The sequence below is a fragment of the Capra hircus genome, chromosome 1, assembly GCF_001704415.2.
Source record: "Capra hircus breed San Clemente chromosome 1, ASM170441v1, whole genome shotgun sequence".
NCBI lineage: Eukaryota > Metazoa > Chordata > Mammalia > Artiodactyla > Bovidae > Capra > Capra hircus.
The window spans coordinates 41,894,413-42,182,770 of NC_030808.1; the positions used below are offsets into that span (position 1 = coordinate 41,894,413).

The 288,358-nt window shown below is 40.7% G+C and overlaps 5 protein-coding genes across 8 annotated transcripts; 3 read left to right on the forward strand and 2 right to left on the reverse strand.

The window, feature by feature from the left end:
- On the forward strand, positions 9,454–133,999 carry CRYBG3 (crystallin beta-gamma domain containing 3). Of its 2 annotated transcripts, XM_018056904.1 has the most exons (22): positions 9,454–9,793; positions 28,017–28,083; positions 56,336–56,757; positions 63,752–69,773; positions 71,091–71,135; positions 71,379–71,494; positions 72,512–72,659; positions 77,367–77,503; positions 78,750–78,864; positions 80,015–80,050; positions 82,413–82,546; positions 86,056–86,182; positions 93,713–93,855; positions 93,956–94,082; positions 95,016–95,048; positions 100,725–100,837; positions 105,493–105,619; positions 121,725–121,864; positions 124,369–124,492; positions 129,489–129,647; positions 131,365–131,524; positions 132,298–133,999. In XM_018056904.1, the coding sequence occupies exons 1-22, from the start codon at positions 9,645–9,647 to the stop codon at positions 132,384–132,386; spliced, it is 8,733 nt and encodes a 2,910-aa protein (XP_017912393.1). In that variant the 5' UTR covers positions 9,454–9,644; the 3' UTR covers positions 132,387–133,999. The 2 variants fall into 2 exon arrangements, with proteins under 2 accessions (XP_017912393.1, XP_017912440.1); XM_018056951.1 differs by lacking the exons at positions 124,369–124,492; positions 131,365–131,524; positions 132,298–133,999 and having other exon boundaries at positions 129,489–129,627.
- On the reverse strand, positions 133,925–166,398 carry MINA (MYC induced nuclear antigen). Of its 3 annotated transcripts, none has more exons than XM_018057168.1 (10): positions 166,308–166,398; positions 159,921–160,386; positions 154,108–154,227; positions 152,904–153,032; positions 142,910–143,013; positions 139,612–139,714; positions 138,498–138,663; positions 136,596–136,684; positions 135,046–135,129; positions 133,925–134,387 (listed from the first exon to the last, which is right to left on the reverse strand). In XM_018057168.1, exons 2-10 carry the CDS (start codon positions 160,347–160,349, stop codon positions 134,229–134,231), a joined length of 1,383 nt encoding a protein of 460 aa, XP_017912657.1. In that variant the 5' UTR covers positions 160,350–160,386; positions 166,308–166,398; the 3' UTR covers positions 133,925–134,228. The 3 variants fall into 3 exon arrangements, with proteins under 3 accessions (XP_017912657.1, XP_017912547.1, XP_005674871.2); XM_018057058.1 differs by having other exon boundaries at positions 138,498–138,666; XM_005674814.3 differs by lacking the exon at positions 166,308–166,398 and adding an exon at positions 163,947–163,964 and having other exon boundaries at positions 138,498–138,666.
- GABRR3 (gamma-aminobutyric acid type A receptor rho3 subunit) lies at positions 178,403–225,350 on the reverse strand. The gene is made up of 9 exons (XM_005674816.2): positions 225,226–225,350; positions 216,180–216,292; positions 207,645–207,712; positions 205,402–205,625; positions 199,642–199,724; positions 198,157–198,297; positions 192,853–193,005; positions 184,737–184,933; positions 178,403–178,939 (listed from the first exon to the last, which is right to left on the reverse strand). The coding sequence occupies exons 1-9, from the start codon at positions 225,348–225,350 to the stop codon at positions 178,637–178,639; spliced, it is 1,407 nt and encodes a 468-aa protein (XP_005674873.1). The 3' UTR covers positions 178,403–178,636.
- LOC102172099 (olfactory receptor 5AC1-like) lies at positions 250,822–251,745 on the forward strand. The gene has a single exon (XM_005674817.2). It carries the CDS (start codon positions 250,822–250,824, stop codon positions 251,743–251,745), a length of 924 nt encoding a protein of 307 aa, XP_005674874.2.
- Positions 270,517–271,440, forward strand: LOC102188254 (olfactory receptor 5AC1-like). Its single transcript, XM_005674878.1, has one exon. It carries the CDS (start codon positions 270,517–270,519, stop codon positions 271,438–271,440), a length of 924 nt encoding a protein of 307 aa, XP_005674935.1.

A 288,358-nucleotide genomic window follows, 5' to 3' on the forward strand; every position in this document is an offset into this window, starting at 1 on the left:
AGTCATTTCCAAATCTTAGCAACCCCATGGACTGAAGCCTACCAGGCTTCTCCATCCGTGGGATTTTCCAGGCGAGAGTCCTGGAGTGGGGTGCCATTGCCTTCTCTGGACTGAGCCACTAGGGAAGCCCATATTAATTATTGCTATACAGCAAAGTGACTCAGTAATACATATATATACATTTTTTCATATTATTTTCCTTTATGGTTTATCACAGAGTATTAAATACAGTTCCCTGTATTACAGAGTAGAACCTCGTTTATCCATTATATATGAAATTTGTAGATATAATATTAGACAATACAGCACTACTGCCATTTTTAGGGGTGAAAATCACTTAAATCGCTAATCATAAACATGGACTAGGTGACTTCTTAGATTTCACAATAGACATAACATCAACCTTGTAAGTTAGAGTGAATTAAAGGTAATAGCCATGAAAAAGGCAATTTATACAAGATGCCAAACAAATGTCAAACTGTTTGATTCTTGTATACTCTGTATTTTGGCCCTAAATTAGATATCTGGTTATAGTAAGACTTCCCCTGCCTGATTTACTGGTCTAACCTGTCTCAGTCAATAATTGGCAGATGTAAACTCAGATTATGTAAGTCAAGTTAGTATCAGTGCAGCAGTTTCTCTACTTGCCTATTTCTCATACTTTGTCATCTAGTTTTTAATTTTGTGATTATTTTAAAGGATAAAGCCAATAGTTCACTTAAATGTACTTTCATATTAACATATCAAAGCCCTTGAATACCTATGTTACACACAATATTTGTACATTCACAATATAGTTGTACCCACTGACTATAGTATCTCCTCACCAGATCAGATGCCAAATATCAAGTATATGTCTATTGGTAGCCCGATGTTGAGCTCCTGCTGAGCTCTGATATGGCTTTCTGACAAGTGTGACATTTGTAATATAAATCTGTTTCTGCAGGTGTTTTAAATGGTTACGAGTGCAGAACTTTCTGATCCATGTTTGTGGAGCTTGATTTGTGAAATCTGTCCCTGACCTCAAGTATGGTCTGCCCAAGTGATACAGTTAGGCACTTTCTTCTTCCTTTTTCCCATGTATGTCCCACTTTTCATGTTTATCACACTGTCCTGTAGTTTGTAACTGTCACTTCTCTTTCTTTCTTTGAGACTAGTTTCTTGAGGGTGGATCACATTGTGTATTCTAATCACCAAACACAGGACCTAGAAGTATTCAATAAATGTTCTTTGAGCAGGTAGAAGGCCATAAAATACTTCTGTAGATGGGATATTGTTTGGGGCTTAAAAAATTTTTTTTTAATATATATTCCTCCCACCAACTTTTCTAATCCAGTTTGAGGCAGCTAGTACTAGAAGAATGACTACTAGGTCAATGATCTTGATTTAGACTTTATCTAGATCTTTATTTCAGAATTTTCCATTTCCTTGTCTTTTGTTTTTCTGAAATATAGACTGATTAATAAACTTTTCAGTAAATACATATTGTTTAAAAGTTTCTGACTTTCCAGTAGCTACTTCTTAAATTTTATTAAAAGATTTCACCAAATTTTACTAAAAATTTTCTTTCTAATCTAGATTGTGTTTTATTTGAGCCACAGAGACTAAATATACCTATGCATGCATGCATGCTCAGTTGCTTCACTCATGTACAACTTTGTGACCCTATGGACTATAGTCCACTTAAGTGATAGGCAAATTCAGAGTGGCAAATAGATGGGGAAACAGTGGCTGACTTTATTTTTTTGGCTCCAAAATCACTGCAGATGGTGATTGCAGCCATGAAATTAAAAGTTGCTTACTCCTTGGAAGGAAAGTTATGACCAACCTAGACAGCAAATTAAAAAGCAGAAACATTACTTTGTCAACAAAGGTCCATCTAGTAAAGGCTGTGGTTTTTCCAGTAGTCATGTATGGATGTGAGAGTTGGACTATAAAGAAAACTGAGTGCCAGAGAATTGATGCTTTTGAACTGTGGTGTTGAAGAAGACTCTTGAGAGTCCCTTGCACTGCAAGGAGATCCAACCAGTCCATCCTAAAGGAGATCAGTCCTGGGTGTTCATTGGAAGGACTGATGTTGAAGCTGAAACTTGAGTACTTTGGCTATCTGATGCAAAGAACTGACTCATTTGAAAAGACCCTGATGCTGGGAAAGATTGAGGGCAGGAGGAGAAGGGGACGTGTCACTGACTCAGTGGACATGAGTTTGGGTAGGCTCCAGGAGTTAGTGATGGACAGGGAGGCCTGGCGTGCTGCAGTTCATGGGGTCACAAAGAGTTGGACACGACTGAGTGACTGAACTGAACTGATGGATTTTTTTGCAGGGGGGGAGGGTGGCTTCCTTCATAGCTCAGTCGGTAAAGAATCTGCCTACAATGCAGGAGTCCCGGGTTTGATTCCTGGGTTGGAAAGATGCCCTGGAGAAGGAAATGGCCACCCACTCCAGTATTCTTGCCTGGAGAATCCCATGGGCAGAGCAGCCTGGCAGGCTATAGTCCATGGGTTTGCAAGAGTCAGACATGACTTAGCAACTAAAACACCACCACCCTGGATTTTTTGTTACTACATTTAGCAATATTTTGTAAGGAAATTTTATGAAAGCTTGTTAATGATATTATTGTTTTCTAATAGACTATGGAAGGTTTCCATAGGTAAGAATTAGCACTTTATCACTCCAGAATATAAACAAAGTGGATAGATGTCAACTCCATCTATGCAAAGAAAGTTCCTGTGAAGGAAATAATGGTAATCTCAATTTTAGATTAGGTAGAATTCCCATGTGAAAACTGTGGTTCATCTTATATGACAGCATGTAGCATATCCAGCTGCTTTCTCTTTCTAATCAAAACATTTGCTTGCAATTAACAGCTGCCTCTCTGCCTTGTTTTTAACAATTTGCAGCAAGTCAAACTGGGAACAGCGTGTCCACAGCAAGAGAACTCAGGATTCTGGGACATGTATTTTCTATAATTTCAAAATAAGAAAAAAGAAATGCCAATTCACAAACTGGTTGTCTTTTTCCTCTAAAGCTTTGTTTCATGAGCCCTAAGAAGCAAAATTTACAATCAACGCTAGTATACTGAAGTCCAGAGATTTATAAACAATTTTCTTTTCAAAATTTGTTTTTGTTGTTCAGTCGCTAAGTCATGTCCAATTCTTTGCGACCCCATGGACTGCAGCACCCCAGGCTCCTCTGTCCTCCACCCTGAGTTTGCTCAAATTCATGTCCATTAAGTCAGTGATGCTATCTAACCATCTCATCCTCTGATCCCCCCTTTTCCTTTTACTTTGAATCTTTCCCAGCATCAGGGTTTTTTCAAATGAGTCAGTTTTTCACATCAGGTGGCCAAAGTATTGGATCTTCTTTGGCAGCAGTCTTTCCAATGAATATTCAGGGTTGATTTCCTTTAAGATTGACTGGTTTGATGTCCTTGCAGTCCAAGGGGCTCTTGAGAGTCTTCTCCAGCACAATTCAAAAGCATTTAAAATTATGTATCAGATATGTCCAATACAGTGCATAACTTCTGTACTCATCAATCATTTTGGAAAAACAGAATATAGGAACTGAGTTTTTCATATAATGGTAAATTATTCTTCTGAGCCATTATCTGTGTCATGTTTATGAAACTGCATTTCTAAAAGTTAATACGACTACTACATATGACTATATTATAGGTAGCATTTGACTCAAACACAAGACACATCAAACTGAATTAGTATGAATAACTTTTGGAATACATTTTATAATCAATGGTTTGGTATAAGCAAATTTTGCAGTTTTTGAAGAAAATATTTGATTGTTAATGTCATAATTTAGTAAAGCATTCATTTATAAGTATCATCATCATATCAAGGCAAGAAAAGAGGATATGTAATTTAGGTCAGACCAACACATCTTAAGCATTAAAAGATGTGTGTTTGAAAGATGTCAGTCTCCGCATGTTCTAGAAATAAAAACCAGACAAACAATACAATAGAACTTCATGCATCCCCATAGAAGTCTGAATAACCAATTACTTAAAATTTCACCATCTGCTCTTACTGAAGCAGCAAGATTGAGGCGTTTTCTGGCCATGATGATCAGATGTAACAGAATGAGAAACAGTAACAGAATTCCCCCCACACATCCTTTCTTATTTACTGTTGTGGTTCTTAATGAAAACCTGGGCTATACAAAGAAAAGGGGAGGATATCCCCCGCCCCATCTCCTAATTGAGTGCTTATACCCAGTAATAGCTTTTCGCTGCCCTGGGCAGCATGACATTGCCTCATTTGGCCTCGCACAGCTATTATTCCAGGAGGCAGCTAGTGAAGTGCCCCAATCCATCTGCTTGCTTTTCATGGGCTGGTGCTTTCCTTGATGTTGACAGCTGTCTTAATATTCCTGGGCCACCTGCCACATAGCAAATACTGTGCCGTAATGCATACACAGAAATGTATCCCTCTGGTGGACTTTTTAGAACAAAAAGCATTTCTAAACCATGCTTGCATCCTTGTTGAAAGGCTTCAGGGTCAGCACTTTGTTCTCATACTTTTGAGGAGTAATGTGCTTATGCTTTGGGAATGGTAGTTCAGTTACAGTGTGATGAACTTGAGCTTTTCTCACATATCAAATAAGCTATTGAATTGTACTCTTTTTGTAGAAGTCATGGTCACAGGAAGCAGAGGAAGAGAACAAACTGACAGTTATTTCCTCTAGTGAGCCTTCATGGAAATTTCTAGACTAAGTTGGCATGTGTGCATGGTAAGTTGCCTCAGTTGTGTCTGACTCTGTGAGACCCCCTGTACTGTAGCCCACCAGGCTCCACCGTCCATGGAATTCCCCAGGCAAGAATAGTGGTGTGGGTTGCCATTTCCTCCTCCAGGAGATCTTCCCAACCCAGGGATCAAACCCATGTCTTATATGTCTCCTGCATTGGAGACTAAGTTGGGGTTCATCCTACGTATGCTAATAGAAGGACTTTCTCTTTTCCTATCTGCTTTGCTCATCTGTTCACCCCATCAGACTTGTGTCTTGAGGGAAAGCTCTTGGTCTTATCACTGTATCTCTAAGAATGAGTGTGTTTCTGATCCATAGTCAGCACTCAAGGACAAATCCAGGTTTTAAGGTACCTGAAGATTTTTGCAATTTCTCTTTAAAGAAAAATATTTAAAATTAAAAATAAAAATTAGATATAAAAGTGAATGAAAAAAATAAATCATACAAATGACCAATTTTAAATGATTGATTAATATTATAAATGTCACAGTCTAGAAACAGTACTTTTTCCATTATCTGCCTATTATACTTTTATAATTTTTTTCTTATATTTTTGTTAGTGTATTCTTTCATATGACATTTTCTAATATTTTCTATACATATAGTGGAAAGATAAAGTCTTTCCTTAAATTTGGATGAGCATACTTATTGCTAGAAAGGCTAGGTAAGCATACAACATTATATACCCATATACACACTCATTGTGGTATTGCTATAGGTCTGTGCCCTACAAACAAATATTATCATAAGTTCTATTTTACATGATTTTCATTTAAAAGTTTGCTGCATTTACAATTATAAAAATTGTATGTACTACATTATTTAACATATAACTGTTTTGAGAGAAATTACATCAATCAGAAGTGATTCTTTTAAGTTTTATCTTCTGTTGCTTGAAATAGTTTTCCACAACTCACCTTTTGCTGTTGTACATTTTGAATCTTGTTTCACCTCTACTACCCACCCATTTTCAGTGTTAGAGGACTTAGGCTATGTTTATGTCACGATAGTGCTTCTGGTCCTGTATCTTAGGTGTAATGCCTGGTGAGTTGCCCAATGAACAAACTGAAATTAAAGCAGTAACAGCTATTCTTTGGAGAAACTGACAACCACATAAATACATTCCACTAAATCCAAACTAAAATCCACACCACACCTTTCCCAGCATGCCCTAAAGGGCCTCCAGTAACTCTAATACCAGCTGACTCTAGGAATAAGGTGATGGAGGGAAAATCCAAGTGGAAAGAGATTGTGGTCTTAATTGTGCAGTTTAAACATTTGCTTTTATAAATTTCATAAACACCACCAAGTGATCACATTCCTGAACTCACCTTGGAAGAGACCATGCCAATGAGGTGCCTTGAAGCTTTGATTTCATCAGCCTCACAGTATATATGCTTCTAACATACTCATTAAATGAGGAACTGATCAGTTCTTGAAAAGTAAATAAATGATAATTCAGGAGTCATTGATTTATGGCTTTAAGCTAATTTTTCATAGAGTTTGCAAAGCATTTGAATGAATGCAAGTGTACCTGGTGCCCTGCCTCCATTAAGGCAAACTTTATGAAAAATTAGCTTAAAGCCATAAATCAATGACCCCCGAATTTTCATTTATTTACTTTTCAAGTACTGATCCATTCCTAGGTGTCATCTGCTCTTACGTTCTGAACTCATAATAATGAATTTCTGAATACTGAGCTCTAAGATTGCATTAGAAAGTCTGTAAAAAGGTTGAATTTTAGAGTTTTAATGATCTCAGAGATTCTAATTTAGCACAGTCATCTTCATTTGTTCATTCAGTTTTTCTTGAAGACATTTAAAGAGTGTCTATGGCAGAAGCATATTTACTGTGAAGCTGATGAAGCCAAAGCTTCAAGGCACCTCATTGGCATAGTCATTTTTAATGTGAATTCAGGAATGTGATCACTTGGTATATGGGGCTTCCCTAATGGCTCAAATGGTAAGGAGTCTGCCTGCAGTGCAGAACACCCAGGTTTGACCCTTGGGTTGGGAAGTTCTCCTGGAGAATGGAATGGCTACCCACCTCAGTATTCTTTTCTGGAGAATTCCATTAACAGAGGAGCCTGGTGGGCTATAGTCCAGAGGATCACAAAGAGTCTGACCCCATTGAGCGACTAACACTTTTTTTTTCACATGAATACATATATATCATAGGTTTGTATTGGCCCAACTGTTTATTTTAGGGGTCTCTAATAACATTTATACTATCTTATACCTTTGCAAGCTGTTTATTAATAGAGGGATTCTAGCTGGATGAACATTCTACTACCTCAACTATCACCACCAATACTATAGATAAATAGTTTCTAGATAAATGAAGGACTTTACCTGACATGATTCTGATGCCTTCTCCCACTGAGGATAGTGATTATTGAAAAACATATGACTAGCCCAGCTTTCCCCTTGAGGGCTATTTTTTTAGAGAAATTATTTTCTTAAATAGCATTATTAGATAAACCCATAAGTAGTGATAAACTGTACTGGCCCCAATAAGATTTTATCCCCAGAGAAACATCCTGAACAGTCTACCCTCTGGATAGGTAGTAGGGTGTAGGACCTGCTTTGGTCATAGTACAAGGGCTGGACACATCTGGTAGCCATCTAGGATTCCTTTGGGGAGATTAATTCTCCAGGCCTTCTAGCTGGAGGGAACAACTGGCTTCCTACTCTCTTTGCTTTCATATTCTCTGGGCTTTCTGGCAAGCAGGCCTTTAATGGAGATTCCTCCCCAAAACAGTAAGACTCAATTGGGAACTTTACTTGTCTTATTCTAGTTTATTTTTCTAGCTTTTTCCTCACAGGAGAAGGTTTTCAAAAGAGAAAGCGCTGGTCAGTCTTGAGGGATAGTCTGGGGTGAACCCAGCAGAAGGAATCCGTACTGATTTAACTTTGGTAGGTTAAACTGAGCCAGAACAAATTAAGGTGAGTAACCTTGGTCTCTGCTGCAGTTGGTAGGGGTTAGAGTGCTTCTAGGAGGCAGCTACCTTGTGGCAGGAAAGTTCAATAGCCCTCAGCTGATGCTGAAATGGGGCTTATGGACATCCTGTCCACCCATAAACAACCTTATCCTCCAGAACTCCAGTCAGAACAGGCCAACCTCAGGGTACCTTCCTTCCCCCTCCCTCAAGTCGGAACTGCCTTGGCCATTTCATTTTATCTCATTTACTTGTATAGAATTTTTAGTGAACAGGTATAAGATAATCACTTTTATGACTTCTACACCCTCTCAGGGGCAGCTGGCTTTAAAAAAACCACCTAGGGTGAATGGGCCCCTTGATGTTTTCTCTACTAGCCATCAGGATATACAAAACTAAAAAAAAAACCAAAAAGAATCTATGCTACTATATTAGTGAAATAAGTCAGAAACATAAGGACAAATACTCACTATATTTGGATTCACTTATACTGATGAATCTAAAACAGTCAAATCCATAGAAGCAATGTGGAAAGGGAGTTGCCAGGGGTTGGGGGAGGAGAAACAGGGCATTATTAATAAACGGTATTATTCAAAGGGAAAGTCGAAGTTATGCACGATGAGTAAATCTTTGAGTTCTACTTACAGCACAGTGCCTGTAGTTCACAGTACTGTATTACATACTTAAAACTTTGCTAAGAGGGCAGATCTTATGTCATAATTGTTTATAATATGAGTGGGAGGAAAGTTCTGGAAGTCATGGATGGTTTTATAGCATAGATTGTGATGACAGTTTCACGGTGTGTACTTATTTTCCGTCTCATCAAGTTGCATACGTAAATTATTACAGTTTTTTGTATGTATAAAAAATAAAACTAAGAAAAGTCAAACGACTGTATTTAGACATAATTCAAACTAAATCTTAAGGACCTTTTGGTTTCCAGATTTCAGTGATGTCTGTGTAATAACTACAAAATATTTGTTTCCCCATAGTTTGAATTATACTTGTTTTTGATCAGAGTCATTTTTGCAAGAGGGTTCGCCGGGGAGCAGTATGTATTACTAACACGGAGTGTTAAATATCATGGAGTGAGAAATATCAAAGCACATCTGGGTTAGGGTCAGTTACCCACAGATAGTAAGCCAGTCGAGCCAGAAAAGAGTCGTTGACAGACCTGGACGGCACCTTCGGCACCGTGGAGTGTGAGAAATATCAAAGCACATCTGGCTTAAGGTAAGTTACCCCACAGATAGTAAGCCAGCCGAACCAGAAAGGACCTGTTGACAGACCTGAACAGGCACTTATGGCGCCCTCAACTTCTGAGACTGGGCCACGGGGTAGCCGCAACTTTTTCAGCCCTGGGAAACTGTTTAAGGAATTACTGTTCGTTAGCTGAAAGGCAGCCTAGGGCACTCTGGTACCGCAGTTTAGTTCATGAGCTTCTTTCAAACTTTAATTCATGAACTTGTTTCAAAAGTCTGAAAACCGTGCACTGACTGGACGATAGATAAACAAATCAATAATAGAAAAAGTTGAGAGAAAAGACAAATGGGCTGGCAGGCTGAGCTCTTTTGGGCGGGAAGCCTGGAGCCCGGCGTTGCAGGGTGGCGCGTCCCCCCCGCCCCGGATCTCAGGCCCACGCCGAGAGCGAGGACCGGCCAGCGGCGGCGGCCGGGCCCGGGCTCGGGGCGGAGCCGCGGCCTCTGGCTCCTCCTGGGGGCGGGCGGCCCGGGCGTGGAGGGAGGAGCCGCCTGAGAGCACGAGAAGGAGTAGTGCGGGAAGCCGGTCGCGCCCGCGCTTCTACCGCCCGGGATGGACTGAGCCGCGCCGGCGGCCCGCGCCGAGTCGCTCTTGCCCTCGCCGGGTCCCACGGCCCCGGGCCGGGCTCCCGACACCGCCTCACGCGTTCCCCGCCGACGGCCTCGGACCGGCTGCCGCCCCGGGGAGATGTCCGGCGGCCGGAGGAGGGGCGGCGCCCCCTGGCATAGCTTTTCCCGATTCTTTGCTCCCCGAAGCCCTTCCCGGGACAAGGAAGAGGAAGAGGAGGAGAGGCCGGGGACAAGCCAGCCGCCCGCGCCGGGCCGGGACGCTGCCAGGTGGGAGCCGCGGGGTCGTCGGGGGCCCCGCGCCGACTCAGGACGGGAGGGTTCCTGGCCCCGCTGTCGGCCAAGCTGCGCTCCCCACTTTCTGTTCTCCTTCTTCCATTACTCAAGTTTTTTCCTTCTCTCAGTTCCCGCGCCGCATCACTTGGTCTGTAAATCGGGGTGAAGTCCGTGGCCAGCGGCCGGGCCAGCCCGCAGGGCGCTCAGCCCCCCATCTCCCGTTCCCGGACTGGGTTCGGTCCCCGTCCCACACTCGCGTCTGCTCTAAGTTCTCCGGCAGAAGCGAGTCCCCCGGCGTCCTGCCGGCGGTAATGCGAAAGAGTAGTGAGCCCAGCCGTCCGCCAGGGCGAGAAGGGCGCGATCCGAAAACCACTCCGATAGGAAAGGTAACGCTTTGGAGCGCCACCCGCTCGGCTGGGATTTTGCCGTCTTAATCGTCGTTTCTCAAAGTAAAAAAAATTTTTTTTTTAAAGAATGATGATGTTCAGTTCCCAAGACGCCATCAAAATATCAAACCGTTGCTAGGCTTATTTACCATTGCCTGACATTTAAATGATGCCACCCTTCTTTCCCAAATCTCCTTGGAAAAAACATCTGCCTCAAGATCCCAGACGGATTCCAGAAACCTGGACTCGAGCTGTCTTGGTTTCTGTGATAATAAAAACGTGCCCCCCCCCTTTTTTTTTTTTTTGCAGTTTTTTCTCCTTCCTCCACCTGCTGCTGTAAAATCGAGCTTTTTAAAAAATTCATGACTAATAAAAATACCTGTTCCGGAGTCTTTTCATCTGTCCTGAGGGAGGAAGAGGGGTTAAGTGATATACAACTCGCTGTTTAAAACTTTAGCTGGCTAGAGAGGCTTACTGCTGCCTCTTCTCCCACACTGCACCAGAAGATCACTCGTGATTGGAAGGACGCTCTCCTGAAAGCTGTGTTTACTTCAGTCGTTAAAGGCTTCCTGGCGAGCTTCAAAGAAAACTGAATAGGAAGCAGAACTGTAACTGATTGAGCTGCTTCCATCAGTATTCATTCCTGTCTTGTGATTGGATCCTGGGCGTTTATGTGTTCCTCAGTTTCCTTGCTTGTGAAGCATTTGCTTTATGACCCTCTTAACAAAACTGCCACATCTTTCCAAGAAGGTTCCTATTAGAACTGGAAGACTTCTTCAGTGAGGCTTCAGCGATTATTGCCCTGTTAAGAGAGAATTTAAAATTCTGACTTACATAGTAGTTAAAAATAGTTTTGAAGTCTGACAGGGCTCAACCAGAATGTCAGAATGCTGGTGTAGGCAGACAGCCCTTGGTACCTGCCGTCACTGTAACAGCACTGACAATCTTGGATGATAATATGGAAGCAGTATTTAAGAGAAACCCGAAGTAGACTCGGAACTAGCTTTGAGTCAGGATTAGAAGGGAACAGGCAGGCCAATTTCAGGTTCCTATCAGAATTGTCCTGAAAGCTTGCCCACCTCCCTGCCCTATTTTGGCTTTTTAGCCACTTCTCAAATCTAATCTCTTTTTCTTTCTGGTGCTAGCCACTCCCGCAACTTGTCTCTTGTTTGCTTACCACTTCTCCATTCTCCTTATCTCCAGAGAGGCACAGACTGCTGCTTTTTGACAATCATAATTTTAATTGTGCTTATATGAATGCTAATTTTGTCCTTCATCCATTTTAGAACTTGCCAGATGTTAAGGGGACAGCGGATAATCTTTTGTGTGGGTGTTTTACCTTTTAAATGAGCTTAAACCTTTTCTTTTCAAGGACATAAACACAAAGCCTTTATTGAAAGTTTAATGAAACAAATGGAAACGCTTAGTAGTACCGAATGTCCTAGTAACACAACACCCTGGTGTTAATAAGATTGGAAACAGAATTGTGATTTGTCACTGTGATCTTATTTCAAAATGTAAAAGTATTTTGGCTGTTTCTTTTAGAGGCAGTAAAAACTCCTGGTTTTAGTGGGAGCCTGGTTTACCTTTTGTACTGGTGATTTTAGATGCAGGGGAGTCTGTTCAGACATGGGACTGGGTGTGATAGGAATGTAAAGATGACTGAGAAAAGGGCTGTTTCAAGGAATTGGGAGAAGCTGAGACCACTTGAAAACAGCCATCCTAGTACCTACGATGTGTCTTGTTTAGTTGTCAAGTCGTGTCCAACTCCTTAAAACCCCATGTAGCCTGGCAGGCTCCTCTGTCCATGGGATTTCCCAGGCAGGAATACTGGAGTGGGTTTCCATGGTGTGTCTGGCACATTACAATTAACAGAATACTTTAAAAAATACTATACCTGAGGTTGGACAGACCTGTATGATCAGTATTGTAGTTTTACTATAAAAAACAGCTAAAGAAACATGCCCGGAGTCACATAGCTGCTTTTCAGTTAAAGAACAAGTTTGTGCAGTACCTGCAACTCAGAAGCCACTTAACATTTATTAAGGATTAATGTTTGCATCGTGACTTTTTCTTGTACTTGAAGTGCATTCTCTCAAACTTGAGTTGTACAGTCTCATTTTTTGCACTCCCAGTGTTGACTTACATGAGTTTCGTGGTGTAACTTGTGTAGGTACAAATACAAATGGGACATAAATTCCTTAAGAACAGAATTCCTTAACAATTCCTTAAGAACAGAATTGAAAATTAAACACAGACGTAACCACAAGACCAATAAAAGTAAAATTTACAGCGTTATCCTGACAGCTGTTTTTTGACTACTCACAAAATGCATATGGTACCAACTAGAAAAAAAAAGTTTTTGAGGAGTTGCCATGACTGTACCACTGTGTACCATGCCATGATTCAGGTTTTCCAATATTTCCCCACTTGAATCACAGGAAAACTTTTGCTTTTATGGTGTGCTGTAAGATATTTGGACATCACTTGCTGTGAACACGTCATTTATATACTGTGTTCGCTGCTGCTCTCATTAACCTGCAGCAGTTAAAAGTCTGTTTGCATCAACACTGTTACGTATGTGAATTCCGGTGTTGGCAGTTGCATTGCTTGTTAATACTCTTTATCTTCAGTGGTTGACCACATCCAGAAAGTGCTTATATTAATTTGTTTTTAATTATATAGAAATGAAAACTGCAGTTGAATTCAATTCACAGCTGTAATGTTTAGCCCAGTTTATGAGTGTGCAATGAATGGGCTTAGCAAAAGTGATAGGGGAGAGCCAGGAGGGCTTCATGGGGGAGGTGGTTTTATCTGGGCCTTCAGGGCACTGGTGGTGTTTTCCACAGGTAGAGAACTTAGCCAGGAAGATGGAAATAAGGGATGGGTCTTCTAGGCTGAGCAAAGGCCTGGGATTATGATCCCTTGAGGGCTGTATACATCAGTGCGGGCAGACTGAAAGAGGCGTTAAGAAAATTAGATTTAACACTGGGTCATAAAGAGCGTTTGGTCTCAATTTAGAGAATTTTTGTGAAGCCCCGTTCAACAGATACTGCTAAACTGTGAAATTCAGAGGATACCTGCCTTCTAATTTTCCTTGCTTTGAGAAAATAATCTCTCAATTTTGTTTCTTTGCTGTATCACACATGATAGTGAGGCAAGAACGGCATTTATCAAAAGCCGCCTGTGCACTCCTTTGGGCTGGGTACTTTTACTTGTATCGTCTTTTTAAACGTCGCCCTCAGCCTGGAATGTTGGTATGCTTATCACTATTCTGACAACTGAGGAAACTGAGGATAAGAGAATTCCCAGAGGTGGACACTGTCAGCATCTTGGAAGGAACAATTCTTTGCTGAACTGGACTCTCCTGTCCTTTGCAGATCATTTAGCATCTGTGGCCCTGCCCACTAATTGCCAGGAGCATCCTGCATTCACTGGGAGAACCCAGAACACCTCCCCCAAGGTGCGTGGGAGGGAGAGCATTCCCAGGGGAGAACAGTTTATCCCAAATCATAACTGGGATAAGTTTCAGGGGTGAGATTTGAGATTGGGTCTCTCTGACTCAGAAACTCTGATTCTTTTTCCACACCATCTTGCCCACCAACCTTCTGAACTGTGCTCCTTCAAAATACATCTGAATATGTAATTCAGCTGGACCTTTCCTTCCTTTGTTCCAGAATGGGTAACAGTGTGGCCTATTTCACATATACTCTTTTTGACTGTTCCTTTGAGTGTCCCAATGTAGTGCCATTGATAGAAGGTAAGACAGGATCACTAGACCCAAGGAACAGGGGCTGTGGCTCGTTTATCTTGTTGTCCTCTGTACCTAGCTCAGGTGAGGGGGTGAATCTCTGTTGGTGGATCATTAAAACATTTATTAGTGGCTTTGACTAGAGATAATACACTCCTGCCCTTAAAGTGGGCATTTTTGAGACATGATAAGGGGTGGGTACCATAAAGTTCTCTAGAGAGTGTTTGGCTCTTAATTTAAAGTTCAGAGATTATTTGCTTTTCACCATGGCTAAGTGTGGTTGATAAATGGGTGGAGCCATGATACTAGTGAGCTGAACTGTAGGAGATAGTTTCATCAAATGTTAATAGTGCCTCTGATACCAGCTCTTAAGTTAAATGTTGACCACAGCATCATTTATGTAACAAAAAAGAGCTTTGTGCTCTGAATTTTCATGGTGATTACATTTCAAATAGTGATTTGAAAGCACTGTATAAAGTAATCAGTAATAGTTTGGTGGAATAAGATGCCTATGTGGTGTTGAAGGGCAACATCTGAGGCTCATGCCTGCAGCAATAAAGATGACTGGAAAATTCCAGAAGTCCTCAGCTGTGTGTATTTTGTGAGAATCTTGAGCTTCCAGGTTAATGGAAAACACAGAACCTACTTTTGGCAGTGAGTAGAAATATAGACTGTTTTAGGGTATTGAAACTATACTTTTTTTCAAGTGAGAATCTATCTTTTGGGTTTAACAGGGTGTCTACCAGATGTCTAACTTGAGGATTCTGTTTCTTGCTGCGGACATTTCCTTGAAAACTAACTTGATTGTACACTCTAAATGTGTGTTGAGTTGCAAGTGTACCTCAAATTGACCTGCAATAAATTTAATCACAACTTCTAACTTTTTTGAAGCAAACATTTCATCTTAGTGGAGAATATGTAAAAAAGGATAATAGTGAAGAAGAAAACAATTTTCCCTCAAAGTATTACCAGAGTTCTGATGAAGTACACTCGTGTGCAGATATACCAAAAATGCCAGTGCAGCTATGATAACTAGAAAACAGATTGACGTACATTCAAACTCAGGAAGGTAGTCCAGACTGTCTACTGAAGAGAGAGGATTAGCATGAAATAAAAGTTCAAGAAGTCATGTTTATCTTGAGTCTGTCCGTTCCAGAAATTTGACTGCTGTGTGTTGAGTATATTGCTAAGGTGTGGGATACAAAGATGAATAAAAGACCAAAACTGCCCTCAAATAGTTCTTAAATTAGTGGAGGAGATAAACCTGCACATGTCTGTTTTCCAGATGAACTCATGATAAGCCAAACGTGCATTTGGTGTGTGTGACTTGTGTGGTTCAAAACACACTCACTGTTTCATGAGTGTCACACATTGTACGAGGACTTTCAACAGGCTTTCAAAGTATCTTCTCACTCTCTTCTCTCTGAACATAGTTTGATGAGCATCCTTTGCCGAGGCAGACTCCTGGGGAGATGGGGTAGGAGCTGTACCAGCAGGGTGAGTGGACGTGATTTCCCTCGGTCCCTCCTGCTGCTCCTTGACCCAGCAAGTCTTAGATGGAGGCAGAAAAGCACATTCTTGCAAAAAAATCGACATTCCAAGTGAGTGGACATCCTTATACAGAATGGTTGGACGTTGACAGAGAAACTGGTTTTGTGACTAGAAATAATTCATTGTGTGGCAGTCATGAAGGCCAAGTACTGGTACAGCTCCAGCAGGGTTATCCCTCAATGTTTAACCCCTGGGGGTATTTAACTGGAAATATGCCAAAGCAGTGAAACAACTAAAGTTTGCTTAGTCAGGTGTCCCTTTGTGCATGACAGGTTAGTGATGACAAAACTAAACCACCCTTAATTGAGGCTCTAGTAAGATCCAGGCCCTGTGCTTGGAGCTTTCAACATATACAATCACTTAATACTCAGAGCAACCTTATGAGACAGGAATCTTTACTCTATTTTACAGGCACATAATTTAAGGCTTGGAGAGGTCCAGTAGCTAATCAAAAGTCTCACAGATCTTGTGGTAGAGTGAGGAGTCATCCTCCTTCCTGAATTCAAAACCTACAGCATTCTGTGACTGCTTCTTCTGCTCCACTTGGAAAGAAGACCCAAACAGAAGGCAGGCCTTAGAAAATGTTTTGACTGCAAATAAAGACCATGGCCTGCAGCTGGGTGTCTGCCCAGATGGTCTGGGTCAGTGCTCAGTACAGTAAAGAATTGATACTCCTGGCAGTTGAGAGAGGAAATTATATGTACTTTATAAATTTATATTTAAACACATAAAAAGGGTTAGTCTCCTAAAAAGATTCAGATGAAGCCTATAGCAAGGTACCATATTCCACCTGTCTGATAATCAAAACCTGAGTTCAGTGTAGGTAGGCAGGAACTCTGGTACCCTACTAGCAGAAGTGTAAATTGAGACACCATTTTGGAGGGAACTTTGATGTGCTCTATCAACATCGTACATTCACATACCCTGATTTAACAGTTCCCTTTTAGAAATTCCACTGGATGTATACAGCTTGCAAAACAAGCCAAAAGTTGGCACTGCAAATTTAGTCATTGCAGTGTTGTTTTAATTAGCAAGAGATGAAGATTAAAATGAAGTCTTATCAATAGTGGACAGATTGGTAGATCACCATGTATCCATGTCGGAGAAGGCAATGGCACCCCACTCCAGTACTCTTGCCTGGAAAATCCCATGGATGGAGAAGCCTGGTAGGCTGCAGTCCATGGGGTCGCGAAGAGTCGGACACGACTGAGCGACTTCACTTTCACTTTTCACTTTCCTGCATTGGAGAAGGCAATGGCAACCCACTCCAGTGTTCTTGCCTGGAGAATCCCAGGGACGGAGGATCCTGGTGGGCTGATGCCTATGGGGTTGTACAGAGTCGGACACGACTAAAGTGACTTAGCATGTATCCATGTAGTGGACTGTTATGTGGCTGTCAAAAAGAATGATAAAGCTTTTTGTATACTGATAAGAAAAATACATTTAAAAATCTTTTTAAGGCAAGATACAAACCATTGTGTATAGTATGCTCCCATTTGCATTTGAAAATGGGGGAGTATGAAAAAAGTCTGTTACTAGTGTTGTGTTAACTGTTTGGGAAGGATGAGAGACTGGGTGAAGGAATGAGGAATAGGAGGGAGACTTCTTCATTTTAGACCTTTTTATACTTAAAAAATTATATGAATTACTTATCTCAGAAAACTGGTTATGACCTACTGAATATCTTTGTATAAAAGAGGCTAAAAGAGGATTTATGATCCTTTGTTGGCACAAACAAAAAAAAAAACTTTGCCGACTAGTCAAGGCCATGGTTTTTCCAGTGGTCATGTATGGATGTGAGAGTTGGACTGTGAAGAAGGCTGAGTGCCGAAGAATTGATGCTTTTGAACTGTGGTGTTGGAGAAGACTCTTGAGAGTCCCTTGGACTGCAAGGAGATCCAACCAGTCCATTCTGAAGGAGATCAGCCCTGGGATTTCTTTGGAAGGACTGATGCTGAAGCTGAAACTCCAGTACTTTGGCCACCTCATGCGAAGAGTTGACTCATTGGAAAAGACTGTGATGCTGGGAGGGATTGGGGGCAGTAGGAGAAGGGGACGACCGAGGATGAGATGGCTGGATGGCATTACGGACTCGATGGACCTGAGTCTGAGTGAACTCCGGGAGTTGGTGATGGACAGGGAGGCCTGGCTGCTGTGATTCGTGGGGTCGCAGGGAGTCGGACACGATTGAGCGACTGAAGTGAGTGAGTGAGTTGGCACAAATTCTCCAAAGGAAGAATGAACTCCGTTCACTTGTTCAAGTGAGAAAAGTTATGATCGAGGCTACAAATAAATGGAATATTTATAATGCAGAATAATTGGATATTTAGATACTTTCTGCAGGTATGAGGGAGGTATATGTATTTTTAATCTGCAACATGAAACTGGGTAGAGGTGACAGAGCCTCAAAAATACCAACTCATTTTTGTGAGATCACCTAAATCATCCACTTTGAGTACTCATGTAACTCTGAGCTGAAATATTCTCTCAGTCTTTGATTATAAAGGAAAGGAGATAGCCCTCATAGCTAAGATCTCTTCCAGCTTTAGAATGCCAGCCAAAACTCCGTAGGGTAACAGGCGTATGCAGTATAGGTTAGGAAGACTTCTGTTTTACTGGAAAGATCACATATGAAAATGCTTTGGGTATTTCCTCTGTGTGTTCCTAACGTTTTCATCATTTGATTTGGAAAGCTCACCAATGTTTTTAACAAGAATCCCTTTGGTACCACTCATGCCAGGCGCTGTGCTAACCTCTGGGAATCCAGTGCAGCATGGCATTGGTTCAAAACACTCCTGCAGTTTTGTGGGGAAGGCAGACATAGCACAAATCTTTCTTCCCTTCTTAAAATAAGTACCAGCATGTCTCACGGGCTGTGGAGTATTTGACAGGGGTGGGCCCACTCCTAGAGGAAACTGTTTTAATCTCCTTCAGTCTGTTCCTCTGATCTTTCTGTACACGTGTCTATTTGCTATTCTTTATTTGTAAACTTTAGACAATCTGTATTGGTTTCTGGTGATGGTAGATGAGGATTGAGCTATTTTATATCTCTTTCCACTTCTCTTTATTCATTCAGCCAAAATAAGTGTTATAATTTGGGGATTAAATCAAAAGTCAACTTTTCCATGTATATAAAATACAGCTGTTTAGAATAGCACAACATACTTTTAAAGGAGCACATCTTACATGTCCTTTATGATAAATAACACAAATGACAGAAATGACATGAAAATGGTATTTGAATGCTCTCATGAGTACTAAGTTTATGTGATAGCAGCATGATATGTTAGAAATTTCTGCTTTACTCTTTATATTAAAATTTATGCAAAATATGGATATTACCTTTGCAGGTCATAATTTTTTTTCTGTAACTGCTGTGCTTATAACAAGGAATGAAATTCTTTGAATTTTATATTTTGATAACTGGGAACAGGTAGCGTGAGATGTAAACTCTTAGCCTTTTATTATCTTTGCTGTCAAAGTACTAAAGAGCATACCCTGGCTGGACAGGTGGCATTGTGCTATATAAATCAAAGCTGAAAATGTGTGTGGTAATCAATTTAATTTTTCCATTGTTCTATTATAGATAGGCAGATAAGATCTTATTTGGCAATGTTACATTTATTATGATACAAAGAAATTGCTATTATGTACTATTTGTACTATTTAGCTGTTCGTCTTCTCTAGGTTCATTGCTTGCATTTTTCCACTGACTTGTTCTTATTTGCTTTTTAGAATCAACTACAATATTTTGGGATTTTTTTGTTTCTTTTGCTTGCCTTTGAATAGTAATATATGTTCTTCTAAAACAGGTATGAAATTAAAGAAAAATCAAAAAGAAGAAAAAAACACAAGTCGTACATAACCCTATCCACCCAGAGACAAGTGCTGTTCTGCTAGATCACTTCTGATATTCGTGTCTACATGTATACATATTTTTAGAATTGTCAGTGTGGAACTCTGTTCTTCAGGATTTTGAAACTTGATTTTTTCCCCCACTTAACATTGGTGCCTTATCATTTTATACAATAGTACATATACTCTTAGAAATAATCAAAATAATTTAATTTTAATCTTTTGAAAGATCTTAGATGGGTCATCACTTTTCAGAATCTAATGTGAATGTCTTAATGTGTCTCTGTTTACAGAGGGTCTGTATTCTGATGGGAAAGTTATATAGATTTATATATGATGTGCTTTGCAGTAAAATAAAGTCAGATGAGGGAAGAGGACATGACAGAGGTAGTGAGTGTGGAGTAAGATATAGAGAGGATGCTCGTGAGGCCTGTCTGTTGGGGGACACCTGACCCAAGACCTACGTGATATTTGAATTAATGTGAATGAATGTTTATCGTTCAGTGATGTCCAACTTTATGTGACCCCATGGACTGTAGCCCAGCAGGCTCTTCTGTCCATGGGATTTCCCAGGCAAGAATACTGGAGTGGGTTGCTATTTCCTTCTCCAGGAAATTTTCTTGACCCAGGGATCAGGAAATGAGCAAATCAGAGCAAAGGACTTTCCAGGCAGAGGGAAAAGCCTGTGTCAAGATCCTGGGGCAGGCTCCTGTTGGCACAGGTGTCAGAATAGGCACAGACAACAGAATGGAAAGGAGCCGGGGCCAGATGAGGTCAGCCTTGGTCAGGAGTTGAGATGATAAGATTACTTTTTAAGAAAACTATCACTTGAGCATGGTTTTGTATGTGCATATATATTTGTATCCTCTTAAATAGTTTATTAGCTTGTTGGTCTCAGAAGACTTGACAGAGGAGGAAGGGTTTGAGTTGGAGGTGAGGTCAGTCTTGGTCAGCCACTGGGAAGGTCCAGGCTCACCTGTTCTGGGGTCTCCAGAGCTCCTCTCTCAGGTGGTGTGTCACGGGGTACACGAATGAGTGTCCCATTCTAGACGGCAGCTAGAGTACTGCTTTGAGTTCATGTCGCAGCAAAAGATGAGGGTATTGATCCTTGTGAGGTTGGTCACAAATGTTTAGAATCTGAGGGGTTTGAGGAAGGGGACTTTGGGAGAATACAGCAGTTGCTGATGTCACGTGTAGATGGACACCTCAGGTCACGTCAAACCGCCTGAGAGTCTCACTTTGTAGCCTCTGATTAAACTGTAATTATGGGTCTCATTTTGGGAGCATGTGATAGGATCAAAAGTAAATCAGCTTCCAGGTAGATAGAAAAATTATAGGAGAGGGTTGACATTATGGGGAAAGAACTGTCAGAAGCTCTAAGACTGCAAAGCCATAGAGCTTCATGATCATACCTATTACTGTCCTCCCTGCTCCTAGTTTCTCTCCAAAGAGGTCTAACATCGAGAGACCAGATGTTTGAGCTAAAATGCATGCTATTTGACTGTCTTAAAAGTGCAGCTTTTACTTACCTTTTAATTTGAAACCCAGAAATAGCCATAACCACCTGTTTTATATTCTGCTAATGGTCATTAAAAAAAATGCAAGTACTACTCTACTGCTGGCAGTCACTGTTTATGAATGGACAGTTTTCCAGATGGTTGTTTGGAAATTGTCAGTGTGGAACTCTGTTTTTATCCCCACAGAAGCAGGGTTGGAGATGCTGGGTGGGGCTCCAGGCCAGTAGATAAAAGTCAGTTTAATCTGTAATATACCTTCAGTTGGGCTTCCCTGGTGGCTCAGACAAGTGAAGAATCTCCCTGCAATGTGGGAGATCTGGGTTTAGTCCCAAGGTTGGAAAAATCCCCTGGAGGATGGCATGGCAACCCACTCCAGTATTCTTGCCTAGAGAATCTGCATGGACAAAGAGCCTAATAGGCTATAATCTGTGGGTCACAAAGAGTCGGACACGACTGAGCGACTAACCACAACCACACAGTACCTTCAGTACAACAGTGAGCAAAGAGAACTCTAGAGCTTGTCTGGTGAAGATGTGTTTCTAAGAAAAGATCCCCAAGGTAGTGTAGGTGCCCCATGGCGTGAGCAGGCCCTTTGGAGGGTATTGGGGTAAAGTTCAACCTATATTTCAGCACTTGAGTGGCAGTAAGAGGGAGAAATCCAAGGGAATAGAGGACAGGCCCCTGGTGGCCTCAGTCACTTTGAAGTCAGGGACAGTAGAAGCTCTGTCTACTTGTTGTCACGCCCTAATATTTTAACTGAATTGGCTTCTTGATCGCAGTCTTTCTCTTTCTTTACCACAAAAGCCTCAAGATTCATCTGCCTTTTCCTCTTTCTCTCTGCTTATTGGAGGGTCATATGTGATTTTAGATCTGGCAGAGGGCTGATCTGACCCTTTTAATGTACGTGTTTGAAAAAGGAAGATCCAGAAAGGGGCATTTTGACTGAAGAGCCTTTTGTCCATAAGATGCCATCCCTGAAACAGACCTCTGTCCATTTCGAGTTTTTGCAGAGCTTTTCGCTTCTGGTAACAGCAAGAAAGGGAGTGGGTTGGGAAGAGATCCCCTCCTTGTTCCATAGTCTTTTTCATTTAGTCCTCCAAGGCTTTACTGAAGTGATGTGGACCAGGCTTCCAGAACTATCAGGGTTTTATGTTAGTGAGGGAAGAGAGAAACAGATTAACCTGTATTCTCATTCCCGGTCCTCAGCTATATTGCTAGTACTGTAGACCGCCCCTTCTAGGATGAAAGTGAAAACCTAGAGTGGGAAAGAGAGGAGGCAGAGAAGTCCTCAGCACAGGCCCCTAGGAATGGTGGCAAGTTCCTGCGGGTAGTGGGTTGGGGGTCCTGCTTAGAAATAAGGCCATGCCCAAACCAGGCATGTGTGTTCCATCGCTCCGTTGTGTCCAACTCTCTGCAGGCACATGGACTGTAGCCCACCAGGCTTCTCTGTCATTGGGATTTCCCAGGCAAGAGTGTTGAAGCGGATTGCCGGTTCCTTCTTCAGGGGAATCGTCCTTCCCCAGGGATCAAACCTGTGTCTCCTGCACTACAGGAGGATTCTTTACCTGCGGAGCCACTGGGGAAGCCCCAAACAAGGCACCACCTTCTATGAAGTCACCTTAAGTTTGAGAATGCTCAGGATCATGGCCATGATGTTACCACTACCAGAGATTGCCCTTCTGGAAATAGCAAGAAATCACAGGCTCGAGAATCCACTGAAAAGTGGGCTGGCCTTTGGAAGGCAGTTATGGACGCTGTATTCAGTTCTTCAATATTTCCAGATTTTTCTGATGCAGCCACCATAGCAGTGTGTGAGAGAAACAGCAGAGTAAGAGGTGGTACTCCGCTGCCTTGTTGCAGCAGGGGGAGGAGTGAAGAACTTTGTCTTCCTCACCCTGCCTCCAGCCACATCCGCTCCTGCATGACAATCCAGTGACTGTCTAGGAAGTGGCATTCTTACCGCTTGAGGGACTGACTCTGGAAGAGGGCAGGCAGCATCCCTTAGGTTTCAGTCCGTGGTAAACAGTCAAAGAGGGGACTTTTTTCCCGTCCCTCTGGACTTCGCATACCCTGCATGCTCATTGAGGCAACAGCTCTTCACTGGGACCATCTCTGCTGAACATCAGTGTTGCAAAATGGGTGCTATTTCACAGGAGTGAGCTTTTGAAAAAATTGATACCTATCCTTTAATTATCACCATGTAACACATTGAAATAATGGATATCCCTCCAACCAGATCATTCTCTTCTCTGTGCAACTCTCGGTTGCTGGTTTCAGCTCAGTAAAGAGGCTCTCACGCTGTTGTTTATCAAGAACGTGATCAGAGGATGGCCTGCATCTGAACAACCCAGGGAAGGGGGGGCCGGTTGTGGAAAATGTGGATTCCTGGGCCCCACTCCAGCTGGAATCCTTGACTGCCAGGCCCCCACATCTGTTTAATAAACAACTGTGCAGGTGATTATGGTGCCTCTAGAGAGGGATTCTCAGGGAAAGAGGGCCAGGGTGTTGTCTGGCTTGTTCACTGCTCGTTTCCTAGTGTGTACCGAGAACAGCGTCTGGCACCTAAAAAGTGCAAGGATGTGTCTGGTGACTGAGTTCTTGGACCTAGTTTTCTCTTCCTTACTTTCTGTGAGTTGGAGAATCTTGTTAGAATTTGATTAAAAGTAATAGTGTAAGATATTTTAAGTGATAGGATAGGGACTCTGTAAATTATTTGAGCTTTAGAATGTAAATATGCCTCCTTTTTTCTTATGGCCCGAGAGGTTTGTTTTATTTTATGTCTGGCATAAAGTAAGTGGATTCTTAATGGCTGTACATTGGATTCCTGGTTTTCAGCTATGGTCTAAATAAGGCTGCATAAGGCTGCATCAAAAATGAGGAGCTTCTGTGTCACTTTGACCTTGATGGTTATCTAGATTTAATTTCCCGAGTTGTGTTAGCTAAGTTAGATGAGGATGTTAAAATTCAAGGTAATCTTATTTGTACCCAAGTGTGATCATGATGCCTGCCCCCTCAACTCCCTGCCTTGAGCAGAATGTGTGCTTTCTAAAAATACTGCTATTGAAATACTCCCAGGTCCCAAAGGGGATTAAATTGTGAGAGAACAATAGGAAAGGCTTGTCTTTCTTAAGGTTTGAGATCATCTGAATTTGAAAAGTTTTTCTTTCTCTTGTATTTTATTTTTGAGTCTGAGAGTACCATTTCCAAGCCTTTTGAGACTTTTCTGTTGATATTTCTTCTTCTTTTCCTTTTCTTTTTCTTTTTTTTAAATCTAGGCTGACATCTAAATATCCAGTGTTTCGAGTATCTTTATGAATCCTGTCCTAATTTTTGTGTGTTTTGTTTGTAAGTCAGTTGAAAATACCCTTGTTCCTATCGAGTAATCTTCTCCCAGCCCAACTTCTCTTTTTTATATCTTTTGAGAAAGTTGTTGCTGGATGAGAGTGGATGGTATATTCTTTCAAGAGACTTAAATACTAGTGTGTCATTAAGGAAAAAGGACTACTGTGTATTATTATATTGTTCTTAATGGCACAGTGTTTTCTGATTAAGCACACACAACCAGAATGTTTGATAGCAGTTATTTTTACAGTCCATCTGAGAAACAATACTTGAATGCCTTCACAGTGCCAAGCGCGATGCTAGGCTTTGGGATACAGCCATGAATTATACAGTCCCTGGGTTATATGAGTTCAAATCTAGTTAGACAAATGGACAACCAACCAGCCATTATGGTAATTACTAGCAGGAATGTTTGAGGGGTATCACTCTGTGTAGTGGGGGCACACAAATTACAGGTTAACATAGAAATCAATTGGGAAGGATTAGAAGTTGGACAGGGTGGGGAAGGGTGTTGCAGCCAGGAGGAGAAAGTAGTTTGCTGGTATGTGAATTTGGTGTGTTCTGAGAATGGGTTCTAGGTGACAGGTGTGTCTGCAACCAGGTCATGAAGAACTTTCTATAGTTACACTAAGGACTCTTCATTTCATTCATCAGCTGATGGAGAATCACTGAAGGAGTTTTTGAGCAGGAGAGTATCATGGTCAGATTAATGATCACTGTATCTAAGAAGAATGGATTGAACCAGAGCCATCCAGAGGATGTCAGAGACAGAGACGAATGGAGAAGGGACTCCAGACATCCAGGAAGGACGTGGGGAAAGCTTTAACTGAAGCAGTGATTTTTCACTTAATCCAGAATTTTAAAATGCTGTTTTAAAACTTGACACATTTTAAAATTTCGGTTTAGCCATAAGATTCGTGAAAGGTAAACCTGAGGATATAACTTTCAAAAAGTTTTACAAAGTGTCAAGTATTAACTGTTCTTGGTGATTTCAGCTTTAAATTCTTCAGTTGTTTGCGCAATGTAGAATACTTATGTTCTGACTTAAAACTTTTTTTTTTTTTTTGGCATTTTGTGTGTGTTTACAGTGTGGAAATAATTATAGCTACTTGAAAATCCTAACTTCTGCCTTAAATCCCATGGACCCTGAGCTGCATTTTCTGCAGAGCTTTTGTACTGGGAAAGACACTTTTTACTGTTTTCATATACAGTTTCAGTAAGGCAGTAAGCTTATAGTGTTAGTCGTTCAGTCATGTCCGACTCTCTGTGACCCCATGGGCTGAAGCTTGCCGGGCTCCTCAGTCCACGGAATTCTCCAGGCATGAATACTAAAGTGAGTTGCCATTGCATTCTCTAAGCTTATAGAATACGCTGTGAACACTCTAAATAAGTATCCTTTCAGAAATCTTGAACTAGGATACTAAACTGTCTATTGTATATTTAGATAGATTATATTTAGAAATTAACTAGATTCAAAATAGACTGTAGTTAGAAAATACACTTATCAAATCACCAAGGTCAGTAGTATTCATGGTTATACCCCAAATGTTTATATCATGCTCTTTTTATGTGTATTTTGCCAGTCTCTTTTCTTTGATTTGAGCTTAAATAGACAAGTATTGACATTTAATTTTTTAAAAAAACTGAATTATAAATAACCTTATGGCAAAAGATAAGCCTAGTAAAGCAGGAAAAAACAAAGATAACCCACTCACATTTAAAATGTTAACCACTTGAGACATTATTTTATAGACATGTCCATGTATATAGGTCACAGTTCTGACTTGTACATTTTTTTTTCTACTTTGTCCCTATTTTTCCCTATGGAGTTTTCATATTTTAAACACAGCTTATGTATTTATTTACATGCTTAATTTTTCTTACTGGCATTTGAGCATGGCTGTATCTTTTCTGTCCTTGTATTCCTGCATAGAGTCTGAGACTGAATGAAATTTGAATCCGTTGTATTTTCCAGGTGTTCATCATCTATTTTTTCCTTTTTTTTTTTTTTTAATCATTGTCATTTGTTGCCTGGATGGATAGTCTGCTCAATTGTACTGGATTATATGGATAGAAAATCTTAAGTAGCACAAATGGTGTCCTTGCTTAGTATCCTAGTGGGAGCTGTGGAACCCCTCTTTGCATTCCCTCTCCTGCCAGTCACCACGATTCCATCCATGTGTTTTTCCCCACCCAGTCATTCTCCTGCCTGAAGGCTTCCCAGTGCTAGCAGAACAAAGGTCACATTCTGTGATGGGTCAGACAGGTTCTTCTTGGTCTGGCATCCGCTAACCTCTGTTCTCATTCTCATCTCTAGCAGGATTATCGCTGCCTGTCACAAGATCTTGTGCTTCAGTCTTACCTTAAAACAAACAAACAGAACATGGTGGTGGTGGTGGTTTAGTCGCTAAGTCCTGTCTAACTCTTGCGACCCCATGGACTGTAGTCTGACAAGCTCCTCTGTCCATGGGATTCTCCAGGCAAGAATACTGGAGTGGGTTGCCATTTCCTTCTCCAGAGGATCGTCCCAATCCAGGAATCGAATCCAGATCTCCTGCATTGCAGGCATATTCTTTATTGACTAAGCTACCCCTCAAATACCGTATCATTATCAACCCCTGCCTTTGTACCTCCTGCATGGGCACTTGACTGAGTGGGCAGAGTCTCTGCCTCTTGCCTCCTCTGTGCTCCATGGCACCTCATTCATTCAGCAGTTATAACTTGTACCAAACTGTATTATTAGTTTATCAGTCTCCCCTACTAGATCTTGTTTTGCAAAGATCCTGACTTACTTGTTCTTAAATCCTCAAGGCCATGCATGATTCTCAGTTCATGGTAGAGTGCCACAATAATCTTTAGAGTGAAGCTACTCAATTTGTCTCAGATTATGAAAATATGAAAACAAAATAACATGTCAACGTAAAGAGTTAATTATTTAGATCTAAAATGTATATGTACTTAATAGGCAAAATAGGTTATTATGACATCTTATAAGACATCTGTGAAGGTATTCCAGACAAGACAGTTAAAAGTGACTATCTGGAAAATCAGATTTTTAAGGCACCATCTGGGACACACTTATGTGTACTTAGTCGTTCAGTTGTGTCTAACTCTTTTTGACTCCATGGATTATACAGCTGCCAGGTTGCTTTGTCCATGAGGATTCTCCAGGCAAGAATACTGGAGTGGGTTGCCTTGCCCTCTTCCAAGGGATCTTCCCAACCCAGGGATAGAACCCAGGTCTCCCACATTGCAGGCAGATTCTTTACTGTCTGAGCCACCAGGGAAGCCCAAGAACATTCGGATCAGATAAACCTACATCTCTCTCTCTTTCTCTCTCTCTCTGTTTTTTTTGAATCTCTTTTAAGTATTCCCAGAAATCTCTAGATGACCCTGTATGTTTCTAAAAATTTGCTGAGTAGAAATATATTTCAAATAACTCTTAGCATAGGGTTAAAAAAAGACTGAGCTGTGGAGAAACTTAATATAAACAGAGTCAAAAAAGAGTGCCAACACTTTCCAAGATTATGATAGTTGTACACTCTTGCTCTGTTGTTCAGATGCGTTGTTGGTGTGATGCTGGTCATAAAGCAGAATGGACTCACCAAAATGTCTGGAGCCTGATGAGCATTTTTGAATGTGTGTTTCAAGTATAGACGCTCAAATCAGTAGCTTCTTAGTGTAACACTTTGTATGTGAATCTTTGGGGCATTACAGATTAAAAAGGACCTTTCAGTTTTTGCATTAAACACAGAAACTGTATGATTTTAGTAATTCTCTTTTAATTAAAAAAAAAACTGTTTGTTTTTTTCCAGTGTTGAAAATGAGCCCATGAGCACAAGTCAGAAAAAGGAAAATATACTTTCATCTGAAGCAATAAAGGTATAGTTTTAAATTAATATTATTTTATATCAAGCAAATAATTTTTTCTTAATTTCTTCTTACTCTTCCTTCTGATTCTGTCATCTCATTTCACATTTCAAAAAGAACATAAAGTCTTATTCCTTATTGGAAACTCTAGCCCAGTTTGGCGGGATATTTGCATCTTGCAGTGGAGTTGCGGGTAGAGCATTGAAGAAAGGCTTGAGACAGTGCTGCTCTTACCTCAGCCGAACCACTAACCAGCTGTGAAGCCTTCCACTGAGACATTTAACTTCTCTGTGCCTTGGTTTTCTAATCTGTAAATTGGGTCATCTAACCTCCACTCTCCCTTTCCCCTAGGAAGTTCTTCAATTTATGTTGTGTTTACTCAAATGCTCTTGACAATTAAGAGTGCTTCTGAGAGCACAGAAGTTAATGACCTATTTGTACATGTCATTAGTATGTGATATGTTTGTTTAGCTCATAAGTGAACTGGCTTTCTCTGCATCTACAGAACAACCATGAAATCATATATGCTGCACTTCTACACAGATGGTTATTGATAAGTGTGGTTAAAAATCTCTGCAAACTACTAAACCTTATAATACTTCTTTTTCATCATAAGTGATTTTCTAGAAATTGGATGTTTGTGTTGGTTGGCAGTGTGAGGCTAGGGTCAAGTTCTGATAGCTGTTCCACATTCATGGAGTCTGGGCCCAGTTACTTTCTTTTTAAATGACTTGAGACAGTCAGTCAAGGAGAAAGCTTGTCAGGGATTCCCGGGTACATTAGCCTGGTCAGTGGAAGGATCAGAAAGTCAACTGAATCCTTTGTTACTGATAATCCTTCATTACTCTTAAACATGACATGAGGTCCAGAGGCCTTAAATATGGTAAAGGTAAAGCTGCTTTCAATTTTTATTCCTGGCTTGTCCACCACAGTTAACAATATAAATATTTTTGAAAGAAAAAAAAATCAGAATCTGATTTTTATTTTTTATTTTTAAACTTTGTTGAAAGACAAAAATCAGAATCACCTTGCTTCCCTTTCCTTTCTTCTTCCTTAGTGATTTTGGCTACTAACTCCTGCCCCCCGGGTTTTATAGCACTTCCTGCCTGTTCTTTGGCAGCTGGTCGTTAGTAAGCTCGCTGGTTTACCACTGCATGGACTCTGTAGCTTTCTCTGTCTTGTTCAGTTTTTACATGTCCTGAGTTGCCCAGTTTCAAGATTTTTACTTCTCATTTTATGTGCAGCTTTGCTCTTGAGTTGTCTCACAGGAAGCATGTGTTTTACTTCTGAAATCTCCAACTGAGAGGTTTCTTTATCAACCAGTTGCTGTCATTCCCTGTCTTAGTCCTTCATTGCCTCTGAGCCCACCTTTGAGCTTCAGCAAACCTTCATGCTTTCCCTGCTCTTTTCTCTTCTCCTGGTCGCTACTTGTGTGCCTTCTCAACCTGGAACTGATAGGTATCACTTCAGCTATTAATCTCACTGAAAAAAATGTTGGTCTTCAAACTTGGCCCTGAGACTTTAGTTCCAGTAGAACTGCTTTCTATCTGCAGAGATTTACTCCAGAAATTCTTCTGGCCTCAGTAAGTGTATATGATGGGCAGTATAGTGGCTGGGCCTCCATGGTTACCATCTTCTCTATCCATTTTTAATATATTGGTATGAATGTTCAGAATACTTTCAGTTTGGGATTTGAGCCCCCAAGTAAATAGGGCTTATAGTCATGAAAGTTTTTCTCTTATGGTTTGAGGCCTATAGGATTACTTATATCAATACATGGGCAGTCTGGTTAGCCTCTCACTGGTGTAGTGGAAGCATTTTGGGCCATGTAAGCTTGTTTGTTTGCTATACTTTCTGGACACTACTGGTAGGCTTGCTCATCTTTGCTGCACAGACCCAGTTGTGGTGGGACCTACTATTGCCAGGCATCAAAAATATGTATTTTGTAGATTATATTCCACTGTAAGTTATTACATGATATTGGGTATAATTCCCTGTGTTATATGGTGAATCTCTGTTGCTTCAGTTAAAGAAAAGAAAAAAAGTACATATTTTGATAATATCAATAGTTAAGCCCACACTTTGGGGGCCAAAAAAGTTAGCAACGATATTTTAAATAGTCTCATTTAAAGTTTTCTCACTTGGCAAGTAGCATAAAACATTCATTTGTTTTCTTTCTAATGAATGGTTTTCTGAAACATAGTGCTCCATTGTAATGTGACATTTCTTGCCACACTTCCATCTTCATAACCTGAATTTTATGATAATGCCTTCCATGATAAGGAAAAATGTGCACCATTTTTCCTCTCCAGTGTAAAATGTAACAGATTTATGTACAATAAATATTTTTATACATTTCTTTTTGTATTTGACCTTGAGATACCAAATCAAGGTGTTGAAGATTGTTTTGTTATAAATTTAAGCTACAAAAAAAAATTTGTATTTTTTTAAACAACTGGAGACTATAGAAGCTTTGTATTATTTTTGGACATAATTAGATTCTTGGTTCTTAAAATATATATGCTATGCAAATTTCACAGTTTTGCTAACATTGAAATCTGTTTCTCACATGTGCATCTACCATTCCACTGAAATATATATTTCTTCTGTATTAATCAGTTTTTATATCTAGCTGGTAAAACTTCCAGATATTTAGTCTTATTCAGTTTTTCTTTAGGGAATGTGTATTCTTGTCTTGTAGCCTTAGACTCTTGCTGCGTTCATATCTATTGTTTTAAAGAGAGGGAAGGCATGTTATAACACCCTGCTCCCTTCTGCCTACTTCAGAGAACTGTTCATCCCTTCCCAGTTTCCAAGGCTCACCCCCTAAAAGCCCCCACGGGTGGTACTGGTCTCTAATTTCCTGCCTTCTCCTGGACCTTTGCTTTGCACTGTGTTCATTTCTCCATCTTCACTGGATTCTTCTTTTTCACTCTTAATATGTAAAATAACTTTTTTTCTTTCATTGGTCTGGTTTCCTCTCAGTCTATCATTTCATTTTATTGCTACCCTTTACCAAAGATTCCTTATGGAAGGCTGTCATAATCAGTGTTTAATTCTTAATGCTTTCTCATCTGACTCTGGTCCCCCTTCCTGGTTTGCTTAGACATGGGAAAACTAGTATTGTGCCTGACATACATGTCATAGGTATTCAAGTCAGTCGCTCAGTCGTGTCCGACTTTTTGCGACCCCAGGGACTGCAGCATGCCAGGCTTCCTTGTCCGACACCAACTCTCGGAGCTTACTCAAACTCATTTCCATCGAGTCAGTGATGCCATCCAACCATCTCATCCTCTAATGTCCCCTTCTCCTCCCACCTTCAGTCTTGCCCAGCATCAGGGTCTTTTCCAATGAGTCAGTTCTTCACATCAGATGGCCAAATATTGGAGTTTCAGCTTCAGCATCAGTGCTTCCAAAGAAAATACAGGACTGATTTCCTTTCGGATGGACTGACTGGATCTCCTCACAATCCAAGGGACTCGCAAGAGTCTTGACACCACAGTCCAAAAGCATCAGTTCTTTGGCACTCAGCTTTCTTTATCGTCCAACTCTCACATCCATATGTAACTACTGGAAAAACCATAGCTTTGACTAGATAGGCCTTTGTTGGCAAAGTAATATCTCTGCATTGTAATATGCTGTCTAGGTTGATCATAGCTTTTCTTCCAAGGAACAAGTGTCTTTTAATTTCATGGCTGCAGTCACCATCTGCTGTGATTTTGGAGCCCCCCAAAATAAAGTCTGTCACTGTTTCCATTGTTTCCTCATCTATTTGCCAAAAGTGATGGGACCAGATACCATGATCTTAGTTTTCTGAATGCTGAGTTTAAAGCCAACTTTTTCACTCTCGTCTTTCACTTTTATCAAGAGGCTCTTTAGTTCTTCTTCACTTTCTGCCATAAGGGTGGTGTCATCTGCATATATGAGGTTATTGATATTTCTCCCAGAAGTCTTGATTCCAGCTTGTGCTTCATCCAGCCTGGCATTTCGTATGATGTACTCTGTATATAAGTTAAATAAGCAGGGTGACAATATACAGCCTTGACGTACTCCTTTCCTGATTTGGAACCAGTCTGTTGTTACATGTCCAGTTCTAACTGTTGGTTCTTGATCTGCATACAGATTTATCAGGAGGCAAGTCAGGTGGTCTAGTTTTCCCATCTCTTGAAGGATTTTTCAGAGTTTGTTGTGATTCACACAGTCAAGGGCTTTGGCGTAGTCAATAAAGCAGAAGTAAATGATTTTCTGGAATTGTCTTACTTTTTTGATGATCCAGTGGATGTTGGCAATTTGATCTCTGGTTCCTCTGCCTTTTCTAAATCCAGCTTGAACATCTGGAAGTTCACAGTTCACGTATTGCTGAAGCCTGGCTTGGAGAATTCTGAGCATTACTTTACTAGCATGTGAGATAAACGCAATTGTGCGGTAGTTTGAACATTCTTGGCATTGCCTTTCTTTGGGATTGGAATGAAAACTGACCTTTTCCAGTCCTGTGGCCACTGCTGAGTTTTTCAAATTTGCTGGCATATTGAGTGCAGTATCATCACAGCATCATCTTTCAGGATTTGAAATAGCTCAGCTGGAATTCCATCACCTCCACTAGCGTTGTTCGTAGTGATGCTTCCTAAGGCTCTCTTGATTTCCCATTCTGGAATGTCTGGCTCTCGGTGATTGATCACACTATTGTGGTTATCTGGGTCATGAAGATCTTTTTTGTACAGTTCTGTGTATTCTTGCCACCTCTTCTTAATATCTTATGCTTCCATTTTTGTCCTTTATTGAGCCCATCTTTGCATGAAATGTTCCCTTGGTATCTCTAATTTTCTTGAAGAGATCTTCCCATTTTGTTGTTTTCCTCTATTTCTTTGCACTGATCACTGAGGAAGGCTTTCTTATCTTTCCTTGCTGTTCTTTGGAACTCTGCATTCAAATGGGTATGTCTTTCCTTTTCTCCTTTGCCTTTCGCTTTGCTTCTTTTCTCAGCTATTTGTAAGGCCTCCTCAGATAACCATTCTGCTTTTTTGCATTTCTTTTTCATAGTTGTTAAAGGAGAGTAATTCCATGAAACCTGACCTCTTGCTACCCATCCCATCAGTAACTTCTCAGTTCTCACTGTGTATAAGTTGACACTTGATTTTCCAAGTTGTCTTCTTTCTAGAAGTTGTGTGTTTTTATATTTGCTCTTCTGACCTTGTACATTGTAGTTTCTGTTCCTGCCTCTGGCCATTCCCTTGAGTTTCCTTCACTGATTCTTTTTTGGGGGGGAGTGAAATAGAAAAGAATAGCTTTATTGCTTCACCTGGCAAAGGGAGCCATAGCAGACTAATGCCTTCAAAATTTTGTTGGCATAAGAGGAGGTAATGAGATTTATAGTAAATGGTTCAAAGAGGAGGGTGTGATCAGTTCATAGCCATTCTTTGATTGGTTGGTGGTGAGGTAATTGGGAGTCAGCATCATCAATCTCCTGGTCCAACCAATCTGGAGTCTAGATGCTTGTGGGAAGCACACGGTTAACTTCTTTTGGTAGGGGTTTCAGTATCTGCAAAATAGCTCAAATATATTGTTATGTATATTCATTTAGGAGGGTACCAGGACACTGCCCCAAGGTTGTTCTATTGTTTTATAGAATTTTTATAGAATTTTTTTTCTGTCAAACCTCAGCATGAAATAGCCATAGGTGTATGTATATATCCCCTCCCTTTAAAACCTCCCTCCCATCTTCTGCCCCTCTAGATGGACATAGAGACCCTGTTTGAGTTCCCTGAGCCATACAGCAAATCCTGTTGGTATCTATTTTACATATGGTAATGTAAGTTTTTATGTTACTCTTTCCATGCATCTCACCCTCTCCTCCCCTCTCCCCACATCCAGAAGTCTATTTTCTATGTCTTTTTCCACTGCTGCCCTGAAAATAAATTCTTCAGTACCATTTTTCTAGATTCCGTATATATACGTTAGAATATGATATTTATCTTTCTCTTTCTCACTCACTTCACTCTGTATAATAGGTTCTAGGTTCATCCACCTCATCAGAACGGACTCAAATGCATTCCTTTATAAGGCTGAGTAATGTTCCATTGTGTATATGTACCACGACTTCTGTATCCATTCATCTCTCGATGGAAATCTAGACTGCTTCCATGTTTGAGCTATTGTAAATGGCGCTGCAATGAACAGTGGGATACATGTGTCTTTTTCAATTTTGGTTTCCTCAGGGTGTATGGCTAGGAGTGGGATTGCTGGGTCATATGGTGGTTTTATTCATAGTTTTTTAATGAATCTCCATACTGTCTTTCATAACCGCTGTATTAGTTTACATTCCCACCTACAGTGCAAGAGCATTCCCTTTTCTCCACATCCTCTCCTGCATTTATTGTTTGTAGACTTTTTGATGATGGCCATTCTGACTGGTGTGAGGTGATATCTCATTGTAGTTTTGATTTGTATTTCCCTGATAATGAGCAATGTTGAACATCATTTCATGTGTTTGTTAGCCATCTGTATGTCTTCTTTGGAGAAATGTCTGTTTAGGTCTTTTTCCCACTTTTTGATTGGGTTGTTTGTTTTTCTGGTTTTGAGCTATATGGACAACTTGTATGTTTTGGAAATTAATCCTTTGTCAGTTGTTTCATTTGCTATTATTTTCTCCCATTTTGAGGGTTGCCTTTTCATCTTGCTTATAGTTTCCTTTGCTCTGCGGAAGCTTTTAAGTTTCATCAGGTCCCATTTGTTTACTTTTATTTTTATTTCCGTTACTCTAGGAGGGGGGTTAAAGCAAGAAGATCTTGCTTTGATTTATGTCATCAAGTGTTCTGCCTATATTTTCCTTTAAGAGTTTTATAATTTCTGGTCCTACATTTATGTCTTTAATCCATTTTGAGTTTATCTTTGTGTATGGTGTTAGGAATGTTCTAGTTTCATTCTTTTACGTGTAGCTGTCCAGTTTTCCCAGCACCATTTATTGAAGAGGCTGTCTTTGCCCCATTGTATATTCTTGCCTCCTTTGTCAAAAATAAGGTACCCATAGATGCATGGGTTTATTTCTGGGCATTCTATCTTGTCCCATTTGCCTATATTTCTGTTTTTTGTACCAGTGCCATAGTGTCTTGATGTCTGTAGCTTTGTAGTATAATCTGAAGTCAGGAAGGTTGATTCCTCCAGCTCCATTCTTCTTTCTCAAGACTGCTTTGTCTGTTCAGGGTCTTTTGTGTTTCCATATGAATTGTGAAATTTTTTGTTCTGGTTTTGTGAAAATGCCATTGTTAATTTGATAGGGATTGAATTAAATCTGTAGACTGCATTTGGTAGTTAGTTATTTTCACAATGTTGATTTTTCCTACCTAGGAACATGAAATGTCTCTCCATCAGCTTATGTCATCTTTGATTTCTTTCATTAGTGTCTTTTAATTTTCTGTGTACAGTTCTTTTGTCTCCTTAGGTAAGTTTATTCCTAGATATTTCTTTTTGTTGCAATGGTGAATGGGATTGATTCCTTAATTTCTCTCTCTGAAATCTCATTGTTAATATATAGAAATGCAAGTGATTTCTGTGTATTGATTTTGTATCCTGCACTTTGCTAAAATCACCGATTAGCTTTAGTAATTTTCTGATACTATTATTTATGGTTTTCTATGTATAGTATCATGTCATCTGCAAACAGTGAGAGTTTTACTTCTTCTTTTCTGATCTGGATTCCTTTTATATCTTTTTCTTCTCTGATTACTGTAGCTAGGACTTCCAGAACTAAGTTGAATAATAGTGGTGAAAGGGTACCCTTGTCTTGTTCCTGATCTTAGGGGGAGGGCTTTCAGTTTTTCACCATTGAGAATAATGTTTCCCGTAGGCTTATCACATATGGCCTTTACTATGTTGAGGTAGGTTCCTTGTATGCCCATTTTTTGAACAGTTTTAATCATAAATGGATGCTGAATTTTGTCAAAGGCTTTTTCTGCATCTATTGAAATGATCATATGGTTTTTATGTTTCAGTTTGTTAATATAGTCTACCGCATTGATCAATTTGCATATACTGAAGAATCCTTGCATTCCTGGAATAAATCCAAATTGATCGTGGTGTATGAGCTTTTTGGTGTGTTGCTGAATTCTGTTTGCTAAAATTTTGTTCAGGACTTTTTAATCTATGTTATCAGTGATATTGGCCTGTAGCTTTCTTTTTTTGTGTTGTCTTTGTCTGGTTTTGATATTGGGGTGATGGTGACCTCGTAGAATGAGTTTGGAAGTGTTCCTTCCTCTGCAATTTTTTGAAAGATTTTTAGAAGGATAGATATTAGCTCTTAAAATGCTTGATAGAATTCTCCTGTGAAGCCATCTGGTCCTGGGCTTTTGTTTTTGGGGAATTTTTTTTATCACGGCTTAAATTTCAATGTTTGTAATTAGGTTGTTCATAATTTCTGTTTCTTCCTGGTTCAGTCTTGGAAGATTGAACTTTTCCAAGAATGCAGTGAAAGTGCTGCACTCAGTATGCCAGCAAATTTGGAAAACTCAGCAGTGGCCACAGGACTGGAAAAGGTCAGTTTTCATTCAATCCCAAAGAAAGGCAATGCCAAAGAATGTTCACACTATCGCACAATTGCACTCATCTCACATGCTAGTAAAGTAATGCTCAGAATTCTCCAAGCCAGGCTTCAGCAATACATGAACCGTGAACTTCCAGATGTTCAAGCTGGATTTAGAAAAGGCAGAGGAACCCAAGATCAAATTGCCAACATCCACTGGATCATTGAAAAAGCAAGAGAGTTCCAGAAAAATATCTATTTCTGCATTATTGACTATGCCAAAGCCTTTGACTGTGTGGATCACAACAAACTCTGAAAAATTCTTCGAGAGATGGGAACACCAGACCCCCTAACCTGCCTCCTAAGAAATCTGTATGCAGGTCAGGAAGCAACAGTTAGAACTGGACATGGAACAACAGACTGGTTCCAAATCAGGAAAGGAGTACCTCAAGGCTGTATATTGTTACCCTGATTATTTAATTTCTATGCAGAGTACATCATGAGAAACGCTGGGCTGGATAAAACACAAGCTGGAATCAAGATTGTCAGGAGAAATACCAATAACTTCAGTTATGCAGATGACACCACCCTTCTGGCAGAAGGTGAAGAAGAACTAAAGAGCCTCTTGATAAAAGTGAAAGACGAGAGTGAAAAAGTTGGCTTAAAGCTCAACATTTAGAAAACTAAGATCATGATATCTGGTCCCATCACTTTTGGCAAATAGATGGGGAAACAATGGAAACAGTGGCAGACTTTATTTTGGGGGGCTCTAAAATCACTGCAGATGGTGACTGCAGTTGTGAAATTAAAAGACTCTTGCTCCTTGGAAGGAAAGTTATGACCAACCTAGACAGCATATTACAAGACAGAGACATTACTTTGCCAACATATGTCTGTCTAGTCAAAACTATGGTTTTTCCAGTAGTCATGTATGGATGTGAGAGTTGGACTGTGAAGAAGGCTGAGTGCTGAAGAAGTGATGCTTTTGAACTGTAGTATTTGAGAAGACTCTTGAGAGTCCCTTGGACTTCAAAGAGATCCAGTCCATCCTAAAGGAGATCAATCCTGAGTGTTCACTGGGAGGACTGGTGTTGAAGCTGAAACTCCAATACTTGGCCACCTGATGCAAAGAACTGACTTATTTGAAATGACCCTGATGCTGGGAAAGGTTGAAGGCAGGAGGAGAAAGGGACGACAGAAGGTAGACATGAGTCTGAGTAAATTCCAGGAGTTTGGTGATGGACAGGGAGGCCTGGTGTGCTGCAGTCCATGGGGTCACAAAGAGTCAGACATGACTGAACGACTGAACTGAACTAAAGAATCTGTCCATTTCTTCCAGGTTATCCATTTTGTTGGGATATAGTTGTTCATAATAGTCTCTTATAATCCTTTTCATTTATTTTTGCTTGGATCTTTATTATTTCTTAACTTCTACTAATTTTGGGGTTTTTTGTTTTTTGGAAAAGAAGTTTTTTTAGGTGCAGCAATGAAATGAAAAGACGTTTACTCCTTGAAAGGAAAGTTATGACCAACCTAGACAGCATATTAAAAAGCAGAGACATTACTTTACCAACAAAGGTCCATCTAGTCCAGGCTATGGTTTTTCCTGTGGTCATGTATGGATATGAGAGTTGGACTATAAAGAAAGCTGAGCACTGAAGAATTGATGCTTTTGAACTGTGGTGTTGGAGAAGACTCCTGAGAGTCACTTGGACTACAAGGAGATCCAACCAGTCCATCATAACGGAGATCAGTTATAGATGTTCATTGGAAGGACTGGTATTGAAGCTGAAACTCCAATACTTTGGCCACCTAATGCGAAGAGTTGACTCATTGGAAAAGACTCTGATGCTGGGAAAGATCGAAGGCAGGAGGAGAAGGGGACGACAGAGGATGAGATGGTTGGATGGCATCATCGACTTGATGGACATTGGTTTGGATGGACTCTGGGAGTTGGTGAGGGACAAGGAGGCTTGGCGTGCTGTGGTTCACGGGGTCACAAAGAGTCAGACACAACTGAGCGACTGAACTGACTGTTAAATTGTCTATTCGATGTTTTTCTTGTTTCTTGAGCTAGGATTGTATTGCTATAAACTTCCCTCTTAGAACTCCTTTTGCTGCATCCCATAGTTTTTGAGTTGTGATATGTTCACTGTCATTTGTTTTCAGAAATTTTTTGATTTCCCTTTTGATTTCTTCAGTAACCTGTTGAGTATTTAGAAATGTGTTGTTTAATCTCCATGTGTTGGTGTTTCTTACAGATTTTTTCTGGTAATTGCTATCTAGTCTCATAGCATTGTGGTTGGAGAAGATACTTGATGATTTCAATTTTCTTAAATTTCCTGAGGTTTGATTTGTGACTCACAATGTTATCTATCCTGGAGCATGTTCTATGTGACTTGAGAAGAAGATAAATTCTTCTGCATTTGGATGGAATGTCCTGAAAATATCAATGAGACCCATCTCATCTAATGTATCATTTAGGACTTGCGTTTCCTTACTTATTTTCTGTTTTGATGATCTGTCCATTGGTGCGAGTGGGGTATTAAAGTCTCCTACTATTATTGTGTTACTCTCAGTTTCTCCTTTTATGTCGGTTAGTGCTTGTCTTATGTATTGAAGTGCTCCTATGATGGGCACACACATATTTAGAATTGTTATGCCTTCCTCTTGGATTGATCCCTTGATCATTATGGAGTATTCTTCCTTATCTCTTGTAATCTTTATTTTAAGGTCTATTTTGTCAGATATGAGGATTGCTACTCCAGCTTTCTTTTGCTTCCCATTTGCATGGAATTTATTTTTCCATCCTCTCACTTTCAGTCTATATGTGTTTTTAGGTATGAAGTGGGTTTCTTGTAGACAGCATATATGTGGGTTTTGTTTTTGTATCTATTCAGCCATTTTGTATCTATTCAGCCAGTCTCTGTCTTTTGGTTGGAGCATTTAATCCATTTACATTTAAAGTAATTATTGATATATATGTTCCTATTGCCATTTTCTTAATTGTTTGGGGTTATTTTTATAGATCTTTTTTATTCTCTTGTATTTTTTGACTATATAAGTCCCTTTAACATTTGTTGTAAAGCTGATTTGGTGGTACTGAATTCTCTTAACTTTTGCTTGTCTGAAAAGCTTTTTATTTCTCCATCAGTTTTGAATGAGATCTTTGCTGGGTACAGTAATCTTGGCTGTATATTTTTCTCTTTCAGTACTTTAAATATATCCTGCCATTCCCTTCTGGCCTGCAGAGTTTCTGCTGAAAGATCAGCCTCTCAGCATATGGGGTTTCCCTTGTATGTTACTTGTTGCTTTCAATCTTCTTTCTTTGTGTTTAGTTTTTGGTAGTTTGATTAATATCTGTCTTGGTGTGTTTCTCCTTGGGTTTATCCTCTATGGGACTCTCTGTGCCTCTTGGACTTGACTGACTCTTTCCTTTTCCGTTTTGGGTAAATTTTCAACTATAATCTCTTCAAAAATTTTCTCATACCTTTTCTTTTTCTCTTCTTCTTCTGGGACCCCCATATTTACAATGTTGGTGTGTTTAATACTGTCCCAGAGCTCTCTGAGACTATCCTCAGTTCTTTTCATTCTTTTTATTTTATTCTGCTCTTCAGAAGTTATTTACACCATTTTGTCTTTGAACTCACTGATAGGTTCTTCTGCTTTACATATTCTGCTATTGATTCCTTCTAGAGTATTTTTAATTTCAGTAATTGTTTGTCTCTGTATGTTTATTCTTTCATTCTTCTAGGTCTTTGTTAACTGATTCTTGCATTTTCTCCATTTTGTTTTCAAGGTTTTTGATCATCTTTACTATCATTATTCTGAATTCTTTTTCAGGTAATTTGCCTATTTCCTCCTCATTTATTTGGACTTCTGTGTTTCTAGTTTGTTCCTTCATTTGTGTAGTATTTCTCGCCTTTTCATTTTGTTTTTTAACTTACTGTGTTTGAGGTCTCCCTTTCCCAGGCTTCAAGGTTGAATTCTTTTTTCCTTTTGGTTTCTGCCCTCCTAAGGTTGGTCCAGTGGTTTGTGTAAGCTTAGTATAGGATGAGATTTGTGCTGAGTTGTTTGTTTGTTTTTCCTCTGATGGGCAAGGCTGAGTGAGGTGGTAATCCCTGTCTGCTGATGATTGGGTTTGTATTTTTGTTTTGTTTGTTGTTTAGATGAGGCATCCTGTACAGGGTGTTACTGGTGGTTGGGTGATGCCAGGTCTTGTATTCAAGTGGTTTCCTTTGTGTGAAAAGTGAAAGTGAAAGAAAGTGAAGTTGCTCAGTCGTGTCCGACTCTTTGCGACCCGTGGACTGTAGCCCACCAAGCTCCTCCGTCCATGGGATTCTCCAGGCAAGAATACTGGAGTGGGTTGCCATTTCCTTCTCCAGGGGACCTTCCCGACCCAGGGATCGAACCCAGGTCTCCCACATTGCAGGCAGATGCTTTAACCTCTGCACCACCAGGGAAGCCCCTACACTATTTGATACTCCCTAGGGTTAGTTCTCTGGTAGTCTAAGGTCTTAGAGTCAGTTCTTCCACTCCAAAGGCTCAGGGCTTAATATCTACTTTTGCATGGTTCTATATATTTTGTTTCCTCTAGTCAGGTACTCCTGTCCACTCTCAGCTAGTGTTCTGCATGCACTTCTGTGTCTGAAGATGTATTCCTGATATATCTGTGCAGAGAGCTGTACTTCATGTCCACCTGCTCCTCCACCATCTTGTTCTCCTTCCTTCACTGATTCTTTTCTGGATAAATTTCTTTTTGTGAAGATGTTTCTCAAAGTCCTCAACCCTCAACATCAGACTTTCAAAGTGGTATCTTCCAGTCTCATTACTTCACTTCATCTTTCAGCTCTCACATCTCTATCCAACATCCCTCTTGAGCTCCAGACTTGATTGTCAAAGTTCCAAACATTTCTACATACTGCAAATTCAGTCTGCCCCAAAGCCTCAGTATTTTCAGAGGTGTTCTCACTATATATTGATACATTTGTTTGGGAGGAAGTAGAGAGCATCATGTAACTGCCTGGGATGGGAGAAGAGCCTGGAGCGACAAGTACTTTATTTGGAGATATTCAACCAAACTCTTGTTTTGATCCCATGTCTCATATTGTCCTAAGTGGTACCAAGGGTCTTCAGATCCTGAGCTTTTCGGGTGGTCTGTTGACAGTGTGTCTATTGATTATTTCCCCTTGTGGTCAAAGTTCCCTGTTGCTGCCACTTGGTGGAAGCTTCCTCTGGTCAGTTACCATGCTTTCATCTGCTTTTGCCATCTAAGCCTTTTCTGAAATCTCTTATCTGCTAATATCTATGTTCTTCCTCTCTTTGTACTTATAACTTTAAAAACAAAAACAAACAAAAAAAAACCCTTACTGTCATTTCAGAGTGTTTTGCACAAGAGAAGAAATCAGTGTTTGTGGTTTGTCTCCAGTATTAATCAGAATTTTTATCTCTTAGTAGTCGAAAATGTGGAGAGATTATCACTCAACAAACTCTCACTGTTATAGAGAGGAGGCAGGAGAATTCAGATGCAGTTCTACACCATAATGGTTCCCATTTGTGAACTTAATTTATAACTTACAGACTTAATTTACTGAAAAGAAATCCCGTTAAAAATTACAGGAGCTATGGCAATAAGTCTGTTTTTAGAATGAGTGATGAGCTAAATAAAATGAATTAAATCTAGATCATAGGTTATGGAATCTCAAAACCAGGCCTAAATAAATTTATGACTTTTAGACTTGTTCTCAGTAGCTTAGCACCTGCTTTATGTAAAGTTTGACTTTCACCTTATTTTAGAATTGTTGTTCATAACCAATCATACAACGCAGGCGAAGGCCCTGGCATCTTTTAAAAGGCAGGGATTGATGTATGCCTGTGATGTTTCTAGGGATAACTATGGAGTATCAATATTGTGCCTATTACTGTTAGTTGTTAATAATTCATAGCTGTTATTTTTAATATCATCATAAGTAAATTACTGAAAAAAGCATGCTTTTTAAATTGTTGCCACTGTTTACTGATGCATAAAAGTAGAAGTGTGACTCAAGAATAACTCACTGAAGAAAAGTAGTCACAAATTATTCTTAATGTCAATACCTGTATTGAGGGTACAGTACTGTTTAGTAAGATGAATATGTTAAATTATGCATTCGTTCATATTTTGATTTCTGTAGTGCTTCCTTCCTTATTGGTCTTTTTCAACACTTTTTTGGCCAGAGGGAGAGGGGAAATGGTAGTCAAATTTAAACAGACTGGGTGTTTTCATATTTAGGAGAAATTTAATTTCTGAAGTAATTTTTGGAATAAATTATGGCCTAAATGCATGCTTGCTACCTTTATTCTCATCAGTGCAAATAGCCATATGACATCAATTTAATATCAAAATTAAAAGTGTTTCTTTTTCAAGCATAAGAACTCTTTTTAAAAATTTTAACTGTAATTGGACTTGGAACCCCACATATAAACAGGTTAAAGCAAAGCTCCCCCGTTGGTGATGGGAATGAGTAGCCTGGAGCCTCAGAGTCAGCCACTACTCCCTGCCTCTGCAAGTCTCCTTGGAACAAGTTTTTAAATTACAAGCAGTGATGGAAAGAACAGTGTTTGGAATCATATGTATCTGGGCTTAAATCCTTTGTCTCCATGTGGTAGCTTTCTAACCTTGGAAAATTTATTCAGCCTCTCTGAACTTTGCTTGTTCTCTTTAGTTAGGGCAGGCAGGGAGAGGGGAAAGGGGTGTCTTACTCTTATTTTACAGAAATGTTTTAGAATGAACTGAGATAACATGGGCTGTACTGTACAATACCTGACACAGAGGAGGTCCTCAGGAAAAGAGCCGCCTTCTTGTCACGTGAAGTCTGACTCCAGCTTAGAATCTAACGCTTTGTTTAAGAATGGTACTACTTTTTCTGTGTGTCCAGAAATCAACTATTGGAAGCATTGATTTTTCTGTCACACTTGAAGGCGCACATGAACATATGTACACACACTGAATTTTAGCTAGAAGTCGGAGCATCTCACCCCTTGATTGCTTCTTTAAAGACTAAGTGCCGTCAAGGTGCCTGAAGTGGAGATGACAATGTGTGTTACTGTTCACGTGACCAAACTGCCAGAGCTGAAGCCTGTCAGTGTAGCTGACACTGATCTGGGGCCTTGATATCCCAGCGTTCTTGAATGTTGAATGTATTGCATGGTATCTGGTGTGATTTGCTACTACTCCAACCTCTTATAGACCTCACTTAGTCCTACTCTGTGGTTTGATGGAGTACCTTGTCAGAGTGGAAACTGGGGATGAAGGGTCATGTACCTACTCCAGATTTTTGTGAGTAAATACACCTCCAGAAATGCCAGATACTGATTTGAGAACATCAGAAGGAGCTCAAGAAAGCTCTCCTAGAATTAAAAACATTTATTATCGTGGCCCAGTGTTTTCACTGGAGAAGTCTTTATACCATAACAGGAGGGAATGGCTTTTCTTCTGTTATGTTGTCAACTTCTTTTCCTACCTTACACACCTGCCCGTGTTGATTTCACTTTTACCTACATTTTAGCCTACAACAAAGCTGTCCTTCCAGCCCAGTATGTTGTTCTGAGCTTCAGGGTGATGGAGCTGGTTCTTTGATGGGCCTTTCCTATGAATGTCACTGGGTATGAGATTTGACTCAAAGTTGAATTCAGTGTATTTTATCCTAACTTCCTTCTGTTCCCATATTCCCTGTCCTGCCAAAAAGTCATGTTCGACTCTTTGCGACCCCATGGACTGTGGCCTGCCAGGCACCTCTGTCCGTGGAATTCTCCAGGCCAGAATACTGGAGTGGATAGCTGTTCCCTCCTCCAGGGGATCTTCCCAACCCAAGGATCCAACCCAGGTCTCCCATATTGCAGGCAGATTCTTTACCGTCTGAGCCACCAGAGAAGCAAAAGTCCTGCCAAAAGGTGCCATCAGTTACTCAGTCTTGACATCAGAGAACGATTCTGCCAAGCAGTGTGTTATGGCCAGATATCTTAGGAGAAAACTAACTAGAATTCTCTAGTAGGCATCTGGTTTTAGTTTATAAATGCCCAATTTGGGTAACCATTAGTAATCTAGGTAATGGTCCTACTCGTGATGAAAGCATAAAGTTGTTTGCCTTCACCTTGTGGTGATTTTGTTTATTGGAAGATATATACATGCACATGTATATGTGTATGTGGGCAGTTCCCATTCTGAAAAACTTGAGTTGTAGTAATTTCCCAGGCAAAGAGGGCAAGGGATATATGGTGTCAGCAGTGATAATAGTGTTGTGCAAAGACATACCTGTAGTAAAAGGAAGCAAGAGGGGAGAGGAGTAGAAAATAGGTCTCGAGAATATCTGAGAACACACATGGTGACATCAGGCCCTGCAGGCATTACAAGTGACGAGAGATGGAATCAATGGTGCATGGGGGCTCGATCCACCAGGACCTTGAATGCCATGCTAGGAGGTCTGGATTTTATCCTGACAAGGGTGCACAGGCATGGGAGCCCTTTAGGGATGGTCAGATTTGAAATCTGAAACATTGCTGTGGCTTTTGTGTGGAGAGCAGACTAGGGAACTTTAGGAATGGAAGCAGGGACACAGGTTAAGTTACTCACTGCCAGCAGCTTTCTCGGGGCGAGGTCATGGTGTCCTGGCGTTTCATTGACTGTCCAACAAGTGGGAATGTTACAGTTTACAGAAAATGGGCAAGAATGGAGACACAGCGTGGTCAAGTTCAGTTTGGATGTACTGAGTTGGAGGTTCCAGTGAAGTGTTCAGGTGGCTAGCTGATGATTGGATATACAGTCTGAGTTGAGAATACACATCTGGGAATGATCAGATTGATCAGTAAGAAATGAGAACTCTTAAGAAGATCATGAAGGTAAAGTGGCCCTGGGCTGGAAGCTGGAGAAACGTGATATGTAAAGAAAGGATGGCTAGAAGGAGGCGGAGAGAATGTTGAGAGAAGAAGCAAAACCTCAGGGTGATGTCATGGGAGCCAAAGGGAGATTGGCTTTCAGGATCAGATCCAGTCTCACCTCCTGTAGACATACCACATTAGATCAGAGCAGAAAAAGTATGTTGAATGAACAAGTATGTTGAATGAACAATATGAAAGTGTCTCTGAAGCCAGATTGCAGGGGCTATAAAGAGTCACTGAGAGGAAAGGGAAAGAAGATGGTGACAGTTGGTAACTTCTGTCAATGAGTTGGTAGTGAAGAAAGGAGAAATCTTTCCCTGGACTTAAACTTTGAATGGTGGGCTTATGGACAGGGGCAGATGAGGAAGTGAGGGGGCTGTTTAGAAGACATCAAGCACTATGAAGTAGTGCCCTGGTGGATCCTTGGAGGAGGAGTCATCCTCCCTGCATTGTGAGGGCAAATGAAGGAAGTGGGACTGATGCTTTCTCTGTGATGCAGATAGAGGAGGGGTGGGGGCAGGACTATGAGAGAGCATCTCTGTGAAGTGAAAGGTAGGGTCCTCTGCCCAGCAAGGGATGAGGTGGTGGAGGGGGCATGACTTAAGGGATGTGGTAAAGGTTTGAAATAGCTTCCATGGGAAGTGGGGAGGTTGCAGACTGATTTCCAGCAGAAACTAAATCGAGAACTGTTGGCCGACTGCATCCTCTTAGCTGTGGGTATCCCCATGGATTTTTAAACCAAGACATAGTTACTTTGTGGAAAAGATAAAACCAGAATGTTGTGGGGTGGGGATGACCAAAGAACAAACAAAAGAAGCTTTGAGTGTGTTAGCCATGTTTGATGACTGGATAGAAAAGATATGAAAATTTGTGGCAACTGAGACGGAAGAAGAGAGGCCTGAAGCTGTGATGATGCAGAAAGACTGATGCACCTGGCACAGTGGGGTAACAGAGCTGAAAAGATGAGAGGGTGTGAATACTTCGGGAATGCCGGAGATTGAGATTCTCAGGCTGGGTGCTTATGGGTAAAGATAAGGGTCAGGGTTAGCCAAACAGTAAGGCCCAGCAGAAGTGGAAGTCATTGGAGTTGAGGATGCTGAGGAACTGGGGCTCAAGGTGTTGTAAGAATCATGCCTGCTATGCACGATGGAGGCAGAGCCTGAGGGAGAAGGGATGCCCAACTCATGTGCCAGAGGAGTCATGTGGCTCTTCACTGTTTCTCGCTCAACAGGCGCTTTGCTGACACTCCCTATCCCTTGACTATCTTGACCTTGTTCCCTGTGCCATTCACCATGTTGGGACAGCACCTGCCACTTGTTAGAGACTACCAAAGGAGGTGACATACTTATGCCCATTAGACCTGAAAACAAGTTCTTACATCACTGGAATGTACACTCTTATGAAAGCAGGACTGTTGGGTTTTGTTTTGTTTTTCACTGTTGCATCAAAGCACAGGGCAGTATCTTACAATTCATCACTTAGAGAAGAATGAATACCTTGACATCGACATTGGCCCTGACTGCTCCTTGGTACCTGGTCACAGCCCCTGGCTGCCTTCCCCCAAACGCTCTTCCAAGTCCTCTCTATTTGGGGAGCTCAGATCCTAGCTCCACCTCTGCATCCCTCCTTCAGCTAAGCATCTCTGCTCTCACTTCTGAGGTCAGAGCCACGTGTTAGACCTTGCTCATCATCTTCTCCCCCTTACAGAATTGCTCAGGCTTTAGCTGCTTCCTTATCACTGTAGTTGGAAGAGGAAGTATTCCTGCAACACTCCGAGGCTCATGCTTCCTCTTTTTTAGACATATTAGGGACTGTACTCTTCATCTCATCACCTTCTGCTTTTCTTTTTTGAACCTGTCATCCTTATCTTGTTCAGCAGTTACTCCTTCCCCACCAGGTATACAGCTGATCCATAAAACAGGAATAAAAAGACGTTTCTTCTGTCTTGGACCTTAAACTGTCACCTTTCCTCCCCTTTTTTCTAGTTAAAAAAAATCTCTCAAAAGTGTTCCTCTCTATTTGCCAAGTGTTCCTGTTTCCTTGCTATGTGTCCACTATTTAACACCTTGAGTTTAGGGCTGTTCTCACGAATTCCTGAGCTCTTTTGACAATTTTTCCTGTATTCCTAGGGATTCCCTATGGTCTTCAGTTCCTTTGTTTATTAATCCAGCAAGTATTTAAGCACCTCTTATTGTCAGGCACATTTCAAGATGCTAACCATAACAGCAATGAATAAAACAGACAAATAACCCTGCCCTTGTGGCTTTTACTTTCTAGAGAAAGAAACATCTCAAATACTGTGTGTTTGTGAAATATGTATTTGATACTAGCAGGTACATAGGAGAAAACTAAAGCAGAGAAGAGATGCAGGCAGTTTCAGAGTGGAGGAGTTTACTGTTTTAGACTGAGTGACTGGGGAAACTTACAGTGAAGGGATGACAGGTAAGTAAAGGTCTGAGGGCGGTGAGGGGGAGTGAGTCGCTAGCTCTGTGGGGGGAGAAAATGCTGGCAGAGAGAAGAGTGAATGCGTGGTTCCTGAGGTGTGAGTGGGCCTCATGTTTCTGAAGAACAGTGAGAAGCACCGTCCTCCTCTTCCTTGACCTCGCAGTGGCACTGGCCGTTTGTTCCCCTTTGCTTTTGGAAATGTCTGCTGGGATGACTGTTCTGGTTTTGGCCTTCCCCATCTCTCTCACTGATTGTTTCCTTCTTTGTGCCTGCCTTTTAATCTTTTCTTTCCCCCCAATGCTTTTTTGTTAGTCCTGCTTTCCCCTGCACATGCTGTGTATCACCAAATCACATTCTTCACTGGGCTCTGACTGCTTCACCGGGGACCACAGATTCAATTCGTCTGACATGGACTTTGTTGCCTCACCTCCCCCAACCCCGACAAAGGCTCTTGCCTTCTTTTTTCCTTGTCCATTTTTGGCTTAACTACTTAGTCTCCCCATTTAGAAAACTTAGTTGTCTGTGACTTTGTTATCCCTCACCCGCCACTTCTAGTTGGTCATCTTATTGACCTCATTCTCCCTCCTCTGTGCCTGAGTCGTCTTCAGCGACACCCTTGCCGTAATAAACTTACTTCACACTATGTGTGCTCAAGGTGTGCTCCACCCTGTCTGAAATACTCTTCTCGCCCTTCAGGAGCAAGTGCAAATGTTACCTCCTCTCTGCAGTGGATTCTCCCATATGTCCAACTCTTTAGAGCCCCATGGACTATAGCCCACCAGCTTCCTCTGTCCATGGAATTCTCCAGGCAGCAATACTGGCATGGATAGCCATTCCCTTCTCCAAGGGATCTTAAGCACTAACATCCATTGAATCATTGGAAATGAAAGAGAGTTCCAGAAAAACATCTACCTCTGCCTTATTAACTACACCAAAGCCTTTGACTGTGTAGATCACAACAAACTCTGGAAAATTCTTCAAGAGATGGGAATACCAGACCACCTTATCTGCCTCCTGAGAAATCTGTATGCAGATCAAAAAGCAACAGTTAGAATTGGACATGGAACAACAGACTGGTTCCATATAGGGAAAGGAATACATCAAGCTTGTATGACTTATATGCAGAGTATATCATGTGAACTGCCAGAATGGATGAAGCACAAGCTGGAATCAAGATTGCTGGGAGAAATGTCAATAACCTCAGATATGCAGATGACACCACCCTTATGGCAGAAAGCAAAGAAGAATTAAAGAGCCTCTTGGTGAAAGTTAAAGACAAGAGCAAAACACTTGGCTTAAAACTCAGCATTCAGAAAACTAAGATCATGGCATTTGGTCCCATCACTTCATGGCAAATAGATGGGGAGACAGTGAAAACAATGAGAGCCTTTATTATTATTATTTTTTTTTTTGCTCCAAAATCACTGCAGATGGTGACTGCAGCCATGAAATTAAAAGACACTTGCTCCTTGGAAGAAAAGTGATGACAAACCTAGACTGCACATTAAAAAGCAGAGACATTACTTTGCCAACAAATGTCTGTCTAGTCAAAGCTATGGGTTTTCCAGTAGTCATGTATGGATGTGAGAGTTGGACTATAAAGAAAGCTGAGTGCCAAAGAATTGATTCTGAACTGTAGTGTTGGAGAAGACTCTTGAGAGTCCCTTGGACTGCAAGGAGATCCAACCAGTCAATCCTATAGGAAATCAATCCTGAATATTCTTTGGAAGGACTGATGTTAAAGCTGAAACTCCAGTAGTTTGTCCACCTGATAAAAGAACTGACTCATTGGAAAAGACCCTGATGCTAGAAAAGATTGAAGACAGGAGGAGAAGGGGATGACAGAGAATGAGATGGTTGGATGGCATCATAGACTCGATGGACTTAAGTTTGAGGAAGCTCCAAGAGAGTTGGTGATGGACAGGGAAGCTTGGCATGCTTCAGTCCTTGGGGTTGCAAAGAGTCGGACCTGACTGACCAACCGATTGTGTACATAGCTCTCCTGTGCTCCACATGGTGGATGCAATGATGAGTATCTTGCTAGACTGTCAGCTCCTTGAATCCACAACTAAGTCTTATTAATCATTGTACCTAATGCTTTCCTGTGTTTCCCTGTTTTGGACACATAGCAAAGAGGATAGACAGACAGACAGACAGATGAATTTGGACCTAAGCATACTGCATTACCACATATTGAGTATGTAGGGGAAAAAATTAAATTCCCAAAAATACATATGCCTTCATAAGTAGTCTTTATATGTTATATGCAGAGTACCAGCATCTTTGAGGACAACTGGAATCAACGTTTTATTAGTGTTTGCTTGAATCCTGAGTGTTTTCATTCTGTTTCTCACTTGTTGAATCAGTGGCAGATAGTCCAGTTGGCAGGTGACATTGGCCCTTAGCTTGTGGCAGGCTGAACTTCATTGCTGTCTAGGCTGTTATTTTACATCAGACTTTTAGTATGTAGTTATATAAATACACAGTTTGTCATGTTAATAGCAGGGCCCTTTCCTGCTAATTTTTGTCTCTAAATACTTTTGAGTGTTTTTGTTGTTGTTTTGGTGGTGTTGTTAAAGGTATTTTAATTAGTGACACAAATTTCTCATAGGACTATTAGGCAAAAATTAAGTAACTAATAAAGGAAACTGAGAAAATGTTCTTATTACATTTAAGATACAGGGATTCTGGGATAGCAAAGAAGTGATTATTGAAAGGAAGGAGAATTAAGTGGTTTTTAAAAATTTTTTATATATATCACTCTAAAAAGGTTAAATGTGAAGGCATTCACTAGTTTAGCAAAATGTATTTTCCTTGCTTAGGAAACAGTCCATTATATATTTTAAAAAATTTTTAAAATTGATTGATGATCATTTTATAATATTGGTTTGATTTCTATCATACATCAACATGAGTTAACCATAGGTATACATTAGCCCCCTCCCTCTTAAATCTCTCTCCCACCTCCTGCCCATCCCCTCTAGGTTATTACAGATCCCCAGTTTGAGTTCCCTGAGTCATAAACAGCAGATCCCGTTGGCTATCTATTTACGTATGTTAGTGTATACGCATCCATGCTAGTCTCTCCGTTCATCTCACCATCTCCCTCTTCTCCCTGTCCCTTGTCCCTAAGTCTGTTCTCTATGTCTGTATTGTGTATTAACACATATATATGGCATCTAGAAGGATGCTACTAATGAGGTTCAGTACCATCCTTCTAGATGCCACATATATGTGTTAATATACAATATTTGTTTTTCTCTTTCTGACTTACTTCACTCTGTATAATAGGCTCTAGGTTCATCCACCTCATTAGAACTGACTCAGATGCATTCCTTTTATGGCTGAGTAGTATTCCATCGTATAAATGTACCACAACTTCTTTATCCATTCATCTGTCAGAAGACATCTAGGTTGCTTCCATGTCTATCGGCTATTATAAATACTGCTGTAGGGAATATTGGGGTACATGTATTTTTTTCAGTTTTGGTTTCTTCAGTGTATATGCCTAGGAGTTGGATTTCTGGGTTGTATGGTGGTTTTATTCCTAGTTTTTTAAGGACTCTCCATACTGTCTTCCACTGTGGCTCTATCAATTTATATTCCCACCAGCAGTGAAGGAGGGTTCCCTTTTCTCCACACCCTTTCCAACACTTGTTGTTTGTGGATTTTCCATTCTCATTGGTGCAAGGTGATATCTCATTGTAATTTTGATTTGCATTTGTCTAATAATGAGACACAAGCTGTAATCAAGATTGCTGGGAGAAATATCAATAACCTCAGATATGCAGATGACACCACCCTTATGGCAGAAAGTGAAGAGGAACTAAAAAGCCTCTTGATGAAAGTGAAAGAGAAGAGTGAAAAAGTTGGTTTAAAGCTCAAAATTCAGAAAACAAAGATTATGGCATCCGGTCCCATCACTTCATGGGAAATAGATGGGGAAACAGTGGAAACGGTGTCAGACTTTATTTTTTTCAATCTTCAAAATCACTGCAGATGGTGACTGCAGCCGTGAAATTAAAAGACGCTTACTCCTTAGAAGAAAAGTTATGACCAACCTAGATAGCATGTTGAAAAGCAGAGACATTACTTTGCCGACTAAGGTCTGTCTAGTCAAGGCTATGGTTTTTCCAGTGGTCGAGTATGGATAGACTATAAAGAAAGCTGAGCACTGAAGAATTGATGCTTTTGAAGTGTGGTGTTGGAGAAGACTCTTGAGAGTCCCTTGGACTACAAGGAGATCCAACCAGTCCATTCTGAAGAAGATTAGCCCTGGGATTTCTTTGGAAGGACTGATGCTGAAGCTGAAACTCCAGTATTTCGGCCACCTCATGCAAAGAGTTGACTCATTGGAAAAGACTCTGATGCTGGGAGGGATTGGGGGCAGGAGGAGAAGGGGACGACAGAGGATGAGATGGCTGGATGGCATCACTGACTCGATGGATGTGAGTCTGAGTGAACCCCGGGAGTTGGTGATGGACAGGGAGGCCTGGTGTGCTGCGATTCATGGGGTTGCAAAGAGTCGGACACGACTGAGCGACTGAACTGAACTGAATAATGAGTGTGATGTTGAGCATCTCTTCATGTGTTTATTAGCCCTCCATATGTCTTCTTTGGAGAATTGTCTGTTGAGGCCTTTTGCCCACTTTTTGATTGGGTTGCTTGTTTTTCTGGTATTGAGTTGTATGAGCTGCTTACATATTTTGGAAATTAATCCTTTGTCAGTTGTTTCATTTGGTATTATTATCTCCCTTCTGAGGGTGTCTTTTCACCTTGTTTATAGTTTACTTTGCTGTGCAAAAGCTTTTACGTTTAATTCAGTTCAGTTCAGTTCAGTCGCTCAGTCATGTCCGACTCTTTGCAACCCCATAAATCGCAGCACGCCAGGCCTCCCTGTCCATCACCAACTCCTGGAGTTCACTCAGACTCACATCCATCGAGTCAGTGATGCCATCTAACCATCTCATCCTCTGTCGTCCCCTTCTCCTCCTGCCCTCAGTCCCTCCTAGCATCCGAGTCTTTTCCAATGAGTCAACTCTTTGCATGAGGTGGCCAAAGTACTGGAGTTTCATCTTCGGCACCATTCCCTCCAAAGAAATCCCAGGGCTGATCTTCGGAATGGACTGGTTGGATCTCCTTGCAGTCCAAGGGACTCTCAAGAGTCTTCTCCAATACCACAGTTCAAAAGCATCAATTCTTCGGCACTCAGCTTTCCTCACAGTCCAACTCTCACATCCATACATGACCACAGGAAAGACCATAGCCTTGACTAGACGGACCTTTGTTGGCAAAGTAATGTCTCTGCTTTTGAATATGCTATCTAGGTTGGTCATAACTCTCCTTGTTAGGTCCCACTTATTTATTTTTGTTTTTATTTCCATTATTCCAGGGGGTGGGTCATAAAGGATATTGCTATGATTTATGTCATTCAGTGTTCTGCCTATGTCTTCTTCTACAAGTTTTATAGTTTCTGGTCTTACATTTATGTCTTTAATACATTTGGAGTTTATCTTTGTGTATGGTGTTAGGAAGTGTTCTAATTTCATTCTTTTACATGTAGCTGTCCAGTTCTTCCAGCACCGCTTATTGAAGAGAGATCATCTTTTTCCATTGTGTATTCTTGCCTCCTTTGTGAAAGATAAGGTGCCCATATGTGCGTGGATTATCTTTGGTCTTTCTGTCTTATTCCATTGGTCTATACTTCTGTTTTTGTGCCTGTACCATACAGTTGGAAGCAGTCCATTGTATTTTGAAAGGAATTGTCAAGTAACTAAAAATAATTGAGGCAGTGAGATAGTGTTTTTGATTTTATAGAAGTTTTTTGTCTTGATTTTATTGATGTTAAAAATGTAATCATTATATTCTGTTTTCCTTTAAAAAGAAAAAAAACACTGCCCTAGTTTTATAAAACCCCCTTGTGAATCTGTATGCATTTTAAGAATATTGGTGTTATTTTAGTGAGTAGCGTACAGTTCACTTAAGCATTGTGGCTGGCTGTTACAACAAAGTAAATGGAGTAAAGGACAAAAAAAAAAAAACATAACACATGATCACTTTCAGAATGTCCTCTAGCGTATTTTCTGCTGTCATATTGAGAGGCTATTTAAGCTGTTGACATGAGAAGAGAGCGCAGTTCATTTATAGAGCAGGCCCCCATAAAGAGCAGAAGGCTGGGTGGATGAGGTGGAGACATGTGGGATTGAGTTGCAGTTGAAACCAGTAAAAGGTGAGACTTTGACTCTAGAAGGCTGGTGGTATTCTAAATGTAAAAGACTCACAAGTTATATTAAGGACCTAACACATAGGAAAATGCGAATGTGTTTATTCAAAAATAGTCCTGACTCCTAAGGTTGGAATAGACCTTGAAATATGGTTCACTTGAAATTAATTTCCTAGGCTAATGGGTTCTAAACATTTCACAACCATTCATATGCCAAGTATTATTAGTGGTTAGTGGAACACTCCTTTAAGCTGTTTTGAATTTGGATTAAAACAAGGAAGGAAGTGAACAAATGACATTTGGATGTTCTTGCCTTCTTGAAGATCAGCTTCTTACAAAACTTCATCCTATGAACCTGCAGTGGCCTCAGGTGGTTTCACCTTGGCATGCTGATATTTTTCTGACTCACACTTGAGCTTTCCTTTTATAAAGACCAGTGAGTGTGATGTCTGACAGATACTATTAGACGGCATTCCTCGTACAAGTAGGTGAATGAGCATGTTGGGAAAGGCAGGCTGAGTTGGCCCCTTTGCCTGAAGCTAAGGACGCTTTAGGCAGGAGAGAGCGTGGACTGCCAGCACGGTCACATGTTGTACACGTGAATGGAGTGTGCTTCACTGCTGCTGCGTTGCTTCAGTCGTGTCTGACTCTGTGTGACCCCATAGATGGCAGCCCACCAGGCTCCTCTGTCCCTGGGACTCTCCAGGCAAGAATACTGTAGTGGATTGCCATTTTCTCCTCCAATGCATGCATGCATGCTAAGTCGCTTCAGTCGTGTCTGACTCTGTGTGACCCCATAGATGGCAGCCCACCAGGCTCCTCTGTCCCTGGGATTCTCCAGGCAAGAATACTGGAGTGGATTGCCATTTTCTCCTCCAATGCATGCATGCATGCTAAGTTGCTTCAATTGTGTCTGACTCTGTGCAACCCTATGGACAGCAGCCCACCAGGCTCCTCTGTCCACAGGATTCTCTAGGCAAGAATACTTTAGTGGGTTGCCATTTCCTTCTCCAGTGCTTCACTAGTAGGTTAACTATGAGCAGGTAAAACACACCCCTTGCATCTGCAAGAATTCCTGGTGCTGCCCACCATCTGCGTTAATACATATATCAGGGCTTTGTGTTTTACCATGAAGTTTTTTTTTTTTTCTTAATTTGGAGTATAATTGCTTTATAAGCTTGTGTTTCTGCTGTACAACAGAGTGAATCAGCTCCAAGTATTAACAGACATATATCCCCTCCCTCTGTCCTTCCTCCCCTGCCACATCCCACCCATCTAGGTCATCACAGAGCATCCGGCTGAGCTCCCCAAGCTGTACAGCAGGTTCCCAGGGCAGGAATAGAGACGTGTACACAGGGAGGGGAAAGGGAGGATGCTCTGAATTGGGAGAGTAGGTTTGACATGGATACACTTCCATGCATACCATGGAGAGTTTATAGTGGGCTTTTCCTCTCGTTGATACACTGTGCTGCTGTCTTTCCTGATCTTCTTGAGAAACAGTTTTCTATCATGTGGTAGCTTCAGGGGTTAACACAATGCAGAAATGATGAAGTCTGTTTAGGTGTTGTCTGTATGGAGCACATAAGAATACTATTAGTTTTGTAATAATAAAGGCTAAATTGAGATACATAGAAGGTTTGCTATGATGTATCCCTTTACTTATCTCTCCATACTTACCTTTCGCTCTTCTCATTTTACAACCTTACCTCCAGTCATTTTAAATTAGAAGCTGACTCCTCATTGGACATGGAGAGAAGATGGATGTGTGGGCTGGGAAAGGTCATGGGGTTGGGGGGAAGCAGAGAGAGAGGGGGATGAACAGGCATCCCACTGGCTCTGTCTGCGTCTCCTTGCAAGGGCACCTCCCACCCCCCCTGCCAAGTAACCTCCTCTGCTCTCACCACCCCCAAACCTAGACTGGTTAGCCCTGGGCTCCCACGTGGACTGTACTTGTCCCTTTGTGACATTTACCATATCATGTTGTTAACGCTGTGCTGACTGTGCCCTTTAGTAGGTTGTAAACTACTAAGAGGTGGAAGCCATCCGTCTCATTCACAGAAACATCCCTGGCCTTTAGCACAGAGAGTGTCACGCAATAGGTTAGCAGTCAGCCCGTGTCATTTTTAAAATGATGATGCTTAATATTCTCTGTTTTGTTTTCCAAGATTCCCCAAAGTGAGGACAAAAGGACCCAGGCCCAGCAGCTGATCACTGTGCCAACACAGGAAGATTCCAAAAAGCCCAACGACCTTTCCAGTTCCACTTCAGAGGCCAAAATAGGAGAAAGCGATAAACAGCCAAAAGAAAGCTTCTTCCAGTTTCTAGGTAACTTATTCAATATCTCAGGAAAGTCATCTCTCTGTGAAGCCAAGCAGTCTTCTTTCAAAGATGAACATGACAAACCTGAGAAAGACTTACGAAATCCCAGTCGTCATGAGGAAGGGGGCCAAAGGGAAAATGTTGGTGGCTCCCTGAGAACCCAGGCGCTTCCAGCAGAGGAACAGGAATCCAGCTCAGCTGAGCTCTCAGATGCCTTTTCTTTGGATACAACACAAGACAGTGAACAGGAAGCCGGTGACTTGCTGCAGTAAGTTTAAAATTTACTTAGCTGAAAAATTGAGCTTTTGGACCTAGCCTTAGTTCTACTATTGACTAAGGGGATTTGAAAAAATATTGTTATGTCCCTGCTACTAGGTGAAAAATTACATGATTTTGTATACCATATCTAGGGTCTTTTGAGCCATTTTAGTGGGTGGTACTAATATCTTCTGGTGCTAACTTGGTTATAGTACAAGATTTACTTCCTTTTTTAAAAAATAATTTTACTTATTAATTTTTGCCTGTGCTGGGTCTTGGTTGCTGCACACAGGCTTTCTCTAGCTGCAGTGCGCAGGCTTCTCATGTGGTGGCTTCTCCTGTTGTGGAGCATGGGCTATAGAGCACAGGCTCAGTAGTTATGACGCGTGGGTTTAGCTGCCACACAGCATGTGTTCCCTCCTGGGCCAGGGATCAAATCTATGTCTCCTGCATCGGCGGGCGGGTTCTTTACCACTGAGACACCAAGGAGGCCCAAAAGATTTATTTCTTATTTAAGACTTCTTTAAACAGGAGTGTTTTCTGTTGTCTGAATTCTTCTGTAGTCAGACAGGCAGTGGGTTCAGTATCTGTGTTTTGGGAACAAAAATAGTCCTATGATTTGTGTTCACATTCTATCAATATCATTTCTTTGTGGAATCCAATTAAAGGGATTAAGAGAAGAAATTGACTATACTTATAAAAGTAGCCTTTTGAACCTTTCTCTTAGCTCCAAGAAACAAATCTTGCACAAATTTAAGGAGCATTTCACCACCCCTTTTTCCTTTCTTTGATTAACAAATGGGCACTAACTTGTTATTCTTTTATTCAAATGAGCTAGAAAGAATATTTTCTATCCAGAAAATATTTATAACAATGTTGAATGCATTAGATATTTTGTGTAACATATAAGTATTCATTCATAGCTAGTAAGTATCTGGTTCATTGATTTTAATTTATCCTCTAGTTGAGAATTATTTTTATTATTTAAAGAGATCATCAATACCGTAGGCAGATAAAGATGACAACTTAGAACTGTGTGATCCTTTGTAGTTTCAAAGTTTCCTCAGGCATGTGCTTTCAGTCAGTTCCTCTTAGTAAGCTTTTAAGGTAGGTGTAGGCACAGACCCATTTTATGGTTGTGAGAACTGAGACCCCAAGTGGATTCAGGTTTGCCCATCAGGAATGCTGAGGGTGGGGCTTGCCCTACCAGATCTTAAAATGTTCCCATAAAGCTACATTTATTGAAATGATGTCATAATACTGGTGTAATATTTGCTAGATGCTTAAATGGAACAGAATAGACAGTCTGGAAATGGACCCTTGTCTATTTGAGCCTTCAAATGTGACAGCATTATGTATTCATGTAGAAAGGAAAACTTGAGGAAATTGGGTAACAATTGGGAGAAAAAAATAAAAACTAGATAATCATGTCATTTTATATTAAAATTAGAGCAGAATAAAAATGATTAAGAAACATACAAAACTAAAAGCATCTAAGTGTGAATTATTTTGATGAGAAGCAGTTTTCTAAGCATGATAGCAATGGAAAGTATTTGGAAAGAGAAAATAGACAAAATTGCTTCCAATTTTCGAACTCTCTTATGTCAAAAACCTCGAGCAATACAGTAAATTGGCAAATGAGAATGCTTTAACTGACAAGCATTTTAGTTAGCTCACCAATAGAATAAAATGGGCAAACAATAAAAACAAGTCATTCAGATAAGTGAGGAAGAGATTTGTTCTCACTAGCAATCAAGGAAATGCAAACTAAGGTGAGAACTTTTCTCCTACTAAACTGATAATGGTAATAAGTGATAATACTCTGTAGGAGTTGGAGTTGACTTGGCTAATGCTCATATACAGTGCTGTGAGTGGAGGGCTGCATGTATCAGGAACCTTGAGAAGCTTGTAGGTTATTACTAATGATATACAAAGGTGTTTATTGAAACATATGTAGGAACACATCATTGGTAACAAACGTCCAATAGCAGACAAATGGTTAAATTTGGGTACATTATAATAAAGTGAAAGGGAAGTAGCTTAGCCATGTCTGACTCTTTGCGACCCCCCATGGACTGTAGCCTGCCAGGCTCCTCCGTCCATGAGAAAGGATTATCCAAAGCAATGATGTTCAAAGTTCAGTCCTTGGATCAGCATCACCTGGGAAGCATTAGAAATGCAAGTTATCTGACTCAGACCCACTAAATCATAGTCTCTAGGAGTGGGGCCCAACAACCATCTAATATCTCTCCAAGTGACTTTTTGTCTCTAAAGAAGTTTAAAATTGTGCATATTTTGAGGTTACGTGGGAATTGAGTAGAATCAAAGGTTTGTGGTTTTTCTTTTTTCTCCTCTGGGTTTGATTAGTAGGTCAGGTTATTTCCTTTGATATTAGACAATAGAAAATGGAAGAGGATACTGTGCCTCTTCTTTTTAGTAAAGCCCTCCTTGATGATAGAATAATTGCTTAAGGCAGTTCACCAGAACCACCTCAGCAAAGAACAGTGATTCTTAGAGGAAAGAGAAAGACCATTAGGCCCCCATTTTGACTGAGACACAGGCTTTCTCCAGCCCAGCTTCAGAAATCCTACAGGTTATCAGGCTTAGAATTATTTATAGTGTTAGTAATGTTCTGTTAAAAACTGTCCATTTGTTTAGGAATTATTATATAAAGTCAAATACTGTTTTGGTTAATAGTGCATTTTGACAGTATAATTACAGTCTGCTTATACCTGATTTTAGGCATAATTTCAATAATATGTCTGAAGAAGATATTTACTAATTTTGAGAATCTGCATTTTAAAGGTTTAAGTTTTATTTCTGTGATATCAGTTTGCTAAAATCATGGACATTTCATTTTTATTAAGAACATGTTGTTGTTCACTTGCTAAATCCTGTCCATGTCTTTGCAACCCTGTTCAACTCTTTGCAACCCTGCAGACTACAGCACACTAGGCTCCTCTGTCTTCCACTGTCTCCTAGTTTGCTCAAATTCATGTTCATTGAGTCAGTTATGAGCATGTTTCAAATATAAAACTTTATTTAAAATTGAATCTATGCTTTTGAAATTACTAGAGATCCTTGGGTTGGGAAGATCCCCTGGAGAAGAGAAAGGCTACCCACTCCAGTGATCTGGTCTGGAGAATTCCATGGACTGTATAATCCATGGGATCGCAAAGGGTTGGACACGGCTGAATGACTTTCACATCACATCACATCACTTTAATCACTATTAATACAATTTTAAAATTTTAGACAACTTATTAGCTATAATTTGAAGTGTTTGTAAAAAATCCTCATCAAAAAGCATTGTAAATGATTTCATCTTCAGTTAATTAAAAATAATAAAAATAGCTTTGTAATTGTTTTCATGTATGGTTGACTATATAGACTTCATTTTTAATATCCTTAAAGCCTTTAAGTAAACTTGTTTGATAACAGTTTTTAGATTGCTTTCCATACTATAACATCCTCCTGGTGTAATCTGTATAGGAAGCTACTTTGTTATTGGGTTCAAATTCTTGAAAATGTTGTATAATTCTTCCATTTTCAGCAGATTCCTATCATCTTGAGAAACTCTTCTGTCAAAACTTTATTGTGATTTTTTTTTAATTGCTGGTTTTACAGCTTTTCTTTACATAGAAAAGTTAAGAATCTTCCCTATTGTGAGAGAAGATATTCTTAACTATATAATTTGAAAGAAAATAAATCTTAATGCTAAAAAAGTAGCTTAATCATACTTGCTAAAAGTGAATTAGGTTGATGTTTGCTCTAACACTATTATTTTCAGGCAGCTTTTACAGAATTTTCTTTGAAGAATGATGCATGTCTTTGGTTGACCTTTGTAGTATCAGATATATTGGATTTATCCAGGATAGAGCACAGCCATGTGTAGTGAGCAGAGGCTTAGTAAGCCTTCACATGATAGGTAGGTATGTTTGGGCTGAAATGCATAAAAACCTTTTCACATTTTCAATCTGTACATCTGTTCCCTTAAATATTTGAATTTTTTAGATATTTTACTTTTCTATTAGTATTATTCAGATCACATACTTCAACTTTACATAACACATGACAATACATTTTTTATTTTGTGAAAACCTTTTTAATTTTCCATATTTAGCTTATTTGTAAAGTTATATATTTTTGACATTTCCATTTTGTTCCTGTTTCCTAATTAGAGAAAAACATAACAAAGGACAGTTTTACATTCTTAATACTGTTCAATTGTGAAGACTCAGCTACAACCTGTGAAAGAACGCTGTAGAAAATAAGACTATCTTGGCATGACTAACCATTTATAGAGTGTGAGTGTGGCTCATCAGTACCTGCAGGGACTAATTATAATACATGAAGCTAAGCTTGCGACTTTGATGTTCAGTGATTTTAACGTGGCATTGTAGTTGTTTAGTATAAAGAATGCATATTTTAGTTACAAGCATGTAACATTTCCATACAGGATGCTGCCGGAGATTATCTCGTCAGAAATTTAAACTAGTTCATATAAATCAATTAAATCATTTCCGTTGAAAGTACCCAGAAAACTCCCCAAATGGAAAACAATTATTCTGCCAACCCTCCCTACAAAGGACTCCAAAACTACCAAAAGGCATTCCTACAGTGAACTGAAATTTTCCTGGAGTGGATTTTTCTCTGTGGTTTATTTTAATAGAAGTTATTTTAGATTAAGAGTTGCATTATTGGATTGATATAGAGTAAAATGGTTAGGATGGTGTTGGTAGTAAGAAAACCTAAGTTTTACTACACATGAAGAATAAACTTCAGGTCCTTCTCTCTCATGGCCTGTTTCTTTGGACATCATGTACATTTTGGAGATCTTTGGGGTGGAGGGAAAACATTGCAGTCTTGAAAGTAGATTTTTAATTATAAAATGTAAAAGCTTTTAAAAGAAAAATCAAATAAAACTTGTCATTTTTCATACTTCTGGATCTTGATATATTGTTTTGAAAAGCTCTTGTGCTTTCTGAATAATTTATGCATTTTAAAATAGGATCTCAGCAATGACATAAATTTACCTATATGTGTTTTTCTCTTAGACAGGTTCCCTTATCCAGCATTTTAACTTTGTTTCATAACTGTCTTTCGTCTAGCCTGAAACTCTTGCAGCAGCTAAAATCACTTCTCCAAAGCAAAGCTTTTCTCTACACATCTCCTATACCTGTTTTAAAAGGGACAGTAAAAATAAATGAATGTAACCAATACAAATTTTGTATAATAGTGGTGCAGAGGATTTTAGAGGCCAGCAGTTATATAGGTTGAAATAAACAGTTTCAGCTAAAATTAAAGAACTTTGTAAGGGGCCAGGTGATGAAGATTTTACATCTCAGAAGTTTACTTTGTGTGTTATCATGCAGACAAATCTATCGTTCTTCATGGTGTTGCTTTAAAGTTGAGAAAAAACATCATTTTTAGTTATTGGAATAACTGGATTTCCTAGTTATTCATATGAGTTCTATAATGTTTTGTTAATTATATGTTTAACCTGAAAATGTTAGAATATACTTCAGGTTTTTCTACCATACATTTTTGTAGTTGAGACACTAAAATGTAACTAGTACACAAAACTGAAAGCACTTTTGTATCAGCTTTTTTTGGATCCGATTAAGAAAGTCGAAAACAAATCGCTTAGCATTTAGTATCATTGCTTTACTTAAGCCATTCATCAATTTGCACAAAGCTATTAAACATACACCATTTGTCAGGTCTTTTGTAGGGCACTTAAAAATACAAAGATGATGAAGATATAGTGTCTGTCTTCAAACAGTCACTAGGTTAGTGGGGAAATAAATTGGTGCATAGATCTTTTTATGGCAAGTCTTTGCTCAGGGCCGTTTGTACCCAGAGATCAGAGACTAACTGCCCATTCTAGTAACAGTAAACAGGTCCCGGGGTGGGTTTGCGTTAGAAATAACTTGGGAGCTGAGTCTCGGAGGGTATGAGTTTCTGTCTGGGGCTTGCATTGGAGAAGGGGAAAGAATAGTGTGTATGAAAGACCATAAGGCAGCATAGCATAGCATCAGAGCTCCCAGAGATAGATTCCCCAGAACAACGGATGCTGAGAATATCAGGAAATGTAGTCTAGGGCTGAGAAAAAATTGGGAATTGGTGCTACAAATTTTTTGATTTCTGCATTTGCCCAGCCAGTTTAATACTCATTATGCTAACCTGGTGGCTCAGATGGTAAAGAATTTGCCTGCAATGTGGGAGACTGGGGTTGGGAAGAGCCCCTGGAGGAGCATGGCAACCCACTCCAGCATTCTTGCCTGGAGAATCCCCATGGACAGTGGAGGCTGGCAGGCCTCAGTCCATGGGGTTGCAAAGAGTCGGACACAGCTGAGTGACTAAACACAGCACATGCTAATTGAATCTCTAAAGAGCTTAACAGGAGAGAGGATTTTTAAGGCAATTCTGTCATTTATTGGCTTAAATATATGCTGAATACTTACGGCAGGCTAGACATCTTGCCAGGTGTTTTCTTTACAACTTCTCTGCCTCTGTGCTAAAAGCGGCTGTTCCAAATTCACATCTAAGTAAAAGAAGAGAAACTTGCTATGATACTCTGATATGGTGCAGAAACCAGTGATGTAGCCATGAGCTACCAATATGAGGCATGAAGGCAATGTGGTTCCTTCTAGTCAAGCACTCACTGGAGATCAAAACTATTAATAGAACCTAAGCCTTAGGTTTGTCAGCCCATATTCTCTCCATTAATCACTGTGGGAGAGACAGACATAATCAAGTGAAAGGGACAGTTCTGAGGAGTTCAAACATTCAGGTTGGCTTGACATTCCTGTGCTGCTGGTCAAATCTGTATTATGCTTAATACAGACAGCCTGGACTAAAAATTCAAGAATTTCCTTCCCAACTTTAGACATATTAAGAATAGGACCATTTGAAAGATACACTTCACCATGATTTCTGGAATTGCTGTTAAGTGTCACTAATTATCTTTCCTGATACTCTCATGCTGTTCTTTTTTGCAGACAAATGGATGGTAAATCAGAGAGGCCTTTAGTAACGTATGCAACCTACCGAGGCCCCAGACAAATTAAGAAGTATTTGAAGCAGCAGACAGTGTCGGAAACCGTGAATCCCTTAGACAGAGAAAATGCAAGTTCTGACTCTAGTACAAGCACACATCGTGGCCCTGGAAAGGAGATGGAGGCTGGAATGGTGTTATTACTGTCATCAGCTAGCACAGGCATACCTGTGAAAGGACAAGTGCCTGAAGGCCAGTTAGAAGACTCTGATTATAACGAAAGAGATCTCAACACAGAAAGCCATTCAACAAACAACCAAGGACTAGCCAACACGGCTTCTTCTGGGGGTGTTTTAAATAAAGCCTATCCTGGGGGACCCGAGACAAGTAGATCATCCTGTCCTGTGACGAGCTCCAGCTCCACTGCTGGAGATTCTGACTCACGGCACCATTTGAGTTGTGCACCAGGTTCTCAGACTGACAGAAATTTCGGATGTTCAGCATTGTTTACAGAAAGTAACAGCAGCAAAATTCCTTATAGTCCGGACTTGCAGAGGACAGCAGCACCAGGAACTGTGGTAAAACGAACCAGCCCCGTGATGAGTGATGGGACACCAGTGCAGGCCGAGAACCCTGCTATTTCTGACTTCTCTTGTAGTAAATCTGATGGGAGTGACCCTACCACACTTGGAAGTGCAGATTTGCCAAGTCCAAATAAATCAATTAGGCGTGAAGCTCTGCAGTTGCCAGAGAGTAAGTGTTCTGACAAGCAAGCGGTAGAGAACTCATCAAAGCAGGCTGCCAATCACACCAGCCCCATGGCTTTCCAGAAACAAGCTGTAACAGACACAGAACTTGTAAATGCTGGAAACAGATCATCTGCCCAAGACACACAGAAAATTTTGGCTCCTGCAGAAATCAAGCAAGAAACAGAAAACACATCAGTTGAGGAACCCACTACTTCAAGTCATGTCAAAGCTCCAGAAGATAGAATCGAGTCATTACACAAAGACACTGACCCACTATTACTAACAGAAGTCAAAAACCTTGTTAGGCCACATGGCAAAGTGCCTCCCTTTAGGATGAATCAAAAGGAAGCTGCCTCTGTAAAACACACCAGTGAATCAGTAGTTGTAACATGCTTAGAAAATAAAATAGCCACTGAACTGAATCTTGAACTTTATAGAAATCACATTTCAGAATCCCTTCTTGACTCTGAGAGTCCTCAACAAGCCACAGCGTCACCTGATGCCAGGACATCTCCCAGCCTTGGCCATAAAAAGTCAGATTTCAGTGCTTCACGCCCTACCATTGTTTCCAGAGTCGGCATGCTGAGCCAGGTGGATATTCCTATTTTAAAGAATGAAGGTTCTTCTGTGCTCATTGAAACTGGAGATATCAACATTGTTGGTAGCTCCAGTCAGTCTCATCAGTGTCAACAAGAACATGTAGCAAATCATGTGGAGGCCACAGACAGGAAGAGTCTCCCTGGGTGCCTTCACTCTGAGCATGCACCTACAACTCTTGAATCCAAGGAAGTTCTTCCTGATAGGGAGAAATACCAGTATGTACTAGATCTCGAAGCCAGTGACACCAACATAACTGCAGCGGACTTGGGCTTTGAGCCTGCAAGCCTCTGCAAGGGGCACAGTTCCACTTCATCTCAAGACCCTGAGAGAGCAGAGTCAGTGCTATCCAGCACTGCAGCAAGTGAGAGCACTGCAGACAAGCTTGATTCTTCTTTCTCCTTGGAAACCAAAACTGATAGCACTGCAGAAATGTTACCAGAAGCTGATGTTAGTGGTCAGAACAATGTTCCTGTTGAGTCACATTCTGGACCAGGAAAAACTCTAAGTCTCTCCAAGATACCTGTTTCCCGAACAGAGCCCAGAGACATTTCTCAGGATGAAATTTCTTCTCCACTTGAAATCACAGGTGTGCCAGCAAATCCTGCTTTAGCAGAATTGACTTCCCTGGAAGTTGAACAGGACAAAATTTTTCAGTTAGTGGATCATGAGGAGATTAAAGAGAAATATTTAGATGCCAGCCTTAAAGAGAGTTGCCAAACTGAGGTTTCCCCTTCTGCCTCCAAATATCAGGGTGTACAGGGAACGGAGGTGGGAGCCTGCAGTGCTCTACCTGCTCATCTCCAGAGTAATAGACCTGAGACTTCACCACCTGTTCATGATGAGAAAGTTACTAGGCAAGTGGCACAGAATTGTGCAGCCAAGGCTTCTATGATCCATCCACCTTCAGTTCCTTGTGGGAGCAAAAAGATTTCTGATTTTTCACAACTCAGCTTAGCTAATACTTCCCCCCAGTTCCAAGAAACTGACAGCACAAAAGCAAAGTCACCTTTTCTGGGTTCTGGTATCGGTTTGGGAAAAGAGGATTTTGCATCTGAGGATTCAAGTTTCCTTCCTAATCCTTCTGTGCTGAGAACAGAAAAGAGAGTCTCATCTCCCAGAAAGAAAGAGGATGCTCATTCCCTAAGAGGTGGTACTCACAGCCTGCCTTCCTCCTCCAGTAACTCTGAAGTTAGCATGGTTAGAAGTTCACATAACCCCGCAAATAATTTTAGTTCTGTAAAAGTTCCCATAGATGTCCCACATGAAGGTGCCTCCTTAACTAATCTGTTGGACCCTAAAAGCTCTTATTTGGAATTGGAAACATCTGACCTCACAGGGGCAGAAGTCACCCCTCTTCAGGACCATTTGGGGGCTCCTACTAGGATGGTATCTCTTGATTTCCCAACTGCTGCCCAATTTGTCAATCCCTTGGAAGCAGCGACTGGAGCAGTTGCTGGGACCCCAGCGTCAGTTAACAGCTCAAGCCAGCAGTGTTCTGAGGCCTCTGCTGAGCACATAGAAGCGAGGAGGAGAGCACATGCCCAACCTTTGGACCTCGAGAGTGATTTCTGTAAAAAGGCTGTTACATTGATTGGGGAGGCCTTTAATTCTGTCAGGGAAGAGCTAAAATCCAAACACTCAGTCGATACCTGCCAGGAACATAGAGCCATAGACGGCATAATGAATCCAGGTACCCTGGAAGAAGACATCCCTGAGAAAAACCCATCAGAAGTGACACTGACAGAGATCCAGCCTGCAGAGCATTTGGAAGAGCAGGCTGTGGAAAACATACCTGAAGTCCAAGGGGAAGAAAAGGCCTGTGTTTCACCTGTGGTTGGTGAGAACAGTCTCCTTTTTGATTCTGATAAAATGAATGTATGTTGGTTGTTAGAGGACCGAGCTAGGGAATTAGTCAATCAGATTATTTATTCAGCCCAAGAAACTGTAGCAAATGATGCTCAGGGTACCTTGGATTCTGAACTTCAGGCTAATACTTCAAAAGTTCTGAATAGTGATAGTGTTCAGCCATGTGATATGGTAAGAGAGTTCTTGGGGTCAGAACAGGCAATAAATCAAAGCATATGTGAAATCAGTGGGAAAGTATTAGGTAGATTCTTTGCTGTAAGTAACTTAGGTAGTGACACAGAGTCAATAAGAGGAAGAGAAATTGTTCTCTACCAAAAATCCCCCTTTTCAGGAACTAGAGATGGGCAATCTGATAGTATAAATTTGCAGGAATCAGATACTGCTTTACTAGCTGAAAACGTACCCTTTACAGGGTTAGATGATAAGGCAAAAACACACTCGTTTTGCAAAAAGGACTCTAAGGAGAAAATGGGGACAGAGTATGTTGATAATCACAAACCTGAGACAAAGGATACAAGAACTCTTTTATTAAATTTCAAATGGCCTCCGTTTGTGAATGATGACATTCACGTACCTGGGACATCTAAAAGCAGCTTGTCTGATACTTCTGTATGTTTATCTGAAAAAAGCTTGCCAGGACACAGTAACAAAAGCACACCCCTTGCAATGTCAGAAGTAGGGAAAATACACAAGGACACTGAAGTAAATACTGAAAAAATTGAGCTTATACCTTCCATGTTAGAAATGGGAAAACCAAATAAGGATGCTGAGTTGAATATTATGAAATATGAGGCAGTCCCCCCAGTGTCAGAAATGGGAAGAGCACATAAAAAGGATGCCGAATTGAGTACCTCAGAAACTGAGCCAACAGCTGAAATTCTTAAAATGCGAGAAGCATACCAAATGGATGCTGAGAGGTATATTGAAAAAACTGAGGGATTGCCTGCCACTTTAGAAATGGAAAATATTTGCCAAAAGGATGCTGAAGGGGATATTGCAAAGACTGAGGTGACACCTGTTACATTAGAAATGGAAAATATTTGCCAAAAGCATGCTGAGGGGGATGTTGGTAAGACGGGAATGACATCGGTTGTGTCAGAAATGGACAGTATCTACCAAAAAGATACTGAGGGGACTGCTGAAAAGGCTGAGTCAATACCTGCCACACTAGAAATGGAAAGTATTTACCAAAAAGATGCTGAAGTGGACAAAACTGGGGTGATGTCTCTTACATTAGAAGTGGTAAATGTCTACCAAAAAGATGGTGAGGGGATCACTGCAAAGACTGAAGGACCTTTATTAGACTTGGAAAACACTTACCAAAATGATGCTGAAGGGGTTATTGGGAAAAGTGAAATGATGCCTCCTTTTGTATTAGAAATGAAAGAAGCACCCCAGAAGGCAGTACCTGCTTCCTTTGAAATATGTAAGGGAGATATGAAGGAGACAAGTGGGGGAATGTTGTCCACACCCTCTAAGAGAGAGATGGAAAGCACATTCCCAGAAGATTCTGATGGGACCATCAGGAAACACAGAGTGTTTCCCACAGCAGTCAGCTCTGAGAAAATACATGGAACAGGTCTGGAGTTGCCCGTTACACAGGTGGAGGCCACATCTCCCATATCTGATGCTGAAGAAGCATACCAAGAGGGTGCTGGCAGGAGTGGTAGAGAAGTGGAGAAAGAGCCTACTGAAACGAAGACAGGCTTGATAGCGTGTGGCACTAGACTCGCCTCGTACTTCAGGGATTATGAATCGCCTACCTTAAGTAAGGATAATGAAGGCTACCCAGCCTTAGCAGTGCCAGACTTTCAACCTGAGGGTACCATGGGAAGGCTGGACAGAAAAACATCTGTTACTACAGTACATAAGAAAGCAAGAGACCTAGAGTATGGAGACAAAAAGGAAGAACCTAACTTAGCCTTCGTCTCTCAGGAGGAGCAAGAAAATTCTTCCTTTACTATACTGTACGAAGAGCCCCTCCAAGATGAGGACAAGTACGCTACCACCGAGGTAAGACGAACACATTCCCTCCTGATTCCTCACACAGCTCCTGACCGCATGCCTGTCTTCGCCTGTGAAAGGTCTGAAAGTAGAACTGACCTCGTCCATCATTTTGCAAAGGAAACCAAATTAGGTGATGCATTTGATAGTGACAGTTCAGAAACATTTTTATCGGTAGAGGCCAAAAGGTACAAGATCTATCCCTTGGCTTTGTCTCCCATTTACGAGGACGACAGCTCTCAGGAGGACATTCTATCCAGCGAGGTCTCACCTGGCCGTCATGGTGCCTCGAAATCAAGAGAGAATGCAAACCAGCCCTCTTCTGTATTATCGCTTCTCCAGTCAGTATCAGAGCGTTTAAAGATGAATTTTGATGAAGATGACAGACAGGAGGGCGGAGAAGAGGAAGAAGAGGACGATGAGGAAGAGCCACTGCATAAAGGAAGTCTGAGAGCTCGAAGGCAGGAAACTGTCACCTTCAAGCGGCCGGATTCTTCTCTTACATTTTGTTCTGATGATGACCAGGAAAGTACTGGAGTCTCTAAGAATTCTTATGTGATGTCAAATGAGCCTACAACCTCTAATCTGCAGATTGGTCTGTGGCCAGAAAAGGCCTCATTTCTACAAAAATCTGACCTTACTTCCAAACTACATTCTTCTCTAAAGAGTGCTTATCATCAGTATTTGCAGACCTCTAAAACCCATTCCTCAGAAAAAGGAGCCAGATTTGGTGGAATTTTACAGGAACCAGTGTCAAAGTATTTCCGTACTCAAGACACCCCTGGCCGATTAAGCCCATTCACAGAGGTAAGTTATTATAATTATTAATTAATGAAGTAGTGCTTTGGGTCATGAAATAACCTAAAAGTTTATTAGGAAAATCACTGTTTTGAGGTTGTGTAAAGACTGTTTAAAAAAATACCAGAGATTACTTTGTTCTTTAGTTGAAGTGTATCATACCTCATGTATTTTAGTTGGATTGTTATGTTTGAGAAAACAAAACTGCTTCATCAGAATTTAAAAGGCTTAAGAGAGAAGCAAGTTACAATCTCAGTTCTTTGCTGACTTCTAGTCTTCAAACTAAATTGTGACAACGTTTTGAATTTCTCAAGGTATTGAATGTACAAAGACTGTCACTTTCCGTTGAACTAATGTGTCTCATGAAAAGATTTTGCAATATTTAAAAATATTTTAAATATTTAAAATATTTTAAGTGTTTGCCTGACAACAGTCTCACTGTACTTGGTCTTGTTTTTGTTCGTGCTTAGCAGGGCAATAAGCAGACTAATTTGAGAAAAAGGAGATGAAAACGTCCTGAAATTCAGTTACACTTTTATTCAACTTAGAAATATTTGAATGTTTACTACAGAAGATTCACTGGACCTGGGACATTTCTTTCTGACATTCCCAAGATCATGGAACTTCCTTTAGGATTCCAAATACCCTTAGTAGCAAGTGCTAATATTTCAATACCAGCCAGTTGCTTGTAAAGCAAGGTCCTTTTGAAAGAAAGGCTGGGCTTTGCAGAAATGTTTCTTTAATGATTCCTGTTGCCTATTAAGTCAAGTGCAACCTCTTCACTCTGTGTTGCAAGGTCCCCAAGTTTTGTTTGTTCAGCCTCACCACTTTGTGCTCTGGTTACACACCCTCTAAGATGTCTGTACTTTGTCTCAAGATGTTCTCTTCCTGGATTTTTTTTTCTTTACTACTCCTGCACCAGGCTGCCACATTGTTTCACTTACTGAAATCCTGTTTCACAAGGTCTTTTCCATACCACTTCCTCACACAAGCCTCCTGGGAACCTCTGTCTGCCATCGCTTCACCTCCATGCTGGTGCCATTTCTCTTGACTTCCTTAACTTGACATTTTGATTGTTTAGTACCTGAGGGTTTAACCTAATCTCTCACCAGAAGAGTCACAGAAATGTGATCATCTTTTCTCCTTTCCAAACTGTAAGCTTCTTGAGGACAGACACACAGCTTTATTTTCCTTTGTACTTACTTTTTTATCCCTTGTAATGATGATCACTAAACAAATATGCAATAAATTGGATTTGCTAAGAAAGTGAACCATCTTTCTGTTTATGTTTCTTACGGCTCACTTCTTCCACTTTTATTATTTCAGAATGTTGGCAAACAAACTTTGAAATGTAACCCAAGACCTGGAAAGGTAAGCATAAGTTTCTTAGATAGGCTAAAATAAAAGAAGTAAGATTAGGTTTAGGTTTGGGGAGTTTAAGGTAGAAACTTTTAACTGACTTAGTAAATGGTTATTTCGTTCAAGAATTTAGCATCTAAAGTGGTATTTACTTTTATGTATTTAGGATATTTTATTTTCTGCATTCTAGGACATTTTAGAATTTTAAATGCATTCTTAAAATTAGTTATTATGCCTGCTTACTATATGTTGCAGATGGTTATCTATGATCTCCATGGAAGAAAATATAAACAAGAGATCTACTGTAATATTCCTGATGCTACATCTTGGTCTTATCCAAATGGGGTACTGATAAAAGTTGTAAGGGGCTGGTAAGAGATCTCTTAAAATTTTATAATATTTTCCCCTTAAGCTGTTTTCTTGCTGCTTATGCTGTATGTTTTTCTTGTATTAAGGTTGCATCCATTTCTCTCCAGATAATTTTTTGAAACATCATTAGAGTTTTATAACTTAATTAGAAAATATAGGTTGTTTTTAGTATTTACAGCCTGCAGTAAAATAGTACCATTTCATAACTGCATGATTAGCAGGATAGATTTGACAAGTTGAATGCTTCAGTTGAATGAAACATAGCTTTGAAAATGAGTTCAAAATTTGTAGGATGGTAAGGAATGTGAAGGCCACATGCTTAAAGTCATTTGTATCACTGACATAAGCAACAAGTGAAGGATTCTTTGTATGGCGTAAAGTGAAAGTGAAGTTGCTCAGTCATGTCCGACTCTTTGTAACCCCATGGACTGCAGCCTACCAGGCTCCTCTGTCCATGGGATTTTCCAGACAAGAGTATTGGAGTGGGTTGCCAAAATGCTGGAAAAATCGTTTGTTATTATGGACCACGTCTCATGGACATGCGGGGACCAGAATTTCTTTGTCCGGTGTTTGGGTTACCCACTGATCAGTATTCAGGTTATAAGCAGTGTGATGTAGTGTGTTTTCAAATAATAAAATGAGACGCAGATGCTTTTTTATCCAGCAACAGGAAAATTAGGGTAGAAGTGGAATTTGAAATTGTTAAGCTACTGTTTTTAATGTAAATGTGTATATAACATCTATAAAATGTATGTATACGTAAACATAGACCCAAGCATAGATTGTGGTGCTGTGTTTAGGAAGCACTGTAAGTTGGGTGCACTTATATTCTTTCTTAGACTCCTTGGTCAGTACATCATTGTTTCAAAATAGGTTTATACGCTAGTAGTAGAAAATAGCCCAGATTTTTACATTTGAATAGACAATGTAGTCTGTGACTTATAACTCTCATATTTGTTTTATGCCTCATTTCTTAGAAGATTAATTATAGCTGATCATGCTTTTTTATATTTGTTCAGCTGGATTTTATATGAGAAACCACATTTCCAAGGTCAGAAATGTGTTCTGGAGGAAGGAGAAAAGGTGTTAAATCGTGACTGGCTTCTTCAGAACAGAAAGCATCCACAAAGAAACTTTGTGTTGGGCTCTATCAAACGTGTCTTAAAGGTAATGTAACAGTTGATTTTTAAATTTTGTGTCATTTGTCATGTAGTAAAGCTGTACTTTGGCCCAGCACTGCTTAGAAATAGTTTGTATTAATCATAATTGTAGTAATTTTGTTATTCTTTATTATCATAGTGATAATTTTTTTTACTAGATATGCATAAAGTATTAAGTTGAATGAAAATTTTAAATGTTACATGAAATTTGGCACATAAAATGTTACATGTTGTATATGTATTTTTAATAGTAGTTGGAATATACCATCCAGACATCTTTAGGCTATTTCCAAATATGTTTTTCTAGTGGAGGTTTGTGGGTGTGTATATGTGGGTATGTGTGATGTTTACAAGAGAAGGGGAGATAGATGAGCGTTAGAAGAAATTTACAGAAGGTAGGTTGGGGAAAGAAAGGGGAAAATGTTGCTTTTTAATTTTCTGTTTATTAATAATAAGATGAGGAGGACCTTGCATTCCTCTTATAATAAAACATACTGTGGGAAGTGCCTTAATGGTTTAGAGAAGTGAGTTAGCGATAAGGACAGAATTGTCCCATGTATTTCAAGGGTTCCTTCAGCAGTAATGTAGTAAATGATTTAGTGCAGTTACTCCTGTGACAGTCATGGACATACATATTTTTCAAATTACAGAAATTCTATTTATATACTAAAAATGTCTACTTTGACGTGGACCCTATCATGGTTTGGATCAATGTTGTTAAAACCCTTGATAGTTGCAGACAGCATACAGAAAAACTCATTATCATAAAGGGGTATCTGCATGAATTAATACTTTCTGTAAAACTGTTAAGCCTGTGTCTAACAAATATTTGTGTCTGCCCTTGGACTGAATGCTGTCATAGGCACTGGGAATAGAAACACAAGTTCTGTATAGTGTCTTCCTGCAGATTGCTCAGAGTCCAGGACAGGGACAGGGACAGGGACAGCTGAATCACATGCCTGTATGATGTGAGACATGCGGTGCAGGGCCGCACATGGGCACGAAGAAGGCGCACCTCTCCTGGAGCAGGCAGCAGCTGGCTGGCGTCTTGAGAGAGCAGACAGGAGCTAGGCAGCATGGGAGGTGTGAGGGAGTCCCTAGCAGAGCCACTTGCGTCACTGAGGTGGGCTTTGGTGGCTTGCTGGTAGTTCGGGGAGATTGATGGCTATAGGATAGAGGGCAGTGTGCGTTTTCATCGAAAAATTTAATCACAGGCATTTCAGCTCATCAGGCAGCATTTGAGTGCTCACTTCATTAGCTAACTCGCTCACAAGAAATTCCTTGAAGCAGGTAATCACTTTGTAGTTGGAATCTTCTAAAATTTAATAGCATGTGGTTTTGTGTCTGCCTTGTGAATGTCAGGCACCATGCCAGGCCTAGTGAGGAGGAAAAAAAAAAAGATGAATAAGGTATTGTAAGCAGCAAACTTCACACCCTCATCCCAAATCAAACAATAAAATCAAACAAAAAATTCAATCTGTTGAGCATGGGTATTTAAATGGGTATTTGCACATCCGCCATTTGCTTTGGATGCATTATAAGAAAGAATAAGTCATGCTTACATTTTTTCCTTCTTCCATTGTTTGTTCATAGAGCCTGTTTTTTTTTTTAATTGCAGTGTTAGTGCCCACTTGACTTGAACTTGCTAGCAACTTTAAGTGAGGAAGGAAAATAAAACTATTGAGCGTTGAATGGAAAAGGCATTAGCATTGTTCTAAATATTTTACAAAGTAAGAATCAGGCATCAAAATGCTTCCTTTTTGTAAACTTGTCACATTTCAGCCTGTTGATAGCTTCATTTTCATGGCGGCCATTCCAAATTCACCTAGGCCCACACCAGCTTTATCTTGTTTCACCATCTTTTAGTGGCTTTCATCTTAAGTAGTCAAAGCTTTAAAGACTGCCTTTAAAGATAATACTTTCATGACATCTTCACTTGGCTGTAAATGGAGCAAGTAATAGAAAATACCTTCAGTCATCTGCAGTAGTCGATTCTGCCCAAGGGTCATCTTTGGCCCTGGTGGAAGTAATTGGAGGTGGAGTAACAGTGCATTGAGACTTGAGTCAAGTGCTTTTTTTTCTCAAATAGAAAAAGTGAATCCTGCACATTTCTGTTTACTATACATTATATATAAGAGTGACATTTCCTTCTTTCAGGAGTTAATTAGGTTTGCCCTTATTAATAAGCTGAGGTGCAAGAGAGCCATCGTTAGATTAGGGACTGAAGGTATTTCCTGTAAGGCAGAGGCAAGTAGTTTCTTGGGTTTTTGGTTTTTGGAGGTTTGTTTTGTTTTGTTTTGTTACCATGTATGTAATTCATTCCTACCCTGTTTCCCTCCCATAGCTTTGTCTCCATTCTTACTGGTTGCTTTAATAGTCTGAGCTTATAGATTTCACCAAGATGTATTTAGAAAGTATATCATGACTAGAAAACTCTGAGAGGAAACCATATAAACTTTTCTTTACTAAGAGTACAAACTGTTTCTTGTTGCTAGGTTCCGGTAAGGCTAGTTGTTTACTCCCTTTGTCCATCAAGACTTACACAAATCTTGCAAACGACATTACTTCTGTGAATAGCCACCATGGAGAAAATAGAACTTATTAGTGAAATCTTTTTCAGCCAACTAGAGAAAAAGAAATCAGTCCTCTAGTACGATAATTGAGAATGTAAGCGATCTTGTTTATATTTTCAATTTTTTAGCCATCATTACCTCTTTTCCATTATGCTGTTTCCCTGTGTGATGTAGACTCAAATGCCTCTTAGCTTTTTCCCTTTTAAAATACACCACCCAAACATTGTTTGTATAATACAATGCAGAGGAAACTTATTTGTGTGAGACACTTAGTTATGTATTCTGTTACTGTACTTCAGATCCCTGGGGGAACGTTTTAAATAATGTTACTAGAACTCTATTTTTAATAATAAACAAAAGAGACTTGAAGACTGACAGGTGACTCTTCTGGACATTTCTGGCCATTTTTTAAAATGAAACTTTAGACAGAGATAAACTTTTTATACTTTAAAGGATATTTTAGGTTATACCTTCCTACTGTATTGTGTTTTAGAACTTTCTGAAAACAAGATGTATTAGTTTGCTTGCTTTTACACACTAATCAGAATGGTTAATAATGATTAATAATAGAACTCAGTTTGGAAAAAAGATTAAAAACTTAGATACCATGATGCAATTGTAAAACAGATAATAATAATAAATATAATTGTTCAGTCTAATAAATGTCACCTCTAATAGTTTATTGCATTTACCTATTTCATTAAAGCAGAGCCATTTGAATTCCACAATGTCCTAGATGAGAATTATGCTGCTGAAACTTGAGTCATATAATGAAACACTCAGGATTACTGAGATAGATTAGACAGCATGACTATAGTTTCAGAGAAGGGAAAAATAATTGTGGTTTTGATTCCTTAAGAAATGATATGGTCTTTTTTGAGTTAGAACTAATTATTGAAAACAAACTTAATGATTACCAAAGGGGAAACATGGCAGGAAGGGATAAACTGGAGCTTGGGATTAACATATACACACTACTATATATAAAATAGAGAATCAATAAGACCGACTGGATTGTACAGGGAACTCTTCTTAATATTCTGTAATGATCTGCATGGGAAAGGAATCTGAAAAAGAATAAATATGTGTATAACTGAATTGGTATGCTATGTACCTGAAACTAACGTAAGACTGTAAATCAATTATATTCCAATAGTATATTTTAAAAAAAGATTTTCATAAGTAAGAATACAGAAAATTATGTCTTCAGTTAGAATAAGGGAAATGTTTACAAAGCTTAGAGAGGCCATGTGCAGAGATAGCATGGATACCAGTATGACCGAAGAGTTGTAGGTAGTTAGTGTAGTTGTGGGTTATTGTGAGTTAGTTGTGGGTCGTTGCCGTATTTTAAAAGGAAAACCAAAATATGAATATGAATTGCTTGGGTCTCAAGTCAAGGAGTATGATGAGGGATGTGGTGTTCCCACGTGCCCAGCTATATAAAGAGTAAGCTTACTGGATCAATGGTCTAGGCCTGTAATCAAAGTCTTGGCCTTGATAAAAGACCTTGACAGTGGCAATTTTAAAGAAAAGTTTGACAGGACATGGTGACAGTGGATGTGTGATGAAGTATAGGATCAAATTTCATAATGTTTTTCTTCTTCAAACTAACTGATACTATAGAAAATAAATACCACAAGTAAGAAAACAGATTTCCTTTACCCTCACCTCTAATTCCTACTTCTTTTGTCACTGTAGTTTAGATAACCCACTGAGAGAGTAGTGCCTCTCTGTTATTTATTTTTTATGTTCCCCATGAGATCAGCTTTTATTTAACTCCCTTCCTCCCTATGGCTTTGTTATGCTTCTGAGAAGGAAGGCTTACAAACTCTTGGCACTCATATATTGGTGACTTTGAACATTGCCTAATGGAGCAGGACTTTTAAAAACAAAGCAGAAAGAATCAGGGTAATATTTTTCAATCAATAATATTCATGTAATTTTCATGTTGTCAATGTAACTTCTTAGAAAAATTAGTTTAACAGATTGGTAAGAAGAAACATGGTCTCCTTTATGCTGTTATTGGTTAAAAATTCAGCTGAACGGTGAGAATAATTATAACTGCATATCCAGGGTATTGAGGATACTGCAGTGTGTGTCTAGATATTTCAAAGTCAGCTTTTTTTTTTCTTTCTTTCCAGGATTGCAGTATTCCAGAGATAGAACTTTGCCCACAGTCGGACCCGGCATGTTGCCCTATCTACATCCAGCGAGCGGTCCCCAATTTGGAAGAGCTGAATATCCCCAAATCTGTGTCCTTCACTGTGAAGTCAGGCGTGTATGTATCTGCTTCTCTTCACTACAGTGATTGATGGCTACCAACGTTAACTTTGTGTCAGATTTCAATTGGTGACCTACACATTTCTGAAGTGTTAATTTTGCTGTGTGTACTTCTGGATACCTAAGAAAGACTTTTTCAAATATTTTAAAACAGATTCTGTCTTTTTTTCAGATCCAGTTAAGTTTTTTATAGATGACTCACAGAAACAGATCCAGGTTCCCAGACACCATTTTTGACAGATGAATCCATTGTCTTTTCACCCACCAGATTGTGGGACTGAGAAATAAATACATATCCCTGACCTGAAACTCTGGAGCCTGAGCTATTTGCAGAGTGTCTGTCTCAGTGCTGGTAGTTACAGAGGGCCTTTATAGTACCAGTGTTTATTACTCTTCTATTCCTGGAAGATAGGTAGAGCTACTCTCCTGTCACAGATGAAAAAATTACGTGGCTGTCCTAAGCTGCCAGCTGGTAAATATGGATTTGATACTAGGCCTTTCTAATTCCAAAGGTATCTTCAGGACTGTGGGTCTGAGTTCAGTGTTAATTCAGTCCCAGATTGACTTGAGTCATAAGTTTTGTGATTTCTGGTTCAATGTGGATCCTTCTTCCCTCTTCCTCCATTTTCATCTGCTCTGATGATGGCTGATGTTGAATTTAGGGGTCACTGTTAGACATCTCCCTTCATCTCTCCCACATGTTAGAACTGTTGGGCATACCCAGTAATTAATACAGACCTGAGAACTGTCTGTAATTATCAAGTTTAGCTGGTTTCTAGATGGTTCTTTTAGGAATCTTATTTCAAATACTCTTCCTGAGGGAAACCAGGAACTGGTACTGAATCTGAAACTGTGGGTCAAAGGTGTAAAATGCATAGTGGAATCCCTACCTCTGATTGCCCGAGTTTAAAACAGAAACCTAGGGGAATGATTTTTCAGTTATATCCTAATTGCATTAAAGGTTTCGCAACTTTTAAATATTGGAAAACATATAATAGGAAAGTGATGGCAGTGCTTGGAAAACATATAATAAACCAGAATAGTGTCTGAATGTAAGTAGTGAATAACATGTTAATTCATTGTTATATGTTGTCTAGCAGTGTCACTGTGAATGTGTTTTACTAAAGTACTTCTATGACAGAGATTTCTTCTTTTTGTAGCTTTTTTTTTTAGCTTTAAACTCTTATAAAACCAGATTAAAGTATTCCTAGTATACTTTAACCAACCATTCATTTCTTATTTAGTTGGCTTGCCTACCCGGATATTAATTTCAAGGGGCAAGCTATAGTTTTGGAGGAAGACCATGGACTCTTTGAGATTTCTGCAGCAGAAATGAAATCATTGCATCCACTTCAAATGGTAAGCAGATATAAAACGAAACATTTTCCCAAGTATCCATGAATTCAAAAATAAGAGCTCTGATGATTGGTCATGCATCTTGGTCTTAAGACATGTATATGTCTGCTACAGAATGGGCAAACTATTCATACATTATTGTTTTGTTTCTTTCAGTCTTTGTGAAAATATTTTAATGTTTTCTAGAAACATTTCCATTTTAATGTTTTTCTAGATGTTTGAATTTACTTTGTACTATATTTATCACAATTCATGCAGCTTCCTTATAAGGTAATACTCTGACTTTAAAAAATTCTAAATTTGTTTTTTTGATGCTTATTAGAAAATTGGTTGTTGTATATTATACTCTTCCATTGCAATAATGAATGATAAGTTCAGCATTAATAATAAATGGGTAGGTCTGTGAATGGTTACTTTCTTAAAAGTAATAAATGTTTGTATTAATGATTTATTTTGTTGCAAATATTTTTATTTGAGCGGCAAACTGTTCAATTAAATAGTGGCTATGTGACAAACCGTTTTTGTGCTGTGCCTTTAAAAAATACTAAAAACCAGCAAAAACGGAAATTTTAAGGAGTATTACAATGCAGAGTAGCACTGGAAACAAAGAAATGATACACTAGAGCTTTTGTGAGGAGTGGGTTACCTTTTATGCTCTTATCTCCATGTGGTCACAAAGACAGCAAGTGTGATAGGACTTGGAAGATGAAATGCTCTAACACAGAAAGCCCAAGCCTTTGTAGAGAAGAAACTGAGTATTAAGTGGTTTAGAAATCTACCCTGCCAAATAAAGTTTTCAGTGTACTAACAACTCCACTCTTCTTTTTGAGACACTCTGCTGTGGGATTAAATCTTTAATTGGTCACATGTACTTAAGCACTAAAGCTTGGTTTCCTTCCTTGTAGTGGTTGTACTCTGGAAAGTATCTTTCCAAGATTTCTTACCCCATTTACATTGATATAGAGTAGTCTGACTTGATTTTGACTGCTGTAGAATTCTATACTTAAAATTTTTAAATACCACAACATAAATTTGGTATGTAATCTTCACCAATCAAGTTTTTATATAACCTACATACATTACCTAGTTACTTGTGGTTAGGTATATTTTAAATATGAATATATCTAATATTAAAATTTTTTGTCATCTTAAGGGTGGACTGAAAGTGGAAATGCCTATGAACTTAAAGGTGAGTCTTGAACACTTTGGTAGCAGGCTAAAAAGTTTGAGAATTAAATCTTTAACTATTTGTGTGTGTGGTAAGTCGCTTCAGTCATGTCCGACTCTTTGCAACCTCATGGACTGTAGCCCATGAAGCTCCTCCGTCCACAGGATTTTCCAGGCAAGAATACTGGAGTGGGTTGCCATTTCTTTCTCCAGGGTATCTTCCTGACCCAGGGATTGAACCCACGTTTCTTGTATCTCCTGCACTAGCAGGCGAGTTCTTTATCACTAGCACCACCTGGGAAGCCCCTTAACTATTTGGGACTATTACAGTTTAAATGTGATTACCTGAATGTATGCTGGCAATATCTAGGTAATATATCTTGGGTTGGTGGGCAGTGGCTGCACAAAGGAGTTGCTGAGGGCCCATGCTCAAATGACAAGAGGGCTCAGTACAGAAAGGTGGAGGTCTGTTCTGACAACCCAGTCTGACCCAGTAAGCACCTACAGGCTGGAAAGATGATAGGTTTGATATTTATTTTATCGGGGGCAAGGGGTTGAGGTGATAGCTAGACTTTCAAGTGGAAATACCCAGCAGGCTTTTGGGAGTGGTGCTCAGGATGGAGATCAAGGATGATCAGGAGGAGATGCAAGCAGCTTTATCAGGTGATGTCAGTTTGAAAGTATGAGTATCTGAAGGGAACAGTAGAGGCACTGAAAACTGGGGTGGCAGTAATGCTAGAATTAAGTACGTTTTGGGAAAGAGAAAGAAATGGGACTGTAGAATGCCTGTAAAGATAGGAAGAAAATCAGTGTAGTGATGAAAGATGCAAACAGGCCTTGTTTAATTAGAGCAAGCACTTTCAGAGGCAGGCAAGGACACAGGGATTCATCCATCCTCCTCTCCAAACCAAGGCACAATTCCCCCAGCTTTCCCATTTCTGGGCTTCCTAATTTGTGGAATTGACTACCATTCTCCCAATCACATAGATGGAGTTTTTTTTTAAAACTTAGTATCTGAATGAATCTAATACAATTTGGCTATATGTTAGAATCATACATATGTGAGTTCTAAAAAAAAATGCTTATGCCTCGGTTCCATTGGAAAAGATACTTATTTGGCCTGGGGTGTGGTTAAAATATTTCAGAGCTCCCCAGGTGACTCTTGACATGCAGCCAAGGTTTTGAACTAGTGATCTAATAAGTGAAGAACTCGTTGTGACACTCCCTGAGTGACTTGTCTCAGTCTCTTTGCTGCATCAGAGCTTTGGGCTGGCTCTTCTGTGGACAGTTGCAGTCTGAGGCATGTGAATGGAATGGTTATCCTAGACAGTCACAATTTTTAAGTTGTTAGATGTTGGCTTGTGACTTACTCATCAAAGAATTACTGCTTCTTACTTAGTTTCAATGTGTTCAACATATGTAGCGTGTATTAAACCCAAATAATACTTCATCACTTCCAATACAGCACTCTGAAAATTTAATATGTAGAAAACAGCAGGAGCAGTACTAAATATTTTTTTTTCAGACTGTGTAATGTTCTCAGTGTTATTGTTGTTTTTCTTTTTTTAAATAAAGAAGCTACAACTTGCTGGTTCAGTGTGTCTAAGCATGGGACTTTATTCACCAATTGTATACAAATTATGCCATCAGCCATAAATAGGACCAGGTGATAAAGTGTAGGTAGATGAGTGCTATTACTGTCATCACTTCCCTGAACCCCAAGGGCAGCTTATGCTTGGGAAATAAAATTTAAAAAAATAGAAGGGAAGTACTTGTACCAATCCAAGTTTGAAGTAAACGAAATGCTAGAAATCTGTGTCCTACTGCATTCCCTCCTCCATTTGAACCAAATATCCAATAAGAATACCAAATTTTTTTCAATCATTTCTAACTTTTAGGAAGTTTTTAATTTAAATTCGGGAATTTGTATGTGTAATTCTTCTCAGTGATTAGTAGTAACCATACAAGCAATGTTGTAAGAAATAGCAAGTTTTCTTAAACTCAAGAGAATTTTGGTTTCTTAATAGAGGAAATTCAGTAAATATATAGCTGGTCTGTATCAAATATTGAACAGAGAGAAAAACATGGATAGTTCAAGACAGTTTACTCTTTGCAATGGACCTAGGATTTGGGTAAATAGAACATGTAATTATATTTGAGTATGTTGATATAAGAGAAACATATTATCAAGATATTATATCTTTATAATGGATAAAGACTCACATATTCCTTGTGAATGTCAGACAGTATTCTATATTTTAAGTATAAAGGAAGAAAATGAACAGTGGTCCTTCATTCAGGTTGTGGCCTTCAGTGTCATATAAATCAGTATGTATCTGTTCTAAAATATGAGCATGCTAAGTGATTTTTTTCATATTTTTCAGGTTATTATTTATGAAAAACCTCACTTCCATGGACAGGCCAAAGAGTTTAGTGAACACATAGATTCTGTCCCTAATTTTTTAAAAAATGATGTAGACTTTCATGGAATTGGATCAATCCGTGTCATCGGTGGAGTGTGAGTATTATATATTTTCCATATGTGATTCACTTGTCTACTTTTGAAGATCAGCACCCAAAATGTGCTGAGCAGAGCAAAAACAACCTACCTTAATCTAAAAATATACGTCCCTTCTGAAATGTGGGAAATAGAACCTATTACTGGCAGCTTTCTGTGAACTCGTGTTAGTATTAGAAATTATGAGATAGTTTAAATGAAGGGAACAGTTTCTAAAACTTAAGCTCTTAGTATTTGTAAGCACAGTATAGAAGATAAGAATTGCAAGACAAGATTATTTCTTGACAGATTATGCACATGCATGAGAGTCCCAATTTTCACTCTGTTCTGCCTCAGTTGACTCAGTCCTCTCTCATTAAAGAGGTGGCCTGGGCTGTGTGTTTACAAAATCAAGGATTCTTGACATTGGTTACCTTCTGGCCCTGCTCTGTTTTTAAGAAAGCTCCTGAAGAACAAATCCAAGTGTAACCAATGCACCTCTACCCTACTCTCAATCAGCAGTTACTGGACTAGGGTGAAACTTTGTATTTGTATCCTCACAGGTAAAACCATCGAAAAGAAGCTTTCCTCATAACTTAATTGCCATGGTCAACTCAGGGCTAGAATTCCTTCAGACAACATGTTAATCTCTCTGTTGATAGGTTGAATTATTAATATTTAAAATGTTGGTTTATTTTCATTTAAGTATCAATATCTCTTATTTGTAGTACATCATATAACTTGTTCATTGTATTCTAGCAAAAGATGCTGCTCAAATATTTCATTCAAAGAAGTTAAATGACTTGTTTAAGATTACTCAAGGGGCTATATTTAGAGACTTAGTCTTTGCAGTTTCTGACACTAGTTCAAGTAATGGATACACTAACCAAAATGGAAATGTACTACGCAATGCATTGGATATGTAGGTCATGTCGGTAACTAGTCTTGTTACTGACTAAGGTTCTTGACCTCCTTAATCAATAGGAATTGATCAGAGACCAGACTGGAAATTCAGGCAAGGCTTTATTAGGCCTCTTGTTGCAGCAGAGGGGATCAAGAACAAACAACAGGATTCCCCTGCTTGCTTGTTCCCTGAGGTAGAGGCGAGCTTGTTCCTTATGTGGAGTGAGGGTAGAGCTTGTCCGGGAATTGACGGCTTAGTGGTTTGCCCACCCCTTAGGTGGTATCATCTGCACAGGGCATGCACAGTTCTCTGCCTTTGCTCCTGATCCCCTGCTTTTTCTTTCTTTTTTTTGGTCTTTGTGTCTTTTGTCCAGAGTTTGCCCCAACTGTACATGAACACAGTGATTTGTAGTCCCATAGTTTCTTCGTACTTTGTTCCTCCAGGAGAGGTTTATTCATGTGTAAGCATTGCAACACTGCAGCAAAGGGTTCCAGGCCCCAGCCTGTCTCAGTCTGAAATATTAGTTATTATCCAGTTCCTCACCTTTGAATTTAAAAAATTTATCAGAGACTTGAAAAACAAATCTGTTTTGGATAAATTTTTATTGTGTTGTGTATAGTCGTAGTGTTCTCTGATCTGTGGACATGTGCACTTATTTTCTAAGTGTATTTGTGATTATTTTATAAAATCTCAAAATATTATGGCTAGTAAAACATTATACACACTTTCATTTTTTATATGACACCTGCTGGAGAAGGCAATGGCACCCCACTCCAGTACTCTTGCCTGGAAAATCCCATGGACAGAGGAGCCTGCTGGGCTGCAGTCCATAGGATCACTGAGGATCAGACACGACTGAGCGACTTCACTTTCATGCATTGGAGAAGGCAATGGCAACCCACTCCAGTGTTCTTGCCTGGAGAATCCCAGGGACGGGGGAGCCTGGTGGGCTGCCGTCTCTGGGGTCACGCAGAGTCAGACACGACTGAAGTGACTTAGCAGCAGCAGCAGCAGGAGAAAAATGTGATGTCCAATATAAAGATGAACAGGTGACTTATTTTTTTCACTAATTCTATTTTTTTTTTTTTACTGCTTCACTATTTCATTATTTTTCACTTTTAACTCTTGAACTTTATCTGTAAATAATAGGAACTCTTCCTCACCTCTGTCCTAAGGAGTCTAAAGAAAATGAGGTTGATGTGTCTTAATTTTTCTCAGATAACATCTATTTTTAAATATCCCAGATATATGTAAATTTTAATCTTAATTAAAACTTAATCTATTGAGAAAGGCTGTGCAGGTTTTTGAACTGTTATACTTTACTGATTTCTCCTTTAATATTAGGTCTTCTGTATCTTATTTTTCCCATTCAGGTATATGAAAAGCATGTTTTGAATAGTCCCATTTATATAAACTTAGAATTCGAAAGTTCTCTTGTAAAATTTATTTTCACTTAGTAGTTTAAGAATAGAATAATAGTAGTTTCTTTATATTTTACAAATTTGCTAATATGTATAAAATGTTTATTCTAACTCACATGGACCCTTACCCTTTTCCCTACCATAGGCACACCTACAGAAATTAGATATGGGTTCAGTACTGAGTGGCTACTGTTACCTCATAACCTAGGAAAACAGTTCCTAGGAATACGTTTTGTATCTTCCCAAAAGAATGTAGTTAGCCCTACCCGGCTTCATTTTGACAAGCTCTAGAATTCAGAAGTCCCCAACCCAGGAGCCCACAGTAGTCACTCTTGGAATCTGCCCCATTGGAGCAGGTCCCACTCTAGTTACACAGTGCCAGCTAAGGGCAGATTTAAGCAGGGCAGCATGTGTTTTATCTATGCCCACACTGCATTAGCTACTGTGGGTTACTGCAGATTAAGGTTAAGTTTCCTGAAGAACTAATGAGTAACTGTGTTTATTAGTGTTCGGTACTGATAATTTCAAATTAGAAGTCAAGAAATCTCTGTCCTTGGAAAGTCTGCCATGGTGCTTCCTGTTTCCATTATCACCACTGATAAAATGGTGGGAGCAACGTTTCCTACCTGTAAATATTTACAGAAGTCTTTGTATATATTTAGACCACCAGGGCTAATACCAGCCCAGTCGCATTTCCTACTTTCTCCTTGCTAAACCCTCCTGTAATGTGTTTCTGATCCAAAGCTGATGACAGGTTCCTTTGAGTTAAACCCTAAATACATGTTTAATATAGTGATCATTCTGTGATTCCAGCAGGGCTTAATCAGAAAAATAAGACTGATTGTCTTTGAATCTCATTGTGGCTTTGCAGTATTTCTCATTGTCTGTGCTTTCCATTATTTTTTCCTTGGCAGGCTATTCTCCAACCACGCTGTGATGGTGGTATAGGGTCAGGCCACAAACATTAAATGTGTTCCTGTGTTGCAATCCTGTAACAGCTAACCTTTTGTTGGCAAAAGCCTCCAAACTATAAAAAATATTGATCCATGAAGTTTACACCATTCGTTTGTCTCTGTAAATGCTAGCAAAATAAGTGTATTGCTTTTTTAAGAGAGGTGATGTGCAACTGGGTGCTTTATCATGATTTTCTCTCTTTCTTGACTGTGGTTTTATTAATAACTCAGTTGTATGTCCTCTATTTGTAGATGGGTTGCCTATGAAAAAGAACATTTTAAAGGCCAGCAGTTCTTGCTTGAAGAAGGAGATTTTGAAGACAGTAATGCCTTTGGGGCATTAAGTGGTTCCATCTTGTCTTTCCGGTACTTACAAGCTGTGAGTTAACTTCCTTATTCTTAATTTTCTTTTTCTTTTTTTTTTTTTAGCTTTCCATGAAAACTGGACATGACCTCTGGTAGAATATAAAATGATAAAATGTTTCTACTACCTGAGACCATTAAACTGAATGGCTTATATGACTTGCCTTTCTTAACTGCCGTGATTATTACAGAATATTTGTGTGTATTTTTCATCCATTGATTCCATAATGATTTTTGAACACCTGCTGTTAGATAGATTGTGTCAGGTGCTGGAGATATGATGGCTAGACACTGACTACCTATCTGTTAGGGCTGATGAAAGTGAAAGTGAAGTCGCTCAGTTGTGTCCGATGTGACCCCATGGACACTAGGCTCCTCTGTCCATGGGATTTTCTTGGCAAGAGTACTGGAGTGGGTTGCCTTTTCCTTCTCCAGGGAACTTCCCGACCCAGGGATCGAACCCAGGTCTCCCGCATTGTAGACAGATGCTTTACTGTCTGAGCCACCAGGTTGATAGTACCTATGTAAATGTTTGATATTGTTTGACTGTGATTGGATTCAACACAAAGTATTCAGGATACCCAGACAAAAGTCAAATACTTCCCTTTTGAAGTGGGCAGGAAAAGAGGGCAGCTGAGTTGAAATTTCAAGTTTGAGAGTTAGCTAAGTGAAATTTGGGAACAGGGTGAAGAAGAAAGATGGGTGTTTTAGCAAGAGGTTAACATTTTAAAAAGCAAGGATAGGAGCCAGTGTTGGGGATGAGCTCGCGCAGGGGGCATCTGGCAGTGTCTGGAGACATTTTGGATTGTTATGACTTTGGGAGGGTTGGGGATTGTCAGGCTACAGACATCGAGTGGGTAGAGGCCAGGGAGGCTGTTCAACCCCTACAATTCACTGGACAGCCCCCACAGCAAGGAGTCATCAGCCTAAAATATTACTGGTGCTGAAGTTGAGAAACCCTCATATAAGTGAAACTGATATATTTTGGAAATGTAGTAAAAATAGGATATTAGAGCTTGGGAAGGTGAATCCAGAGCCAGAAAATGAAGGGCCTTATATGCCATGTTGAGGAGTTCACACTTTTTTTCTTGACCAGAAGGAAGGAATTTTAGGCCTAGTGAGTGTGATTAGATTAGCATTTTAGAAAGGTTTTTATTTTTTTGGTGAATGTATCAAGGACTAGCATGAGGTGAAGGAGGTAAGCCTGGAGGCAGGAAGCCTAGAATGTTCCAGGACTGGAAGACACAGGGAAGAGGAGCTAGAAGGACGCTAGAGAGTTCTGCAGGATATCAGAGCTTGCTTATCAGATGTTGCTCACTTTTCTGACCAGCTCTGGAGACTTCTGTAGTGTGTTCAGAGGGCCATGTTTTCTCATAATTAAGAAGTTATACCACTGCAGTATATTTCCAAAATAATCTTTTCCCATATAAACTCTAAACTATCTGGCATGGCCTCCAAAGCCACCCTTTGTAGGAACTGATGATGCAGTGACGGGTGATTCTCGGGTCCAGGTGGGCTCTTGCCGCTCTGTCCCCTAAGTTTCTATGTCAGGGTCATGGGCACCACTGTTGCAACGCCTCACTCGGTCGGGCAGCAGGAGCCAGAATGGGAGAGAAGAATCATAGGGAATAAGGGAGCTTTTTTTTTTTGTCCACAGTGATCCTTGTTAGTAAAAAAGTGAGTTGAAAAACCAGTTCTACCTAAAAGAAGTTTAGCAGAGCCAACTGAAGATTGGGTACTAAGTTGTCTGAGCAGTGGACAGGTAGCTTTTGAGGTATTTAGCTCTCAATTCTAATGTACAGGGGCCACAGGTTTTCTCTAGCCACTTCTTCCTTGAGGACTAAAAGGCACACCAGACAAAACATGATAAAGCCTGCATCTTTTTCTCTTTTAGTTCATGATAACTGCATGCATTGAGGAAGTTAAGCATCATAATTCAGAGCATCTCCCACCTAGTACTGAATGATTTTAAGAATTTCCCTCCTGATTTAAAAGAAAAAAGCGGAGCTGAAGTTTGCTTCTAGAAATGTTCAGCAGAAAATGTGATGGTATCTTCCAAGGTGACTGTGACTAAAACAGGCAAAACTCCAAGATTTCACTAGTTGAATTCTTCAAATAGTAGGAAATGTGGAAAGAAAAAAACACTATAGCTAAAAAGTCAGGAGATACTTGATAGAGATAGTCTATGAGAACAGAAATTAAACTACTGCTGCAAATAGAAGTTTTCGGTATTTATGAAAATGATAACACATAGTTTTTAATACACATAATTTCCTTCAAAGAAAACCTATTATCTTTAAATTAGGTTTAAAAAAAATTAAGACTAGCTTGTAAAGATATTATCATCATCCTCATTATGATATTCCTAACATCTTCAGGTGCTTACTAATGGCTTTACATTCATAGTTGTACTTAATCTTCACAAAAATGATGAGATAGAGAGTTTTATGACTCCCATATTACAGATGCAGAAACTGAGGATCTCAGAGCTTAGGTACTGTGTCCAGGTGCAGAGCTGACAGGTGACTCTGTCTTACTCTAGAGCCCATGTCACATTTCCCATTTTCCTTGTCACTGAATGATTAGACTAAAAAGCACTTCAGGAGTGGAAAGCTGGAATCTCATTCAGCCAATAGCTTATTAACATTTCATTTGTAGCTGTAAATATACAATTACTCTGCAGACTAATACACGTGTATAGTAAAGAATTATGTACATAAATTTAAATTATAAACAGTCTGAAAATTATGTTCACACAAATGTTTTCACATGAAATATTTTCTTCAGACATAGCATGGAATTGGGTAGAGATTCTCTTTTTAAAAACCACTTTATTGAAGCATGATTGACATGTAGAAAGCTGTACGTATTTATTGTATACAATCGAGGCATTTGGGAATAAGTATATACCCATCATACTATCAAGGCCCTGGACATACTTGTCTCCTCTCAGAGTTTCCTCATGCCCTCTTTACAATTAGTAATTTTTTTGTGATAAGACACAACATAAGATCTACCCTCTTTGAAAATTTTAAGTATATGATACAGTTATTGTTAGACATAGGGTGAACAGCTCTTGGGGTTGTCATAGACAGTGGGATTAACAGGCAGCGCTGATGTGAGACATATAGGCTCTCAAAGGTCTCTAACCTGGGAAAGAGTAAAGCACTGCTTTTGAGATCTAAGTTGAAATAATATCAAATAAACAGATGAAAGGTAGGAAAGTTGCATAACATAATGCAGTCTTCTAATGTCCTGGCTCTAGTATATGGAACACTCTGGATCTACAAAGGTCAGATCTTGGACATGTCCCTTAGGGATAATGTGGTCTGTGTCACGAAGTGCTTTGGAGAGGATGACCAGAAATGTGTTTCTAATTCCAAATGAGTCAGGCAGATATAGTGACTTGGAGTTGATTATTGTATAAAGAGAAAAGGACCAAGAGGAAGGAATATAGCAGTAATTTAGACTCCAGGGATTAAAGAAGGAATTTTTATTCTTGGCTCTCTCTATAAGTTTCTTGGTATGCTTGTTTTCCCTCAGTTTCAAACTCTCCTAGGTTTGGATTTGCTTTTGTTCTGATTTTCAGACTCGAGGCCTCTTTTCAGATCTGTAAAACCAGGTGGTATGCAGCAGACACCATTGTGTCCCCTAAATTAATGGACACATCAGATCTCCCCTGGTGTCTTGGTGTCTTGTTTTATGCTGCCCACCCAAGGGGGTTGTGGTGCAGGAGTTCCAGAACCTGATGAGCTGAGGGATTTTATGAAATTTAAAGGTAATCAAATTATTGATCCTTAAGACTTATTTTTGGTCCTGAAGCAACTGCTCATTAGCTCATTCTAACAGTGGGGAGTACTGTGCCTGAGACTGCATTAGACTCTCCTGATTTTTGGTTCTGTTTAAGTGCTTTAAAATGGAGTGAAGATTTGAGGTTCCATCATTATTCATCTTTCTGGAGCAACAGAGCTCCGCTTAAATCCATGTGACTTTGAAAGTTATTTAATAAGTTTAAGTTATTTAATTGTGCTTAGAGTTGGAATGATGGTAGCCTGGTAACCTCACAGGACTTGGGTCCTATTATAGTCACCTCATGAACAAGGCAGTTAAGTTTGGTTTTTTGTTTTTGTGTTTTCTTACATATTTTATTTATTTTACTTTGGACATGTGACCCTGGAGATTTTGCCCCAGATGATTGGATTTGGCTTAGAGTTAGAGCTCCCTGCAGCAGGAACACCATATTGATGGCAGCTAGTCAACTGGATCAGATATTGTGTATTTGGTAGGTTTGAGTGTAACAAGCAGAGAGGATCAAAGCCAGGAGACAGACTCAGAAACATTTTTAGAAAAAGATGGAAGGCAGAAGCTACAAGGCAAGGAAAGCTATGAATAAACAAAAGCAGGAGGTTAAATGAGAGAACAGTGTCTCTGTTAGAAGACCCCTGTGCCCTTGGCCACATCTCTGGGCATGGGAGCCAGAGCAGGAAGGACAGAGACTCCAGCCATGTGAGTATATTTATTTGTGAACCCGTGGACTGCCAGCACTTGTACTTGGCACTGGGTCCTGTGACAGTAAACCCCTCCTTCTCTGTTCAGCCCCAGGCTGCACCATGGCCCAATGGCCTGTGCCTCCAGCCTGCTTCCCACCTCACCCTCCTCACGGCTGCCAGTCTTCCACAACCCATGCCATAGGATTCATCAAAACAGTGTTCAAGTAAACATCACACTGTAATACAAGTGGTTTCTCAGTGAAAAGGCACAATCACAGCACATGTTCCCATTTTACTCCAGCGTGATGCAGTGGCCCATAGCATATGTCAGCTTATCTCTGCTCTCCTGTAACCCTAACAGGGAGTAGATAGAGAACAGTGGTAGGGGCAGACAAGGTAAAAGCAGAGGTGGGTCATCACAGAGTCACGAGAGTAGCGGGGGAGAAGTCTGTGTGTGAGAGCTGCTGAAGGCCTGCCCATTGTGGCTGGGCCGGACTTGGTTGGCAGCTATTGATATCAGCTCTTGACTAGGACCGGATGGCCACCTTCACTTGTCATCACCACATTTTATCCTCACAGCCACCTGGAGCTAAGTATGTACTTTCAAGGTTGTAAGAAACAGAGGCAAGTTCATGTTCCTTGGGTGATGGAAGTTTCTTTTGTCAGTATAAGCAAGTTTGTTGATATGGTACCCAGGCTGTAAAATTTCACTGGGGAGGCTTGTCCTGGGCAAGCAAATCTCTGTTGTTATTTAGTCACAAAGGTGTGTGCAGATCTTTGTGACCTCATAGACTGTAGGCCACTAGGCTCCTCTGTCCATGAGATTTCCCAGGCAAGAATATTGGAGTGGGTTGCCATTTCCTTTTCCAGGGGATCTTCCCAACCCAGGGATCAAGCCCATGTCTCCTGCATTGGCAGGTGAATTCTCTACCACAGAGCCACCAGGGAACCCAAGAAATCTCTAATAGGATGTTAGGGCCTTGATTTAATATATGTATATTCTAGATTTGTATTTGGAAAATTCCAGATCTATGTCTATAATGAGATACAGAAATATCTATGTGTATATGTGCATGCATACATATATACACATATATATGTAAATTGAGGATTTAAGGAAGCTCAAAAGATAACAAGTGCACGTGTTTGAAAAGTATTCTGTTAATAAGGTGAGGGATAGATAGTGGGAGTCATAAAGACTAAATTCACCTGGCTTCCACGTTTTTAAGAAAGATGCAAAAGCAATGAAGGCGACAGGTGTTCTCAGGTTCCACATGTTTACCCAAGGAGGAATTGAAAACCCAAATATGGCTTAGAAAATATAATGAAAATTTCAGTAAAAAGCCTTTATCTTTTTTCCTGAAGTTTCAAATGAAATTTGACCCACCTGTATCAGCAGTTTTTAAAATCCTTGAAAGTTGACATGTACGTTGTAAGTGCAAGAGAATTTTTTTTTCAGATGTATTTTCTTTCTCCTCATAGATGCTTTGTTTTTATTGGATACTGTTTTGCTTGTTCATGTAAAATGAATGTTTGTCCTGGAAATCTTAGATTGTAATAATAATCATAATGAGAAATTTGATAGTGTTTGAGATGTATAGAAGCTGATAACATTTTTTGTAGGTCTAAAACTTGAGCTGCAAACAATGAAATAATAGGCAGAAATAAAGAGTTTTTATTTTTTTTTAATGTGTTCTGTATTTTCCAGTTAAAAATACACCTATTTGAAATTCTGAAAAAATATAGGGTAAAATTTTTCAACTTCTGGACCCAAAGGTAACCACTCTTGGTTTTTCTTTTTTTTTCTTCTATCCTTTTTTAAATGAAAAGTTGAGGGTTTTGTGAGAATTTCTCATCTTACCAAGCTTTTAAGTTTTAGTTTTTGTCCTACTCTTTTATCCTTACATTTATATCTGACAGTGATTAAGAGTTTAGAATAGACAAACAGATTTACACTCAAATTCAACCTTTGCCCCTCAATAGCTATGATATATCAGGGAGTTGACTCAATTTTGTCAGCTGTAAAATAGGAGTGATAGTAAAATAATCACATCAGAAATAAGGCATGTAACGCTCTTGGCAGAAATGAGTATGTGATATATTTTTAACTGTTAACTTGTTAAAAACTCTCCTTAATTGTATTTATTCCATCAAGCAGTGGATGCTTAAAGGTTTGTGTTTGTAAATCTTTTGGACATTTATACTATTTACAGCTTTTCACTATGATAAATAATTCATCTTTGCATATAAATTAACTGTCATTCAGTTTTAAGAAACTTAAGAAAAAAGGAATATCACACTCAAAGAATAAACAATTTCAGTCTTTTAAATATATGTCTAAATTGTTTTCTAAAATAGCTGCAGAACATATATTTCCACCAGAGACGTTCCCTGCTAAAACTGGGTTTTTAGATATTGCTTGACTTAAAAAGTGAAACTGTATCTGTCTTAATTTGAATTTCTTTATTCTTGTAGTGAAATTAGACATTTGTTTGTTTTTAACTTAATCTTTTTTGTAAATAATGTTTATTTTGTGAATTAACTGTCAAGTTGGGTCTTATAATTTTTCTGTGATTTTTAAGTATTCTGTCTGACTACATGGAGATGTTGTCCTCTGATTTTAATTTTTATAAAACAATTTTTTTCAAGCAAATTTCATTTATTCTGTTATATTTAAACTCATAAAATCCTCTCCCACGATGCCCACAGTACATTGTATGTTTACTTTCTGTTTCAGGTGGCTTTTGCTCTTTAGGCACAAGTTAGACTTAGTTTCCTTTATAATTACCGTTACATATGATAGTCTGTAAGTGCCAGCAGTTTACTGACTGTGAACTAATTTCTAGTTTCATAAAATTGTATTTCTCTGCTTAAAGTAAATTGAGACTTATGTTTTCTTTAAAGTGTTTAGGAGTAATGCCTATTAAAATTGCCTTCAGTGCCATTTAAAATTCTTCCTGAAGTTGTGTGAAAATTATCCCAAAAGCATGTGAAAATTGCCAAGATACAGCAAGCCATAAAACAAAATGCCTCAACTTTCCTCTTCTTCTTTTTAGAATTTCATAGAATCTTCAATCACACTGTTTGACTCTGATCTGGAAAGTGGGAAGTTTATAGACATTACAAATCAGGAAATTTCTGACTTAGGAGAAATTGGCTTTGGCAGTGAAACAAGGTCCATTCATGTTAAAAGTGGCGTGTAAGTTGACTCCTAAGAATCATGAGCTTCTTTGGTGTTTAAATTGTTGGTTGCTCAATTCTGTGTCACCTCTGTTCTTTTTCTTTTTTATCCTACTTAGATGGGTTGCCTACCAGCAGAAGTTCTTCTGTGGAGAACAGTACATTTTAGAGAAAGGGAAATACAAGTGCTTTTTTGACTGGGGAGGATCAAATAATACAATCATGTCAATACGACCCATCCAGTTGGTAAGTTAAATATGAACATAGCCAGTGCCAGTGGCATGTAATGGCATACAGTTGATGTGTGGAACGGGCTTTAAAAAAGTGGGACTGTTGGATTATGTTGTTATGTATCTATAGAGAAAATGAAACAGCATATGAATTTCTGTAGACTCCATAGACAGCTAGTAGGTAGTATTAGCACCTCCATGATTAGGAACTCTTGTCATTTGATCAGTTCATTCATCCAGTAGCATGTATTTAGTGCCTTTGACATGTCAGACAGGACTGATCACTGGAGATAAAAGATGAATAAGCCTGCCCCAATGGGTCTCTGTGTCTCTTAGAGGAGACAGACAATTATTATGCTCTATTACTTACAGTATGACTAGTGAGAAAATGAAGTGTGTAGGCAGGTGTAAGCAGTGCTGAGGGACCAGGGAAAGGGAGCATGGAGAGCCTGGGGCTCTGGGGGCCATGCCAGACTTCAAGAAGAGATGATTTGAGTGATGCCTTAGAGGATAAAAGCAATCTTTCCAGAAAAGGAAGTGGGGCAGAAAAGGCAGTTCAGAAAGAAGGAATCATCTCCACATGTGCAAAGTTACAAAGTTATGAAAGAGTGTGGCCAGTGTGGATAGTAACAAGCACTGCAGAACAGTAAGGGTACCCATGAGATAGTGATGGGAGAGAAGTGGTGAGAAGTTCAGGGTCTTTCTAATGGACACTGGGGCACATTTTTCTTTTAGCTCAAAATGAATATTACTCAAAATGAATTAGTAATAAATATTAAGGTTATTATAAACTAATTTAGTAGATTATTTGAGGGTCCTTACCAGTTCAAAGAATCTAGTAAATTGGTCAGATGATATACTTTGTTTTCCAAAGGATACTTTCAGCACTTTCAAAGACAACTGAGAATATACGATTATAATTCTTAAAATGTTTTTATATATGTTTCAGGAACCACTTGGGATAAATGAGCCTCCACATTTGGTATGTTTAAAGATATTCTTAACTTATAATTGTTAAAAATTGCTTACTAAATATGTATACTCTTTCTCTCAAGTCTGTCTCTTTCCCTCAGATAACTTTTGTGTCTGCATGGCAGGACAGTTTATATTGTACTAGGAACCTGTGGGCACCAGTGTGCTCATCCTTGTTACTGATCACATTGGCCTGGGTTTGTCACAGTCCTTTGTTTTTCTCCTACTAGAGCTTCAGCACTGATCACTTTGGGTTCGTCTCAAACCTCTGCCACTCTTTCTTTCCTGTTGCCCATCCATTCTTCAACATCACATTCTTAATCAGCATAGTATGTTACGCTGTCCTGTGGAGGAGCAAACTTACATGGAGAGATGGCATGCTTATTATGTAAATGTATCTCTAAACCCTAAGTCACAAATTTCTTAAAAGTGCTGGTAAAACTGCAACCCTGCTTCTTTATTTCTAGTATGTTAATGGTTTGAAGGATTGGGTGATACTCTGGTGCCTAATATTTGTTTATTATCCTTTGAGAGCTAGAAATTGTGCTTACTTAGTGCTTCTAATAACTCTGTGAGGTCAGAATTTATCTCATTTATTCATGAGAAAAGCCAAGATTTAGAATTTAAGTGAGCATCATTTCACACAGCTCAAGGTCACAAAAGAGGCACTTTTTGTATCTAATTCCAAGATTTTACATCAAAGAAAGACATATCTTGGTACAAGCAGTACAACCATATTCCTCTGTCTCATTTAAAATAACAAATTTAGAAAAATTTCTTCAAACAGCCAAAAAGAATGATTGGTTTTAAGTATTTGACATTTGCTAGTTTTACATAATGTTGAATCTTTTTCTTTTTACATTTTGCACATTCCTGTCAGTGTTTATATATCTCAAATCAGCTTAGTTTAAACCATATTTCTCTTCACAATGTTTTCAGGTTTTATTATTTTCTGATTAGCTCAGGCCTCTTGGGAACATTTCCTCTCTGAATATAACTCAGTTTCTGGAGACACTTCCTGCCAGATCTTTATTTTGAATCTTAGAAAACTCCAACCATGGACTTTCAAAGCACTTTTTTTTCCACATGAATCAATATAACATGAGTAGATAAAAGAGATAAAACTGGGATAATTCCAAGCTGCACATTCTCTGAGTTTTAAGTGCAGATAAAAAAATCATATTCTTTTAAGCTGTGTTTCTCTCCTTCCTCCATTCCCTTTTTTCTTTTTTTTTTTTTTTTGTTTAATGAACTTCCTTGTTTGGGACAGATTGCTCAGAGGATTTTCTTTATAGTATTTCCAGTCCAACTTGAAGAAACAGGAAGCAGCCGCAAACACCCAGTGAAATTGGCACCGTTTATTTTCTGAATATGGTTCAACCACTGCCTTGTGAAATAAAGGTCCTGACAAGTGTATGACAGCTGGACATTTGGTAACAAGCAGACAAAGCCGCCTTATTTACCCAGTATCAAAGCTCTTATTATTTCCATTGGACCAGATTTTCAGAAAGGTTAGCTTGTTTTCATTTACCCAAATGAAAACAAGCGGATCTTGGCTGATAGTCTGGTTCCTTTCATTAACTATAAAGTTATTTTCTCCTTCACAAGTAGTTGTGATAGTCAGGTTGACAGTGGTAGAGGCTGTGTTTATATGGGGTAGTTATTTTTCTCTGTCTGAGGAATAAGAAGGAAGTTACATCTCTAGTTCAAGTAACAGAGGGAATTCTTAACATGCTGGTGATTTGAAAGTAAACCTCAAGTCACCTGAGAAGCAAAAAGCCAAAAAGTACATGTGTAGAGATTTATGCTAGTAAAAATACCATTGCCGATGTGGAAGCATAGGATGATGATGTATGTCTTATTTGAGACACAGAATACCTCCTTTTATTGAGAAGATTGTTTTTTACCTGTAACTGAAGGTCGATTCACCAGGTCTGATTGCCAGCTCACAATATATGATACAAGAACAGGATCATTATAGAGTTCTTCATAATTAGCAAATGGCATTTTATTTTTATTTTTCCCAGACCAAACAAAAATAGAATGTGAATTATGTTCATGATGTCTTCGTCTCTCTCTTTTCACAAGTCCTGAATATCTGCATTCTCACTAGATTAACTCATATAAAAGTGAGTTCTGTTTCCAGTGAGATTGTATTCCAGGCCTCCATTCTCTAGAAATTCTGTTTTCTCCCCTATGACCCAGCTAAGGACCTTTCTTTCCTGGGATCTTCTTCAAGTCCATTTGCGGTATAGTTATAAGTTTGCATTTCTTTAAATATTGAGCCTCTGTTTCATTTTATACGTGATTCTAGCTCAGAAAAAGCAACTTGAATATTTTCTTGTATTGGATAATTCAGCCAGATTGAATTCCCAAGAGATCACAGGCCCTTTAACAGCGGTGGTTACTGTTACCATGTATGGAAGATAAGAAAACAACAATTCTAGTCAAGTCAAATATTAGTAAGATTCAAGAGCAGTATAGGAAAACATTTGGAGGGGGTTGGTACTAAGACCAGATAGTTTTATTTATTCAAATGCTAAAATAATTTCTCTGAGAATACTCTGTCTTGTCTAAATGAGCTGTTCTGCAGTCCATGGTGTCGCAGAGTCAGACATTGCTAGTGACTGAAGAACAACAATGAGAACAACATGACCAGATCCTTTTTATAGACTCCAGAGGCCAGAAATACTCAGGAAGTAGTACTTATCTAAGTAAAGAAAGCTTCCCTGAGTAAACAGGGACGTAAAATCACTATAGAATGTGCAGGTGATATGAGAAGTACATAGCACTGCAGTATGAGACAATGTGATGTAATGGAAGAGTGGAAACAAAGCCTTTTTCTCTGTTTAACGTCCAGTACGTTTACTTGCAGGAAGTCCACAGGGCTGCAGAACATCTCATTGAGATAGGATAGAGTGTTCTCAGTTGAATTATTTTAGCATTGGAATAAATAAAACTACATTCAAAAATTATTCTGATATTATGAAATAAATTAACAAAGCACAACTTCCTTTGTTCAGTAATTAAGTTCTTGAAGTTTTAGTTTGTCATACTGAAGAACTATTACATTTGTTAATGTGTATTATAAATGAAAAATACATAGTAAAAGGGAAAGGATTTCTACAAAATTTTCATCATAAAGGGGTGATAGTATCTGCTTCAAAGTGTAGTTCTGAAGAAGACACAAGACAGTATATGTGAAAAGGCACCTTGGAAACCGCTGATACACTGCTGCTTTTTTCCTTTGTACACTTGCATTTGGAGCTGGTAGGCACGGAACCATGCTTACATGGCACGGAAGGATGGGTGTAATTAGAAACAACTCATTTCTTGTTCATCTGATTATTCATCTGTGTTCTATGCCAACGTATCCGAGTTGTTTTGTATATTTATTCTCCATTAACCCGAAAAGGAAACCAAAATAGTGACTCATCCAGCTAGCTCTTCACAGGACTTATTTTTCACCAGGACACTGCCACTTAATTTCACCCAGTATGTGCTTAGTCACCAGTTGTGTCTGACTCTTTGCAACCCCATGAATAGTACCCCACCAGGCTCCTCTGTTCGTGGGATTCACCAGGCAAGAATACTGGAGTGGGTTGCCATTTCCTTCTCCAACCCAGTATAAAAAGCACAGATTAATTATTATAATTAGAAGTCACTGAGTTGGTTTCTGTGCGTCCATCCTCAGAACATTATTATGATGAGAATTATTCTATTCTGAGGCATTTTTGAGGTAGTTAAAATGAGGTGTTACTTTTCTGGGGTTGGACACATTTTAAGTGAACCGTATCTCATTTAGGGGATAAAAATAAATTCAAATCAGTATAAAGTCCTTTTTTTTTTTTTGCTTTGCATAAAGAGTATTTTAACTATTTGAATCAAAACAATACTTTATGACAGACTCTGTGTGTGAGAGATAGAGACAGAGAAAATTTTAATGCTTCTGGGTGTGACGACTAAGACTAAAAAGTAGAAGCAGTTATAACATATACTACCTGAAATATGATTAACGTACATCATCAGTTGTCCAGGATTTGACATTTTATGGTTTCATGGTAAAACATTGAAGTATAAATCTTAACCTCAGCAATAGGAATATAATTAATTCAACAAACTGGGAATACATGCAGTGAATCAGACAGCCGTGATCCCTATTCTCACGTGCCTTTTCTGATTCTTATTGTGAATAAAGATAATATTTGCCTGTAGGAGAAATCACTCCACATTTTGAGGAGTTAAACATGATTTACTTTTTAGCTTCACGTTCTACAAACCTTTAAGTTAAAAAGCATCGTCTGAAAAACCACCAACTGAAATCCTTATCAAGGAATCCAGGGCAGTTTGCCTGGACATGTAGAATTGTGCATATACAGGGAAGCATTCCAGAGGTCTGTATTGTCTTGGACTTGTTTTTGCCTTTTCCTACCAAAGGCCCATGATAGGGACTTGACAGATCATGCCTCCATAACGCTGGGAGTCCCTTGGTGTTTTAACACTCCAAATATAGGCTCGTTTCATGTTAGGAAATCATATCGTATAAGGGGGAGTGGGTTCTCAGCTTTCTGGCTTGGACTTGGCTTTGATATCAGACCAGGCAAGGTCAGAGCAGAATGAGATAGCCAAGAAACAGTTCCTCAGGGTTCAGAGACCATCCGTCTCTAAGAGGACCCTTGGGAAGATGAAGGAGGCGAACATCCGCTGCTCAGTGAAGCCTTGTTCTGGATGAAGCAGTGGCAGGAAAGAGGGTGGTGCTGCAGCTGCTTATTACGATGCATTCTCAGCTACAACACAGGCCTGTCAGTGCCGGGTGGATCTGTGGGCCGTGTTATTTCAAGGCTCCAGTGTATTATAAAATATTTATAGGCCTCATTAATTTTTTCTTACCTATTAGAGATCCAAGGCCACTGGCGTTGCACATTATTATATCTCTGGTCTAAAGGGAATTATAGTTGAGATTTCATGAATTTTCCTTGACATAAAGAACTAAAGCAGAAATGTAGTTAATAGTTATATAAGGCTGTAAGCTGTGCGTTTAAGGTATTCTATCAGTAAACTGAAGCCTGTAAGCTGAAATACATGGCACAACCATCTTTCTTTCTTCACTATAAATCTTGCACTAATCCCATCATTATTATCTTCTCTGCCATCTGCTCCTGGGGCCTCACAGGCATCCTCATGCTCATTTATGGTCACGCGCTCGTGCTTTCTCCTTCTTCCTTTTATTAACTGTGAATCAGGAAAGCTTGGGGAGAGAAAAGCTGTAGCCACCCCTCATACCAATCCAAACTGCCTTCGTGTTTAGCACTAAATTGCTTCTTTTTTTTACACATGTTTTCTCATCACAGGGTATAATGATCACTTGATGAAATGGACAGGGACCAAATTTAGCAGAGGAGGGATTCTGATTTACTTCTACAGGTAGATTTGTTTTCTGGGCCTCTGTGCCCAGAATCTGGTGGTTTGAAATGATAAATAAATTGTGACATTTCTGACAAACACATAAGAAAAAAAAAATGAGTTTAAAGAGAATGTCTTCCTTCACACGGATTCCTTGTTAATAAATAAAACATGAGTCTAGTATTTTGCTGAATTTTTATAAGTACATAAGACTAAAATGTTTTCATTTGCTTCTGTGATGATATCAAACAGCTGTTCTCTGTTTGTTGTGTTGCTCTTGTAGCTCAAAGCTTTCAGTAAACCAGGGTTCCAAGGTGAATGTATCGATTTCACAAAAGAAGTTTTGGACTTGACTTCATCATTCATGCCATGTTCTTTTAAAGTTCTTCGGGGTTGGTAAGTATGCCTATCAGCTGATCTCTGCTGCTGTTTAAATAAGTGAATTTCTTTTGAATTTATACAAATCTGACTCTCTCTTTTGAGTACTCAGTGAAAGAAAAAATTTTAATCATTTTAATCTTCCTTCACATGGATTCCTTGTTAATAAATAAAACATGAGTCTAGTATTTTGCTGAATTTTTATAAGTCAATTGCTAATTAGCCTATGCGAACTTTGCCCAGCTTGTGTTATGAGCCATTGTGAAAGAGAATGCTAATTAGCCAACTCTGAGACTATTTTGCTGAATTGTTTTTCCTCATTGTTATCTTAGATTATTCCCTAACTATTTTGCATATTTATATTGTGTGTTTACTGAGTAGTATAATAGAAAGCTATAAAAAGCATTTTTGTCCAGATAAGACATATTACTCCTAAATTAAAAAAAAACTTTGTATTTAAAGTATCCGTTGTCCCCATTTCACAGTTGAAAATCCCTGATTCAGAGTTACTTTCCCAAGGTCACATATCACATGTCAGGGATTGCTTTGGCTGTGTTTTTGTTGTTGTTTTAATTCTATGTCCTTCCAACTGTGGTAGCACACTGGACCTTTCTTACATGTATATGAGACTACATGTGATTCTCAATTTATATTCTAACATATATTCTCTATGTATCATTTTTTTATTGTGGTACACTATATATAACATGAAATTTACCATTTTAGCCATTTTGAAGTGTGTATGTCTTTACAGTAGCATGTCTATCAGACATCTACCTAATAACTCATCAAAGTCCCTTCTTCCTTCAGGATATCTTGGACTCATCGGTTCGCCTCCTTTTCTCTTGAACCGGTAGAGACAAGAGTCCTATTTACCATTTGAGGAATTTCAGTCTCCTACTGAGACATACTCTAGTGTTGTCTATTTCCAGTGTTTACCACAAACCAATCAAAGCCCATTTATTTGTCCCAAAGTCCAGGTTAATATTTTTATTCCTCTTCTTTAAATCCCACAGTCATTCTCTGATACCAGTCAGATCAAGATCAGGATTGATCTGAACCTTTCCAGGATTTACCATCCAAAAAAAAAAAGAAAGTGTCACTTTCTGTATATAAGCTCCATTCTATCCACATACTAGCCCCCTTTCCTGCTGTCTCTAGGCATTTACTCAGCTGTGTGTTTTCTTCCTTATGCCTCTGTACCAAGGGTCAGCAAGCTTTTCCTGCAGAGGACTAGGTAGTGGATATTTTTAGCCTTCTGGGCCATAGAGGCTCTGTCCCAGCTACTCAGCACTGTAGCACAGAAACAGGCACCAGCAATACATAAACAAGTAGGATGTGTTCCAGTGAAACTCTGTTCATAGATGTTGAGCTTTGAATTGTATATATTATTCACATGTCATAAAATCTTTAATTTTTTGTTAAAACCATTTAAAAATGCAGAAGCCAGTCTAAGCTTGTGAGCTATTGGAAAACTGGCAGTGGAATGGATTTGGCCCACATGCTGTAGTTTACAGCTCTGCATCAAAGTGTCAAGTCAGTTTATTTCTCTTCCTTGGTTCTTGTCTGGCTGCAACAAAAATTTGGAACAAGGGACTAAAGGGTTTAAAACGGCAGACAAATTGCAGCTCAGTTCAGCTCAAGCAGACAGATCTTTTATTAGACAGACATTCCCAAGACGTGGAAGCAGGCCCACACCAAAGGAGTCATCTCCTGATTCTTCTTGGCTTCTACCTTTGTATAGTTCCGTCTTCTCCTTTTGGTTGTGCCCTGTGCAAAAGAGGGCTTATACCCACCACCAATCAATGAAAAGGAATGCGAATGAGCAAACACTTAGGGCCAATTGACAGTTGCAACTTATATAACAGCAGGCTCTGTGTGTATGTCTTCCCATAATTCAATCTGTTATAGTCAGTTGTATATATGTATAGAATATTTATGAACCCTTAATGGGCTCCTGGCTGCCTGAGGGTACTTGGGGAAGCCCCTGTGATTAGTTTGTATCCACTGTGTGCCCTGGACACATGTGCAAGAGTTGGAAAAATCTCTCTGGTTATTTCCTAGCATGTCTGTGAACTCTCCTGGAGTGTCTGGGATACTGTTTAGAGATCAGTTGGCTAGGCTCATCCCTCTTTGCTCATACCTAACTTCCTACCTAACAAAAATGTGTAGATTTCAAGTGGATCTTGTCAGTGGATGTTACTTGGTTGGCCTACATCGTATGTTTAAAAAGTTTTTTCATATCATTACTAAGATTTAGGATATTTTCCAGAAGAAACTATTTTTCACCTTCTGCTAAAAAAATCAGAAGATTTGGAAAATGAGGGAATATTCACTTTTGTTGATAACTGGCATCAAGTAGAGGCGTGTGTGCTCCCCAATGTACCATAGGATATATTGGCAGGTTTTTTTTCTTTTTCACCTGGTACACTGCTCATTTATATTTACCTACCTGGCCTCCTGCAGGTGTGTAAGTTTGTGAACCTTGCTTAGTACTTACCTGCATATGTATTTTTAAGGTTCAGCCCATCTTCATTCTCTCTGTTAACCTTCTCAACTAACCCTAAGTTAGTCTTTTTCCCATTCTGATTTCCAGTGATTCTCACTACTTTGAACCTCCTTGGATGTTACTGTGTTTATACTTACTTCCAAGAGGATGTGAAAGTTTTTACAATATGAAAACACATCAAGTAGGACACAGTTGAATAGATTAGCTGCAGTTCTTCAGTGAGAAATCTATATACCAAGGGCCTGAAATAATTTTGTTCCTAGTAGTCAATTCTGAGTTTCTAAGATAAATGAAAGTATTTTGCAAGGTAAGTTTGAATTTTGTGATAAAGCGCTGAAGTTTTGGATTCTTTTTTTCCCCCTTTGAGGCAAATATATTTTCCTGACACTGAAGTCTAGGATAGATTCGTCATGAGTATTGCTTCATGTTAGAAATGTTATTTACTTACAAACAAATATATATTTTTTATATATATATATAGTGTATGTGTGTATATATATATGTATAATTTATGTATACATTTGTCCCTTGGTATCTGTGAGGAATTGGTTTCAGAAACCCCCGCATATACCAAAATCCATGGATGCTCAAGTGCCTTATGTAAAGTAGCTTAGTATAGTCAGGCCTTCGTATCTGTAGGTAGGAAACCAGTAGATATGGAGGGCTATCTACATGCAAAATGTACATTTTACTTATATATTTTATTTATATTTATGTGTGATTTCTTAAACAATAGTTTTAATAAGAGGATAGAGGAACTATGGTGATTGCTTATGATTGCAAATGCTTTAGAGATCTGGATTTGAGCCCAGGTCACCACTTCCTAGCTATGTAGTCTTAAACAAATGGGACCATTTCTCTGAACCTCAGTTTCCTCCTCTGTATGTTAGTCAGTCTGTGGTGTCTGACTCTTTGTGACCCCATGGATTGTAGCCCACCAAGCTCCTCTGTCCACAGAATCCTCCTCTGTAACTGGGATAATAACAGTACCTACCTCAAAGGATTCTATTTATAAGAACTAAATAAAGCATGTAAGGGCTTAGCTGCATGCCCAACACATTGAAATTTTGTCGTAAATATTGGCTATAAAATGATAATTACAGAGACCTCCCTTGCATTCCAGTGGTTAAGTCTTTACCTCCCAATACAGGGATGTGGGTTTGATCCCTGGTCAGGAAGCTAAGATCCCACATATCTCATTGCCAAAAAACCAAAACGTGAAACAGAAGCAATATTGTACCAAAGTCAATAATTTTAAAAAGTGGACCACATTAAAAAAAAATCTTAAAAAATAAAATGCTTATCACACAGGAGACGTGGCAGTAAATTGTGTTATGGAGCATCTCTGTGGATATCTGACGTTCACCTTGTTTAGCTATACTACAGTTCTGGTGATCTTAAAATATAGGGCTAGAAGTGAAACTCACCAAAGCTAAAGTAGTAACAGTCAATATAATTTCTCCCTTGGGCTCCTTCTTGCCAAAATGCCATGTTTTAACGAAAATTTTGATGAGTGCCCTACTGAAGAGAATTTGCTGTGGAAGATTCTAAAGGATTCATTTCCTTTTAAAAATCTCTGCTAGCTATCAGCTGTGTAGATGACAGGTTTTAAATATTTGTGTGTGATTTTAGGAGTCTAGCTTCTAACTCAGCCTAGACGGAAAGCAAGCTCATTATTAAATAAGGGTAAAATTTTTTATTCTCTCAAAAAGAACTTCTCATCTGTTGAAGCACTTAATAACTACTGTAATTTAATCCCAGGTTTTTATACTTGAAAGCACCAAATTAAGTTAATGGTTAGCTTACAGCACATATCTTAACATCAATTCAGCTGTCATTTAATAGTTAGGGGAATCTTGGGCAAATCACCTAACTTTTTTAATCCTTAGTTGTGTTGTCTATAAAAGTAAGGACATGTTTCTCCCTCATAAATTAATGAGTACACAGTAAAAGAACACACGTGGAGTACCCAGTGTGGCACGTGGTAAGCAGTCAATAAGTGATAGTGGTAGCTTTTTTTTTTTTAATCGACTCGGAATATTTGCTGCTGATCAGCACCAGGACTTTTATATCCTCCTCCTAGCCTGTTTCCCTCTGCATTGATAATGAGTCCAGCTGCCAGCTGATACAGTTTCACTCAAAGTTTCCCTGCTTGTTTTTTCAGCTGGCTCCTGTATTACCAAGAGGGTGTTTCCACTAATCAGTGTGTGTTAGAAGAAGGCCTCTATGCTGACCTTACTTCCTGTGGCTGCCCAACATCTAGAGTCAAATCCCTGAAGCCCATTGACTACGTAAGTACTTTGCTGAATACATATTTATAAGATGTTTTCTGGTCCTGTTTAATTACCATGAATGAGAATGTGAAGTTGGAAGACATGCTACAAGGGAAAAATATAAAAATTTAAGTAACTTGCTTGTAGATTATAAGATGAGATTTACTCATGAAATCCAACTAATGTAAGTTTGGTACTTTTCTTCCTTTTTTTTTTTCTGAGTAGAATGCAAAACTTAGAAAGCCGACTAATATAGCCTTAAGATTAAATGACTACTTTAACCACTCTGGGTGACATTGACAAGGTTACTTCGTTTCCTCATCTATAGAAGATAATAGTATCAAGTTGGCCAAAATGTTTGTTTGGGTTTTTCTGAAGGATGCTATGGGAAAAACCATAACAAACTTTTCGGCCAACCCAATATTTTATATGGTCACTAGGATATTAAATGTGATGGTGCTTATAAAAAGCCTACCATTTGGTAAGCACTCAGTAAGTATTAGCTATTAGTATCATGGTTATAACTTTTAAAGCTAATAACCTGATCATTTCATCATTCTGTTAGATAAGTCACATGACAGCTTGTTGGCTACTTAGGTTTGCAGTGTTACTTTTAAGGCATGGACCTCCATTGGTATTGATTTCAAACCTTGTTTTGGGGAACTAGGGCTTTCCTGCCTAGTGTGTGCTGAATTACCTGGGCCACTTTGGAGGGCTACATTTATAGAATAAGTGGTTTCTCCTTTCTGTCATAGTTACTCAGAATTTTAAGTGTTAGAAAAGCAGGATGACTACTTCGGGACATTCATTCTGTGTTCCTGGTTAGTGCTGCTGTCTTTGCAGAGGAAGTGGTGAAGATCTGGTCCAGCTGATTCCCTGAGAGCATTTGGTCAAAGCTAAGATTCATGCAGTGATGACTAGAAACCCTCCATGGTGATGGTAGTGACTCAGACCTTTAATCAGAGCTAACTCCAGGAATGAAGATCCTACTCAGGATCCTGATCCCAGCCTCAACAGCATCATCTTCTTTCACAGGGCATTCCTGGAGAGAATATTTGTGGTATCAGGCTAAGAATAGAGTCTTGGCAGAAGTACAGGAATAAAAATAGAGTTCCAATCTCTCTCAGTGGCCCTTAGACACCAACTCAGAAAGACTTAAGTGGCTACTGATGCTTCTTGTTTATTGCAGGAGAACTGGTTTAAAAAAAAAAAAAGAAGAAGAATGTGTTTTGGTGAGTCTAAGTATTGATAAGCCTGAAAAAAGCTTTGGAAAGTAGTCTGCATTTACTGGGAAAGGAACTTTATTAGCATATTTTAGTCATCAAACTAGCAGACAGATGCTCAGATGCTTCAAATGAATGGAATTACTATTTTTCTTTGAGGAGTCACATTTCTTAATTCTCATTTCCACATTCATGAAGTCAAAAATGAAAAAATTAGGAGCAAAAACATAGAGAATGTTTCTGTGTAAATTGAAATGTGCTGTTGCATGTCCCTGGTTTGGTCCTGTGGGATACAGCAGTGTTGGTGAAGGTGCCCCTTGGAGAGGACTTGTGAGCTATAGCCATTTCACTCCAAGAACTGATTCAAGAGTATATTCAGTTCATGTAAAGAGAACATTAACCTTTCTTAATGCCTTTACCAGATATGTTTTGAATCTTTGAAAAGTCTTTTTTTTTTTTGTCTGCATTTTTGAATCATTGTGTGTACTGTATTTTTCAATGGATTAATTTTTGGCTTTTGGGTCTCCATTGCTGCGCAGCTTTCTCTAGTTGAGATAAGCAGAGGCGAGTCTCCAGGTGCAGTGCTCAGGCTTCTCACTGCAGCGGCTTGTCTTGCTGTGGGGCACAGGTTCGAGGGCATGCAGGTTTCTGTGGCTGTGGCTCGTGTGGGCTCTGGAGCACTGGCTCAACACTTGTGGTCGATGAGCTTAGCTGCCCCTCAACGTGTGGAGTCTTCCCAGACAGGGGTCAAACCCTTGTCCCCTGCATTGGCAGGCACGTTCCTAACCACTGGACCACCCGGGAAGTCCTGAAAGGGCTTTGTTCAAGACATGTTTAGGCAGTAGGTTTAATAGCGAAATGTGAGGTTGGGCATTCCAGCAAAGACCTGCAAATTGACCAGGAGTCAGCCTCAATAGGTAACATTTCCTTGGTGATGTCAACCATGCTTCACCCTGGTAGCCCTGAAACCCTAAGTTGATCAGACCTAAGAGACTGACAGGTAAACCAGAAGGCCAACCTGGTGATTTGTAGTTGTTGTTCAGTCACTCAGTCGTGTCCAACTCTTTGTGACCCCGTGGACTGCAGCACGTCGGTCTTCCCTGTCTTTCACCCTCCTCCAGAGCTTGCTCAGACTCATGTCCATTGAGTCAGTGATGCAATCCACCATCTCGTCCTCTGTCGTTCCCTTCTCCTCCTGCCTTCAGTTTTTCCTAGCATTAGGGTCTTTTCTAATGAGTTGGCTCTTTGTGTCAGGTGGCTAAAGTAGTAGAGCTTCAGCTTTAGCATCAGTCCTTCCAGTGCGTATTCAGGACTGATTTCCTTTAGGATTGACTGATTCGATCTCCTTGCTGTCGAAGGGGCTTTCAAGAATCTTCTCCAGCACCACAGTTCAAAACCATTAATTCTTTGGCACTCAGCTTTCTTTATAGCCCAATTCTCACATCCATAGACTACTGGAAAAACCATAGCTTCGACTTGATGGACTTTTGTCGGCAAAGCAATGTCTCTGCTTTTTAATATGCTGTCTAGGTTGGTCATAGCTTTAGGTAGATTCTAATGATTGAAATACTTGGGAATTCTGCCCTGAGCAATTTTCTGCTTTTTTTGGAAGAACCCAGGAAATGGAAATAGTCATCAGAAGATTTGGGTAAAATGAGGTAAATGTCTTTAATGAGTAGTTTACCTGAGCTAGCTAACATGACCCACAGAAGAGACTCCTCTCCTAGTTGTTTGCATTCTCCAGACTCTGTGTATCCTTCCTTTGGAAAATTTTAGATGCACTTATCTATCTTGCTTTTCTGATTACTTTCACAGCCCCTCTCTCCGTGCTATGTTCCTACTTAGGTATTGATATGCCTTTTTGTATATATTGGTTAATATTGCTGCCTATGCCACAATCAGTGTGATTCTGGATTCATTTTGGGAAGTGTTACATCCAGTTGAGTTGACTTTAGGATTGACTGATTTGATCTCTTTGCAGTCCAATACATATATATGAGCTCATGATTTGATTTTGCTTTTATTAGTTAAAACTGTAGAGTTTTATGAGGGTGCTGCTTGTAGTTGGCATTCCCAGACATGCTGTGACTTAGTGCTCAAGTGTCATAATAGTATGATATTGAAGAATCCTAATACTTCATATAAGATCAGTATGTCTTACAATTGACAGTTTGCTCCAGGCTGAATTCTATCTGTGCAGACATATGTTACCTTCTAGAGGCCCATGAATGCATAATTTTCATTCATTTTATAGTGAAAGAAGCTGTGAGCATTGAGTTCTGCTTTTCACTAGTATGACCTTGTACAAATCACTTATTTTGACCTCAGTTAACTCACCTGTAAAGAAACTGTTAGAACAGGTATTTTTTTAATCTTTGACAGCCTCCAGTTCAACAGAATAAATATCCAGGGTATATTTCTAACTGGACATGAAAAACATTGTGTCCAGCCTTAGGATTCACATGGTCTGAGGGAATAAGATGGTATGTTAGTTTTCAATAAGGTTATGCCATATAACTGGGTTGGGAAGATGACCCGGAGTAGGAAATGGCAACCCACTCCAGTATTCTTGCCTGGAAAATTCCACGGACAGGGGAGCCTGGCAGGCTACAGTCCCTGGGGTCACAAAGAGTCGGACATGACTGAGGATACACAATAGCAAAAACAATGCCATGTAACAGTCCCCAAAACAGTTGATGAGGAGCCAAGAGGTGGATGGGGAACTTAAGTAAACTGTTTTAATTATTGGTCTAGTAGTGTGTGAGGTAACCTGCTCTTGGTTTGTTTCCATGGGAGCAGCAGTCTTCTCATTACTACTTCTTTAGTGTCTCCATGGTGGCCTGGCATGGAAGTTGGCCTCCTTTGAAGTATAAGCCAATCCTGGCAGCCACAAACAGGCAAAGCAAACGAAACATTGCAACACGAGGTTGTAGAAAAAGTTTAAATGAAATTTATGACTGTGATGACATAAACGATCTTAAAAGGTAGAGTAAGAATTGGTGAGGCAGTAATTCATTCTGTGTGAGGGTAATGAATAAGGGGTACAGCTATAAATAGAAGAAGACTGTAAATCCAGCCACAGATTAAAGGGAGCAATGACTTTGTCAAGTGTGAAAGAGTCTGGTTACTATAAAATTTTCAGATGAACTCATATATAATTAATAGCAGTAACAACTGTGTCCATTTTGAAAATGAAGGCAAACAGAAGCCTACAGTAAACATCATACTTCCATGTGAGAAACCTAAAGCATTTCCTTTTAAATTTAGGAGGAAGACAGTGGTCTCTACTATCACCACTTTGATTCAATATCATTTTGTTATCTTAGACACTTTCATAAGATTAAAACCAAAAAAGATATAAAGGAAGAAACAAAATTGTCAAGACTATCCACAGATAAGCTATTAGGGTTAATATGAATTCTTTAAAAGTAGTTGGATACAAGATAAATAGCAATTAAAATATAGGATACTTGGGAATAAGTCTAACAGAATGCAAGCAAATCCTTAATGAGGAAAATGGTAAAAACTTTCTCAAAGGACATAAAAGATGGAGAGAGATTTTTTAGATGAAAATACTTAATACTGTAAATATTTTGGTCTTCCCCAAATTAGTAAAATTTTGGGCAAAATGCTTACAGAATCTTTGGTCTTTTACGAGGAGGAGGGTGAAGGTAAAACATGTCGACTTATTCTAAAATTAATTTGGAAAAGATAGGGGTTGAAAATAGCCAAGATTAATTTTAAGAACAATAGGCAGGATCATTTATTTGTCCTACCAAATATATATATATATATATATATATATATATATATATATATGTATATATATATATATATATATATCTCACATTATTCATGAGTAATAGTTAAGATAGTATAGGTGCAAGGAGTGGCCAATTAAAGAGTGAAATAGGAAAGCATAGAAACTGACTTGCATGAATAATGGAATTTGGTAGGTGACAGAAATAGCATTTCAGTGGGGCTATTATGAAAGACAGTTGACCCTATTTTATATGGAAAAAAATACAGTTTGACTCTTATTTTATTCCAAACACCAAAAATAAGTTCCAGATGGATTAATGGCAACCTAAATGTGAACAAAAAAACCTGAATGAAGTGTACAATGCAGGGAATATAGTCAGCAATTAGGTAGTATCTTTGTATGGTGACAGTTGACAACTTGACCATATGGTGATAGTTCTGAAATGTATAGAAATATTGAATCACTATATTGTGCACCAGGAACTAACATAGTGTTGTCGATCAATTATACTTCAAAAACAAACAAACAAGCTCACAGAAAAAGAGATCAGATTTGTGGTTACCAGAGGAGTGTGTGTGTGTGTGTGCTCAGCTGCTCAGTCATGTCCAGCTCTTTGTGACTCTATGGACTGTAGCCTGCCAGGCTTCTCTGTCCGTGGGATTTTCCAGGCAAGAATACTGGAGTGGGTTGCCATTTCCTCCTCTAGGGATCTTCCTGATCCAGGGATTGAACCCGGGTCTCCTGTGTCCCCTGCATTGGCAGGAGGATTCTTTGCTACTAAGCCACTTCAGAAGCCCCTACCAGAGGAAAGGGGAGGAGTAATTGGATGGAGGGAAGAGGCACAAAGTGGAATTAAGATTGCTGGGAGGAATATCAATAATCTCAGATATGCAGATGACACTACCCTTATGGCAGACAGTGAAGAAGAACTAAAGACCTCTTGATGAAAGTGAAAGAGGAGAGTGAAAAAGTTGGCTTAAAGCTCAACATTCATAAGACGAAGATCATGGCATCCAGTCCCATCACTTCATGGCAAATAGATGGGGAAACAGTGGCTGACTTTATTTTTGGGGACTCCAAAATCATTGCAGATGGTGATTGCCACCATGAAATTAAAAGATGCTTACTCCTTGGAAGGAAAGTTATGACCAACCTAGACAGCATATTAAAAAGCAGAGACATTACTTTGTCAACAAAGGTCTGTTTAGTCACGGCTATGGTTTTCCCTGTGGTCATGTATGGATGTGAGTTGGACTATAAAGAAATCTGAGTGCTGAAGAACTGATGATTTTGAACTGTGGTGTTGGAGAAGACTCTTGAGAGTCCCTTGGACTGCAAGGAGATCCAACCAGTCCATCCTAAAGGAGATCAGTCCTGGGTGTTCATTGGAAGGACTGATGCTGAATCTGAAACTCCAATACCTTGATGTGAAGGTATTCACCTGATGTGAAGAGCTGACTCATTTGAAAAGACACTGATGCTGGGAAAGATTGAGGGCAGGAGGAGAGGGGGATGACAGAGGATGAGATGATTGGATGGCATCACCGACTCAATGGACATGAGTTTGGGTAAATTCTGGGAGTTGGTGATGGACAGGGAGGCCTGGTGTGCTGCGGTCCATGGGGTTGCAAAGAGTCGGACATGACTTGAGTGACTGAGCTGAACTGAACTGAGCCAAAAGATACAAGCTTCTAGTTCTAAGATAGGTAAATACTAACAATGTAATGCATAATATGATAAATATAATAAACAGTGCTCTATGTTATACATGAAAGTTGTTAAGGAAGTAAATCCTAACAGTTCTCATCACAAGGAAGCACATTTTTATTTCCTGTTTTGTATCTATATGACATGATGAGTATTCACTAAACTTACTGTGGTAATCGTTTCACAGTGTATGAAGGTCAAATCATTTTGCTGTACACCTTAAAACTATACAGTGCTGTGCTGTGCTTGGTCGCGTCCAACTCTTTGCGACCCCATGGACTGTAGCCTGCCAGGCTCCTCTGGCAATTGGGATTCTCCAGGCCAGAATACTGGAGTGGGTTGGTTGCCATCCCTTCCTCCAGGGATCTTCCTACCCCAGGGAACGAACCCAGGTCTACCACATTGCAGGCATATTCTTTACAGTCTGAGCCACCAGGGAAGCAATACAGTGCTATATGTCAATTATAGCTCAATAACATTGGAAGAAAAAAAATAGAAAATACAGGAGACTATGCTGATGATATTGGAGCAAGATAGATTTAAATGCAAAATGTACAAGTCAATAATAGGAGGTGTAAAAGGCCAGTGTATCAGTTTCCTGTTGCTGCTGTAACAAGTTCCCACAGATTTAGTGGCTTAAAGCAGCAGAAACGATCTAATAGTTTTGTAGGTCAGAAATCTAAAATGGGCCTTTCTGGGGTAAAATTAGGGTCAATATGATTGCTTTCCTTCTGGAGACACTAAGGTAGATACTATTTCATTACATTTCCAGCTTCTAGAGGTCCCCACATTCCTTGGCCCTCTTTCATCTTCACAGTGCGTTACTTCACCCTCTGCTGTCTATCCTGTCTCTGACCCGCCTGCCTTCTTCTAAGGACCCGTCTGATTATATTAGGCCTATCTGGATAATCCAGACACATATCCCCACCTCTAGATTCTTAACTGTTCATCACACCTGCAAAGTCCCTTTTTGCTGCATCAGATAACATATTCACTGGTCCCAGGGACTAGGGTGTAGAAGTTTTTTCATGGAGGTGGGGGGACAATTTGGGCTTCCCAGGTGGCACTGATGGTAAAGAACCTACCTGCCAATGCAGGTTAGATGTAATACATGCTGGTTCTATTCCTGGGTCAGGAAGATCCCCTGGATAAGGGAATGGTAATCCACTCCAGTATTCTTGCCTGGAGAATCCCATGGACAGAGGAGCCTGGCAAACTACAGTCCATAGGGTCTCACAGTCAGACACGACTGAAGTGACTTAGCACAGCATGGGAGGACAATTCTTAAGACTACTACAGCAAGCCACAGACTAGGAGAATATATTATAAGCTCCAAAGGTTTAATGTATAGGATATAAAACAGACTCTTTCAAAATACTTGGAAAAAAAAAGGCAACCTTATTTAAAAAATCAGCACAGAATATGAGTAGGCAGTTCATAGGTATGAGAAACATGGCTTATATGTAAAATGCATATTAAACCTCGCTATTGAGCAAGTAAATGCAAATTAAAACAGTAATTAGGTAGCATTTATTACCTTGCTTCAGATACAAATATTGGAAGATCTGACAACAGCAGAATTTAGTCAGTGGCAGAGAAGTGGTATTATTTACATAAAACTACTGGAAGAAGAATCGATTGGGATGAGGGAAAAATAAGGATGTTTGTTGCAGCATTGATGGATGAAACAAACTAAGGCAAAGCATTTAAGGAAATACAACATAATAGGTGAGGTTCATGTGTTACTATGAATATTACAGTAAGATGCATTTATATAAAATTTAACAACAAAGGATGTATAAGCGCTAGAAAGATTGACAGCTTCAGCACAGTGGTTACCTCTAGGGAGCAGGGAGATTAAAATTCAATTCAGCTCTGCATGCTATGTTTTTCTTGTTTATACAGTTTGATATAAATATAGTAAAATGTATTATTTCTGGGTGCTAGATACATGGTCATCTAAATTTTATTTATTCTTTTTGAAATTTGTGTTGTTGTTTTTTTTTTTTAAGGAAGAAGACCAGTTAGAAAGGTAGGCTTGTGATGAAACTGATTTTCTAAGCCAAATGAAAGAGGCTTTGATGAGGTGGATTATAGTCCACTGGAGAAGAGTTTGGTTTGGGAGTCTGACAGACCATTGCTTGTTAGCTGAGTGGCCCTGGGCATGTTTCTGACCACCCTGAGCCTCAAATTTCTTATCTAATAAAATGAGGATTAAAGGAGCTAGTGCATGTGAAGGCTTTAGCACATGAAAGCACTCAGTAGTACTATAATAGCTCATAGATGAGAATTAATATTTGCTGTGCAACATCAAAATTTGATACACTGAGGTATTTATACGATTTTGTTTTATATAGCCCAAATTTAGATTTTGGATTAGAGTCTAATTAGAGACTTAGGAGCCTTCTATTAAATTTTCACTACTGCAGATGATGAAAATGCCCTTTGCACACTGTTGGGTGTTTCTCTGGACTGGAATGGCATTTGAGGTGCACATGATACACACAGTCACACACATGCCGTACACACTGCGCACAGCACGGTGCATTATGCTTACTGTCCTTGAGTTCTTAGCGTTTCAGACATGGTTCATTTGGCAAAGATCAGGGTGAAGTGATGTTGTCGGGTAGATATTTTTAAAATAAAATAACATGTTACATTTAGAGTCTAGCCAGTTAGTATAATCCTGAGGTAATATCAACACCTTTCCCATATAAGCCGTAATTTGAAACTCAGCCCTACAGTGCCAGTGTACAAGTCTCTATGGGTTTTTTGTTTTGGGGTTTTTTTTGTTTGTTTGTTATATGTATGTAACTAAGCATGTTTATTGTTCAAAGGAAAAGAGCCAGGATAAAGTGAAAGGTGGAAATGTCAGAGAGGGGAAGATAATCGATAAGGAGAGACAGGTGATGGGACAGAAGAATTCCACTGGACTTGGCAACTGAAGATACCTGTAAGAGCGAAGATCTGGTTAAGGCAGATAAGGATGTGAGATGCCAAAACGCAGTAGAGATGATATTAACTGTGATTCTGGCAGACGAGGCTGCAGAGACCTCTGGAGATGAGAATGTGAAGGGCTTTATAGCCCATGAAAGGAAGTTCTGGACACTTCCTGCTAGAGATCAGAGCTCAAGAGCTTCCTCCCAGCTCAGAGACTGAGCTTGTTGAAGTATACCAGGCACTTGGCAAATTATCTGGCATGCAACAGTAGTTCAGAAATGTTTGCTAAATTGAATAATGTCTTCTTCCTTCTAAACAATGAGAAATAAGACAAGATCTTATCAGGTGCTTTGTTTTCAGTATTAACATGTCCAAGTAATTTTCTTTTCTTTTTTTAAAAAATTGGAATAAGGCACATTTATTTAGTCTTTAAGACACTAAGTCAGACTTTCTCACAAGATATTTTTTGAGTAGCTGCCATGTACCAGCCTCTAATAAAAAATAGGAATGGTGAACAAAATAAGCCAAGTTCCGCATTCTCACTCCCAGGATGACCTCTTTGTCCAGTAAATGTGATCTTTGAACAGGACATTCCCTTTTGTTATGTTTTTGTCAGAGATCTCTTTCTCTCTCTTTCTCTATTTGCCCCTTCTCCTACCTGTGCCCCATCCCCCCATAGTCTTACACAGGCTCTAACTAGAGATATTCTGTGTAATTATACAGACCATACTTCTAACCCCCATATATGCTCATTTCAAAAAATCTTTTAACTATGTGCTTTCAAGTTACAGTTTATATACTCTCTGGAGTGAAAGATTACAGCCTTGGCTCCATGTTGACACTGAGCTAACCAATACAATTTAACATTTGCCTTGTCTTTAAAGTTAGGAAAAGACCATTTGACAGACTTTATTCTACCTCAGAGACTTTCTATATGGATAAAAAGTGAGTGAAAAAATATATAAAGTGCATATCTTCTCTTTACCATCTTGAAAACTTCTGCAGTTGATGACTAGGGAAATTATTTCATCCCCATTTGTTTGAGCTCATATTCAAGCCTGTATAGTTTTGAAAAATACCAAAGCTTAGTTAGATTTAAACATTTTATCCAACATATATAGAAGTTGTGCTGATGAAAATGTAATCCTTCCGGCAGAGTCCTTGCACACAGGGTCTCCAAGCTTCATATTTATTTATTTGCTATTTATGTATGTATTTGGCTACCATGAGTCATGGCACATGAGCTCTTCCTTGCATCGTGCGGGATCTTTCGCTGTGGCACATGGACTCTAGCTGTGACGTAGGCTCAGTGGTCAAGGTGCATCGGTTCCAGAGCTCACAGGCTTCAGTAGTTGTGGCACACAGGCTCCCTAGTGGTGGTGCATGAGCTCTGGAGCCCAAGGGCTCAATAGATGGGGTGTGCGGACTTAGTTGCTCCCCGGAGTATGGGATCTTAGTTCCCTGACCAGGGATTGAACCCGCATACCCTGGATTTTCAGGTAGATTCTTAACCACTGGACCATCAGGAATGTCCCAAGTGGTGGACACACCTGTTAAATTGCTGTGATAGGTAAGAATGGGGGGTCATAAATACTGCCCAGCTGAGCAAGATGAAGTCATCTGCTTCAGATAGTATCACACCTACCAATCAAAAATAATCTACATGATGAAATTACTTAGAACATTTTAGAACTGTAGTGAAGGGGTTAAGAACACAGCCTCTGAAGCCATTCTGTCTAGTTTCTAGTTCTTTTACTTCCTATGTGTGACCTGTGCCTTAATTCTTCATCTGCAAAGCACGGATAATAATCGTACCCATGTCAAAGGAAAGTTGCATGGATTAAAGGAGTGAATATGATTTTGCAGTTCCTAACATGAATGTATTTTGGAATTTGGAATTTTTCACATTTTAAACAATAATATGATTCATTGGTTCATAGATAGCATGTATCCCCAGAAATATTCTGGGCAGTACCCCATAATTAAACACATTTCTATTTCTGTAACAAAATATAATCATAGCTACACAAATTGGATAAATATTATAAATAGTCTTCTGCTTATTCAGGTCAGATTTTGTTGCCAAATAAACTAGGTTAAAAAAAATTAGAAAATATATATATACACCTCTCCATCCATCATTTACAAACATTTATCTGTAGTTCATGTGTGTGTGTGTCTGGATGTGTGTTCGATGCCCAGCACATGCTGTCACATGCTAATTATTACTACTGTTATCATTTAAAATATTTAGTTGATAGACTGATGGTTTTTTTTTTTAATGCAGTTTTAATACTCTTTTTCTTTCTTATCCACCTTCTTCCTTTTAGAAACCGTAGCCTCATTGCATGACTTAGACTTGACCCAGCAGGAATGCCCTGTTCTGTTCCTGCTGACACCTAAGAAGAGTGTTTGGCCCCAAATGGTTGGCTGTCTTCTGAGTTAGCATGGACTGAGGCCAAGAGATTTGTAGAGATCAAATTGTAGTTAAATTCTGGTGGTTTCTTTGGAAAGGTCAGATTGCTCTGTCACCATCAGTTTTAAAGACTATTAGTAGTATATATATATATAATATATATATATATATATTCTTCCTATTTTCAAGTTTGGAAAATGTATCAGAAAAATAAGACTTTTAAATAGTTCTTTCTATTTCTTTCAGTGCTTTCTACTTCTGAATGATTGCCTTCCTAATCTCCCTAACCTTTAAGTACATTTATAAATTTAAGTATAGTTGACCCTTGAACAAATGCAGGGGGTTAGAGATGCCCACCTCCCCAACCCTACCCCCTGTAAGCAGTGGAAAAATCTGTGTTTGACTGTTTCTACCTCAAAACAAAGGACTTGATAAATGTTCTATCCAAGGGCAGGAAAATGAAACACTCTGGGTAGAATCAGGACTCAGACCCACTTCTTCCAATTCCATACATCGTGACCTCTAATGAACACAAACTTTCCCCTACACTTGAGTTAATGTAAAGAACTGTAAAATGAAAATATTTACTGAAAAAAAAATCCACATTCAAGTGAATCTGCACAATTCAAACATATATTGTTCAAAGATCGACTGTGTATGTATAAATTAAGACCAATATAAATAAAAATAGTTTAAAGAGCAAGTTGGACTTGGGCTTCCCAGGTGGCACTGGTGGTAAAGAACCCACCTGCCAGTGCAGGAGACATAAGTGACGTGGGTTCGATCCCTGGGTTGGGAAGATCCACTGGAGGAGGAAGTGGCAACCCACTCCAGTACTCTTGCATGGAGAATTCCATGGACAGAGGAGCCTTGTGCGTTATAGTCCATAGGGTCGCAAAGAGTCGGACACAACCGAAGCGACTTAACACACAACACAGAGAGAGTAAATATATATCAGACCTCTAAAGAGGACATGACTTTAAACTCAGAAACAATAGATGTTCTCAAAGGAAAAGTTTGATAAATGGGACCACATGATGACATCCTGCTGTTGTTAATGAAAAAGAGGGACATTTGTCCATGTTGGTTAGTCATGTTTCATCCTTGGCTAATGCTGTTGGTTTGTGTTCCTCACCCATTTATGTATTGGGTCTCTTAGAGGATCCTTACTGAGTTACGTAAACTGATAGATACAAATACCCTCCTCTGTCATTTTCTGCAATTATTTTCCCAATCTTCCTGCTTCATCATTTTTGAAACAATTTTTGAGATCCCCTCCATCAAATTTTCCACTGTTTGTTGTTGTTGTTCAGTTGCTAAGTTGTGTCTGACTCTTTGCAGCCTCATAGACAGCAGCAGGCCAGGGTCCCCTGTCCTTCACTATCTCCCAGAGTTTGCTCAGATTCATGTCCAGAGTCAGTGATGCTATCAAAGTATCTCTTCCTCTGTTGTCCCCTTCTCCTTTTGCCTTCAGTCTTGCCAGCATCAGGGTCTTTTCCAGTGAGTCTGCTCTTGGCATCATCACACTGTTATCTTAAGGCAAATTTCTAGGTATAGAATTCCTAGATTGCCTTTGAACTGGAGAGTGAATTTGATGCAGTTTGAATGATAATGACAATACAGGGGTTAAGGGTGCTGACTGTCCACACAGTTGAAAGTTGGCATATGACTTTACCGTTGGCCCTCCATCTCTGTGTTTCCACATCCAAGGATTCAACCAACCTCAGATCATGTAGTACATATTTATTGCAAATAATCCTTGTATAAGTGGACCCATGCAGATCCAGCCCTCATCGTTCAAGGGTCGACCATGCCCCCAGCCACACTCACATGTTTTTCTCACTCTCTCATTCATCTGTTTGTCTTACTTGGGCCCTTTTATCACTGTGGTAGTTTTTCTGGGCACCTCTTCTTCACCAATCCTGATCTTCCACACCCCCCTCCTGTTTTTAGGTCAGGCTCTTTTTCTTTGTTCTAGAAGATTCCTTCTATGTCCTGATACTTAACACTCTATTTTCTTCACTCATTTGTTGCCAGATAAGTTTCCTGAAATCCATTTAAAGAAAATACACGTAAACTACATTTCTATGCAAACATATGCACAATAATTACCAATTTAAATTTTGAATAAGTATTTCCATAGTTCAAAAATCGGAAAGGACCAAAGGCCTGCAGTAAAGAACTTTGCTCCCACTCCTCCCTTTATCTTCTTAGATCCTAGTTTTCTGACACATTAGCCATGGAGGTGCTTTATACTTGATTTTTTAAAGAAAAATTTTCATGTGTATAAAGCACATATTATACATGTGTGTACATAAATTATTTTCCCTTCTGTACACAAACTGTAGCATAAGAAGTCTGCTGTCCTGCATTACTCTTCACTTTGTATTTGCTGCTAATGAACATATCTCAGAGATCTTTCATAACGATCTCCTCACTGTTTTGTGCAGTTGGATAGAATTCCTTCGTGAATGCACCAGAGATAACCCATGCCCTCATGATGGACTTTTAAGTCATTCTCCATCTTTGCTATTCCTAACATGGATGCCAGGAATAACACTTTCGTAAGTCATTTCGGTCTTACGCAGGTATAGTGAGAGTCTGTTGCTGGACTGTTCATTTACTGTTGTCCGAACAGCCAGTTCCCACCTATTGTATTACTTCCCATGTACCGGGTTACAGTTGGCTCAGCCCGTTCCTCCTCCTCTGCCCAAATACCTTCCAGGACTCCCAGCTGGCAGTGGATCTGTCTGCTCTGTCAGGGTCAAGGGGACGCAGGCAGCTCGATACACAGTAGCAAACAGTGGACGCAGCTGGCACCGTTTCCTGCCGGACTCTGTCTTTTGGCTACATTGGTTTAGTTGCTATGCCCCAACATAGCTCATGCATTTCTGTCCCCTTCTCTGCACAGAGCACCTTCCCTCTGCTCTCCTTAGGCCTCTGCAGGTCACTGGCATCTTTTGAGACTGACTGGACTCACACACCACCATGTTTGTGAAGCCTCCTTGATTTCTACAGCCTTCTGCTAAAAAGTTTGGGCTTCCACTGAGTATTTTCATGGGGCGTCTCTTTCTACCCTGGATTACTTCAAGATGTCTATGCAGTTCTCCTGCTGTAGCTGCTGCTGCTGCTGCTGCTAAGTCGCTTCAGTCATGTCAGACTCTGTGCGACTCCATAGACGGCAGCCCACCGCCTGGTGGGATCCCTGGGATTCTCCAGGCAAGAACACTGGAGTGGGCTGCCACTTCCTCCTCCAATGCATGAAAGTGAAGTCGCTCAGGCATGTCCGACTCTTCGCAGTCTCATGGACTGCAGCCTACCAGGTCCTCTGTCCATGGGATTTTCCAGGCCAGAGTACTGGAGTGTACTAGTGTACATTGCCTAGTGTAGCTACTAGTTAGTAATGCCTCAAACATAAGGATGTTGACTTGTTTTGGTTTCTCATCCCACAAAAGTCTCCTAGCATGGTTATCTTGTATACACAAATGAATGAAAAAGAGCAAAATTGATTCTGTTCTTGTCTGACATGAGGGGTTGGGGGAATAAGTACTCTTTAATGTCAAAATCACTCCCACCCCTGTGCATTCTGGCTTTTTGTCGTTATTATTGTTAAATTAGAAATACCTTCTCCTCCCTCCTAGGAATACCTTTAAGAGCCTAGAGCCATGAAGTCTTATATCCTCAGTGATTACACCTGTGACCTCCTGGAAAGAGAGGGTGCTGTTCCATTCTGTGTTTATTCTGTGACCCCCTAAAAGTACTGGCAGGACCAAAAGCATGGTCTGTTTTATAGCACATTCAGGCCTTAATATGTAACTGGAACAGGTCTCTATTTTTATTGTGAGTTTGACTACTTTTCTAATATTTCAATTTTGATTTACAAAAAAATTGAATAAGCATTATTAATGGAATCTAGTCTCACCACTGCAGCTTTGACAATAACATCATTAGCAGGTGCAGCAATCAACGATCTGCATTTGAGAAGTGGTGGATCTGGGACACCTGCAATGTGACTGGGATGTCACCGAGGTATAGCCACCCTCTGGTGATGCTTTCTCTTTTCTCTGCTTTTAGGTTTTTGAAGAACCCTCCCTTAGCCTTTTTGCTCTGGAACACTGTGAGGGGAGAGAGTTACATCTAGAAGAGGCTGTGAACTCTGTTCTGAACAAGGACCTGCACTTCTACACCCAGTCCGTGTGGGTGAAAAGTGGACTGTAAGTATGGGGCTAGGGCCTGGCCTGCTTCAGTCACTGTGGCAGGTCAGCTCTGCACAGGTGCTTTCTGTTCCCCACTGCCTCTGTTACTTGGTGTGATGGTACTCTCACTTCTTTTCTGTCTCCATGTAATAATCATAGTTTCTCTCAAATAAAAGAAGACTGTGGACTGTGTCCTGTATGCAGTAGCAGGCACTGGTCTGGGAGAAGGACTGCCATGTGTTCAGAGCGTGGGTCCTAGAGTGGGTGGACCAGATGACTGTAACAATTTGAGCCCTCTTTCCTTTTGGAAGGAACTTAATTGAATTAGTGACCTTGACTAGGTGAGAGACCTGCTTAAGACAAGTGACTAAAACTATTAGCGCTTTTTGGTGTTTTGATTTGATGTCTTGTTTATGCTAGAGCTGTTTTGTTCTAGGGCACTTATTTTCATGCTCGGTGTCCTGGCTGACCCAGCCTGCCTACCAGTGTCTCTGCTTATGCAGGATGTTGGGCAGCGTGGGTGCAGGTCATATGGGGCCTGCACTTTTACAGTCTGGGAAGATGACTCTAAGAAAAGAGATGAAAAATGATGGGTACATAAATTAGGCATGAACTTGCATATTTATTCAGGACAGAAATGGTAAGTGGCCTGAAAGTGAGGGGCCCTGAAGTTGCAGCTCTCATGCTTCCTAGAAAATCTTCATCTCAGGACATTTCTGAGAGTGGCTGTCAGCCTAGCCTGCCCCTCCTCCTGTACCTTTGGTGTTTTGGTACCAAAAGTCATCCAAAAGAACACACATTGCTCTCTATCATTAATATAAGGATGCCGTTTGTGTGTCTTATGACATTGAAATTGTGTGACAGTCAACTGTCCTTGTTAAATTGTCTGGGGATAGTGAAAGAGAAAGCCGAGACTATAAACTGATTTGAAAATGAAGTTTAACAGTTATCGCTCTGGATTCTTTGTGAGAGAATCGGTACATGGGATAGGAAGAGTGGAGGCATCTGAAGGTTTTCCTAGGCTACAAATGGCTCCCAGAATACCACTTCATGCACAAATAGCTGCCCTCAGTGACAGGTTTTGTTTTGTTCTGTTTAATCCTTATATTATCCCACAGCTTTAATCTGTGGTGGTAATGGGGGCAAGCTTCAATGCTTTTCAGTTGTGAAATTCATTAGATTAATATATAAGGAGGTCAAGTTTATTAGAACCTTATCTCGGTTTTATAATTGAGACTTCCCTGCCTGTCTAAAGAGTCTGCAGACCGGGAGAGGCAGCCCAGCCTCCCCATGGCCATACCATCCTGACGGTGCACCAGTCTGATGGTGTAGGCTGTGTTAGCAGGAAGGGGTGGAGGTAAGGTTGTCTGTCTCACTCGTCCATGCGTAATTTGGCCAAGCCTGATCTCGGCTGTGGAGAGCTGTGGCTTTGTCTGAACAAGCCACCTCATCTTCACGTGTCCTTTCTGAAAGCACTGTGTGCCATGACCTGGGGTCCTGCTGAGAAGTGCAGTTTCTCTTGGCGATCCCAGCTTATTTTCCATAACTGTGTGTCCAGCTTGATAACCACCTCAAGCCGGGCTTGGCAAACCTCTACAGCAAGGGGCCAGGTGGTCTTTTCAATCTGTTGGCCGGCCTGCCTCTGTCACCTAACGCCATGGTGCAGAAGCAGCCAAGGCCAGTGCAGAAAGGAGTGGGCATGACTGTGTGCAGTGGTGTAGGCCTCCAGGCTCCAGACATACTCCACGAAGCCCTGGACACTCTGCCCAGCTGGAAGGCCCCTGGGGTCCTGAGAAGTATTTGGAAAAGGAGCCAGTCTCAAGAGTTCAGACAGGATTTCTGTGGACAATTTTAAGTAGTCCTCGTGGGAGACGTTGTGGGAGTAGGTGTGTTTGCAGAGGTTGCTAGAGCCACGGAGAGAGGCTCTGAAGGACGTGGGACAGCAAGCCTAAGAGTGGGAGAGGAAGCCGGTATTTTCTAACTGGGTAATTAGGGAGGGATTATCGTCTATGTCTGAATCTTAGAATGTTAGAGGGAAAAGCCTGGTATTATCCAAATAACACAGAATTCTAGAGCTGGAGGGAAACTTGTTTTGAAAGGAAGACAACCAGGTTCCTGCTGATCTTCTGGGCCACAGTCCAGTGCGCTTTCTCCTCATCCTCTCTGGTTTTTCCACTGAAATACACATCTGGGACTCCCCTGGTGGTCCAGCGGCCAGGACTCTGCCCTCCCAATGCAGGGGATCCAGGTTCAATCCATGGTTGAGGAACTGGATCCCACGTGCTGCAACTGAGAGTCGCGTGCCACAACTAAATATCCCGCATGCCGCAACTAAGACCGGGCGCTCCCAAATAAAATCAGTAAATGAAAATAAACATGAAAATACCCAAAACTTTTTCTCTTAATAACAATCTACAAACTTAGAAGTTGTAACGAATGAACCCGATATGGTATAGTAAAAGGTATTTTTGATAAGAGGTTGCTTTAAGCATCCCATTTTTTTCTTTCCTGTTCTCATATAGGTGGATAGCTTATGACGGACCCAATTTCTTAGGAAGACAAATCCTACTCGAGCCTAATGAGATCCCAAATTGGAGAGCATTCAGTGGATGGAAAACCATTGGTTCCCTCCGTCCTGTGAAGCAGGTACAGAGAAAAGAACCATATCATCTAATAATATAGCTCAATTTCCTAGTAGAAATGTCATAAACCATAGCATCTGAACAGTGGACCATTTAATTTAGTTTGCCATTTATGTTGCAAGAGGATCCCATTAGGATGGGATCATAAAACTAAATCATAAAATTGTACCTAAGGTCAGTATTGGGTTTTAGCCTTGAGTCTTAAGTCTGATTGACCTTGTTGTCTTTTCATGGGAAAATAAGTATCCTAAGCTCCGCAGCAAACAATGGAAACAAAAATGAACCCTGAGAGTGCACTAGTTTCACCTCCTAAGTATTTGGTTCCCCCCAACCCTGCTTACATAATACTCAGGATGGATCCTGGCAATTTAATGAACATAGTATTTATTGCACACCTACTGCTTGTCAGTCTTTGATGCAGAAACTTCCCACTGTTCTTTGGGTTCAGTCTCATCTCTTCAGCATGGCCTGTGTGAAATGGCTCCCGCTGGCTTCTCCAGCCTCGTCTCTGTCTCCCCCTCACATGCTGGCTCTGTGCCATGCACTAGCACAGAGTGCTTTCCCACACTTACGGGCTCTGTCTAGAAGTTTCTTCATTCTTTGCCTGGCTAGTTCCTTGTCCTCCTTTAAGTTCATCTAAAGTGTCAGGTCCTCCAGGAAGTCTCTCTTACTCTCTCTCTCTCTAAATCTAAATGACACCCTTAAAGACCTGGTTCTGTTTCTACAAGACACTGCCTGAGGTGTGTAATGATGTGTTTGTTGGATCGGGCACTTTCTAGCTCTACAACAAGCCCCACGAAGGGCTTCTCACTCTGCACTTCTGCCTGTCACAATGTCTGGCATACTGTAGGCACTCAGGGACTGTTTTTTCAGTGAAGGAATGAATGTATAAATGGGTAAGTTGAATGTTTGATACTATGCAAAAAATAGTTACAGAAGATATATAAGGGTAGACATGATTTAGGCCTTACCGGAGCTTACGTTTTTGTTGGGAAAACATGTCCAGCTCAAAGCAGTCATATAAAATGCAAAATGGAGCGGGACCAAGGTAGCGGACTAGAAAGACCCTGAGCTCACCTCCTCTCACAGGCACACCTAAGTCACAACTGTCTGTAGAACAACCATCGATGAAAAAGAGGGACCCACCAGAAAAGATCCTCTACCACTAAAGATATGAAAAAAGGAGCCACTAGGAGTAGGAGAGACAGATTTGCAATATAATCAGATCACATCTCCTGGGTGGGTGACCCAATAATTGGAGAATAGTTCGTCCAAAGGAGTGAGGGTCTGAGCCCCGCACTGGGCACCCTAGCCTGGGGACACTGCACTGGAAAGAGGATCCCCCATAGCATTTGGACAGAAGAACTGAAGAGACATTTTTCCAAAAAGGAAATGCAGATGGCCAACAGGCACATAAAAATATGCTCAGCATCACTAGTCATCAGAGAAACACAAATTAAAAGCCGTCTTTTAATATCACCTCCCACCTGTCAGAATGCTGTTTATCAAAAAGAATGCAAAAGAGAAATGTTTTTTTGATGGATAAATGGATAGACACACACGTGTGTGTACACACGAGCATGCACGTGTGTGCACACCATGCTCATTCCCACTACTGCAGTTCTGTTGGTTCAGATCCTAGCTCTGCCACTCAGAAGCAGTGTGACTTTGAGTGAGTCACTTCACTTCTTGGCATCTCAGATTTGTCACTGGTGAGCTTACCCCTCAGTATCACCATGAGGTTTAAATCATCGTGAGGACTGACACAACATCTGGCTCATGTTGCTGTGGTGACACCTTTATTTTGAAAGGTTTTTATTCCCAGTGTCCTTGGAGGGAACCAGAGATGCCTGGCTGAGGGATGCGAAGCATCAGTGCCCTTCCCTGGCACAGCATGTGGTGCCGATCTTCCTGCACTGCGTCTTGCTTATTCCTCAGTCCTGTCACACAGGATGATAGGGAACTGCCCTGAAAAGCCGTGGGGGAAAGCATGGAAGAAGTGGGATTTCAGTTTAGTTGATATATTAGTAGTAACACTTAATCCCATGTTGTTAGAAACTCTGGAAGCCAAGTTGGATGCTAAGAATTTTTCCCTCACTTTTGAAAGGGGTCCCTTGCTGGAAAGGATGTCCCTGGCTGTTATTCAAGATAGCTAGAACAGTAGCCTCTGATTCTACATGGAAGTTTCTTTTAATAACATTGTTACTATCCTTGAATTGTGCATTAGGAAATTATCCCTAGTTAAACATTTACTTTCAAAGTAATACTTTAATATTTTCCCTTTGTTTATTTAGGCCACAGCTTTGAAAACCAGCAGAGGAACTCTATAGGTACCTATAACAGTATTATGAGTCTTCCGTCCAATCACTCCCCAAGCCCGACCCTGCTTAGCTGACAAGATCAGGCGCATTCAGGGTGGTTTGGCCATAGATGGATGTATTATGGGTCATAATTCCATTTTTTGGTAAGCCTCTTGGCACTGCTTTGGCTTATATTATTGTTTAGAAATTCAGGAATCATTAAAATGTGATCCTCTGAGGTTGGAAATGAGGGCTTCAGTAAGGCACTTAAAATGCATATCAGTGCTTTAATGTATAATCACAGAGAAGCCAGACTACAAGTGCATAAGAAGAATGATTATTACCTTCAGTTCAGTCGCTCAGTCGTGTCCGACTCTTTGCAACCCCATGAATCGCAGCATGCCAGGCCTCCCTGTCCATCACCAACTCCCGGAGTTCACCCAAACTCATGTGCATCGAGTCAGTGATGCCATCCAGCCATCTCATCCTCTGTCGTCCCCTTCTCCTCCTGCCCCCAATCCCTCCCAGCATCAGGGTCTTTGCCAATGAGTCAACTCTTCGCATGAGGTGGCCAAAGCATTGGAGTTTCAGCCTCAGCATCAGTCCTTCCAGTGAACACCCAGGACTGGTCTCCTTTAGGATGGACTGGTTGTTATCTCCTTGCAGTCCAAGGAACTCTCAAGAGTATTCTCCAACACCACAGTTCAAAAGCATCAATTCTTCAGCACTCAGCTTTCTTCACAGTCCAACTCACATCCATACATGACCGCTGGAAAAACCATAGCCTTGATGAGACGGACCTTTGTTGGCAAAGTAATATCTCTGCTTTTTAATATGCTATCTAGGTTGGTCATAACTTTTCTTCCAAGGAGTGTCTTTTAATTTCATGGCTGCAGTCACCATCTGCAGTGATTTTGGAGCCTAGAAAAATAAAGTCTGACACTTACTTGAGCTAATTGACTAAAAACTGTGATGTTTGGTCCTAACATAAGTGGAACTGTCCTTTGTGAAGGTCACACCTGTTTTCTTACATGTACAAGGTAAGGAAACTGTTGTAAAGAATGTAGTGAAGCCTCCAGAATTAATAACTGTAGGAGACTTGTAGAATTATATGATTCATAGACTTACAAATTACAGGAATTTAAATACCTTACTGTTGCACTGTGAGTATGGAAGTAGTGGTTTGAAACAGTTAAAACACTTAACCAAGAGATCTTTTTCATCTGTTTTACATTACCGTATTTAAAAAACTGTCCTTTTATTTGCTTATTTAAGTGCCCAGAATGTTTATTTCCATAGGAAGGCTAAACATGACACCAATTTACCAAACTTCAACTAGCCTCACATTTGATCCATCTTAAACTTCAAAATAGAATATTCACTGGTGGGCTTACCATAATGCCTTGTTGCACTTGCCTAGCTCTTACCTTTCTCAGCTTGAAAAGTGCTTCTTCATTCAGTAACACATCATGTGTTACTGGTATTTGACAAGGTTCTAAGTGGAATGCCAGCATCTGATCCAAGACAGGGATATTGAGTGTCCTGTATTACTACATTAAGACTGGAGGCCTAAGTCCTGGGGCTGAGAGAATAGTTTCTGTGGTGCTTCAGCCATGTGCCCTGTTCTTTTATCATCCTGTTCCACTGCCAGCTTTGGAATCAGTCTCTTATTCCCCATGTCTCAGAGTAATGAGTGCATCTCTGCACAGGCCTTAGAGCATCAGGGTGAATAGGGAGGGTTTTGGCACAGGCAAACCTGGTTTTTCCATATCTGTGTAACCCTTATTTGTAAGAATGCAGGTCATAATTTTACTTTGTTTTTCCTGTGGTGGTTTTAACTTTTGAACATACCCTGCAACATGCAGGATCTTAGTTCCCCAACCAGGGATCAAACCTGTGCCCCCTGCAGTGGAACTGTGGAGTCTTCACTGGACCACCAGGGAAGTCCCTTGTATTCTCTTAAAGGTTGTTCTGGTCATTAATTCTGAGAGCATTTAGGACTAAGTCTCAATAAACAGTAACTGTGATCCTTAGCGGCAGGTCCTAGACTTAGTATCTTATTTGAAAACTTCCTATATATTCCAGGCCCAAGAGATGAAATTTTTTGTTACCCAATTTTTGAGTAGCTACATAGTGACCACCTATATGCAAGGTCTCTCTCCTTGAAATATCAAGGTCAATTTCAACAAAGTATAAATAGAAACAAAAAAATTACTAGAGGGCCCTCAGCTACCAGGGTTTTTCACAACTTCCCATAGAAGTCATTTGGCACTTAATCATAGCACAAGCCAGCGTGTCTTATCATTGTACCTTGCCTGCTCAATTGTTATTCCATCCATGGAGGTAGTACCTTGCCCTTATTCTTACTCCCCAGCCTTCCCCAGACCCACAAGGACATAGTAGTTACTGCATGAACCTCATTAAGTCCCTAATTCTGCATCCGCCCCTTGTCATAGCAGAATGTGAATAAATGAAACTATTACCTTTCACCCTCCCAAGAGTGTATTTCAGAAAAGACAATAGTGTACAAGTGAAGGTATGTGCTCAATGGTATAAGGGTTTTTTAATGGAAAATTTGAAACAGATATAAATAAGCTAAATTCTGTTTCCTCTCACGTTTCCTTCAAGTTTTCCTTTGAAAGGGCTGATTTCCAGATTCAAAAGGTATTTTTCTAACTGGCTCTGTCCCTCCTGCCACAGCCCGCAGTATACATCAGAATAAGGAACCGAGCCCATGATGGGTACCTGACAGTCACGGGAAATGTGGCCGACACCAGGGCAACCTCTGTGTGCATCTCTCCCTACAACGGGAAGAATACTCAGATCTGGCACTACTGTCGAGGACTCTTTAAATCCAAGGTAACCAGCCCCACCGATCATATAGCTTGCTTGTTGATCTTCGGTCTTTTAGAAACCAGAATCTTCCCCAGTCAAATGGCATGATACAATTAAGGCAACTGCCTGCAAATAGTCTGCCCAAGACATTGACATATATTACTGAAGCTTGAAATGGACTTACGAACTAGACTTTCTATAGCCAAAAATTCTGTTTTAAAGTAAAAAGACTAATACATACTAAATGGTTTTTTTAAAACTAGTGATAAAATCATCACACGCAAATGGATGGTGTGCTTTTCTGAGATGTTTCTTACACTCTGTGGCCCAGATCAATTTAGCTGTCTTTGTGATTCCAAACACATTGAATTGAGCCTTTCTCATCTTCAAAACGGGCTTCCCTGGTAGCTCAGCTGGGAAAGAATCTGCCTGCAATGCAGGAGATGTAGGTTCAATCCTTGGGTTGGGAAAATCCCGTGGAGGAGGGCATGGCAACCCACTCCAGTATTCTTGCCTGGACAGAGGAGCCTGGCAGGCTACAGTACATGTGGTTAAAAAGAGCTGGACATGACTGAGCAACTAAGCACATCGTTGAAACAGATAATGAAGGCAGAAGAATGCTGCTGCTTTTGGAGGAAGTTTAGAAAATAAAGTCAGGTTTCTTTGTTTTTCTGCATCCCTATTATGTTTGATGGTGCGGGGAATAAGACACCAGTTTTATTATGTTACCAGTGGATTATCGACCTTTTTCTCATGCTTCAACAGAAATGAAAAGCACTCAAACATAATTATTGTCTGGGTATCCAGCACATCACCCAGTGTTTTTATAAGAAAAACAAGCTCGACCTTATATATTTAAGCTAACACTAACTCAACATTTAATTCTAATTCAACAAATCTTTATTTAACCATCTGTTGTCAGATCTGGATGTTCTTTTAAAAGCAAATACCTCAGGCTTCCCTGGTGGCTCAGTCCAGTCCACCTGCAATGCAAAAGTGAAAGTCTCTCAGTCGTGTCTGACTCTTTGCAACCCCACGGACTATACATATACGGTCCATGGAATTTTCCAGGCCAGAATACTGGAGTGGGTAGCCTTTCCCTTCTCCAGGGGATCTTCCCAACCCAGGGATCAAACCCAGGTCTCCCGCATTGAGGTAGATTCTTCACCAGCTGAGCCACAAGGAAAGCCCAAGAATACTGCAGTGGGTAGCCTACCCCTTCTCCAGGGCATCTTCCCACCCCAGGTTCAATTCCTGGGTCAGGAAGATGCCCTGGAGAAGAAAATGGCAACCCATTCCAGTATTCTTGCCTGGGAAATCCCGTGGACAGAGGATCCTAGTGGGCTACAGACAGGTGGGATCGCAAGAGTTGGACACAACTTAGTGACAACCACCACCACACTGAGACTTATGTGATTTCTAAAATGATATGTGATTTCCTGACACTCATCTGTACCATGGAAAATTATGATTCCTTCCAACCGCAGCAGTTTGAGAGTCAAGTGATCACAGGAAAAAAAAAAAAAAATTACCTCTAATTCAGTAGGTTTATATCCATACTATCGCCTTCCCTCAGCCATAACAACTAAAAAGTTGACTGAGATTATAATTTTAGATTTAGTTTTAGATCTTGTTTTCTTTTTAGATGGGCTTGTCTCATTTACTCACATGAAAGAAAAAGGACTCAATCCAACTGATTTTAGCAAATGTAGTACTGCCAATGTATTTCTTGACCCTTCAGGCCAGTGACACATGTCTCGATGTCATCGGTGGTCGAGACACCCCTGGAGCTAAAGTCGCCCTCTGGACCGAACATGGGCAGTTCAGGCAGAAGTGGAGACTGAACAGAAATGGAACCATCAGCTCCTACCTCAGTGATCAACTGGTCCTTGATGTTAAAGGTAGGCCTATGACGAAAGCTAGTGTGTCGTGCCCTTGGATATTCATTTTGAATTCCAAACCTCCACCTCCTCCTGGGTAAAAGACCTTATATGTAAGGGAAATGTTTTTAATTATACTTGAAAAAGCCATTTTAACAAACAGCAAGCAAAACAATTAGCTATAGGGGGATCAAAAGCCTAAGGACCAAGCCTATGAAGGTTCTTATCAGTACAGTGGTAAAATTTTCATCTGCTATGTGATCTTTGAGAACATTTTGAAATTTGAAGCATCACCAACCGTAACATGTCATCTGGTCCCTAAAGAAACATCTCTGACTTTCTGTTCTGAATTGTGTGGTTCTTAAAATTTACAGTAGATATCATTTAAACTCACTTTTGAATTCAACAAGGTCAGGGCCAATATTATTCAGTGCTGTTGCTTTGATTGGCTTAGTCACAGCCACTCTTGGTGCAGAAACAAAAATGCAGTGTGACACTGAGCTAGTGCGCGCTCAGAGCACTGTGTTCTTAAGAATCCCATTGTTAGGGCACATCATTTATACATCTATATAGTATTATACTGCTTAGCTTTTCAGTCACTCCTGTGAGGTCTGGTTTGAGGTGAACAGATACACCTGTTTAACCCTGTTTCCCATTTCAGACCATCACTTTTATAAAGACATATGAATCTACCCCACCAGCAAGTGGGCTGAACAAAAGTCTTCTGACAATTGTGAAGTTGTTAAGCACCTGTGTGAACAAATTAATCTTTCCTTTTGGAATTGCTATTTTAGGAGGAAATTATTATGACAAAACTCACGTAATTGTAAACCAGCCCCTGGAGGGAGAAGAAACACAGAAATGGGACATTGAAATATTGTGAGAGAGTCCACAGTGGCCCTGGGAGAGCACGGAGGGAGGAGGGCCCTCATGCCCTGTGGAAAGGACCTGCCCACCCTAGGCTCTGGGACCACTGAGCGGAATGGGCTTCTCCCCCAACCGTGAAGACGGCTGCTCTTCACCATGGAAGAGCTCAAAATACGCTTGCCAGCTAGTCAGCGTTCCTGTGAAGAATGCGTTATGATCTCTGTGGAAGGTTCTACTCCCGCTTGATCTCCAGCTTCGGTGAGCAGGTTTTTTGAAGTCTGTTTTCTCTCCTTTCTACCAAACACAAATCCTATTCCCGACAGTTACAGGAAACTGCTGACACTATCACCCTCTATTAGCTATTAACAACTAAGTGTGTGGTTGAGTGCCAGGCACAGGAAAGTGAAGTCCTACAGGTCAAGTCATGCTTTTAAGATGAATACTTTCTTCATAATATCTGAAAACATATTTAATAAACCTGCTAAGCTACTGTATTAGATATGCATTAAAAGTTCTCTCTTGAAGCTTTTATATGAAATACCATAAGTATTCACACTTGTAACTCATGCCAGGGAAGGACCTCAGCAAATACAGGAGTGTTTTCTGTTGCTATTCTTTGCCTGATCCTTTAACCTAAAAATGCACAAATAGCCTGTGGCTGTCCTTTCTCTCTTGGATGACAACACTAACCAGGGGTCACATCTATCCTGGTGCTGACCTCACCTGATCTACCCTCAGGTGTTTATAAGGAAGGACTCTGTCACCTACGTATAATAAATTTTCCTTTGCCTAAGGTAAAGGGAAATTTTAAGTTAAAACCAAGTAGTATTTCAGCCTTGACTATACCATTTTCCTTTACAAACTGTGACAAGAAACTCAGTTTTTCACTTCCATTTTAAATAGCTTTCATTCAAGCAAAATCAGGTAGGATATTGTCTTGGACTTAGTCTCAACTAAGCATCACCACCATCACTAAAGAATTCTCAAGCATTTTTCCCTCCTAAGTTGCTTTTAAACTTACACTAAGATAACTGTTCTCTTCATCCCCAACTTTTGCCAGTAAAGCTGAAAAATATCTGCTCTATTTTTCTATAGAAAGATTAAATTTTCCAGTGATATTTTAAAAAATATCAATCTATATGCACTTTAGAATGTAAAGTAACAGTGAACTGTTTAAACTCCAAGACCCACTATTTTGACTATTTTTTATAGAGACTTGGTCTTTCCATGTAAATATTTTTGGGGATTTTTCTTTCTTCAATCTCAAGCTCTTTCGTAATCTTTCAAACAACACCTGTAAAACACCCTTGCCCATAGATGTGAGTGCCTCTTATTAAATGCGGCAGTGTTATTTAATGAAATTTGTTTTAGGGTAACTTTATTTTAATGGTGGGGGGCGGGAGGGGGGTGTGTGTATACACAAAGGTATGGTATGTATATTTTCACTGTAAAAAACCAAGTTAAAAATTTTTCTTCATGTTAATTGTTTAAAATTTTTTTTAGAGCCAGTGAGGCTCTTTAAAGAAGTTATTTCTTCCAAAGAACACCAGGTAATGACAGTTAAAATTTACATTTATTGGAGCTGTGCCTTTTCTACCACACTGGATTAAATAAACTTGTCAAAATATGGCTTTTGTCACTTTCTGGGGCATTGAGTAATTTGCTGTTCCTCTATGTACATCTGTTTGTTCGTACATAATGGCCAACTGATCACCTGTAAGAGGTAGATCTCGTTTTATTAAATACACAGGTAAGCAAAGTTACATTCATCGTGTCCATGGCTCAAAGCAACAGGAGTCCCCAGCACACAAAGCTCTGCATTTTACATACGTATGCTACTAGTAAAGCAGCAACGGCACTAGACTACTTGGATTAAACATTCTGTCCAGAGGGATAACACCAGGTTTTGCTTCTCCTCATCTGTAGTCAGCTTCAGGTCCTTGACAGAAATAGCTGAACTGTTCCAAATTTGCTTTAGTGCATCCATATATGATAGAGGAAAGCGAAGTCCATGAGACTGAAAAAAGAGAAACCAGTCATTTAAGTGCCATTTTCCATAATTCTCAATGCGCCATTTTCCATAATTCTCAATGCATCATTACTGAGATCCTTCATAAGAATGAGACTTGTTACAGGTAAGCTATTTACAAAAACTACAAACTATAATTAGATAACTTATAAAAGTCCATGATTGATTCCCTTGTGAAAACTGACTTCATGAAAGGCCTATTAGTCATTTGGGGCTTCCCTGGCAGCTCAGTGGTTAAGACTCCACCTTCCAATGCAGGGGGCACTGTCTGATCCTACAGGCCATCGGGTGTGGCCTCAATTTTTTTTTTTAATTGCAGAGAAACAGCCCCTACTTGCCAAATCAAAATATATTAGAATAAAAAGTCTTAAAAGAAATAGTCATTTGAAATGCTTCAGATTTGTTACTTTACACCTCCCCTACAAGGCCACAGGTCCCATGCTATTGTCTTTTAAAGTGGGTACAGGTGTTTACATATTACAGAAATGTCTGACTTAACTCTCCCTGTGAAGGGCTGTCAATTTGTGAAATGTTAAGCCCACAATGCAGTCACAGAAAAGCCCATTACCCATACATCAAAGGCAATAGAGTCCTCCCACCAAGCACCAAACCACAGCAAAGACATGCATTCTGGGTTGGAACAAACCTCTGTTTCATGTCCCATCATGTGTGTGTCTCTCCTATTCTGTAAGGAATGATAGACGTAAACCATCCTCCCTTGAGTTTCATCCTTCAAAAAATAAAAAAAGCTGTCAACAACAAAATACTGACCACTGGGATGCTAGGAGGCTTTTCCAGTAGTATAGGGCAATACCAAGAAAAATCTCAATGCCTCAGTGCTTAAGTGAAATTTATTGAATACTAAAGAATCTTCCTGGCAAAAAGTTGAGATGTAAACAGGGAGATACATAAATACAAGGTATAATGACTGTATTTTTCTTATAGTTCTCATAGATTACTATCTGTATGTAGCAAATAAGCACTTGTAAGTCATTTTTTAAAAAGGTAACAGCCCCTTCAGAAACTTTAACGAAAAAACCATTTCTATTTCAACTTACCAATGGAACATTCAAGTTTCATTTAACCATACCCGCACTCTTTGTATATCAGAAGAATTAATATTCCTAGGTATACGTAAATTTTCAATTTATGAACACCACAGAGTAAATATTAATTCTAAATACCAGCCATGTGATCTATAAAAACCTTCCTTCCACTTACAGTAGGCTTCCCCTCCCTCTGTATCTGCCCTTCACAGGGAAGTTTACTGTCTCTTCCAGCACTTTGAGTCATTCCTGGTCACCTCTTAGATGAGGATCACACACACTGACCTAAAATAAATGCCTCCAACTAATTATCAGAATAACTAGCTTTAAAAAAAAAAAAAAAATGAGGCTGTGGGAGTATATAATCTCAAGGTTTCCATATATGTTATAAAGTTTTCACCAAGTTTGGCCCTGATGGCTAGAACAGTCTGGTTATGGGGACATCCAGGTGCCCCTGACTCCCAACCTCGCCAGTCATTCAAGGGCCCCTCCTGATCAGGAGGACCAGGGTGAAGCCACCAGGCATGGGAGAATTTCCAAGGGCTTTAGGGTTGTGCAGGGCACTTTCATAAAGGCAGAAGTCCCACACCAGAGGAAGTCCAGAAACCTATACTGATAATTTGGCAAAGGCAACCTAGCCGTAATTAGGAGGCAGAGACCAGACATTAATCGCTAGCTAGGGGAAGAAGCGAGAAGGCAATACTCTTGGATGGAGGAGCCTGGTGGGCTGCAGTCCATGGGGTCGCTGAGTCAGACATGACTGAGGAACTTCACTTTTCACTTTCATGCACTGGAGAAGGAAATGGCAACCTACTCTAGTATTCTTGCCTGGACAATCTGAGGGACGGGGGAGCCTGGTGGGCTGCTGTCTATGGGGTTGCACAGAGTTGGACACGACTGAAGTGACTTAGCAGCAGGGAAGGCAGCAGAGTTCTGTGGGGCTAAGGACAAACCCTTAAATGCCCAACGGGCAGGAAACTTTGGAACCGGAGCAGTGAGATCTGAGCATAATCTGATCTAGAGCGATGGTACTGAACTGTGACGAGGAAGATTCCCAGAGAAGGCGGGCAGGGCCACCTGTCAACCTGATAACCTGAGGCCTGTGATGGACATGCCTTGAGTGGAACCCTCTTCCCTTCTGGATACTCACGGATAGGTCCTGATTGGGTCCAACAGTGAGAACCACGTGGTCTCTAAACTGCAGTCTCACTGTGCTGTCCAACCCCGGAAGCTCTCCACCTAGAAAACCCAGAGAGAAAGCAGGTTCAACCCTGTTTGCAGGAGCAACTGTTCGGGAAAATTAGTTAAGAATGTGCAGGTGAATCCAAACACGGGGCATCTGCTCAAACTCGGACATTCACAGTGATGTTAAAAATGCTGCTTACATCCCAGGGGACCTCATTCTTACACTGAAGACAGATGTCAACCAGATAAATAACAACAGAAGTTTCCAAGTTCATTAGAAGGCTGTCACCAGTACCCGGGGAGCACACACTATCACAGAACAGACTGGGCCACCCTGCCTTCTGCGCGGAATGCTCTCACCGCGCCAGTTTCTATCCCTGGCTTGCTCCACATGTGGACTCTGAAAGGACTTCTGAGCTCAAAGTGCACCATCCCTCCAATTACCAGTTTCATGACCATGGCGAATTATTCAGTCTAGGTAGGTCAAGTGCTGTGTCATAAAAAAAAGCCACCTAATGAAATGCACAGAAACAACTCTCTTTCCTAGATTGGATTTAACTTAGTGAAAAAGCAGCCACTACAAACAGACCAGACTAACAGGGTGATCTGGTTGGAGACAGAGTTGAGGGAACTTAATATTGACAATAAGGGCTAAGACAAGGAAAACTGGGACATAAGCTGATCCTCAGAACTGAACTGCTCTGCTAAAGATTAAACCATGTGCTGGGAAAATTGCTGTTTTGAGTAGATGCATAAAAAACATATTCTAAACTCCTCCCCACCTCAGACTACAGCAAACATGTACACAGAATGAATGTTAGAAGGGACCCTGTAGACTGTGTGTCTCGCTGGTCCCCCACACGTGATGGATACAGCTTTTTGAAAAGTTAGTGACAATGAGACTCTCCCTCTACCTGACCAAGAGAAGCAGCCTGAGAGCCAGCCTGGCACGCCCAGCTGTGTCTCCCTGTTCTGCTGAACACAGGCCATGCTAAAAGACCCCAGCATTAAACACAGCCATACTGTGACTAGGCGAGACAGAGAAAATCGAGACCGCTTCAACAGGCAAAAGGAAGGACACTGTCCAGACCACGGGACTGACCACACGTGCCCCTCTCCTGGCTAGCCTGAGGGACTGCTGCTGCCTTAGCAGTAGTCACTCCATCCTCCTGCTACCAACCATATAACTAGGATTTACAGGAGGGAGACCCAATCCAAGAATTTCTATTTCTCAACAGCATCCAACCCAGAGCAAAGCCCGACTTCCTGAACCCTCTTGAAATTACCTAACTCAAACCCAAATCCTAAAAATCCTTCCCTGCATTCCTTTTATTGAGATGTCTGCAGTCCCCAGCAGCGTGCTATCTCTGGTTACAAGACAATAAACCCAGCTCTGTTAGACTACAGGAGCATGGTATAGTCTGTGCCCCAGAACATTGGTTATCACCATCCACCCAGCAGTCTGTCCACATCATGTGTAACTTAAACCTGTCACAAACAGTCACCTGGGACTTGGGGAAGATCTGTGATGATCCTGCGAATTCTTGTAGTGTACCTACTGATGGCAGCGTTTTACCCATCCCTGAGCTCATTTCCAACAAGATTATTTCAGTGTTCAAGTTCTTGAAACTTCTGCAGATGATGATTTGCAGAGGGGCCATACATACATACTCCTCACCCCAAACTACAGGGTTCTCATTCCCCATCAAGCAGCGTGTCCTGTCCAACCTCAACACACGAAGGACAGGCTCATGTTCACCCTGAAATGCTTCATACTTCCCATCAGCTCAAAGAAGTGCACACCCAGAAAAACATCAAAATATCCCACATTAGCCCCTGACCACCTAAAAAAAAGAGCAAGCTCTACCTGGCACCACAAGCTCTGCTCTATCTCCCGTATAGTAAGGTGGGAGTCTGTTCATAGCGAAATCCTCCTTCATGTCTGGGGAATGCAGTTCTTTGGTGCCTTCCATCCGGTCTGCAAGCATCCTCAGAAAGCCACTTAATTTTGTTGCAACAGCTGTGCTTTCCACCTGCTGGAAACACAGAAGTGAGTCCTGGCCCAGACTGCAGCCACGCTCCTGCCCAGGCCCAGTCTCCAGAGTGCTGCAATGGGCACCACCGCCCAGGACAAACACGGATCCACGCCACTCCCTTAAGGACAGCACCCCTTTATGTCCTCTTAACCACTGTTCCTCTGTAGCTGCCTACCGTTTGCAAAAAAAGATCAATTTTTAGCATTTTGCCTGGAAAGAGGGCTCCCCGGCAATATGGTGCAGTCTTGGCCTTGCCTTTTGAAGAAAAAAATCACTGTCTGAAGTAACCACTTCAGACCATGCAGGAACCTTTGCTCAACTCAGCCCTAATGCATCCACCATCTCAAAACCTGCCAACAGGGTAAAATCAGGGTGGACAGGAAAGCCAGGGAACACACTGAGGCCAGGCTCTCCAGTGTGGGAGAGCCTAACTTGGGATCGCACATGTGCTGAGGCTATAGTTCCTGAGCCACGTTAGTTATTCAAATATCTACTCAGTCAGCACTCCCAGGGCCCGCTGCTGCCACCCTGAAATACAGGAAGGGGGCCATCTGCATACCACCACTGTTCCTTTGGGTTGCAAGTAATGTGCAGCACTCCATCTTTGCAAACCACCCAGCCCAGGAGGAGACAAGCTTGGCTCATGTAGAGAGAAGCCTTCTCATCAGTTAGGAGATAATATTCCAGGCGTCCTCTCTATCAGGCAGCTCTTGCAGCCCTGCCAACTACAGGAGCGGTGGGTGGGACCAGGGAAAGCTACCAGTTCTTCACCCCTGGGATTGGGAAATAGTCACCTGGTGGTAGCAAAAGCTAATGGGGTCAAGGAGGTGTAGGGAAGTCAGAAAAGTAACTGATGATGAGAAGGACCCTTAGGGAGAAGGGTTCTGGGGTCCTGAGCAGGGAGCCATGGCTGCCCCTCCCTCCCCACCTGCCTTCGCTCCTTACCAGGAGCAGCTGCCGGGGGATGCCAGCCCGGAGTGCCATGTCTGCCTTGGCGGTGTCAAACACAAGCCCCGAAATAGTGTCCAAAAGGAAATCTCCCCATGAACTGGAACACATGCCAAGTAAAAAAAAAAAGAAAAAGAAAACAATGAAAGCATAAGACATGTGGAAAAAACACTGAATATAAAATCCTCAAGCTACAAACTACCACACCAATCCCCCTGCCCTGAAATAGAGTTCCAGTAATTTCACATCAGTTCAGTTCAGTTGCTCAGTCGTGTCCGACTCTTTGCACTCAGCATAAAAACTTAAGAGCATTATCAATCACAGGCTTCCCTTTCTACCCACCTCAGACACTCACATGCCAAGTTAAAGGTGGGAAGCTAGGCTTTATTCATGATTTATCTTAAATGTAAAGATACCAGAATTAATTAGATTGTCATAAGGTAGGAAGTTCAAAGGAACAATTTTTTTTTTTTAACGTTTTCAACTACATAACTGCCTTGACAGTTTTGCAGAAAAGTAACTCTCAGTCATTAGAGGACCTAAAAAAACTTGTATGTGCAAAAAATCCAAAAAGCAATATATGTAGGGTAACAGCAAGATCCTGGACTGTGCAATTATCTGAACAGTTAAACATGACATTTTCCTTTGTTTCTTAAAAAAGGAAAAGAGGGGCACTGTTCTCAGTAAAATATCCAACATCAACAATTTATTTTGCAACTTGTTAAACTCCATTGATGGTTTTACTGGGGTAGAAGAGAGAAGCCAGATGCCAAAAATACCATTTCAGGACAAGCGTCAGTGTTCAGCTACCCCTGCTTTTTCTCCGGGGCGTTCAGAATCACTCGCTCCTGAATGTGTGGCAGTGTAAGACGCACACGCTGTGGGGATGTTCTCTCTATAAACACTTCTGAGCTGCTCAAAATTTCCCTCTGTGTCACCAGCAGATTTCAAATTGCTGGCTACATGCAAAATGGAAATTCCCAGTATGACTTTTGCCTCTCACTCTGTAAGCAAAATTAACACTTTTATGCTTACCTCCTGGAAGTGGCAGAGGACACTTCCCCCCAGGCACCCACTCCCACCTGGTGGCCTCACGGGTTTCTGACAAAATGCTACACCCAGCCTCACACCTTTGACTGAACATAGACCTGGGGGACACACGCAGACCTCACCGCAGCGTGAAATGTTATCATCCTTTGAGGGGTCCCAGGTATAAGTCACACAGCAGTAGCTCACGGAGTTAAAGTGCAGTTATGACACTGAGCTCCGTGCTCTTCTAGGAGACTGGATCTTGGGCTGCAGTGTAGAAACACCACCTCTGGAGGGGTTCACCTTCATAAATCGGTCAGATCGACATGCCACTATCTGAGAGAGCAGGCCCTAAATGCCACCCTTGAGAAGGCTTAGGGAAAGGCCAAATCTTCGCCCTGCCATAATGCCTTAAGAAGTGCCAAGACCAAAGCACAGGACACCTCTGGGGAGCAATGGCCCTCGCATCACACCTGTCCTGTTCTAGCAGCACCCCCCCCGCCGGCAGGCACAAGTCAGCAGCACAGTGCCCGTCCTCAGCCGGCAGGCATCCTCTCTAACTCAGGCAGCTCTTCCAGCCCTGCCGACCGCAGGAGCGGTGGGTGGGACCAGGGAAAGCTACCAGTTCTTCACCCCTGGGACTGGGAAATAGTCACCTGGTGGTAGCAAAAGCTAACGGGGTCAAGGAGGTGGAGGGAGGTCAGAAAAGTAACTGATGATGCCTCATGACATGCCAATGTTGTGAGTAAATCAGGAACCGAGGAAGGAAAATGGAGTGAAAACCAAGGGAGCCAGAAAACCAGCTGATGGCTGCAAGAAAAACAAAAGAGGAAGAACCAGGGAAGAGCGACAGCAGCGACGGGACACCAGAGGACGGACGCTCACGGGGCTCAGCAACGTGGCTGCCAAGGCCCAGAGCTGCTTCGGTCCAGAACGGGCTTCTGGCGCAGCCTCCCCATGGCCCAGTTCCCACTGCCTGCTCCCTCAGTCGCCCTTGGAAACCTCGCTCTGCAAGGAACCCAACCATGGTGAGAAGGCATTTTATACAAGAGAAACCTAAAACAAGCTCTGCCTTCAGGCCAGACTCCCGCTTAGTCCCTCAAACACAGTGGTTCACTTCTCGCTGCAAAGCCAGGAAGCAGAGGAATGCTTGCTTTCTTGTTGTGCAAGATACAGCTCTGAGGCTAGGAGGACGCACTGGTCCTCAGGCCTGGAATGTCCTGTCCCACTCTGACCTCCGGGCCCACCTCCACTTACTCATCCCCTGGGCTCCCTCAGTTTGGGTGTCAAATCATTGCTGAAGCTTCTGTGATGCCCCAGCTTAGCTAACCACACCCCTCTGTGCTCCCAGGGACTCCTCCGCAAAGCTACAATGGGACATGACACTGTTTGGGAACTACACACCTGTCTCCCCTCCTTCCACCATGACCAGAGTATAAGTCCTCCCAAAGCCCCTTCAGTCCAGCGCCTACCATCCCAGCAACCACTACAAGGCCCAGGGCTCATGATGAATAAACCAGTGATGGGCGCTTTTAATGGGACCTGGACTAGCCAGGCCACTGCTATCACGAAACCACGGGCAGGGCTGCTGCCGGGGTCCTGTCATGTGACAAGGCGCTTGCTGAACTGGAACGTGGTTTTAATTGGAACTGTTTTCAGCACATGTGCTTCTAGGACTCACTGTTCCAGACGTCCTTTCCAACTTTAATGAACTGTAAAAACTGGAAACCTTAAAAGAGACCCAGAGGTTTCCGTGATGCGGAGTTTCTGTTCAGGGTGATGACAATGTTTCGGAAACAGATAGTGGGGATGGCTGCACAACAGTGTGAACGCAATTAGCGTCGCTGAACTGCACGCTTAAAAATGGTTAAATGGTCTACGAATATTTTGCCACAATAAAAAAACTTTTCTAATGGAGTGAGTGGGTGGGGGTGGGAAGAGACTAGAAGTGCAGCCTGGCGTCACAGACACACCACCACACCCACAGCGGTGCCTGTCTTCCTGATCCCGGGAGCCTGGATGTGGGCAACTCCCGGCGTTCTGTATGAGACGGGGTCATGACAGTTCAGGAGGAGGCCCAGACGAGAGGGTCAATGGCACAGGTGGGACACAGCAGGACTAGGAAGTCAGCAGGGATGGAGGAAGCCCTGGGGCTGGAGAAGCAGAAGCGATGCGGCCACCTTTCTCACGCCTCCTGATCCTGGCCGCAGGCACCACAGCACGGAGCGGCGCTGTCGGGTACGCGAGGTCAGGGGCGAGTGCTTACCTCCTTTGGTAGGTGCTGATGGTCAAGTGCGTGGAGTGGGCCAGCCCCTCGGGAGTGTCCGCCTGATGGATGGTCCCTCTGGGGAAGTACAGCAAGTCTCCAGGCTAGATGACAACAAAGGGGGAAGCAGTTAGTGGGGAGGGTGTCTTCTTGGTCCTCTGTAGAGGCTGTGAGTTTCAGTTCTGCATTCTAGAAACCTCTGAGTGGTGACCAGGCAGTGGTCTGCGTGCTGGGCTCTGTGGGGTCCACTGGTCAAGCTCTGCTGTGTCCGTGAGTTTGTTGCCATGAACGCAATCCTGGAGCGGCTTCCAGTGCCTGAAGCCACTTTCTTTGTTTGTAAGCTGAGAACAGACACCTCTAAAACTAGCCCAGGATCAAGGTGAGAGCCTGTACCCGCCCTCCACATCCTTCAAAGGGGGTGGTGAGGAGGGACAGCTCTGGAGCTCACTGGCTGGGGATCCCAGCATGTCACTTAACCCCCCGAGGCCTCAGTTCCTTTATGTGTAAAAGGGAAGCAATTGCCCACATCTCACAGGATTACTGGAGTATTAAAGGAGACAACATAGCCAAAGCTCTTGGAGCAATGCTGGGCACGTGGCTGTATTATAATTTTTATTTTACCTGCCGTCCCATTACAGTCTGTGCAGTCTCCCAAGCAGGGCCCACATCCGTCCTGTATCCCAGGACCTAACACACCTAAGCATCTGGCACATACAGGCTCAACGGATGTTCGGAAGAAGGGACGAAAACCCTGCGGCCCTGCATCTGAGAATGAGCACTAGACGCAACTACAGCCCAATCACCTCCTCAGGCAGGCGAGCCTCCCCACCCTGTCCGATTTCAAGAAAAGTATCTCCCCAAATCACTCCTGCCCTGGAGTCACCACCTCCTGCCTGATCCCACCCAGACAGAACAGTCTGTACAGCAGAAAGGAGACGGGGTGGTCCTCGGAGTCACGTGTCTCCTCTCTGCAACCCAGGAGGTAGCCTGGCTCCCTGGCTACAACCAGGGGCCCTGGAGGACGAGCCCAGGAAACATCACGAGAGAGATTTTTTTATTTTAATGCTAATATTTGCCTTAAAGCTGTAAACAGTATACAATTGTGATGTGTTCATGGAGCGATCTTGCCCTGAATCACACCAACCTGACAGGGAAACCAGTCTTTCAAGTGAATCAATGCATCGCTCATAACTGCAGCTCTCACTTGTGAGTCTGAGTGCCTGCCCTGTGACGGAGGCCCTCACATCTATAGCTCATCCATCTGTTTATTTATTCATCCCACAAACACCTGACCAACCCTTCCCCACTCACCCCGCCCACGCCAGACACCAGGCTAGGTGCCAGGCAAAGAGCACTGAACCAAAGAAAGCCCTGCCCTGATGAAACATGTTCCACAGAAACCGACAAGCATTTGAGAAGGGAGAAGAGACACTAGCAATGAAGATATTCGAGTGGGGGCAAGAGGGATAAAAGAAAGCTGCAAATAAACAATGTTGAGTGGTGATGAATGCAAAGACACAGTGAGGAGAATGATGCTCATGTAAGTCAGGGTGGGTGTGTCGGGGTAAGAGGTGCTATTTTAGCCACTCTGCTAAGGTGACACTTCAGTAGAGACTTCAGGAAATGAGCAAGCCAGATGGTGGAGAATCCGCCTGCAATGCGAGAGACCTGGGTTCAATCCCTGGGTCAGGAAGATCCCCTGGAGGTGGGCATGGCAACCCACTCCAGAAATCTCACCTGAAGAATCCCCATGGACAGAGAAGCCTGGCAGGCAAAGAGTCGGACACGACTGAGTGACTAAGCACAGCATAGCCATGCAGCGTCCTGGGGAGAAAGGCTTCCCGCGGGAGGGAAGAGCAGGTGCAAAGGTCCTGCAGCTGGCATGTGCCTGGCAGGTTGAGGGGTGCTGGTGTGGCAGGAAGGCCGTGAGTGAAGCTGGGGATGATGGAAGGTGAGGTGCACAGGCAGCAGAGGGATTGGATTACAGGGCCCTCTGGACCAGTTCAAGGACTTCGGCTTTTTTTCTGGGTTTAACGAAGTCACTGGAGGTCTGGGCAAAGGGTTCACAGGATCCCAAAAGGATCGCCAGGGCTGTTATGTCCAAAAAGATAGGAGGCTTTTGTATAAATCTGTGTCCAAGGATTTTTCCCCAAACAAGCAGAATGGGGACACATGTGCAGGGATGAGACTGGGAACAGGGTAGGACATGAGACTCTGGTTTGGGTGAAACTGCTTTATCTTTCCAGGGGGAGGCATTAGGTAGGTAGCTGAATTATGAGTCTAAAGTTTAGATGTGGGCTGGAGAGCTAACACAGCATTGAAAACACATCAGTGTGGAAGGTATTTGAAACCTTGGGAGGGAATCGCTCATTGATCAAAGGAGTCCAGGAAACAAGCCCTGCACCCCAGCTTACAGAAGCAGGAAGACTGAGGACATAACAGCAAAGGAGGACGAAAAAGACAGTCAGGTGGAGAGGGAACCAAGGGACAATCACGTCCTGGAAGCCAGTGGAGCAGGTGGCGGTGGCCCACTGAGCCAAATGCCGATGCCACACAGACTACGGTGGGGCCAGAGCTGACTGCAGTGGCTGACAGTGTGGAGGCGGCCTTCAGAGTAGCTCCAGGGGAACAATGGCCGAGAGAGCCTGCTGGAAAGAGTTTCTAAGAGGGAGAGAAGAAGAGATGAAGATAGGGCATGGTGGCAGGGTCTTCAGGAATGTCCACACCCTAACCTCTGGCATCTGTGAAGATTTAGGTTACATGGCCACGGCTAATTAAGGCTGCTGACTGGGGGGATTATTCTCAATTAGCCAGGCAGGCCCAACGTAATCACAAGTGAAAGAGGGTATTGGAAGAGAGGACCAGAGCGAGGGCAGCATGAGAAAGACCAAGCTCCATGTCACATGGAAGGGGCCATGTCAAGGAAGGGGCCATGAGCCGAGGACTATGAACTACCTCCAGAGGCTGGAGAAGGCAAGGACAGAATTCTTCCCTAGAGCCTCCAGAACACAGTCCTGCTGACACCTTGATTTCAGCCAGTGAAACCCCTCAGGGACCTCTGAACCACAGAACCGCAAGACAATAAAGTTTGTGGTGTTCTTTCAAGTCACTGAGACTGTGCTAATTTGATAGGGAGCAATATATTGACATATAGCCATTGCTTTCAAACAATTTCACTGTAAAGGAAGCATCAAAGTACTATTTTTAAATATTTACAGCCTATAAGATAAACATAATGATCTCCAGTTTAATAAAAAACTGACACAGAGATCAAGATCCTGCCCAAGGCCATGCAGCTCACAAGTGCCAGCATCTGGATTCAAACCCAGCTTTGTCAGATCCCCAAGCCATAGAGATGTGTTTCCATTATGGGGGTTCTTCACCCCAAGACCCCAGGTTTGGCAGAAGGACCGTTTGGTTGCCACCTGGGTAGGAAGGAAGAGGGGTGAGGAGGGCTCCAGGCCTCTCACGGTAGCCCCCAAGCCCACCCCCTCCCAGGGCGACTCAGCCCTTCAGTTTCACATACTGGGCATTTACACAAGACTCCACTTGAAGAGTTAGTTCCACGGATTAAAAACTCAACAGACCTACAACTTGAGGATTTCTGCAGCACACAATGCTATCTTTCTCCTTTCAGGAAACCCAGGGCTTCTCACTGTGAGCTGTGATCCAGATGGGTGTGAAGAGTGGGCACGGCTCCACCTTCAAGTCCCACACCCTCCAGGACCACCATGGAACCCGACCTTCTCAGGCAGGGCAAGTAGCCAGATGTCAGTCTGAGTCACGCAGCCCTGGCCTCAGAGACCATGGATGGCTTAGTCTTGGCTTAAAAATAATCGGCCAAGCGCAGGGCTGACAAACTCTTTCTGTGAAGGGTCAGAAAGTAATTATCTGTGGTTTGTGGGCCACATGGTCCCTGTGGCAACTAGTTGACTCTGCCAGTATAATATGAATGCGGCCACAGACAGTGCCCAGGAATGGTCGTGGCTGTGTTCCCATAGACTTTATATACAAAAGCAGGCAGCAGGCTCAGTTTTTGGCCCATGGGCCATACTTTGCTAACTGCTGACCAAGAGCATAAAACAATGAAGAAAGATACCTTGATTGTTGTATTTATTCAAGTCCCCTATCACATAACAGAAGAAATAAGATGGCGGAGCAGAAGGGCGTGTGCTCATCTGCTGTGAGAGCACCAAAATCACTACTAGCTGCTGAACAAGCATCAACAGGAGAATGCTGGAACCCACTAGAAAAAGATATCCCAGGTGCAAGGTCAAAGGACAAGCTGCAATAAGACAGCAGGAGAGGCGTAATCACGTTTAAAATCAAACTTCATACCTGCCAGAGATGCTTGGAGGGCAGCGTCTCCAAGTAAAATCTTGTGTGCACCAGGACCCAGTGAAAGGAGCAATGACCCCGTAAGAGACTGAACCAGACCCGCCTTTGAGTGTTTGAGGGTCTCCTGCAGAGGCATGGGTCAACAGTGGCCTCTGCAGGAACAAGGGTTCTGGCTGCAGCAGACCTGGGAGCCAAGACGTAGGGCCTAAGTCCTCTTGGATGAGGCTGCCACTAGCCCCACCACAGAGCCGCCGGGTGGGCAATCCACAAACTGAAGAAAAATTATACCAAAGAAGTTCTCACACTGTTGAGAAAGTTCTAGGCTCCACAAAAGATTTCCCAACATGGGATCCAGCAAAGGGACTGAGAATTCGCAGGGAATCTGACTTTGAAGGTCAGCAGGATTTGATTACAGAACTTCTACAGAACTGGGGAAACAGACTCTTGGAGGGCACAACAAGACCTTGTGCATACCAGGCCCCAGGGAAAGGAGCGGTGAAGCCACAAGACACTGAGCCAGACCTGCCTTTGACGGTTTGAGGGTCTCCTGTGGACACATGGGTCAACAGTGACCTGCACGAGGACAGAGGCACTGACAGCAGCGAGGCGCAAATTTGTTGTGGCAGAAAAGAATAGCGAGAAGAGACAAGAAACCTTCCTCAGCGCAAAGAAATAGAGGAAACCAACAGAATGGGAAAGACTAGAGATCTCTTCAAGAAAATTAGAGATACCAAGGGAACATTTCCCTCAATAAAGGACAGAAATGGTGTGGACCTAACAGAAGCAAATGATATTAAGAAGAGGTGGCAAGAATACAAAGAAGAACCAACAGTTAGAATAGGACATGGAACAACAGACTGGTTCCAAACAGGGAAAGGAGTACGTCAAGGCTGTATATTGTCACTCGGCTTAAATGCAGAGTACATCATGCGAAATGCCGGGCCGGATGAAGCACAAGCTAGAATCAAGATTGCCAGGAGAAATATCAATAACCTCAGATATGCAGACAACACTACCCTTAAGGCAGAAAGCAAAGCAGAACTAAAGACTCTCTTGATGAAAGTGAAAGAGGAAAGTGAAAAAGTTGGCTTGAGGTTCAACATTCAGAAAACTAAGATCATGGCATCTGGTCCCATCACTTCATGGCAATTAGATGGAGAAACAATGCAAACAGTGACACAATTTATTTTCTTGGGCTCCAAAATCACTGCAGATGGTGACTGAAGCCATGAAATTAAAAGATGCTTGCTCCTTGGAAAAAAAGCTATGACCAACCTAAACAGCATGTTAAAAAACAGAGACACTACTTTATCAACAAAGGCCCATCTAGCAAAGGCTATGGTTTTTCCAGTAGTCATGTATGGAGGTAAGAGTTGGACTATAAAGAAAGCTGAGCACCAAAGAATTGATGCTTTTGAACTGTGGTATTGGAGAAGACTCTTGAGAGACTCTTAGACTGCAAGGAGATCCAACCAGTCAATCCTAAAGGAAATCAGTCCTGAATATTCACTGGAAGGACTGATGCTGAAGCTCCAATACTCTAGCCACCTGATGTGAAGCAGTGACTCATTGGAAAAGATCCTGATTCTGGGAAAGATTGAAGGGGATGACAGACGATGAGATGGTTGGATGGCATCACCGACATGTCCATCACTCAATGGACATGAGTTTGAGTAAGCTCCGGGAGAAGGTGATGGACAGGGAAGCCTGGTGTGCTGCAGTCCACGGGGTCACAAAGAGTGGGACAGGACTGAGTGACTGAACTGAAATCCTTTTGGAAGAGGTTGCCATTACTGCCATTACCCTACCCTAGTTGGCCTCAGGCCAAACTACAGGGAGGGAACACAGCCCCGCCCATTGAAAATTGGATTAAAGAGTCACTGAGGATGGCCCCACCCACCAGAGCAAGACCCAGATTCTCCCACAGCCAGTCCCTCCCATCAGGAAGCTTCCACAAGCCTCTCATCCTTATCTATCAGAGGGGAGACAAAATGAAAACCACAATCAGAGAAAACTAACCAAACTGATCACATGGACCACAGCCTTGTCTAACTCAATGAAACTGTGAGCCATGCTGTGTAGGGCCATGCAAGACCCAGGTCATGGTGGAGAGTTCTGACAAAACGTGGTCCACTGGAGAAGGGAATGGCAGACCATCCCAGTATTTTTGCCTTGAGACCCCCATGAACAGTATGAAAAGGCAAAAGAATACAACACTGAAAGATGAAACCCCCAGGTCGGTAGGTGCCCAATATGCTACTGGAAAAGAGTGGAGAAATTTCAGACTTAAATTGAAGAAAGTAGGGAAAACCACTAGGTCATTCAGGTATGACCTAAATCAAATCCCTTACAATTATACAGTGCAAGTGACAAATAGATTCAAGGGATTAGATTTAGGTCATACCTGAATGGACAGAGTGCCTGAAGAACCATGGACAGAAATTTGTAATATTGTACAGGAGCCAGTGATCAAAACCATCCTCAAGAAAAAGAAATACAAATAGGCAAAATGGTTCTCTGAGGAGGTCTTACAAATAGCTGAGAAAAGAAGACAAGCAAAAAGCAGGGGAGAAAAGGAAAAAAACCCTGAATGCAGAGTTCCAAAGAATAGCAAGGTGAGATAAGAAAGCCTTCCTCAGAGATCAAAGCAAAGAAACAGAGGAAAACAAGACAATGGGAAAAACTAGAGATCTCTTCAAGAAAATCAGAGATACCAAGGGAACAATTCATGCAAAGAGGGGCACAATAAAGCACAGAAACAGTATGGACCTAACAGAAGCAGAAGATATTAAGAAGTGGCAAGAATACATGAAAAAACTATTCAAAAAAGGTCTTAATGACCCAGATAAGCACGATGATACGATTACTCACCTACAGCCAGACATTCTGGAGTGTGAAGTGAGGTGGGCCTTAGGAAACATGACTACGAACAAAGCTAGTGGAGGTGATGGAATTCCAGTTGAGCTATTTTAAGTCCTAAAAGATGATGCTGTCAAAGTGCTTCACTCAATATGCCAGCAAATTTGGAAAACTCAGCAGTGGCCATGGGACTGGAAAAGGTCAGCTTTCATTCCAATCCCAAAGAAAGGCAATGCCAATGAATATTCAAACTACTGCACAATTGCACTCATAAGCTAACAAGGTAATGGTCAAAATCATTCACACTAGGCTTCAACAGTACATGAACTGAGAACTTCCAGATGTACAAGGTGGATTTAGAAAAGGCAGAGGAACCAGAGATCAAACTGCCAACATTTGCTGGATCATTGAAAAAGCAAAGGAATTCCATGAAACATCTACTTCTACTTCATTCACTACACTAAAGCCTTTGGCTGTGTGGATCACAACAAACTGTAAAATTCTTAAAGCGATGGGAATACCAGACATTACCTGCCTCCTAAAAAACTTGTATGCAGGTCAAGAAGCAACAGTTAGAAGTGGACATGGAATAATGAACTGGTTCAAAATTGGGAAAGGAATATGTCAAGGTTATATATTGTCACTCAGTTTATTTAACTTACATGTAGAGTACATCATGCGAAATGCCAGGCTGGATGAGGTTTAAGCTGGAATCAAGATTTCCGGGAGAAATATCAATAACCTCAGATATGCAGATGACACCATCCTTATGGCAGGAAGGGAAGGGGAACTAAATAGCCTCTTGATGAAGATGAAAGAGGAGAATGAAAAAGCTGGCATAAAACTCAACATTCAAAAAACTGAGATCATGGCATCTGATACCATCACTTCATGGCAAACAGATGGGGAAACAATGGAAACAGTGACAGACTTTATTTTCTTGGGTTCCAAAATCACTGTGGATGGTGACTGCAGTCATGAAATTACAAGACGCCTACTCCTTGGAAGAAAAGCTATGATCAACCTAGACAGCGTATTAAAAAGGAGAGACATCACTTTGCCAACAAAGGTTCGTATATTTAAAGCTATGGTTTTTCCAGTAGTCTTGTACAGATATGAGAGTTGGATCATAAAGAAGGCTGAGCACTGATGCTTTTGAACTGCAGTGCTGGAGAAAGACTCTTGAGAGTCCCTTGGACTGCAAGGAGATCCAACCAGTCAATCCTAAAGGAAATCAACCCTGAATATTCATTGGAAGGACTGATGCTGAAGCTCCAATACTTTGGCCACCTGATGTGAACAGCTGACTCATTGGAAAAGACCCTAATGCTGGGAAAGATAAAAGACAGAGGGGAAGGGGACAACAGAGCATGAGAGGATGAGATGGTTGAACGGCAACATTGACTCAATGGACCTGAGTGTGAGCAAACTCAAGAGAGAGCGAAGGAGAGGAAGCCTGGTATGCTGCAGTTCATGGAGTCGCAAAGACTCAGACAAGACTGACCGACTGAACAACAACAACACAAACAGGGAGTTTTTCCCAGTTATGGCATGCAGGCAGAGATTTTAACAACAAGAAGCCACAAGGCACTGAGTAAGAATCAGAGGGGCTTCCCTGGCAGCAAAATGGTTAAGAATTTGCCTGCCAAAGCAGGGGACACAGTTTCAATCCCTGTGTCAAGACCATATATACTGTCACTCTGCTTATTTAACACATATGCAGAGTACATCATGCAAAATGCCAGGCTGGATGAAGCTCAAGCTGGAATCAATCCCACATTCTGCAAGGCAACTAAGCTCATGCACCGCGACTGAGCTCACAGGCTCCAGCACCGAAGCCTGCGCGCCTGGAGTCCAAGCTCCACAATAAGAGAAGCCGCTGCAACGAGAAGCCCATGCGCTGCAAGGAGGGAGTAGCCCCTACTCACTGGGACTAGACACAGCCAGCACAGAGTAACGAAGACCCAGTGCAGCCGGAAATACATAATATGAAAAGAAAAAAATTAGGTACCAAGTGTAATTTCAAGATGTAAGAAATACAAGAACAACCATATGCCAAGTCCACCAGTCTGGTTAAAATCTTTGGAATGCTTTAAATTAACTATTATCTTATTACCACTGAAGGAAATTAAATGTTGTTGAAATTATAGGAAAAGGTGTAAAACTGAGTTACACAGCTATTCTTATCCTAGACTTTGTTCTCAACAACCTGACCTGCTGGGGACTGGCTGTGATCCCACCCGGCTAACCGCTCAAGGACACACTTTCTCAGCAGCAAGATACCAGCGAACCGGCACATGCTCGGGCCGCCCGGTTTTCTGGGGAAGGTCCCCTCAAGAGCCTTCATGATGACTCTTCTGACAACTACATGCAGGAGGAAGGGGGTGCAGAGGGCCTACTGCAGTTAGGAGGCAAAGGGGGCGCCCAGATTTTACCAGCAAGAAAAGCTGAGGGGTCGCTGACCGTGCTCTCCTCAAGCAACCTACCATCCAGCGGTGACCACTGCCTTAGATCTGGCGAAGCGGCCCAAGGCCATGCCTTCCATGACTCACTCCAGAAAAGTCAGTGGTTACCGTATTCATAGTTCATTCCTTTTGGACTCAGAGAGCATACGGAGACGTTTCCTCAGCTCACATCTGCAGGTACAAAGGACCAGGTCTCCCTCCGAGGCCCCCCCACGAGGGGCCACCTGGAATGGGAGCCACCTGCCCCCAACCTCCTGGACACATTCTCGGGGGACGGTTACACAAGCGCAACCCTCAAACCACCCTTGGCGCGCACACTGGCAGGCCCGTACCTTGAGTGTGAACTCGAGTGTGGGCCTCCCGATCCTGTCCTCGGCCTCCACGCTGTACTCCCGCGCCAGGGGCACCGTCGGCTGGTACAGGCGCCAGTGCTTCTCTCCCTCCAGCTGCAGGATGAACACCTACAGGGAGCACAGGACTCCACGAGTGTCAGAGAGCCTCCTCACTGGGTGCTGGCCCTCTCAGGGCTTAAACGAATCACAACTTTGATATGAAAAAATTAAAATAAAGGATCACAGATACACCTCACTCCACACTTAAAAGCTGCCACCACTGGCATTCACTTTTTAAAAACAGGTGACTGTAAACTCTGACACTGGAAGGCTGCTCATTCTTTTCACTTCTCTAAAAGCCTCACTGAGTTCTTTCCATCCCACTATTCATTCCTCTAAATCTTCCATCAGACAGCGGGAAGCCCATGTTCTGAGGGAAAGCCAAGCTTCAGATATTACTGACTGTTCAAAACCCTGAAGATGATCCCTAGCACACAGGAAAATGTCAAGTTTTTATTCTTCATTCAGTCAAAGATATTTTAAAGTCCTGTTAGAAATATTAAAGAAAAAAAAAAAACTTTTGGAAAATGTATTGATATCAAATTGCTCTCAAGAGGAAAAAAAGAGGTTTTTATTTCCTACTATCTCTGTGTTCACAGAATGTATCAGTACAAAAATAAAACTACGACATACCTAAGCCCAACAGTTAACTTTTTTTGGCAGCCACATGAGAGTGACATCAACATTCGTCAAGGCGCCAGTGCTTAAGCGAAACCATGACCTTCATTTAAGCTGCCCCAAGATTTTCACAAATGGAAAAAAGCATATATTTTTGGCAGCTACAGAAAAAGGACAAAATAAAAGCAGATGTATGGAATACTTGTGACCTCACCTTATTAAACTGTGAAATTAAAGAAAAAAAATCCAATCATACTTCTTTGTAGAAAATTCAATCAATACATGTTTTGGAGAAATGTGCAGCTCTTTATATTAGTAAATAATCTCTCCCCTTTCCAAAGGAGCAGGAAACCAGTTCAGTGGGGTTAATTTTGGTCCAACATCCTGGTGAGGGAGGTCAAGCTCTCCGGAGCCCGCACAGGAAGAGTGGGCCCGGACCTGACCGACAGCTCAACCCCGACAAGCCCACCTTCCTGGGCTGGCGGCCACTCCCTCCTCCCACGGCCGGGCAGATCCCCCCTCTCACCTCGACATCATCGTAGTGGGGCGGCAGGCCCTGGGCTCCGGCCGGGGTGATGTACACGTTGGAGCCAACCAAGGAGCCGAAGTAGCACTCCAGCTTCTCCTGGACCCTCCAGAGCTCATCCTTAGGAGACAACAGTGGAGAGAGGAGGAGAGAGAAATACATCAGAAGTAAGGAACCTGTTCTTATTCGGTGCAGCAAGTCTTTATTGCACAGCTATTATGCTCTGTGCTAAGTCACTTCAGTCATGTCTGACTCTTCGTGACCCTATGGACAAGCCCGCCAGGCTCCTCTGTCCAAGGGATTTTCCAGGCAAGAATACTGGAGTGGGTTGCCATGCCCTCCTCCAGAGGATCTTCCTCACCCAGGTATCAAACCCTTCCCTCTTACGTCTCCTGCACCAGCAGGTGGGTTCTTTACCACTAGCGCCACCTGGAAGCCCAGATGCTGGGAATTCAGCAGTGACTGAACCGGCACCTCTACCCTCAGGGACCTTCTGTCCCGAGCATGGACAGGAGGAGGTGACAGGGAGCCACGAAGGATTTCAAGCCAGACAATGACATGACCCATTCACGCTTACAAAAGGTCAGTCTGGCTACAATGTGGAGGAGACTGGACTGTGGGAAAGCAAGAGACAGCAGCGGGGAAGCGAAAGACGAAGAAGTGCAGGCGGGGACGATCAGAGTGGGGGAGAGGGCGAGGGAGAAGGGCAAAAGACAGGATGTGCTTGGCAGGTGGCCCTGCCAGCACGCCTTGACGGCAGGGGCCTGGGAGTGGGGAGGATAAGCGAGAAATACTCTCGGGGTTTTGACTAAGGCAGTTAGTTAGCTCCCAGCACCATTCCAGTGGGAAAGATCTGCTAATGAATTAGTTTTGGGGGGAAAAAAGAAAAGCTGTACGTTAGATGTGTTATGTATGAGCTGCTAAGACCCCCCTATGCCGGCTGGCTAAGTCTGAAGTTCAGGCAAGATGAAGGGTGAGGGTCTCGGAACTGCCTGATGAAAGGGTCCTTAGAGCAAAGAGAGCAGAAATAACAAACTGGGAAGAGGGTACAGGCAGGGAGCAGGGGACAGGGGTCAAGAACACTCCCCTCTCTCACTCACTCACTAGCTCTTCAGGACCTACGTCAGGCTGAGGGACCTAGAGAGGAGCCAGGTACTCAAGCGAGAGAAGGAAACCTGATTATCCCAAGGCAGGTGAGGGGAAGAGAGGCAGAATTGGGCCACGTGGGTATCGGCACTTTCTGTGCACCAGGCTTCACCTACTTTAGTTACACAGCCTTCCCAGCAACCCTCTCACAGGGTGGGTACCATCACCCTGTGGGTGCCCATCCACACCGACGAGGAAGGAGGCCTGTCAGTGACGGATCCAGGATTCACATTCACGCAGCCCCATAACCACGACTCTACTGTAAAGAAAAATCACCTACAAAGAACACCGCAGAAGCCCAACTTTTAAGCGTCCATACATGCAGTGCCTGGCACCCAGAAGATATTGAAAGGATTTGCCAAGTAAACAATGACAATGGCTTAGAAGTCAATCTCACCTGCTGGAATTAAAAAAGAAAAAAAACCTACAGAATTAAAAATACCAAGTGGGAAAGAATTGAGTCAGCATTAAACAAGCTTTGGGAGACATTTCCATATAAGCCATTGAGCTACTCTACATACAGAGCTCAAGGTTTCTATTTAACACAAGAAGAATAATTCAATGGCACCTGAACAGCTCCAAAGAGTCTGCAGATCTCCCAAGCAATCTAACGTACACCTGGGAGCAGCCAGCAGGATGTGTAATTACATGGGTACAGTAACTGTCTGTCTGTCTGTCTGTCTGTCTGTCTGTCTGTCTGTCTGTCTGTCTCTCTCTCTCTCTCTCTCTCTCTCTCTCTTGCGCGTGCGCGCTGACGGCCTGAGGACCATATGGGTGACCTTATGGCTTCCAACTGAAGTTTCTGGGTCTTTAAGTAAGAAGCACATGTCTCCTTCTTCTTAAAGGTTACAGAGAACCCTATCATTTGTACAAGTTTTTCATTTCACTTTTAGATTCTCAGTCTCCCAAGTGTGGCCCACTAGAAAGAGATCTGGAGTCAAACCGTCTGAGTTCAGGTTGTAGTTACAAGCTAGACTTCAACTTCTTCATCCGTGAAAGGAGGACTCCCACTCTAAGACTGTGAGAAACAGCACAAACTATCTCTATTTCAAATGCACAACAGTGTACAAGTGTCACAGCTTCACAGCACTGACTTAGGCACAAACAAGGCTCCTGAAACCTGTCTCCATTGACTCCTGTCCCCCAGCTGTGTCTGGAGCTGCCCCCCAGAACAATGGAAAAGCGAAGGGGGCGGAGGTGGGCGGGGAGGCCCTCTCCTCTGCACTGACCTTCCTGCAGAATCAGCTGAATACAATGGTCAAGACCAGAGGCCCACACTGACACCTAAAGAACGGTGAAAACAAGCATGCCACAAGCCCAACTACACTTCAGGAGGGTCTTCAGACACACGGTTCAGAAAGTATTTTAATTCTGAAGTTAGAAGTCCTTCCTTAGTAGCTATGTAAGTCACAAATGTGAACTCGTTTCTTTCATGTAAAGTGGAGACCACAGTGATCGCCTCAGTTATTTCAAATGTGTGTTGGAAGATTCAAAAGTGAACACGTGTAAATATTTGGTTAACTCATCTGGACTCCTGATACACAGATTACCCGAATCGGGTGGGGAACAGCCTACCACTCTCTGGTTACTGCCTCACTCATTTCCAGATGAACTAGACTAATAAGCTGTGCCCATTCTGTGACGGACCAAGAAAGTGCTGACTCCGAGTCCTTCAACCCGGACAATGAGGAACTGCCTCTAGACTTCTCGATCCTGGTATCAGTATGCCCATTAGTAAATACACACAACACTAAATCTGCTCATAATATAACACTCAGAACCCACCTTCCCGCGTAGAGAGTGAACTCCAGCAGCTTATAGGCTTCTCAAGTTCTGGTGGTGGACGGTCAGAGGGAAAAGAAAACCACAAACAGGGCTTCCCTGGTGGCTTGGTGGTGAAGAATCTGCCTGCCAATGCAGGAGACGTGGGTTCCATCCCTGGTCCAGGAAGGTTCCATGTGCTGCAGAGCAGCTAAGCTTGTGCACCACAGCTACCGAGCCTAGGCTCTGGGGCCTGGAACCACAACTACTGAGCCTATGTGCCCTAGAACCCATGTTCTGCAACAAGAGAAGCCACCATAACGAGAAGCCCTGCACTCAACAAAAAGAAGCTGCCGCTCACTGCAACTAGAGAAAAGCCTGCAGAGCCACAAAGAACCAGCAGAGCCAAAAATAAATAATTAAAAGAACAAAAACAACCCCACAAACAACCAGGATGTTGGCGGCTGAGTTGAAACTGGGAAAGCTCATCCTTCCTGCTTTAATAAACATGACTTAAAGAGCTGAGTCAACAGGGCAAAGGAAACAGTCCTGGCCACTTGAAACTGGGGAAGAGAATTGTGCAGCACTCAAGCAGAAATGACAGCCACAGAGGACACCACACACATGCCAAACAATAATTTTCTGCTGGTCTGTGAACAAATCACATGTAATCAGCATCACTGATCTTTTCTATTCATAGTTCTTCAGTGTCTAAACACTACTTTTTTTAAGTGCTACTTCTAGCCAAGCTGAGAGTCAAGGACTAGCTCAGAGGGAAGTAACACGATGTACAGATTTTCTGAATGCAAATCATGACTTGGTCTGCAAGTGATTTATAAATTCCTTTCAGGTAGGATGCCCAAAAGGCTGGCATCCCAGGGACAGTTCAGCAGCTCATGATTGCCCAAGGTGAACTATCTGGAATGAGGACCTGTACTGAAAAGTCTAAGAGTACTTGTACTTTATCCAGAGCACAAATAGTACAAAATCCTACAGGCAAGGGAAAGGCATTCACAGATGAGGGAGGCCTCATGGATCTAAGAAGGCAGCTTAAGATCTGGAATGACGAGCATTACTAGAGCTCTGACGACAGAGTCCTAGGAGGCACCACGCAGCCAGAAGCCATCCTCAGTGTGGAGCCTGACACACTGCTCTCCTCCTCCTCGAAGCTGGCACTCTGACTCAGCCAAGGGTCTCAGAGGGGGGTTTCTCGCCGGGGATAAGACTCTTTTTCTAAAACTCAGAAACAGCCTTCAGTTGTTGGACAGCTGTCCTGTAAACATCTCAAACATCTAAGAGATGCTTTCAAATTATGGTGATGGAGAAGACTGTTGAGAGTCCCTTGGACTGCAAGGAGATCAACCCAGTCAATGCTAAAGTAAATCAACCCTGAATATTCATTGGAAGTGTTAGGTAGGTAGAACAGGGAAAAGGAGCCCAAAATGGTGGTGGCTACAAGACAAGGAAGGGAAAAGCTCGCGAAAATGAAACAAAAGAAGGTCTGAGGACCGGAGTGAGGACCTCAGGTAAAACAAACAACACTCCTGGCTGGCCCAATTTACACGGGACAGGCCCAGGGAGAGAGAAACATATAAATAGAAGAGCCAGAGCCAGCTCTCTCTCTCTCTCTCTCTCCCGCACGCTGGGGCGCTCTTCTCCTCCTGTCTTTAGATCGACGTGCCCTCACGCCTCGAAGGTGGATTTTCCTGCTATCTTCTAAATAAAATATTGAGCTGTAACACTGATTTGTCTAAGAGCTATAACACGGTCCGTTCGAGACCTGAGAGCTATAACACGGTCTATCCAAGCCCTGAGAGCTGTGACACGCCGAGGGGGCTTTAATGTCCGGCACTCCAAATCTTTGTCGTGACGAGACAAAGAATCGAGGAACATACACTCGCGTGACAGGACTGATGCTGAAGCTGAAGCTCCAATACTTTGGGCCACCTGATGTGAAGAGCCGACTCAACAGAAAAGACCCTAATGCTGGGAAAGACTGAAGGCCGGAGGAGAGGGGGCAACAGAGGATGAGATGATTGGGTGGCATCACCGACTCAACAGACATGAGTCTGAGCAAACCCAGGAGACAGTGAAGGACAGGGAAGCCTGGAGTGCTGTAGTCCATGGGGTCGCAAAGAGTCAGACACGACTTAGCGACTGAACAACAACTAAGAGAGCAGGTTAGCTCATCCTAAATCTACGTTTTATAAATGCAGAAACTGGGCACAGAAGAAGCAGATTATTTCTCAAATGTCCATCACTGATATAGAATAAATAAAAGATTAGTCAGTCGTGAAATCCAAGCTACCTTCCACCTACGACTGCCCCCCCCACCACCCCAGCAGTTCCAGGACCTACTCTCAAAGCCAGCCTGGTGGGGCTATCAACAAGGGTGAAGTCTCTTCCATAAATGTGCCTCTAGTACATGGTCTGGTCACTGCTTGGAAGCCTCTGCTAAGGAGATGTGGGCAGCAGAGGGAGGCAACTTCAAGAATAAAATGATCACCTTGATGCTATCATGCCTTACATTACAGTGAAGAAACAATCCAGAGAGAAATGTCCACCATGAATCAAAACAAAAACCGGCCCACAGAAGTACTCCTGGAGGGGTAATGTCACTTTAACAAACTTTATAAACCTGCAATGTAATTTACTTTCTGCAGCTCAATGACACCGAACCATGTCCACCCTGAGCTGTTGCAGATTCTAACAGTTCAACCAAAAGGGAACATAAAAAAAAAAATCACTGAGGGTGGAATGCATTTGAAGACCAAACAGGTGTTGGCCCTTCTGAAACTGGCAGGAGACTAATCATCACCAAAATGGATTTATCCCTGAGCTGATCCATGGCCAAATGTTAGTACTTTAATACACACGCGGATTCTGCCCCTGGGAGAGCCTGTTACCTTAAATCTCTGAGGTTGGTGAAACTGAATTGTGGCCCTTTTCTGATCAAAATCTTGTCTCAACTGAAGAAAGTGCACTCTGCCATCTTTATTAAAAACCTTCTTCTTCCCGTGGACATAGCGGCAGACGTTCACGTCTCTCCCGTAGTATATACCCCAGCTGCACAGACTCTCCAGGTCAGAGAGCCTGAACAGGGACTGGTAGTACGTGGCCAACTCAGGGTCGTCTCTCTGGATGAGGAGGGGTTTCTGCTCCCAGAATTCCTTGAAAAACGTCTCTGTCTTGATGGGCGAGATGAAACTTTCAAAGAGGCCACTGGGGCTGTCGAAGTTCAAAGGGGAAGGTCCACAGGCGGCCTCCACCTTCACCTGTTTAGGAACAGGCCCTTCCTCCTTCCCATCCCCTGCAGGTCTTGCTTTCTTTGGCATCGCTGTCTTCAAGACAAGGCAGTGAGGAAATGCAAACCTGCCAGAAGAACAAGACCCATGCATTTAGGTTTCCCGGGGCCAGTGTCAGAGGATCACGTACACACGACCTTCACAGCTGCTAGGCCCTTCGTGCGCACTCTTCCTAAGTCAAGGCCATTTCCTCCAGGATTAACATACAACCTGAAGCCAACACCATTTCTTCCAAGGTATGATCCCACCTCAGACACCATGCAGAGCACATAGTCATAGAAAGGGAAGCCTGTTTCCTTGTACACAAGCACTTAGTCATGGAATTCACTACTTATTAGAGGTATAATTATCCCACGTTAAATGACTCAACCATCTCAGCAGTTTCTAGTCACGGTTTTAGCCTGTGGCCATTGACACAGCAAAGTCAAAATCTTAAAATCTGGCTTTAATCAGCACCAGGTCCCAAATCTAATTAGATGCAACTGAGTAATAAACACTTGACTCAATCCAGAGCCACCCACAGCCAGGTGCTCCTTGCCACAGCCCTACCCCGGCTGCTATCCTGGGGGCCACCTGGGCCAGTGGTGCCACCTGGTGGCTGGAGCAAGACACTGCCCGCTCCGGAGTCTTCCTCAAACACCTGGACTGCCTGACTTCAAACCTCAGCTTATTCCTGAAAACTGCCACTTTATCAGAGACATCCCATTAAAAAATAAAACAAAAAATTAAGACACTGAAAGTGAAGGGTAAGACAGTCATATCCCAAGGCTTTTAAAGAGCTATAACTTTTTAACTAAAATAAGGCATACTAAAATGGCAACATCATTTAACGTCTAAGGCAGCCCTCCAACCCTCTCTAGCTTTCAGGTGTGCACACATCCCCTGGGAGCACAGGTCTCAGGTGGGACTGAGATTCTGCATCTTTAGCAAGCCTACAGGTAACGACGCTGCTGCTGGGTCACAGACCACCCTTAAGTAGCAAGAGGATCGACCTTCCTGGTATTGCCAAAGGTCTCAGAACTGCGAGACCAAGCCACAATTGTCTCATTCACATGCAGGGGCCCTTCATCTGGATTTCAAGAATAATACTTCAATTACAGGAGTTCCCGAAACAGCAAAATCCTATTTTAAAGTACATTTATTTCTAGGGGAGGGGGTCCACTGCTTTTACCAGATTCTTAAAGAAGCCCCCATCCCCAAAAAAGATTAAGAAGCATTGTGCTTGTTAAAAAAAAAAAAAGTTTTTCCCAAAGACTGGTAATTTATTTATAAATGTTATGCCTTCCTGTGTTGTTGGACTATCAAGAATTTTCTGCTCTTCTGTCATGATAACTAAGCCATATTTCAGCTACATTGTGGACTGAGAAGAATGAATGGTCTGGTCTGGGAAGTACTTACCCGAACAACATGTTACACATTGCAACAATAATCTACAAATTTACAATTGATAAATTCAGAATAAATCTAGAAAATAAACTTAGAATTAATCCCTTTGTCTAGTGTATGAGCCCATTAGTCACTTAGTGGCCGTAATGCTGAGCAGATCGACTGTTTCAGTGTCAAGCCTGAGCTCATATGGCCCTCATTTTACTTGATAATGGCCCCAAAGTGCACCAGTAATGATGCTGGCAATTCAGATATTCTCTTACCGTGTCTAATTCATATATTAAAGTTTATTATAGCTATCTGTGAATAGGGGAAATGCACAGTTCCTACAGACTTCATTGCCATCCATGGTTTCGGGCATCTTTTGGGGACCTTAAAACATTATCAGCCATGGATAAGGAGGCACTACTATGTAAAACTCACTAGTGGCCTCATTCTAGCTTCTAAATTTCGTGCCCACAAACAGTTCCTTCAAAAGATCAGGTGGTTTTGATAGGAAACACAGGACCAAGTGTTTACAATACAAATTGATACTAAAAGCTTGCATGGAAGAGTAACGGGTTACAGGTTAAGGTTTTTCCCGGGGGCGGGGGACTTCAGATATATCATTGGTAAGATACATTTGCTGAAAATCTTTCCTATTCCTTTTAAGTTAAACAGACCAGTTTGCTTTCTCAATTGAAAAATCAAAGCTTTGATAAGACCAAGTACTGCTACTACTTGGAGCCCAGAAGTGAGGTAGAAATACAAGGACAAATGAAAGCAGACTCAGTAAAAAGCACCGCTTAAGAAGAGTTACCTACTATCCCTTGAGGACTTCCCTGGTGGCTCAGTGGTAAAGAATATGCCTGCAGTGTGGGAGACCCAGGTTCAATCCCTGGGTTGGGAGGATTCCTGGAGGAGGAAATGGCAACACACTCCAGTATTCTTGCTTGGAAAATTCCATGGACAGAGGAGCCTGGCGGGCTGCAGTCCATGGGGTTCCAAAGAGTCGGACACGACTGAGCATGCACGTGTGCACTAGCCCTTGAAAGTCAGTATGTGCAGATGTCTGGGCTGGGAACTTAGATTTCAGAAGTGCTCCTAACACCACTAACAGAAAAGAGGGGCTCACTGTGACAACGCTCTTTGGACAAACAATGTGATTATACGTGGTTATACGCCAGGCAGAGGCATCTACATGATGAGCCCCCAGTGAAAGCCCTGGACACTGAACGTCGGATGAGCTTCCCTGGTTGGCAGCACTTCACATGTGCTGTCACAGCCAGCTGCTGCAGCAGTGAAATGCTTGGTCTCCATCTGCTGTAAAAAATTAGCTGTGAGTCCTAGCAAGCCACTGGCCCAGGGGATGGTTCAGGGACCCCTGACATACGCTCACATTTAACTGTTAAAAACTGCTAGGCTGCCTCAGAAGGTCTGCGTCATTAAAGGTACTCAATAATGAAAAAGCAAATTCATATTCAGCCACACATTTCTTATCCCTCACAACTGGTCACTTTAAAATTTATTTAAGGAATGCAAGCAGCAGGAAGATGTAAACAAAAGGTATGTTTTTTTTAAGCACAATATACGAACACAGTATAAGCATATTCACTAGACAGTGAATATGAAAGTGTGAAAAAGTGTGCAGAATACTTCAGCCAAAAAATAAGATCACTTGAAGCATTTTTCCCATCCACAATCAGTAACAAAACAAATCCCAACAGTGCATAACAAATGCTTTTGTTAGAATATGAATTTTGCTACTTTTACTGCCAAAACTTACATCATTTATTGTTTCTCCGTGTTCATACTGAAATGATTTGAGGCTCAGTTCATTGGAACCTAGCTTAGAGGTTACTAGGCAAACTTACTATTTCTGATTCTCACATTACCCACATTGTAAGACAACCATTCTTTTTAACAGTTTGTGGGAGGTCGAGAAGAGAACAGATGACATAGTCCACCACATTAAACACACAAAAATAGTAAGCTCTATCACAATTTCAGAAACAAAAAGTTAAAAAACAGCTGTGTGTCTTGAAAGAAATATAGGAACAAGAGAATACTTTGGGAAAACACAGCCAACACAAGTCTGCCCTCTAAACCTCACAGACCACCCAATCAGAATTTAAGAGTAAATATTTTTATAAAGCTACAAGAGAAAAAAACAGCCAGCATTTAAAAAGCATCTGTTTCCAATCTGAGTTGACTATAGCATTAAAGAAGCTGCCCAGGTGGCGCTAGTGGTAAAGAACCCACCTGCCAATGCAAGAAACCTGCAAGAGATGCAGGTTCGATCCCTGGGTTGTGAAGATCCCTCGGAGGGGGTAATGGCAACCTACTCCAGTATGCTTGCCTGGAGAATCCCGTGGACAGAGGAGCCTGGTGGGCTACACTCCACGGGGACGCAAAGGGTTGGACACAACTGAAGCGACTTAGCAGCAGCATAGCATTAAAGTGTAAAAATATTAAATCAAAAGAAAAGATTCAAGGTTCCTATTTTACTAACTGCCCACAGATGAAACACAGCCACTAAACAATTTGAAGGATTAAACTCCACAAGAAAATCAATATTGATACCCATTCTACAGCCAGCAAACACAAAATCTTTATATTTTTAAGTGCCCTAACGTTCTTTTCTATGGTAATAGTCACTGACCAGAAGTCTTAAGGCAGGACACCTATCTGCACATTCCCAGAGCTACTACAGAGCAGGGCACATAGGAGGGTCCTCAAACACTTTTAGTGCATTTCTTTTTCACCTTTTGGATACAATTTTGGAGGGGAAAAAAATCTCAAAAGCCTTACATAAAACAGAGTTGGGGGAAAACAGATGGTTTGTTCAGCGGGGTTATTCTTATGATGGCAACTCTTTTCAGACCTGAAAGGCACCTTAGCCATCACCAACCAGATGGAGGTGTGTCTTTTAATCTCCAGAGCTGTGTTTTACAGACTGTAGTCAAATCACCAGGAAAGCTTGTTATTATGCAAATTTCTGGGCCCCTTATCAAGCCTATTTAGCATTTCTGGGAGCCAAGGCCAGAAAGCTGCAGTAACTCAGTCAGAAGGTTTTTTTTAAGGTATCCGCAGGAATTTTAGATCCACTAACATAGAGGAAGATCTAGGCAAACTCAAGCTCAGTTAATAACACTCAAATAAGCTGACAGAAATGATACATCAACACCTGTAACAAGGCTGCCTGATGCTGCTGCATGGCTTCAGTCCTGTCCAACTCTGCCACCCCACAGACGGCAGCCCACCAGGCTCCTCCGTCCCTGAATTCTCCAGGCAAGAACACTGGAGTGGGTTGCCACTGCCTTCTCCAATGCATGAAAGTGAAAAGTGAAAGTGAAGTTGCTCAGTCCTGTCTGATTCTTAGCAACCCCATGGACTGCAGCCCACCAGGCTCCTCCGTCCATGGGATTTTCCAGGCAAGACTACTGGAGTGGAGTGCCATTGCCTTCTCCAACAAGGTTGCCTAGGCTGACCTAAAAGATTTCTCTGGGGGAATGTTTACCAAAACAGGGAAAAGCAGTTCTCCTATTGACCTAAAGCAGTGACTGGCACTTATCTTTTCAGTTCTATCTTAGAAATAATGGGTTGAACCTCATTAATATATTTTAGTAATCATGACTTGTTACAACGGATGGGGGCTGAGGACCAAAACTATCCAAGCGATGGTGGAAGAAGCTTGATAAATCAGGTTTTTCCACTTAAAGATAAGCCCAGTGAAATCAAAGACTTGGCACCGAATTTACAGCTTATTTTTGGAGGAGTCAGGCTTCCTTCCCAGATGGCGCAGCGGTAAAGAATGTGCCTGCTAATCCAGAAGATCCAGGTTCCATCCCTGGGTTGGGAAGATCCCCTGGAGAAGGGAATGGCTACCCACTCCATCTTGCCTGGAGACTCCATGGGCAGATGCAGAGGAGCCTGGCGGATACAGCCCATGGGGTCGGAAAGAGTCGGACATGACTGACCACTCACGCAGGCACGCACTGGAGACGGCGAAAGCCAAGCCAACACTTCCTGCAAACACATGTACCACCAACCTGATCTCATTAACCTGACAGATGACCCAACAGCAGTTGGGGAGCCGTTCTAGAAATATCCAGTGACGAAAGAATGACCGGGAGGATAAACTGTCATTTTTAAGTCCCGGTGGGGCGAGAAAAAGGAGGCTGTCTCTGCCCTAACTTCAGGTTTCCCTGCGGAAAAGCCCGGGGCTCTTAGGCCCGCCTGGGAGCACAGCCCACGTGGTGGCCGCGCTCCCAGCCCGCCGGCCACGAGGGCGAGAGCGGGCATCACACTCGCTGCGAAACCTGCGAACTTTCGTGTGCTCGTCCAGTCTGAAGCCCACCGGCCGAGCACGTGGCTTCTCTCAGTGCCTAGGCCACTCCAGACCCTAACCCAGGTGTGAGCGGCGCCAAACCGGCGTGCGCACTATCCGCGTGCCGGGCCCAGCGACCACCAGCGCTCTCTGGCCCGCGCCGGGGTGCACCGAAGCTCCCAGCCCGAGTCCTGTGGTTCCCCCCACCCCGATCTTGCTCCACCCACACTCGCGCTTCGGCGTCGGGAGAATGAGCACCACCCCCAGACAGAGGCCGGGACGGACGCACTCACCGGATTCAAGCCAGTTGCGCGCGGCCTCCAGCGTAATGGTCGGCGACGCGAGCCGGGGGCGGGGCGGCGCGGCGCGGCGTGGCGCGCGCATGCTCGGGGCGGCCCCTCCTGCTCTGAGCCGGCCTCCCGGCTGCAACCGGTGGAGGCAGGTACCACGCCTAGCGTCTAGGTGCGGAGGGGTGTTCGGAGTTCATGCCCGTAGATTTCCTTTTTTGCTATTAAATGAAATAAGTGAAGGCTTTTCTTGAATTGGTGAGGGATGAGGCCCAGGATTTGTGGGGACGTGATCTAGTACAATCCTGTTTCTTTAATGAATGGAGAAACTGAGGCCGGGAAGGGGGAAGTGAGCTGCCCCAGTTTAAGGAGGTAGATAGTGGTGCAGGTTCTCCATCGCTTTCTTTGGGGCGCTCTGCTATGCTGTGTTGCTTTGTACTAAGTCAACTGTAATTTGTATCATGTTGCTCCCGGAGAGAGAATAATAATTTTAAAAGGGTACTGGAAATTCTTGAGACCGGCTGTAAAAGCAAAGAACAAAAAGGAATTATTTTAGTAACACTCTCCTTTTGACTCATCGGGACTTTTGGACGAGGAGGCCTGGAACCAGTGGGCAGAGGGTCAACTAACTGCTCACCTTTGCTCTGGCCTGTGCAATTTTTGCTCTCAAGACAGCCAGAGGGGACACAAAGGAAGTCCTTATTTCATTCTGTTAAGATGATTGAGACCAGAAGCTGTTTCTGATGGTCAAGTGACAAGCAAATGGGAACAAAGTATACCCTTATGCTTGTCAAAACTAACAATAACGAATATTTCCAAAAATGAATGCATAAACTGTGATGAAATAACTTGTATAGGAGTATACCTAATGAAATTTTTACTTGAAATTTTAATGAAAGCCCTGAAACAGGAGACATCTACCATTGTTGAGCACATACCATTTCCCACACACTTTTAAAAGCTGTGTACTCAAACTTACTAATCCATACAAAAATCTACGAGAATGCTACAGTTATCTCATTTTGCATGGGAGGAAAAGGAGGTACCAAGAGACTATGTTATTAGCCAAAGGCAGGCTTTCTTACCGTGGGCACTACTGACATTCGGGGCCAATAATTCCCTATTGTATGGGGATGACCTGCATTGTAGCAGCATCCCGGCCTCTGCCCCTTAGATGCCAGTGCTACCCACATCAAGTTGTGACAGCAACTTGAAAAAGTCTCTAGACCCTACGTAATTTCTCTGTGGCAAACCACTGCTTTAATAGTAGCCCCCACCCAGCATTTAACTTCATACTATAGTGCAGTTACATGCCACACTTCTCAAGAGAAGGTGCTTGATACTGCCCTGTAGGACTCACTGAAAAGGCCTGAACAGGTTCCACGAACAGCACCCACAGTCAGAGTATATAAGAGAAGACTGGAAACTAAAGGGCAGATTGTGCATCTGTGTAGCAGAGATTGCTATAGCATTTCCCTTCCTCGCAGAGTTGGACACGACTGAAGCGACTTAGCAGCAGCAGCCCAAGACAACTGGCAGGGACTCCGGAGCCAACAGAGAGACCTGGGGCATCCGCAGGTCATCCTGAGCAGCTGGCTGTTTGCTGAGCTGTGGGCTGTGCTGGTTTGCTCCAGGGCTGCTATCAGAGGAGATCCCAGTGTGTTTACAAAGGTCTTGGATCCCTGAGTCGTGGCTTGGAGTTGAGGGAATGGCTTGTGAACAGAAACCCAGGTTGCTGCTTCTTGCCTGGAGGATCCTGAAGGAGGGGGCAACACTCTGAGGCCCAAGTGCACCTCTAGCATGCCTTGTCAAGGACCATTGAGCATCCTCTGGGCGGAGTGGGTGCTGTGCAAAGTACCTGGGTTTGATACATTTGGATGGTACCCTGTCAAAGAGAGTGACATAGCAGGTGATGAAGGCCAAGCATTAAAGAGGCAGAGGGGTCCACTGGTATGGACCAGAAAGGAGGTATGGGGCACAGGAAGTCAGTCAGTGATCTCAGGGTTAATTTCAATGCACCTCAATGTGTAGACTGCCAAAAGAACCTTTGTCTGCATCACTTGAAAACATCAACATTTAAACACCTGTTTTCAGGCCACCTATATAATTGGGGAAAATGAAAGCATGGAGCTTCTTCTTCCAAAGGGAGGGGTAAAGTAAACTGAAAGTGTTAGTTACTCAGTCGTGTCTGACACTTTGTGACCCCATGCACTATAGTCTGTCAGGCTTCTCTGTCCATGGAATCATCCAGGCAAGAATACTGGGGTGGGTTGCCATTCCCTTCTCCAGGTAGTCTTCCTGACCCAGGTATCAAACTCGAGTCTCCTGCATTGCAGGCAGATCCTTTACTGTCTGAGCCACCAGGGAAGTCCAAGTAGGGGTAAAGTGTCATTAAAGATACTAAGAATTAAAACCGTTCCTTTCTTTTGCCTCCTTTCTCTCTACTACAATGGTGCTGTTTTCAATTTGCAATATTTAATGTCATGTTCTTGGGAGCATAGGAATACTTGAAAGGTGAGTGCAGACTCACAGGAGGGCCCTTCGGTGCTTCTTGGAGCCACGTATGCACAGGAGCACCCGCCTCACAGGCTGTCGAGTTCTCCCACCTGTTAAACATTGGTCCCGCACTGCCGTGCCCTGGCCAGGGGTGGGGAAACCAATCCCTGAGGCACTGGTCACAGCCCCAGCCACGGCAAACCAGCTGGAGACTGCAACCTTCCACCTGGGGCACACTTCTTACCTGGATGGGGTGGTTAGAGGCTTGCCCCAGTCCAGTCACCCTCCAAACACACCATGGCACTGCCAGCCCAGGACAGTTACAGGGTGTGGGATGTGCACCCTGTCCAACCCCACCCTCCCACCCCAGATCTGTGTACCTGCCTCTCCTGGGGCAGAGGGAAGCCAGGGACAACACTGGTTGCCATGGGGATGGGGGTTGGGTGGGGAATCTGGGAAAGCAAGGTCCAGAACTGACCTCACAAGGTGGGAGGCAGAAGTGCACGTGCCAAGCCTGGTACATGCTAGTTGTTCCAAAAGACTTCCTTTCAAAAACAGAGTCAAAGATTATGTTATTCACAATTTCAAGCTAGCCACTGTAGAGTAGTAACCTCCAAGGGTGAGGCCCTGTTTAAGGGTGCTGGTCGTCTGCCCAAGAGACAGGCCTTACCTGCTACCCAGAGGACATCAACAAAATCAGCTCAAATACATATCATTTCAGTAAAAGACTTGCCAGTTCTTTCCCTATTCCTCCCCATCCATTCCTGGCCCCTGAACCTGGTGGGATGGGGGGAGGGTGGGAGGCAGGGAAGTATGAAAGAGCGGATTCTACGTTATTCTTTGGACAGTTTCCTCGATTCAGGGTGCAGACCTGAGCTGGCAGGAGGGAAAACAGACCTGAATCAGTCTATGCTGGAAAGTTAGTATCACTGTTAGCAAAGTGAGTGAGTGGTGTGCGTATTGTGTGCTTGTTGACTGATTGACTGAATTAATTGACAGTTCAAAGTATCCAAGAGGCAATGGAATTCACCTGAGAAGTCAGCAAGGGGCAGAGAAGGAATCACCAATAAAGCATGTTTGACAATGACTGATGAAAAATACAGCCATTTTCTGCTGGTACCTCCAAGTTCCAATTGTTTCACATAAAACTATGGTACAACAATGTGATAAATAGTAACCAAGTGGAACTCACTGGAAATTTCCCATCAGTAACATCACTGCATAAAAGGGGTAAATGATAAAGTCATAAGAATAATTTGAAATGGGTTATTTGAGTCAAGGTGGCATATTGTATTGATTGCTTAGTGACTGTCATGTAATTTAATTGCTTTGATTACCCAAAGACACATCATTTTTTGTTCAAATGAGCAATAGTTATCTGATAGACCAGGATATTATCCAAAATAATAAAAGATAATTAACTCTACATTCAAATCCAAATCTTTTCCGAAGATATATGGGACTTTTAAGAGTTCATTTTATGGATCAATCACATTTTTAGCTTCCACATTGGCCTTTCCTTTGTTTTATTTTTCTCTCCTACATCAAATTCATATATTAAATTATTAGGGCTTGTTTTCACAAAGCCTTCTCTTTTTTGTCTGCCTGAATTGCTTATTTATTTAAAAGGTGTTTATCATGATCCAAGCGAGCCTCCTTTCACCTTGATTCACCATTTAATTTAAATATGACGTCATTCAAGATACATCTAATTAACAAAACATATTTTAAGTTATTTTGGGGTGGTATGATAGCTCTAAAAATGTATTTAATGAGTGGTGTTAATAACGCTTCTTTATTAAAGTGAAAAATGCGTGAAACACCTGCATTAATGCATTAACACCTGCATTAAACACCTCTCTGAAGAAGCGAAGAAATGAATGTGGATGCAAGAACTTCCTTTCTTCAGATGCCTTGTTCACCTAGTCTTCTTGGAGCTGTTAGAACGTATATGCCACTTTTAAAGGACACAGGCTTGCATATCAATCTCAGAAAGCCTTATTAGTTCACACTAGGTTTAAAAATAGTTGGTAATGACATTATAACTTCATCTACTTTTGACTGCCTAAGGCAAGAAATGATCACCTAAGTAGCACAATTTTGTAGGAAGCCTTTGAAGCGCTCTTGTACAAGTAAGTTTCTACATTGATCCTAGGTTTAAAAGTAATAGCTCATCCTTCAAAAGACCTGATAATAAAACACCGTCCAGTTTCTCTCCCTAAAACAAATTAAGTAGCAATATGTTGAAAAGAAAACTGGTAATTTTTTCCCAGTGACTGTGAAATCTGTCATCACTTTTGGCCCCATCATTGACCAAAAGCATTATGATTAACCAGGGGATTGAAGAACACCTGACGATGCTGAACGTTTTCTGAAGTTCCTGTTTTCTTGCAAAGTATAGCAAAGGTTGAAACCCACCCCCACCATTTTATTTTCTGAGGAACGGCCACCTTGCTTTCATACATTCTGAGTTAACCCCCACCATCCCCTTTCCTCAGTGGATATGACTCTCTTGTTTGTCTCTTGTTTATAGCTCTCTTTGGATTTCTTGGTCTCCTTCCATTTCTTTGAGATGTTCCTAATTATGAACATCCTTCCTATTGCAACAGCCTAAAAAAAACCATCTCCTTAATTATTCCATGTATTTTGTCTCTCATAACTTCTTTACAAGAGGAAAAAAATATTCAAGTGCTTTATCAAATCCAGGGAAATCAAACTGCAATTGGGAAGTGATAGGACTTTGAGAAGACAGGAGTACCAGACTATCGTACCCACCTCCTGAGAAACCTGTATGCAGGACAAGAAATTCTCCAAGCCAGGCTTCAGCAATACATGAACCGTGAACTCCCTGATGTTCAAGCTGGTTTTAGAAAAGGCAGAGGAACCAGAGATCAAATTGCCAACATCCGCTGGATCATGGAAAAAGCAAGAGAATTCCAGAAAAACATCTATTTCTGCTTTATTGAGTATGCCAAAGCCTTTGACTGTGTGGATGACAATAAATTGTGGAAAATTCTGAAAGAGATGGGAATACCAGACCACCTAACCTGCCCCTTGAGAAATCTGTATGCAGGTCAGGAAGCAACAGTTAGAGCTGGACATGGAACAACAGACTGGTTCCAAATAGGACAAGGAGTACGTCAAGGCTGTCTATTGTCACCCTGCTTATTTAACTTATATGCAGAGTACATCATGAGAAACGCTGGACTGGAAGAAGCACAAGCTGGAATCAAGATTGCTGGGAGAAATATCAATAACCTCAGATATGAAGATGACACCACCCTTATGGCAGAAAGTGAAGAGGAACTAAAAAGCCTCTTGATGAAAGTGAAAGAGGAGAGCGAAAAAGTTGGCTTAAAGCTCAACATTCAGAAAACGAAGATCATGGCATCTGGTCCCATCACTTCATGGGAAATAGATGGGGAAACAGTGGAAACAGTGTCAGACTTTATTTTGGGGGGCTCCAAAATCACTGCAGATGGTGATTGCAGCCATGAAATTAAAAGATGCTTACTCCTTGGAAGAAAAGTTATGACCAACCTAGATAGCATATTCAAAAGCAGAGACATTACTTTGCCGACTAAGGTCCGTCTAGTCAAGGCTGTGATTTTTCCAGTGGTCATATATGGATGTGAGAGTTGGACTGTGAAGAAGGCTGAGCACCGAAGAATTGATGCTTTTGAACTGTGGTGTTGGAGAAGACTTTTGAGAGTCCCTTGGACTACAAGGAGATCCAACCAGTCCATTCTGAAGGAGATCAACCCTGGGGTTTCTTTGGAAGGAATGATGCTGAAGCTGAAACTCCAGTACTTTGGCCACCTCATGTGAAGAGTTGACTCATTGGAAAAGACTCTGATGCTGGGAGGGATTGGGGGCAGGAGGAGAAGGGGATGACTGATGATGAGATGGCAGGATGGCATCACAGATTCGATGGACGTGAGTCTGAGTGAACTCCTGGAGATGGTGATGAACAGGGAGGCCTGGCATGATGCGATTCATGGGGTTGCAAAGAGTCGGACACGACTGAGCGACTGAACTGAACTGAGCTGAACTGAGGACAAGAAGCAACAGTTAGAACTGGACATGGAACAATGGACTGGTTCCAAACTGCGAGAGGAGTGCATCAAGGCTTGTCACCCTGCTTGTTTATCATATATGCAGAGTACATCATACAAAATCCTGGGCTGGATGACTCACAAGTGGGAATCAAGATTGCTGGGAGAAATATCAACAACCTCAGATATATATGCAGATCTGAGTGAAGAGGAAATAAAGAGCCTCTTGATGAAGGTGAAAGAGGAAAGTGAAAAAGCTGGCTTAAAACTCAACATTTGAAAAACTAAGATCATGGCATCTGGTCCCATCACTTCATGGCAAATAGATGGGGAAAAGTGGAAACAGTGTCAGATTTCATTTGCTTGGGCTCCAAAATGACTGCAGATGGTGATTGCAGTCATGAAATTAAAAGACACTTGATACTTTGAAGAAAAACTATGAGAAACCTAGACATCATTTTAAAAAGCAAAGACCACTTTGCCAACAAAGGTCCATGTGGTCAAAGCTATGGTTTTACCAGAAGTCATGTATGGATGTGAAAGTTGGACCATAAAGAAGGCTGAGCACCGAGGAATTGATGCTTTTGAACTGTGGTGCTGGAGAAGACTTGAGAATCCCTTGGACAGCAAGGATATCAAACCAATCAATTCTAAAGGAAATCAACTCTAGAGAGATGTTATGGGGAGGGAGGTGGGAGGGGGGTTCATGTTTGGGAACGCATGTAAGAATTAAAGATTTTAAAATTTAAAAAAAATATAAAAAACATAAAAATTAAAATTAAAAAAAATAAATAAATCAAATAAATATTCATTGGAAAGACTGATGCTAAAGCTGAAACTCTAATACTTTGGCCACCTGATGCAAAGAGCTATCTCACTGGAAAAGACCCTGATGCTGGAAAAGATGGAGGGCAAGAGAAGAGAAAAGCAGGCAACGGAGGATGAGATGGTTGGATGGCATCACTGACTCAATGGACATGAGTTTGAGCAAACTCAGGGAGATAGGACAGGGAAGCCAGACACACTCAGTTCAAAAGAGTCAGACACAGTTTAGCGAGTGAACAACAACAGGGCTTTGAAATTAGGCAGGACTTTACAGTTTGATGTAGTGTTTTAAAACAATGTTTACAAGGAGAGAGTGGGTGGCTCCTTCACAAGTGAGGTAGTTGGGAATGTAACTGACTGTTTTGCCTAAGTTCCTGCCAGGAAATAACAGGAACACCAGGTATAGAATTTTAGTTGAAACAGCAATTTCCTTACTACCTCCTTCTCTTGCTTCTTTGAGGATGTTACTTAATCTCATTGAAATTTTGACCTTCAGCATAATAGAATTAGATATAATTATTTTCCTCATTAATCTTCATGTAAAAAAGGTACACGTGCATTTATGTGTGTGTTTATGTGTGCGATTTAAACAGGCTTATGAGTGGCACAAAACAAAACAAGAAACCTCATTCATGAAAACTCACCCGCTTGCAAGGATTAAGACAATGTACCATAAAATATGATTTTGTACCAACTCATAGGCAACTATTTGTAATCTCCATTGTTTTCCTACTTACAAAGATGGTTTGTGGCAGCAATAAAATCATGAAAGGAAGCAGATTCCAACATATTGGACTGCTTTGATGTAAGTATTTTATATAATACTGAAACTTATTTTATACATAGGGAATGTCAAGGGATATATGTTCATATATGAGGGCTCTGCTTTGGGGGAAAAAATGAACTAAAAATAAAAAATTCCTTCAGTGACAGTAATCTATACCCGAGAGCTCCCAGATAGATAGGTGAGCCTGACATGGCAGATTCTAATAGCAAACAGGGGTTCTACAAAGGGAATAAATGCTGACTCTTGGATATGGCTAGAAACTTCATTTGTTTCTAAAATAATGTCACATAAATATTTTTTATGTTGCTAATTGCAACCCATCATAATAGCATACAGTGGAAAATAAAGCAAATGTCCCATAGGAGATGGGTTAAGTAAACGGTGGTACACTCATTCAGTGAATTGTTCTGTGCGTATAACGATTAGTTTGGCTGGCGGGGGGTGGGGGTCGGGGAGTGGGGAGAATGGCATAACTGTCAATGATAAGAATCAAACAAATTGAAAAAAATATTGCTTATAATCCAAGGAAGAAAACCTAGCTGAAAACAGCACAGTTTAGACACATTTTCAAACAGAATGTATGTTTAATAAGTCAGGGAGTATCCCTCTTCAGTTACCGTATCCCCAACAAGTGTTTGGTATGAGGTAAGTGAGTGAAAGTCACTTCAGTCATGCCCAACTCTTTGCAACCCCATGGACTATACAGTCCATGGGATTCTCCAGGCCGGAATACTGGAGTGGGTAGCCTTTCTCTTCTCCAGGGGATCTTCCCAGCCCAGGGATTGAACCCAGGTCTCTCGCATTGCAGGTGAATTCTTTACCAGCTGAGCCACAAGGTAAGCCCATGACATAAGGGTTTACATTAATAAATGGAAATACATACAAAATATTTTGTTAGAAATATATAATGTTATGCACAGAAAAAAATCTAAGAATATTCATTAAAATAAAAACTGTTTAAGTGGATTTTGTTTGCTGATTGGTGTTTTTAATTTTTATAATAAAATTGTATTTCTTTTGTAATCAGAAAAAAAGCAATAAAGTTAAAATATATCTGCTCATAGGTTTTTTAGCACAATCCTTATAAAATAGCCTGTTTCTATATTTAGTCAGTTTATAGAGCTGGCTGGCTTTTTCCTAAGCTTGGAAAGCAACTTATTTTCTGAAATCCTATTTTATCCAAGCTTATCCCTCAGCGAACAATCACACACAGTCTGCTCCAGACTGTAATCAGTAAATGAAGTGAAAATCACAATGGGGTAACCATTGTATGCTGTCTGTCGCTCACAGATTTCCCAGGTAAGTGTGACTTCATTCTTCATGAAATAAGAACCAAACCCAGAAACCTTGTTGCTCCCCAGCAGAAATGAAACTCACAGGAACAGCTCTGTCCTTGCTGTTATCAAGAAGTCACTGATCTGAAAAGAAAATGAGCTAAAATCCTAGCAGCTTACTCTGAATGCTCTAATAATTCTCTTGAGCAGCAAATATATTTTAGACATTTATTACTGAAAAATAAAATGTCTGTGTTTCTAGACATTAACAAAAGTTACATTCGGTTGGCCAACAATTGTGTATTAATGGTCCTCAAGAGGAATGCTGCGTGTAAGTGTAGTGTGATAAAGACTCAGTTTTCTAGTCTAGATTGCCAAATGCATTCAATGATGCGTTTGACTTTAAATTGTGAAATGAATATGCCCAAGGGAAGCATTAGATGTCCTGAATGCTACAGTTCAAACAGAAGAAAGGAGGCGATACCCGAAAAACCAGAGTCAGAAGAAGGGAACTGTGTAGATCTGCTTTGTTCATTTGTAGATTTGTCTTTCTCTTTTTTTTTTTTTTGGCATCAATTATATACAGAGCATATCAGAAGCAGAAATGTTAATCCAACTATAGTATTTTGCTTAAATAACAGCTACAAATTCTCAAAGATCCACTTAGGATATTAATCTGTTTTACATTTGAAAATATAATCCTAGAAAATATTATCCCTTTTAAGTCACACTTAAAAACTATTTAATAAATAGTTTTAAATTTTATTTATTTTCTCTCTGCAATCAAATAGAGAAAGTTTTAAAATAAATTAAATTAGCTCAACTTTGGACAGTTTCCTAGAAAAATATAATCCTTAGAAAGTTTTGAAAGAATTGGAGAGTTTTATTAAGAAAATAGAATGATATATCCCCAAATTAGCCTTTCCATGAGGGAAATCATAATAGAGAAAGAATTTGCCTTTTGCACCCAAGAGGAAAATAAGTTTCTAGAACATTATGTCATTTTCTAGAGAATCAAAACCAATGTTATTGGTAAACAAGTAGGATGTTATTTGTCTCTTCACCTGGCATGAAATAATTCAAATTATTTTATTTCACTTTATGGTAAAAAAATAAATGGCAAGACACCTGAAAGTAATACACTGTTTATTTCCCTTAATTCAATCCCAGAAATCAAAATAGGATGAGAAATATTTCATACTTCCTATCAAGAGCTTATCTCTAAATGGAATCTTTCTCACAAAAACTTAACACGAAAACATGCACACTGTCAATCTACAAAATGAATGCTGATCACTGGAGTTTTTTTCTACTTACCAAACATTTACTTAATACCCACCTGACCCTATTTACTTGGTTCCACCAAAGTTACTGAAGATTGCTATGGGATACATAAATTTTCCACTCAACCCCATGTCTGGAAGTATCTTTGTTTATAAATTAAGAGCCCACATCCCATTGTGGATGTTCCTTTCCTTCTTTTGGCATCGCTTTTACAGAACCTCGGTAGCACAGTCCATATACTTCTACTTTAACATCCATTGCATTTATTATTTACTATAGCTGCCATTTCACTGCTCCTACTGTGCTCTGCACTGACTGATGGCAGGAATGTCAGTTTGTATTCATTCTTTCAGTATATCTAACACCTAACAAAGTACCCAGTACATGTAGGAGGTCAATAAACATTTGGTAAACAAAGGCAACTCATTAAATACCTCCAAAAAGGTATGAAAGCTACAAGATGCTATTATTGAAAATTAATGTATAATATCAACTTAACATTAGGATGGGAAGACTGACGTTCAGATTTTTTGTCCTGCTTGGTGTCAGTAATGCATGAAACAATAGTAAAATAGGATAAAAGACTTGATTGGAGACGGAAGAAGGAAGCTCTTCACGAGGATCTCAGCTGTGTGAGAGTCCATGGTGCCACCTTGATGCTAATATTCTTCCTCAGAAGGATCCAGTGCTGTCAGGGAATCTGACAGCTGGCTAGCACTAAGGAACAGAGTCGCCCTGAATTATTAGCATTGAAAAGTTTTTACTGAAAGTGAAAATCAGTCGTGTCCAACTCTTTGCGACCCCATCGACTGTAGCTTACCATGCCCCTCTGTCCATGGGATTTTCCAAGCAAGAGTACTGGAGTGGGTTGCCATTTCCTTCTCCAGAGGATCTTCCTGACCCAGGGATTGAACCTGGGTCTCCCACATTTTTCAGTTCAGTTCAGTTGCTCAGTCGTGTCCGACTCTTTGCAATCCCATGAATCTCAGCATGCCAGGCCTCCCTGTCCATCACCATCTCCTGGAGTTCACTCAGACTCACGTCCATCGAGTCAGTGATGCCATCCAGCCATCTCATCGTCGGTTGTCCCCTTCTCCTCCTGCCCCCAATCCCTCCCAGCATCAAAGTCTTTTCCAATGAGTCAACTCTTCGCACGAGGTGGCCAAAGTACTAGAGTTTCAGCTTTAGCATCATTCCCTCCAAAGAAATCCCAGGGCTGATCTCCTTCAGCCACATTGTAGGCAGATGCTTTACTGTCTGAGCCACCATGAGCATAGTTGAGCTTAATTTTTCACTCAAATGTAGATAATTTACATTTAGAAACCAAGGAGAGTCCAGATAAAGTAGGTACAAAGTCCTTCCCTATGGAAATTGGTTTTCCATACTATGCACGCCTGTGACCCTTAATGATAGAGCCAAATTCTCCTAAGACCTTAAACTCTTTCCTTGATGTAAATCAGTCAACTTTCACATTTTCTTTAGGACAGGATAGGTGATTGGCTGACTCCAGTTTAGTCTGGTACCATTCAACTTATAGTTAACAGTTGGTGGTTTTTGTTGTTGTTTTTAACATAATCTGACTCCAAACACATTTTATCAATCGGGATTTCCTCTTCAAACATAAATACTCCAGTAGAACAAATTAAACGTAATGTACACAGTGGGAAATAAAATCCTTGAATAGGTGTCAATGACATGGTTGTTCTCCAGAATGATTCTACCAACCTGCTCTCCCAGGGATTTTCTCCTCTTTATCCGAGGTGAGTCTGCACTGAGATGGCCTATGCATCTTCCTTGCAAGGCGTCCTCTTCTGAGTGTAGAGAAAAGGAAGTCTGGTCCATGTCAGTCTTACAGTCATGATAACAACCATCAAAGGCCATGGCTTCAGTTGCCTCAATACTGTACATTCTAGAAATCTAACAAAAAGACTTTGTTAGTAAGTCGTGAATATGGTTTTAAGAGAAGGAATTACAATCAAAATCTAAACAATCAGATTTTTAAAACAGTTTTAATAAATACTAAGAATGCTTTGCTTATTTTAAAGAGCAAAATTCTAGTTTGCTTCTGGTGTCTAATTAAAACTCATTTTCATAATAAATGGAAAATGTCATCTTAGACATCCATTTTTAATATGGATTTAAGGAGCGAGCATTATACAAATATTTGAGCATTATACAAATAAATGTACCACAACTATAATTGAAAATGTTTTGTTTGTTTGTTTGTTTGTTTTTTACTTTATTTTTTTTAAATTTTATTTATTTATTTATTTATTTTAAATTTTAAAATCTTTAATTCTTACATGCGTTCCCAAACATGAACCCCCCTCCCACCTCCCTCCCCATAACATCTCTCTGGGTCATCCCCATGCACCAGCTCCAAGCATGCTGTATCCTGCATCAGAAAATGTTTTCTAATTTAGTCCTGGCCTGATAGACTGTACCACTCAATGTTTGTTTCCCCAAGAGGGACATTGCTTCATGTGTTCCTTTCTGTTTTTGAGTGGTGTGAATTGTTTGCTCTAAGTTTGTGAATTGAAATGGAACATGATATATCAACTAAATGGACTTGTTTTTCAATGTAGTTTTCCTTTTTAGAAAAAACAGAGCAGTATGCTTAATCAGTGTTGGTTTTTTTTTTTTTTTTTTTTGGTCCCAAAACAGAATAATAGCATCTGGTCATGCTTTCCGAGAAAACAAAATCTCTTCTTGATCTATAGGGAGGTTTAAAAAGGAACAAATATACACTGGCTGCTGTTGAATGAAAGTACTCAGAATTCAAATCGGAGGCTTCAGAATAAATTCTACCAAAACGTGTATTTCGTTTGTACTGACTCAAAAGCCTAATATTTTACTGAATTCAAGACACATAGGGACAATTTTCTGCAATCAGCAAACTAACCAGCGAAACATATTAGAGTTATGTTGTCCCTTTCTGTTTTAGTCCTGGAAACTTTCCATAGTAAGATGAAAATGGGTAAAATAAACATGAAATAGCACCAAGATTGAATTACTAACCAATAGCCAATAATAACATTAATAATATGTTCAACTCTGGATCAGAGGATAGAATAACTGTGTATAGTCCCCTTGGTGGTTTTGCTAGCCACCCAGAACACTGCTGAGTTGTCTCACTGAACATCCACACTTTTATCTTAATAAAATGTCACTGTGGTGCTATGCTCAGCTGTGTCCAACTCTCTGTGACCCCATGGACTGTAGCCACCAGGCTCCTCTGTCCATGGAATTCTTCAGGCAAAAATACTGGAGTGGGTTGTCATTTCCTACTCCAGGGGATCTTCCCAACACATGGGTCAAACATGGGTTGCATTGCAGACGGTTTCTTTACTGTTTGAGTAACCAGGGAAGTCCCCAAAATATCATTAGCATGTTAAGAAAAGATATATTCTTCTTTGAAAAACAAGGGTACCATTTTCTTTCTCCATTATTATAATTTAGATCTCTAAAACTTATTAAGTTTTATAGTGCACAATTTACCAGCAGGCTGCTAATTTCCACAAGTAGGTAAGCTGGCTGTTTCAACAGAAATAGCTTTTGAACTAGTCTTTATTTTTTTCTCTCCAGCTTACAAATAAGCACATAACTAAGGCATATTATATCTAAAGTGTACATTTGACTGTCTTAGACTGAATTCTAAGTCCTAGAATTAGGAAAACATTTGGGTGAAGGAATAAGAAATAAAATATTGATAGTTTCCTTTCTCCTTTCTGGGCAAAGGTCAACACTGGGGATGAATTTTCCATGACCCTTGCTGTTCTCCCAGCCCTTGGTGTCTGGGGGCTGCAATGGTGGGTGGTTGGGATAGGTGTGTGGTGGTGGTGATGGGGTGGTGGTGATAGGAAATGAGCTTTGCTTGGTGCTAGTGGTGGTTTAGTCCCTAAGTTGTGTCTGAACTTGCAACCCCAGGACGGTACCCCACCAGGCTCCTCTGTCTATGAGGTTTCCAGAATACTGGAGTTGGTTGCCATTTCCTTCTCCAGGGGATCTTCCTGAACCAGGGATCGAACCCGCATCTCCTGCATTGCACGCAGATTCTTTTCATGGTTTCACAGGGAGGGGCTCTGTAGCCTAACATTCCTGGTCTTTCCCATCATCCCTCAATCACTCCACCCGAGGGGTTTGGAGGAGGGAACTAGCATGTGTGGCTTAGCCCCTTTGGAGTTACTTTGGATCTGCATTGATGTTCAGGTTTGTTCTCTGAAATGAGCTAAAGGAGACTGTCCTTACAGGGAAATCCTGAAGCATCAAAATTCGCCCATGACCAAGGAGAGTAAGTACACTGAATACAGGGATGAAATATTAGTGGGCTCACAGATCTAAGGCACTTTTTCCAAACTACTTTACCAGTAAAGATAAGATCATCACATCCATCCCTCTGGCTGCTACATCTCTCCCTCAAACTGGTTTCCCAACTCAGGTACAGAGAGAAGAGGTATTAACCCCCAAACCTTCAGATCTATCTTTCTTCCTTGTGTCTCACCAGAGCATTCCAGCCCTTTAAAGATCTCTTTAAAGATCTCAAACAGACTGTTCCCAAAACTGCTACTCCTTCAGAGCATATGCTCTGTGCGCTAGTCACAATAAGAACGTAACATTTGTGTAGCACTATATAGTTTGCAAAAATTTCAGATGCACTTATTATAACATTTGATCTTCACAACAAGGTAATAGAGAAGAAATTCCACCGTTTTGCAAATACAGAATGAGACAGTCTGGGATACTGAGCCAGGTTGTTAGGTTTGGCATCACTTTTGACTCCAAATCTGTGCTCTTTCCTTTGTCCCACAACCATATGAAGGGCAAGCAGGACTCTTTTTTGAGAAAATTGCAACTTTGAAGGAGGCTTAGAATGGTGGTTTCCAGAGGTTGGGTGGGGGGAGGGGAAATGGGGAGTTGTTTAATGGGTACAGTGTTTCAGTTCTGCAAGGTGAACACTTTCTGGGTTGTATACAACAGTGTAAATATTCTTAATACTACCAAACTGTACACTTAAAAACAATTAAGATGGCAAGTTCTATGTTATGTGCATTTTACTACAATTAAAAAATATCTTTTAAAGTGAAAGCTGCTGCTGCTGCTGCTGCTAAGTCGCTTCAGTCGTGTCTGACTCTGTGCGACCCCAGAGACGGCAGCCCACCAGGCTCCCCCGTCCCTGGGATTCTCCAGGCAAGAACACTGGAGTGGGTTGCCATTTCCTTCTCCAGTGCATGAAAGTGAAAAGTGAAAGTGAAGTCACTCAGTTGTGTTCGACTCTTCGCGACCCCATGGACTGCAGCCCACCAGGCTCCTCCGTCCAAGGAATTTTCCAGGCAAGAGTGCTGGAGTGGTGTTTAAAGTGAATAATGCTTATTAACTCAAAAGAATCTCTTCTGTGGTACACAGAAGATTGTTTACAATTTGGCCAAGTGAAAAAAATTCAGGTTATGTGATCACAGATGTTTTGGTGGGGGTGGCTAGGGGTACGGGTGGGAAGACGAAGATGTAGGTATTTGGGAGTCAAAGGACTAGAAACAGGTGGCCAAAATCACTATCGTGCCTCTTTTTTCAGTTAACCACTCCCCATATAAAGACAGAACAAATTAAAAAAGAACAAAATTCTCTTCCTCATCACAGTTTTCTCTTTCACTTCACAGCTTAGCTAATCATTGCTGTTCACAGTGTGGCTGTGGATCAGTGGAGTCTGGGCCATCTTAGAAATGCAGACTCTTAGCTCCCACCTAGACCTACTGAGTGAGAATCTTAACAAATCCCAGGTGAGGTGCACATTCTGATCACTGCATGCTTGTCTAAAAGCTCCTGATTGTCTCACACCTGCATAGAAGTCACTGTGTATGTGACAGAGACGCCTACCTCCATGCTGTCGACAAAAGGAACTAAAGAATCCCCGATGAAGCAAAATCAGCTTCCATTACAGCTTTGACTCAAAGGATACAAAATTTAAAAAATGAAGTAGCATTATAGGCAATCTGAATTGCGATTGCAGGTCTATTAGCTGTGGATCTTTTGGCAAATCACTTCACTCCACTAAAACTCTTCTGTTTCAGTTTAAAAATAGAGATAATAACCACTAAGGCCTACATCGTGGAGCCAATATGAGGGTTCAGTTCAAGAAGAGGATATAGAAATGTTCTTTTTAAAAAGGATGAAATACTCTCACGAGAAGTATAAAAAATATTAAATAATGTTTTGATATGTATAAATACTCATTTAAGAATTTCTTCTTAAACCAGTGTGAATATATCACATTAAAATTATTGCATATATATATACATACATATGAATATATATATACACTATATATATATATATACACACACACACACACACACACACACACACACTTTGGCCATATACAATACTTTGGCCACCTGATGCGAAGAACCAACTCATTGGAAAACACCCTGATGCTGGAAAAGATTGAAAAAGGAGAAGAGGACAGCAGAGGATAAGATGGTTGTATAGCATCATCGACTCGGTGGACATGAACTTGGCCAAACTCTGGAAGATGGTGAAGGACAGGGGGGTCCGGAGTGCCCCCCTGGGCTTGCAAAGAGTTGGATATAACTTAGCAACTGAACAACAATACATATATATGTGTATCAAATTAATTTGTGTGTATGTATGTGTGTATACACACATATTAATTGGATCCGCTAGGTTTCTGAAGTAAAACAGCATGTTTCAGTTCTCATAACAACAGGAAATTGGTGCCCCAACCCTTTGTGAATGAAGCAGGTAGAGATCAATCAAGCCAGGTTGATAAAGCAATGTCACAAGAAATACGTGACAACACTTAGGACCCAGAAGGCACCTTGTTCCCTGTATATGGTGAAGAGAAGAACTTTCCTTTACGCTCTACCACTCACCTGAGTGACAAGAAAGAAAAATAAACCCTAGCTCTTGGTGGAGTTCTATCATTTACTGGTTGAGAGCACAGCCTTTGGAGTCAGAAGGCTCCAGAAGCATATCTTGAGTCCTCTAAAGCTGTGTGACCTTGGTCAAGTTACTCCCCAACTGCTCCTACTTCACCTCTGTAAAATGAAGGTGATAAAGCACTGTCCTCTTCAGGTTACAGTGAGAATTAAGTAACATAACATGTTGAATGGTTAGCACAAAGCCAACAGATAAGAAACACTCATTAAACGTTAGCCATCATCATCATTGGGCTTCCCTAGTGGCTCAGATGGTGGAGAATCTGCCTGCAGTGCAGGAGACCCGGTTTAATTGCTGGGTCAGGAAGATTTCCTGAAGAAGGGAAAGGCTACCCATTCTGGTATTCTTGCCAGGAGAATTTCATGGATAGACGAGCCTGGCAGTTCATGGGGTCACAGAGAGTCAGACAAGTTTGAGTGTCTAACACACACATACACACCATCATCATCATCCATCTACATGAAAGGATAGGATTTGTACATTAACCCCTTCTTTTCCAGGGTTAAAGCCGGTGGAGGGGAGCACACCGTGAGAAGTTCCTCATACAGAAATCCTCCTGGCAAAACTTTCTTTTGGGATGCCAAGGAAAGCAGCCAGCACAGAGCAGAAGGAGTAAAGTTCAAGATTGTTTGTCATAAGCTTGCATTCTGCCAAGTTACACGAACTTCATACAAGGGTTGCAGTACTACCAGGAGAGGGCGTGGATGAGGATAGCCTTTTTCACATTCCAAAAAGGATCCAGTAGTGAAAGCAAGAGTACCTTCCCGGTCTTCTTGAATCGTTTCCGCTCTTCCACTGTGGTGAGGTAGTTCACGGCTGCGTACTCGATGACCGACAAGAAGACAAACAGGGAGCTGACCCACAGGTACACGTCCACAGCCTTGATGTAGGACACCTGGGGCATGGAGGCACTCACCCCGGAGAGGATGGTGGACATGGTCAGCACCGTGGTGATTCCTGCCATTCAAGAACAGTGATGAACAGCTCAGTGACAGCACCATTCAGCTTCAGGTTCCAGAGCCAGAGGACACCAGGGGGGGACATTTCTAAGTCGCCTTCTCCTGATCACAAGTGTGTGAGGGCCGTGGAATCTCAGCAGGTCAACCGAGTACAGCTTGAGCCTAAGCCAGAACCTCCCCTTGGGTTTCTCTTCCTGTGTCTTTTTCTTACCCTCAGCCCCACTATCCATGATGTTCCCCTTCCCTCCAGCTAACATTTCCAGAGTCAGACGTGTCCCTAAGGATTCATGGCTCCCACCCTCAGCTGGGCCTCTTTTAACCATCCCGGAAAAGTAAAAACATATTCCATTTTTAAAACTTCTCTGAGATTGTCTATACCAATTTTTTCAGATCCTACATATATGCATTAATATACAATATTTGTTTTTCTCTTTCTGACTTACTTCACTCTGTATGACCATCTCTAGGTCCATCCCTGTCTCTGCATATGACCCAGTTTTGCTCCTTTGTATGGCTGATTAATATTCTATTGTAAGGAGGAGACGGGGACGACAGAGGATGAGATGGCTGGATGGCATCACCGACTCGATGGACATGAGTTTGAGTGAACTCTGGGAGTTGGTGACGGACAGGGAGGCCTGGCATGCTGCGATTCATGGGGTCACAAAGAGTCGGACATGACTGAGTGACTGAACTGAACTGAACTGACCTCACTAAATATTCTGAATATTCATTGAAAGGACTGATGCTGAAGCTGAAGCTCCAATACTTTGGCCACCTGATGTAAAGAACTGACTCACTGGAAAAGATCCTGATGCTGGGAAAGATTGAAGGCAGGAGAAGGGAACAACAGAGGATGCGATGGTTGGAAGGCATCACCGATTCAATGGACATGAGTTTGAACAGCTCCAGGAGTTGGTGATAGACAGGAAAGCCTGGTGTGCTGCAATTCATAGGGCTGCAAAGAGTCAGACACGACTGAGCAACTGAACTGAACTGAAGCAGAAATAGAGACCCAGACATAGAGAACAAACAGATGGATATCAAGGGGGGAAAGGGGGAAAATGAACTGGGAGATTGAGATAGACATATATACAGTATTGATACTATGAATAAAATAGGTAACTAGCGAGAAACTACGGTATAGCACAGGGAACTCTACTGAGTGCTCTGTGTTGACCTAAATGGGAAGGAAAGCCAAAGAAGAGGGGATATATGTATAACTGACTCACTACGCTGTACAGCAGAAACTAACGCAACATACTGTAAAGCAACCATACTCCAATAAATTAAAAAATTTTAATTGAAGGATAATTGCTTTACAGTATTGTGTTGGTTTCCACCAAACATCAACATGAATCAGCCATAGAAAAAAATTCTGAAAAAGAAATTAATTCTAAAACCATTTCCACCACTATTCCCCATCATTTCACAACTTATACGGTTAAGAAAGTATCTTCATGTCAATCTTAAATCTTTCGTCTGTCCGGGAGTGCTCTTTAGTAGCATTAAAGATTGCTGTCCCTGTGCTTTCCTTTCACACAGAATACTTACAGCCCATTGTCATTGCTGCCACTTTGTCCTGTGTTACTGAGACTGCAGCTCAGTTGAGACTCAGATTGGAAGTGTGGTGGTGGAGGCTTAGTTCCGAGTAAGTATTTACTAAGCAGCTGCTGCTGCTAAGTCGCTTCAGTTGTGTCTGACTCTGTGTGACCCCATAGACGGCAGCCCACCAGGCTCCTGTCCCTGGGATTCTCCAGGCAAGAACACTGGAGTGGGTTGCCATTGCCTTCTCCAATGCATGAAAGTGAAAAGTGAAAGTGAAGTCGCCCAGTCGTGTCCGACTCTTGGTGACCCCATGGACTGCAGTCTACCAGGCTCCTCTGTCCATGGGGTTTTCCAGGCAAGAGGACTGGAGTGGGCTGCCATCGCCTCCTCTGACTGAGCAGCTGCTAAACACCAATTACTTTTTGCCCTGCTCCTCCCGTTACCCTGTCTCCTATTTTTCCCACTTCTTCCCTACTATTCCCTTCTCACTACTTTCCCTTTCATTTCCTTTTCTCTTCTTTAATCCCTGCAACGGGCATCAGAGGTAATGAAATCAAGATTCTGGGGGACAAGGGAGAAAGGAGCGACTGAGATTTCCTTAATAAAAATGACAACTTTAGGGAGAGCTCTTCTGTGTCTACACTGATTTCTCAGAGGGAGGCTGCAGGGGTACTGCCTGGAGAGAAAGCCTAGTATTGTAAATATTCAAAATGCATGCTGGCTGGCATGGTTTTATTTCTTAACTTCCCACCAGGGAGGTGCAAATGGAATCCTTAATGATTTTTATAAGTTGTGAGGACATTTTAATATCAGCAGACAGAGTCCCAAACAGCAGGAAGAACACTGTGATTTACTCCTAAAACGTACACACACGGCAGGTGGACAGCTCTCACCCACACATTCCTACCTTTTCAACAAATTCTATCATTCTGTAAGGTTTTCAGCTGAGGGAGGCCCATATCAAAGACAATGACAGCGCTACAGAGCTATTCAATTTCAAATTCAGTGTTTTCCTGTGGATGGCGGAGACCAAAGCAATTTGGCAATCTGATAGCCACTGTGGGAGGACCTGAAATCTCACCTTCACATGGATTTGAACTCCAGAACAAGAAACCTAAATGCTTCTCCAGCAATTACCATTACATGCAGGCCACTGACTCATTGGGTCTCAGGTCTCCCCAACAATGGTCATGTCAACAGTCTGCATATTGGTGGATACCGTTAGCATTCCTTGCTACATAAACATGGAGATATGAAATTTTTATTAAGGTACAGGTGTACATATAGTTGAAGCTGAGATTAATAAATACAACTTGTTTGCCTTTATTGAATGTTTACCCATCACAAACCTAGGTAAATATTAGCCACACATTGCAGAAAAGAAATATGAGTGAAAAGTGGCTGATTAGCCTGAATTTTGTTAGGAGCAGAATTGAAACCTCTCTGAATATAGAAACACATGCTCTTTTTCATGCAAACCTGTGGCTTCTCACTCTGAACCTGTAAAGGAAATTTCCTTTTGTTTTTAAGATTATAGACCAGTCTCTATACATGGAGCATCTCTGAGACAAGATGCTATAAAACTGAGTGTAGAATTATGTCAGGAAGCATGAAGGTATTTTGTGCTTTTCAAGAGGCCAGAAGTCTTATTGCATCAGGATTTCACTGGTAAAACTATGAAAATCCTAAATGAACATTCCTGTTTTGTCGCTTACCTCATTTGTTCAAAAAGTTTTAAATGTTTCCTCTTACTGGCTTTTGAAGATATGGAAGATAGAACTTGATTTTTTTTCAGTGACAGTAACATGAGGCTTAGCAGATGAAATAAGGGTTTAGAAAAACACACAAATACATGCTTTTGTCATGTATTTCACATTGATGACTGCTGAGTCGATAAAAGGGGATTGGATCATTTATATTTGCCAGATAGCAATAAACTAGCAGTCATTTTCTTTAGAAGGGTGCTTAGTCCAACTAACTAATGGTAAGTTTATTTATTTTTAAACCAGCATTCTAGATTTTCCTGTTTAAAAGAAGCAGACGGGGAGGGCGGGGAGTAGGGAAAAGGGAGTAAAGGATGAGAAAACTGATGTATAAATTCCTAAAGCAATAGAATTGAGAGTGAGGAGCATTACAGCTACATTAAACACACTTATTATGTCTTGAGCCGCCCCTTAGAAATACATTAATCTTGACAAATTGTATTCCTTCTAAGCCTATTAAAGTTAACACTGCAATAACGGAGTTTTGAATTATATGAAGTGAGCATTTAGTCAAAGAAAGGGCCTGTGTTGGAATTAGAGAATTATCTTCCCACCTACTGAAATTGCTATGCACAGACAGGAAAATATTGAGACAATATTTAGTCTGGACCCTGGGACTCAACTTCCCTGAGCCGTGCAGTTTCTCCCCTCTATTAATTCTTAAGGTCGCATATGAGATCCTAGGAGCCCTTCAGTCAGGGGAGGATTGTTTATCTATTTTTATTTCTCATTGGCTATGTTTTGCCATACATGATGAGGCAAATGTCAGGGGTGTGGGGCCCCATGCCAGGAAAGGATGGTGTTTCCTGAACTGGCAGAAGACTAGAGAGGTGGTAACTGACAGACGCTCAGACCAGACTTCACGTGCCTCTGGGGGATGGCAGGACAGTGAGAAAGAAAGCCATGAAAGAACTCCAGCATGACCTCGGCTTTGGAGGGGATTAAATGGGATGCAATGCAAAGACCACTGGATTAGGAGTCAGAGCGGGAACTAGAGAAAGGAAGGAAGCTTTGGCCATTGTAGCCCTGAGCTATGCAGTTTACATACACGGATCTTTGTGAGGGCATGAGGGCCTACAGAGGACACTTCGAACTACTAGGTCAGTTCACCCCCTCAGTAGCTGTGTTATAGGGAGCTCTTTTGAAAGGAAAGATGTCTACATTCATCTTTAAATGAGTAAAAACATTTTCCCTGTGGGCCAAGGCAGAAAGAAAATATAAAGTGATGTAAGGGAGAGAAAGGTAGGCTGGATATCCCAATACTGCTCTTTGGACAGAAAGTAGCAACTATTCTTTCACAGATGTGGTGCCCGCGTCCACTGCATAGATGTTCTAGTTACTGGTATACTGGTAAAATGAATGGCTTCTAAGTATTATTTTCCAGGTATATGGCATATCCTCCATTACGCATTTTTCTTTATGAATGAATACATGTCTGAAAGTTTTAGTTGCCTTCCTCTGCCAGGAAATATCTGTCTATTTCTTGATAAATGACCCCATTACTTCATACATTGTATATGAAGGGGATACCCAACAGGAATGCAGAGGGGCCCAATAGGAATGATAGAGGCAAGCAAGGAAGGAAGAGGATGAGAGAGGGGAGAAGAGAACCCTTCATGACAGTAAAAACATCCTTGAACAGCTTTGTAAGTGTTCTTCACTCTTTCTCCATGTAAAATTGAATGGAATCATAGACTAGTATTTTAACCCAATACATACTCTGAATTATGATTGCTATTATCTCTAGTAATAGAATTGCCTAATCACAGTTGATACTCTGTGCTGTTCTGCCTGTATTGTTCTTTATCTGAAACATGACAGATGTGGAAGGGTTTTAACCAGCAATGATTCATCCTCAGTCAGCAAATGAACCCAAATGCAGAAGCGTCTTAATGAGAAAGGAATCATCATTGTTTTCAGTTAGTAACTAAAATGCAGCTATTAAAAACATGGTGGGCGAAATACTGGCAGTCTAACAACTATATATTAAGCACAAAATACGTGCAGGGCACTGTGCTAGTCACCATCCTTGGAGAACTCACATTCTAATAGAGAAGACAAGATGAGCTACCAACCCACCCCACAGCTGAACAGGAAATAGATGAAGCAGGTTCCTTAGGATAGATACAAAATGCTCTGTGGTTCAAAGATGACAGACACCATACCTTCCTAAAACCATCAGTAAAGGCTTCTGGCTTGTTTAGAAATGGCTAAATTTGCCAGAGAAAGACAGGTAGGGAGGGCATTCTAGGTAGAGCGGGAGTCAGGACAAATGTCCAGAGGTGAGATAAGCAGAGAGGCATGAGGGCCTGTTTGAGAACACTGAATATTCAAATTGATTGAAGCTTATTAGGGTAAGTCTGGTGGCTCAGACAGTAAAGAATCTGCCTTCAGTGCAGGAGACCCACGTTTGATCCCTGGGTTGGGAAGATCCCCTGGAGAAGGAAATGGCAACTCACTCCAGTATTCTTGCCTGGAGAGTTCCATGCAATATTTCAGATGTTCCTATACTAAAACATTATCTGGTGCTTAACTAAAATAAAAATTTAACCCAGTGTCCTGTATTTTATCTGACAAGCCTCAAGGAACACCTTGAAATTCCAAGTTTAGTGTATTTACTACAATCACATTTCAGATTGAGAGTATGATGATCACATTTGTGTCATAGAAGTATCACTCTGGTGGTAGGGTTGAACTTGGGCAAGAAGAAAAGGAGGTGAGATAAGCAATTACAAGGCTTCTGCAAGCCCAAACTCCATCTTTGTACAACTTAGTGAGAGGTAGCCCTTCCTCTGGAGGATGTCACTCCAAACCATGTGCCAAGGAGCTTGGGCTGGATCTCTGCTCCCTACTAGGTGTACCTATACGTTAGGAGTTTGGGAGTAACAGATACACACTGTTATATATAAAAGAGAGAACAACAAGGGCCTACTGCATAGCGCAGGGAACTGTACTTAGTATCCTGTAATAACCTGTAATGGAAAGGAATCTAAATCACTTCGCTGTATACTCAAAACTAACAACACTGTAAATCAACTTCAATAAGTAAATAAATTAATTGAAAAAAAAAAACCAGAGGGCCAAGTATCTTTCAAAGAACCCGAGGGTGGGAGGAAACAGAAGCCTGAGAACATAGTAGTGTTCTAGAAATGTTTGTTCTCTCTATTAAAATGAAGGAGGGACACTTCTGATTTGTATATTATTTTATATAAACCTGCCTAGCAATTTCCTAACTCTGTAGACCCAAGAAGCATAGAATTTTAGTGTTGCCCATTCAGTCCAACCTGCCTGAGAGCCAGCTTTTATTGTTGTCATTTTCATGATATAAGAGCTAAGCAGTCAGCTTCAGGGATCCCATTGAAACTCATGTCCATAAACCTTTAGAGACTGAATGCCTTTCTCACTCTGTCTCAAGGGCTGGAAATGGGCCTTTAGTCTCCTCTTTGGGTCTATACTGCCCCACTGCCTTGCCGAGGTCAGGGCCAGGCTGGTCTGATATGAAGGAACAGCCACAATAATTTAGTTACTCATTCAGATGGTATTTCCCCCCTTGAAGGTATTCAGGACTCAAGTGCTTGTGAACTGAAACTTTTAGTAGGGGAAAGAGGTGAACAAATCATTAATAGTAATGACAATTTATATCTTTCAAATATCTTTAAAAGTATGCATATAATTTGTCAACATTAACTTAGAAATCACTCCTTCTGGAATGAATTGTGTGATAATTATGATGACTGTGAACCACTTATAACAATCTTCTCCCTAAACAGAGCGTTATGGGTGAAAGAACAAAATCAGCCCAAATGAGAGAGTTCTGCCCCAAACCAGCCAAGAAGGCAGGTGGGATTGACTCCTGGGTTCTCATTAAGTAACATGTTGTCTAAGTGCTTAGCTTGGCAACTCTACTTTGTAAGGACTCAATCAAAATCCCTAGTGGGTCTGAAGTGGTTTCCATAAGTCTGTGTGTGTGACAGTGGCAAGCGATGTCTCTAGATAGAGTGACAATCATACCTGCTAATGAGGCTGGCAATGTTTTCCCATTTGAAATCTCTGAAGTGCCATGACACCTAAAATTCTGCTGCAATTGATTCTGGTTTTAGTATTTATTAACAGGCTATGCCATACTTTTTTTTAACTAGCACTTATGTTTCCAAATTCAAGCATTCAGCTCTCCAAGAGGTTATTTATTAAGGTACCAATAGTAGAGTGTGAATTCATTTGAACTGAAAACTTCTGCAATGTAAGGGTTTGTCAGGCAAAGTGAAGTGAACTTGGGCAAGAGATAGGGAGGTTTTCCTAAAAGGCAGAAAAGAGACATTTGTGAAGTGAGGCTGTTTCTGCTTCATAACTTCACCCTCCCTCTTCCCTATCCTCCACCTTGGGTCAGCTAGTACAGTCTTCATACTGAATGTCTTGGTTTCTGAGGAAACAGTCCAGCTACAATTCGCCCTTATGGCTGTCAAGCCAAATACTGTAACCTGAGGGCACGTCATAACTGTCCCTACTAACCCATCACCCTCTTTCCCTCTCCACATATCACCAATTCATTCACCCTCCTTGACATTTCTCCCACATTAACGTTTCACAAAGGTACAGAAAGACTCACCCAAGGAAACTCTTGCGGGGACAGCTCTCCGGTCGATCCAAAATGAAACCCAGGAAAGCATTACCATCAACATAGCTGGGAAATAGGTTTGCAGGACAAAGAAGAAAATATGCCTTCTTAGCACAAAGTTGATGAGAAGCCTATTATACCAACCTATGAGGAAAAGTCAAAGTTTTTTGTCAGAACAGGCTTTTTTTTTTTGGTAGAAATTTCATACTTAGTGATAATAACCTGCTTCTTTAGACTCCAAGCTCTTAGGTAACATGAAACTTAACACACCCTTGTTTACCCAGTACTGGGATAGGACCTGGGCCCCCAATGTTGGATGAACTAACTGAACTCCAGTAGATTTAATTATCTGACTCAAAGATTCTCCTTTAAATTTCATATCTGCTGTTCAGGGATGAATGGTTATTATATTTTGTGAGATGGCCTTTAAAGACCTTATTCCAAAATGTATTGCATTTGCAGTGTTTCTGCAGGTGAAAAAGTCTTCAATATATGGCTAATGACTGATGCAAGAGCCAATAAACCATTTATGAGCTATAACAAATGAAATGAAACATTTCATCTGGAGGAAAAGACTCACAGCAGCTCCTCTGTCATTGGATTCCAAGTTAGGATCCAGATAGCTAGGGATTCAAAGAGGGGCTGGGGGAAGGGAGTATCCGTAAACAATTTTCAGTATTTCAAAGTTTTAAGGGTACCATTAATTTATCTACAGCAGTCTGTTGAAAAGTAGCCAAATGGTGTTTCTTTGCCTCTTGTTGGAATTATATAAACTCACGTCGGTATTAGTTTGTACTGATCAAAGCACCAGTTGCGATCATGTCAATAGGCACAGTTTGTTCAGTTTCCCATTTCACATTGGCTGCAAGGAACCATGTTTAGAAGGTTAAAGCATGCTTTTGGACCATCTATAGCACTTCTCTGATGCCATTTCCTGATAACTACATGTTAGATTCTATATGATAACATGCTTATTTTACATTTTTCTTTTTCACATTTCTCTTTCATATCATCTTGCTTTATTTTACAACCGATGCCAATCTTATTAAATCTTTTCTAATGTAAGCAATGAATAATGGAAAAATGAAAATGTACCTTTTATGAATAAGTGGTAAGATTAATTTTTCATTATAAATGCAGTTGACTGTGATCTAAATTATTCAGGTCATAGAGACTATAGGTTAAAAATAATAAAATTAAATTATAGGTGTTGCAAAGTTGGAGAACTCTTCTACTTCCTCAGTGGTAATTTCTGAACCCAAGATGACAAACTTACTAGACAGATTGGGTAAACATTTAGGCAAACGTACACCTAGTCAATCTGCACTGAATTTGCAGACTGTATGCCTAGTATTCTATTCTTAATTAACTGTTGGTTACCCTTCTTTTTCCTACTTGCTTTAGTTTCTCTCACTATCAGTTGATATGCTCCAGGAACACTAAACAATTTCATTACCAAGGGTAATAAGAGATACATGATGTAGTGTACTCTAAAGTCAAAATATGCCTTTTTCTTCCAGCTACTCATTGTCTTGTATTACCCATGTTACATCCCACTTTATTATAGTCTGCAGTTGAGAATTTTGATTATGGCTATAGAGTGGAATAATAGCATCTCTGATGTTATAGCTTCATATAATTATTGTGAAATTATAAGGGATAAGGAAAAGCTGGAAAGTACTTCATAAAGACACACTTACACATTTGCTTTTAAGTTCTGAAACGTATTTGGGCAACGAGGTCTTTTTCTTAACTCATACTTTTCTGAATAATTTATTTTTTTTGGCAACCAAGCAGGAGACATGTTGCTGTATCTTTCAGTTTTTCTGGGAAGGGGAGATGAGGAATAGTTCTGTTGAAGTTGTAGCTGGGAAGAGCTTCCTTTACCCACCGAGAAAGATAGTGCTGCTCTGGAAAGGAGTGGAGCTCTCATTTCAGGAGTGGAAAACAGTAGGACTCTATTTTTGATATTTGACTACTGATAGCTCTCTCGCTCCACTTCTCCTTCTGCTCCACACCTGGGCAAGCTAGGAAGAAAGCCAGATGTTCTCTCTTTACTGACGGGAAGATCAAACCATGAAAAGATGGCCCATGCAAGGAGCCCTCACTTGAGTCCCACTTTCTAAGCACCACAGAACCCCAAGTCAGAGGCCCCTTCCTGTTCTCTCAAGACATTTTCAGATATGCTTTGAAGCCTGCCCTGCTCTCTCTAGAAAACCTCATTATGTAAGTAATAAATCTCTTTATACCCTTTCAGCATCTGTGTGCCATCACCAGTTTTGACATCTGAACCAAATTTTGGGTGGAAGTGTCCATCCACCTCCATCTGGTTGCCACATGGTAGAGAGAAAGGAAGTTTATGAAAGAGAGAGAATGGCTGGAGAACTGGCAGCAGGGAAATGGAAGAGGTGGGCAGTAACTGGGCACTTAGTCCAAGACAACGCTCAAGAAGATTTTTATATCCAAAAACTGTCACCTTCAATGGCCTGTTGATGCTAAGGCTTCATTCTGTGTTGAAAGGCTAAAGATGCTACTACTGCTGCTGCTGCTGCTGCTAAGTCGCTTCAGTCGTGTCCGACTCTGTGCAGCCCCATAGACGGCAGCCCACCAGGCTTCCCCATCCCTGGGATTCTCCAGGCAAGGACAGGGGAGTGGGTTGCCATTTCCTTTGACGTTGATAAAAATGGTGAAAATGATAGCTACTAACTAGTATTTTTTGAGTATGGCAGACAGAATCCTAAGTTATTGAAATGTGTTAAGTTATGTACCCTCACAAGTCTACAAGGTAGAAAGTATTATGAAACTAACTTAAAGATGAGGAAATTAAGGCTGAGGGAGATAAGCAACTTGTCTAAGATTACATTTCTGATAAGTGGTAGAGTCAGAATTGGAACTCATGCAGTCTCTCTCTATAGCATGTACTTCTAGCCACTACATTATGCTGCAATAAAGAATAACTGTTCAATGCATCCCCCAAGGGCAGCAGTCATTTCTTTTTCCTTCTAAATCAACAGGGCATGATTCTGAGGGACATTGAGAGGCATGAGGGCCCAGAGGTCTTCATCAGCTTGTTAATATTGACAAGCATTGGTGAAGGCAATGCCAAGGGGAATAAGTGAGGGCCTGGTGGTTCAACCATCAAATGGACGCTAAAGTTTCATTATTGGCACTATACTTCTGACTCTTGTAACTGAGCCAGAATTGTAGTTTTTTTTTTTTTTTTTTTTTTTTTCTGTATAGCTGATTTAGGAGTAGCGGTTATGGTGGTTGTTTTAATGATAGGCATGAAGACAAAATATAAAATATTTTTATGAAACTAATATGTTTAATTTGAGAAAAACACTTGAATTTGGCTCTCAGGTGACCTTGTTTGGTAATTCATGGATAATGTGAGGAAGAACTATTACCTACTTGTGAACTAAAATAAATTCTAACTGCCGATCTTTTCAAAACCTAAGAAATGCTTGTATGAACTCAGATATCATTAATAACTTGATATTTGAATACAACTTTCAAAATGCTTTATTCTTCTCTTTAAAAAAAAAAGTAATGTTAGGGGCCCATTTTTGGCTCCCAAGTGGTGCTGGTGGTGAAGAATCTGCCTACAATGCAGGAGATACAGGAGACTTGGGTTTGATCCTGAGTTGGGAAGATCCCCTGGAGAAGAAAATGGCAACCCTCTCCAGTATTTTGCCTGAAAAGTCCTATGCACAGAGGAGCCTGGGGGGCTACAGCCCATGGGGTCACAAAAGAGTCACATATGACTTAGTGACTGAACATACACACATACAGGAGCCCATTTTAATCTTTCTCATTATAAAGTATGTCTGTGTAACAACAAAAAAAATAAAGAAGTATTAAAATAAAATTGAAAATTTCCCCAATATCTGTACTTACTTCTCATAGGCATACAAAGTGCAAGAATCACTTTACTGACCAAGTCATTCAGTTGCTATTTATTGAGCATCTATCGTGCCCCAGGCATGTTTGAGGTGCTGGGAGAGAGACAGTGAACAAGGCAGACAGGTAGATCCTTGCACTCTTTCTAGCCAGGCAGTCAGACAAGAAAGCAGTCAAACAGAGATGTATTTCAGGAAGTGGTTAGTGCTGTGAAGACAAATACACATGGGGAATGGTGAGGAGGGAAGTGTATTGTACATAGGATGGCTAGGAAGGAACTCTTTGAGGAGATGATATTTGAATAAAGTTCTGAGCAAAATGGGGAAGCTGGTCATGAAAAAATCAGGGAAAACGCACCAGGCAAAGAAAGGTGAGAGCAGAACTCCTGCAGGTGGAATGAGGTGGGTGTGTTTGAAGACAAGCAAGAAGTGGGGAGGCCAGGCAGTGGTGGTTGGTGAGATCAGAGCCTTAGGCAGAGAGAGATCATGTAGGGCCTGTGGGCCATGATGAGAAGCTGAAGTTCTGCTGTAAGTTTGGTGGAAAAGCACCGCAGAGTTTTAACAGGAAGAATTGTGCTTTTTATGTTTTCAAAAGAACACTCTGTCTGCTGTGCGAAGAGTAGACTGCAGAGGCCTAGGGACCTGGTGTGCTGCGATTCATGAGGTCGCAATGAGTCGGGCATGACTGAGCGACTGAACTGAACTGAACTGAACGGAGGGGAAGCAAGACATCTAGTTAAAGGTGTTTACATGATAAAGACAGAAATGTGTACAGATGGTCTCTGACCTAGGATGCTTTGACTTATTTTGACTTTATGACGGTACAAAAGTGATGCACATTCAGTAGAAACTGTACTGCCAGTTTTGAATTCTGATCTTTTCCCATTCTAACCACATGTTCTTGCATGATGCTGGGCAGTGGCAGCAAGCCAGCTCTTGGTCAGCCCCATGATCTTGAGGGCAAACAACTGATATACTTACAATCATTCTGTACCCAGACAACCATTCTGTTTTTTCAGTCTCAGTACAGTGTTCAATTGCATTACAGGAGATAGTCAACACTTTATTTTAAGATAGGATTTGCATTAGATTATTTGCCCAACCATAGACTAATATAAGTGTTCTGAGCCTGTTTAAGTTTGGCTACGCTACTTTATGATGTTCAGGAGGTTAGGTGTATTAAACATACTTCAACTCATGATGAGTTTACTGGGAAGCAGCCCATCATCAGCTGAAGAAGACCTGTATTGCAAAGATAGAGACGGCTGCTGGGAAAAGAAGGATGGTATTATTGGTCAAATGGGAGGCTTGTTTGGACTCAAGACTAGCCACATGTGCTTTGCAGACAGCAGCTGCTCAATAAATGCTCATGACTTGTCCACATAAAATACTGCACCTGTGCTGCTATAGAAAGCAAATCCACTGGATGCACTGAACTCCTCAATGAAAAACTGAGACAGGGAAATATGCTCGTCAGTGTTCAGGGACTTGTTTCCATGTTTCCAGTACAGCATTAGATCCTCCTCATTGTAGGCATCTAAGACAAGAAAATAACATCCCTGCAATTAGAATGAGCTCCAGTAAGTTCCATGAGGTCCATGATGGTGTTTTATAAAATTCTATATCCCCAGGATCTGGTTCAATGTCATGATTCTGAAATATATGTTTGCCAAAAGACTGATAATACCCATATCATTAAAAAAAAAGCAAAAACAAACAAACAAAAAAAACAACCTCCCAAAATTAGACCCTGATTACTGACAGAGTGTGGTTGGGTTTTCTCATGCCCACATGATGCTTTAAAAATCTCCAAACAGCTGCTCCCCTGTCTGTGTGCACTGCGATGTCACAGCACTGCCTCTCACTCACAGGCCTGATGCCAAGGCTTTAGGCCTCAAACTTGGGTTTTGTGACCCTCTTGGATGAAATTGCAAAGTGAGCTGGGCTTGTAGAAAATTTTCTTGTAAGATCAAATAGTGTGATAGAGAGTTTCCAGTGGGTTTGGGGAGAATTGTCTCTGTGGGAGACACCCATTGAGATTCCCAGCACTTTACCTGCATCATGAAAAATTGCAGTCAACTTTTAATAAGTCATGTCAAAAATAGCTGGGGAGGGGGTGTGGATCTAAGTAATTGACAGGGCTCTGGCTCAGATGCCCTTTGACAGGGCTTTGACTGGGTAATCTAAATCTAGAGCTGGGTTTTTCTGGGGAAACGAGGTATACTTAATGGAAGGTTAGGATTCATATGATAACATAAATGGCAGAGTTTTCTAAATTTGCCACTCTATGTTAATAACATTAGCAAGAATACATATTTTTAGGGAGTTATTCCTTTAAAATCATTGTGGAAACTGCAGAATATGTAGTTACCAAAGCATTTTTTTCTCGACTCTTTTATCTTCTCATCTGCAAGACAATTTGCCATCATCATTCTTACCAAAAAGACCAACCAACCAACCAACCAATAAGCTTTTCTGGATAAACATATTTGCTGCTGCTAAGTCATTTCAGTCGTGTCCGACTCTGTGCGACCCCATAGATGGCAGCCCACCAGGCTCCCCCATCCCTGGGATTCTCCTGGCAAGAACAGTGGAGTGGGTTGCCATTTCCTTCTCCAATGCATGAAAGTGAAAAGTGAAAGTGAAGTCGCTCAGTCGTATCCGACTCCCAGTGACCCCATGGACTGCAGCCTTCCAGGCTCTTCTGTCCGTGGGATTTTCCAGGCAAGAGTACTGGAGTGGGGTGCCATTGCCTTCTCCGAAACATATTTAACTTATATCAAAATGTTCACATGCTTGTTAAGAGTCTGTTTATATACTGCAAGTATGTGATGGTGTGTTCAGACCACGGGTACTCACTCCATCGGGAGGTTACACTTACAACTTTCCAGTTCAAGGGAACAATTTTGAGTGTCAAGAGGAAACCTGCTGAAATCCATAAAGCACATTGCTGAAACAGTTATCCTATAGGAAGAATAAGAAAAAGAAAACTGCAGGTCATTTCACCACACGGTCAAATAAGTAATGTAGCTTAAAGCTATCTGACACTCTGCCTGTTTTGTGCACCTTTCAAGAATAATGCCAAACAGGTGTCACCATCTTCTACCCAAGTAGCCCATAAGGAAGCAAACCCAGGAAGGTGGGTGATTGCTTAAGACCCAGAGTTAATGAGTGAATTCCTGCTGTAAGAATTGCTTCTGATCTCACTATTTCCTGGTCAGCTTCCTCTATACTTTCTGGCTTGGATGTCTTCAGAAAAACACACTTCAAAGCAAGAAGACTTTAAATAGACTTAAATATTTTCTGCTTCTTGGAAGATTCAAACTTAAATAGTTTCCAGTAATAAAGAGCTGGAATGGTGGTAATAAAAAACCTATGAGTAAAGGTTTCCTTCACAAAGCAAGTTTACCTGAGGAAATTATCTTTGCAGGAGTGAGTGGAGAGCCGGCAGCATTTTCAGTTAGAGATCTATGTGCACAATGCATAATTCAGGTGCTATTAAGTCAAAGGGCTTACATACTGATGAGGGCTGTTCTTCACATTTTATGTCCTCCTAGCTTTTCCTGGCTTCAGGCAGAGGCTGCTGAACTGTGGTACCCACAAAAGCAGATCAGAGGTTCATAAAAGGCCCCTGAGCAGGTCTGCAAAAAACAAAGGCAACAGCTGCTCCTACCCATGGCACCCCTCAGTTAATCAGAGGGGGAAAACCATTTTATCTGCTGTGCTTTGTATTTGTACTGTCAGTAGTCATGCAGGAAAATGCCAAGCCAGGGAGGGGTCTGGATAACCTTGCGACACAAAACATACTCATTTTGGCATCTTCCTGGTACTTTAAAAAAGGACTTCTGAAGTCTTTCAGTCTCCTTCCTTCAGAGTACACATAAATAAATTAACAGCCAAGGAGATTAGGTAGACAGTGTTAAGGAAAAAATTATTCACGACACTTGTTTAAAAAATGGTAAGGTAGACTCTATTTAGGAGAGCTACTATAATTTTCTTTTTGTAATTGGGAAGAGAGATTGGGATCAATTCCAAACATAACAACTGGGATTTATAGCAAAGGAACAAGGAGGCCAGGATAGGGGGTGTGCAAGTCAGTGGATGGAAAATTACTAAGAGGAAACATAAGGGGTTGGGGGAACCTGGCTAAATGGACCTAACAAACAGAATTCTTGCTGAAGGAGGGCCAGGGTGGTCAGATGTCAGCTGGGGGCTGGAGAGGTGGATGAGGAACCTTATCAGACATGGAGGGTGATCAGATATTGAGGATGGGGGACTCTGGCTAAACTGACTATGCAGAGACAGAAACAGAAGCTCAAAATCGGGGCCAACGTGAGAAGACAGTTCAGAGGACACTGAGTAGAATTTGGCCAAGGAGAGACTCTTTGTCAGTAGATGGTGTCAGAACCAAGCCTGAAACCAGGTGACCTGGCTCTGGGCTTGGACTGGCTCTGCTGTCAGCTGAAATAGCAGTGCAGACAACAATTCTGAATCCTTCTGTGTTCGGAGATCTCCAGACCAACCTCAGGTTCAATGTTTCATTAGAAGGACTTACAGAACTCATCAAAGCTCTTATACTAACAGCTAATCATTTATTGCAATGAAAGGATACCAGTTAAAATCAACAATGAAATTAAGATGCACAGGGCAGTTTCCAGGAAAAACCAGGAGCAAGTTTCCAGTTGTCCTGCTCTAGTGGACAGGGCTTTATGGACAGTGCTTACTTCTCCTAACAATGACATATGACCACATGCATGGAGTATTGCCAACCAGGGAAGCTACATGAGCCCAGGGGTTCAAAGCATTAATTGCGGGTTGGTCACATAGCCATGGCTGATCTTTAGCCCCTCCAGAGGTCAAGTTGATACCATGTGGCTCAGGGTCTTTGGGTAAACAAAGACATACTTATCAGGCAGGATATTCCAAGGACTTGTAGGTTATTTCCCAGGAGCCAGGCAAGAGCCAAATCTTTCTTTGGAATGTGCAGGGTAAGGACAATTCACTGAGCTACTTCTCCAGTGGATATCCCCTCATCAAAAAAATTAATTTAAAACAGTTGATTTCTTGGCCAGATGCTGCTGTTCAGCTGCTGATTTCTACTAAGCCTTGATTCCAGTACTTGTTAGAGTTCTAGGTTACCTCTGATGTGAAAGTTCTTATGGAAAGTGGTACTTTCGTCTCATTTCATTTTTTTAAAAAACACTGATAGCTTTTCATAAAATGTCCGATAACAGAATCTTTGTACTAGAGCAAGCAAGGTGTTTTTAATGAGTAAAAAGAACATATTTTCACTGTAAACAATTACCATAAACTTGGCGGTTTAAAAGAACAGAAATGTATTCTCTCACAGTTCTGGAGGCCAGAAGTCTGAAATGAGCATCACTGGACTGAAACCAAGGTGTCAGAAAGACCCTGCCTCCTCCCGAAGCTCGAGGGTGAGAGTCATCCTCTGCTTCTTACAGCTCCCGGAAGTCGCCAGCTTTCCTGGGCTGGTGGTTGCGCACTCCAGTCTGTCTTCACCATCACACTACTTCCTACTCTTCCATGTGTGTTAAATCCTCCCCTGCCTTTCTCTTACAAGGACACTGATGATTGCATTCAGTCCAACCCAGATAGCCCAGAATAATTTCCTTGTCTCAAGACCCTTCATTTAATCATATCTGTGTAAGTTTCCCCCACTCCCCAATAAAGTCACCTTCCTAGGTTCCAGAGATTAGGACATGGATATCCTCTGGAGAGCTAACTTCTTTTTCGGTTTACTACTGAATCTTTCTGGGATTTCTAAGACATTTGAAAAAATGAATTTCTTGGGTTTACCAAACATTTTTAAGATTACCTATGGTAGGTCAGTCAGTAAGCACTGGACTCATTAGGCTAAAAAAAAAATGTTATAGTAAAGATGGAGGGATATTATAGCATAGTGTCTGAACAAATACTTTATTAAAATTTTTGATATCCAACAGAATACAGAACTCCTATTTATCATTTGGATAGGTCCATTAGCACAGATCAAATATTTTAAATTAAAATTTTGTTTTTCATTTTCAACAAGTTTTAAATGAAGAAATTAGGGGTAACGTGCATGATGACTGTATCTTCATGTGAAGAGTGAAGGACATACTTAACAAAATTATTTAGTTAATCCAAGATTCCAAGACTGCTTGGTGGGGTACAGGGTAGGGTGGCATCGGTGAGGAGGAAAAGCAGTTTGGGTACCTATAAAAAACTGTGGGTTAGACCCTTAAGGCTATCCATAATTCAGCTCCATTTTGTCCAACCTTATTTCCTATTATTCTCCAGTATATGCCCAGAGTGGGTACAGTTAGATTAGGAAATCATTCTTTAAAACCCTGGAGTTAGGGGCTTCCCTAGTGGTCCAGTGGTTAAGAATCCACCCTGCACTGCAAGGGACACTGGCTTGCCGGGAGCCAGTGTGAGGAACTCCGCCCTCGGCAAAGGTCATGAGGAAGGAAGCTTGGCATACGCAAAGGCAGAGTCGAGCCTCAGGAAACCTCCTGTTCCCGAGCATCTACCCCCAGAACCAGAGTGCCTACTTTACTGTTTTATGCTCTCACCTATACCCCTGACTTTATGGGGGGCTGACCCCCATTACCTCTCTCGGAGAAGGAGTTAACTTACAGCTCCAAGTCAATAAAAATTCCTGGGCGTGACAAGAGTGTTTCAACTTACGAACTCCTCTGAAGGTTATCTAGCCTGCCTGTACAGGTTCGTCTGGCCACATGTGATTGTTTACAGCCTCCCAACCGTGAGAGGCAAGAGATGTTTTAGACTTACTAAAGGCAGATTCTTTCTGGGAAGTTAGAAATTATTAGTATAGTGGGTTGGTTAGGAATTATACTGGTAAAGGGTTTTTCATTTGTTGTGCCAATAATTGCTGCTAATTCCCTGCCGTGGATGTGACAAGGGTGTCTCAGGTCAAACCTCTCTGCTGACAGACTAGTTTGTATGACGGGGTTATCCACGCTCCTGCCACTAAGCACATGATTGTTTACTACCTCTCAACCATAAACAGCACAGAGAGCTTGGAGTATTTTGACAGTCTTAATTAGCGTAGGGCTTTTCTTGTTGTTGAGTCAATGATTGCCGCCAGGCCTCCACATCCTTAGGCACCTGGGAATATATTAATCAATGTATTTGGAATATAGAAAAGGAAATATAGTAGTTTTTGATGTTAGCAATACTAGACTTTTTGAGTTAATGAATTTTCTCTTTTGTTATAGATCACTGTACTTTGTTATAAATCACTGTGTCCTTGCTATGTAAAAATGTGACTTTACCACTATCTTAAGACTAAATAGATCTTAAGGGGAATGTTGGTGAAGGGTTTTCATGTGTTGGGCTGATGTTTGCTGCTAAATCTCCATATTCCCTGCCCTTATAATGAATATAACTAGCATATAGGAGAAATAAGTATTAACCTTTAAGGTTAATCATGTTAACCTTAGGTTAAATAAATTCCTTTCTTAGTTGTAACCCACTACACCCTCACCCTATAGGAATGCAACTTTATCTGGTACCTTCAGAGCATGGCACCTGGTTTAAGAAAAAACACCCTTGGAAAAAATAAGTTTTTGGTTATCAGAAAGAAAGGATCATAAAATATCAGCAGGTCTCATGGCCAGATGATGATGTAAAACCCCTAAGAACTTTTTTTTATACATTTATGTGAAACACCTGATTTTGATAAAGTTCAGGACTTCTGACCCCCGTGTGACTCTGTATTCATCCCTATGTATAACAAAAGGTATATAAGCAAACCTAAAAAATAAAGAAATTGGATCTGTTTCTGGAAAGACTGATTCCCCCGTGTCTTTTCTTTCTTGCTCCCCATTTTTCTGGCTGAATTCCCATCTGGAATGTGGGTACTCACCAAGCCTGCTAATTCTGCCTGGGCTTCTAAGATCGGACTGGGGAGGCCTCAGTGCCTCCTCTCCTTCGGGAGAACGGAAAGACGCCTGTGGCCTACGTAGGTGGTGATTGGTATTCCACGTAAACCAAGTTATTCAGCCTCTTTTTCTCCACTAATTTTCCTACTACACTATCCATTTCTAATCTCTCTCTATATCTGTAATTAAATAAGTTTTTTCCTAGGACGCCGATTCCGTCCCCACCTTCGAATTACCCTGGATCCACCGGGGCTGGACCCCGAGACTGGCTCGATCCCTGGTGCAGGAAGAGTCCACACGTCTTGGAGCAACTAAGCCTGTGTGCCACAACTACTGAGCCCACGCGCCGCAGCTTCTGAAGTCCACAGGCCTAGAGCCCGTGCTCTGGAACAAGAGAAGCTGCCGCAATGAGAAGCTTGCATACCATGGTGAAAAGCAGTCCTGCTCTCCACAACTAGAGAAAGCCCGCATGCGTTTACAAAGACCCACCACAGCCAATGAATAAAGAAATAAATCTTAAAAAGAATAAACAAAATGCTAATTATTAAAAGTCATTATAGAAACAAAACCTGGGAGTTAGAATCAGGAAAAAATTCACATCTTCTGGTTGTGTCTGAAGTGCCAGCATTACTAAACACAGCAATATTGGGAGTTCAGCCTACAGTGAGCCCCCCTAGTGTTGGTGTAGATGGTGCGGTGCAAGGGAGCCCAAGGCAGGAGACAGCCCTCCTCACCTGACACTGAAGAGGACGTTTCCATCAGGGTGGACACGCAGCATGATGTTCTCTACAGTTGTGTCGTGGATGAAGGATCTCTTAGAATGGACAAAGAAGATATCAGGCACCCAAATCTTTTTGATTAATCTATGATCAAAAGTCATACTTTTGTTGGTCTTGCTGGGAAAGGCGAGCCTTTCATCTTTCCAGTAATGCCTGAGATAAAAAGTCATTGTAAAGTCCTAGGCAGGGAGAAAAAGAGACAAGTCAAGGCCAGCAGAAATATGATTCAGGATGACCAGTCAGTACTATCAGTCTCCATTGGTTTCCATAGGTGTTAATGGCCTGTGCCTGAATGGCTTATATTATATCTTCAGGTAGATTCAGAATAAAGCTACTGAGCTTCCATCACAGAGCCTCTCCTCCCCTGGACTCTGGTGAATGCTGAAAGTTTCTGAAAATCATCAAGTATTCAAGTTGCTGAGGGGAAACAGGTTATAAGTGGGATGCATTTCTATCTGAGCACTCTGGTAAATCACCTAAGATGATCTCAGAAGAGAGGGACCTGAAACATCATGGTCTGGTATTTCATTTTGATTTTTTTTTTTTCTGGTACTTTAGTTCGCTTTTTCTCTCACTGTAAATAAATATTCACTTTTCTGATTGATTTTATACCCATATATTTCTACTGTTTTTGTTAAAGCAGTCCTCCCCAAGTTGAATAAACTTACAGTCCTATAAGAACCTGAACACATTTATTGGAGTTTTTAAGCATTTTAATGGAAAGCATGTTGTCAGAGGGGCTTCCCTGGTGGCTCAGTGGTAAAGAATCCTCCTGCAGTGCAGGAGATGTGGGTCAATCCCTGGATCGATAAGATACCCTGGAGAAGGGAATGGTACCCCATTCCTGTATTCGTGCCTGGAGAATCCCATGGAGAGAGGAGCCTGGTGGGCTATAGTCCCTGGGGTTGCAAAAGAGTCAGACACAACTGAGCCACTAAACAACAGCAATGTTGACAGAGGTCCTGAGAAAGAGATGGTGATCTTCAGCTTGAGACACAGAACAAATACCAGGAAATGGTGGTGCTGGATTGTAGTGTGCCAAAAATCACTTGTGCATTTGTTAATATGACACATCCCCCAGAAGCTAGTTCTCAGAGATTCTGATCCGGTATGACTCAGGATTTTAAATTGTTTATATGCATTCCAGTCATAAGGAGGCAAGGATAAGGGGGAAAAGTTAGATTAACATTATTTTAGCAGAAAAAAATTTGCTTAATCAATTATTTGAGTTTTGTTTGGCTCTCAGGTACGAGTATTTTGTTTGTTTGAATAGAAATTCTCCTATCTTCACCTAAGTTATAGGATGTAGGCAATGACAATGTGTCATTCAAATTCTTCTCGAAATAACACATATAATAGAACTTCAACATGCATTACTCCAGTGAAGGACAAATCTCAGCAAACCACAAACAAGTCATCAAGTAATGATGAGCTCATTTGTTTTTCTTAGGATCAGAATAGAGGTACATTGTATTATTGCTCTGGGTTAATCTGGGAGCACCAGCCACGTGTAATTTTGAATTAGGGTAAGAGTGAATAAATACAATGGTTCATTCATTACCATAACACCACTCCACAGGGAATCCTGTGGGTTACTGCATGGATTGCTTTAATAAGCATATATTTGTGTTTAGATGCTCAGTCTGATCTGAAGGGCACCGGGCAAACACTGAGCCTATGAAGTCAAATGGCAGACACTGGCACAGGTCAGTGATACACCAGCATCACCACTACTTGGCACTCTCATGGGAAGCAGGCTGAATCGCCCACTGGGAGGAGAGCTGGACAAAACTAAAGAGATTGAAAGTGGCTTCAGGGTGAAATAAGGGAGGGCTGGAAAATGATAAATGATAAGCAAAAGAAGCCAACGCTGGGGATCACTTGATTGGGCATGGAGAATGCAGACCAGTTTTTTGCCGATACTGAGTACCAAGGTTCAAGTCACATAGCTAAGTATATTCTGTCCTTTGGGACACTGTAAAGCCAATAGAAGAAAAGGAGAAGAGAAAGAAAGGAATGAGAATTATAATCCAGGGCAGAGATAATAGTTAAAAAAGAATAAAACAACTTCAACTTTATTAAGCAAAGCAGGAAAAATAAATAACATCCATAATTAAGATGATTTATTAAAACATCAGTGATTTGACACTACTGAGAATCTATCCATTCAGAAAAAAGCATCTCAAGGAGAAACTTACCATGTCAACCTCTGAAATGCTGTCAATACTTTCAACCTGGACATCTATACCCACTGGCACTGGAGACCCTTAAGAAAGAAGAATGAGGATATAGTGAGGAATCAGGATTATTTTTGGAAACATTTAAAGTGGAGAGAGATCAATGCTGCAAATGAATTACTTTTCAAGTTTTAATGATAAATTTCTCACTTATCTATTGATATATTATTACATATTCAGGGAGCAGACTTGCATGAAGTTCATGATTTTGGCAAATGTGGGAGCCTTTCCTCTCTTGCCTAAAAATCAGTCTCTTTCACGTGGGCAGGCTAGAGGGACACACTGACAACAGTGCTACCCAGGGATGCTGCACATTCAGAAATGTCCCTTCCCAGATAAACAGAGACCATAACTTGCATTGGGGTGAAGCAGACATCCTTAGAAATGTGAATTCTGAGAGTATTCTGAAAATCAGAATGGGAGGAACTTCAGACAGGCAAGTTCTAGATTTGTGTGCAGTTGGGTCTCATAGAATCAGCCTTACGTGCCCAGAGAACAAACTGAGACCAAGACAGTCCCTTGTTACACTCTACAGAGAGTTTCGTCTGTTCCTGTGTGAGGGGATGCTGATGCTACTAACTGCGTTATTTAGTACTGTGTATGAAATGTCATGCATATATGTGTGTGTGAGCAGTCGTGTCCAACTCTTTGCAACTCCATGGACTGTAGCCCGCCAGGCTCCTCTGTCCATGGGATTATCCAGACGAGAATACTGGGTAGCCATTCCCTTCTCCAGGGGATCTTCCCAACCCAGGGATTGAACTGGGGTCTCCTGCACTGCAGATGGATTCTCTTACCACCTGAGCCACCAGGGAAGCCCCAGTATAATACATTATAAAACAAGACCTGCCTCACCAGTCCCTGTGCACCATCTATGCCTACTCCCCCCCCCCCCCACCGATTAACTGGCTGACATTCAGTTCAGTTCAGTCGCTCAGTCATGTCCGACTCTGCAACCCATGAACCGCAGGGCCTCCCTGTCCATCACCAACTCCAGAGTCCACCCAAACCCATGTCCATTGAGTCGGTGATGCCATCCAACCATCTCATCCTCTGTTGTCTCCTTCTCCTCCTGCCTTCAATCTTTCCCAGCATCAGAGTCTTTTCAAATGAGTCAGCTCTTCACATCAGGTGGCCAAAGTATTGGAGCTTTAGCATCAGTCCTTCCAATGAACACCCAGGACTGATCTCCTTTAGGATGGACTGGTTGGATCTCCTTGCAGTCCAAGGGACTCTCAAGAGTCTTCTCCAACACCATAGTTCAAAAGCATCAGTTCTTCAGCACTCAGCTTTCTTTATAATCCAACTCTCACATCCATACATGACTACTGGAAAAGCCATAGCCTTGACTAGATGGATCTTTGTTGACAATGTAATATCTCTGCTTTTTATGCTGTCTAGGTTGGTCATAACTTTCCTTTCAAGGAGTAAACATCTTTTAATTTCATGACTGCAATCACCATCTGCATTGATTTTGGAGCCCAGGAAAATAAAGTCAGCCACTGTTTCCACTGTCTCCCCATCTATTTGCCATGAAGTGATGAGACCAGATGCCATGATCTTAGTTTTCTGAATGTTGAGCTTTAAGCCAACTTTTTCACTCTCCTCTTTCACTTTCGTCAAGAGGCTCTTTAGTTCTTCTTCGTGGCTGACATTACCTTCACTTTATCTACACAGATTCCCTCTTTTATAAATCGAAACCCTCGATATCATTCCTTACTTACAAGGATTTCAACTAGCCAGGCATTGGCCTGTCACTAGAATATATTTCTGTTTCAGGCTGTAGGAATACCTTACTTGCATCTGAACTGCTAACTACTTCCTGCCATATTGGACCAATCACTTCCAATAGTATTAATAATGACAATTCTATTAAAATATTGTTCAGTGATAATTATGATTAAGCATTAACTTGGGAACAGCTCAGTATTATCCCTTTATCAGGTTTAGCTCTGATGCTTTTATGTTGTTTTGCCTTTTTTCTTTAACTGACGTGTCTGTGCGTAGTCACTTCAGTCATGTCCAGCTCTTTGCATCCTTGTGGACTGTAGCCCTCCAGGCTCATCTGTCCATGGAATTTGCCAGGCAAGTGGGATGAAGTGGGATGCCATGTCTTCCTTCAGGGGATCTTCCCAACCCAGGGATCGAACCCACATCTCCTGCATTGCAGATGAATTCCTTACCACTGAGTCACTGGAAAAGCCCTCTTTAACTGGTAGAGCTATCAAAATATACACTTCATGCAAAGATCTCGTCCCTGGCCCTGTCTGGCCTTTCAGGATGAGTAATTCCTCCCACTAACTCCAATACTCCAAAGGACTGAAGAGATGGGAAAGGACTTGGAGAGGGAACAGAACATCCTGGAGAAAATGTTGGCATTAGAGTCCCGACCAGAGCTTGAATCCAGCTCCATGACTCACATGAGAACTAGGGTCAGTAAAATCTCTAAGCTTAGGGTCCTCAACTATCAGATCCAGTAGTGGTCTCACCAAGGAGACTTATGTAAAGACTAGAAATAATACAGTTGATAAACTTAGTGGATACTCAATAAATAGCATAGAATACATGTTATTGTTACTACAATTCAGCAGATTTACAGAGGATGACATAGTTGAATGGTATCACCTACTCGATGGACATGAGTTTGAGCAAGCTCTGGGAGTTGGTGATGGACAGGGAAGCCTGGTGTGCTGCAGTCCATGGGGTTGCAAAGAGTCGGACATGACTGAGCAACTGAACTAACTGAATTCAGCAAAATGTGAACCTATTCCTCAGACTACAGACCACAATTTCCAGTCTTACATTCAAACATTGAGACAATCAGCCCATTCTTCACTAAAGAATGATCCAGTGCTTCTCATACAGTGTTTATTTTATGACAAAGTGTGAGCACAACTTGGATTCAGGATGTTTATGACTTGTAAGTAGGACCCAGTTACTGATGAGTATCTCTGCAAGCCAGGGCAGTCTTCTAACACCACCATACAAGGACATTCGTGCCACCACTGGACAAGCACTGGGCCCTCAGGGTTGTCTGAAGGCTGGACTGACAGCAGGGTAAAAACATGGCTTGTCCATTAGGAATGGTTCCAAAATACGTCTTAGATTTCTTCTTTCCTCTCTCCCATTTATTCTATTTTTGTCAGGATGAGCTCTTTCATCTCAAAGGAAAGTATTTGTCCTCAGATGCTATCTGACCTCATTTTTGTCTCCTTTGCATTTGATGCCCAAGTGCATCTTCTCCTGGGTCCAGGACTGTAAACTCTGCTCTGACATTCTGAGGACAGAGTGGAGGATGAGGGTGAGTAAAAGCAAGATGTAAAATCATAGAATTTGGGAGCTTCTTAAAAGCTCCAAAAAATCATTCTTTTTTGCAAAATAGGAGCTGAGTCTCAGAGAAAAGGTGATAATAAAGCAAAAAGATTAAAAACTATGAAATTTGTAACCATATAAACCTGAGTTTAACCTTCTGTAATCCTTAACTCCTCTAAGCCTCAGTTTTTGCTCATCTGTGAAATAGGGGACATACATATACGGTCTGTGCCTAATGGGGTTGCTGTGAAACTAAATAAAAAAATGCATATCAAGTCCTTAGCCTAACCTAACATTACATGTCTTAACCAACTTATTCAGTATATAGTAATGTGTGATACAGAGAACATGAATAATACCAGTTTCATAAATGCTCTTATTAATTCTCTGTATAAAGCATTTGGAATATAGTAAAAATTAAATAACTGTTAGGTATTACAATTAGGCGTTGATTTCCCAGGATCACTAACTAGGTAGCAGCACAGACATTTATACTGCCATGTATATTATACTATATTATATTATACATGTAAAAATCATCAATCTTACTTTTATGCATGCTGGAATAAGGGGATCTAAATAAAAGTTATTCATCTTATTTGTGTAGTACATTTAAAATACTTGATATATATCATGTTATCATTACAGCCACTTTGTTAGTTAGGTGCTGCTGCTGCTGCTAAGTCGCTTCAGTCGTGTCCGACTCTGTGCGACCCCATAGACGGCAGCCCACCAGGCTCCCCCGTCCCTGGGATTCTCCAGGCAAGAACACTGGAGTGGGTTGCCATTTCCTTCTCCAATGCATGAAAGTGAAAAGTGAAAGTGAAGTCACTCAGTCGTGTCCGACCCTCAGCGACCCCATGGACTGCAGCCTACCAGGCTCCTCTGTCCACGGGATTTTCCAGGCAGGACTACTGGAGTGGGGAGCCATTGCCTTCTCCATGTTAGTTAGCTAGGTAGAACCAATTTAGCTCCATTTGACATATGAGGGAACTCATGCCCAGCAAGGTTGAAGACCTTGCCTGAAAGCTAGAGCTGGTTAATGCAGGAATACAGCCAGTTCCCCCTGGCTCCCAATCTGGTCCTCCTGTTTGACAAGCAAAGCCTACACAAGTGGCTTTTACAACTTCAGCTTTTGTTTTAACTCAGTAGCCAGTATCTAGATGCTGAATTGATTTCACTTTAAAGAAACAAAGAAATCATCATCTATACAACTAAAACAGAAGAAGCCCTTAGTTATGGGAGATGTAAAGGGTAGGGAAAGCATAAATAAAGAAAATGAGCTGCGATTTATAACCCAAGTTAAACAAAAGGCTCCCTTAAATTTATATCCTCCTGTTTCCACATAATGAGTCAATTAATCTTCTAATGCTTTATAAAAGTAAAAAACACTGCAGTAGCAGCTGGTTTTAATGTTAAAGCTAATTAGGAAAACATTAAGGCAAGAGAAGTGCTGAAGTTACATTTAGCTCAAGAGGAAAGAAGAATGTGTGTGTGCTGTGTTATGGACAAGTATAAAGAAAGAGAAGATAAATTTAAGCCTGTCTTTTATATCCTGCAGCTTGAGTTTCCCAGGAAAGCAGGCTTGAGAGAACGGAGAATGGGCCACCGGTATAAAAAGCTGTTCTAACCAAGACAAGAGAAGGTTAAGGACTATATTTCACAGAGCTACCAGACTGACACTTCTGACTGAATTTATGGATTTTTTCTGCCTGAACTGACTGAATACCCAAGCCACTTGGACACCATTTAGCCCCAGTCCATGACTGTCAGAAAAATTTCTTAATCGTGGGATGATTTGCCACCTGCCACTAAGCAGTACATTTCCATTGCATTTTTAATGACCCCACAAAGTAGCCTCAGGAAAAAAAAATTGTTTTAAAAATTCTTAACACGTATCCCTAACAGATCAAGAGAAATGGAAATTTAAGATCAATATTATGTTTTTTGGGGGATGGGGGTGATAGAAAGGAGAGAGAAAGAAGGCATAAATGTTTTAAGATAAAAGCTTTGGATCAGCTCTTGGTAATTTATGACGGTGCTTCTCAAATTGTAAAGTTATAGTTGAATCACCTGGGGATCTTGTTAAAAATGCAGATTTTTATTCAGAAAGCCTGGGGTGGGGCCTGATCTTCTGCATTTCTAACTAATTCCCAAGCGATTCTGCAGCTGGTCCTTGGAACACTTTGAGTTACAAAGTGTAGAGTGCTTGTTTCAAGGTCCAAATTCAAGGGCATCAATTTTTCTCTTAATCTCTCTGGCTTTCAGTGGTCTAAAATAAACCCACAAAACCCTTTCCTCTAGGATAGGAATTCATTAAATTGACGAACCTAACCTAACAGGAATTAGGGCAGCTTTTTGAATTCGTATAGAAGGGAATACATCATTTTGGGCTGCTAATCACTACTCCAGAGAGGCCAGTTCCAAGCTATTCCTGTGCGTCTGGAGCCCCCTAATGGCTCCAAGCACCCACAGCTGGTCAAGTTTAAATTCAAACAAAAGTTCTCCAGCTAAATTGTGGGAGGGGAAAGATTTTAGAGACTCTTCAGAATCGTGGGGACCAATGTCCAGAATACCTGCCTAACAGTTGCAGAGTATATTATCCAAACTTTGGGCAAATTGTGTTGGGGGAAATAAACTGTCTATTGGGAATGGCAGTTAAGAGTACATCTTCAGGAGAATTATGGTAAGGATGACACATCTGAGTAGTGATGTAAAAAAAAAAGTTATAAAACAGATATAGGTAGTAAAAAAAAAAAAAGCATACATCTTTGAACCTGACTGATTTTGAGTCTTCTAAAAATCTTAAATTAGGTTCAATAAATGTGACAAATGCTCCTGAAAAGCAAAATATTATCAGTTCAGTTCAGTTCATTCGCTCAGTCGTGTCTGACTCTTTGTGACCCCATGAATCACAGCACACCAGGCCTCCCTGTCCATCACCAACTCCTGGAGATCACTCAAACTCATGTCAATCGAGTTGGTGATGCCATCCAGCCATCTCATCCTCTGTTGTCCCTTTCTCCTCCTGCCCCCAATCCCTCCCAGTATCAAGGTCTTTTCCAAAGAGTCAACTCTTCGCATGAGGTGGCCAAAGTATTGGAGTTTCAGCTTCAGCATCAGTCCTTCCAATGAACACCCGGGACCGATTTCCTTTAGGATGGGCTGGTTGGATCTTCTTGCAGTCCAAGGAACTCTCAAGAGTATTCTCCAACACCACAGTTCAAAAGCATCAATTCTTCGGTGCTCAGCTTTCTTCACAGTCCAACTCTCACATCCACACATGACTACTGGAAAAACCATAGCCTTGACTAGATGGACCTTTGTTGGCAAAGTAATGTCTCTGCTTTTGTATATGCTATCTAGGTTGGTCATAACTTTTCTTCCAAGGAGTAAGCGTCTTTTAATTTCATGGCTGCAATCACCATCTGCAGTGATTTTGGAGCCCAAAAAAATAAAGTCAGCCACTGTTTCCACTGTTTCCCCATCTATTTGCCATGAAGTGATGGGACCAGATGCCATGATCTTCGTTTTCTGAATGTTGAGCTTTAAGCCAGCTTTTTCACTCTCCTCTTTCACTTTATTCAGGAAGCTTTTTATTTAAATGTGATTCTCAGACCGGCAGAATCAACATCACCAAGAAATGTATAAGACATGAGAATTGGTGACCCCACTCAAATCTAGTGAATCAAAGCCTCTGCGGGTGAGGCCCGTGATCTGGGAGCTAAGGAGCCCCCGGGGACTCTGATGCCTGCTGAAACTTGCATCATCAACCTGATAAAGGGCTTCCTGGTGGCTCAGACAGTAAAGAATCTGCTTACAGTGTGGGAGACCTGGGTTTGATCCCTGGGTTGAGAAGATCCCCTGGAGGAAGGCATGGAAACCCACTTGAGTATTCTTCCCTGGATGGACAGAGGAGCCTGACAGGCCACAGTCCATGGGGTTGCAAAGAGTTGGACATGACCGAGCAATTAAGCACACCCCCCCCCCCCGCTAATAAAATCACAACCAGACCCTTAGAATTGCAACCCAATGGATTCCAGAAAATTAAAGAACAAAACCCAAACAATCCTTAATGTAAGAGTTACCTGATGTACTTTTACATTTCACCAGTCAACACATTAGTTTCCTGTGGTACCCACCTGTGCGTTGTGCTTCCCTTTGTCATAACCACAATATGATGAGTATTGAGTTCTTCCCATGGACGCCAAGTACTTGAAGTGTTAATTACCAAAAAGCGGTACCTATTCTACTTCTCTTACCTCCACGTCTCTAGCATGAAAAGTTGTCAGTTCAGGAAATTATGGGTGTGGGAGACCTTAGGTCAGGAGCGGGAGAGTCAGGATGCATTTAGCTCTAAGGTGGAGAGTACAGCCCAACTGGGTGATTTTACCACACCCTGTGTATCTCTGAAAAGCTTGGTACCCCCAGGGATGCAACTATATGCACATGAAACAATCTGACAGGAGGAAAGGCTTTTTTCCAAGTAATATAGCCTCCTACTGTGGTTTGCTTCTGTTCTCCTTACCAGTCATTGCATCTTGGTTCTACCACATTACTTTTTCATGGCCTTGAGAACATTTCTTAATTTCTCTAAGCTCTAATTTCCACATTGTAATATTAGGGTTGTAACACCTACTTCATAGGGTCACTGCAAGCATGGAATGAGACAGTGCATTAAAGGGCTTAGCACAGTGCCTGGCGCTCCAACATTTCAATCAACTTTTATTGCTAGGTGCAATTAAAAGAAATACCCTCAGCAGAGGTGGTTCACAGGGAGTCATGACACTTGGCAGACTAGTTCTTCAACAAAAGTCAGGCGTTCCAGCTCATGTTTCACAAGATTTTATGAATACCATCATATCACTCAGTAGATTTTGATTAAAACAATATGCTGTATGGGCAAGATATATACATTCACTATTTTTGAACACGTATTATTTATTGAACAAACTTTTTATGATAATGTATATAGTAAACAATGGGTCATTTTGGTTAACTTAAACTGCATAAATTATCAATTGCTCTTATTCAAGAGAAGATCATTGTAAAAGGTCTTCTTTGTTTCTTTTTCTTTGTTAAACTGATGGTATTGTGTTTTGGTCTTAATGGCTTCAAATTTTCAACTTAGTTTTGACAATGCAATGGATTATAACACAGGAGTTTTGTGAAGATAGTGCTCACCTCCAAATCCAGGTCTCATTGCAAAATCATGGTCCTCTATGTGGAGGATTTGCTTATATTTCAGGGGCCACACTTTGGTACTGTCTTCCTTCCTCATTCTACTTTCTTGTTTGCTGGACCTCCAAGGGAGAAAATTGTTTTTGAGATACATGTGCTTCTGGATATTTTGATTTAGTTTAGCTTTCTGTGCTCAACATGGTATGCTCCAAAATATACACATAAAGCTCATTTTCTCAGTTCATATTACATACAGACAAAGATCAACCAACATTGACTCTTTCTTTCACAAGGGTGGGACAGGTAAGGTAAAGTACCTTGAATGACACACTTGAGTGTGGATGTGGTCCTGACAATGTGGTTTTTAGTAGGGAAACCTAGTCACTAGCACCTGGGTGGAGATGATCAACATTCAGATCCATGGACCCTAACCCAGATCAACTAAACCAGAACCAGAGGACACAGGGCCTGGGAATCTGCATTCAACGTGGTACCTGAGTGATTCTTGGAGTCACAGAAGTTAAACTACCTCTTGCACTAAGATAATGTTAAGAAAAAAAAAAAGAAAGACCTGAAAATTGTAAACTGATGAAAACAGTGTTTTACAAAATGTGCAAAAAGTATAGGTGCTGCTTCGGATTCGAGGAAGAATGCCTGTAGCAGATTCTGGAACTGAGGGAGGGCTATGGGCATGGAGAGGAATCCCAGGGGAAAATGGGTGATCTGACAGTTGACTGGACCTGAGATTGGTCCAGTGGTGAAGCAGGCACACTTCCTAGGGCCAAGGCAGAGCGGGTGGCCTCTCCAGTGTGCGTGGAGACCTGACCTGGGAGTGAAGCCCGTGGCTCCCTGGCTCTGAACTCAGGCAAGTTGCTGGGTCTCCTGACTCATTTCCTGTGCCACATACTTCCCAGACATGTTCTAACTCTGTAAGTGACATGCAGCCGACTTCTTGTCCCAGGTGCCTGAGACCTTGCTCAGTCCCTCTTCCAGAAGAACATTCCTGGGCTCCCCTGGTGTCTCAGTGGTAAAGAGTCCGCCTGCCAATGCAGGAGACACAGGTTCCATCCCTGGTCCGGGAAGATCCCACATGCCGTGGGGCAACGAAGCCATGCACAGCTATTGTGCACGGAGCGTGGCAACTGCAACAAGGGAGGCCACCGAAATGAGAAGCTTGCAGCTGGAGAGTAAGCCAGCTCGCTGCAATTAGAGAGAGCCCACATAGCAACGAAGACCCAGCACAGCCATAAATAAGTAAATGAAATTATTAAAAAAAAAAATTCCACACCCTCTTGCCTGGCCAGTGGGAAGTGCAGGGAGATGGGAGGAGGACCTAGCACACAATAGGCCCTCAATAAAAGCTGGCTGGTGTTGCACTTTAAAAAGAACATTCCTGTCACCATCACTGTCTTCGTCAGCAGCAGCAATAACACAAGACGCTGATTTCTGCTAGGCAAGTTCTAGTTACTCTTTCTTGATTGGCTTTTGCATTGATACATGTCTTCTTCAGGAAATACACATCAATTTTTAACATAATACTTATGGACACAATTTCTTAACTTAATACTTTGATGGTGAGAATTTCACATCCTGAAGCAGTTGGTTTAAGAAATATGTCCAGGTTTATGGGCTCCGGAGAGCACCCACTATGATGTTTAAGTACAGACGTTTCTGGCTGAAACCCTCAGAGATTTATGTATGCATTTTTGCCATTGATAGAAATAGGGAAGTTGGAAGAACAAATCTGATTTTGTGTAGAAGACAAATGAGTTTGATTTTAAATACAAGTCATTTTATCCTATGAATAACTGACACAGAGAACTATTTCTTCCAAGCATCTCTTAACTAGAAAACCTCTTTCAAGGAGCTAGAGTGATCCATTGATTGCACAAGTAATAGCAGCTGGTTTTTATTAAATGCCTGTTGTGTTCCAGGACCCCTACCACATGGTTTGTAAGTACTATATTCTTTGGTATGAATCTCAATTACCAGGTTTGCTGGGCTCCATGCCCAGAGTTTCTAATTCCATAGTTTTAGGGTATTGAGAATTTGCATTTATAACAATTTCTCAGGAGAACTACTGGTCTGGAAAATAATAGATGTTTTATAAAAGCTAGCTGGTTATTATTTTAAGAAAAATTAGAATGTTACCTTGGGTGGAAATTCATGGAAATTTGTGAACTTCTTTAGTAATATGACACAATGGTAATCTCTAGTACTCTTTTCAAAAGCATAGCCCTCCAGAGATTGGAAGGGATGAATCTTAATTAAGAATCCCCAGAATACCCATCTCAGAAATTCCATCCAGAGGAACAAAAAAAATTAAAAAATTAAAAATAGAACATAGGAAAGCAAAGACAGAATGCCCTTCCCCTAAATACCACCCTGTCCCTGTCTGGGAGTTGTGTTATTCTGTATGTTGTATCTTTCGCATGTAGCTTCCCTAATGGACAAAATAAAAAAAACAATCCTAATAAATTTCCAGAATTGTAATCCTAATAAATAAATAAATAAAGAATCCCCAGAACAATGAACATGCAGCCTGCTACCAAAGGCAAGAGGCTTCCCAGGTGGCACAGTGGTTACAAATCTGCTTGTTAAGCAGGAGACAGGGTTTGATCCCTGGGTTGGCAAGATCCCCTGGAGCAGGAAATGGCAACCCACTCCAGTGTTCCTGACTGGGAAATCCCACGGGCAGAGGAGCCTGGCAGGCTACAGCCCATGGGGTCTCAGAGCTGCACATGGCCGAATGACTGAGCGTGCATGCGTGAACGGCCCTCCTGGCAGTACCTGCAACCACACACACCTCTTCTTACCTGAGGGCTCCGCTTGTGTGTAGTGAGATGTCCTGTGTTTACTAATTTTTGACTTTATACACCATCTATTTCTCAAAAAGGTTTCAGAGGCTTAGACACCCTCTGAAATAATTTTGAAAACCTCACACATATTTAAGTAGTCATCTTCAATTTTTTAATCATAAAATTTAATATTAAATATTGATAATTTAAAATAAAACTTATATTCCTCCTTTAAATGTATCCAATGAGCCTGAAATACTCAAAATATGCATTTTGATATACATGAATAAGCTTCTCTTTAAAAACCAGAAGTTTTGTCTTCTCGTTCTTTGTTTTCTTGAAACTTGCATTTCCATTTTATTTTCTTCATTGAATTTTATCACCTATCATACTTCCTTCCGAGAAGACATGTATACACATTGAAAGAAATTCTTTTGTAACCTCTATGACTATTAAAAATGGGGTAAAACATAACTCATATAAACGTTGATAAATAATTATTAAAATTATGATTATATTTGATTGGAGAAGTATTTCTTAATAAAGTGATGGTACATTTTCCCTATTTTGTATATCTGTGTATGGATATTACTCATTGCACTTGTTATTTCTTGTCTCTTTTGATAAAGCCCTTCTAATAGCTGTGAGGCGATATTTCATGGTTTTGATTTACATTTCCTTGATCCTATTTTTCACTTCTATAGATGAAAATACAGAAAAACTTTGCTCATGGACATGGAATTGGAAGAAATTTTGTTTCAGGACTATAACTTAAACAACTCCATCTTACTTATTTTTCAAAATTCACATTGTGGTGTATCATCAAGAATTCTTTCTAATGATTTGTAACCTGACAAATTCAGTGGGTTCTTTCTTCAATATTGTTGAAAGCACACACACAAAAAAGAAAACCAGAAAAAAGGAAAACACTCAGTTTGGAAAAGGATGTGTCATTTAAACTAAAGTCATCAGCTACCTTAACAGCATCTGTAATGGATTCTTTGTACCCAGGCGGGTTTTATCCACTCGTGTAACACACATAGTTAAGATTCAGACAAAAGAGGTGTGTGTGCTTTTATTTTGTTAAATGGGACAGAGCAATCACTAAAGAGAGGCTACGGAGAAGACTGCAGGCAAATTTTCAGGAGGATCCATTTTAGGAAAGAGGTCAGAGGAAGTCAGAGATCCAGAAATAATTATTTTAAAACTTTCCATGCTCACATGTGCCTCTGAGAGCTTGCATGCACCCTTAGGGAACCATTATACTCTAGTAGCGTAAGTGTCCTATTTGAAGACCCCTGACTTGAAAAAAAAAAGCATACAAGTAGAAAGTTAATCAAATGAAGACAAATAGAACAGACAAAGGCAAGAGAAGCAAATGTGCCTAATAAGGGAGGTTAATTTATGACAGAGAACCAGATTTAGCTCAGAATTTTCTGGTCTGATTCCATCTAAGAATCATTTGAAGCCCCTTTGTCTTCTGCCTTCTTCTCTTTCCTAGAAAAAATGATTCTGCTTTTAGTCATTACTGAAAGAAAACTTTTGCATTAAATTGGAAAATTTTGCATGAAAACCTGAATACTTCTTTTGAAAAATCAGGAAATCTAGTGACACCGGGCTGAAGTTCTCTTCCAAGAAAAGTCTTAACCTGACCAGCCTCTGCCTCCAGAGGAACATTGAGCCAATAATTACCTCAGTCTCCGCCAGTCACTTCTATATTACTTGCATAGCAGTTTGAATTGGCAGTCTCTAGGACACTCCAGTCCTCTTGCCTGGAAAATCCCATGGCCAGAGGAGCCTGGTGGGCTGCAGTCCATGGGGTCGCTCAGAGTCAGATACGACTGAGTGACTTCACTTTCACACATTGGAGAAGGCGATGGCAACCCACTCCAGAGTTCTTGCTTGGAGAATCCCAGGGACGGGGGAGCCCAGTGGGCTGCTGTCTATGGGGTCGCACAGAGTCGGACACGACTAAAGCGACTTAGCAGCAGCAGCAACAACAGCAGGACACTCCTGGCGTCTACATTAGGTTCTCGATGTGCTAGTAAATGTTTAACAAGAGACAGCCCAGGAAAAAAAAGCCCTGTTTGTAGTGTTTGCTGATTTCCATACTGTCATCATAGCTGATTTCAAGCTATGGATATGAATGAGAAGGGTGTAGCCCGTAGTATAGTATAGTACAATACAATACAATGTAATATAAGTTTTGTGTACGGTAGTATATATATTACAGTTTATATGATAAGATAGTATTCTATATTAGTGTAATACACAATACCACCTATACAGTGGTATAGTATACTATAAGTTGTATACTGCACAGTATATACCACACTCTACTATATACTCATATATAGTATACATAGTACTAGTATACCGTATACAGTTACACTATAGTATGTAGTATGTACTATAATACATTGAATGCAGGAGGAGAAGGGGATAACAGGGGATGAGATGGTTAGATGGCATCATCGACTCAGTCTGTTCAGTTCAGTTCAGTCGCTCAGTCGTGTCCGACTCTTCATCGACTCAGTGGACATGAATTTGAGCAAACTCCAGGAGATAGTGAAGGACAGGGAAGCCTGGTGTGCTGCAGTCCATGGGGTTGCAAAGACTTGGACATGACTGAGTGCCTGAACAACAATAACATAGCATAATATATTCCAGTATAGTGTAGCATTTCTTCCAGACATAAATAGATATAAATAGTGGAGAACAATACACGATAGTAACATGTAGTAAAGTAGTTAGGAAATGGTGAACTTTAAGTATTTATTACTTTCATTAAAAATAATTTATTTAATTGTATGTCTCTATAAGTTAATTTTTAATAAGTTTATTTTTAGCAGCCTTAAACTTTCACAACTGGCTCTTGCAAGCTGATTTACACAGAACCTGGGCACTCTGCTGATTACTCTTAAGGCTGAGACAGTATGTTCTTCTCAATTCCCAACCCAATACTCGTCATTACAGAAGGCACTCAATACAACTGTTGAAAGGATGAATAAATATTCAGCAAGTCTGGATGCCTAATCTTCTTTGCATCACTGGGGAGCCAGATCTCTCCCCTAGGCCAAACAGGAACATTTTCCCCTGCCATACCTAATTTATTCACCAACTCCTCCTCTCCCCTACCCTGTTTTTAAGAAATAAAGGGATGAATCTTTGGATGAAATATTTTTAAAGTATTTGGATAAAAAAGAGAGTCTTTGGGCAAAGGGCAAAATTATATTCTGAATGTAAAGAGTTAATAGCCTATTTAAGGATAAACGGCCTGACTGTAGGAAAACTGGCTCAAAATAATGTACATCAATGTGACCTAATTTATACAAATATATTTCCTAATTTTCAAAGAAAGATCAAGTCGTCTTTCCACGCTCATTCTATTAGTTCTCTTGCATTATGAGTTGGCATTACTGACTCGACGGACGTGAGTTTGAGCAAGCTCCGGGAATTGGCTATGGACAGGGAAGCCTGGCTTGCTGCAGTCCATGGGGTTGCAGAGTTGGACATGACTGAACGACTGAAATGAACTGAATTGAACTTATGAAAGTGTGGATTATTAATTCATTACTTATTTAATTATTGATAATCAGATCATGTGTGGGGTAAAGAACCTCACAGCGTTTATTCATATACTAAGGTCTAAATTATTCTGGGTTCCTTACTCTATAAACTATCTTACACGGTAATTTCTGTATTTTTGTCAAAATGCCTTAAAATCTGCCTGAAAGGGTGCTGAGTGACAGCTCAGAAGCTGGCTGGCTGCATTACTCTGTCCACTGGGGAAATGCATGGCTTTCATCTTAAGTGGCTGCTTCTGAACCAGGGTGTATATTTTATGCCATCCCTGGAGTCCTAGAGGGTTTTTCTTTGAAGAACAAAAGAGGTAGGCATAAATTTTAATGAATCATATTGTGGCTTATCACTTAGGATATAGAGAAGTGAAAACAAACATTCTTGGCCCCATAGAGTAGAAAGCCCAGGGTTCCCTCTTTAACTGGAGTCTAAAAATGAGACACTTCACATAAGAGGGAAATTCTCACACCACCACAAAGGAAGATGTTTTCTTCTTGTCCATTAAATGACACCTACAAAATACACATGCCAGATTTTTCTCCAGCAATTCTCCCATCAATAGAGGGCTGGTGAGACTGGTGAGTCCCTATGACTATCTCCCTTCTTATCTGCACATCCACCAAACAAACTGGGCAAACCCCTACTGTTTAAGTCACAGATGATATTTTAAGCAATCTCAAATTGTTTCAAAATTAGATACATTATACTACTAAAACATACTAGATGTTATAAGCAGCCTGAAAAAAACATACAGCCTGGTTGGATAGCCTCACATTTCCTGAATATTGCTTGCCTAATTGCCTCAGGGAAGACAGAAAGTGTTTAAACAGGACAAGACTTCATAACATCATAGATCTGAGTGTGGAAGCCAAGTCTGGAAGGGAAGTATGGGAGATGGTTTTTGATTTCTAAGAGCAGAGCAGGAATCAGGATTCTAGCGACCCCTCCTCCCCACTCCCCTACAGTGCTTTTGTTTTTGGTCATTAAACCTGAGGCTTCAGAAGGATTTATTAAATTTTTATGTTCCCTTTCCTGATCTTATAGTGAGTGCTTCATAAATATTCAAAATGTGAGGGCAATCTGGCTGAAACATACGTCACCAAGGTTGGCTGGGTGATCACAATCACTTTCATTCCTCAATTTCTCCTCCTGGGTCTTTTTGGGAATCTTGCACTTGGTGAAAACGAAAGACTTTCCCTAGGACAGGAGGGTATTCACTGGTTATTAAAGTTACCTGGGTGGTACTAGGCATTGCACTGGGCTGCGTGCATGCTCAGTTGCTCACTTGTGTCTGCTTCTTTGCAGCCCCCAGGCTCCTCTGTCCATGGGATTTCCCAAGCAAGAACACTGGAGTGGGTTGCCATTTCTTTCTCCAAGGGATCCTCCTGACCCATGGATCAAACTCTGGTCTCCTGCACTGCAGGCAGACTCTTTACCACTGAGTCACTAGGGAAGCATTACCTGTGTACTATGGTGACTAGTTGTTCTAGTTTGCCTGAGACTGAGGGGGTTCCTAGGACTTCTAGCACTGAAGACCATGGCTGCTAAGCCGCTTCAGTCGTGTCCAACTCTGCGCGACCCCATAGATGGCAGCCCACCAGGCTCCCCCGTCCCTGGGATTCTCCAGGCAAGAACAACGAAGTGGGTTGCCATCTCTTTCTCCAATTCATGAAAGTGAAAAGTGAAAGTGAAGTAACTCAGTCGTGTCCGACTCTGAGCAACCCCGTGGACTGCAGCCCACCAGGCTCCTCCATCCATGGGATCTTCCAGGCAAAAGTACTGGAGTGGGGTGCCATTGCCTTCTCCGAAAGACCATGGAGCCCCAGGCAAATCAGATGAACTGGTCATTCTAGTAGAGAGCTATGCCCCTTCACTAGCAGATTCAAACATACCTTGATTATTGATGACAGGATAATAATGACAATGTATTGACATTCAGGATGGTATTTCAAAGACAATTTACCAAATGGAAAACGAATCTTGGAAAACAACAAATGGCTTTGATGCCTTTCAGTACTGCCTCATCAATATACGGAACTGTATACACTCTGACATCAGAAATCGGTACTTACACTAATTTCTACTCCAAAATTTTTGATGGAACATTAAACTCATGTCATTATCAATAATAAATGCATTGCTCACTGGAGAAATACAATCCCTGAGAGAAGACTCATACAAGAGCCCTTTAACTACTTTGAATAAAATTAAGCATGTAAATGCCAGCATGGACCCCAGATTCTGTTCTTTCTATGATAACCAGAAGTGATTTATTTTGATGAGTGAGCACTCTCTCTAGGGACAATCACTACCACAAATGTGTGCTACCATTAAAGGTATATTTCCATAGGTCTGAGGCAGCTGGTTGGAGAAGGCAATGGCACCCCACTCCAGTACTCTTGCCTGGAAAATCCCATGGACGGAGGAGCCTGGTAGGCTGCAGTCCATGAGGTTGCTAAGAATCGGACACGACTGCCTCACTTTCATGTATTGGAGAAGGAAATGGCAACCCACTTCAGTGTTCTTGCCTGGAGAATCCCAGAGATGGGGGAGCCTGGTGGGCTGCCATCTGGGGTCACACAGAGTCGGACAGGACTGAAGCGACTTAGCAGCAGCAGCAGCAGAGGCAGCTGGTGAGAGAAATTGGGACTAGAGTATGGCTGTCTTACCGAGTCTGTTCCATTGAAGAGGAGCAGCGAGGGTGGGGCGTCTTGATTTCAGCAACAGCAGAAGCATTTGGCATCAGTGTGATCCAGACGCAGGTGAAGAAAACCAGCCGGGAAGCCAGGATCATCTCTTCCAAAAGAAAGAAATGTGGACGGATACAACCAATGCTGTTAGCAATACTGCTTCTTCACGTGTCCTTTTAAAAGTAATTAGAGTGCCAGGTGAAAAGGTATCAAGGAAGAAAGAGAGACATTGCTTTCAGGGCTGTGTCCTTTGTTCTAGTAGCTTAAGTGGAGTGACATGATTTAGAGGCAAACATCTGTCTGGATCATCAGCCATTCAAGAAAAACAAAGCAGATTTTTTCCTTTTCCGTTCCCATCCTCTAGTTCCTCTTTGCAGGGAAGGTTCTTAGTGCGATGCTTGATCCTGGACTCAATAAACTCGCAGCGGCGGTAGTACACAGACAAAGAAGTGAGGTTAGGCTTTAAGTCCCCTTAATCCAACACAATATCATTTGAATATATTTAGCGACTCAGCAAAATAATATGCTTAATGAGAACAAAGATGATTAGTTTAATCCAGAAAGGAATCTTCCTCTCCAAATGTGTACAGATTGCCAGAGTACAAATAAAATTCAATGATTATTTTGTCAAATAAATAATCATATTTTAAGATCATGGTTTATTCCATTGATATCAAGCAAGTGGTTCAATTTAAGGTTTAATATGGTGACCATCCAGATAAATAAGAGAATAAATTAGCCTTGGGCAGGGGGTAAGGAATTATGTTAAATGATGGCCACATAGGAGGCTAAAGATACTTTGCACATACTGAGTAGAAATAGTCCCTCTGTAATGCAAAGTGCCAATGCATGGGTATGATAGTGAAATTCAGGTTCTTCAACTGGAAAATAAAATGCGAGCAAGTCAGTGACAGCTGACTGTTTACGAGGACTGAAGAAGAATGTTGTTTTCTTCCCAGGAACACAGTGTGAAGGAAATTCTTAAATTTCCTCAAATTAATTTGTCTCCTTGACACTGCATATCTTGTGTTATTGCTTGATTCTTATTTTGACTTGGGTTTCCTCTTCTCTTAGCCCATGTATTAACACCTCCTATGTTTTTTGGGGCAAGTATTTCCTATTTAAAATATGTGTTTAATATAAAATATTATAAATATTACAAATATACAAAATAAAGTAATAAATCTTTACCTTTCCCTTCATCCCCTATTTAGTATTTATCACTATATACAGTTATGCTTTTATATTCATAAATAATCTACAATTTTTTTGCACATTTCAGAAAACATTATAAAAATGGTGTTAAATTATGCCTTTACGTCTGCAAAATACTTTTTTCTCTCCACAGTACGCTTAGATTTATTATGTTGATAGATATAGTCCTAGTCAATTCATTTTTAAGTGCCATACAATACTTCAATGTGTGGATAGTTAACATTTTATTTATTTATTCTTTTGCTGATGGACATTATTTCTTATTTTCCTAAGATAAATAATCTATTATAAGAAATTCTGCAGTGAATTTTGGTCAATATTTTCTTGTGCTCATACATACCAGTTTCTTTAGGATAAATACCTAGGAGTAAAACCTCTAGGATGAACAATTTTCACATCTTCAAATTTATAGGAGACTACCACAATGCTCACAATGGTTGCACCAATTTACAGCCTCACTAACAGTGAATGAGAGCTCTGATTTCTTAAAATCTTTTTTGACTTTAATATAATCAGGTTTCTAAATGTTACCCAATTGATCTTTAGGTTTGATTTTAATTTCCCTAATGGCTAAAGAAGTTCGAGCAATTTTTTTCTTGTATTTCTGGGCCAGTAAGCTTTCTTCTTCTGCAAAGAGCCAGTCAATAGAAGAAACGTGAGAAAAGTTGCTGGCCTTTTTGTTCTTTTCCCCTCAAAGTGTACGTATTTTCTCTCTCTCTCTCTTTTTCTTTAATTGGAGGAAAATCGCTTTACAGTGCTGTGGTGGTCTCTGCAGTACATCAGCACAGATACTGGGCATATGCCCTGAGAAAACCATAATTTAAAAAGACACAAGCACCCCAGTGTTCACTGCAGCACTGTTCACAATAGCCAGGACATGGAAGCTACTGCTCGTAAGCGGCTGTCACTTTGGCTGCTGAAGGATGCCATCATGGTCAAAGTTTGTGATCTCATGACATCCAGGGCCCCGGCTCTTGACCCTAGCTCTCACAACTACCTGAGCCTGTTCTCTTTGTTAGGTACCATTATCTACATAAGTATTTCCCAAAGCAATTCTTGGCTATGTTTTGTGAAAAAAGCATTCTGTGCTAAGTGAGTGTGGAAAACACTATATATATATTTTTCTTTTGGTGTGTGTGTGTGTGTGTGTCTGTGTAGCAGTAAGACTTGCTTGTTGACACTGATATTTGAATTTCATAGTGTTTTCATGTTCTCTTGAAATCTGTCCCTCCCTCACCCCTCAATTAAACACTGTAAAAACCATTTGGCGGGATGAATACAGCCCACTGGGCGTAATTTTCCGACCCCAAGTCTAGGCTGGGGATCCACAGTTCACATCACACGGGTCAGGGAAAGTGCTCTGGCCCTACAGCAACCAGGAGGATGTGATTCCAATGGCCTAGTCTCTGCTTATCTTACTAGGTCTGTTGTAAACAGCGACACACCTGATTTCTCCCTCCTACTTGAAATCTTTTCTTCACCTGCCCTCTGGGTTCCTGGACTTGCTTGTTTTTTCTTACATCTTGGTTATTCCTTGTCAGTTGTATTATGTGATCCCCCTTCCTCTGTCAGATTTCACAGTACTTGAGCGGTTCTATGCTCAGTACTTTAGTACTCCTCCTTCTTGTCCTCTTGTGATCTCAGCCAGTCTCAAGGTTTTGAGAACTATGCATACACATGTGTGGCTCAGTTGTGTCTGATTCTTTGTGACCCCATGGTCTGTAGCCTGCCAGGGTCCTCTGTCCATGGAATTCTCCAGGCAAGAATACTGGAGTGGGTCGCCATTCCCTTCTCCAGGGGATCTTCCTGACCCAGGGATCGAACCTGGGTCTCCTGCATAGCAGGCAGATTCTTTACCATCTGAGCCACCAATCGCGTGCTTAATGTTTGTACTTGGACTTCTGATAAGTATCTCAAGCTCAACACATCCAAAAGTAGGCTTGTTAATATCCCTCCCCGCCAGCTCACCTACAGCCTTCTCTGTCTCAGCTGATAACAACACTGTCCCTTCTTGACTCCTCTCCCTGACATTCGTTGTCCAATCCACCTTAAAAACACGTCCAGGATCCAGGGACTTCCCACTTGCTGCTCAGCTGCTGCCCTGGCCTGTTAACCATCTTTATCCTTTGCCTGAATGTTTGCAGTGGTGCTGTCTCCACGCCTCTCCCCTTCCCTTGTTTCAGTTACTTCTCAACACAGCAACCAGTGATCTTTTAAGGATAAAAGTCAGATCAAGCTACTCCTCTCTTCAAAACTCTGCCATGGCCCCTTTTCTTCTGTTTGAAAGTCTTTATGAAGGCTAGGTAATCTACAGCTCCCCATTCCCTCTGCCTTCCGGCTTCTCCACTGTCCGCTCCACTGCCCGGGCTGTTCCACAAACTCTGGTCTCTTTGCTGTTCCTCCAGCATACCAAACACACTCACACAGTCTTTGCACGGTTTGTCATCCTTGCCTGACCCACTCTATACACAAGAATCTATATGACTAACTCCTTTAACATATTTAAATCAAATGTCAAATGTCATTTATTCAATGAAGCACATCCTGCTGCTGCTAAGTCACTTCAGTGTCCAACTCTGTGCGACCCCATAGACGGCAGCCCACCAGGCTCCCCTGTTGCTGGGATTCTCCAGGCAAGAACATTGAAGTGGGTTGCCATTTCCTTCTCCAATGCATGAAAGTGAAAAGTGAAAAGTGAAAGTGAAGTCGCTCCGTCGTGTCTGACTCTTAGTGACCCCATGGACTGCAGCCCACCAGGCTCCTCCGTCCATGAGATTTTCCATGGGTGCCATTGCCTTCTTTGGAAGCACACTCTAACCTCCTTTAAAAAAAAAAACAAAAAACAAAGTATGCTCCCTTTTCTCCAAAACTTGTTACCAGTCTACATGTACCCCACTTAACATGTCTTACACAATTTACTTATCATATTTACTGTTCATTATTTGTCTAATCCTGCTAGAATGTAAGCTCTACAAGGAAGCATCCTGTGTCTGTTTTGTTCCCTGGGGTATCCTAAGCACTTCTAACCATTTTTGGCATATAATCAGTGTTTAGTAAATATTTGCTGCATTAAAAGCACCAGTAAAATGTCTGTTTAGTTCTGCTGAATTCAGTGTTTCCCAAACTTGGTTGACCTCAAATCTCCTTAAAAAAAAAAATCCGCCAGACCCCCTATCATTCCTAAAAAAAAAAAAAAAGTGCTCCTCCAAAGCACTCAGCTGGGAACTTCTGGTTTATAGGTTTATCTGTGCTTTACATGCCCTCTTTATCAAAAGTCTAGGTCGCAGCATCTTGAGACTACTTTTGTACAATTTTACTTTTTGCTTATTTATTTTTGGCTGTGACGGGTCTTCATTGCGGCTCTGGCTCTTCCCTAGTTGCAGTGAGCCAGGGCTTCTCCTTGTGGGGCTTCTCTTGCTGGGCACCGGCTCTGGGCACGGGCTCTGGGCACGTGGGCTTCAGCAGCTGTAGCACGTGACCTCGGCAGATGCCCACAGCACAGGCTCAGTAGCCCGCAGCTCAGACACGAGGGCTTAGTTGCCCCTTGGCATGTGTGATCTTCCTGGACCAGGGATCGAACCTGTGTCCCGTTCTGTGGCAGGACAATTCTTAACCACTGCACCACCAGTGAGGCCCCTATTTTTGATGACTATTAAACTTTTAAGTTCATAATGAAATACTGGTAGCCAATGAAGGGTAAACAAGGCACTGTGCTTGTGCTGAGTCATTCAGCCATATCCAACTCTGTGACTCATCGGACTACAGCCTGCCAGGATCCTCTGTCCATGGGATTTTTCAGGCAAGAATACTAGAGTGGGTTGCCAACACCTTCTCCGGGGATCTTCCCGACCCAGGAATTGAACTGGAGTCTCCTGTGTCTCCTGCATTGCAAGCGGATTCTTTACCTGCTGAGCCACTGGGAAGCCGATGGGGAAGAACTAACAGGGGAGTTCTTAAAGCAGGACTCTATCTTAAAGGAATGAAGCACTAAAGCGGAACTCACCCACCTGTCGGGTCAGCATTGGAGCTTCTGGGGGCACATGTTTTTCAGAAATATCTGGCAGGTCATATACCTCCTCACCACCACTTAGTCATATCAGGGTGCCCTATGTGCCCCCCTCCACACTGTAGAAATGACGCAAGTCCATCTGACCTCTTTATTATATCATCTTTGCTAAAAAAAACTCTGCATATCAATGTCAACATTAAGGGAGAAATAAACACAGTTTAAATACTGTCAGTTTGAATTTAAGTTTGCATAAAAATAAAAATGAGGCGATGGCCTAGGCTACAAAGAGTTAGCCTACAGAAGGTCTTAGGGTTTCAATTCAATTACAGCGAAACATCTGTCTCTGTTGTTGCTGAATCTGCTCCTTATCCCTTTAGTGGTTTCTTTGCAAACTCAGTAAGCTTCTTAAGAAAAAAAATAACAAAACAGGAAACCACATCTGTCAACATTAGAAAGAGGTAACTACCAGGGAACAAAATTAATCACAGGGTCAGTGGAGACTTTTGTAATGGTTTAAGCTCTCCCTCACATGTATTGCCTCCTGTTCACTCTGCTTCTGCCCTGATGGTGCCAGCTAGTTTCTATTCCTTTGGCAGGAAGCCAGAGAGAGCACTCGGGTAATGCGGCTGTGTCATCATTATTCATCTTGGGGTATGCAGCTATTTTGCTTACAAATAGAAAACACAAGGAAAGTGGAAGTCTTATTTATATTGAATCAAAAACATCTGACAGCAACAATAAAAAATTCCAGGCCCCCAGAAATTCCCCACTGTGTCTGCATGATGCCAGGCAGGCAAAATATCTTGAGTGGGAAACTAGAGTTTTAAAATATGATATGGAAAGGCTGTTTGAGATCATTTATCGAAACCTTTCTCTTTTTCATATATGAGGAAACTAAGACTGGAGAGATTAAACACACAATGTTGCTTATTTTTTTCATTTGCTTTTGCTTTATTTATTTGGAAATATTGACATATTATAATATAACATGGCTATGTCAAGAGCAGCCACTAGGTGGCACTTGTTATTCCTCCAAAAAAAATTGCTCACTTAATGGTGGTGTCTCTTGCGTTTCCCCGAACGACCAGAGCCTGGATGGAGCTTCTTTCCGTCAAACTGCCTCTTTCATTCCTCTCTCACTTTATTCCTGAGTTACAGAATCAAGAAGGATGGGAGCGGGGACGCCGCACTAGTGGAAAGTGGGTGAGAGGAAAATGATCTTAGTCATAGTGTAATAATACAATATAACCACGAGATGGCAGCATAGACTACACAATACTGTTTAAGCAGTCCCTTAGGAAATTAAGATACTATAATTAAATGAAACGATGACTAACACAATGCCAAATGATTCAAACAAAAAGAAAATTCCTGTTATTGAGTAAGATGCAATTATTTACCCTGTATGGAGATTGAACATTGAGCATATTTTAAAGCATTTTAAAAATAAATATAAAAACATTTCTTTTTATCTCTGGCAACAGTAGGCTAAAGAGGTGAACACTGGAAAAAGAAACTTTCCAGAGAAAGAAAAATACCATATGACATCACTTACATGTGAAATCTAAAAAGATGATACAAATGAACTTATTTACAAAACAGGAACAGACTCACCAGCATAGAGAACAAACTTACACCAGGGAGAAAAGGCAAGGGGAGGGGTTGTATAAACTAGGAGTGTGAAATTAGCAGACATAAACTACTACACATAAAACAGATAAACAACAAGGTCCTACCATATAGCAAAGGGAACTATATTTAATACCTTGTAATAAATTATAGTGGAAAAGAATCTGAAAAAAAAAGAGAGCCTATATATAGGCTGAATCACTTTGCTGTATACCAGAAAATAACACAACATTGAAAATCAACTACACTTCAATAAAAAAGTTTTCCATCAAAATAAAGTGCTGTCACGAGTGATGCATTGCTGGCACATGAGATAGTGAGCTAGGAGATCTGGCTCTGGGATGGGACGTGGCACTTACTGTATGACTTTTAGAAAGCTTCTTAACCTCTCTGGGCTTCTATTTCCTGTTCTATATTCATTATGTAGATGGATTTAGATGATTTTTTAAAAATCCCTGAGGAGACAATCAAATATAGTGGTTAAAAATGTGAACCTTGGCAACAGATTTCTGAGGAGCAAATCCTAATTCTTCCACTTGCTAGATGTGTGAACTCTGGCAATGGTTTGGTGTGTTTGTCCAAGTCAGTTAGCTCCTATGTCAATCAGGGATGATGTCACTAGGACCTATCTCTTAAGATTACAGTCAAAACTGATGGGATAATACCATGTGTTCAGTACAATGTCTGATAGATTGAAAACACAAGAAAATAATTAATGTTAACTGCCAATCTTATTCATCTCTATCAATGTAGTCTTTGCATTTCCAATATCATGACTTTGATCAAAACTACCACCATTCTCCCAGTCTCCCAGTGGTGAAATTTCAAACTCATGTTTGACCTCTATCTTTCCGAGATTGAATTTTTTTTTCTTCAAAACTTTTAAAGAAAAGTTCCCTTGTCTTTCCAGTGCCATTAGACTGTTATCCTCTAACATAAATAAATACTTCAGCCAGCCTCCTTGCCTCAAGCCTTTCTACTTTCCTCTCTTCTATTTGCAGTTGCAAAATTTCTGTTGGTGATATTTCTTTTTCTAACATCTTTTCTCTGGTTAAAATGACTTCCTATTGCCTATGGGAGAAAACCTATTATGTTACATTGGCCTATGTTACTACACCTTTACAAACAGTGTCTCATCAGTAACTTTAGAGTAAATAAATCTTAAAATCCTCCACTTTATTTTTCTTATTCAAAGCTGTTTAGTTATTCTAGTTCCTTTATTCTTTTTTTACACACCCTGGGGTCAGTTTCCTACATCTGCAAAATTCTGCTAGGATTTTGATTGGCATTGCATTAAATATGTATGTAGGTCAGTTTGGTGAGAATAGACATCTTACGTTGAATCTTCCAATTATGGAGCATGGTTTGCCCCTAGTTAGGTCGTTTATGACTTCTTTCAATAGTGTTGTGCAGTTTTCAACATCTACATTTTGAACATTTTTTTTAGACTTAATACTCAAGTAGTTCATGTTTTGGGAGTAATTATAAATGGCATTGGTTTTTAAATTTTTGGCTTCAAATTATACATCACTAGTATATGCAGACAGAATTAATTTTTTCCTCAATTAACAAATTGTGGCAAAATACACAATCTAAAACTGACCATTGTAATAATTTTTCAGGAAACAGTTAGGTATGTATTAAGTATATGCAAATGATTGTGCAACCATCCATTCATCTCCAGAACTTTTTCCTCTTTTGTTTTTAAGTAAGACAATTTTTAAAGAGAAGAAAATTGTTCAGAACAAAACTGAGAACAAGGTACAGAGAACCATCATTTACCCTCTGCCCTACACATGTATAGCCCCTCTACCATTATCAGCATCCTACACCAAAGTGGTACATTTGTTACAACTGATGAACCAGCACTGATCCATCATAATCACCCAAAGCCCACAGTTTACATGGGCTTTCACTTTTTATGTTGTATACTCTATGGGTTTGGACAAATGTATAATGACATATATCTATCATTAAGGTATCCACAGAATATTTTCACTGCCCTAAAAATCCACTGTGTTCACCTAGTCATCCTTCTTACTCAAACACTAGCAGCTTCTGATCTTTTTACTGTCTCCATAGTTTTGCCTTTTCCACGGTATCAGCTAGTTGTAATCAGAGAGTATATAGCCTTTTCAGCTTGGTTACCTTTGCTTAGTAACATTCATTTAAGTTGCTTCCATATCTTTCCATGGCTTGATAACTCATTTCCTTTTGGCACTGAATATTATTCAATTGTCTGGAGGTACCAGAGTTACAAACACCTGGGGTAACAAGCAAGTTTGGCCTAGGTGTACAAAATGAAGCAGGCCAAAGGCTAACAGAGTTTTGGCAAGAGAACACACTGGTCATAGTAAACAACACAAGAGACAACTCTACACATCAGTTCAGTTCAGTTGATCAGTCGTGTCTGACTCTTTGCGACTCCATGAATCGCATCACCCCAGGCCTCCCTGTCCATCACCAACTCCCGGAGTTCACTTGGACTCACAACCTTCGAGGCAGTGATGCCATCCAGCCATCTCATCCTCTGTCGTCCCCTTCTCCTCCTGCCCCCAATCCCTCCCAGCATCAGAGTCTTTTCCAGGGGGTCAACTCTTCTCATAAGGTGGCCAGAGTACTGGAGTTTCAGCTTCAGCATCATTCCCTCCAAAGAAATCCCAGGACTGACCTCCTTTAGAATGGACTGGTTGGATCTCCTTGCAGTCCAAGGGATTTTCAAGAGTCTTCTCCAACACCACAGTTCAAAAGCATTGATTCTTTGGTGGTCAGCTTTCTTCACAGTCCAACTCTCACATCCATACATAACTACTGGAAAAACCATAGCCTTGACTAGATGAACCTTTGTTGGCAAAGGTCCGTTAGCTTTTCAATATGCTGTCTAGGTTGGTCATAACTTTTCTTCCAAGGAGTAAGCGTCTTTTAATTTCATGGATGCAATCACCATCTGCAGTGATTTTGGAGCCCCCCCAAAATAAAGTCTGACACTGTTTCCACTGTTTCCCCATCTATTTCCCATGAAGTGATGGGACTAGATGCCATGATCTTCGTTTTCTGAATGTAGAGCTTTAAGCCAACTTTTTCACTCTCCACTTTCTCTTTCATCAAGAGGCTTTTTAGTTCCTCTTCACTTTCTGCCATAAGGGTGGTGTCATCTGCATATCTGAGGTTATTGATATTTCTCCCGGCAATCTTGATTCCAGCTTGTGTTTCTTCCAGCCCAGTGTTTCTCATGATGTACTCTGCATATAAGTTAAATAAGCAGGGTGACAATAGACAGCCTTGACATACTCCTTTTCCTATTTGCAACCAGTCTGTTGTTCCATGTCCAGTTCTAACTGTTGCTTCCTGACCTGCATATAGGTTTCTCAAGAGGCAGGTTAGGTGGTCTGGTATTCCCATCTCTGTCAGAATTTTCCACAGTTTATTGTGATCCACACAGTCAAAGTCTTTGGCATAGTCAATAAAGCAGAAATAGATGTTTTTCTGGAACTCTCTTGCTTTTTCGATGATCCAGTGGATGTTGGCAATTTGATCTCTGGTTCCTCTGCCTTCTCTAAAACCAGCTTGAACATCTGGAAGTTCACAGTTCACATATTGCTGAAGCCTGGCTTGGAGAAATTTGAGCATTACTTTACTAGCATGTGAGATGAGTGCAGTTGTGTGGTAGTTTGAGCATTCTTTGGCATTGCCCTTCTTTGGAATTGGAATGAAAACTGACCTTTTGCAGTCCTGTGGCCACTGCTGAGTTTTCCAAATGTGCTGGCATATTGAGTGCAGCACTTTCACAGCATCATCTTTCAGGATTTGAAACAACTCAACTGGAATTCCATCACCTCCACTAGCTTTGTTTGTAGTGATGCTTTCTAAGGCCCACTTGACTTCACTTTTCAAGATTTCTGACTCCAGATTAGTGATCACATCACCATGATTATCTGGGTCGTGTCTATGGCCCCACCACCCTGAACACTCTACACACAGACATCATTTTATAATCAATCAAAATCAGATTGATTATATTCTTTGCCACCGAAGACAGAGAAGCTCTATATAATCAGCAACAACAAGACTGGGAGCTGACTGTGGCTAGATCATGAACTCCTTATTGCAAAATTCTGGTTTAAATTGAAGAAAGTAAGGAAAACCTTTAGACTATTCAGGTATGAACTAAATCAAATCCTTTATATGATGGAGGTGACACATAAATTCAAGGGATTAGATATGGTAGACACAATGTCTGAAGAACTATGGATGGAAATTTGTAATGTTGTATATGAGGTGGTGACCAAAACCATCCCCAAGAAAAAGAAATTCAAGAAGGCAAAGTGGTTTTCTGAAGATGCCTTGCAAATAGCTGAGAAAAGAGAAGTGAAAGGCAAAAGAGAAAGGGAAAGATATATCCAACTGAATGCATAGTTCCAGACAATAGCCAGGAGAAATAAAAAAGCCTTCTTAAGTGATCAATGGAGGGAAATAGAGGAAAATAATAGAATGGGAAAGACTAGAGATCTCTTCAAGAAAATTAGAGATGCCAAGGGAATATTTCATGCAAAGACAGGCACAATAAAGAACAGAAATGGTATGGACCTAACAGAAGCAGAAGATATTAAGAACAGGTGGCAAGGATACTCAGAAGAACTATACAAAAAAGATCTTCATTACCCAGATAATCATGATGGTGTGATCACTCACCTAGGGCCAGTGATTCTGATATGTGAAGTCAAGTGGGCCTTAGGAAGCATCACTACAAACAGAGCTAATGGAAGTGATGTAATTCCAGTTGAGCTATTTCAAATCCGGAAAGATGATGCTGTGAAAGTGCTGCACTAATATGTCAGCAAATTTGGAAAACTCAGCAGTGGCCACAGATGGGAAAAGGTCAGTTTTCATTCCAATCTCAAAGAAGGGCAATGCCAAAGAATGTTCAAGCTAATATACAATTGAGCTCATTTCACATGCTAGCAAGGTACCACTCAAAATCCTACAAGCTAGGCTTCAGCAATATGTGAACTGAGAAATTCCAGATGTATAAGTTGGATTTAGAAAAGGCAGAGGAACCAGTGATCAAATTGCCAACATCTGTTGGATCATAGAAAAAGCAAAGGAATTCCAGAAAAACATCTACTTCTGCTTCATTGACTATGCAAAAGCCTTTGTGTGTATCACAATAAACAATGGAAAATTCTTAAAGAGACAGGAATAGTAGACCACCTTACCTGTCTGCTAAGAAACCTGTATGTAGTTCAAGAAGCAACAGTTAGAACCAGACATGGAACAATGGTTTAAAATTGGGAAAGGAGTACATCAAGTCTGTATATTGTAAACTCTGCTTATTTAGGGAACACAAACACTTCTCTCTCCTGGAAAGACCAGGGTCATCTGTCCAGAACTCTGCCAGTGGACTCCAGTCTCCAAAACAAGGCTCTTGGATAAGGATAGTGAGACCTGGCTCATGCGGCATTACCCACCATAGAGTCACCAAGCAGACAACCCACAAACTGCAGGGCAATTATACCAAAGAAATTCTCATACTGATAGGAGAGTTCTAAGACCCACAACACGCTTCCCAATCTGGGGGTCTTGCAAAAAGACTGAGAACCCTCAGGGAATTTGACTTTGGAGGCCAGTGGGATTTGATTACAGAAGTTCCATAGGACCAAGTAAACAGACTCTTGGAGGGCACAAACAAAACCTGCATGCACCAGGAGAAAGGAGCAGTGTCCCCACAAGAGACTGAGTCAGACTTGCCTGTGAGTCTCCAGGAGTTTCTGCTGGGGGCGTGGGTCAACAGTTTGGCCTCAGGCCAAAAAACAGGGATGGAACACAGCCCCACCCATCAACAGAAAATTGGATTAAGGATTTACTGAGTAGAGTGCCTGATGAACTATGGAATGAGGTTCCTGACATTGTACAGGAGACAGGGATCAAGACCATCCCCATGGAAAAGAAATGCAAAAGAGCAAAATGGCTGTCTGGGGAGGCCTTACAAATAGCTGTGAAAAGAAGAGAAGTGAAAAGCCAAGGAGAAAAGGAAAGATATAAGCATCTGAATGCAGAGTTCCAAAGAATAGCAAGAAGAGATAAGAAAGCCTTCTTCAGCGATCAATGCAAAGAAATAGAGAGAAAGAACAGAATGGGAAAGACTAGAGGTCTGTTCAAGAAAATTAGAGATACCAGGGGAACATGTCATGCAAAGATGGGCTCAATAAAGGACAGGAATGGTATGGACCTAACAGAAGCAGAAGATATTAAGAACAGGTGGCAAGAATACACAGAAGAATTGTACAAAAAAGATCTTTATGACCCGGATAATCACGATGGTGTGATCACTCATCTAGAGCCAGACATTCTGGAATGTGAAGTCAAGTGGGCCTTAGGAAGCATCACTACGAACAAAGCTAGAGGAGGTGATGGAATCCCAGTGGAGCTCTTTCAAATCCTGAAAGATGATACTATGAAAGTGCTGCACTCAATATGCCAGCAAATTTGGAAAACTCAGCAGTGGCCACAGGACTGCAAAAGGTCAGTTTTCATTCCAATCCCAAAGAAGGGCAATGCCAAAGAATGCTGAAACTGCTGAACAATTGCACTCATCTCACACACTAGTAAAGTAATGCTCAAAATTCTCCAAGCCAGGCTTCAGCAATATATGAACTGAGAAATTCCAGATGTACAAGTTGGATTTAGAAAAGGCAGAGGAACCAGAGATCAAATTGCCAATATCCACTGGGTCATCAAAAGAGCAAGAAAGTTCCAGGAAAACATCTATTTCTGCTTTATTGACTATGCCAAAGCCTTTGACTGTGTGGATGACAATAAACTGTGGAAAATTCTGAAAGAGATGGGAATACCAGACCACCTGACCTGCCTCTTGAGAAACCTTTATGCAGATCAGGAAGCAACAGTTAGAACTGGACATGGAACAACAGACTGGTTCCAAATAGGAAAAGGAGTGTGTCAAGGCTGTCTATTGTCACCCTGCTTATTTAACTTATATGCAGAGTACATCATGAGAAACGCTGGACTGGAAGAAACACAAGCTGGAATCAAGATTGCCAGGAGAAATATCAATAACCTCAGATATGCAGATGATACCACCCTTTTGGCAGAAAGTGAAGAGGAACTAAAAAGCCTCTTGATGAAAGTGAAAGAGGAGAGTGAAAAAGTTGGCTTAAAGCTCAACATTCAGAAAACGAAGATCATGGCATCTAGTCCCATCACTTCATGGGAAATAGATGGGGAAACAGTGGAAACAGTGTCAGACTTTATTTTTTTGGGCTCCAAAATCACTGCAGATGGTGACTGCAGCCATGAAATTAAAAGACACTTACTCCTTGGAAGAAAAGTTATGACCAACCTAGATAGTATATTCAAAAGCAGAGACATTACTTTGCCGACTAAGGTCCGTTTAGTCAAGGCTATGGTTTTCCTGTGGTCATGTATGGATGTGAGAGTTGGACTGTGAAGAAGGCTGAGTGCCGAAGAATTGATGCTTGTGAACTGTGGTGTTGGAGAAGACTCTTGAGAGTCCCTTGGACTGCAAGGAGATCCAACCAGTCCATTCTGAAGATCAGCCCTGGGATTTCTTTGGAAGGAATGATGCTAAAGCTGAAACTCCAGTACTCTGGCCACCTCATGTGAATAGTTGACTCATTGGAAAAGACTCTGATGTTGGGAAGGATTGGGGGCAGGAGGAGAAGGGACAACCGAGGATGAGATGGCTGGATGGCATCACAGACTTGATGGACGTGAGTCTGAGTGAACTCTGGGAGTTGGTGATGGCCAGCGAGGCCTGGCGTGCTGCAGTTCACGCTGTTGCAAAGAGTCAGACACGACTGAGCGAATGAACTGAACTGAACTGAGCATGGCCCATCATGAGAAAAGCTGGGCTGGAAGAAGCACAAGCTGGAATCAAGATTGCCAGGAGAAATATCAGCAACCTCAGATATGCAGATGATACCACCCTTATGGAAGAAAGTGAAGAGGAACTTAAAAGCCTGTTGAGAAAGTGAAAGAAGAGAGTGAAAATGTTGGCTTAAAGCTCAACATTCAGAATACTAAGATCATGGCATCTGGTATCATCACTTCATGGCAGATAGATGGGGAAACCGTGGAAACTGTCAGATTTTATTTTTTTTGGACTGCAAAATCACTGCAGATGGTGATTGCAGCCATGAAACTAAAAGATGCTTACTCCTTGGAAGGAAAGTTATGATCAACCTAGATAACATATTGAACAGCAGAGATATTACTTTGCAGAGAAAGGTCTGTCTAGTCAAGGTTATGGTTTTTCCAGTGGTCATGTATGGATGTGAGAGTTGGACTGTGAAGAAGGCTGAGTGCCGAAGAATTGATGCTTTTGAAGTGTGGTGTTGGAGAAGACTCTTCAGAGTCCGTTGGACTGCAAGGAGATCCAACCAGTCCATTCTAAAGGAGACTAGTCCTGGGTGTTCATTGGAAGGACTGATATTGAAGCTGAAACTCCAATACTTTGGCCACCTCATGCGAAGAGTTGACTCATTGGAAAAGACCCTGATGCTGGGAGGGATTGGGGGCAGGAGGAGAAGGGGATGACAGAGGATGAGATGGCTGGATGGCATCACTGACTTGATGGATGTGAGTTTGAGTGAACTCCGGGAATTGGTGATAGACAGGGAGGCCTGGTGTGCTGTGATTCATGGGGTTGCAAAGAGTCGGACACAACTGAAAGACTGAACTGAACTGAGCATGGCCCCACCCATCAGAGCAAGACCCAGTTTCCTCCACAGTCAGTCTCTTCCATCAGGCTTAAGCTTCCGTAAGCCTGTTATCATTATTCATTAGAGGGCAGACGGAATGAAAACCACAATCACAGAAACTAACCAAACTGATCACATGGACCACAGCCTTGTCTAACTCAATGAAACTGTGAGCCATGCTGTGTAGGGCCACCCATGGCAGACAGGTCTTGGTGGAGAGTTCTGACAAAACGTGGTCTACTAGAGAAGGGAATGGCAGACCACTTCAGTATCCTTACCTTGAGAACCCCATGAACAGCATGAAAAGGCATAAAGATATGCTGCAGTTCATGTGGTCGCAGAGTCAGACACGGCTGAACGACTGAACTGACTGCTTATTTAACTTTTATGCAGATTACATCATACGAAATGCTGGGCTGGATGAAGCACAAGCTGGAGTCAAGATTGCACAGAGAAATATCAACAACCTCAGATTGCAGATGATATTGCTTTAATGGCAGAAAGTGAAGAGGAACTAAAGAGCCTTTTGATTAGGGTGAAAGAGGAGAGTGAAAAACCTGGCTTATAACTTAACATTCAAAAAACTAAGATCATGACATCTGGTCCCATCACATCACAGCAAACAGATCAGGAAAAAAGTGATACAGGGACAGAATTTATTTTCTTGGACTCCAAAATCACTGCAGATGGTGACTGCAACCATGAAATTAAAAGATGCTTGCTCCTTGGAAGAAAAGTTATGACAAACCTAGACAGTGTTCTAAAAAGCAAAGAGATCACTTTGCTGACAGAGGTTCATATAGTCAAAGCTATTGTTTTTCCAGTAGTCATGTATGGATATGAGTGAAAAGTGAAAGTCGCTCAGTTGTGTCCAATCCTTTGTGACCCCACAGACTATACAGTCCACGGAATTATCTAGGCCAGAATATTGGAGTGGGTAGCCTTTTCTTTCTCCAGGGGATCTTCCAAACCCAGGGATCGAACCCAGGTCTCCCGCATTGCAGGTGGATTCTTTACCAGCTGAGCCACAAAGAAGCCCATGGAGATGAGAGTTGGACCATAATGAAGGCTGAGCGTCAAAGAATTGAAGTTTTCAAACTGTGGTGCTGGAAATGATGCTTGAGAATCCCTTGGACAGAAAGGAGATCAAACCAGTCAATCCTAAAGGAAATAAATCTTGAATATTCATTGGAAGGACTGAAGCTGAAGTTGAAGCTCCAATACTTTGACCCCCTGATGTGAAGAGCCAACTCACCGAAAAAGATCCTGATGCTGGGAAAGATTGAGGGTGGGAGGAGAAGGAGATGACAGAAGATGAGATGGTTGGATGGCATCACCAACTCAATGGACATGAGTTTGCGCAAACTCGGGGAGAGATGAAGGACAGGGAACCTGGTGTGCTGCAGTCCAGTGGGCAGCAGAGGCTGACACGACTGAGCGACTGAATAACGACAATGTTCACAGCAGCATTATTTACAATATCTGAGATATGAAAGAAAGCTTAGAGCCCATAAACAGATGATAAAGAAGATATGGCATATACACACAATGGAATACTACTCGGTCATAAAAAATGAAGACCTTCCTTTTGAAACAACATGGATAGACCTGGACAGTATGATGCTTAGTGAAGTAAGTCAGACAGAGAAAGACAAATGCTGCATACTTTCACTTACATGTGGAGCCTAATAAATAAGACAAATTAATAAATATAACAAAACAGAAATAGGCTCACAAATGTAGAGAACAAACTAGGGGCTCCTGGAGGGTGGCAGGAGAGGGAAGGGCAGTGGATCAATAGAGGGGTAGGGGATTAAGAGGTACAAACTCCCATGCATATTATTAATAAGCTACAAGGAGATACTGTACAGCACAGAGACTGTAGCCAGTATTTAAGGATAAATTAAATGTAGTATAATCTGTAAAAATATAGAATCACCATTTTATACCTGAAACTAATTTAACACTGTAATCAACTATACTTCAGTAAGATAAATAAGTGTAATATGTAAATCCTATAGGTATTTTTTTTTCATTCAAGTGATATGTCTCATTTACTCCACAAAAATCACTTTTTTGACTTTTCTGGTTTTTGTGCCAAGTTGCAGATGGCATGAGCTAGATGTAAAAGTTGTTTTATGTACAAAGTTAAACTATCATTTTCAGCAGTCAGCAATATTTCAATTCTGCTCACTCAAAATACCTTTCCCTTACAAAAGAGCTTAGCTGTTTTGTTTATGAATAAACAGAATAACCAACACAAATAAAGTTAATATTTAATGAGCCTTTGCTACCTGTCAAGTACAATGCTAAGACTTATTGTTTACCCTCTCATCTGATTCTTGCAACAATATTGTAAGTGCAAATCAACAATCCTGTCAGTACACATTATTAACTTTCTTTCAAAATGAGAAAATCAGGGCTTACAGGATTTAAGTTATTGGTCACAGTTTTAGAGGCAAAGCCAGTTTTGATGCCAAGTCTGTCTTTAAAAGTCTATGCTTTCAATCACCTTTGATATTCTTTCTTTCCATAATAGAAGAAGACTATCATATTTTAGTGAATTTGTACTCATAGTGAACTTTGATGACATCAAACATAGTTTCAATTGTTAGTTAACTTTATGATATTTTTCAATACTGAGCAGGGAAAATCTCTGGTCTTTATTTTTTTTTTTTGTAAAATTCTTTTGACATGTAAAAAACCAGTTTGATTCCTTATGAATTATCATTTACTAATCAGACTATTCCAATTTTTCTTTTTTGAGATTGCCTATAACATATATTAATTTGGTAAAATTAACACCTTTACTAGATTTCAATTCATCCAATTTAGGTAAAATGATGAATTTTCGTATATTAAACAAATGTTTATGCTTTTCAGTAGTTTTACATTTTTGCCAAATATATAAGGTCAGGCGTATTTCTTACCAAGTTTAATTGTAAATATAAATATATTAATAGATAAACATAATTATGTGAATCTGTGTATTTGTGCATATATATGAAGATGTGTATACCTATATATTTATACACATTTGACCCCTGAATAATGCTGGTTAGGAGTGATGACCCTCTGCTCTCTTGAAAATCTGGTCTAACATATAGCTGGCCCTCTGAAAATATGGTCACTTTGTAATCATGATTCTGCCACCATGGATATGACCAACAGCAGATTGTGTAGTGCTATAGAATTTAACATGGGAAAAAACCTGAGTATAAGTGGACTGTGCACTCAAACCTGTGTTGTACAAGGGCCAACTATATAATAAATTTTTTTGTGGTAGTATAAAGTTTGGGAAATTAGTAATTTTAAAGTTTGTAGTGTAAATCAGCACAATTTCCCAAGAAGTCCATTGAAGATTTGTTGAAATAAAATCCTTAACATCACACACATATTTGGACAAATTAGCTTCATCTCTACAACTTTATAACTATAGAGTTTTATAAAACTGACATAGCCAGAGAGACAAGCCACAAGTTTTTCAAACTAAGAGTACAGGAAAATAGAAAGGATGTATTATTCAATTAAAATAATTTGTTAAAAATATGTATAGCAGAATCATAATCATATAATTTTAAAATAAATTATATATAAATGTATGTATAATATATATATGTTAATACACCAATAGTGCTATATGCATCGGTTAAAGGTAGAAGAAAAAATACCCCAAAAGTTAACTGTATTTTTCAGTGATTAAGTGAGATTATAGCAATTCGTTTTTTTTTTTTTTTCTGTTCTCTATTTTATTTATGTTTTGCTGTGATACTTATTATTTCTTCTCTTTTTCTAGCTTGAGTTCAGGTTGCTCTTCTTTTCCCTAGTTCCTCAAAATGTATCATTAGATTATTGATTTGGGATCTTTTTTCTTTTTTAATATAAATTACATTTAAAGTAATTACTAATTAGAAGAAATTATTTTGCCATTTTGTTATTTGTTTTCTGTATGCCTTATAGTCTTTCTTTCTTTCTTTTTTTTTTGTTTTGTTTTCTTTTTTTTCTTTTTTAAATTTTAAAATCTTTAATTCTTACGTGCGTTCCCAAACATGAACCCCCCTCCCACCTCCCTCCCCATAACATCTCTCTGGGTCATCCCCATGCACCAGCCCCAAGCATGCTGTATCCTGCGTCAGACATAGATTGGCGATTCAATTCTTACATGCTAGTATACATGTTAGAATGCCATTCTCCCAAATCATCCCACCCTCTCCCTCTCCCTCTGAGTCCAAAAGTCCGTTATACACATCTGTGTCTTTTTTCCTGTCTTGCATACAGGGTCGTCATCGCCATCTTCCTAAATTCCATATATATGTGTTAGTATACTGTATTGGTGTTTTTCTTTCTGGCTTACTTCACTCTGTATAATCGGCTCCAGTTTCATCCACCTCATCAGAACTGATTCAAATGAATTCTTTTTAACGGCTGAGTAATACTCCATGTGTATATGTACCACAGCTTTCTTATCCATTCATCTGCTGATGGACATCTAGGTTGTTTCCATGTCCTGGCTATTATAAACAGTGCTGCGATGAACATTGGGGTACATGTGTCTCTTTCAATTCTGGTTTCCTCGGTGTGTATGCCCAGCAGTGGGATTGCTGGGTCATAAGGTAGTTCTATTTGCAATTTTTTAAGGAATCTCCACACTGTTCTCCATAGTGGCTGTACTAGTTTGCATTCCCACCAACAGTGTAGGAGGGTTCCCTTTTCTCCACACCCTCTCCAGCATTTATTGCTTGCAGATTTTTGGATCGCAGCCATTCTGACTGGTGTGAAGTGGTACCTCATTGTGGTTTTGATTTGCATTTCTCTAATAATGACTGATGTTGAGCATCTTTTCATGTGTTTGTTAGCCATCCGTATGTCTTCTTTGGAGAAATGTCTATTTAGTTCTTTGGCCCATTTTTTGATTGGGTCGTTTATTTTTCTGGAATTGAGCTGCATAAGTTGCTTGTATATTTTTGAGATTAGTTGTTTGTCAGTTGCTTCATTTGCTATTATTTTCTCCCATTCAGAAGGCTGTCTTTTCACCTTGCTTATATTTTCCTTTGTTGTGCAGAAGCTTTTAATTTTAATTAGATCCCATTTGTTTATTTTTGCTTTTATTTCCAGAATTCTGGGAGGTGGATGATAGAGGATCCTGCTGTGATTTATGTCTGAGAGTGTTTTGCCTATGTTCTCCTCTAGGAGTTTTATAGTTTCTGATCTTACATTTAGATCTTTAATCCATTTTGAGTTTATTTTTGTGTGCGGTGTTAGAAATGTGATTATCTCAATAGATGCAGAGAAGGCCTTTGACAAAATTCAACATCCATTTATGATAAAAACTCTCCAGAAAGCAGGAATAGAAGGAACATACCTCAACATAATAAAAGCTATATATGACAAACACACAGCAAACATTATCCTCAATGGTGAAAAATTGAAAGCATTTCCCCTAAAGTCAGGAACAAGACAAGGGTGTCCACTTTCACCGCTACTATTCAACATAGTTCTGGAAGTTTTGGCCACAGCAATCAGAGCAGAAAAAGAAATAAAAGGAATCCGAATTGGAAAAGAAGAAGTAAAACTCTCACTGTTTGCAGATGACATGATCCTCTACATGGAAAACCCTAAAGACTCCACCAGAAAATTACTAGAGCTCATCAATGAATATAGTAAAGTTGCAGGATATAAAATCAACACACAGAAATCCCTTGCATTCCTATACACGAATAATGAGAAAGTAGAAAAAGAAATTAAGGAAACAATTTCATTCACCATAGCAACGAAAAGAATAAAATACTTAGGAATATATCTACCTAAAGAAACTAAAGACCTATATATAGAAAACTATAAAACACTGATGAAAGAAATCAAAGAGGACACTAATAGATGGAGAAATATACCATGTTCATGGATTGGAAGAATCAATATAGTGAAAATGAGTATACTACCCAAAGCAATTTACAAATTCAATGCAATCCCTATCAAGCTACCAGCCACATTTTTCACAGAACTAGAACAAATAATTTCAAGATTTGTATGGAAATACAAAAAACCTCGAATAGCCAAAGCAATCTTGAGAAAGAAGAATGGAACTGGAGGAATCAACTTGCCTGACTTCAGGCTCTACTACAAAGCCACAGTCATCAAGACAGTATGGTACTGGCACAAAGACAGACATATAGATCAATGGAACAAAATAGAAGGCCCAGAGATAAATCCACACACATATGGACACCTTATCTTTGACAAAGGAGGCAAGAATATACAATGGAGTAAAGACAATCTCTTTAACAAGTGGTGCTGGGAAAACTGGTCAACCACTTGTAAAAGAATGAAACTAGATCACTTTCTAACACCGCAATTTGTTTTATTTTTGCTTTCCTACTTTTTTATATTAACTTAACAATTAAGTTGCCCATTGTTTAGTATTAAACTTAAGTTGCTTTTAGAAGAATGAAAGAAGCTATAAAAATAATAACTGCAAAAGAGTATGTTCAAAATGATATGTTGATTAACCTGTAATGCCCAGTAGACTGACTTTATTCTACAGGGAATCTTTTGGGAGCATTGAGGGAGCTTCACTATTACCTTCACAAACAGATTTGAAGATGGGAGGATATAAATACCCATCCTTCTAAACTGAATTTCTCAATTAAGATTAATATGAGATGAATAACTGTTTTTGTCATTTTTTGTTTTTGCATTTTGAGTTCTTTATGAAAATTTACATTTCATGGCATCTTTGCATCCTCTTATGGGGACTGGGTAAGAATGCTATGTTTTATTGTCGTTATTCTTCCCATAATAAAAAGTGAGAGGGTATATCATTTTAGTACCAAAAGTTTCTCAGGAGTTGTCAAAATATCCGAAAAAATTTTTCACTTATCTAGCAAATGGAAGAGAGAGCAATCCTGAATAGCTAAAGAAACTATTATATTCAATCCTCTGAACCTTATGGATACAAGCTATACACCTGTAGAATGAATTTGTAGATTTGAATTCATGCATATGAATTTGAGCCTGTGTGCTTAACTTACATTCTCTGCTACTTAAATGGCGAAGAGGAGTCACAGACTCAAACTGTGGACAGATGTTCCTTAGAGAATCCAGCGCTACAGATGAGAATCTTAGAGTAAGGTCACAAAGTGGCTTAGGTATAATCATTTAGTAATTCAGAGGTGAAATTGAGACTCAAAGTTACAGAAATTTTGTTACATTTTTGCGAACATTGTTTTTTTTTTGCCAAGAAGATGAGTTACTGAGCCAATCTGTTTATGAATGTCTATAAAAGAGGAATTCATTCTAGCCTTTACCGTATTGTCACAAAATTTGGAAGTTTTGCCAACAATGACGAATCATAGAGAGCTTTTAAGAGGCGTCTCTGCCTTTGTCTTCAACCTGGTCCTCGTTTAGATTGTATTTCTCTGGAGACAGGCAGAGAGGAATTCATTGTATCTACCCCAAGCCACATCTCATTATCATATTCTGGGCAGAGTGTAAAATGGAGATAATCTGCCCCTTTCATGATATGCAGCAGTGTGCTTACTCATAAATGACTACTGCCACTGCTAGCAGACCTTTTGAAAGTCTAATATAAATCTCAAACAAGTTTTTTCCCCATCTCTTATGAAGTTGCAGAACTGTTTTCCTCAACACAGCACCCCTCCACCTCCTTTTAAAGAAAAAAGAAACCTCTAGGTTCCTTCCTGTAGAAAATACCACAATTCTTCTATATACATTTACTGTTCAAATATTTATCTTGTTAGAACTTAATTCACAAACCCTATCTTTCTCAAATTTTCTACATTGTTTCTTTGTTTTTTGAAGTGCAGTGTAGGCACTTTCAGAAAATGTTTCAGGCTGGCATAGACTTCTAGTGAAATCTAGTTACATTCTGAAGAACTGGCAACTAGGTTATAGAAATAAAAATTTGTGCTGGAATGACCCCCACATGACTAGATATGTAATAAAAGTCAGGGAACTGTGCATTCAAGTCTTACGTGTATTCTCTTGCATGGTTATATACTCAGATCGGCTGTTTCTAGAAAGCTAGACCCTTCTTCCAGAGAAAGCAATGGCACCCCACTCCAGTACTCCTGCCTGGAAAATCCCATGGACGGAGAAGCCTGGTAGGCTGCAGTCCATGGGGTTGCTAAGGGTTGGACACGACTGAGCGACTTCACTTTCACTTTTCACTTTCATGCATTGGAGAAGGAAATGGCAACCCACTCCAGTGTTCTTGCCTGGAGAATCCCAGGGACGGGGGAGCCCGGGGGGCTGCCGTCTATGGGGTCGCACAGAGTCGGACACGACTGAAGCGGCTTAGCAGCAGTAGCAGCAGCAGACCCTTCTTCAGCTAACTAAGGCAAGGATGTGGATGTACCAAATATATTTTATGTTCAGAAATATATACTCTTTGTCTTGATAAAATGCATTGTGATGATGCGGACTTTGGTTTACCCTGGGGTTTGCATAGGATCTAGCCTGTGCATTTGCTTCCCAGGACTATACAGTTAACAGGTATTAATAACGTGTAATTTGGAGCACTTTTCTCCTTACCTATCTTAATGTTAGCCACTGCCTATTAATGTGTTTCGTTTTCTCTCCTCATTTGATTGGGATTTAAACAAAATTTAGGTTTTTACTATTTGACTCCAGATATTCAAAACAGCAGGTATTTTTCCACTGTGGTGTCTTTAATAATGTTACATTCCATCCTGATTTCGATAGTTTCACTTGTAATCTCAAAAAAAGGAAGGGAAGGAAAACTCTTATAATTGTTTTGGAGTTATATGCTTCTGACATATTAAAAACATTCTTGATTAACTGCACAATAACTGTCTACATTGGCAGGTACTGCCAAAGCTCTTAGATTCTCGCCACACCCCACCCCCACCCCCGCCCCGCCACCCCACCACCTCTACTTCTTAAAGGAGGGCTTATTTGAGCTTTACTGGTAAAATGCTGAATTAAAGTTTCTGTGAATGACTAAGCTAGGAAGAACAGTGTTCTAGCTTAGGAAGAACTAAATAAATGTTTGATGACTAAATGAATGATTATGCTCACATATGAGAATTAATTCAGTAAAATTAAAAAGAATCTATTTGAAATTTGGTTTTACTTTGAGGCATGTATAACCAAAAGACTCTATTAGGAATTTGGGGTAATTTTTTATGAATACACAATCAAACAACATAATGGTAATGGATAGGACACAGCAAAAATGAAATTTTAACTTACTATATTACTACTTTACCCATTAATGTCTTAATAGGAAATAATGAAACATATCAGTAGTACAAAATTATAGCTCATTTTTTGGTTCAATAGGAAAGTTACAATTGAGTTTTTAAGAAAGAGTGAAAACACTCTTGAACCTCAACAGTTCTCACTTTTTGGAGATTATAGACTAAAACATACTATATATTTTTTATTCTTAACTTTGTACATTTCACTGTGAATACATTCAATTTTAAGGTATTAATGAGTGAAAGTTACGGACTAAGTCAAGTGATGTTAACATCTTACTCCATTAACATTTAAGTAAATGTATATATTTTTAAAACCTTTAAAAACTCCTTTATCCTCAAAATTCTTTATAATATACTTAATACTCTTAGGGATTTCCCTGATGGCTCAAGCATTTAAGAATCTGCCTGCAACGTAGGACACCTGCATTCAGTCCCTGGGTCAGGAAGATACCAGGGCGAAGGGAATGGCTACCCATCCAGTATTCTTGCCTGGAGAATTCCATGGACAGAGGAGCCTGGTGGGGTACAGTCCATGGGCTCACAAAGAGTTGGAAATGATGGAGTGACTAATATTAACACTCAAGTGTGTTTTAAAAAAGAAAGACCTTATACCTTTATATTTGTTCAGCACAGAGCATCTGAAATGTAGAAATATGAAATTGCAATCCAGTATAAGTTTTCATGAACCTTGATTAATGTTTTTCCTTTCAATTCTCCATTGTAGTGATTAGCCTGAGTGGATATGATGGAGGCAAACAAGACTCTGGTGACGGAGTTTGTTCTCACAGGACTCACAGATCTCCCAGGGCTGCAGGTCCCCCTGTTCCTGGTGTTTCTGATCATCTACCTCACCACCATGGCGGGCAACCTTGGGCTGATTTTTCTTATCTGGAAGGATCCCCATCTTCACACCCCCATGTACTCATTCCTGGGCAGTTTAGCCTTTGTAGATGCTTGTTCTTCATCTTCTGTGATTCCCAAGATGCTTGTCAACACCTTAGACAAGAGTCAAATGATATCTCTCTTTGAGTGCATGGCCCAATACTATTTTTTTGGTTCCAGTGCCACCACAGAATGTTTCCTCCTGGTGGTGATGGCCTATGATCGCTATGTAGCCATATGCAACCCCTTGCTTTACCCAGTGGTGATGTCCCACAGACTCTGCACTTGGTTGATAAGTGCATCATATGCAATTGGTTTTCTGCAGCCTATAATACATGTAGGATTATTATCTAGATTAACTTTCTGCAGGTCTAATATAATACATCATTTCTACTGTGAAATCTTGCCACTTTTTACAATTTCTTGCAATGATCCGTCTATTAATGCTTTGGTGCTTTTCATTTTTGCTGCTTTTATACAGGCTTTTACTTTTATGGGTATTATAGTCTCCTATACTTGTGTCCTCTTTGCCATCCTGAGAAAGAAGTCTGCAAAGGGCAGGAGCAAAGCCTTCTCCACGTGCAGTGCCCACCTGCTGTCTGTTTCCCTGTTCTATGGCACTCTCTTCTTCATGTATGTGCGTCCTGGGTCTGGCCAGGATCAGTATCAGGATAAAATGTATTCACTGTTCTACACAATTATAATTCCCCTGCTAAACCCCTTTATTTATAGTCTAAGAAACAAGGAAGTTTTAGGTGCACTTAGAAAAATAATTAAAAAATAAACATTTATCAAAAAAACTTTCATAGTCTTTCCTTTTTACTCTGCATTTACATAAAGTATAATAACTGGACCTGGGTTTTGCACACAGGGGCCAGCTAAGTAGTTGTTAAACCAATTAATAATAATATTTAGATTAGATATGCTTGCCTTAGTTATAAGTGAACCTAGGACCACAAAATAACTGATGAACAGGGTAAGATATCACTTACTTGTTGGTTTAAATCCATTCTTATGAATGAAACTGCAGTTCCCAAATTACTAAGCTTGAAATATGTATAAGCTCTTCTATTTCCAGATACACATGTTTTAAAATTTTTATGAACTTACATGCTTTTAAAGGAAGACTCAAGTCCATGTGAAATTTCTATTTATAAATTACTCATGTCCTCCAAAATAATTCCTGAGCACATAATTTTTCAAAACCTTCTCTTCAGTTAATACTTATAATGAAACTTGAGGTAGTTAAATGAACACGTCTAAGAGTTTTAACAGTAATTTTACAAATTAAATTAGATTTGCATATTATTCATAAAAAGGTACAAAAATTAAGAAATGATAAAAATAGTTAATTTTCCTATAATTTTAAGCTTTTAAGTTTTTAAAAGCTATTAAAAACTTCTCTTTCTTAATTTATTAAGTCACCTTACTGAGTCCATTTTCCTGACACACACATACTGAATGAATGAATTTATACATGTGTATATATATATATATATATATATATATACCAGGAATTGGCAGCTACATGAATAATAGGTATGCTTGATCAAATCATAATTACATAACTTAAATGGACTTTTCTTTACAAAAGCTACGCATAGTTTCCAACTGGCCCTTTTGCCCTTTGCCTGCTGACTTAGTAACATTTCGCCTTGTAAATACGTTAGTGAGAAATAAAGGAAATGATATCTCCATGAACATGACACATTCTCCTGACCCCTAGCCTATTAACTGATGTGAGGAAACAAGCAATTTGTGGGTCAGATACCCCAAAGCCCCAAGTGGGCAGACAGCCTTCAGTACCGTGTGTCTGGGATTTGTTTGCTCAGACCCTCGATCCTGTGAGGCATCTGAGCTCTGCCTCTGCTGTGAGGACTCATTCTAAACAGCTTGCTCGCCATGGATGCAGAAGCTCTGTAGGAGTTCCTGTTTCCCTCTCTTCACAGTCAAAGCCTGTGGCAAAGCTTTCTTTTCTCCTAAGGGCCACACAGACGGTTTAGGTTTGGCCATCATGCAATTGCTGTATGTCAGTAGATAGCCATTCTCCACCTCCTTTATATCTTTAATATTTCAGGCAAGGCGGTGCTTGAGTCCATGCTTTTAATCACTGCTCTTCTCTATTACTGTAATGTCTTATAAGAGGGGGAAGAAAATACCAGATGGGAGAGGAAAAAATAGCCAAATATGAATAAGGACAAATAAGTGTTTGCATAAGAGCAAAATAAGAAAGGTCTTATAGGTCTTCATAGAACCATTCAACTTCAGCTTCTTCAGCATTACTGGTCGAGGCGTAGGCTTGGATTACCATGATATTGAATGGTTTGCTTGGAAATGAACAAAGATCATTCTGTCGTTTTTGAGATTGCATCCAAGTACTGCATTTCGGACTCTTTTGTTGACTATGATGGCTACTCCATTTCTTCTAAGGGATTTCTGCCCACAGTAGTAGATATAATGGTCATCTGAGTTAAATTCACCCATTTCAGTCCATCTTAGGTTGCTGATTCCTAGAATGTTGTTGTTCACTCTTGCCATCTCCTGTTTGACCACTTCCAATTTGCCTTGATTCATGGACCTAGCATTCCAGGCTCCTATGCAATATTGCTCTTTACAGCATCGGACCTTGCTTCTGTCACCAGTCACATCCACAACTGGGTGTTGTTTTGTTCTGTTGTTTTGTTCCATCCCTTCATTCTTTCTGGAGTTATTTCTCCACTGATCTCCAGTAGCATATTGGGCACCTACTGACCTGGGGAATTCATCCTTCAGTGTTCTATCTTTTTGCCTTTTCATGCTGTTCATTGGGGTTCTCAAGGCAAGAATACTGAAGTGTCTTGCCATTCCCTTCTCCAGTGGACCACATTCTGTCAGATCTCTCCACCATGACCCATCTGTCTTGGGTGGCCCCACACGACATGGCTTAGTTTCACTGAGTGAGACAAGTCTGTGGTCCATGTGATCAGATTGGCTAGTTGTCTGTGATTTCAAATCCTAAAGGATGATGCTGTGAAAGTGCTGCACTCAATACGCCAACACATTTGGAAAACTCAGCAGTGGCCACAGGACTGGAAAAGGTCAGTTTTCATTCCAATCCCAAAAAAAGGCAATGCCAAAGAATGCTCAATTGCATTCACCTCACATGCTAGTAAAGTAATGCTCAAAATTATCCAAGCCAGGCTTCAGCAATACGTGAACTGTGAATTTCCAGATGTTCAAGCTGGATTTAGAAAAGGCAGAGGAGCCAGAGATCAAATTGCCAATTTCTGCTGGATCATGGAAAAAGCAAGAGAGTTCCAGAAAAACATCTATTTCTGCTTTATTGACTATGCCAAAGCCTTTGACTGTGTGGATCACAATAAACTGTGGAAAATTCTGAGAGAGAAGGGAATACCAGACCACCTGACTTGCCTCTTAAGGAACCTCTATGCAGGTCAGGAAGCAACAGTTAGAAGTGGACATGGAACAACAGACTGGTTCCAAATAGGAAAAGGAGTACGTCAAGGCTGTATATTGTCACCTTGCTCATTTAACTTATATGCAGAGTACATCATGAGAAATGCTGGGCTGGAAGAAGTACAGGCTGGAATCAAGATTGCCGGGAGAAATATCAATAACCTCAGAAATGCAATGACACCATCCTTATGGCAGAAAGTGAAGAAGAACTAAAGAGCTTCTTGATGAGAGTGAAAGAGGAGAGTAAAAAAGTTGGCTTAAAGCTCAACATTCAGAAAACTAAGATCATGGCATCCGGTCCCATTACTTCATGGCAAATAGATGAGGAAACAGTGGAAACAGTGACTGACTTTATTGTTTTGGGTTCCAAAATCACTGCAGATGGTGATTGAAGCCATGAAATTAAAAGACGCTTACTCCTTGGAAGAAAAGTTATGACCAACCTAGATAGCATTGAAAAGCAGAGACATTACTTTGTCAACAAAGGTCCATCTAGTCAAGGCTATGGTTTTTCCAGTAGTCATGTACGGATGTGAGAGTTGGACTATAAAGAGAGCTGAGTGTTGAAGAATTGATGCTTTTGAACTGTGGTGTTGGAGAAGACTCTTGAGAGTCCCTTGGACTGCAAGGAGATCTAACCAGTCCATTCTAAAGGAGATCAGTCCTGGGTGTTCATTGGAGGGACTGATGTTGAAGCTGAAACTCCAAACTTTGGTCACCTGATGCAAAGTGTTGACTCATTGGAAAAGACCCTGATGCTGGGAAAGATTGAGGGCAGGAGGAGAAGGGGATGACAGAGGATGAGATGGTTAGATGGCATCACCGACTCAATGGGCATGGGTTTGGGTGAACTCCGGGAGTTGGTGATGGACAGGGAGGCCTGGTGTGCTGTGGTTCATGGGATCGCAAAGAGTCGGACATGACTAAGTGACTGAACTGACTAACTAAAATAGGAAAACAGAATGATAATGCTAATGGCTGAAAAGGCACAGGGAAGAAGATGGGGCTGGCCGAATCTCAACTGCATTTTTCATGTAACACTTGTCCTTGGACTAAGAGAGTGGCAGTGAGCCTCAGGTTTTGCTTCCTGACTTAATGTTTCTTCATTAAAATTTAGATCACTATGCTAGGTTTTCCATAGGATCTTGTGCACTCTTTGCAGAAACTTATCTTACATGGTTTTCTGTTCCATGTAAAAGATGGTTTGGAATCTATCCAATACCTGCAATAATCCATGACAACTGGACATTTCAGGTAACCCTCAATCCAGTTTACAGCATATCATAAAAAAGAATAATTTTTGATGTATCAGATCCTGTTGATAAGTTACAGAACCAGGAAATATATACATGTCATCAACCAGGTGTTGAATATTTTCTTATTCCTCATGCAAAGAATACAGACAGTGGTTCTCACTCTTGGTTATCAACCCAAACCAAACAGATTAGAATTTGTAGAGGGGTTCTCTGCAATGGTAGTTTTATAAACCTCTTGAAGTGATTCTAATGTACAGCCAGTGTTGATAATGACTGGAAACAAATCTTCTATGAAACTTAACAAGCCTTCTGTGAAAACAGATGATTATCAGTTCACAAAAAGCACCCTGCAATTATTTCCTAAGAAATTCTTTTCTTGCCTTATTAGAGTCTCATATTTAGGCAGGTACTTAAATTTTAGCTGGACAGTTCTTCATTTTCTGTCCATATTGCTGCTGCTGCTGCTGCTGAGTCGCTTTAGTCATGTCCAACTCTGTGTGACCCCATAGACAGCAGCCCACCAGGCTCCTCTGTCCATGGGATTCTCCAGGTAAGAATACTGGAGTAAGTTGCCCTTTCCTTCTCCAATGAATGCATGCATGCTAAGTCGCTTCAGTCGTGTCTGACTCTGAGACCCTATGGACAGCAACCCACCAGGCTCCTCTGTCCAGGGGATTCTCTAGGCAAGAATTCTGGAGTGGGTTGCCATTTCCTTCTCCATCTGTCCATATTATTAGGTATTAAAATCAATACACTGAATAACAGCTGAACTATTATAAAATGTCTACTAGGTATTTAATTTATATAGTTGGAGTGCCCAGCCTCTGTATAATCTTTAATTTGGTCACTTAAGTAGAAGAGGAGACAATAATACAGAGATTTTTCACTTGAGTTTGTCATTGTCAAACCTAGATGACCATGAGCTCACAGTTTTTAGATTCAGCAGATCATTCAGGGCTGGGCCTGAGGTTTTTCATTATTCAGAAGCATCTCATGTGATTCTGATGAATCTGAAGGCATTGGACCACATTTTGAAAGTCAAATGACTAATATTGCTCAATCATCCATGGCCACTAAGTTGGAGTCTGAATTCTGATGTCTCCCTAATACAAAAGCCTACCTACTATGATCTGAATTTGTGCATCACCTCAGCACACATATGTTGAAATACCAGGCCCTAGAAATGATGGCTTCCCTGGTGGCTCAGATGGCAAAGAATCTGCCTGCAGTGCTGGAGACCAGAGTTTGACCCATCGGTAGGAAGATCCCCTGGAGAAGGGAATGACTACCCACTCGAGTATTCTTGCCTGGAGAATTCCATGGACAGAAGAGTCTGGAAGGCTAATGGCCATGGGGTTGCAAAGAATCAGACACAATTGAGTGACTTTCACTAGTCACTTGCCAAAGATGATGGTAGTAAGAGGTAGGGCTTTTCAGTTCCGTTGCTCAGTCACGTCCGACTCTTTGTGACCCCATGGACTGCAGCATGCCAGGCCTCTCTGTCCATCACCAACTCCTGGAGTTTACTCAAACCCACGTCGATGGAGTCGGTGATGACATCCAACTATCTCATCCGCTGTTGTCCCTTCTCCTCCCGTCTTCAATCTTTCCCAGCATCAGGGTCTTTTCAAATGAGTCAGTTCTTTGCATCAGGTGGCCAAAGTATTGGAGTTTCAGCTCCAGCATCAGTCCTTTCAATGAATATTCAGAAGGGCTTTTGGAAGTTGCTTAATCCTTATGGTACAGCCACATGAATGGGATGAGAGTCTTATAAAAGTGGTTTCAGAGAGATCCCTACCTTATTCTCCATGTGAGGACACAGTGAGAATGAGTAGGCTACTAACCAGGGTTTTCACCAGCATTTGGTCATTCTGGCACCTTGATCTGGACTTGCTCACCTCCAGTAAGTGAGAAATAAATTTCTGCTGTTCATAAGCTCTCTGGTCTGGATCATTAGCTTTTATGGCAGCCCGGACTTCCCTGGTGGCTCAGAGAGTACAAGCGCCTGCCTACAGTGTGGGAGACCTGGGCTCGATAGGGAACCCAGGTCAGGGAGATTTCCTGGAGGAAATGGCCACCCTCTCAACTACTCTTGCCTGGAAAATCCTATGGATGGAGAAGCCTGGTAGGTTTCAGTCCATGGGGTCACAAAGAGTCGGACACGACTGAGCGACTTCTCTTTCACTTAAATAGACTAAGACACTACCTCATATTTAACTATTACTTCAAGTCTTTCAAAGTGTGTTCATCTGAATCACCTTAATTGATAATGAGTTGGTATTTCCTCCATTTACAAATCAGGCAGCCTGGAGCAGTGGAAAAGCATAGGATGTCAAATCAAAAGACCTATTTTTTTTTTTTCTGAAGCTCAGATGAGGTTAAAAGTGATTACAAGAATCTCCATTAAATCTGCTAGTGCATAGAGAGAAGAAAGAATGCGTGTTTAATGTAAACTCAGTAGAAAGTGCCTTAATTTCTTCATGTGTAAATGAGTATAATAACATGCACTTGTGATGATACTATACATAGGAAATCCTAAAGGTGCAACCAGAAAACTGCTGGAGTTAATCAATGAATTTAGTAAAGCTGCAGGATACACAATCAATACACAGCACTCGCTAGCATTCCTATATACCAACCATGAAAAACTGGGAAAAGAAATTAAGGAAAGAATCCCATTCACCATTGCAACAAAAAGAATAAAGTACCAGGAATAAGCCTACCTAAGGAGACAGAAGACCTGTATGCAGGAATCTGTAAGACACTGGTGACAGCAGTCAAAGATGACACAAATAGAGAGCTACAACACGCTCTTGGATTGGAAGAATCAACATTATGAAAATGACTATACCACCCAAAGCAATCTACAGCTTCAGTGCAATCTCTATCAAACACCAATGGCATTTTTCACAGAACTAGAACAAAAAATCTTAAAATGTGTATGGAAACTCAGGAGATCCCAAATAGCCAAAGCAATCTTGAGAAAGAAAAACAGAGCTGGAGGAATCAACCTTCCTGACTTTATACTAAAAGGTACAGTAAACAAATTTTTATAGCTCTTGGTAGTTTTACATGTTTGCCAAATACATATAGGTCAGGCATATATCTTGCCAAGTTTAATATAAGTAATATGATTATGTGTATATTCATAATTATAGCTTTTTATGATAATGATGTAGCCAAGGAAACAACTCCAAAGTTTCTCAAGTTAATAACAAAAAATATGAATAATATATTATTTAGCTGAACTTATTTTTGAAAAATTATGTGCAGAATTATCTTAATATTATTTGTATATAGAAATGTTTATATAAATTATGTATATGTAAGTATCTATATAACTTCTGTGTATAATTATACATAAAAAACCCAAAAGTTAGCTGTAATGGCAAGTGATTAGTGAAATTAGAAGAATTTGTTTTCTTTGTGTTTTGTACATTTTCAATTTTTTTCTACAAATAAACAGTGATTCTTTTGTTTTTATAAAAGAATAGTTGCAAAACTAGCTATAAAAATAATAGCTGCAAAACAATGTTTGAAATGACTTGCTGATTAATGCGTAATGCCCAGTAGGTTGACTTTATTCTATAGGGAATCTTTGATGGCTTTGGGGGAATTTCAATATTATCTTCACAAACAAACTTGAAGACACAGATATAAATACCTTTTTCTTCACAGGGCATTTTTCTAGAATAGTAACTAGAAATGAATATTTGTTTTGACGTTTTGTTCTTATACACTGAATTCTTCATGAAAGTTTGTATTTTATGGCATCTCTGTATCTTCTTAAGGGAATTTCAGGTGAGAACACAATGCTTTATTTTATTGTCATTATTCTTTCTATAGAAAGTGTGTGTGTGTGTGTGTGTGTGTGTGTGTGTGTGTGTGTGTGAAGTCGCTCAGTCGTGTCCAACTCTTTGCGACCCCATGGACTGTGTAGCCTACCAGGCTCCTCCCTCCATGGGATTCTCCAGGCAAGAGTACTGGAGTAGGTTGCCATTTCCTTCTCCAGGGGATCTTCTCCACCCAGGGATCGAACCCGGGTCTCCAGCATTCCAGGCAGATACTTTAACCTCTGAGCCACCAGGGAAACCCATAGAAAGTGATGGAACATATTTAATTTTAGTACCTAGAGTCTCTCATCAACTGTCAAAATATTTAAATCATCTTTTCAGATGATTTATCTACCAAATAAAACAGAAAGCAATAGTTAAATATTAAATATACATAGTTAATATATGTATTATGTTCTGTGGGGCTTCCCTGGTAAAGAATCCACCTACAATGTGGATACCTGGTTTCAATCCCAAGGTTTGGAAGACTCCCTGGAGGAGGCTATGGCAACCACTTCAGTATTCTTTCCTGGAGAATCCCTCTGGATAGAGGAGCCTGGCAGGCTACAGTCCATAGGGCCTCAAAGAGTTGGACATGACTGAGTTATTAAGCATACACATGCATGTTCTCTGAACCATTATGGATACAAAGCTACACCTTTGCAGAATGAAGACTTGAATTCATGCTATTACATATAGAGTCTGTTTGCTTAACCACTATGCTATGCTACTTACTAAATAGCAAAGAGGACTCATAGTCTCATAGGCTGTAGGCAGATGTTCCTTAGAAAATCCAGGGTACTACAGATAAGAATCTTAAAATGAAGCCATAAAGTGTTTTAGGTATAATCATTTAATAATTTAGAGGTAGAAAATTAGCTTCAGAAAATTTGTTACATTTTTGTTACATTTTGTTACATTTTTCTTTGCCAGAATAGTGACTTATAGAATCAATCTATTTAATATTCTTATCTGTAAAAATGGAATTCATTCTGGCCTTTATTGTACTTTCACAAAATCTGGAAGGTTTTCCAACAATGAAGAATGATAGGGTTATGGAGCTGTTAGGGCAGTTTATGTCTTTGCCTTCATCCTGGTTCTTGTTAACTTTGTACTTCTCTAGAAATAGGCAGAAAGATGGAGTTGACCACATCTGCACAGAGTCACATCTTATATTCTAGGCAGAGTGTAAAACAGGAAAATGTGATTTTTTCAGGGATTTGACAGCAGTGTGGTTACTTAATAATTACTGCCAGTGCTACCAACTCTCTGTTTGTACTTTAAAAAGTCTAATATTAATCTCAAAAAATCTCTTTTCCTATTCTCTATGTAGATGCAAAAGAATTTTTTCTCAACATAGCCTCTCTTATAGAAAATATACTCTTCAGAGGTTATATTTGTCAGAACTGAATTTTTCACAAACTCTATATTCCTAAAATTTTCCACATGGTGTCCTCTCTTTGAATTATAAAGTAGGCACTTGGAGAAAATATTTCAGGCCAGCAGAGACTCAGCAGTAAAGTCTTCAACAACGTTGTACAGGATTGGTGACTATAGTATCATATATGAAACGAATTGCCAGTCCAGGTTCGATGCATGATACTGGATGCCTGGGGCTGATGCACTGATTGCACTGGTTGGTGCTGCGATTCATGGGGTTGCAGAGTCGGACATGACTGAGCGACTGAACTGAACTGAAGTGAAGGGGCAGGAACATCTTTTGGCTTGAAAAGGCATGAACAAACCATTATTCAGAGAGAATGAAAGTTGCCCCTTTTCTGAGGCCACCTCATGCAAAATTTCCACATCCTAAATGTTTGTGAGAGGAAATCTTAGCACTCAAGAGGGTTGTTGGGTAAATACATACATTTATTTCTGGTGATTCTGTGATTTAACACTTTTTAAGTAGTTCAATTCTTGCAGGTATTCAAAGCACCTCAGATAAACAGTGCTAGATCATGGTTTCCTCTAGCAGTTAAAGGATTTGCAATTGCCTGTGACCTTTAGAACAGACTTTCTCAGAACAATCAGTTCAACTAGTCCTTTAGGGGTTTCCCCATGCAAACTGTGGGGTCTGCCAGCTTCATTCAATGGAAATTTTGCATCTCAGAGTAGTGTATCAGGTGTAACCTAGTGTGATTCTCAGAAACTCAAAGACTGCAATGGTGATGATTCTCAATAAATCCTTATTTGTTTTACTATCCTAGTCTTTGCAAAAACTGTATAGGGCATAGCTGATAATGAAACCAGAAACAGCCCTGTAGAAACTTTCAATGCAATATCTGGTATGAGATATATGCTACTGATGTGTGGAAAATGTATTCTGCCAATACCAATCATGAATGAGGATTAGAAGTATTTTATATTCATCTTGGAAGGGTAACAGTATAAACTGAAGGTCTTGCCCCAGGGATATATGAAGAAAACTATTTCCAGAAAATTTTTTGAACAGCAGTTTGGTTCATTATATTGATGACAATATGTTAATTGAACCTGATAAGTACTATGGATACCTTTGTAAAGTTCATATGCTGCACAGGATGCTGGAAAAATCCTATAAGAATTGCATTTTGGGTGGAGAAAAGGGAACTGTCTTGCACTGTTGGTGGGAATATAAATTGATACAGCCAGTATGGAAGACAGTATGGAGATTCCTTAAAAAACTAGGAATAAAAATACCATATGACCCAACAATCTCAATACTGGGCACATACCCTGAGAAAATCATAACTGAAAAAAACACATATATCCCAGTGTTCATTGCAGCACTATTTATAATAGCTAGGACATGGAAGCAATGCAGATGTCCATTGACAGATGAAGGGATAAAGAAGCCGTGGTACCTATATACAATGGAATATTACTCAGCCATAAAAAAGAACACATTTGAGTCAGTTTTAATGAGGTGGATAACCTAGAGCCTATTATAAAGAATGAAGTAAGTCAGAAAGAGAAAAACAAATATTATATATTTATGCATATTTATGGAATCTAAAAGATGGTACTGATAAATCTATTTGTGGGGCAGCAATGGAGATGCAGACATAGAGAACAGACTTATGGACCCAGTGGGGAGTAAGAAGAAGAGGGTGGGACAAATGGAGAGAATAGCATGGAAATAAATACACTAACACATGTAAAACCAATAGCCAGTGGGAATTTGCTGTGTGATTCAGGGAACTCAAACTGGTACTCTGTGACCACCTAGAAGGTTGGATGGCACAGGAGTTAGGAGGGAGCCTCAAGAGGGAGGAGACATATGTATACCTATGGTTGAGCCATGTTGATGTTCAGCAGAAACCGACACAATATTTTAATTATTCTGCAATTAAAAACAAATAAGTTAAAAATTGCATTTTGGGAGTGTGTAATTACAACATGTGGCAAGGTGATATGTATTAACAATTGTTGGTATCTACACAAATAAGAGACATAGCTGGTTTGCTGGAGAGAACAAAATATTACCTTGAAAGCATAGCTTTTTGTTGAGCTAGGTACAAGATGGGAATTGGATTTGACTAATTTTCAATTAGTTTGACTCTGGTTGGGAGAGGCTGAGAGTGTTCTGCAAGTGGAAAGGAGGAGAAAACAGGTAAATCATAAACAAAAGAAGTACAGAAGAAGAAAGCATTAGCTGATAACCAAATCCAGATAACCATTTTCTTCTCTTCCTAGACACATGGCCTCACTTTTCAATTGACTGCAGTATTATGATTGAGGTTAGGATTGCAAGTGATATACTAGCTCATAAGCCCCTCACAGTCGGAATCCCCCGTGAATTTTCCCCTTCCAGCTTGATCCAGATGAGAACACAATCACTGAAGAAAGTTATGTGTGGGGACTTCCCTGGCAGTGTAGTGGTTAAGACTTCACCTTCCACTTCAAGGGGTGCACGTTCAATCCCTGGTTGGGGAGTTAGGATCCCACATGCCTTGTGGCCAAAATGCCAAGGCTTAAAGCAAAAGCAATACTGAAAGTTATGTATAGAAAATGCATGAATGATAAGACGGAGCCTAGGACTCTGAACCATCAGTTGGGGTAGAATAATCGAACAATTAGGAACATGTGATCTATACTCACCATGAATGAGAAGTTAACCTTCTATTTTCTCAATTTACTTAGATATTGAAAATTATCTATAAGTTCAATTAATGTTACTGTAAATGATACATACATACAATGCAATAAAAGTCCTTAACTGCATACAGTTAATTATTGGGCCTATTTCTCAGTACAAGGACATGTATATGAGGCTTAAGAATTTCAGTTGTTAACAGAAACAGACCTACAGACTTAGAGAGTGAACTTATGGTTACCAGGGGGTTCAGGTCTGGGAGAGGGATAGGTAGGGAGTCTGGGATTGATATGTACACACTGCTATATTTAAAATGCGTATTGAAGCTTCCTTGGTGGTCCAGTGGTTGAGAGTTTGCCTTGCAGTGTGGAGGTCATGGGTTTGATCTCTGCTCAGCAAACAAGGACCCCACATTCTGGGGAGCAAGTGAGCCCGTGTCCCACAACTCTAGAGTCTGTGTGCCGCAACTATGGAGGTTGCGGGCCACAACTACAGAGTCTGTGTGCCACAACTACAGAGTCCACGCATCACAACAAAAGATCCCACATGACCCAAGGAGGATTCTGCGTGTTGCCAGTAAGACCTGAAACAGCCAAATAATTTCTTTTTTAAAAAATTAATAATCAACAGTGACCTATTATATAGCACAGGGAACTCTGCTCAAAATTTTATAGCAAAGTAAATGGAAAAAGAATTTGAAAAAGGATAGATACATGGATATGTATAACTGAATCACGTTTCTGTACACCTGAAATGAACACAGCATTGTTAATCAGGTATACTCCAATATAGAATAAAAAACTGAAAAAGAATTTCAGTTGTTATTTTATTTTCAACGAGAAATTATAAACAACATTTAAATGGCGGCAAGCATGTGGTACTGAAATAGTATACATTTTATAAGAATCAGTTTGGTGTCAGTGTGGAAAATAGATCAGATGACTGTGTCAGGAGTTGTAGATAGTATAGTTAGGAGGTTATTTAATAATCCAGGCAAGAGATGGATGTATTTTATATTTTAGTACTGACTACATAATAAGAAATAGTTGGATTTAAGACATATTTAGTAGATAAACTTTTGGTTTGTGACCCTATTTCCTGTGACAGGAAACTCTGGAAGAATACCAGGTTTGAGGACAGAATAGAGGAAGACCATAATTTCAGATTTGGACATGTTAATTCTAAGGTACCTTTGGGAGTTTCAAGTGAGCAAGTCAGGTAGGCAGTTGGGGAGTGGCAGCATTAAGAAAAATAAGAGGAAGGAAAATAGCTTATTCTAAATTCTATTCAGGGACATTTTATAAACATGCCCTGACAGTGAACTTAGAGGATATTATGTTTAGTTTTAATTGTTATAACTAAAAATGTATGATGATTTGATTACCTTACAATGCCCAGTAGAACAACTTTGACTTCATCCTACCTACTGGGAATACTTTGGAAGCATTAAGGGAATTTCAAAACTTTTTAAGAATAGGTTTGTAAATAGGAGAAAGAAATGTTATATCCTTTCAGTTTTGCGTTTCCAAGGAAAAGCAATGCTTAAATAGTTGTGCTTCATTTCTGTTCCTTTTATGCTACTTTGAGAAAACCAGCACACTTTCAGTTTCCTATATTTTACAGGAGTTGGGTGAGGATGCAGACATTTTCATAACTTTTATTACAGCTTTGTAATTTGCATTATAAGAAAATATCTAAATAAGATATTAAAACTGTATACAGGCCTTTTCCTTTTTGAAGTCAGCAAACAAAATCTGAGCAAGCAAGTAAATGTTTGTGTGAACAAGAATATTCTAATTTCAGTTAGAATTTTTACTGTGTAGATTGCACATTTGTTGAGATATTTTAAAATAATAAATTTTGATTAATAAAAGAATGAAAAATAGGAAAAATAATAGTGATAAGAAAAAATCAGAGTGTTTTTATAATATGAAGTTTTAAAAATTGAGACAAGTTCTGCAGCCCAATGTTAACTTATTTGTAAGTTTTCAGAATGGGAATTCTGGCTTCAGGTTTATTATATATAATAAAAATTCTTTAATTACATGGAATCATGAGTACACTAAGTACACTACTTTAGTATGTACACTAAAGTAGCTAAAGGTAACTTCAAAAGACTCTTCATGTTATCTAATTCTTGAGAAAAAAATTCATAAAAGTTACTCTTCCAAATTATATTAATACATTACAGGAGCTAAAAGTAATGTTAGCAATGATTTGGATATTTGAGGTTCTAAAAGGAATTGGGCCAATTTATGCAGGGTAAATATTTCTCAAGATTCTTAATTTCCAATTTATATATATATGTATATATATATATATGTATATATATATATAAATAGATTTAAGGACCTAGATCTGATAGATAGAGTGCCTGATGAACTTTGGAATGAGGTTCGTGACATTGTACAGGAGACAGGGAGCAAGACCATCCCCATGGAAATGAGATGCAAAAAAGCAAAATGGCTGTCTGGGGAGGCCTTAGAAATAGCTGTGAAAAGAAGAGAGGTGAAAAGCAAAGGAGAAAAGGAGAGATATAAGCATCTGAATGCAGAGTTCCAAAGAATAGCAAGAAGAGATAAGAAAGCCTTCTTCAGCAGTCAATGCAAAGAAATCAAGGAAAACAACAGAATGGGAAAGACTAGAGATCTGTTCAAGAAAATTAGAGATACCAAGGGAACATTTCATGCAAAGATGGGCTCGATAAAGGACAGAAATGGTATGGACCTAACAGAAGCAGAAGCAGAAGATATTAAGAAGAGGTGGCAAGAATACACGGAAGAACTGTACAAAAAAGATCTTCACGACCCAGATACTCATGATGATGTGATCACTAATCTAGAGCCAGACATCTTGGAATGTGAAGTCAAGTGGGCCTTAGAAAGCATCACTACGAACAAAGCTAGTGGTGATGGAATTCCAGTTGAGCTGTTTCAAATCCTGAAAGATGATGCTGTGAAAGTGCTGCACTCAATATGCCAGCACATTCGGAAAACTCAGCAGTGGCCACAGGACTGCAAAAGGTCAGTTTTCATTCCAGTTCCAAAGAAAGGCAATACCAAAGAATGCTCAAACTACCGCACAATTGCACTCATCTCACATGCTAGTAAAGTAATGCTCAAAATTCTCCAAGCCAGGCTTCAGCAATACGTGAACCGTGAACTCCCTGATGTTCAAGCTGGTTTTAGAAAAGGCAGAGGAACCAGAGATCAAATTGCCAACATCTGCTGGATCATGGAAAAAGCAAGAGAGTTCCAGAAAAACATCTATTTCTGCTTTATTGACTATGCCAAAGCCTTTGACTGCATGGATCACAATAAACTGTGGCAAATTCTGAAAGAGATGGGAATACCAGACCACCTAACCGGCCTCTTGAGAAATCTGTATGCAGGTCAGGAAGCAAGAGTTAGAAGTGGACATGGAACAACAGACTGGTTCCAAATACAAAAAGGAGTGTGTCAAGGCTGTCTATTGTCACCCTGCTTATTTAACTTATATGCAGAGTACATCATGAGAAACGCTGGACTGGAAGAAACACAAGCTGGAATCAAGATTGCCAGGAAAAATATCAATAACCTCAGATATGCAGATGACACCACCCTTATGGCAGAAAGTGAAGAGGAACTCAAAAGCCACTTGATAAAAGTGAAAGAGGAGAGTGAAAAAGTTGGCTTGAAGCTCAACGTTCAGAAAACGAAGATCATGGCATCTGGTCCCATCACTTAATGGGAAATAGATGGGGAAAGAGTGGAAACAGTGTCAGACTTTATTTTGGGGGGGCTCCAAAATCACTGTAGATGGTGACTGCAGCCATGAAATTAAAAGACGCTTACTCCTTGGAAGAAAAGTTATGACCAACCTAGGCAGCGTATTCAAAAGCAGAGACATTACTTTGCTGACTAAGGTCCGTCTAGTCAAGGCTATGGTTTTTCCAGTGGTCATGTATGGATGTGAGAGTTGGACTGTGAAGAAGGTTGAGCGCCGAAGAATTGATGTGTTTGAACTGTAGTGTTAGAGAAGACTCTTGAGAGTCCCTTGGACTGCAAGAGATCCAACCTGTCCATTCTGAAGGAGATCAACCCTGGGATTTCTTTGGAAGGAATGATGCTAAAGCTGAAGCTCCAGTACTTTGGCCACCTCATGTGAACAGTTGACTCATTGGAAAAGACTGTGATGCTGGGAGGGATTGGGGGCAGGAGGAGAAGGGGACGACTGAGGATGAGATGGCTGGATGGCATCACGAACTCGATGGATGTGAGTCTGAGTGAGATGGTTATGGACAGGGAGGCCTGGCGTGCTGCGATTCATGGGGTCGCAAAGAGTTGGACACGCCTGAGCGACTGAACTGAACTGAACTGACTGATATATATATGCTGCTTTACTCATGGAACTATTACTCTTTCACTCTCTTCTACTTCATTCATTATTATATCCACTTTCACTCCAGAAAAACCAGTACTATAAACTTAGTGTCTATTATTCACATGTCCTCCATGTAAAAGAGAGAGTTAAAAAATACATTGCTTGTTTTACAATGATGAGACCACAGATTTTACACTTCTTTGGATCTTCCTCTTCTGCGATAACTATACATTGTGAAAATTCCAAATTTAAATTAGGTAGACTAGGTCTTTTTTCATGACTGAATTATATTCTGTAATAGGAATGTACTCTGGTTTATTTAACCATTTTACTATTGACACATCTGGTCTGTGAATGTTGTTCAGTTGCTAAGTCGTGTCTGACTCTGTGATCCCATGGACTGCAGCATGACAGGCTTTCTTATCCTTCACTATCTCCCTGAGTTTACTCAAAAGTCATCTCCGTTGAGTTGGTGATGTCATCCAACCATCTCATCCTCTGTTGCCCCACTTCTCCTCTTGTCCTCAATCTTTCCCAGCATCAGGGTCTTTTCCAATGAGATAGCTCTTCGCATCAGGAGGCCAAAGTACTGGAGCTTCAGCTTCAGTATCTGTCCTTCCAATGAATATTAGGGTTGATTTCCTTTATGATTCACTGGTTTGATCTTCTTGCTGTCCTAGGGACTCTCAGAAATCTTTTCCAGCATCACAATCTGAAAGCATCAATTCTTTGGCATTCAGTCTACTTTATGGTCGAACTCTCACATCCATACATGACTACTGAAAAAACCATAGCTTTGACTGGATGGACCTCTGTTGGCAAAGTGATGTCTTTGCTTTTTGATAAGCTGCCTAAGTTTTTCACAGCTTTCTTCCAAGGAGCAAAAGTCTTTTAATTTCATGGCTTCAGTCACTGTCTACAGTGATTTTAGAGCCTAAGAAAAGAAAATCTGTCACTGATTCCTATTTTCCCTTATCTATTTGTCATGAAGTGATGGACTGGATGCCATGATCTTACTTTTCGGAATGCTGAGTTTTATGCCAGCTTTTTCACTCTCCCTTTTCACCCTCATCAAGAGGCTCTTTAGTTCCTCTTCATTTTCTGCCATTAGGGTGGTATCATCTGCATACTGAGCTTGTTGATATTTCTTCGGCAATCTTGATTCCAGGTGTGAGTCATCCAGTCCAGCGTTTTGCATGATGTACTATGCATATAAGTTAAATAAGCAGAATGACAGTATACAGCCTTGACATACTCCTTTCCCAATTTTGAGAACTCCATGAACAGCATGGTCTTTCCTACTCTGAACAATAATGCATTGACAATTCTTTGTATATTTATCTTTGTATAGCAGTGCTTTGATCTCTAGGGTATATATAAATATATACCTATATATATATATATAATGATAGATGAAAGGATATATATATTTAAGCTAAATGGGATTGTATAAAATTGCTTTTCAAAAAGACTGTTGCAGTTCATAGTTCCACTAGTAACATAAGAAAGTACCACTTTTTTTCACTTCAGTCAACAAGGAGTATTTTTATTCATTTCTGCTATTTTGACATATGAGAAAGGAGGTATCCACCTGTTTTTGTGTGTCTGTTCATGTACACATGTATTTGTGACATATAAATTTAGGCATCTTTTCATTTTATTTATTGGATATTTTGATTTCTTCATCTGTAAACCTGCTTATTTTCATCCTTTACATTCATCTATTAAATTCCTTGCCTTAAAAAAATCTTTACTTTAATTATTTTATATTATAGACATAAATCTATGTCTTCAATATACATACAAGATATCTTTCCAAACTAATTATATACTCTTTGACTCTGCTGGCTATTATTTTGCTATGCATTCAAGCTATTTTACTGGGTTTCTTCCCTTGGATAATAATTTCTCTACTCATTATGTCACATTATTGCCTTCTCAGTTACTTAGGCAATATCTATGGTGTGGGGCAGGAGCCTTAACAGGACTTACTAGTATTTCCAGACAGATAGCAAACTGTCAGCATAACCCATTAATTCAATTGCCCTTTTCCTACTGAACTGAAATATCATATTCGTTTCATGCCATATTCCCATATATATTGGAACCTACTTTTGAGTTCTGTATTCTGTTGCACTGATCCTCTGGCTTCTTCTTATGCCACTATATTAATGTTTTGATTACTATGTGTCTACATTATTGTTCAACATCAGTTAAGGTATTCTTGACTACTCAATGTTTCTATATTTCTTGGGCAGAATGAGACGTTATTTCCTCTATATCAATTTTAAGATGAGTTCATGCAAATCTAAAACTGTTGTTATCCATGTTAGATTGAAAAGGATTTGCATGAAATTTACCAATCAATTTAGGTGACTATAATTTTAAAATATTATATTACAGATAAATTTGAATGTATGTAAAAGTAGATAAGTGAAGGTATAAATTAAGAACTACTAACTAAATGAGAAGCATGTCTTATATGTCTGTAACATAAAAATTCACTGTTTTTATGACTCTTTTGTGAATGTTCCCTCTCTTACTCTTCCATTTTAGAGATTAGCTGGTCGGATATGGCAGAAGAAAATATGACTCTGGTGACAGAATTTGTTCTCACAGGACTCACAGATCTCCCAGGACTACAGGTCCCCCTGTTCCTGGTGTTTCTGATCATCTACCTCACCACCATGGTGGGCAACCTTGGACTGATTTTTCTCATCTGGAAGGACCCCCATCTTCACACCCCCATGTACTCATTCCTGGGCAGCTTGGCCTTTGCAGATGCTTGCTTGTCATCTTCTGTGACTCCCAAGATGCTTGTCAACACCTTAGACAAGAGTCAAATGATGTCTCTCTTTGAGTGCATGGCTCAATACTATTTTTTTGGTTCCAGTGCCACCACAGAGTGTTTCCTCCTGGTGGTGATGGCCTATGACCGCTATGTAGCCATATGCAACCCCTTGCTTTACCCAGTGGTGATGTCCCACAGACTCTGCACTTGGTTGATAAGTGCATCATATGCAATTGGTTTTCTGCATCCTATAATACATGTAGGATTATTATCTAGATTATCTTTCTGCAGGTCTAATATAATACATCATTTCTACTGTGAAATCTTGCCACTTTTTACAATTTCTTGCACTGATCCATCTATTAATGCATTAGTGGTTTTTATTTTTGCTGCTTTTATACAGGCTTTTACTTTTATGGGTATTATAGTCTCCTATACTTGTGTCCTCTTTGCCATCCTGAGAAAGAAGTCTGCAAAGGGCAGGAGCAAAGCCTTCTCCACGTGCAGCGCCCATCTTCTATCTGTTTCCTTGTTCTATGGCACTCTCTTCTTCATGTATGTGCGTCCAGGGTCTGGCCAGGATCAATATCAGGATAAAATGTATTCACTGTTCTACACGATTATAATTCCCCTGCTAAACCCTTTTATTTATAGCCTAAGAAACAAGGAAGTTTTAGATGCACTTAGAATAATAATAAAGATATAAATATTTATCAGGAAAACATTCATAGTCTTTCCTTTTTACTCTCCATTTACATGAAATATAATAACTGAACCTGGGTTTTGCACATAGAGACAGCTAAGATGGAGAGGGAAATGGCAATAACCCACTCCAGTGTTCTTGCCTAGAGAATTCCATGGACAGGAGCCTGGAGGGCTGCCATCCATGGGTTCGCAAAAGAGCTGGACCCGACTGAGTGACTACCACACACACGCACACCCCCCAGGTAAGAAGTTTTTAATTCAATTAATGATAATATTTAGACTAGATATGCTTGCCTTAGTTATAAGTGAACCTAGGCTGTCAAAATAACTTATGAATAGGGTAAGATATCACTTACTTGATGTGAATGAAACTTCAGTTCCCAAATTACTAAGCCTGAAATATTAGTAAGCTCTTCTATTTTCCAGATATACATGTTTTAAAATTTTTATGAACTTATATTCTTTTAAAGAAAGATTCAAGTCCATGTGAAATTTCTATTAAAACGTACACATGCCCTCCAAAATAATTCTTGAGCACATAATTTTTTAATACCCTCTCTTTTGTTAATATTTGGAGAAGGAAATGGCAACCCAGTCCAGTATCCTTGTCTGGGAAATCCCATGACAGAAGAGCCTGGTGGACTATAATCCATGGGGTTGCAAGAGTCTGACATGACTTAGTGACTAAACTACTAAAAAAAAATGAAACTTGAGGCAGTTAAATGAAAATTTCTAAGGGTTTTAATAGTAATTTTACAAATTAAGTTAGTTTGTATCACATTCCTAAAAAGGTATGAAAATTAAAAAATACTTTAATTAATTTTCTTGTAATATGATTAAAAGTTCTGAGCTTTCAAAAACTTCTTAATTTATTAAATAATCTTACTGAGTTTCTTTTCCTGATTGACTACTGATTGAATTATATACTGATTGAATATGTGTGTGTGCATGTGTGTGTGTGTGTGTGTGTTTGTATCAGGAATTGTCAGCTACACGAATCGGGATGTATATTTGATCAAATCATAGTTACATAATTAAATGGATTTTTCCTTACAAAATCTATGCATAGTTTCTGTCTGGCCCTTTTGCCCCTTGCCTCCTAACTTTATAACATTTGGCCTTGTGAATACCCTAGTGAAAAATAAAAGAAATGATATTCTCATGAACATGATACATTCTCCTATCCCATAGCCTATTAATTAATTTGAGGAAATAAACAATAATTTGTGAGTCAGATACCCCAAAGCCCCAGATGGGCAGACTGCCTTCAGCACAATGAGTTTAGGATTTGTTTAATCAGACTCTCAATCCTGTGATGCATCTGAGCTCTGACCCTGTTGTGAAGACTCATTCTAAGCAGGTTGTTCCCTGTGGATGCAGAAGCTCTGTAGGAGTTCCTGTCTCCATCTCTTCACAGTTAAAGCCAGTGACAAAGCTTTCTTTTTATTATGTGTCATAGAGATGGTTTAGGCTAGGTCATTATGCAATCGCTATGTGTCAATAGATAGTCATTGACATATCTATTGGTTGGTTTGAAATCCACATAATACCTACATACCATAAGAACTAGGGCATTTCAGGTAATGCTCAATCCAGTTTACAGCATATCATAAATAGGAATAATTTTTGATGTGTCAGACCCTGTTGATAACAAGTGACAGAACCAGTAAGTGAATAAATGTCATCAACTAGGTCTTGAATATTTTCTTCTTCCTCACCCAGAGTACAGATTGTGGTTCTCACTCTTGGTTATCAACACAAACCAAGCAAATTAGAATCTGTGGGAGGCATTCTCAGGCACTATTAGTTTTATAAACCTCTCCAAGTGATTCTAACGTACAGCCAATGTTGATAATGACTGGAAACAACTGTGAAACTTAAGTTTTCCATGAAGATAGATGATTAGCAATTCACAAAAAGCTAACTGTAATTATTCCCTAAGAAATTCTTTTCTTGCCTTATTAGAGTCTCATATTTAAGCAGGTACTTAATTTCAGTTGGACAGCTCTCCATTTTCTGTCCATATTACAGGGTATTAAAATCAATCCACTGAATATCAGCTGAATGATTATAAAATGTCTACTAGGTATTTAATTTATATAGTTGGAGTGCATAGCCTCTATATAATATTTAATTTGGTCACTTAAGCAGAAGAGGAGACAATAATATAGAGATTTTTCACTTGAGTTTGTCATTATCAAACTTAGATGAGCATGAGCCCACAGCTGTTGGATTCAGCAAATCATTGGTGGGCTGGGCCTTAGGTTTTTCAGAAGAGAATATTCAGAAGATTCTCAGGTGATTCTGATGCATCTGTGTGCATTGGACCACATTTTGAAGGTCAAATGAATACTATTGCTCAAGCATCCATGGCCAGCAAGTTGGAGTCTGAATTCTGATTTCTTCCTAATAGGAAAGCCTACCTACTAAGGCCTGAATGTGTGCATCACCTCAGCACATATATATTGAAAATTCAAGCCCCAAAGATGATGGCTTCCATAGTGGCTCAGAAGCCAAAGAATCAGCCTGCAATGCAGGAGACCCAGGTTTGATCCCTGGGTAGGAAGATCCTTTGGAGAAGAGAATGACTACCCACTCCTGTATTGTTACCTGGAGAATTCCATGGACAGAGGAGCCTGGTGGGCTATTGCCATGGGGTCACAAATAATTAGACACAACTGAGTAACTTTCACTATTCACTCACCAAAGATGATGGTATTAAGAGGTAGGGTTTTGGGTGTTGCTTAATCTATGTGGTAGAGCCACATGAATGGGATGAGAGTCTTATAAAAGTGGTCTCAGAGAGATCCCTCCCTTTATTCTCCACATGAGGACACAGTGAGAATGTGTAGGCGATGAACCAGGGAAAGGGTCTTCACTGGAATTCGGTCATTCTGGCACCTTCATTTGGACTTTCCAGCCTCCAGAAATATGAGAAATAAATTTCTGCTGTTCATAAGTTATGCAGTCTAGGTAGTATGCTTTTATGGCAGCCCAAATGGACTACCGCATGACCTCATATTTAATGATTACTTCAAGACTTTCAAAGTGTGTTCATCTGAATCATCTTAATTGATAGTGAGGTGGCATTTCCTCCATTTACAAATCAGGCAGCCTGGAGCAGTGGAAAAGCATAGGATATTGAATCAGAAGAACTATTATTTTTTTCTTGAGTCTCTGATACAGTTAAAAGTGATCACAAGAACCTCCATTTAATATGCTAGTGCATAGAGAGAAGAAAGAATGAGTGTTTGAGGCTAACTCAGTAGACAGTGCCTTAATTTCTTCATGTGTATGGTGAGTATAATAATATGCACTGGTGATGATATTATATATAGGAAATCCCAAAGATGCAACCAGAAAACTACTAGAGCTAATCAATGAATTTAGTAAATCTGCAGTATACAAAACCAATACACAGAACTTGCTTGCATTCCTACACACTAACAATGGAAGTTTGGAAAAAGAAATTAAGGAAAGAATGCCATTCACCATGGCAACAAAAAATACAGTACCAGGAATAAGCCTACCTAAGGAGACAGAAGACTTTTATGCAGAAAACTATAAGACACTGGTGAAAGCAATCAAAAATGACACAAATGGAGAGATACACCATGCTGTTGGACTGAAAGAATCAATATTGTGAAAACGACTATACTACCCAAAGCAATCTACAGACTCAGTGCAACCTCTACCAAAATACCAATGGCATTTTTCCCAGAACTAGAACAAAAAATCTTAAAATTTGTATGGAGACAGAAGATCCCAAATAGCCAAAACAATCTTGAGAAAGAAAAAGAGCTGCAGGAATCAACCTTCCTGACTTTATACTACACAACTATAGTACAAATTTTTATAGCTCTCAGTAGTTTTCTATTTTTTTCCAAATATATATAGGTCAGGCATACATTTTTTCCAAGCTTAATATAAATAAATATGATTATGTGTTTATGTGTATATACATAATTATACCTTTTAATGATAATGATGGTAGCCAAGGAAACAATTCAAAAAAATTTCAAACTAATAACATAAGAAAATATGAGTAATGTATTATTCAACTGAAGTTATTCTTGAAAAACTATGTATAACACTACCCTAATATGATTTATATATAGAAATGTTTATATAAATTATGTGAATATAAATACATATATAATGTCTGTGTATTATTATACATAAAACCCCAAAAGTTAGCTGTAATGATCAGTCATTAGTGAAACTAGAAGAATTTGTTTCTTTTGTACTTCCTACATTTTCCTTTTCTTTTTTAGAATTAAAATTTTATTCTCTTGTTTTTAAAAGAAATAAGCAGGCTATAAAATTAATAGTTGTAAAACAATATGTTTGAAATGATTTGTTGATTAGTGTATAATGCCCTGTTCAGTTCAGTTCAGTTCAGTGGTTCAGTCGTGTCCCACTCTTTGCGACCCCATGAATCGCAACACGCCAGGCCTCCCTGTTCATCACCAACTCCCGGAGTTCACTCAGACTCCTGTCCCTCGAGTCTGTGATGCCATCCAGCCATCTCATCCTCTGTCGTCCCCTTCTCCTCCTGCCCCCAATCCCTCCCAGCATCACAGTCTTTTCCAATGAGTCAACTCCTTGCATGAGATGGCCAAAGTACTGGAGTTTCAGCTTTAGCATCATTCCTTCCAAAGAAATCCCAGGGTTGATCTCCTTCAGAATGGACTGGTTGGATCTGCTTGCAGTCCAAGGGACTCTCAAGAGTCTTCTCCAACACCACAGTTCAAATGCATCAATTCTTCGGCCCTCAACCTTCTTCACAGTCCAACTCTCACATCCATACATGACCACTGGAAAAACCATAGCCTTGACTAGATGGACCTTAGTCGGCAAAGTAATGTCTCTGCTTTTGAATATGCTACCTAGGTTGGTCATAACTTTTCTTCCAAGGAGTAAGCGTCTTTTAATTTCATGGCTGCAATCACCATCTGCAGTGATTTTGGAGCCCAAAAAAATAAAGTCTGACACTGTTTCCATTGTTTCCCTATCTATTTGCCATGAAGTGATGGGACCAGATGCCATGATCTTCATTTTCTGAATGTTGAGCTTTAAGCCAACTTTTTCACTCTCCTCTTTCACTTTCATTAAAAGGCTCTTTAGTTCTTCTTCACTTTCTGCCATAAGGGTGGTGTCATCTGAATATCTGAGGTTATTGATATTTTTCCTGCCAATATTGATTCCAGCTTGTGCTTCTTCTAGCCCAGCGTTTCTCATGATGTACTCTGCATATAAGTTAAATAAGCAGGGTGACAATAGACAGCCTTGACATACTCTTTTTCCTATTTGGAACGAGTCTGTTGTTCCATGTCCAGTTCTAACTGTTGCTTCCTGACCTGCATACAGGTTTTTTAAGAGGCAGGTCAGGTGGTGTGGTATTCCCATCTCTTTCAGAATTTTCCACAGTTTATCGTGATCCACACAGTCAAAGGCTTTGGCATAGTCAATAAAGCAGAAACAGATATTTTTCTGGAACTCTCTTGCTTTTTCGATGATCCAGTGGATGTTGGCAATTTGATCTCTGACTCCTCTGCCTTCTCTAAAACCAGCTTGAACATCTGGAATTTCACTGTTCACGTATTGCTGAGGCCTGGCTTGGAGAATTTTGAGCATTACTTTACTAGCATGTGAGATGAGTGTAATTGTGCTGTAGTCTGAGCATTCTTTGGCATTGCCTTTCTTTGGGATAGGAGAAATGTAAATGAAAGCCACATGGGATATTACTTCATGCTGGTCAGAAGGCTATCATGAAAAAGTCTACAAATAGTAAATATTAGACAGGATGCAGAGTAAAGAAATCCCTTGTATACTGTTAATTAGGGAATGTAAATTTGTGCAGCCATTATGAAAAACAGTATGAGGTTTCCTTATAGAACTAAAGTAGAGGTACCATATGATCCAGCAATGCTACTCCTGGGTATATATCAGCAAAAGATAAAAACTAACTAGAAAAGACAGATGCATCCCAATGTTTATAGCAGCATTATTTGCAATAGCCAAGACATGGAAACAACAACCCAAGTGCCCTTCAATATATGATTGGCTTAAGAAAATCTTTATATGTAGATATCAATCAATCATAAAAATGAATGAAATATTGCCATTTGCAGCAACATGGGTGGACCTAGACAAAGACAAATATTACATATCACTTATATGTGGAATCTAAAACAGAATATAAATGATATTTATGCATGCATTAGTCACTCAGTTGTGTCCAACTCTTTGTGACTCTATGGAGTGTAGCCGGCCAAGCTCCTTTATCCATGGAATTCTCCAGGCAAGAATACTAGAGTGGGTTGCCAATCCCTTCTCCAGGGGATCTTTTCAACCCAGGGATCGAACCTATGTCTCCCACATTGCAGGCAGATTCTTTAATGTCCAAGCCATCAGGGAAGCCCTATTTTCTCAGTCATGTTCAACTCTTTGCCACATAGACTGTAGCCCACCAGGTTCCTTTGTCTTTGGAATCCTCCAGGCAAGAATACTGGAGTAGGTAGCCATTCCTTCTCCAAGGGATCTTCTCGACCCAGGGATCGAACCTGAGTCTCCTGCACTGCAGGCAGATTCTTTACTGTCTGAGCCACTATGGAAGCCCAGTGCAAATGAATCTGTGTACAAAATAGAAACAGATTCATAGACATAAGAAACTGATACATGGTTACCAAATAGAGAAAGTAAAAGGGGAAGAGGAAAATGAGAGGTATGGAATTTCCTTCTCCAGAGGATCTTCCAGACCCAGGGATCGAGCCCAGGTCTCCTGCATTGCTTGCAGATTCTTTACCATCTCAACCACCAGAGAAGCCTAGATACAAACTGCTGCTGCTGCTAAGTCGCTTCAGTCGTGTCTGACTCTGTGCGAAATAGGTACACAGATACACAGAGGGTTTACTGTGTAGCACTGGGAACTAACTGTATTCAATATCTTCTAATAATTTATAATGGAAAATAATCAGTAAAAGTAATTGAGTCAATCTGCTGTACACCTATAATGTAAATCAAATATATTTCAATAAAAGAAAAATCCTAGTCCTGGGTTTCACTATTGCAAAGCAAATATAACACTATATAAAATTTCCTCCATACTCATATGTGGTATATTTGGTGATGATTTTCAAGTTATTGCTATGCTAAGGGGCAGGAACATCTTTTGGCGTGAAAAGACATGAATAAACCATAATTCAGAAAGAATGAAAGTTGCCCCTTTCCTGAGGCCACCTCATGCAAGATTTCCATATTCTAAATGTTTGTCAGGGGAAATCTTAGCAACTTAAGAGGGTTGTTGCATAAATAGATACATTTATTTCTGGAGATTCTGTTATTTAACATTTTTTTAATTATTCTATTCTTGCAGGTATTCAAAGCATCTCAGATAAAGACAGTGCTAGACCATGGTTTCCTCTAGCAGTTAAAGGATTTGTAATTGCCTGTGACCTTCTTTAGAACAGACTTCCTCAGAACAAGCAGCCAAGCAGTTCAACTAGTCCTTTAGGGGCTTCCCCATGCAAATGGTGGGGTCTGCCAGCTTCATTCAATGGAAAAGTTTCCATCTCAGAGCAGTGTATCAGGCATTTTTGGTGTAACTAATGTGATTCTCCAGAGAAGGCAATGGCACCCCACTCAAGTACTCTTGCTTGGAAAATCCCATGGACAGAGAAGCCTGGAAGGCTGTAGTCCATGGGATCACTGAGGGTTGGACATGACTGAGCGACTTCACTTTCACTTTTCACTTTCATGCATTGGAGAAGGAAATGGCAACCCTCTCCAGTGTTCTTGCCTGGAGAATCCCAGGAACGGGGGAGCCTGGTGGGCTGCCGTCTATGGGGTTGCATAGAGTTGGACACGACTGAAGTGACTTAGCAGCAGTAGCAGCAGTGTGATTCTCAGAAACTCAAAGGCTGCAATGGTCATGATCCTCATTACATCCTTATTTGTTTCACTATCCTAATTTTGCAAAAACTGTATAGGGTGTGGCAGATAATGGTAGAAACCAGAAACAGCCCCATAGAAACTTTCAATACAATATCTGACATGAGATATATGTTACTGATATGTGGAAAATGTATCCTGCCAATACCAATCATGAATGAGGATTAGAAGCATTTTATATTCATCTGGGAAGGGTAACAGTATAAACTGAAGGTCTTGCCCCAGGGATATATGGAGAAAACTTTATTTCCAGATATCTTTTGAACAGCAGGTTGGTTCATTATGTTGATGACAATATGTTAATTGAACCTTATAAGTACTATGGACACCTTTGTAAAGTTCACGTGCTCCACAGGATGCCAGAAAAATCCTATAAGAATTGCATTTTGGGTGGAGAAAAGGGAACTGTCTTGCACTGTTGGTGGGACTATAAAGTGATACAGCTGGTATGGAAGACAGCCTGAAGATTCCTTAAAAAACTAAGAATATTATACATGTTTCAATGCCATTCTCCCAAATCATTCCACCCTCTCCCTGTCCCACAGAGTCCAAAAGACTGTTCTATACATCTGTGTCTCTTTTGCTGTCTCGCATACAGAGTTATTGTTACCATCTTTCTAAATTCCGTATATATGCTTTAGTACTGAGGTCCAGGCTCAGCAGAGTCCAGGGATATCCTCAGGATGGACGATGTCGGCGAATGAAGAAAGATAGAGAAAGAGATAAGGAAAGAATGACACGGGGTGACCAAGCTTCTTCAGCGAGCAAGGCCTGTTACTTTATTTTCAGAGAGGGCTTTTATACCCTGAGTTGTACATACAGCAAGGTGAAAAATGCAGAGTCAACTCAACATTCCATCAGTATTAACTTTTATCGATACCAGGTTCCTTCCTGCAAGAGTCTTATTTTTTGTACATTATCTTCTGGCCCAGAGGCCTGTTGATATTTTCTGACCTCTTTTTGATAAAGGTTGGTCAACCAGAACAATAATTTTCCCTTAAAGTGTTTCTTCTTAAATTCCTAGCCTGTGTCACCCTTACAGTAAAGATTCAGCGGGTTACAGCAAAGAAAGAACTTATTAACTCAAAGTCTAATGTTGCTAATGCTAAGGCTATTACTTGTTTCTTCTATATCCTGACTATATGCACTCCCAGGAACACAATGGATAAGGGATGTGAGAACTTGGCAGCAAGCATTGCCTCAACAATGTTGCAAGAGTCTGGATAAACCTGCCAAGTAAGCTAGAATGCTAACAGGGGGTTTGAAACACTCCTTTCATGCCCAGGAGATCTATAAACTAAAGCCCTAAGTTAACTTTTTCCAGAGAAATGTGGTCGGGGACAGCCCCCTGTTAATGTCAGATGAGTTGGTGAAAGACGTAAAATAGTAAGACAGACAGATTCTGGTTTTGGGGTAGATGCTCGAGAAGGTCCAGGGGGTCTGTCGAGTCCTGAGGCCTTGCTTATCTTCTGCATGACCTTGTCACGGGTGGGATGGCCCAGGGAGTCCCTCGAGTCCTGCATGACCTTGTCATGGGTGGGATCTCCTGTGCTGGCTCCTGGCAGTTTAGTATACTGTATTGGTATTTTTCTTTCTGACTTACTTCACTCTGTATAATGCACGATACTGGATGCTTGGGGCTGGTGCACTGGGACGACCCAGAGGGATGGTATGGGGAGGGAGTAGGGAGGGGGTTTCAGGATGGGGAACACATGTATACCTGTGGTGGATTCATGTTGATGTATGGCAAAACCAATACAATATTGTAAAGTAATTAACCTCCAATTAAAATAAATAAATTTATATTAAAAAAAAACCCTAGGAATAAAACTACCATATGACCCAGCAATTCCAACACTGAGCATGTACCCTGAGAAAATCATAACTGAAGAAAGACAGATGTATCTCAATGCTCTCTGCAGCACTATTTTTAATACCTAGGACATGGAAGCAATGTAGATGTCCATCAACAGATGAATGGATAAAGAAGCTGTGGTACCTATATACAATGGAATATTACTCAGCCATAAAAAGGAACACATTTGAGTCAGTAGTAATGAGATGGATGAACCTAGAGCCTATTATACAGAATGAAGTAAGTCAGGAAGAGAAAAACAAATATATATTTATGCACATTTATGGAATCTAGAAAGATGGCACTGATAAATTTATTTGCGGGGCAGCAGTGGAGATGCAGACGTAGAGAATAGCCTGATGGACCCAATGGGGAGTAAGAAGAAGAGGGTGGGACAAATGGAGAGAGTAAGCATGGAAACATAAACACTGACATATGTAAAACAGACAGCCAGTGGGAATTTGCTGTGTGACTCAGGGACCTCAAACTGGACTCTGTGATGACCTAGCAGGGTGGAATGGGGCAGGAGGTAGAAGGGAGTCTCAAGACGGAGGAGACACATGTATATCTATGGCTGAGCCATGTTGATGTATGGCAGAAACCAACACAATTTTGTAATTATCCTTCAATTAAAAACAAATAAGTTAAAAATTGTATTTTGGGAGTGTGTAATTGTAACCTGTGGCAAGATAATATGTATTAAAAGTTGTTGGTATCAACACAAAGAAGAGTCACTGCTGGGTTTGCTGGAAAGAAAAAAAGTATTACTTTGAAATCATAGCTTTTTATTGAGCTAGGGACTAGATTGGAATTGGGTCTAATTTTTAATTAGTTTGACTCTGGTTGGGAGAGGCTGAGAGTGTTCTACAAGTGGAAAGGAGGATAAAACAGGTAAATCATAAACAAAAAAAAGTACAGAAGAAGAAAGCATTAGCTGATAACCAAATCCAGATAACCATTTTCTTTTCTTCCTAGACACATGGCCTCACTTTTCAATTGACTGCAGTATTATGATTGAGGTTAGGATTGCAAGTGACATACTAGCTCATAAGCACCTCACAGTCGGAATCCCCCTTGAATTTTTGCCTTCCAGCTTGATCCAGATAAAAACACAGTCACTGAAGAAAGTTATGTGCGGGGACTTCCCTGGCAGTCCAGTGGTTAAAACTTCGCCTGCCACTGCAGGGGTTGCAGGTTCAGTCTCTGGCTGGAGAGCAAGTATCCTACACGCCTTGTGGCCAAAATGCCAAGGCTTAAAGCCGAAGCAATACTGAATGTTATATGCGGAAAATGCCTGAATAATAAGATGGAGCCTAGGACTCTGAATCATCAGTTGAGGTAGAATAGTCTATCAGTCAGGAACATGTGTTTTATACTCACCATGAATGGGAAAATAACTTCTATCTTGTCAACTTAGATATTAAAAAGTATAAGTTCAATTAATGTTACTGTAAATGATATACACATACAATGCAATAAAATTCCTTAACTGCATACAGTTAATTATTGGGCCTATTTCTCAGTATAGGGACATATATATGAGACTTAAGAATTTCAGTTGTTAACAGAAACAGACCTACAGACTTAGCAAACTTATGGTTACCAGGGGGTTAGGGTGGAGGGGAGGGATGGTTAGGGAGTCTGGGATTGATATGTACATATTGCTACATTTAAAATGGGTAATGGAGCTTCCCTGGTGGTCCAGTGGTTGAGAGTCCACCTTGCAGTGTGGAGGACATGGGTTTCATCCCTGGTCAGGAAATAGGGATCCCACATGCTGGGTAGCAACTGAGTCTGTGTGCCACAACTATAGAGTTTGTGCATCACAACTACAGAGTCTGTGAGCCACAACCTCAGGGTCCATGCGCCACTACTACTGAGTCTGTGGGTCACAACTACAGAGTCCGTGCACAACTCAGAGTCCTGTGCCACAACAAAAGATCCTGCATGACACAAGGAGGATCCTGTGTGCCACCACTAAGACCTGACACAGTCATATAAATACACTAAAAAATGTTTTAAACAGACAACCAACAGTGACCTATCATACAGCACAGGAAACTTTGCTCAGTATTATATAATAAACTAAATGGGGAAAGAATTTGAAAAAGAATAGATACATGCGTATGTATAACTGAATCACTTTTCTGTACACCTGAAACTAACACAACATTGTTAATCAACAATACCCCAATATAAAATTAAAAGCTAAAAAAGAATTTCAGTTATTATTTTATGTGCAATGAGAAATTATTAATAACATTTACATGGGGGTAACCATGTGTTATGGTGTGGTAGTTGAACAGTATACATTTTATAAAAATCAGTCTGGTGTCAGTGTGGAAAATAGATTGGATGACTGTGTTAGGAGTTGTAGATAGTGTAGTTAGGAGGTTATTTAGTAAGCCAGGCAAGAGATGACTGTATTTTAGATTTTAGTATTGAGTGCATAAAAAGATATATTGGATTTAAGACATCTTTGGTAGATGGATTCTTGGTTTGTGACCCTATTTTCTGTGACAGGAAACACTGGAAGAACACCAGGCTTGAGGGCAGAATAGAGGAAGACCCTACTTTCCGATTTGGACATGTTAATTCTAAGGTACCTTTGGGAGTCTCAAGTGAGCAAGTCAGGTAGGTAGTTGGGGAGTGGCAGCATTAGAAAAAAATAAGAGGAAGGAAAATAGCTTATTCTAAATTCTGTTTAGTGATATCTTTTAAACATGTCCCTATAGTGAACTTTGAGGACACTATGTGTAGTTTTAATTGTTATAACTAGAAGTATACGGATGATTTGATGATTAGCTTACAATGCCCAGTAGAACAACTTTGACTTCATCCTACCTACTGGGAATATTCTGGAAGCATTAAGGGAATTTCAAAAATTTTTAAGAATAGGTTTGCAAATAGGAGAAAGAAATGTTATATCCTTTCAGTTTTGCATTTCCAAGGAAAAGCAATGCTTAAATAGTTGTGTTTCATTTCTGTACCTTTTATGCTACTTTGAGAAAACCAGCACATTTTCTGTTTCCCATATCTTACAGGAGCTGGGTGAGGATGCAGACATTTTCATAATTTTCATTATTATAGCCTTGCAATTTGTCTGTATGATAAAAAATATCTAAATAAGACATTAAAATCCTAGACAGGCCTTTTCCTTTTCTATTGGCTATGGGGTCACAAGAATCAGACACAGCTGAGTGACTTTCACTGCTCACTCACCAAAGACGATGGTAGGGCTTTGGGGAGTTGCTTAATCCATGCAATGGAGCTATATGAATGGGATGAGTGGAGTCTCATGTGGTGGAGTCTCATGTGGTGGAGTCTCATGTGGTGGAGTCTCATGAATGGGATGAGAGTCTTATAAAAGGGTTTTCAGAGAGATCCCTACCTTTATTCTTCATGTGAGGACACCGTGAGAACATGTAGGCGATGAACCAGGGAAAGGGTCTTCACCAGAATTAGGTCATTTTGGCACCTTGATTTGGACTTCCCAGCCTCCAGAAACGCGAGAAATAAATTTCTGTTGTTCATAAGCTATCCAGTCTAGTGAGTATGCTTTTATGGCAGCCCAAATGGACTAACTCATGACCTCATATTTAATTATTACTTCAAGACTTTCAAAGTGTGTTCATCTGAATCATCTTAATTGATAATGAGGTGGTATTTCCTCCATTTACAAATCAGGCAGCCTGGAGCAGTGAAAAAGTGCAGGATGTCAAATCAAAAGACCTATTTTTTTTCCCCTGAGTCTCAAATGAGGCTAAAAGTGATCATAAGAACCTCCATTAAATTTGCTAGTGCAAAGAGTGAAAAAAAAATGTTTGAGGCTAACTCAGTAGACAGTGTTTTAATTTCTTCATGTGTACAATGAGTACAATATATGCACTTGTGAAATAGCAACCCACTTCAGTGTTCTTGCCTGGAGAATCCCAGGGACGGGGGAGCCTGGTGGGCTGCTGTCTATGGAGTCACACAGAGTCGGACATGACTGAAGTGACTTAGCAGCAGCAGCAGCAGCAGTGATGACTCTAAACATAGGAAATCCTAAAGATACAATCAGAAAACTACTAGAGCTAATCAACAGATTTAGTGAAGTTGCTGAATACATAATCAATACAGAGAAATCGCTTGTTTCCCTACACACTAATAATGAAAAATTGGAAAGATAAATTAGGGAAAGAATCCCATTTACTACTGCAACAAAAAAGAATAGAGTACTAGGAATAAACCTACCTAAGGAGACACAAGGGCTATATGCAGAAAACTATAGGAAACTGATGAAAGAAATCAAAGATGACCCAAATGTAGAGATACACCATGGTCTTGGGTTGGAAGAATCAATATTGTGAAAATGACTATCCTACCCAAAGCAATCTACAGATTCATTGCAATCTCTATCAAAATATCAATGGCATTTTTCATAGAACTAGAGCAAAAATCTTAAAATTTGTAAGGAAACACAGAAGATACCAAATAACCAAAGCAATATTGAAAAAGAAAAACAGAGCTGTAGGAATCAACCTTCCTGACTGTATACTACACATTATAGTACAAGTTTTTATAGCTTTCAGTAGTTTTCTATTTTTTTCCCAAATACGTATAGGTCTGGCATATATCTTGCCAAGCTTAACATAAATAAATATGATTATGTGACTATTATGTGTATTCATAATTACAGGTTTTGATGATGATGTAGCCAAGGAAACAACCCAAAAGTTTTCAAACTAATGACATAGAAAATGTGAGTAATATATTATTCAACTGGTTATTTTTGAAAAATTATGTGCAGCACAATCATAATATTATTTGCATATAGAAATGTTTATATGTTATGTTTATATAAATGTATATATAGCTTCTGTGTATAATTGTACATAAAAGGCCAAAAGATAGCTGCAATGATCGGTGATTAGTGAAATCAGAAGAATTTTTTTCTTTGTACTGTCTACATTTTCCATTTTTTTCTACAACTAAACGGTGATTCTTTTGTTTTAAAAAGAAAGAAGTGGGCTATAAAAGTAACAGTTGAAGAACAATATGTTTGAAACAATTTGTTGACTAGTGTATAATGCCTAGTAGGCTGGCTTTATTCTATGGGGAATCTTTTGATGGCTTTGGGGGAATTTCAATATTACCTTCACAAACAGATTTGAAGATGGAAGATACAAATACCTTTTTCTTCAAAGTGCACTTTCGAAGGAAATTAATTGGAGATGAATATTTGTTTTGATATCTTTGTTGTTATACAGTGAGCTGTTCATGAAAGTCTATATTTCCTGGTATCTTTGTATCTTCTTATAAGAATTAGGTGAAAACACAATGCTATTATTGTCATTATTTTTTCCATAAAATGTGTAGAACAAATTTACTTTTAGTACCTAGAGTCTCTCATCAGCTGTCAAAAATATTTAAAATTCTTTTCAGCTGATTTATCTACCAAATAGAACAAAGTAATCCTAAACTGAATAAATATACATTATATTCTCTAAACCCTATGGATAAAAAGCTATATACTTGGAGAATGAAGACTTGAGTTCATGCTATTACATATAGAGTTCTTAACCACTATGCTATGCTACTTACTAAAAGAGGACTCTTAGTTTCTTAAGTTGTGGGCCTATTTCCCTTAGAAAATTCAGTGCACTATAGATGAGAATCTGAAAATGAGGTCATATAGTGAATAATCATTTAATAATTCAGAGGCAGAAAATTAGCTTCAGAAAATTGGTTACATTTTTGTGAAAATTTTCCAGAATAATGAGCCATAGAATGAATCTATTTAATATTTTTATCTATAAAAGTGGAATTCATTCTGGCCTTTACTGTAGTTTCACAGAATCTGGAAGATTTTCCAACAGTGAAGAATCACAGGGTTATGGAGCTGTTGGGACAGTCTATGTCTTTGACTTCATCCTGGTTCTTGTTTACTTTGTACTTCTCTGGAAATAGGAAGAAAGATGGAGTTGATGACATCTGCCCGGAGCCACATCTTATATTCTAGGCAGAGTGTAAATCAGGATAATATACTCCTTTCAGTGATTTGACAGCAGTGTGCTTACTTAATAATCACTGCCAATTTAACCAACTCTCTGTTTATACTTTTAAGTCTAATATTAATCCCCAACCATCTCTTTTCCTATTCTCTGTGAAGATATTTTTTCTCAACATAGCCTCTCTTTTCAAAGGGAAAAACAACTTCTAGGTTCCTTTCTGTGGAAAATATCCCAATTCTTATCTATACTTATGGTTCAAAGATTAATTGTGTCAGAACTGAAATTTTCACAAAATCTGTATTTCTTAAATTTTCCACATGGTGTCCTCTCTTTGAATTATAAAGCAGGCACTTTAAGAAAACATTTTAGGTCAGCAGAGACTTGGCAGTGAAATCTTCAACAACCTTGTACAGAATTGGTGACTAGGTTGGAGAAATAAAAATCTGCATTGGAATGACTCCCGCTTGGCCGAGTCATTGAAAAGCAGGGAGTTGTGAATCCAATAATTGTGAGCACTCCCTTGCAGGGTTATGTACTTAGATCAGCTTTTTAAAATGGGTAGACCCTGCAGCAGGGATTTGGGTACAAAAAACACATTTTATGTTCAGAATTCTTCATAATTTGTCATTGATGAAATGAATTGTGATGATGTAGACTTAGATTTACCCCCTGGGTTTCCACAGGATCCAGCCTTCTCACTTGCTTCCCAGGATTATAAAACTCACGTATAACTTCATGTTAGTGGTTTCCTATTAATGTTGTTGATCTTTTTCCTTTTTTGATTTGTATTTAAACAACATTTATAATTTTTACTACTTAAATTGAAAGAGCTCCAAAACACAGGCTAATCTTTTTTACTATAGTGTCTTCTGTAATGCTTTAATCCACTCTGATTTTGAAATTTCTAGTTCTTATCTCAAACACAGCAGGAAAAAAAATGCTACAATTGTTTTAGTATTATGAGCCTCTGATATATTAGAAACATTCTCGGTTAACTTCATGATAATTGTTTACTTGGCATGTTTAACAACGTCTATTAGATCCTTTTCAAATCTGCAGATGAGCGGCTAGTGTCAGGTTTCTTTTTCTTCTTAAAAGATGGGTTATTTCAGCAT

What these genes read in the sequence shown, in the direction of transcription:
- CRYBG3 (XM_018056904.1), top strand. Translation starts at nt 9,645, where the DNA reads ATGTCCGGCGGCCGGAGGAGGGGCGGCGCCCCCTGGCATAGCTTTTCC. An exon ending in CATTGCATCCACTTCAAATG is followed by an intron (nt 78,865 to 80,014) that starts GTAAGCAGATAT and finishes TGTCATCTTAAG; the next exon opens with GGTGGACTGAAAGTGGAAAT. An exon ending in ATTCATGTTAAAAGTGGCGT is followed by an intron (nt 93,856 to 93,955) that starts GTAAGTTGACTC and finishes TATCCTACTTAG; the next exon opens with ATGGGTTGCCTACCAGCAGA.
- MINA (XM_018057058.1), bottom strand. Translation starts at nt 160,349, where the DNA reads ATGCCAAAGAAAGCAAGACCTGCAGGGGATGGGAAGGAGGAAGGGCCT. An exon ending in TCCCCCGGCAGCTGCTCCTG is followed by an intron (nt 138,667 to 139,611) that starts GTAAGGAGCGAA and finishes CTGTGTTTCCAG; the next exon opens with CAGGTGGAAAGCACAGCTGT. An exon ending in GACCCAATCAGGACCTATCC is followed by an intron (nt 135,130 to 136,595) that starts GTGAGTATCCAG and finishes TATTTTTTGAAG; the next exon opens with GATGAAACTCAAGGGAGGAT.
- GABRR3 (XM_005674816.2), bottom strand. Translation starts at nt 225,350, where the DNA reads ATGATCCTGGCTTCCCGGCTGGTTTTCTTCACCTGCGTCTGGATCACA. An exon ending in GCATTTCAGAGGTTGACATG is followed by an intron (nt 205,626 to 207,644) that starts GTAAGTTTCTCC and finishes CTCCCTGCCTAG; the next exon opens with GACTTTACAATGACTTTTTA. An exon ending in GATTCAAGAAGACCGGGAAG is followed by an intron (nt 178,940 to 184,736) that starts GTACTCTTGCTT and finishes TCTTTTTGTTAG; the next exon opens with ATTTCTAGAATGTACAGTAT.
- LOC102172099 (XM_005674817.2), top strand. Translation starts at nt 250,822, where the DNA reads ATGATGGAGGCAAACAAGACTCTGGTGACGGAGTTTGTTCTCACAGGA.
- LOC102188254 (XM_005674878.1), top strand. Translation starts at nt 270,517, where the DNA reads ATGGCAGAAGAAAATATGACTCTGGTGACAGAATTTGTTCTCACAGGA.